Source organism: Mastigoproctus giganteus, chromosome 9 (genome assembly GCF_048544385.1).
Source record: "Mastigoproctus giganteus isolate SK-2022 chromosome 9, ASM4854438v1, whole genome shotgun sequence".
NCBI classification, from domain to species: Eukaryota; Metazoa; Arthropoda; class Arachnida; order Uropygi; family Thelyphonidae; genus Mastigoproctus; species Mastigoproctus giganteus.
In genome coordinates, this window is record NC_143583.1 from 119,246,700 (window position 1) to 119,535,057 (window position 288,358).

General features: G+C 37.5%; 2 protein-coding genes and 1 non-coding gene across 4 annotated transcripts in view; 1 reads left to right on the forward strand and 2 right to left on the reverse strand.

Moving 5' to 3' along the window:
- Positions 1-841: 841 nt before the first annotated feature.
- LOC150080679 (U1 spliceosomal RNA) lies at positions 842-1,006 on the reverse strand. Its single transcript, XR_016547466.1, has one exon. It is a non-coding gene; the product is annotated as a U1 spliceosomal RNA (small nuclear RNA).
- A 7,117-nt stretch (positions 1,007-8,123) lies between these two features.
- LOC150080680 (high mobility group protein B3-like) lies at positions 8,124-202,359 on the reverse strand. Of its 2 annotated transcripts, XM_090380960.1 has the most exons (7): positions 202,279-202,359; positions 150,170-150,576; positions 75,500-75,610; positions 59,161-59,299; positions 35,164-35,273; positions 9,038-9,088; positions 8,689-8,764 (listed from the first exon to the last, which is right to left on the reverse strand). In XM_090380960.1, exons 1-6 carry the CDS (start codon positions 202,280-202,282, stop codon positions 9,086-9,088), a joined length of 774 nt encoding a protein of 257 aa, XP_090237086.1. In that variant the 5' UTR covers positions 202,283-202,359; the 3' UTR covers positions 8,689-8,764; positions 9,038-9,085. The 2 variants fall into 2 exon arrangements, with proteins under 2 accessions (XP_090237085.1, XP_090237086.1); XM_090380959.1 differs by lacking the exon at positions 9,038-9,088 and having other exon boundaries at positions 8,124-8,764.
- A 77,160-nt stretch (positions 202,360-279,519) lies between these two features.
- xmas (RRM_XMAS2 and SAC3_GANP domain-containing protein xmas) overlaps positions 279,520-288,358 on the forward strand; it is a 311,404-nt gene continuing 302,565 nt past the window's right edge. Inside the window, exon 1 of the mRNA XM_090380957.1 lies at positions 279,520-280,154. Coding sequence (XP_090237083.1) covers positions 279,662-280,154 — 493 coding nt within the window. The 5' untranslated portion in view covers positions 279,520-279,661. The remainder of the gene's footprint in view (positions 280,155-288,358) is intronic.

Consider the following 288,358-nt stretch of genomic DNA (forward strand, 5'->3'; position numbering starts at 1 on the left):
TAAAAATATGCCCAGTAGTAATTTTTCCACTGAAAATTTTGTTCAAAACGTTAGTTTGTAACAGGTTTGTAGCGTTAGTTTATATTTAGATAATCTGAGTCAGATTATCTAAAATTTAAAAATTTTGCAGGAAAGGTTACATCAATTTTCAGAAGTACATATCTATGTGAGTGGACCTTTTCAAAAATGAAATATGTAAAATCAAAAATACGATCACATCTAACTGAACCACATTTACATGACTTTTTATGAACTGGAACTAGTACAATTTGTTTAAATTTGAAACAATTTACAATTTGAAACTTAGTCGCACTTTACAACCACCGCATTAATTATAATTGTGTTGTATTATTAGCAGTATTTTTGTGATTAGTACAATAAATAAGTAATAATTAAACTTTGATATAAACAAACTGGTACATTTTTTATTACATATCCATAGATTTATTTTTAAATCTGAAGATATAGGTAGGTATAAAATTTTTTTCCGTGCATAACATTAAAGTTATACAGAGAATGTAGTTTCAAGTAATTAGGAATTTTCTCCGGCCCGCCAAATATTCATATCTGGCCTGCTTCTCTAAAAGTTTGGGGACCCCTGGGTTAGGCATATTGTTCACAATGGCCACCTCAAGAAAATGACTTCTGTATTAATATATAGATAACTGTGTTTTTCACATCTGGCTTTTACTGAGTCTGTAACACACGTGGAGTTGGGGAAGACCCCCGGTGCCAGTGACCCTGAGGGTCTTACACCTCTGTCCACTTTTTTCTTTCTCCCCTTGCATGCCACTTCCCAACAACACCTATTTTTTGATTATTTATATATATAAAGGGGAGGATGAGGGGTGCAAAACGCAAACCCCTACTAACAAAAATTCCACACTCCATATATCCCAGTTTGAGAAAGTGGCAAGAAGTCAGCTAACCCATAGTGCAATGGGGAAAGACCATCCCTGGAGGAGCTGCCTTACTGATCACAGTCTCCTCCGTGCCAGGTAAGTATGCTACTCACTCACCCTAGTGAGCATGACTGTCACTGCTATGTAGCTAATGAAATGGTGTCTGCATATAATATAGGACATTTAATTATTTTTTCTTTCTATTCACCACTAATACAATATTTTTAATATTTAAATTATATTTGCAATCCGATCTTTAAGAGAGAATTATTAATTATTGCAAAATTATCATATTTTATTGAGAATTTCTGGTCTGTTCTGTAAAATAAAACTACTCGAAATTTTTATATTTTCCCATTTTTTTTGCACACCTAGGAATTGAAGGATTTCCTTAGGCATTCCTAATGCAATTCCTTATTTTTGTCAAAGGCTAAATGCCAGACAGCAACAGAGCTTAGAATGGGTGTTCAGTTACCTCTGCAGCTATAAGTCCAAATCCAAACTTGTGGCAATTGTTTGCAACTATGCCCTGTGCATGTAAATTTCTTGCAGTGTCAGCTATTTGTTTGCATTATTCTTAACAGAAGAAGGCAATTTCAAACATTCCAAATTTGTTTTTTTGAGACCACTTTCAAGCCCGATCGGTTAGACCTATCAAGTCACAATGGCCACCTTAAGAAAACGGCTTCTGTACTTGTTGGTTTTTCGATCGCTTTTGTAAGGTTATGCATAAAAGTGTTATTTTTGAAACTAAAAATAAAGAATTAATTTACCTCTTTAACGTGAAACCTGTGCTTGTTTTTTGCTGCACAAATACTCAATTCTGGGATGAACTTCAGATAAGCGCACGCACACTTCAAACTGAAATGAGACGATTTCTTCTGTCCTTGCTCTTGATGCTTGTTAAACAAGAAAATGCTTGCTCAGACATGTAAGAAGTTAAACTGCAGCAAAATGTTCATTGCTTTCCTATGAATGGCAGGTTAATCTTTTTACAAAGAAATCAAGAACTTGTCTAGGGGCAGATAAGTAAATCTCATCTTGAGTGTATAATCAGACTGAGCTCACAAAGTTCTTCCTCTTCTCTAAAAGAAAAGTTCTCAGGCTGAGCAGAAGATTCAGAGAAAGGGTCCCCACCCAGTCCATACACTTGTGTTGAAAGGGAGGGAAAATACTGTTCAATTCTCTTCTCCAGTTATTCCAGGTGGTTTTCAATAAGACTTGATACTTGCTGATATCCTTCTTTACTCTCAAGCCCAAGCAGTAATGGAAACATTTCAAGATTTCCTTTTGTAACATGAAGTCAAAACATTTTCTCCAGGGCTTTGCAGACATGGTCAAGTGGTTCATTGGCAGACATTGAAAATGTCTGCTAGGCTAGTTTCTGCCACGATTCTTCATCTTCAAAGCTCAGCAAAATCTTGCCTACTATTTTCTTGAAAGTCCTGCAATTCACCTTTCACCTCAGACACCATGTTGAGACTCTTCCTCTGCTAAGCCACCAGATTTCTGTGTGTATCAGGAGATTTATGTACTCTGTCCTGGTTTTCCCAGTTTTTTTAAGCATTCTTGAGTGACTGGTCTTTGTTTAATAAAGTTAACCATTTTTGTAGCATGCAGAACTTTTTTTCATTTCATCTCCAGAAGTTTTTGACACCAGCATCTCTCTCTCTCTCTCTGTGAAGAAAGCAGTGTGTTGTGGCAACATCAGGATTTTCTTCTTTTTTTTTTTTTTTTACAAGAGAGAGAGAGATAGGCAAAACCTGTCATGGAGCCAACCATTGATGGGGCACCATATCAGTACTGATGGCAACACAGTTCTTCCAAGACAGAACTTTTGTTTCCAGATACGAAAACAAAACATTAAATATACCTTGACCTTTGCTTGTTTCAGGCAGCTCTTTGCAGCAGAAAAAGTTTTCTTGAATTTTACCATCATTTAGAAGTCTTACAAATGCTACAGCATGATATTTATTAGTGAAATCTGTTGACTCTTCGACCTGGATGAGAGAAACTGTTGTTTTTCAGTTTATTACACAAAAACCTCTTCAGCATCATGTGATGTCATCAATATGTTGACTTATCGTACTGTTTTAGATTGGAACCTTTTCAATTTCTTGTACTGCATCTTATACTATCAGTTTACTCACTATAATTTCACATGCTGGCATTATTAGGTTCTCACCAACTGAATGACTTTTCCTTTTCTGGGCAAAAATTTCTGCCACTAAATAACTTGTTTCCTTATCCTTTTCATTGAATGTGGCTATTTTAACAAAAGAAATTTATGTTTGTTTTAAGATTCCAATAGCTGTTTAAAATAATCAGTATCTTTACTTGTCAAATGTTGATTCGTAGTTGTGTCTTTTCAATTTTGCTGGAGCCATTGCTGCATTTGTAAGTTGTTTACCACAGAAGATGCACAATGGAATAAGACAACTTTGATTACCAGCCAATGTAAAATCCATTGATAATAGCTTTCATTGTAAAGATGGACTTTTTTTGTGTCCCTTATTGCATTAATGCAGTGAAATGACTCAGAAGATTGTAATTCTTCATCACTAACCTTATCAGAATGGTCTGTAGGCCTAGAATCGTCCTCTTCCATCTCACATTATCTTCAAAAATTGCCACATTGGACTGTTAAGACATGTTTGTAAAACACAAACGCTAATAAAATATAAAACAGAGGAGCATAATAAATAACTAAATGAGATCATCGCAAAAAATACGAAAAACTTCACAATACAATTTACTTCTAACCTATACAATCCAATTTTGCAAAGTTTACAACAGCAGTTAGGGAAGGTAATTCAGGAGGGAGAGGCTGATGTTATCAGCCTACCATCCTCCCCTCAGTGCATTACAGCGCTCACCAATAATCAATGGCATCCCCTAGCTCGCATCGCATCAAAAACTGAGAATGGACTCAACCAAATGAACATGGTCCTACTGCGCACTGCCATACAGGGCTGAAAGACCTATAACAAAATTGCTAACAGGGGTGCTCGGTTACTGTCCATCACTGTGAGTGCCAGCATCGTGCAAAGTTCAAAAAACAACGTTTATTTTTTTTCCAATCTCTCTTGTGGAACTCAAGTTGAGAAACTGTGCTCTGGATGGATGTCAAGGCAAGAGAATCAAAGCAGCTTAATTTTTGTTAAACATATCTTTGCCTTTTCTATGAAAAATTAACAGGTGAACAGTTAACATAAAATTATGTAGGAACACTAGCTGTATTTTCAATGGTCTCTTCTCCTGATTTAAGTAAGAAATTCAAAGTACACACAGATGGAGGTAATGCTGGGTTGCAAGCTTGTGGAGATGCTAGGAGCCAAGTACTGAGACTTGCTAAGTATAAAAGAATACAAGTGAGCATGGATGAATTTGAAGGATTTCCTTAGGCATTCCCTAATGCAAATTCCCTATTTTTGTCAAAGGCTAAATGCCAGACAGCAACAGAGCTTAGAATGGGTGTTCAGTTACCTATGCAGCTACATGTCCAAAACCAAACTTGTGACAATTGTTTGCAACTAACTATCCCCTGTGCATGTAAATTTCTTACGGCGTCAGCTGTTTGTTTGCATTATTCTTAACAGAAGAAGGCAATTTCAAACATTCCAAACTTGTTTTCTTGTATTTATATTAAAAAAATACCACCACCTGTATGCATCCTTTACATTTTCACAACCTCTTATCAACCTCACACATTCCTCCTCACTTATCTGTACTTTTTTCAAAGTTAAAGCTGAATTTAAACTTTCCATTTAAATTCAGCTTTAACTTTAGAAAAATAACATTGTAGGAGCATTCTTAACACTTATTAAACATTGAGGAATTTTTTTCGCTTCGCTCTTCACTGTATTCAACCAAATAATTCACGCTTTCGTTTTTATTACTGCAAAATTTTTAGTAAGCAATTTCTTCAGTACCAAAAAATTATTTCAACAATGACCATTCTGTTGTTTTCAAGAGTATGTTTTTATAATGAGCAAAAAATTGAATGTCTATCAATATAACTAATTTAAAGTCAAAAACCTGTGGAAGCCCGGCAACTTGCCGTCTCTTTATTTACAAGTCTATTCGTAACATTGACAGTGGCACAGCCTTAGCTGGTTCACACATACACATGGGAAATGCACAAAGCAAAAACATCAATATGAAACCACCACACGTAAGGTGATAAATCTTGCTTGGCAGATTTTAACCATTACAAACACTAACATTTGTGGTGACAATGACAAGAATATAAATAAGTTATTGTCTGAACTACAAACAGAACACACAAAATGGTAGATGACACTAAGTAATGGAAGAAATTTCTACACAGAAAAAACAAACATGTATTTGTGATTTATATGAATTAGATACATATCTTACTGGTATCAGGAGATCACAGAGTTAATAATCAAATGAAATACGGATTCATCACTCCTATACCAGAAAATAAAATATAATGAGATTAGCCTTTGGTGGCACTAATAAACCTTAAAATGATGAAAATTAACAAATAGTTTTTATGAATTTAAAAAATGTGCGTTGGTCCCATTCAGGAAATCAATAAATAAACATTACATCAGATCAAAATTGTGACAAAGATAAAAGATTAGTACTTTGAACTTGATAAAAAAAATAAAATAATAATAATAATTTTTTTTCTTTTTTTTGTGGCACAAGAAACAAATAGGCTGTGGCACGTCAATTCACTCTGTCACTAAGTTTCCACAAAGCAAACATATGGTCTTAGGTGTAAAGGTCAGTATATATAAGAGGGAAAAAGATTTTAAAATAAGCTAAAATTCTTTTCATACAATTCATGCGAACAAGCAATAAAATAATTCCATTCATATACTATACACTTAAAAAGTACCAAACCTAGTAATTTCAATTCAGTATTTTATATTAAGAAATAAGTTGCAAGAGTGCATAACTTGATATTCCAACTTTAAAAAATATTCTGAGGATCAAAACATTCAAAAACTGAAAACAGAGTATTCAGGTATTTTTTTTGCACAGGCAAATAATTCATGGCATCCATAATAAACTCCCTATCATGGTCAATTAATCTCATGTATATCCAAAGAGTTTTTACCTATGCTTTACAGCCTGTAGGGAAAATGGCAATTTATATTTACTTTTCAGCACCATTGCCTCAGAGATTAATCAGAAGAGAATTATCTTATGGTATACATGTTAATAATACAGACAGCTATTTTAAGTCTAAATTTTTTATAAATGCTACAGAGAGCTTAACAGTGATAATGCACCCTAAGAATAGTGATTTCTTATATTTTTGACAGTTAGTTTTCCAGTATATTCAAGGCATTTTAAAATAAAGTTATCGATAAAAATGCAGTTAACTTAAAATCCCAAAATTTTAATCTGGTACTTCTTTTAAGTCCATTTGCATTCTGTAAAAATTACCTAAACCTGTACTCTACCTATGGTCCCTCGATATAAAATATGTGACATTTATATAAACATTCACTTTTGGTTAAGATACTCTTTGCTTTCCAATTTTTTTTTTTTTAAATTTAAATAGTTTACCCTCAACGATTCTTACCTCCCCCTCTATGCATGTGTATACACATACTCACTTATTCATTCACCCACTCCCACATACACAACTGACAACTGTACACTTTCTAACTTTAAGAGGCTTATTTCAGATGCAGATCTATATACTCTTATGTGAGAACAATGACAAATACTAGAATATCATGGCAGAATAAGGTGCCTGAATATACCATACAGCAAGGATGCCAGGTTGCCTATAAATAATACAAATCCAAGGTAAATAATACAACATACTACACTAAATATATACCAAACATTCCAATAAGCGCAATAATTACTCCCTTCATAAACAGCATAGATGACTAAAAAAAAGAGGCATAATGACACGAAACCTCACCATTTTTTTTTTTACAAAACATAAAAAATTAAATTACAATTTAATTTGTAAACATTTATAAAAAAGCAAACTACTAAAAATATGAGATTTTTACACCATGATTAAAAATACAAAGTAGTCAATATTTAAATGTATTCAATTCTCCCAACCACTGACACTTTAAAGGAATCAATCCTTTATATTCTTTGACAATAAAAGTGGAAGGAGCAATGAACACAATATCACCATCAGTAATAGTAGCAGCCGGCTCTAAATATAGTATGAACCCTTAACTTTGGTTTGTACTTTGGAATGGTAAAAAATTCAAAAAATAACAATACTAACAAAGGAACACAAACTGCAAGATGGCATCCTACGTGCAAGATTATATGGCAGTAATATATAAAACTATGTTCTTGACCACTGACAATAAGGGCTGATGCCAGTTAAAGGATCCCAGATTTCAATCACACTTTGTGCTATGAGAGGTGAACATACAAAAATGCAAAGGTGCAAGATGATAAGTTTAAGGAATTACATACATGTTGATAATACACTGATACATAAGACTACAAATACTCATTTGTTTATTGTCAAAATAACAAAGCTTTGCTGACAATAGAAATTTATGGCATTTGCCCGACAATGAATATGAGAGTCTGGACACCAAACTCGATTGTGACATGAGGTGTGGCACATGTAAAGGCTAGAAGAGCACAGGTGTGCTGAGCCTTTTGTATAGCACATTAGCAATTTTCTATTATTAACCTTTGCCCCCATTTTGAAAATGTTAAAGTATCCAAAAGCAATGTGAAACAGCTGCCAAAATATTTCTTAATATTTCAGTCACAGCTTAATGAAGGTGTAATCTTTTTGTTCCTCCCCAAATGATGAATCTATTCAAGATGACTTTACAATAATAACATTTCAGTTGTTTTTAAGAGGACTATTGCTTATAAGCACATTTCCATAACATTCCATGCCTCAGGAAGATATGTCATGGAGGAGTTTAAAATGTATTTATTGGCAAACAAAACAAATTATAAGCATCTATTAGAACTAGTAGAGTCTACTTCTGAATAATATTCAGACAAAAGGATAACAACTATGTATAATTTTTGACTTCTCTATATAAAAAAAAAAATAATAAAAAAAGGAGTGGTACTGTATGCACCAACAGCAATATCACTCTTCACAAATTACAACAATTCACCAAAGAAAAAGCTTTTTTAATACCAATTATTCATAAATGCTGCAGACTAGGAGAATCTACAGAGAACTGCACAAAAATTAAAAAAAAAAAAAAAAAAAAATCACAGGTACCTCCACACAAATAGGATGCCTAATAAGGCTCCTTCATATGGTCAAGGACCACTAGATTACCCCCACTAAAACAAACAAGGAAGCTGTGGTAGGTAACCTCAAAGATTACCCCTCTATGTTATTCCTTTCAGGTCCAACTATAATGTCCAGGTAAGTGGGCCTGGTTATATGTGGATCCACTAGCAGGCAAATAAGCAGTACCAGAAGCAGCCATGGTTGAATGAGGATGGGCTTGGTTGTAATTAGGAGTGGGAGCTAATACACCTCCTGCATGGGCAAAGTTGGAAAGAGACTGTTGGGCATACCCCATTGCCATAGCATGAGACAGGGACATAGGAGTAGTTAGCGAAGGCAGCGTAGACATACTACTACTAGCAGTAGGAGTAGGGGCTGATGTTGAAGCTGGGGACTGAGCAGCTGCTATTCCTGTGGGACTGGGGCTAAGGGTTTGGGGAGGAGGAGATGATGCAGGTATAGATGAAGGAGTTGGAGTTGATCCTCCAGATGCTGGGGTGGTTTGCTGCGAAAGTTGAGTCAGCTGGGTTGATGAAGACATACCAGGAGGACTGTCAAAGCTTTCAGAACTTTCCGGTGATGGCTCCTCAACTCGTGGCTGCTTAACTTGAGGAATTCCTTCAACACTTTGCTAACAACAAGTAACAAGATTAGTGAGAAACAAAATAATGCGCATAAGTAAAAACAAAATTTGGAAGTGTCATGGTGTATTTTTTTTTCCTGAATGATAATTTTAGAGAATAATAATAATAAAAAATTATATTACTGTTGTTCAAAAAGCTTATCTATTATTATAAATGAGTTTTTTTGAATGAAAAACCACACAATACACTTTTACATAAAGTATATCATGGTGAAATAGAGGAAATGATACAATACATTTGGTTTGAATGTGTCAACTCACCTCTTTCACTTTTCAGATTTAGTATTGAGTGACTTTCACCTTTTATGGCTACTGAAAGAATAAAACGAAATATGTTACTTCAAGTTAGATTAAAGAGGTCAAGACCTTTTAATACCTTTCAGATTGGTCTTTTTGATAACATATTAAAAGGTATGTCACAAAGGAACTAGATGATGGGAATAAATCAGACATTACATTCCCTACTTAGATTTGAGAAAGAAATTTGATGTAGTTCCATATGAATGCCTTGTGCACAAGCTAGAGATGGGTGGCACCGATAGGTATGATGCTAGAGTAGATAAAAGGATGGTTAACTGGTAGACCCAATTAACACTATCAAAAGTTAAATTATAAACTGGAGGATAGCCATACTATGCAATATGAAGTTCACTCAACAGTGAGTAAGTAAGGCTGCTAGAATAACACTCGGGGCACTGTCATGTTAATTAAGAATTTTGCCAGTAGAGAGAAAAAGGTAATTAGTACACATTAGCAGTGAGACTTCATTTTGAATACTGTATGCAGGTCTGGAGGCATATTTTAGAAGACACCAACCTGCCTGAAATGGTACAAAAGGAGGATAAAAAGTAGGACGATTTCAAAAGAACTGGAAGTGATCATGACCACTCCTATAGTGGCAGACCAAGAACTACTACTAATGAAGAAAATGTAAATGGTGTGCTTGGACAACTTTTAATGAGTCCAAAGAGGCCCATAAGGAAGCTATCACAACAAATGTAAAACCATTCACAGTATCGTCCACTTCATTCTAACAAGAAACAAATTCCAAATGTTAAATTCACCTTGTAGAAGAACTTCAAGGTGATGAATGGACTAGAACAATTCTGTGACTGGTTTCTAATCATTCAGAAAGATGAATGTCAGAGTACTGTTTAGTGAGAAGGCCTTGTTTTATCTTAACATATTTATTAAATGTATGCTGATACATATTGCGCCATGGAAATTTTAATCCAATTGGAGGAAAAACTACCCAACTTTATAAGAACCCCTCTCTCTCTTTGTTAATACTGTCATAGGCAAAAAAGTTGACTATTTGCAGGAATGAATGAGTTCATTGCTTGAGCCAGTGGCATGTATTTAATGGTTGATCTAGTTGATAATCATAGTTCAAATGATGATTTTCTTTGTTCCTGATGCAAGGGCATCCCAATCTCAAATTAAAACTTATTGCATCACTAGACGAATTTGAGTTACCGAAGGAACACATGCTTGCCCTAGAGGCATAACTGGGAACTTGTAAGAGACTCAAGCATCTGGGGATGTGTCAGGTGGTACACCAAAAATTCGGGCCCTGGACAGAACATTCAAGTACATAACTGCTCTAGTTTAAGAGGATTTGGTTTCATTGGACAATTCTATTGTGAGGGAAATAGGTAACATTTTTGAAATAGAACATTACTATCATGTAGGACAAAAGGATTATATATATATATATATATATATATATTCTAACACAAGATATTGTTAGTTGACATAAGAAGCAATAAAGAAAAACAGTAGCAACAACTGTTTCTTTAAGGTGAAAAGATCGCATTTCCTTTCTTCAATGTGTATTGCACCTACTAACAGAAAATGAAGGAAATTCATCTATTGGAAGCCACACTGGAAATGGGAAAAAACTGATAACACTATTTGATAAACAATATCTGAACAGCAGTTTCCTAGATTTGATCTTCTAATAAAATTAAAAGAAAATATTTCTAATTATAGCTGCATTATAAACTTCGAAAACTGGTGCACCAAAGAAAAAAATAAATAAAAATCTGCTATAAGTAATGGATTGTTTCTTGAAATGTGTATTCTTCACAAAACTGCAATATTTTCTAACAATACAAAGCTAACAGGCTGCTAAAAAAGTACTGTTAGAAAATATATTTGCTTGGTTTGGTTTTGGTTTTATTGGCGCATTAGCTACTAAGGCTATAATGCGCCAAGACCAGAAATTTGCTTGGTATGCTTTGATGTTATCACAAAGGGAGAAATTCTGTTTTAGTACAGAAGCCGAATAAATTCATCATCCACGGTCATATGTTGTTCTGAGCTGCAATAAAAAGATAAACTCCACTGAAAAATAGTTTTACTCCTCATCTCTTCTTTTGTTTTTCTGTGGTTTTTGGCAGATGTGCAATTTCACACAATCAAGCCTGTGAGTGCTAAATGCAGTGCAGTTTCTTGTATTCTCTCTCTATCTTGGGATCTCCTCTGACCATGTCATCCCGGAGTATAAACAGAAAATTTGTTCTTCGGAATTCTGCCCACTAATGGCACCAATTATCAACTCTTTTACTGTCCTTCCAATTTTCATTGTGTTCAGATAATCCACATTGGGAAAATTCAAAAGTGCTACATCAATTAGGAGCAAAAACCGTTTCCCCCAACATAACGAATTACTTTCTGTTCAATGAAGCACTACTACTACTAATGATTTTACTGGAAGGAAGTATCCACAATAAAACATCTATACAAGGCGAAAACATGCGGTCACCCAAAGGAAAGTAACCGTAGTCATTTGTATTCGAGGACAAGCTATACAGAGATGTTTGAAATGTATAATGCAGTTCACTCGCTAAAATTTCCAGAGGGATTATTGTGGATTTTTTTCTCAAATGTGCACCGAACCAAAATCAGATGTATTAGTACTTCCACATCCTAGGATGAACTGACTAATTAGAACTTCAGCATCTGTGATGAAACGTTGTGCACAGTGATATTGTTGGCTACAGCAATTATGTAAAGCAACAAAGCAAAACATTGTAACAGAGCAATAATGTAAAATACTGTTAGAAAGTAAAAATGCAAAATATTGTTCCCAAAAACAATTACAGTAAAGCAAGTTTTTTTTTTTTTTTTATACGCACCAGACCAAAATCGGACTTATTAGAACTTCGGCATCCTAGGATGAAGCTGACTTAGGGCCATAATACTATTTTTTTTTATTTTTGTGTTTTTGTATGGGTGGCTCCAAGAACACAAGTTCATCTCCACCTCATTGCTCTGTTCAGTTTTTACAGACTCTGTAAAGGTAAGGCAATGTGTGTTGTGTAAAATAAAATAAAAAAAATCATACCACATAGGAACATCCCATGCTGGATGAAGATAGATGAAAGGAAGGCGAGAGAGAGAGAGAGAGAGAGAGAGAGAGAGGGAGTTTTTCATCCTGCACGGGAGAAAGTGACAGGAAAGAAAAACTGTTTGTGAACTTATGAGTGTGTTCTGTATTGTGATGTTGTGTTTTGATTACCTGGAAGCAGTGATCACCTGGATGACTGCCTCCAAGTACTCCCTATCTCTTCCCTATAGTAGGGGAGACAAGGCCTCCCCTACTATCTGCATCACCCCCCCCGGGAACGAGTTTCCCAGGGAGAAAAAAAAAAAACTTGTATCAGAAGAAGAGGGAAGAAGAAAAGAGGACTATTTTGGCTCAGGGAAGCCCCAATCCAGGATGGATTGCTAGAACAACAAGTAATTTCAAGTAATCTGGCAACTTCATTATTCATCCAACATGGAATCCTCCTAACAGAGTATTTTTTAATGGTAGACATGCATTCAAGGCTTCTGTGATTAATTTTTAAAGGTATACCATAATTCAGTCGTAATCACTCTCTCTCCGAGATATCAACCAGTTAATAGAGGCCATGTAGCACTAAGCAGTTGTAATTTCCTTTCCTGAAATTATAACCCATTCCTTTTGCCTTTAACTACTGCTACCCTTCTCTCTTCATCGTCCATTGTAGAACTTTGTGATAACTTCTTGCTACTGGTTCCTATACTGTAAGTCCTATTATGTCATCTGGTTCATGGGTGATGAGGTCTAAAATATTCTTTTCCCTAGTACTTTCCCTGACACGTTGATACAAATAACAATCATCTAGTTCAGCAGTATCCAACCCTTTCCCATATAGGGGCCACATTCAAAGTTAGATTTGTTTCACAGGCCGCACTGAGTGATTCAAGAAAAATTAATGTGTTACATTTTCCGCATTTTGTTACATGTAAAAAGGAAGTTTCTGTTTTCATGTTACCGTTTTTCATTTTCAGGCTATTTATAAAAAAATCCAAATTCCCAACATTTTTATGTTCAACAAATCTATGTCACTGATTTATTTTTTTTAAACACCTTAAATTTGTTTTTAAATACTCATTTTAGAAAATTTACAACCTGAAAAGGATCACTGCTTTTCAATATTAAGGTGAATAAATAAATATAATGATACACTTGAAATTAAAAAAAATTGGAAAATTTTATTAAGTACAATACACAATAAATTATTATTATTATTATATTAGGGTTACCCGTAATTCAATACATCAATGCGTATTTCTGTCTGTAAATTGTGTGTGTTCTCAGGTTGATTTGCCTGTTTTGCTGGGCAAAAAACTCCCTGTTTCTGGGAAAAAAACATAACATTTATTGGACAAAACTTAATATTTAATGAGATGATTGAGACTGGATAACTGTTCAAAATTTGGAATGCCAATTCACAATACGAAATAAAGATGCTCATCTGTTATTGTTTCTTTTTAAATATTTGATTTCATGCACGAAAAAACTTGCTCACAAACATAAGTTGATCCAAACACAGCAGCCGTTTTCGTGGCATTTTCTTTTATTAGTGGCAAATCTTCAAATGGGAGAGGAGAGCCTTGAAGAATTCAAGTAGTTTATTTTTGCAGTCCATGTGGACAGATCTCATAGGATATCTACCTAGTAACAGGTAGGCTCACCTTTCACCTGATACGGGCAGTCACACAGCGAGGCATTGAGTCAACTAGTTCATGAAAGCGTTCCACAGGTAATTTCAATCCATGCTTGCTGCACCATTGTCCATAATTCTGTTGCATTTTGTGTGATCCAAAGCTCAAAAGGACCTTTCCACAGCATCCCAAAGGTGCTCCACATGGTTCATGTCCAGTGAATGAAGAGGCCATTCCACGGTGGTAAAATCTGCAGAATGCTCTTCGAACCATGTTCTAGTCACCACGGCTCTGTGGGGAGGCGAATTGTCCTGCTGGAAGAGTCCATTGCTCTATGTGTGCACGATGACCATGAAGGGATGCGATGGTCTGCAAGGATGGACACCTAACATGGACCGTTCAAAGATGAACCTAGACATACCAGAGGTCCCAAAGTGTGCCAGTTGAACACGCCCCAGACCATTTCCGACTGTCCACTTGCCTGAACAGTTCCTTGTTGACATGACGGGTGCACATCTGGCAGTTTCTGCCAGATACGCACTCTTCCATCCATTTGAAATAACTGGTCTCACTGGACCAGGAGAACCATCTCCAATCATCGAAGGTCCAGCGTTGATGTTCTTTTGCCCAGCTGAGGCGTAGTCATGTGATGTGGTGTTAGCAAAGGGACTCTGGTGGGTTGGCAGATCCCATAACCTATTGCGGCTAATGACTGCCTGATGGTCTTAGTGGAGATGTTTCTGGCACCTCCCTCGTAGAAGTCGGCGGTAATTTGTGCCACTGTCACTCTCCAGTTGGCCGAAACAATGCAAGAGAGACGTCGATGGCTATGTTCTTTCACCACCTTTCTCTGCCCAAAGTGCTGTCTACGATGAGTTGTTATTCCAGATGTGGTGTATTCCCAATTCACTCTTGATATTGTCGAACAGGGATAATACAATTTCTGTACCACCTCTGTGTTAGAGGGATCCACGAGTTGGGCACCCACTATCATCCCTGTTTTAAAGTCAGTTAACAACTCAAGATGTTTATCCATACTGATATTGAATTACCGTCCATGTGAATGCAGTGAACCTAATATCTGTCAAGCGGTGGGATCATCCGCTATCGAGAGGGGTGACAGCATTTCATTGCCCAGGAACCAGGTATCCCATGAATTCTGTCCTTTCAATGTACTTATTTTTGATCCATGTTTGTCTTGAAGATCAATAATTTCAAGTTGCCAGCTGGGATTGTAGTTTTCCGCCATAGAAGTAAATGGATTCTCAAACTCGTCAAAAAAAAAAAAAAAAAAAAAAAAGTAATTGTAATAACGAGAGGCAATGATTCTTTGGAAATATGTTTCTCTTTTTGCTCTGTACAACATTCAAAGTGAACTGAATGGTTGTCCAATTTGGGATTTAAATAATAACTTATTCTGTTTGTTTGTTATTTGGTTTTTAGGAGCATTAGCAACTAAGGCCATATTGCTCCGGGGATATGCAGTAGTCATTACCTGACCTTTCCACATCCGCCATATTTGGTGGGCACAGGCTCAAACCCCGGTCTAATCAAGAACCGTGTGCTACGCACTGCTGCTCCTGCCCACCTGGCTACAGAGGCACCTAACTTATTCTGAAATGATTTGATGTCACCATACAAATCAGAGACCAATTTCCCTTTTCCTTATAGTTTTAAATTAAGGGCATTTAAATGACTAGAAATGTCTGTAAGAATTGCAAGATGAAACAATCACTCAATGTTTGATAGTTGTTTGATTGGTTTTCATTTTTCTGTCATAAAAATATCAATTTCATGACGCAGTTTAAAGATATAGTTACTTAAAGATATGGTTAAAGATTGAGTCCTTGAGGTTATCACAGACATTCTCTCAGATATGCCAGACAAGCTGTACTTGCTACCTGGAGTCTAAAACGCTGATGGAACTGATATTCAGGTGACACCCAAGTCAAGTGGACCCAATTTCGGCGAAGTCCGGACGGTCTGTGACAGCCAAATCCTCTGCTTGCACCTTCACGATGGTGGGACTGTTAGCAATCCTGGGTATAACCTCCATGCACAAGTACATGGTGGGTGACCACACCACATGGAGGACCGCCGCCCCTCTATGATACCAGGCAGTACTAGGTGGTAGATGACTCTCATCAACCGGTGAAATACCACCACTTTGCTTATTGGAGGCTTGAAGTGGTGGAACCCATGTTTAGTCTCTAGAGCTAAGTTCCGGTCAACCCTTCCCTATCTCATCCATCATGCAGTATGATTGATGACTTTCGAGGTTATGATGAACGTCGTGGCGAGATCCAATATTCCTTACATTTCCAGGGTACAGCTCTAAAATGGTGTTCGCAGGCCGGCGATTAGTTAGTACACCGGACCGAACCTATTGGTAACTCTCTAGGAGGCTTCCGGATCAGCTAGTGTATAATCTTGCTACCTCTACTCTGCCAGATAGTGACTGGAGGGAGTCCGAGTAGTGTGTATGCGGGGAGCATTGTCGAGACCATGTTATGTCAAGGATCTGGGTATATTCTTACCACATGTATGCTATATCCAAAAATTTCATTACTTCATACAGCATGTCCCACCCACTTTTTCTTACTATTGAATACACAATGAATTGTCAAACTAATAGAGCAAGCTTATCTGCGAAAAGATCTAAACCTCCCAAGGACTTGACAATTCATTTCACAAATATACATGGTCTCAATTCTAATCTCAACGATGTCCATTTCCACTTGCAGTCTGCCAAACCCCATGTATTTTTTCTGACAGAATCTCAGTTATCAGTTGATTCAACTACTGCTCATCTCAAATTATTCGCTGTATGATTCCTTTCGCCTCAAAGGTGGTACTTGTGCATATGTCCGTTCTGATATTCCCTGTCAGAGACTCGGCAATTTGAAATCTCCTCTCTTTGATCTTCTCTGGTTTAAAATCTCTCTACCTCAGTGTCAAATTCATCTGTTGTCTCTACCCTTCTCCCAACTCCACTAATCACTTGGAGCTCTTTGACTTCCTCTCTCTGCAACTTTACTTTCTCCAGTACAACTTTCCTAACATCGAGGTAATTTTCCTTGGTGATTTTAATGTTCACAACTCCAGCTGGCTTCCGTTTTCTAGTCACACGGACCCAGCAGGTCGAGATGCTGAGGCTTTTGCAATTACTAATGACCTAGCACAGATTGTTCATTTACCTACAAGAATACCGGACAATCCTAATCATACAGCCAATACGCTTGATCTTTTTCTCACAAACAACCCTTCTAAGTACACGGTCGAAGTGAGAGGTCCTTTAGGCACTTCAGATCACAACTTGGTGATTGTCTCTTCTCCAATGGAACCTTTATCTCATGGCTATTCCAAACCTCATGTTGTTTGGCATTACAAGAATCCAAAATGGGATGACCTGCGAGACTTCTTTTCTTCTTTTCCCTGGTCGGATTACTGTTTCAAAACTTCTGATGTCAACGTTTGCTCAGATTGTGTCAGTGAAATTATTCTTGAAGGAATGGAATGCTTTATTCCACACTCCACTTTAAAATCTCGCCCTTTATCTAAACCTTGGTTTTCCAATAAATGTGCTAAGGCTGTCCAAGAGAAGAATGTTGCATATCGTAATTGGCTTGTTTCTAATTCTTCAGTTTCATTTTCTGTCTACACCAAAGCTCGCAACAATTGTAAAGCAGTTATTAATCAGTCCAAACTAGAGTTTGAATAGGCTAAGAGTAGAAAACTTGCTTCTTGCCCTAATGGTAGCCGAGCATTCTGGTCTCTTGCCAAAGCTATTGGCCGCAACTTTTGCCCATCTCTGCTCCCACCTATGTCCAAACCAGATGGTTCTGTTGTCACTTCAGCCAAGGATAAAGCTGACCTGCTAGCATCCCATTTTTCTTCCAGCTCATGTATTAATGATCTTGGTAAAACACCTCCCACCATTCCCAACACGCTCCATTCAATGCCTCCTGTGGTCTTCCGTCAAAAGGATATTAGAAGAATTTTGATGAATCTTGATGCTAAGAAAGCTCCAGGTTCCGATGGTATTTCTCCACTTGTTCTCAAAACCTGTGCTCCTGAACTTACTCCTATTCTTTGCCGCCTTTTTTCACTTTCATATTCCAAAGGTGTTTTTCCTTCTGCTTGGAAATTTGCTCATATCCAGCCAGTTCCTAAAAAGGGTGACAAATCCCTCCCATCCAATTATTGTGCCATTGCAATTACTTCTACTCTTTCTAAAGTAATGGAGAAATCAATTAACCGCCAACTCTTAAACCACCTAGAAACCTTCCGTATGATCAACGATCGCCAGTATGGATTCCGTCAGTGTCGATCCACTGGTGATATTCTGGCTTATGTTACCCATTTATGGACTAATTCAATGGAAAGGTTCGGTGAAACACAAGTAGTTGCTCTTGACACCTCAAAGGCTTTTGATCGTGTTTGGCATAAAGGTCTTCTAAACAAGCTTTCATCTTATGGTTTGCCAACTGTTTTTAGTAATTGGTTATCCAGTTTTCTCACTGATCGCTCACTGAGGGTGATGGTAGATGGCTCTCTGTCTTCTAACTTCTTCACTAATGCCGGTGTCCCCCAAGGTTCAGTTCTTTCCCCCACTCTTTTCCTCTTGTATATCAATGACCTTCTTCCATTGACTGGAAATCCTATCCATAGTTTTGCCGATGATAGCACATTGCATTCCACTTTCCATTTTGAGAAACCTTGTCCTGCTCAATCAGCTTTAACTTCTCGAAAATCTGCTACCAATTCCTTAAATTCCGATCTTCAGGTAATTCTCCAGTGGGGCAAAGGCAACTTAGTTGATTTCAACCCTTCTAAAACTCAGTCTTGTCTTGTATCTCGCAAAAAGGATTCTTCTGCTCATGTTTAGTGACACTCCGATTTCTAGGCAAAATGATATATCTCTTTTGGGGATTACCCTGACTTCTAATCTCTCTTGGCACAAGCACATTCCAAATATTCCTTCCTCTGCATCTAAAAAACTTGGTTTTCTCTTTCACTCTCGGCGTTATTTTTCTTCTAAACAGCTGCTCACTCTGTATAAATCGCAAATCCGCCCTGCCATGGAATATTGTTCCCACATCTGGGATGGTGCCCCCAAAACCTCTCTCAGGCTTCTTGATTCCATTCAGAAGAGGGCAGTTAGGTTAATTAATGATTCATCTCTAACAGAGTTTCTCCACTCGCTTTCGCATAGACGCACTGTTTCTGCTGCATGCCTCTTCTACAGATACTTCCATGGGCACTGTTCTTCTGAATTGGCTTCTATAATTCCCGCTCTCTCTTTCAAAACAGTCCGAACACGTGCCGCCACCAGCCAACATCCATTTACTGTCCAACGTTGACGTTGGACAGTAAATGGATGAAACCCACAGAACCAACTTTTCATCTTCCTCATTTATTCATTCAACTGCCATTTTCTGGAACAACCTTCCTTCATATGTATTTCCTGAAAATTACAATCTACAGAAGTTCAAGTCCAATGTCAACAAATATCTTCTTTCGTCTTCTCAACCTTCAACCCAAGCACGGTACTAAGTACTATAGGTTCTAATACCTCTCGTGTTTAGGGTTCACATAAAAAAAAAAAAAAAATATAATATAACAGTTTGCCACGACTAAGTCATCTCACTGCACAATATAAAATTACATCTTCATATTCAACTTCTGTTTATTATAAGTTTATCAAGTTAAAATCGGCTGTACTCCAATGGAAACAGTGAAAGGAGTGAAGGTGGAGTTGGGTTTCTGGTCCATAAAGATTTAAAAAACAACATTTTGGAATCCAAAAGTACATCACCAAGGGTGTCAAGACTAATACTCAAGATTTCTAAGATGTACAAGCTAAAGGTTATAATGATTTATGCACCAACATCAAGCCATGATGATGATGAAGAGGTTGAAGAAATGTACACCGAAATTGAGTCTTCTAGATGAGCAAAAAACCCACTACACTATTATTATGGGGGACTTCAATGCTAAGGTTGGAAAAAGACAAAACAGCACAGAAAGGGGAACTATAGGAAATTTTGGAATTGGTGAAAGAAATTAATGACTTGTGGAATTTGCAGAATCTCAAGGATTACCAGTAATGAACACTTTTTTAAAGAAAACGGTGAACAGAAAGTGGACATGGAAGAGTCCAAATGGATTAACAACTAATGAAATCGACTTCATCCTCACTAACAGAAGATATACCGTGAATGATGTTACTGTCCTGAATAAGGTAAATGTTGGAAGTGATCACAGAATGGTAAGATATACACTTGATATAGATGTAGGAAAGGAAAAAACTGACTCAAGTAAATAGTACAAAGGTCTTTGAGATAACAGAAGAGGAGAAAAAGCAGTATGTAATGGAACTTAAGAACAAGTTTGGGCTTCTGAAGACTGCTCAGGACCAAGATATCGACAAAGAATATTACAACTTTCTGAAAGTGATAAAGCCCAAGAAACCTATAGGGAAAAAGAAATCCAAAGAAGAAAAAATTAGTCAAGAAACACTTGTTATGATGAACCGAAGACGACAAATGAAGAGCACGATAAACACTGACAAGGACAAAATTGAGTATACTGGGTTATGCAACGCCATTAGAAAGAGACTCAGAGAGGACATAAGAAGATTCAACACAAGAAAAGTAGAACAAACATTAAGGGAAAACAAAGGATTTAAATCAGCAGCCACGAGCAGTAATACAGAAAGACAAATGATACTGAAACTGAAGAATAGCAATGGTGTACTTATAAATAGCAGAGAAGGCATAATTCAAATAGCAGGAGACTACTATAGAGAATTATACAAGGAGCGAGGGAATGATGCCAGCAGTGGGAAAGATGGATCGCAAATTAGCAACACATACAACATACCCGATATTCTTCCTGATGAGGTAGAACATGCACTGAAGAAAATGAAAAATCGGAAAGCTCCGGGGGAAGATGAAGTTACTGTAGAATTGTTAAAATTGGGAGGACAAAACAAAAACCTGCACAAAGTGCATTAGAAAAAGTGTGACACCCAAGCAGTGGAATAATGCAATCATAGTTTTCCTGCATAAGAAAGGATGATGCTTGCATGAAGAATAAATTTTGGATGGATAGCATTCAGGAAATACAGTCACATACTGAAGAGCAATATCCCAGTTTGTCTGAAATGTAAAATAATGAACCAATGTATACTCCCCACCATGACTTATGGAAGTGAAACTTGGGGGCACTCACCAAGAGAATGGAACGAATTATACTGGGAATCAGACTGTTAGATAAGAAGAGAAACACATGGATTAGGCAGCAATGGTACCCAAGAGGAGCTAGAAGAAAACATGGAAGACAAACGCGGAGATGGATAGATGAAATTCATGAGTTTGTGGGTAGTAAATGGATGGCCAGTGCTCAAAAGAGAAGGAACTGGAAAGTTGCTGGAGAGGCCTTCATCCTGCAGTGGATTGAAAATGGCCGATGATGATGATTCAACTTCTGACAGGAACTGCTGAAACATACAATGATTAAGGTCATGTGATCTTTTTACAGTTGAAATAACCACATTCATAACGTGTTGGAGGTTCAATACTTCCCCAAAGAGATCCTTGATGCACAATGCAGTGAATTCCAATTGGAGGTTCAGCTCTGATATCTATCATTTTCTTGGTTATTTTACCCATAAGTCCAATGTTTTTACCAATCATATTTTTTCCACCATCAGTTGTAACTCCTACCAGGATTTTAATATTTAATCCTAACTTTTCATTTGATTGGCAAAAATTTTCAAAAAGATTTATCTGCAGTTGTTCCTTGCATACTCTGTAGATCAGCTAAATCTTCAACTGGTACAAAATCATCATTAATTTCACACATGAAGATAAGGAGTTGGGCTGTGTCATTTCCATCAGTACTCTCATCCAATGACACTAAAATATTTCATTTGTTTTATGTTTTTCAAAAGTTGTTTGAACAAATTTTTTCCAATATCTTCTACTCTTCACATAATTGTGTTGAGACAAACTAATGTCTTGTATTATTGTCCCTGGACAAAAACTCCTTCCACAACATTTAAAACAAATGTTTAACAAATTCACTATCACTGAAGGTTTACTTTCAACAGTGTTCAAATGTGCAACTTGATAACTGGCACTTACGGCAGATAAATTTCTTAAGTGATATGTTTTCGGTGTGTTTTCTTAATTCGTTTTGTAACTTTGAACGCTTCTTTATGATGAACGCTTCTTTGAACGCTCCTTTTAAATTATATTCTTTAAAAACCAACAGGGTATCCTTACACACAAATACACTGCATTTTCACCTTACTCAATGAAGAAATAGTCTTCAGTAAACCTTTGATTAAAAACACGACACTCCAAATTGACTTTCCTCTTTCGGACCATTTTTAAGGATAATTTTTTAATTCAATACCAATTAATAATAATTCAATACAATTAACAAGTTATATCAAAATAGAAAATTTCACAATATAAAAAGATTGATATGTACACAACTGTACTTAGCATACATACGACTGCACTGAACTACATGTACATGTTTGTACAGTCCAGCTCGACGCTTGCATGTACATGCAGTGCCATGACTCTCTAAAATGCTGTTTAGTTCACTTTCTGCACGGGCCATATAAAATTGATTAGCAGGCCAGATACGACCGGTGGGCCGTACGCTGGACACTACCGATCTAGTCGATTTAAAAATTTTGCCCCCCATGTGAAGTTTCCTTCCCATTTGTTGCAATCAATTAGAGGCAAATTAAAATTACCCATAATAAGACAATGATGCTAACTTGCCCATTTCATTTGCATGTAGAGGCTCTCATCATAATCTTCACAATCACTTGGCCTGTAGATTACTCCCACTCTCATTATACTTTTGCTTCCAACTATATCACAATATACAGATTTTATACTAGCATGCAAAATATCTGAACATGTTTTGCATGCTAGTTCGAAACACCAGCAGTTTGAATTCACTCATTTTACTGACGACACTTCTGACATTACTGTATAGATCAGGGGTACGTAACCTTTTTAAATGACGGGCCAAATTTTTTTCAGCTTTCTACAATTTTTAGAATTATTAAAATGGTGTATGATGAAAAAAAAATTGACATAAACAGTTTTATGTCATTTATTGTAATATTTATACACACATGTACATATAATTAATTTTATTAATAAGAAAAACAAAATACAAATTCAAGATAAAATTACAAAAATATAATTATAGTATATACAGCAGACCTCGATTTACCAGGATCGGATTAACTGGGACAATTAAAGACTCCAAATTAAAAAAAAAAAAAAAAAAAAATCAACCAGAAATCATAAAATTCAAGTAATAGCTAGAATAGGCATAAACAGATATATATTGTGCTTATTATCTTGCAACCCCTGCTGCTGAAAAAAAAAAAAAAAAAAAAAAAAAAAAAGATCAAATGTTTAGTTTGTTTTAGTGCGTCACGTCAATTGTTGTGTTCAATCACACTGCAAAAGGACAAAATTTGTTTTGTTATTTATGTCAGGGATGTCGGAATTTTTTTTTACAGTAACTTTTTCTTTTTTTTAGAAATCGTGAAAATGATGGGCAAACACAAGAGTTGTGTTTTCAATTAAACAAACACTTGAAATTATTCAAAAGTTTGAAAACGGTGCATCCGTTAAATCACTAATGAACCATTATAATGTTGGTGACCAAACAATATGTGACATTGTGAAAAAGAAGGGAAGCTATTAGATTTAAAATCAACATTGTAAAAAATAAAGGGAAGCATCGTATTGTATGCGCGGGTAGTGTGTGTTAAGTCTTCATTTTTTATCTATCACTATACTTTTTACGTAGGTTGCTGAACATTTTTCGATACAGTAAGTCCCCGACTGACGTAGCTTCGGACTTAAGTTACGTTATTTATATAACTGCAGATTTCAGTGAAAGGGAAACACGTTGCACCATAATAACGTAAAACCCACAGAATTCCAGCTATCGGTATTATCGCAAATGCAACAGGATCGAGTTTACTACCCGTTTATAATAGATTACGCTAATAGAAAAGCCCAATAAACTGGAAAGTGCAAATTGTTTTATGGCAGTGACCTCCAGAAATGAGCTTTAGTAAAATGTGAGCTTGCATGGGGTGATAATAGTCAGTTTTTGCTTTAATCCTGTGAAGCTTTTTTTCAGAAAATTTAATTTTGACTGTTATCATGGTGCTGACTAAGAGAATAAGTGACAGCAGTACTAGTAAATCAATCAAGAAAAGGAAAGTGATCAAGTTGGATCAGAAAATTCAAATAATAAGGAGGTATGAAAATGGCCAAACATTCACAAGTATCGTGCGGAATTCAGATTTGTCAGTGGCAATGGTGAACATAACAAAGGAGAAAGACAGAATACGAGAAGTGGTGAAGCTATTGGCACCAATGAAGTCAACTATAATAACCAGGGCTATGAAATACATATCGGTTTTTACAGTACAATAACATGCATTTTTTTCTTCCTTTTATATTTTCTTTCTTATGTGCCACTCTGGCTATATCACCGCTGTCCCCAGATAAAGTTTTTAATTGAACTAATTAAAAATATATAACTATTTTTCTTCATTCTTCTGAGGATATCATGTAGTTTTTTTGTAATTTTGGCATTTCAGGGATACAGTAGCAATATTTTATTAGTCGTTCCCTAGTTACATAAAACTCGACTTACGTAAGAAGTCAGGAACGTATCTCTGAGACACTATTTTTTTTTGGATTAACCGGGAATTTTTTTTACCATCTATCCTGGAAAATCGAGAGTCTACTGTAATTATAAAGAATTAAATTGAAAATGATAATTTTAAAGATTTTATAAAACTTTAATAATCTTAGATTTTCAATTTTGCAATGTGTTTCAATAAATACCTTCATAAAACTGGCAACACTGTTGCTTACTTGAGTCGTGATATATGGCAGAAATTCAAATGATTCATTAGAAGTTGCACAATCAAAACGTTGAAACAATTTAATAACAGCAAATATAATAAAAATTACAATAAACATAATTTCATGATATATATTCTTCAACAGGCTGTTTATTTTATATATTTTTAAAACTACCACGGGCCAGATTACACATGTTGGTGAGCTGGAGGTTGCCGACCCCTGGTATAGAAAATTAAGACTTAGTGTTCTTGTATAGTTAACTACTCCAACACATCCCTTGAAATTATTTCAGTATGCATCTTTGGCATTAGCTAATGTAATGAATTTATTAGTCCCTGTGCAGTTACTCAAATATTTAAAAAAATATTTAATTTTTATATCTGATACATTTATACAACATTCAGTTTTGTGAGCTTAATATCATTCATGGTTAACTAATGTCTATTTCTAATCTCCAAGCCTGTTACAGTGTAAGTGGTTCATGGCATTTTTCTCTTAGATATATAAGGGCTTTGATCTCTTTTACTGAGTGTTTGTTTTAAGAACCAAATAAACTATTAACTATTTAGTCGTTTGGAATTTGTGCTGAAATATTAGATTTAACAGTTTATAATTTCATCTCCTTGAGTTCTTTATTTTGGGAAAATATAAAACTCATATGGCACAAAGGACAGATGAATATGGAGGATGCTGAGTGTTTGGAAAGGTATTCAGAAATTGCCACACGACAAGCAGAATCACTGCCATGGAGTAATTTTTAAACTAATTTTAACCATTTTTATCCAGTTTTAACTCACCCAGAGGTCACATCTTCTGACTGCCCCGCTTGAACACGTAATGATTTTGGATTCACGAATCCAAAATCATTACGTAATGGATTCATGAATGAACAAAGGAATGCTGAATTTATGATAATGATTTAGATCAGGGTTTCCCAAACTTTTTCAAGCACGGACCAGTGTTTGCAAATTTTTTTTTTTTTTTTTTTTTTCAGTCCACCTATAGCTATAAATTAATGTATTTTCAATAATTATACTCGTATTTTCAGGAAATAATGACATTGCCATTAGGACGTTTAACATATCAATAATAATGCAATTAGGTATTCATTTTAACATCAGTAAATATAAATAAAATATAGGCAATTCATTTCTTTGTTTACATAAGAATTGACATTTTTAGGAAAGGAAATTTTCTTATAGTTTTATGTAGGTATATTTCAAATAAGTTGTTCGCAGACCAGTAATCTCTTTTCGTGGACTGGTACCAGGCCGCGATCCACACTTTGGGAAACCCTGATTTAGACAAAGAATTTATGATACTGGTATAAATTCATAATGAATTTGACTTTACAGACAAAACAATTCTAGAATAACTCTTTTGAACCCTTAAACAGAATTTTTTGATTCTGGGTAACCCGGGAAATTTCCATTCAGAAGCATTCTGAAAAGATAATACCACGTTTCATCACTTGTCTTGACTTTTTCGAAATCCCGAATCACAATCGAGTTCTTTGGCAAATCCAAATAGTCTGATCTGCAGTGATCACCAACTACTATACTGTTCATGTTTGAAATATTCCAATTTCAAAAGCTATATGTCTTCAATTCTTATTTGACAATCAGCAAGAATATGCTATAATGCAAGAGACAGGTCTGTCATTAATTGAAATACAAAGACTCCCACACTTGTAGTTTTATTTTATCAGTCTTTGTATTTCAATTAATGACGGCAAAAGAGGAGGCGTCGATATGATGCCCCCTTTTGCCGATCTCACCAGGTGAGTTACCTGTCTTTGGACCCTTTCAAGAAGCACTGTCTTTTTTAGGTGTGGTCTCCATACTTGAACACAGTATTCCAAGTGTACCAATAAAATATCCTATCTTGTACCATTAAAATATCCTGTCTTGATAATGCTTTTTCAGCCATCACTTCTACATTCTCAGATGGTGATTTTTTCCTCCATCTGAGTTATTCCAACAACGAGCAATGTTTTATAGATCTTTGTTCAAAAACTGACACCCTAAAAATAATGTAATAAAGTAATCTAAACTACTTATTATCAACAACAGAAAATAACCGTTGCACATGTGCAACCAAAACATCACATACTATAAAAAATTCTATACAATCTAGGTTACAAAATAAATAGTCTCTCTTATTCAGTATGTTCAGATATTTTTAATAAATTTAGTCAGAAATGTGCTTCTATCTTGTATGTGTATCTCCCCCCTCCACCTCCATTAGAACAAGCAAGGCTAGCTAATGGATACCAGATACTCTAATGTGAATCCAAGTGCACAAAGCAATTTATTGAAAAATGACAGTTTGAATAAACATTGACCATTTAAGGTAAGTTCATTAGGTATGTTTCTAAACAATAAAATTATATTAACATTTTAATACTAAACAATTTAAAAGAGGCACTCTACAAAATATTTTTTTTAAAAAACCAATATGAAAATTTCACTTGCATTGCAATGCTACTTATGTATGAGTAAAGTTTCTATTTTGTAAGATACAGGCTCTAGATAACACATTGTAAAGACCGCAGGAATGTTACATTCAGAATGTTATTATTATTAGCAATGGCCACATGGTGCAAGGAAGCCTATGGCTTATGCTGAACCAGACAAAAAAAAAATAATAAAAAAATAAGAAGAAAAAAAATAAAATAAAATAAATAAATAAATAATAACAGAAAAGGAAATAGATAACTTATGCATTTCCCTCTTCTTGCAGGTGACCTCTGAATTTCTTCAAACTGTCAGCCTCTACCACCCATGTAGATAACTTTTTTCCAGTACTTTATGACTCGGTGGATAAAATAAAACTTCCTGCAATTCAGTCTAAACATCTACTCCCGTAACTTGAAATTATGGCCCCCTAGTTTTAGAATCATTTATAACCGTGAAAATTTCATCCTCATTCATTTTACTTATGCCTCTCAGAGCCTTAAACACCTCAATCAAGTCTCCTCTAAAGTGCCTAATTTCCAAACTCTGCCATCCACATATTTGAAGGGTTTCCTCATATCGACACCCCCTTTTGCCGATCTCACCAGGTGAGTTACCTGTCTTTGGACCCTTTCAAGAAGCACTGTATTTTTTAGGTGTGGTCTCCATACTTGAACACAGTATTCCAAGTGTGGTCTAACAATAGCCTCATATAACAGGATTATGATGTCCTTACCTCTACTAGCATTTGTTCGATAAATCATTGATAGGACACCACGGATCTTCCTTGCAGCCTGTCTACAATGCTCAAAGAAATTTGTCTGACTGTATCGTAACACTCAAAATCCCTTTCCTCCACACCCAGCTTTAGTTCATCACCAAGTGTATAAGTTATTTTGGGATTACTGTTCCCCAGGTGAAATACCTTACACTTTGCTAGATTAAAGCATAGTTGCCATTTTTCTGACTACCCCTGAAGTCTGTCTGAGTCACTCTGAAAGAAACTCTGCTTGGCAGTGATCATTAACTACTCTACCAATCTTTACACCATCTGCAAATTTAGACACCACGCCCTATATCCCTTCATCGATGTCATTTATGAAAATCAAAAATAACAGTGGTGCTAATACTGATCTTTGGGGAATCCCACTTAACTTGATGTAAGACAACCCTATCTGAGGAATAGCCACTTATCATTTACAAATCTCTGCCTCTTGCTCCAAACCCGTTCCAGCTTATAAAGTAACCACTCATGTGGGACTGAGTCAAATATGTTGCTAAAAGCCAAATAGACTATGTAGAAATTATTCCCTAAGTCCAGCTCTTCAATGACCCTGTCAAAATAGCTAACCAGATTAGTTAAATGATTTTACCTTTACAAAACCATGCTAAGTATCCTTCAGAATTCCATTCCTATCTAAATGATCCTAAATTCCACCCTTGATCATTATCTCCATGATTTTCTCTACTACTGAAATTAGACTGACTGGCCGGTAATACCCCACTTTCCCCTTAGAACCGCCTTATGTGTTGGAGATACATTGGCACTTTTCTAATCCAACGGAATTACTCCCGAGTCCAGTGATGCTCTCATAATTAGCCTCAATGGTTCAATGCACTCACTTGCTGCCTCCCTCAAGATTATAGGTATATGCCATCAATCCCAGGAACGTTACTGGCCTTTGGGTTTGAAAGTTTTTTCATTAAATAAACATGTGAAATTTCAAAATCATTAAATCAAGTTATTACATCAAGTTAAGTGCCAGAAAATGAAACAAAATTGATTTAGAAATGAAGATGGAAGTGATTAAGAAGTACGAAGCAGGACAAAGTTTGTCATCTGTTGCAAGGGAATTAGGTCTCGCTGCTTCAACATTGTTTGTTCTAGGATTTTATGGCACATTAGCATCTAAGGCTATAATGAGGCACTTCAACAGTGAATACTATTTTAAAGGACAGTGCATGTATAAAAGAACATGTCAAAGGATCAATGCACTTAAGATCAACAGTGATCACAAAACAGTGTTCAGGTGCTAGATCGAAGATGGAACAGCTGTTAATAATATGAATGGAAAATCAGATTCAGAAGTGGGTACCACTGAGTCTAATGACCATTCAACAAAAGCAACAAGTATTTATATTAAGGATAAGTACGGTGAACTCCAACCCAAATTCGTGGTAAGAAACGGGTGGTTTAAAAGGTTCATGCGTCGCGCTGGTTTCCAGGAAGTTAAAAGTATGCAGTGAAGTTGCCAGTGCTGATTCTGCAACTGCAGAGAAATTTCGTGATGTGTTGGAAAAAATTATTGATGAAGGCAGCTATTCAACGCAGCAAATTTTCAATGTTCATGAGACTGCTCTGTATTGGAAAAAAATGCCGGATCGAACATACATTGCCAGAGGAAAATAAATTGTCAGGTTTCAAGGGTAAAAGATAGTGGCACGCTCTTGCTTGGGGCTTATAGCGAGAGATTACAGATTAAACCACTGCTTGTGTACCATTCTGGAAATCCTCATGCATTTAAGGGCATCAATAAAGCCATCCTACCCATGCATTTCTGATTGAACCAGAGAGCAGGGATAACAATATCTCTCTTTAAAGATTGGTTTAAATGCAGCTTCATTTCCAAGGTTGAAAAATATTGTAAAGACGAAATTCCTTTCTATTAGATAATGCTCCTGGACATACTACACATCTACATGATTTCAATTCGAATGTGAGAGTCATATTTCTGCCGCCGAACATGACTTTCACTCATCCAACCTATGGATCAGGATGTTATTTCAAATTTAAAAGCATACTATTTACACACAACAGTTACTCAGGCATTGTCTGCAGTAGACGGCGAGAAAAATTTTACATTAAGGACTTTTGGAAATCTTACAATATTTACACACCATCTTAAACATTAATAAAGCCTGGGCGGAAATTACTCAAGTTGTTTAAATGGTGCATGGAAGAAAATATGCCCATGGCACGTAAAAGGCTTCAAAGGATTTGAAAAAGACGAATCATATGAAGAGGTTGCAGATAAGATTGTAAAGGTTGAAGAGCTACTTCAGTTGGAGGTTGATGCCAAAGATGTGGAGGGGGAGGGTTAGAGGAAGAAGAGAAGGAATTATCTAACGAAGAACTTACTGACTTGCAGGCAGCGATAGTGAAAGAAGAAAATGCTGATGAAACTCAAGATGAACCAAATGAGCAGCCGAGACGCTTCATCGCCAGAGAGATGACAATGGCAAGGTTTGAGAAGATGAATTCTGACAGCAAACAATTCTTAAAAGTTAACAGAGGGGTGAATGATATGCTTGCTTGCTTGCTACAAAGAAATCTACAACGAAAAGAAAAACGCCGCTGTCCAGTCATCCATTAATGTTTTTTCATAAGGTTGAGCGGCTGACCCCTTCTAAACCTCCGCAGTAGCGTACTTACAGCTGAAGATGTCGATTCTGGCAACGATGCTCGAGAGGTAAAACTTACTGACGTTATACCTGTCTTCTCTCTTTTTTTGTAATTTTATAATTTTGAAATATTTTTAAATTGCACGCTTTTGTAATTTTTCCTGTGCACGAGATAAAAAATTAAATAAACACAACAAATAATTCTACTTACATGTTTGTCGAACATTTCTTTTTTGATTCAATCAATTCAGCGAGCACAGTTGCGAGTGCTGCACAAGCATAAGGGAAATTCCAACTTACGTAAGTCGGGGAGTTCCTGTACAATTCAAAATTCTTATTTTAAATTCATACCTACTTAAATTTTTAATCAATGTGAAGTTTGTGTCTTCATATCATCTGCCAAGCTTTCAAAATTGGGGATATACTGTGATAAGGCCAACCGTACAGAATCTTCTGTATGCAAGTCCGTAAGAGTAGAGCGATTCTTTTGTCTTTGTTTGTTTCAAATACGAAAAGGCCGATTCACATAGCTATGTGGAACTAAAACAAGAATTTAAAAGGTCACTGAATTTTTTTTACATTTTGGTAACTTTTCTCGGCAAATATATTTCCAAAAGTCTTTTTCTGACTATCTGGCTTTTAGGAAGATATCGTTTTGCAATTGTAATCATTTCATTTTCAAGTAATATTTTTTTTCTTCATGTGAAAAATCTCAGCGATTTTTTCTGCAATTTGTTTCGTATATAAGTCAACATTAAATGGATAAGAAATATATCGAACAATGTCTTCAGTTGTTTTAAAATCACCGAATCTGATTTCAAAATCATCCACAACTCCCTTAATTTCAGAAACATATTTCTTGCTATTACATTCAAAAACAGGATATTTTTGCAAATGATATTGCATATTTGCAAAATGATCAAATTGTTTTTCTTTGAGATCCTTAGCCATTGCCAAAAATTGATATTTATATTTAATTTTAACATTTTTAATTTTTCCTTGTTATTCCAAATTCTGATCACTTAATTTACTGGTAAAATCTGCCAAAAAAACCTGATCACACAACCACCCTGTATCTTGCAGCTGTTGATAATCTTCTCCCCTTTGATCAACTTTTTTTTTTTTTAAATTTCATTCAGCAAATTCCAAAATCTCTGTAGAAACTTACTTCGACTCACCCACTTCACATCTGTGTGTAATATCAAATCTCGTTCATTTTCAATGAGTTGCATTTTGAAACTCTCCTTTGAAGAGACTGTCCTCTGATGGAGTTCGATTTTGAAAGCCATGTCCATAACACTTTTAGTATTTAATCTTTTGCTGGCTAATACTTGGTGGATGATACACTGGTAACTCAAAAAATCTGGGAATTCATCATATTTTTGGCACAATACGATGAATCTATTAATATGCACTGCTTTACTTTACTGCACTGCTTTACATTACTTTAGCTCCATCTGTTGTTATTGATACAAGCTTAAATAGTGGCAATTTAATTTTTTCAATAAAATTTTTGAATGCGTTAAAAATATCAAGACCTATAGTTCTTTCTTTTAACGAAACCATACCCGGCAGTTCTCTAGTGGCAGAATCGTCAAAAACCATATGAATAAAAACGAGCAATCGAGCTGTATCACCAATGTTTGTGAATTCATCTATTTGTAAATAAAAGGATGCACAATTAGCAATATGAGAAAGTATGCAATTGTTCACTTACATTTTTACTCATTTTTTCCAAGTTGCAATTATCTCGAAATACTGTGGTATTTCGAGATAATTGCAGATCTTGAAAAGCACTTTTAATTTCATTTTTGTTCTTAAAATTTTTGAAAAGAGAATCTGTTATTTATAAAAATGCATCTTTCAACTGACCATCAGAAAATGGTTTGCATTTTTTTGCAAGATGACTCACTTTAAATGATGCTACAGCTACTGCTTTAGATTGCAAATTACAGGAACAAATTTTGTTGTGTGAATAATCTTAAGTTCTTTTAATTTATTTTTTCTAAGGTCACTTATTAGGCAGAAAATCCGATTGGTATTTACCATGGAGTGCGCGTTAAAGTGCCTTTCTAAATTACCTTTTTTTGGGTCTAGATACGGAAGAACAAATCAAACAACATTTTTCTTTTCTCACTACAAAAAAGTATTCTAGTTCCCACTCTTCATGAAAATGATACATTTTACTCTTTAATGTAGTATTCATTTTAAATCAACGGGTATTAAAGTAACATATAAGTACTGTCCAGTTATTAATATTAAGTAAGCTAAATATGAATTCGACATGTACACTATGCTCTCCACAATGTAACAGCATGAATTTTTACTAGACAAGTGTAGCGGCGACAAGAGTAGTCACACGGTTCAATGGATTTGTAATAAGTGTATACAGTGGATTCTGGTTATTTGGGGCAAATCTTAAAAAACAGAACCCAATCGAGAAAATAGCCAGGGTTCACTTCGCTTAATCGGGGCAGGAGACAGTGGCACTGGAGATTACCCTATGATTGTCTCTGACCGTACCACGTGGTTTGGTCAGATTTCTGGAGGTCACAACCATAAAACAATTAGCAGTCACCTGGGCTTTTCTGTTAGTGCAATCTATCATAAACAGATAGTAAACTCGATCTTATTGAATTTGCGATAATACTGACAGCTGGAATTCTGTGGATTATTAGGGTGAAATGTGTTTACACTTCCATGGAATCTTCAATTATAAAAAAATAATTTTCAGAATCTTCTCTTCATTTCCATTTTTAAAGCTTCGTAATTTGTTACTCTGTTCTCACTTGTGTGTATTGTGTTACTTGCAATTTGCATGTGCTGTGTTCTTTGTTATTAATTGCTTATCTTTTTACTGTTTTAAATTTTTTAACCCTCACCCACAAATGTCAACGAACAGAAATGTCAACTAGTTAGTATGTACATATTAATTATTCCAATTATCACGTATATTCTTCAGATTTTCACGTATCATTTAATTTTTTAATTGGTAAGGTTATAAAGGGTAAATTTGTGCTTAATATATCTTTACTTTTATAGCCTGTGGATAATATTCCTCCTATTTTCACTAATTAGAATCACTGTTTAATAGAATTAAAATTCAATTCACAAACATGATCACAATGACCGGTGCTTACCACACATCGTATAGTGAACGGTACTTTACTATGGCGAGTCCACCACAACGTGATTTGATCGTACAGTGAGCCAATTGTAAACCAGGGGTCCATTGTATTTTTAACTTTTTTTACGTGAAACTTCAGATAATTGGGGCAGCTGCTTAATTGGGCCACGATGCACTATTCCAGATGTGTCCCAAATAACCAGAATCGACTCTAATAATATTTAGATTTTGAATAATCTATTGTATATATATACACTTAAAATTCGTCGTGATAGACCGAAATTAAAGCTGCAATTGACTTGACGGCCACCCCCTGTTATATATCATATTGCTATCTATAGTAATGCATTAGCCAGTTATCTTATTAGTGGTAACGTATATAAATCACTTAGTTAAAAATATGAAATTTTTTTCAGCATGCGTATTTCCACTGTAGAAGCTACTAAATGTTTTGGGTTCCACTGCACATTGTTAAAATAAAAAAAAAAAATAATAAAAACCCACAAATAAACCTACTCCTGCTGGCATGAATAGAAAAACACGTTATGATGTTTAATGGCTTTTAGTGGAATCTATATTGTGATAACATTAGAACGATACATTTTATATGGATTTTCCTGTGACATTAAAAAGGTTTGGGAACTTCTAAGCTACTACAGTTTTATGCGTATGTCATCATTGGTACAATTTAGTTATTTAATAAAGTAAGTAAAGTTATTTATGCTTGTAGATTTAAAGTGATAATTCATCAGATCATTGGCTGTAGTGCATTTAAAGGTACATTTAACAATTTAACAGCTGTTAAATGGACCTTTTCTAGTGACAACTGGAATAAGAATTTTGAATGTTTTTTTTTTTTGTAGTAGGTATCACATTCAAGGTTTGCAATAAATTCCTTTTCTTTTTATCTTTTTTTAAAAATACACTATATAAATTTAATAGTCTAGAATGAAGCAAGTTTATCCCATGAAACCTGAGGTAAGCCATTTAAATTTTTTAAAACATGAATTGAGCACAATAATAAATACCACTATAAACACTCTTGATATTGTCCCTCATAATAACTAAGAAGGTTAATTCTATTAGCCTGAAAACGTTTTGGCTGTACGCATGTCAAAGGCATATGTTGGTATTTTACCTGTAACTTTCAATGATTGAAGTTATATTAAACTTATTTTTTTACTTTATAAAATTAGGAGCCTGCCTTTCATATTTCGACACACTTAACACATGCAGTAAAACAAGTTATCTCAGCACTGAATCTGGCTATTAAAGGGAAACATTTGGCATATTATTTTTACATCACCTCAACTCTTCAATTAGATTGTAGACAATACCAAAAGTAGCATTAATTATTTGTCTAAAAATGTAAGGTTTTGTTTTTTGTATAAAGAGGTAGATACTTATATATTAAAGCCATTTGATTGTAATTAAGTTAGAACTTTCACTACATAAAAAAAAAAAAAAATTATGAAAATTGACAAAAAATCTTACCTTCCTTCTGTATTCTTCCATACACTGCTCATAACGTAACTTTTCTTCATTCTGCCTTTCTACATATGGCCTTTTATCCTCCTCTGTCATATTTCTCCATCGTTCTCCACCTTACAAGTAGCAAAGTATTTTTTTACTAACAAAACTACCATTCCATTCCATTAGCCATTCCTCGATTTGCACGGTGAGTTTAGTTTTGCTGATACACAATTTTTCGATTATAAAAAGAAAAAGTTTTCTTTTCAAATAAGATAAAATATTTTTTTGTTGACGCATCCCATTCAGTATGAAAATGATAGTTCTTCACTATTTCCTATGTACATAAAAGGTGTGTAATATATATGTACAATACGTTTATTATACAGGGCCTAAAATAAAGAAAGCTACAAAAAAAATTTTTAATTTAGAAGAAAAACTAAAAACCATTGCAGAGTTAGAAAAACAGTATAAAGATTGTAGTGTTCGTCAAGAAATAAAGATTAAATGAATCTAGCATATGACAAATTAGACAAAATGCCAAGGATATTAAAACTTCAGTTACCCGCTCAATATCACTGGCTGCAAAAAAACACTACAAAAGTGAGAAATCCTATAAGAGAAAACTGAAAAAATTACTCTGGATAGAGGATCATAATCAAAATAGAATACCTCTTAGTTCTTATGTTATTTGCACCAACGCTCTGAAAATTTTTATTCACTTGCAAGAACCTGGTCCATCCACTAATGTAGGAGTCTTTCAAGCTAGTAAAGGGTTGGTTTGAAAATTTTAAAAAGCATTAAAATCTTCACAATCTAATATTAATGGGTGAAGCAGCCAGTGCAATTAGCTGCTTCCTTGTATCTGAAAACTTTAAAGAATATTACTGTGACTGAGGGATATCTAGAAAGTCAAGTGTTTCAAGCTAATGAGACTGTCTTATTTTGGAAGTGTATGGCAAGTCAAACATTCATTTCAGACGAAGTGAGACCCTCTCCAGATTTCAAAGTTTCAAAAGACAGGTTAACATTTTTGTTATGTAGCAATACAGAGGATAAATTTCAGTGCAAACCACTTCTAATTTATACATCACAAACTCCTTGGGCTTTAAAAGAATATTAAAAAGCTCCTTACCAGTTCACCGGAATTGTGAGAATCCACTGGTTACTGTTGCAAGTTTCTCACAGCAAGACAGCATTGAAGAAGCAATGGATGTAGATTAAAAATACAGTTGTATTACCAAGTAATTTTTTGGACTTGTATTTTTTTGTAAATGAAAACAACTGTAAAATTTTAAATGTTTTTTGTGAATAAAGGCTATTTTTTTTTTTTACAATTTAATTATTTTGTGTATAGAAATGGAAACTTCATTATTTCATATAAACTACATTTTGCATTGTACGGATTTGAACTGCAAAGTGTTTTCCCTGTGCAAATCGAGGGATGACCATACTACAAAATCATAAAACCATTTATACAGAATGGTACACAGAATCCAGACACATCTGTATCATTAATTAAAACTGAACTATTAGTTGAACTTCATTTAAAAGCTGGGGGTATTATGAAGTAGTTCCTGGAAAATTAACTAGAATAAGTCATGCCATTGTGTGCTCATGAACCTCTAAGTGTTCAACACCAGAGCAATGAGCAGAAGGCTAAAATAAAGTCGAGCATCCCCCCCCCCCCAAAAAAAACAGATGTAACTGCTACAGGGAGATTTCAGCCTTTTTCTGAACCTCTATACTTCTTCCATTCCAGTAGTTTAAAGAGGAAAGCTGTGTATAGGAATAAAAATGACCTCAGACAGCAACTTTCGTCTCCAGAAAATGTTGAACCTATCCAAATTCCAATACAGCACAGTCCAGGAATGTCAACAAGAAAAGCAGCTTGTGAATGTGAAACAGCTTGGTGATCTGTTCCAATAAATGCTTCAATTGGATTTAAAAATGTTCCCATAAAAGATTATAATGCTGCATAAAACTTTCCAAAAATGTTAAGCAGAAGACTTCTATTTGCCATATGAAGAATTGTGGTTTTACACAATACCTATTTTCATTTGGAGGAGAAAGTGAATATAGTAGAACTGCTTGTAAGCAGTTCTACTATACTTCCTTTTTAAGAGTAGTATAGTAGAACTGCTTGTAAGCAGTTCTACTATACTACTCTTAAAAAGGAAGTCGACAGCAATACCACATTTTTACGCTGTAATCTTGGCATTAATGCGACCATCAAAAAACTTATAGCTTTGCATAAAAAACTACATACCAAAATGCGCAATTCTACATTACCATTCCTATATATGATTGCCAAGTTCCATAAAGATCCTGTTGGCTTTAGATTCATCACTAGTGCCAAAAAAAGCGGTTGTTATCTTCCAGGTAAACAATTTTTTAAACTACTAACTACCATCTTCATTAATATTCCATCCACCTGGATCATTAATAATAACCGCAACATCATTAAAATCTTCAATTCTAATGCCAAAATCTTTAGTATCGAAACCTATGACTTTACTAATTTATTTACTTCCTTACCACATCATTTAATTATCTCTGTACTCAATCAATTATATCTTAAATACAAGCACGTTCTACCCGTGGATGAGATTGTCTGGAATAATTATATCAACTTATGTATTCTTAATAACTATATTTACGATGGCAGTAATACCTATAGGCAATCAATAGGAGTTCCCATGGGCTCACAAATTTCCAGTATAGTTTCTAACTTATTTCTACATTACTATGAAGATCTTTATACTAATAATAATCCAAACCTTAATTTCTTCGCATTTAGATATGTTGATGATATCTTGATTTTAAATTATCATTTCGAAAATATTGCTAAAATTGATATATCCTACTGAACTTAACAAAGTTCAGTTTTGATATATCCTACTGAACTTAACCTTAAACAAAGAAAATAATGGTAACCAACACGCAAACTTTCTCGATTTAAGCATTACTTTAAATAATTCACCTCTTCGTAATACCTTGGAACTATTTGATAAAAGAAGTCAATTTAATTTCAACATTATTTATTTAACAAATTGGAACTCTAATATTTCCATTACAGTTCATAAAAATATCATTCGTACACAAATTTTACGTCTTGCGTATCTTAGCAGCAATCAAACACTTTTTATCAAAGCTTTAAACGGCCTATATACCAAATTATGTTTAAACGATATTCCTATTAATTTTATAAATCGTATTATTAAAAATCTTTCTAACTTCATTAAACATAAATTCGGTTTCACTATATCTCATTTTGATTAGGGTTAACATGATAATTTGTACAGATGTATAGTTGTAAATTTAAATGGTGGTATTCCCACCACTTTGAAAGTGATCACATCATATGACTTCTATTCTGAATGATGCTCATGTCTTTTCACTTTCTAAGTTACCCTTTAAGTTTTATTTATTTAATTTTTTCCATTATTATTTTATTTTAATTATTTTTGCTTAATTATTTTTAATTATTATTCGGACCTTTTCCTCACTTTTAATTATAGAGGGCGTCCATTATTATTTTTCTACTAAGCAACCTCTCCTTGTTTGTATTCTATTTATTAATCATGTTTATTATGCATTTTACTAATTGATGCTACATAATTTTAAAGGTATGTAATTTTATTCTTCTTTATACTAGTTTTTTTTTTTTTTTTTTTTTTACATCTGATATTTCACAGGCTAGCGGTATTAATTTTCCTCTTCTACTAACATCTTCACAGCCAAGGCCCTCTCTAAGAGGTTGGGTATTTACGAACCCAGCTTGCCTAGTATCTTTAAAATCTTTTCCTTCTCTTTACGTCTTTATACTTTCTATTCTGCTTTTTCCGTCCGTTGAACTATTAGTGCAATACGAGGGTGATTCGGACATTCCTTCTTTTCTTATTCTTGCTATTTTTGCCTCTTTTTTTACTACTATTTTTTCCCACCCATACCTTGTATTACTTCCCTTTTCTATACTGCTGCCTGTTACACCTTTTAATTTAACGGTTTACTTAAAATATACACACTGCGTTGGGGCTACCTCACTCATGTTTATGAAGGTTTCAAAAAAATTTTAATTCATTTTTAAAATTTTTTTAAAAAAATTTAATTTTAATTCATTTTTTAATTTTTAATTTTTTAATTCTTTTTTTTTTAATTTATTGCTACCTCCATTGGCATGGGTTTGTATAGAAACACAGTATTTTGGTACATGATCGGGTGTAGTCCCCTGATGAAATACCTGATCTATGTACCAATTTATTTTCATTATTTTCATTTTTATTTATTACTATTTTTTTTTTTTTAATATGCACTAATTACCACTTTTTTCTAGCTTTTGTAAATATGATTTGGCTTATCAATTCAGCCACTTTTTCCACTTAATTTATTAGGATCTTAACATTCTTTTCTTCTCATATCTTCTTCCATTAGGCATGGCACGTTGTTGTTAATAACTTTCCCATCTTACTATGTCCTTTATCATTTATTTCTATGTTTTATTTTATAGTTGTATCCTGTTCTGTAGCCTTGCGTGTCCAGGTACATCTATTTTCTATTTTCTTTTTCTTTTCCTTTTCCTTTCTTTACCTTTTTCACCTGTTTTATATACTATATATATATATATATATATATATGAAATCCATGTGTTACCTTTAGCAGTAGTACAATTAGTTTAACTTATAGCTAACAAACTATAGTAGACTTTCAGAATAAGAGCACCTTTGCAGATTCAAGGTGCCGTTATTTAGATTTTTAGGTTATCTAGAAAGTTTTATTTTTAATACATTTAATGCAGAGATAATGAGGCTAAATAAGAAATAGAGATTAAGAATGCAATTTTATTAACTGCACATAAAACCGTTGACAATCCAATGTTATATTCTGTCTTTAATACACTCCTGTTAAACACTTCGTCTTTCTATTTTCGTTGTTTTATCAAGTTTAGTTTAGTCTGCGTGGGTAGCACAGTGGGTGGAAGAGGCCTGAGTCTGAATCCCATCAATGATGCAAGGAACGTTTATGGGCTTTTTTCACTCTGTGGCTGAGTTAGTCGGTCTCAGACCTAGATAGCAGGGTCCCCCCCCCCCGCAGAAACTGGGGGTTTCATCCAGCAGAACAGGCAAATTGACCAGAGAACACATGCAATTTACAGATCCAATAACATACATGGGAATATGAATTAACTTTCTGGGTGACCCTAATGTAATAGATTGGATTATATCAAGTTTGTCACTAAGCTTTAAAGTTATTCTTTTCTTCTCTGTATGACATTTATTAACTTTAGGAGCCATAGTGAGGTTTTTTAATTTAAATTAAATAAATGTAAAACACAGTATAATCCGTGACATAGCCAGAGTGGTCAGGAGAAAGAGTGCACTAGCATGTGCTCTTTGAGTGGACTGAGGTTCAAAGCCAGCGACTGCTAAATGCAATTAATATTTGTATTGATTATTTATTGTAAACTCCTCTGACCTGGTGGTTGTGCCAGAGTACAAACAAGAACATATCAAGTACAGAATTCACTTTCAAAATGGGGAATTTAAACAAATACAGTAACCATATGACTTGCCGTTTTCTTTTTTCGGCACTACAAGATATCTGATCTATATGTAAACATCTGATCTCAATGTATGTTTTTCTTTTATCTTTTTAATCCATTCAAATATCTGAACAGATTAAGAGTAGGATAAGGAAATTTGTAAAATTCATTTATGAGAGTTTAATTATTATTATTTTAACAACCTAAGTGTATTGATCATCCATATTTAGATGGTCCATTTCAAAGTAGTCCCCATTTGATGAACTGCACTTAACTTATTACAATATTTCTGCAATTCTTCAAAACATGCTGGAAGCCATTTTTTGACATGCATTTGAGAATTGCTTCCTATGTCTTTATAGCAACTTCTTTTGACAACAGAGAATTTCCCTGAGAGCTCAAACTTTTTTTTTTTTTGGGGGGGAAGGGGGGGAGATTGCACAGAGCAAAGCCAGTGTAGGGTGGAGAAGAGCATATTTGATATTAATGTTAGACAACCACTATTGCATGCAGATCTACCCACCTGCATGCAATAGTGGTTGTTTGCAACAAATGTGATCCAGCAAAGTTGCAGTACAGTTCTGCAGTAAGAACCCGCAACATTCGTACAATGTAGCACAACATGGTGGTAAACCATTCCTTGAATGTCAAAAAAAGGACAACCATAACCTTTCCTGCAGAAACCACAACTTTTGTTTACTCGGAGTCAAAATGATGAAGTCATGTTTCATCTGCTGTTATTACCTTGTGGAGAATTTTGCTGTTGCTCAGAAGTAGTCTTGGAACCCAGCAGGCACAAATTCATATATGCAAATAGTCATGAAGAATACTCTGCGTGCTTCCTACCGATATTCTCAACATCTCTGTCGGTTGCCTTATTGCTATATAACAATCTTCTCTAACAATTACAGAAGCAGTGTTTATGGTTTCTATAGCAAGCAAGAAGATAATGCCAGATCCTTTAAATTTATGTTTAAACGGCAGGAGTCAAAGTGACTGGAGTTGTGTTGATTTTTAACCTGTAGAAATTATAAAGGAGGATGCATTCAAGTCAATTCAGTTGCTAATTGTTTCCTTTCAGTAAAAAAAATTCCAAAGCAAAATTTCGAAGATTAAAAGGAGATTATTTTCAACAAGATGGTTTCATTTCCTCTGGCAAAATCTGTTGGTTCTTGAGTCATTAAAAAGAGAACAGTAACAGAAATGGATAGGCCTAGTTGAAAAAGCCAAGTGAAGGGATCCCTGTCCTGTAATTAAAAAAAAAAAAAAAAAAGGCTGAACCATCTTCTAATGGTCTTGCCGGTGGCGAAAGTTATAGTAGGTAAGAATTTACAAGTAACACCTCTGGTTGAGCAGGTATCCCAATGGATCTGCTACATATTAATTCGAAATCCTGTTTGTGATTTTTGTAGGTAGTCAAAGTAGTTGAGGTGCATGATGAAATTCAACAGTCATCCAATACTTAAGTATTTTAGTTGGGGAACCAGTGGAATCTTCTGTCCACTGATCACGATGGCAGGAGGCATCTATAATCCAATTTGCCTTGGAAGGTGATATGCAAACTTATTAAGTTTCATACGGCCCGAAAGAACTAGATTAGCCTGGAACTCAAGGTCTCTTTACCTGAGATGATCAAATTTGTGATTTTGGCAAGTATGGCCTGACTTTCACATCAAAGATCATACTTTACTTCATCCAATTTAGAATGTCCAAAACCACATTCTAAATTAGCAATCTCAGAACAGAGCCCTAGGACTTCATCTGGAAAACTTCCTGGAAAGGAACTGCTATTTTGAAACAGCTTTTATACTACTGTTTTGGAAATAACTTTGTAGAGATGTTTAGAACAATTTGCCTTATGACGATTATAGAGATCTCTCTCACAAAACGGAGCTAAAAGTCCCCTCAATTACGTAGAAGCACAATTACTTATATACACTGGTGTTCAAAGAAAGTGCACCACCCCTTAAAATTCTAATTGATGTCCAAATAACATAAGTACATCGCAATATTTCTTATAGATTGCATCAGATAAGATTAACACGTGTAGGTGATACGTAATATTGCATCAGCTATATAAGCACGCTCTGCAAGGGTTGCAGTCATTTATTGCTTGTCAGGATGGTGAGTTACGTGCAGTTGACGCCACAATGAAAGATGCTATTGTTGCTTCATGTGAGGAAGGATGTTCTTCCCGTCATATTGTTTATAGAGTGTCTTGTAATCAGTCGACAGTGAGTAGATTTCTTTCTAAACTCAAGGATACTGATTCTCTGATAGGAAAAAAGGAACTGGATGCAAACGAGTCTCTACACCAAAACAGGACCGCGTTTTGAAGCACTTATGCCTTAAAAACCATAAAGCTTCTTTGTCTGAGCTGAAAAGAGAATGGGAAGAACATACAGGAGTGGTAGCAAGTGCAGTAACAATCAGAAGATGCCTCTTCAAAAATGGACTTGTAGCCTGTCATCCTAAGAAGAAGCCCCTCCTCACACAAAAAATGAAAAGGCCACATTAATTTGGTGTAAGGAGCATGTCAAATGGACTCCTGAGCAGTGGAAGTCAGTTATTTTCTCGGATGAGAAGAAATTCAACCTGCATGGCTCTGATGGGACACGATTCACCGTAGACGTGGTGAAGAATACCATACAGTCTGGATGGTGTCTACAGTGAAATTCCCTACTAGCCAAATGATATAGGCGTGCATTTTGTATCCCCTGCAGTTTATAAAAGGTACTGTAAATGCCAATGGATACCTGGCTAAATTGGAAGGCAAATTGCTGCCAACCATTAGAGACCATTTCAACCTGCCAAGTAACTGCATTTTTCAGGATGACTCTGCTCCTTGTGATCAGGCGAAAAGGGTAAGTAGGCACTTCTGTAGTTACTTTAGCTTCATTTCTGTATTAGAGGTTCAACAGTAACGTGTTTACATTTGTTATAGGTAAAAAAATGGTTGGAAGAACGGTCCATTACAATTGTTAGCTAGCCAGGAAACAGCCTGGACCTGATTCCTATAGAGAACTGTTGGCATTGTGTGGAATCTGCAGTTGCCATAAAAACTAAAGACCCTTTGCGAACTTCAGGAAGCCATAATTCGTGTTTGGAACCACCCAGGAACTATCAGTTGATTATCTTCAGAAAATGATCTTGTCAATGCCCTGATGGTGTGCTGCTGTCACCAGGGCCAGAGGTGGTTCAACTAAATATTAGTTGAACCACCTGGTGCACCTGGTGGACTTTTCATTTTGTTTTCCATTTAAAATGATAAACTGAAGCAAACTGAGGGCTTCTGATAAGATTTCAGCCATAATTGTCTTGTTTACCAAAACTGTTGTATAAAGGTTGCAAATGCTCATTTTGGAATATTTTGAGAGCCTATCAAATATTACTTAGCTTTGCCTTAACTATTAATAAATATCTTTGTTTACATTTCTATTTGTGATGCTAGTCATTAATGTAACATACCATTGCAAAAAAGGGTTAGAAATGTGAAATTCCTAGGAGATGCACTTTCTTTGAATAGCAGTGTATTCCCACTCCTGTTTACAAGAGCCAATTTGTGGACCTGTTTACCTCAATTCGATTTTCATCACAAAATAAGGATCCATTCTGTCTTCAACATCTACATTTGGGAGCCTACTTCTAGAAAGAATGTTCTTACTAGTATTTCAGACACCTTCTACTAGCTGAACAAGCAACTTCTTTCAAAATAATTTGCAATGTAAGTCTGCCATCTTCATCAAGGTGAAACTACTCCCACTTGACTTTTGATGTCATTCAGTTTTGGTATTATAAAAAGCAGAAAGCATAATTAGATTTTGTTTTTTTGTGCCAACACTCTGCTTTTTCTGAAACCAACAATCCTGCGATTTTCAGTTTTCTTTGTCGTCTTCATTAACTGATAATCCCTTTGTTACCATACCAGGTGCTTAGGTGTATATTTCATCCACAAAGTTCTGTATATCAATGTAAAACTGATAAATGAAATCCACTATCCTCAATACTGTAAAGCATGATCTCTAATGTGAAAGTCAGACCATATCTTATGAAGTCATTTCAAAATATACCATAATAGCTAACATGAAGGTCCACTCTGTTCAGCTTTTGAGATTTGAATGAAATTCTACCCTTGAAATTAACAGTAATTGTCTGATTCTTCCTAGAGTAAAATATTCACAAAATTTTTCAGATCACCAAAAATATTTTTATAATTTAGCTCCCTTTACTTTGAATTTCTATTTTCTTGAGGAAGAGATGTAACATCCAAAATATCTAGAAATCTCATTATTATTATTAGCCATATGGTGCAAGGAAGCCTGAGGCTTATGCTGCACCAGCCAAAAAAAAAAAAAAAAAAAAAAAAAAAATTCCCACATTACCCTGAGAGAGAGAGAGAGAGAGAGAGAGAGAGAGAGAGAGAGAGAGAGAGAGAGAGAGAGAGAGAGAGAGAGAGAGAGAGCGTGTGTCAGAAGTAGAAGGGAATCACCAAGAAAGAAAGCAAGAAGAGAAGAATGATGATATCCAGCTCAGGATCCTGGGTTTGCCAAGCCCATACTCACCAGATGTGAGCCCATGGGGTATTCTGCTAAATACATTCTTGAAAAACAGAATTCCATTCTATTCCTCAGAGCAGTATTCCTTTATATCAGTTTTCATTTATTCCCACATTAACATCAATAACAAAAAACCTTCCGTTATTCAAATTCAGAAAATTCTAACGATTTCAGTTTCATCAGAATGGCTGTTATGAGATGTTAACACCATGTCTAAATACAGTAAACCCTCACAAATCCGGTTTGAAATATGAAAAATTCTGCTCACAGTTGAGTACTTCGAAAGACACACGGGACTTAGGAAGGCAGATGAATAACTTTCACTGCATGCTGATTGACTGCGCAGAGAGTGCGGGAACATACATTACATTGTCTTGCATTTTGTTCAGTATCGTTTTGACTCAGTCGGACAGATGTTATTGCTTATATTGCTTCATTTGCATACTTCTTTATACATATGTACATAAGTTAACATATTTTATAATTATTGGTTCTAAAGAATTAACAAGTGAAATAAAAAGAAAACACTACTTAAACTATCATTAATAACAAATGAAAAGCCTTTTGTGGAAATGGGAAATTGTGGGAGCGAAGTTAAAAAATATGTAATTAATGATATTGAAATTTCGCAAGATTATTTAATGAAAAAACTTTCGAGCCTACAGACCAGTAAGGCTCCTGGAGTTGATGGAATATAACCTATAATCTTAAGAGAGGCGGCAAGCGAGTGCATTGAACCATTGAGGCTAATTATGCGAGCATCTAATGAGCATCTAATGAACAACTAATGAAATCGACTTCATCCTCACTAACAAGAAGATATATTGTGAATGATGTTACCGTCCTGAATAAGGTAAATGTTGGAAGTGATCACAGAATGGTAAGATGTAAACTTGATATAGATGTAGGAAAGGAAAAAACTGACTCGAGTAAATAATACAAAGGTCTTTGAAATAACAGAGGAGGAGAAAAAGCTGTATGTACTGGAACTTAAGAACAAGTTTGAGCTTCTGCAGACTGCTCAGGACCAAGATATCGATGAGGAATATTACAACTTTCTGAAAGTGATAAAGCCCAAGAAACCTATAGGGAAACAGAAATCCAAAGAAGAAAAAATTAGCCAAGAAACACTTGTCATGATGAACCAAAGACGACAAATGAAGAGCAAGAAAAACACTGACAGGGAGAAAATTGAGTATACTGAGTTATGCAAAGCCATTAGAAAGAGACTCAGAGAGGACATAAGAAGATTTAACACAAGAAAAGTAGAACAAGCATTAAGGGAAAACAAAGGATTTAAATCAGCAGCCACGAGCAGTAATACAGAAAGACAAATGATACTGAAACTGAAGAATAGCGATGGTGTACTTATAAACAGCAGAGAAGGCATAATTCAAATAGCAGAAGACTACTATAGAGAATTATACAAGGAGCGAGGGAATGATACCAGCAGTGGGGAAGATGGATTGCAAAGTAGCAACACATACGACATACCCGATATTCTTCCTGATGAGGTAGAACATGCATTGAAGAAAATGAAGAATTGGAAAGCCCCGGGGGAAGATGAAGTTACTGTAGAGTTGTTAAAATTGGGAGGAAGAGACATAACACAAAAACTGGCAAGGCTCTTCACAAAGTGCATTAGAAAAGGTGTGACGCCTAAGCAGTGGAATAATGCAATCATAGTTTTGCTGCATAAGAAAGGAGATAAATCAGAAATTGGAAATTATAGACCAATTAGCTTGTTATCCCATATCTACAAGTTTTTCACAAGGGTCATTACTAACAGATTAGAAAGAATACTTGATGAGAATCAACCGAAAGAGCAAGCTGGCTTTAGGACAGGATTCTCAACTATGGATCACCTTCACGTAATATCACAGCTAATGGAGAAAGCAAATGAATATAAAACACCATTATGCCTGGCATTTGTGGATTATGAAAAGGCATTTTTGACTCCATACAGCATAAGGCAATGTTTTCAGGCACTGGAAAGACAAGGCATAGATACCCCATATATTATGATTTTGAAGAAAATATATAAGAGTGCTACCTCCTTTATTAGACTAGACAAAGACAGTAGGAAATTCAAAATCGAGAAAGGAGTTCGACAAGGAGACACAATATCTCCGAAGCTGTTTACTGCTGCCCTTGAGGAAGCTTTCAGAAGATTAGACTGGTCGCAGAAAGGAGTCAATGTGAACGGAGAGTACCTAAACCATTTACGATTTGCAGATGACATTGTGGTCATAAGCCACGATCCCAAAGAATTAGAGGAAAATCTTGATCAGTTATGCACAGTTAGTAAGGATTTTGGACTAAAGATGAATATGGCTAAAACAAAAGTAATGATAAACAAGTATGCCACAGAAAGGGAAATAATGATTGAAGGATCAGTAATTGAAAAGGTGGAGTCATATACTTATCTGGGACAAGTTATTAGCTGTAATAATGATAAATGGCTGGAAGTCAAGAGAAGAATAAATTTTGGATGGATAGCATTCAGGAAATATAGTCACATACTGAAGAGCAATATCCCAGTTTGTCTGAAACGTAAAATAATGAACCAATGTATACTCCCCACCATGACTTATGGAAGTGAAACTTGGGCACTCACCAAAAGAATGGAAGAGAAGCTGAGAACTACACAGCGAAGAATGGAACGAATTATATTGGGAATCAGACTGTTAGATAAGAAGAGAAACACATGGATTAGGCAGCAAACTCAAGTAAAGGACATTCTTATCAAAACTAAAGAACTGAAATGGTCTTGGGCAGGACACATAGCTAGAAGACATGATGACAGATGGACTAAGAAAATAACAGAATGGTACCCAAGAGGAGCTAGAAGAAAACCTGGAAGACAAAGGCGGAGATGGATAGATGAAATTCATGAGTTTTTGAGTAGTAAATGGATGGCCAGTGCTCAAAACAGAAGGAACTGGAAAGTTGCTGGAGAGGCCTTCATCCTGCAGTGGATTGAAAATGGCTGATGATGATGATGATGCGAGCATCACTAGACTCTGGTGAGATTCCCTTGGATTGGAAAAGTGCAAATGTATCTCCCATACATAAGGGTGGCTCTAAAAGTGAAGTTGGAAATTATCGACCTGTCAGTCTGACTTTAGTAGGGAAAATCATGGAGGCAATGATCAAGGGTGGAATTCAGGATCATTTGGATCGAATTGAAATTCTCAAGGATACTCAGCATGGTTTTGTAAAGGGAAAATCATGTTTAACAAATCTGGTTCGCTATTTCGAAAGGGTCACTCACGAGCTGGATTTAGGGAATAATTTCGACACTGCTTTTGACTCAGTCCCACATGAGTGGTTGCTTTATAAGCTGGAACAGGTTGGAATCACTGGGAAAATCCTTAGATGGATAGAAGGATGGCTTCAGGGCAGGAGGCAGAGGGTTGTGATAAATGGCTATTCCTCAGATTGGGTTGATGTAAGAAGTGGGGTTCCCCAAGGATCAGTATTAGGACCACTGTTGTTTTTAATTTTCATAAACGACATTGATGAAGGGATAGAGGGCGTGATGTCTAAATTTGCAGATGACGTTAAAATTGGTAGAGTAGTTAATGATCACTGTCAAGCTGAGCTTCTTCAGAGAGACCTAGATAGACTTCAAGAATGGTCAGAAAAATGGCAGCTGTGCTTTAATCCAACAAAGTGTAAGGTATTACTCCTGGGAAACAGTAATCCCAAAAAAACGTATTCACTTGGTGGAGTTCAACTAAACCCAGTACTGGAGGAAAGGGACTTGGGTGTTACGATACGGTCAGACATGAAATTCTCTGAGCATTGTAAACAGGTTGCAAGGAAGGCCCATGGTGCCCTATCGATGATCTATCGAACTTTTGCAAGTAGAGATAGGGACGTGATAATCCCATTATATAAGGCTTATGTTAGATCACACTTGGAATACTGTGTTCAAGTATGGAGACTGCACCTAAAGAAAGACATTGAGCTTCTTGAAAGGGTGCAAAGAAGGGTAACTCGCCTGGTGAGATCGGCAAAAGGGCATCCTTATGAAGAAAGACCTCGAATATGTGGGTTGCAGAGTTTGGAAACTAGACACCTTAGAGGAGATTTGATTGAGGTGTTTAAGGCTCTGAGAGGCATCAGTAAAATGAATGAGGACAAAATTTTCAAGATTATAAATGATGCTAGAACTAGGGGACATAAATTCAAGTTATGGGGGGGGGATGTTTAGATTGGACTGCAGGAAGTTTTATTTTAGCCAGCGAGTTATAATTTACTGGAATAAGTTGCCTTCATGGGTGGTAGAGGCCGACAGTTTGGGGAAATTCAAAGGTCATCTGGATAGTACTTTCGGGTAAGGGAAGTGCATAGGATGATAGGTTTAATTTCCTTTTTATTTATACTTTATTTTATTTATTTATTTTTTTTTTGTTTTTATAATTGTTTTGTTCGGATTTTTTTTTTTGGCTGGTGCAGCATAAGCCATAGGCTTTCTTGCACCATGCGGCCGTTACTAATACTAATAAGCTCAAAGTGATAGAACAACTTGAAAATGGTGTTCCTGAGAGAAAAAAAATGCCGAAGAATTTGGTATTGGCCAACAGGCTGTGTCAGATATTAAAAAACAAAAAGAATCTATAAAGACACTTTTAAAATTCAATGTGGGGAGTGATAAAAATCAATTTATCAAATAGACAAACATTAAAAGAGCCAAAAGAAGTTTTGCTGAAAGATGCTGTATTTAAGTGGTATACCCACCAACAATCAAGTGGCATTGGCGTGTGATGCCAGCACTACCTGATAAATGTATAAAAAGACAAAAGACAATACATTTATCCATCTACCAATGGATAAATGTATTCACTTTTCATAGTTTTTAATCAAGGCTGTACAGTGATATATTTTTTAAATTTATTTTCATCAGCACTACCTACCATTAATTTTTCGTTTATTTGCTTTGCAAGTTTTTTTTTGTCTTTTAGGGCTATCTTTTGCTTCACTAATCCGGATGACCCCCTCCCCGCAAATTACTCCAGGATTAGCGAGGGTTTACTGTACTTCAATGTGACTTCTAATTTGAAGAAATGCAGCTGCCAGAATATCAATGTGACTTCTAATTTGAAGAAATGCAGCTGCCAGAATATAAACAAAAATTTATATGAAGTATAAATATATGGACATCTTCAAAGTGACTGTCTGCTTGTGTTCCATGTAGTGAATGTACAAATTCTTTCAGCACCCTAAAATATGGTAGCCATAATCTTGCCAGCTGAAAGTTGTCTAAAATTTTTTGGGTGGGGTAGAACCCTTGTGTTTCCATTGCATTGATTCTTGCTTGGTCTCAGGATCGCAGTGATGAACCTGTTTCCTCACCCATAACAATTCTAGAGAAGAAAGTTTCAGGATCCCTTCCATAAAGCTCAAAATTCTCCTCACAGCACTATACGGTCAGTCCTCATATAACACATGTTTACACTACACGAATTCGATCATACACGATTTATAAATAGGGGAATGATATCTTATACAACACGAACCGAATTCACTTATGCACGATTCGCCTTTGTGTTTACAAGAAATGGCAGTCGAACGCAGAATCACCCCAACCGAACGCAACACGATAGGAACGAAGAGAAGATTCTGAAAATGTATTTATGTTTTTTATATCAGTGAAGGGGAAACACATTTCACCATAATAACGTAAAAACCAACACAATTCCAGCTATCGGTATAATCACAAATGCAATTAGATCGAGTTTCCTAATAGTTTATAACAGATTCCACTAGCAGAAATGCAACTGGAAATTGTTTTTATTGTTTTATGGTAGTAACCCCTAGAAATGTGAGGTGTTAATAGTGTATCTCTGCCTTTACAGTGTTGTTTATTCAGTTGCTACATGCACGCAGCTTTGTTTATGTGTATCAAGCGTGCCTCCTCATTTTGTAAATGTGCTTTATTCCCTAAAAATGAGTGAAATACTTAAAAGTTGTGAAAAGAAAATGTCCTGGTGAAGACACTGCAGATTCAGAGAGAAAAAGAAAAGCAATATCGATAAACAGAGGTGGACTGGATCAAAAATTCTTACCTGGGAAAATTTATAGTTGCCTCATACTATGGTTTATGGCCAAAATCACTCCGGCCCACCGGGGTTTCCCCAGCAAGGCTTACGGCCAGTCCGCCTCTGTCGATAGAGAAAAAATATGAAATTGTTAAACGCTTTGAGCGAAATGAAAGACCATGTGATATTGCACGTGCTATAGGCCTAAATGAGGCAATGCCGAGAATTTACAAAGAATGCAGAGAAAATAAAAACAACCTTCATAGCAGGAACAACTCAAAGTGTAATTAAAATCCATTAGATTAAGACACAAAGAATTGGAAGAGATGGAATGGGTGTAATTTGTTTGGAGAGAAAATCAAACAAAAAACAAGTTTGCTTACGATAGAAGCAAAGGCATTAGCAATATTTTATTACGTAATAGTCATAATAAAATACGTAAGTATTTTATTACGATTATTTATTGTTTGGTTACAAGTGTGTGTTCAATCTTGGGTAGTCGGCACCTAACCCTATTTTTCCCAAAGGGGCCTGTTGTTTATATTGCACGAGGGTTTCTAGGAACACAACTATCGTGCTATATGAGGACTGACTCTACTCTGAATTGCTTCTGCACAGAGGTAAAATCTGGGTACCCATATTGCACTGACCTTAGTCATTCCCAATATGTTCATGGAGGAGGTTATAGCTGTTTGCTCAGATATGTCACATTCTCTAGAGATTTGGGACATCTTTAAACATCTGTCATTCAGCAAAAAGGTTTCCACAGCTTGGCACATTTCTGGAGTGGTCACTGTCACAGGGCTTCATGGACTGAATCATCTTCGACGGACTCTCTACCACACTTGAATTGTTTTGACCAGAATTTCATCTGGTACTCTGAAGGTGCACTGTTGGCGCGTCCTTTCATGAATGGCCTTTGGCCCATTTCCTTCTTTGGTGAGAAACTAGATGACTGAATGATGGTGCAATTTCAGCAAATCCATAATTTGATACAGGTGCCTTCCTTCTTTCTGTTACAGCAGCACAACCTAAAAACAAAGTGGGATCAAAATTAGTATGATTCAAGTTGCGTTATGTAGAACATGATAAATAATTAATTCCCATAATTATGGGAAGCTACTTACCACCATTAAAATTCTCACCAGCTGCCTAGTTTTGCTGTATCTTCAACAGCTTCCTATATAAGAAAGCATGTTTACAGTACAGAAAATAAGTTTTTTTAATGGTGACCCAAAACATGAAAGGTAGTGAAACCTATGTGTACAGAAGTCAAGAGGACAGAAATTGGACTCGAAAATATGTATAAAAAGAAGTGGAGTGAGCTTATAACTATTAGATGGGTTCCATGGAGTCAGCTGTCAAATTTTTTTTTTTGAAAATTTGTGCATAAATACTTTTAAATATTGATCTATTCTTATTCTGACTTTGAAATAATTTAAAAGGAGGAAAAAATATTAAAAAAATAAATAAATAAGAACAAGTAAGAGTCAATTTAATTTTTTGATGTAATATATTTTCTATATCTATTTATTATCACTGCTTGATTTCATCAACTTCTGGATCTAAATTTCAGAGAATTGACCTTTTGTAAGCCAAAATCAAAAAACAACTGGCTCATCAAAAAGTAGGTAATAAGACCTTGCTTACCACTATGCTGCAATTTTTTTATTAAGTTCATAATATGGAGCTAAACAACTGTCCAATTGTCTTTTGAATTTTTCCGTTGAGGGATCATTATCCGTAAAATAACTTCCTAACTTTTGTGCCAAATTTAATCTTTCTGTTAATTTCTTTCTCTTTAACGGACTCAGCACAATCAGAATCTTCAGTAGAACTTTCCTCGCCATTTGTATTTGGTTTGCAGTCTTCTGTTAATTGAACCAATTCCTCCTCATTTAAATCTGTTTCTTCAATTAAATCACGAATTTCATTTTCAACCATATCGGAAAATCCCTCGCCATCACAAATGTGTACCAGGTTTGTCATACGACTTAGTTCAGCATCCACAGGAGATACGAAATTTTGATTAAGGATGACACCAGGCCATATTTTTTTTTCCCAGCAACCTTTCAGTGTAGAGGGTTTTAACTCCTTTACACAAAGAGACATATTTAGAGATCGGTTAATTAACATTGGTTTTGTCATGTAATCACCTGATGCATTACTACAAAACAGTAGAGTAATTCTGTCTTTAGAAACTTTGAATCCAGGAGGTGTTTTTTTTTTTTTTCATTTTTTGATTTTAACCCAAATTCATCCGGATTATATCCACCCTGTTCAATGATTTTTAAAAGTTCTTCTGGGAATTTTCGGGCAGCATCTACATCTGCTGATGCTGATTCTCCTTGGAGCTGAAGATTATGCAAAGAAAATCGCCTTTTTAAATTTTTCGAACCAGCCCTTACTGGCACAAAATTCATGCTGAGAGCTTTCTTCTGAAAAATCTTGTTCAAGTTCTTTTAAATATTGATAAATTGAGAGCTTTTTGTTTAATAAGGTTTCCACTCAAAGGCATTTTCTCGTGAGTGCAATCTTCAATCCAAACCATTAGAGATTTCTCCATTTTTTTCATTAAAATATTGTGTACACGAGCAATGTGCCTTGCACTTATCGTTTTCTGATTTTCTGTTCATTTTGTTTGATTGTACGAATTGTTGATTCATTTAAATTTAAAATCCTTGCAACAACTCCTTGTTTTTCTCCATTTTTCAACCGATCCAAGATTTTAATTTTTTCTTCGAGAGAATTAAATTTTCTTTTCAATGTTGGCTTTCCCCCCTTCTTTTCAGTTTTAGTGGCCATTATACTATAAAAAATAAATTTTTTTTATTTGCCAAGGGGTATTCCCCGATTAAATTCACTATAACTACTTGTGCAACAATTAACTCTTTATAAGGTAAAAAACTGGCACTACACAAAAAAATATATGTATGTACTTCCGTGTTTCCCCTTATATAAATTCGGTTCTGGCAACTACACCTGTTATACGAGCAGACACAAATTTAACGAACAAAGTTTGATTTTTAAGTCGTGTGGTCAAAGTGTGTGAAAAGAAGCCATACAACAATTTGTAGATTGCGTTATATCGAAACCACGACCGTGTCATACAAGGGTAGCCACAATTTATAAACTGCGTTGTATAGGTACCGTGTTATATGAGGGTTACCTGTACTTTAAAATTACCTTGAAAAACATGCACAATACATACTCCTCGCGTAAAATGAATAGATATATATGTACTCATGAAAGAGTTTATCTGACTGCCTTCTTTTGGATAGTTTAGGAGTTTAATAGAGGTTTAAGGTCAAGAGGTTTTTCAATATGGAATATTGTTCTCAGATGTGTGAACAATATTCCATTATAGGGCAAGATTAATGATTTGTACATCTGGAACTATCTAAAAGAAAAGCAATGCAAAGAGAAAATCTTGTTTTTCAATGCAGAGAAAGTGATATTTTGTGATAGCTTATGTCAAGAAAAGTTAGAAGTCAGGGTTGTTTCCAACAGAGATGCGCAATTTTGTCTATAAACCAGAGTGTCACTGTTGCACGAGAACTGGGCTTCAAAATGATCGGAGTAAACTAGGTTTTTTTTCACACATGGAGATTAGCATATTTGAGAAGTTGTAGCTGTTTGCACAGAACAGGATTTGACAAATCGGAATATGAAAGGTAGTGCAGCAGCATCATCAACAGCAAAACTATGGATAGGATTTTCAGTCAATGGAAGGTCATTAATATAGAAGAAAAAATGGTGAAAGAACATCAGGGAACTAAAGTGAAGTGAGCAATTGTACAATGAGATCTATACCATTTACAGTAACAAAACTTGGTTTGTTCATCTGACGATATAAGATACCAAGTAAATTATTTATACAAGTATTTAAGTTGTTTCCCTGTTTAAAAAAACCCCCATATTTTCGATCCTTTAAAAACGCCAAACAGGCTTCACTGTTTGCTGTTTTGTATATCCAGCTTGCTAAATGGAGAGACCAGGATTAGGATATCATACATTTCCCCCATGTGACTGCAACATGGCACTCCTATAGAAGTCAAAGTGTGTTACGTAAATCCAGGAAAGTGCATATTCACAGACTGGGGAAAAAAAAAAAAAAAAAAAACCCCGAAATAATGCATGGAGGGAACTTTACTCCCCACAAGACTGGCTAACTTAATGAATTTGATGAAAGAAGACTTCAGAAATATCCAAAGTCACTGACAGGAATTAAACCCAGATCTCTCCACAGAGGGGCAGATGGTGATGTATTCTGCTGACTAAGCTGCCAGAGTGAAATTCTTTACTTTGTCTGCTACTTCAAGTTAAACACTGTTCAGTTTACTTGTTAACTAGACAAAGTTAACTGATAAATACCAGTGTTGTTTTAGCTTCAGTCATTGGCTTAACAATGATGACATCATATTGAGTGTCATGTGTACTGTTTCTTATACTGAACAGACTACAATACACAAGACACTCAATACATAAATTTTTAATGATTATGATAAGATTACAAGGCTACCATTCATCTTTTAAAATGCATATTTAACTCCAGGGGCTCACATCTGGTGAGTATGGGCTTGGCACACCCAGGGTCCTGAGCTGGATAATCACCATTCTTCTTCCTTGGTGATTCCCTTTTATTTCTCTCTCTCTCTCGGGGTAGTTCAGAAATTTTTTTAGTTTTTTTGGCTGGTGCAGCATAAGCCTCAGGCTTCCTTGCACCATATGGCTAATAATAATAATAATATATGTGTATTAGTCATGAAATTCCTTACATTATTTTTGCTGGAACATTCCACAAAATTATACCATCAAGTATACAAAAAAAATCCACTCACATTATGATCAGTTCCCCAGAAATGCAAGAAGCATCATATCATTCTGTAAACATTTACCAGAAGGACATAAAGTAAGTTCAGCCTTCATGATATTAAATTTGATGTACAGGTGACCCCACTTAATGCTGATAATTCGTTCCCGAAAAACACAGCTACAGGAATACGGTGCTCGCTTAGTGCCATAATCCCATAATGTAACATGTTTTTGTGAGTCGCAGATCTATGCTATAAGATATTTCCTAATCGATAATAAACAGTAATGAAAAGATGCACAAATGTCAGTAAAAATATTTAATATTAAAAATTTGTACATTCTCCATTATATATCAAAATTAAACTTAAAATGTTTCGTAACTTTGGTCGATTTTGGGTTGTACTTTGGCCATCTTCCTAGTACAGGTAGCCCTCAATTTACGTCAGGATTAGGTTCCTGGGGGGACAGGTGCAAACCGAACCCTTTATATAATAGAGTCAATCGGAAATCACAGGGTTAGGTTCCGGGCACCAAAAAAATTTTATAAAATTTTTTAAATTGATGCAAAGTGGTAGCATTGCATCGACTGTTTTATTTTATTAGTATTCTTCATAGTTGTAGTAATAGTCGATGGAGGCATATTCCTAGCTCTACACAAATTAGATGGCTTTCACCAGATTCCATCCTCTGAATATTGCACTAAGATTCAATGAACTACTTTTACCAGACATGGCGCCTCTTTATTCTATTAAATTAAAAACTTTATAACACGACTGGCAAAAACTGCACAAGATTATCACTATTATTATTTAATTTATCAAAAGCACAATTAATAAAAAAATGTTAGTGTAATAAATTTCCAACACGTGTAAATAGCGTAAACAACAACCAACTGAATGCTTCACCACCTCCCGCATCCACGAGTGGCCACTACTTTGAGGGCGGGAATTTTTATCGTCTCTGATACGGTTGTGCTAATTGCTGACTGGCTCAGATTGTCCTAAATCACATGAACAGTGCATGATACATAGCACAGTATGATGCCGATAAATTTTGTCTGACGATTTTAAACTTTCAATTTATAAAAAAAATTGCAAAAAAAAATAAAAATAAAAAAAAAAATATAAATAAAAAGCTGCTGTGGTCAGTGATCGGCGCTATTGCGAATCAGTGCAAAATGAGGGCTATCTGTAAACTAAAAGGGGCGTTACTTTTAAATTCCCAGCAGCGTTACCAACCAACAATAAAGTCAACTGATCTTTTGCCGTTCTGAAGCCTGGCATGTTTTTTTCTTCTTCTTTCGATATGAAACTTCTTTTAGGCATTCGTTTCCAAAAAAGTCCTGTTTTATCTATGTTAAAAACTTGTTGAGAAGTTTATCACCACTCTTCAATAATTTTTAGAAGTTATTTTTGAAAGTTTCGGCCCCTTCTTGATTGGCACTTGCGGCTTCTCCTTGGATTTTTAAATCCATCTTACCAGCCCTTACTAGCTTTAAACGATTCCACTTTTTTTTTTTTTTTTTTTTTTTTTAAGGTGAGCTTTCTTCAGATCATATAGGCTAATCGCTTTTTCTTTAATAATATTTAACTTAACAGAATTGTATGTTGGATATTATCTTCAATAAAATTATTTAGAAGCCTCTCCATTTCAATTATAATAGCTGGCCTAGTTGCTTGCAGTGGAACAGCTGTCTTTTCCGCTGCTATCTTTATTTTTTTCTAATTGTTCTTACCAGTCCTAAATTATTGCACAAATCCACTTGTTGTTGAACGGAATTGATTCGCTTCAAAACGTATAATTTAATTTTCAAATTCAGTATTTTTCTTACCTTAGTAGGCTTCGTACCACGCCCAGATGTTGTTCCTTTTAATTCTTATCCGTCATTATTAATCTTCGAAAATGTAACTGCGTTGCATTAATTATGATACATATTCGAGTAAACTGTCCGATGTCTAACAATGTACCGAGTGACTTTGGATAAATGCATATAACGCAAATATTACAAGCAATATACTTGATAATTTTTTTAAATGTTGATCTCGGAACTATGTAACAAATCACTATAGTGCAATTAAATTAGCATGGGAGAAAATTTTACAAGTCAGCGTGGGAAACTTTGCTATTCATTTTCAAGCTATCGACTATATCAGATGAAATGTTTTCGTTAAACATGCCAAAAATTCAATCTGTATGCTGGTAAAAGAGCTGTTTGTTTGTTTGGTTGGTTTTTAGGAGCATTAGCAACTAAGGCCATATTGCTCCGGGATATGCAGTGGTCATTCCTTGACCTTTCCGCATCCTCCGTATTTGGTGGTGACGGGCTCGAACCCCGGTCTAATCAAGAAGCATGTGCTACGCACTGCTGCTCCTTCCCACCTGGCTACGAAGGCGCCTCAGGTGGTAAAAGAGCGTTATAGTGAGTTATGACAGCGTTAGAGTGAGATATGGGTTATAATATAAGAACAGCATTATAGCAAATCAGTGTAGAGCGAACCGTGTTATAACAAGGGCCTGCTGTATACTGATTTTACAACCATGTGTATTTTGTCTGTTTTCACTAAGGAAGACTATTATGTCCTTAGATTTTACCTATTAGTCACATTTAAGTCTTATATTTGTTATATAGCATATAGTTTGATTTAATTTAGTAGTTTCATGTCACAGAAATTTCATTTCCATTATATACGGTAATTCCTCGTGAAACCCCGATGATATTACAGATGTTGTCTTATATGGATTCATAACTGAATGACTACCTTTTTGACACAGGCATGCAGTTTTACAAAAATCACTTTTGGACTGGAAGCCTTAGAACTCATTTCATACCATTTAGGTATCAAATACTTGAAATCATGGAATAACTGAGAAGGTAACAAAACCGAAAGCCACCACATAAAAAAATTATAAATTATCAACAATCAGAAAAAGAAACAATACTGTCAGGATGATTTTACTTATGTAAATTAGCAGTAGTTTTCGATTAAACATCTGTACTAACACACAGTATTCCTGTAGACAACTTGAAAGTAAACATATATGAAATACTTTAAAAACTTACCTAATTTTGCTAAAGCTGCAACACCACCTTCAGGTTCTTTTCCAGCCATTTCTTTACGAAAATCTGCCATAAATAACATGAATGCTGTCCCAGGGCGTTTTGGTTTGTCTGAATCACGTGCAGGCTTATATATGGCCATCTAAGCAGAGAAGATAAGAAATCTTCATATATTGTATAAAAAACCAAAAAAAAAAAAAAAAAAAAAAAACCAAAAAAAAAAAACAAAAAAAAAAAAAAAACAAAAACCCCCTACAGATGAATAATTTAGCAGCAAATGTATTCAAGTTTATATATGATCCTATAACTTAGTTCTGAACTAAGTGTAACAGTTACAGAAACAATGCTGTTATCCTGCATTCATATTTTACTAGACTAGCATGCCTGAGAATGCATATTTAATAAGATATCCAGCCTTCATTAAAAATCAAAGATCAATAAAATGTGATCAATAAAGTGGACCAATCATTAAAAGGAATGGACAAAAAAGAACAGTTCTTTAAGGTAAAATAAATTTTACTCTGTTTTAAATTCTTTCTATTTTTTTTCCTCCTGAAAATTACTACTTGGGGGGACCTAAGAGACAAGAAATGATATTCAAGATCAAAAAAGCTCTTGATATATTGTTAAAAATCCCAGAATCTGACAAATACTGACAAAGCAAGAGTGAATTTATATAGGATGGAGTAGCCATAGGTACAGGGAACACTTCCTAATACCTAAGTGCTACAGATGTCTGATATTCAGCACACTTCACACATCTGTACCCAAAAAGAAGCCACTTGTGGCCACTGTGCAGTCAGAGGCAAAATGTGCCAACTGTAAATCGTCTGGGATGGCATATAATCACTCTGTGAGAAATCCTAAGTGTCCTGTCCATATTAGGACAGAAAACCAGCTAAAACAGAAAATAGATTATGGATACTCCCCATAACCACAATAATGACCAGACCTTGACATCACATACTTAGATTTCAGTAGGCTTAGATTTAGAAGGCTTTTGATTACTGTTGTACATAAAAGACTGCTGTACAAATTGGAGAAATGTAGCATTAAGGGCAAGTTACTGCTATGGATAAAGGGATGGTTAATTGGAAGACAGAGAATGATTATCAATGGGCACTGCTCTTCGTGGAGTTCCCCTGAGTTCAGTGGTGGGTCCATAGTTGTTTTCAATATTTATCAATGATATTGATGAAGGTATATTATGCTCAATATCTAGGTTTGCAGATGATACAAATGTTGGCAGGGTGGTTAACGACAGTCATCGGGGTGAGCTACTGCAACAACATCTTGGAAAATTGCGTCTATGAGCTGAGAAATAGCAGAAGAGGTTTAACATTGACAAATCAAAGGTACTACACATGGGTAATAGTAACTCCAGCGTAACATCATTTGTGTGCTACTACACTCAGGGTAGTAGAGAATGAAAAAGACCCGGGAGTAATTGTGGTCAGACTTGAAATTCTCTGAGCAGTGCAGACATGCTCCCAGGATATCTCAAGGGGTTTTGTCAATGATATACCAAAACTTTGCTAGCAGGGATAAGAAAGTGATTATCCCTTTGTATAAGGCCTCAACTGTAGGAAGGATGTATATAGGATTACACTCTTAACTATCACAAAGGGCACTGCCATTAGACTTAGAAGTAATTAGAAGAGGCTTCAATTATAGCCTGAAGAAGCAAATCGCAACTTATATCTTAGGGATTGCAATAAACACTGAGGATCCTATCCACACTACCAGTTTGGCAGAATTGATGGGAGCAGACACCCAAAGGCAAAGTCACTAGAAGGTTTCTGCCCCAGGTAACCCTAGTTTTCACAAAACCATCTCCTTGAATGCAAAGTTGTAATAACTGGGTATCGCTCAGGATCCAAAATGTACCTGTGGAGTACATTTTGAGAAGAATTGGGCCTATGTCCTTTATGTCTGCCCCAATTACCATCTCCAAAGATGTAGACTTATGTCCAACATTGGGCTAATAAACCGTGGAAGTGTGCAACTACTCATCTCTGATCAAATGCATTACATTTACATGGCCTTCTCTGAGTTTGCTCAAAAAGTTTTTCGGACCAGGAGAAGCAACGAATGTTACCAACATGGACTGTGACACCTACCATAGTAGACAACCCTAAATGATACTGGCCTATTGGAATGTGTTTCCAACTCAGTTGGAATGTATGTGATATATTTTTGATGTTATTAATAGTATGTTTAGGCATATTATATTTATGTCCCTTTATCTTTTATATATACCTATGTTTGTTATGAATGAGTATAAGTGAATTTAAATGCATCAATGTCTACATGTGTGTATGTTCTGCTGTGGCTGAGCTCTGGGCAGAGGATTGAAAGCATAATAATGTACAGACACTAAGTCTATGTCAACCAATCCTGGTTGGAGCTCTCTGTCACATCTGCATTATTGGACACGACTGAGAGCTTGTGTCTGTGTGCATGTTTGGTGGAAAAAGTCAGTCTAACAGTGGTTGGAGCTCTGTTGTGTCTGCATTGCTAGGCATGATTGAGAGTTTGTGTCCAGGTGCATGTCTGTGCCCCCCCACATGTCTATCCATTCTACATATGGGTAAATTTCCACGTGTTTGAAATGGCTGTAGCCGAGCCCCACTGGTCTTGGCTAGGGGCAAAGGCTTGAATAGTTGTATGCATGACAGCCCATATCTGTGCATATGTGAAAGGGTATATATATATATATATGAGAGGGTACCAAAAAGTTCAACACCCTTACCTAGAAATAATAGCCCTAGAAAGATGAAACGTCACAGGAACTTTAACCCTTTTCTATGTACTCTCCATGTATAGTAATACTTTTCTCCCATCTAAAAGTCTGCACTTTTTGCCTGAAACCACGATTCCACTTCATCGATGACATCCCGAGACAAATCAAAGCAGCATCCATGCCAAGGTTTCTTCTTTTCACGAAACAAGAAGTCTGATGATGCTAGAACAGCAGAACAGGGTGGGTGCTGCAGCAGTTCGAAGCAGCACACAAAACCAACAGTTGCGAGAACATTGCATTTGACACTACTTCTACAAATGTGTCAGCAATCTTGGAACCCATTGCGCAGAGACCTTAGACATGTGCAGATGGTCATGTAAAATGCTGTGGGCAGACCCATAACTAATTCTCACCGTATCTGCAATGAAATGAATTGTCACACATCTGTCACTCAGCACCAGATACTCAATTTCTGCAAACGTCTCACTGTCTGTGGATGTTGATGGCTTTTCTTCTCTTGGCTCGTCAAAGACACTTGTACAACCGCACTGTTTCTACTTTTGTACAGTGTCAGAGTATGGACAATTCTGCCCATACACAGCTTTCATTTCTTCATCAATTTCCTGAGCTTCTTTGCCATGTAAATGCAGGAACTTGATCACTGTTTGATACTCCACTTTGTCAACTATAGCATCCTTCCTCAGATTCCGAGCTCCACCTCTGGTGTACGATCGATCACCTATGGGAATGAAATTTCACATGTTAGTTATTGAATATGTAGATAACTATATTAAAAACAGCATCTTCCTACTGATGCTTTTTATCTAAGTCAGGGTACAAACTTTTTGATACTCCCGTGTGTGTAAGAACTAAGAAGAGGAATGGAAACAAGATTGATCGATAACAAAACAGCTTTCCCATACTTTGCAACAGCAGCATTCAACAGAAAGAAATCACTCTTGCCAAGGTCATAAAGTGAACAGAACCCTGAAAGAAAACTAATGCCAAGACACAGTAATGCAAGAATGGAGAAGGAAACCAGCACAGAAATAAAAACAACACACACTAACAAGGAGGAAATGACTTGTACCCATGTCTAAAGGCAACAAGTGACCCCAAACAAGGAACAGAGACAAGAATTGTGAATAAATACAAAAGCTTACATGGAGGGAGAAAGAAAGCAACAAGTCTGATAAGCAGCCCTGCCCCATGGAAAAAAAAAAAAAAAAAAACCCACAGGACACAGAAAAAGATAACAGGTAAGGAAAGTAAAAAGAAAGACAGTGACAACATAGTGGTACATAATTTATCACTGCAAGAAATCACTATCTTAGCACAAGAGGAAGCCACCAGTCAAGAAAACAGTTTAGACAGAAAGTAAGAACTTAAACTTCAAGGAAAGCTACAGTAGCAGCCAAACAAAAGGAACTTTGACCCCAGAAAAACAAATAGGAAGAAGGAATAATGACAAAGTCAAAAGTGCATGGGAAAAATACCAAGGGGCATTACCCCCCCCTGTCTTACTACAGCAATGATACCTTTCCTAGAGCCTACATCACAAGTGGCAAGTCCACAGTAATGTTTACTGACCAAGACTACCATTCACAAAAACCAGCCAAGAGAAAGAACTGGGAAAAAAAAAACTGAAAGGGTAAGAACAAACTACTTCAACCAAGAAGAGAAAATAGAATGAAACTATCATCACCTAATGACTAAACAGACAATAATGCCTATTATCACCGACAAGGTCCAACTGGATAAGACTGCTGGCCTTGGTTAAAAACTAAAACTGGATGTAACAATTAGAGGTTGCTAACGATGCACAGCATCACTCTACCACTGGGATAGGATGATCCTGACCACTGACTTGGCTCTCTTTCTAGGCAGATGAGATGTTATGTTATTTGGTTTTTAGGAGCATTAGCAACTAAGGCCATATTGCTCCGGGGATATGCGGTGGTTATTTCCTGACATGTCCACATCCTCTGTATTTAGTGGTCACAGGCTCGAACCCCAGTCTAATCAAGAAGCGTGTGCTACGCACTGCCGCTCCTGCTCACCTGGCTACAGAGGCGCCAGCAGATGAGATACATCATACTTTCCCACTATCTACTTACCTCACAATTATTCCATTCCTTTATATGGGGAAGCCTTCACAGATTCCCCATCTGTCTTCTCCCAACCCCATATATCCCACCCCTTATTAATTAATTTTCAGCTTGGGATTCCCTCAGTGACAAATTGGCACTGGGAACATTCCAGTAAGTGTACAGAAGATGGCGCACCTCTTCCTGCAAGGATAGGTGCTGAGGGGAAGAGAAGGATCATCTATGTGATTACTGCCACCTCAGTGGCCAAACCACAATACGACACCACACTAACATCACACATCACTGGCTTTGCCTTAAGGCTGCAGCACAGAAGACACAGCCACTATGGGGGAAAACTGGATTCCACATACAATTTATACATGCATGGGCTCAAGATTGTCCCAGAAAATGGAAGTTAAATGAATAAATGAGGAAGAAGAAAAGTTGTTCTGTGAGTTTGAAGTTTGACAATAAAAGGATGTTACTGGTTGCATCACTTGTAGTAACCAATTCAGAAGAATAATGCCTATGGAAGTATCTATAGCAAAGGCATACAGCAAAAACAGAATGTCTATGAGACAGACTAGAGAAACTCTGTTAGAGATGAGTCATTAATTAACTTAATTGGCCTCTTTTGAATAGAATCTAAAAGCCTGAGAGAGGTTTTGGAAACAATATTCCATGGAAGGAAGGATTTGCATAGAGTGAACAGCTGTCTGGAAGAAATGAGAGAGAAAGAGAAAACCTGTTAGAGATGAGTCATTAATTAACTTAATTGGCCTCTTTTGAATAGAATCTAAAAGCCTGAGAGAGGTTTTGGAAACAATATTCCATGGAAGGAAGGATTTGCACAGAGTGAACAGCTGTCTGGAAGAAATGAGAGAGAAAGAGAAAACCCAGTTTTTTTAGATGCACAGGAAGCAATATTTGTAACATGCTTATGCCAAGAGACAGAGATCAGAAGTTAGGATAATCCTAAATAGAGATATGATCCTGCCTAGAAATCAGTGTTAACAAACATAAGAATAGGAGCAGAAAAAATACTTTTTGTGATATATAAAACATGACTGGGTTTAAGAGGATTGAAATCAACTATGGTTAGTTTTGCCCCACTGGAGATCAGCATTTAAAGAATTGGTAGTGGATATTTGAGAAGTTGAAGCTCTTTGTGTAGAGCAAGGTTCCTCAAACTGGAAGGTGGAATGCAATATGCTATCATCAGCAAAACTATGGATATGTTTTCTGGTCAATAGAAGGTCATTAATATACAAGAGGAAAAGAGTGGGAGAAAGAACTGAACTTGGGCAATGCCAGCATTAGTGGATAAATTAGAAGAGAGAGAGCCATCTACCATCAGCTACAATGAGCAGTCATAGAGAAAACTGGATACCAAATTATAAAACACAGTTGACAAATCATAAGATGAAGTTTATTTAGAAAACCATTACGCCAAACATGATCAAAAGTTTTTGAAATGTCAAGGTAACTGCTTGAGTTTCACCAAACTTTAACATTGTATTTGTTCATAGATGGGTAGCATCAACCAAATTTTTCACCAGTGGATTGACAATGCTGGAATCCATATTGGCAACTGTTGATCAGATGAAAGGTTTCTAGATAGTTAAGGGTTGGCAGTTAATTGATTTCTCCATCACTTTAGAAAGAGAAAGTGTAATGGGACAATAATTGGATGGGAGGGATATATCACCTTTTTCAGGAACTGGCTGGATATGAGCATATTTCCAAGCAGAGGGGGAAACACCTTTGGAATAACAAAGTGAAAAAAAAAAAGGCAACACAGAACAAGCCTAAGTTCAGGAGCACAGGTTTGGAGAACAAGTGGAGAAATACCATCGGGACTTGGAGCTTTCTTAGCATCAGGATTGTTCAAAATCCTTCTGACAGAAGACCACAGGAGGCTGTTGTTGTTATTTGGTTTTTAGGAGCATTAGCAACTAGGGCCATATTGCTCCGAGGATATGTGGTGGTTATTGCCCGACCTTTCCGCATCCTCCGTATTTGGTGGTCACGGGCTCGAACCCCGGTCAAATCAAGAAGCGTGTGCTACGCACTGCCGCTCCTGCCCACCTGGCTATGGAAGCGCCACCACCACCACCACCACCACAGGAGGCACTGAATGGAGTGTACTGGGAATAGTAAAAGTTGATGGTCTTTACCAAGATCATCAATACAGGAGCTGGAAGAAAAGTAGGATGCTAGCAGGTCAGCTTTACATTTGGCTGAAGTGGCAACAGAATCATCTGATTTTGACAGAGGTGGGAATAGAGATGGGCAAAGGTTGCGGCCAATAGCTTTGGCAAGAGATCAGAATGCTCGACTACCATCTGGACAAGAAGCAAGTTTTCTACTCTTGGCCCGTTTGAAATCTAGTTTGGGCTGATAACTACTTTACAATTATTGCAAGTTTTGGTGTAGGCAGAAAATAAACCTGGAGTACTGGGTACAAGGCAATTGCCATATGCAACATTCAACCTTAGAATATTTACTGGAAAATCAGTTCAGATAAAGGACAAGACTTTAAGGCGATGTGTGGAATAAAAGATTTCATCCCTACCAGAATAATTTCACTGACATGATCTGAGCAAATGCTGACTTCAGAAGATTTGACACATTAATCTGACAAAGAAAAAGAATAAATCTCGCAGATCATCCCATTTTTGCATTCTCGCAATGCAAAACAACATGAGGTTTAGAATGGCCAAGAGGGAAAGGCTCCCAATGGAGAAGAGAAGACCATCAACAAATTGTGATCTGAGGTGCCTAGAGGACAACTCACGTGTAGGCTGGATGGATTGGCTGGTATTCTAGTAGATAAATGAACAATCTATGCAAAGTCATTAGTAATTGCAAAAGCCTTAGCACCTGGACCAACTGGAGTTGAGAACATTAAAATCATCAAGGAAAATTACCTCACCGTTAGAAAAGCTGGACTGGAGGAAGTCAAATTTCAAAGAGAGGAGGCCAAGAGTTCCAAGTGATTAGAAGAGTTGGGAAAATGCTACTGACAATACATGAATTTGACAGAATGTGGCAGAGAGATTTTAAGCCAGATAAGATCAAAAAAAGGAGATTACAAATTACTAAGTCTTTGAGGAGCAGACATAAGCACAAGTGCCACCGTTGATGCGAAAGGAATCATACAGCTGACAATTTGGATAACCGAGATGAGCAGTGGTTGAATCAACTGATAACTGGGATCCTGTCAGAAAAAGTACATGGTGTCTGGCTGACTGTAAGTGGAAATGAATGAGGAAGTGTTTGGGAGGTTTAAATCTTTTCACAGATAATTTTGTTCTATTAAGTTTGGCAATTCACAATATATCCAGTAGTAAGAAAAGGAGAGGAAGACATGCTGTACGAAGTAATGAAATTTTGGATATGGTGTACCGATGCCCCTTGACATTACATGGCCTTAATGTCCCCATACGCACTACTTGGATTTTCTCCAATCACTGTCTGGCAGAGTAGGTGCAGCAAGATTAGACACTAGTGATCTGGACATCTCCAAAAGAGAGTTACCAATACGTTCAGTCAGGTGGACTATCTAGCAGCTGGCTGCACACGCCGTTTTGGAGCTGTACCTTTGAAATGTAGGTGGATCTCGTCATGATGTCCATCATAACCTCAAAAGACATCATCATACTGAATGATGGAAGAGATGGGGGGGGGGGGGGATTTGCTGGAGCCTTGTTCTGAGGACTAAACATGGATTCCACCACATCAAGCCCCCAATGGGGGGCTTGATGTGGTGGAATGGGGGTTGTACACAGGGTTACTAATGGTCCCACCAATGTGAAGGTGTAAGCAGAGGATTGCCTTCATGTACACATTGCACTCACCATATTTCTGATATCCTTATTACATCCCCATTTGTTAAACCAGTACTTCAAATTCATCAAATATGTGTACTATACTACTAGCATCAGTGTTCGTTGGTATGTTGTTTAATGGTACAAGGGCTACTACATATTGTGCCTTAGCATTACAAACAAGTATACATGCACCTGTTTTTGCAATTTTAATAGTCCTAACACAGCCCATGTATATACTTGTCACATGAACCCCCTAGAAGATCTTGTAATCTCTGAAACCTTGCCTTCAGGATGTAGGTCCCAATAGAAGCAGTGCAAGAACCAATTTCATCTCCATTTAAGGAGATGAAATTGCTAATCTGTTGTTATTTGTACCCCCCCCCCCAAGGTTGGCAGTTTCTCTACCAACTAACATTTCCCCAATGGCATCAGCAAACATTCTTTCACCATTTTAATTAAGTGTATGCCATGAAAAAAAAACAATTGATCCTGTTAACAAATATAGACCACACTAAGAAGATTTCAACCCAATGAGCCTAGCACAGTCTCTCCAGAGCTAAACTGAACTTTCGAATTTATTCCCAACTCATGACCTTCTCTGAACATGTTAAATGTATCCTGGTCTTCTATACTTATTATCAGTGGTTTTTTTTGGAAAAAAAAAAAATATAGGTGCCAGTACTCAATCTTTCCTATCAGGAAAACTTGAAAATTAAAAGGACATGAAAAGTACAGTACTCTAAAAAATTATTTCCTGGTGTTGTTACTTAGTAGTAATGTTTTTGGAATCAGAACAACAAATTAAGTTTATTAACACAGTTTACTAAGCATAAATTTATTATTCACGTATATAAAAAATAAGTAATAAAAAAAATCATAATAATGTTTTTATTGAATATTCCAAATTTTTATTGAGTTCTCATCCAACACACTATGCCGACTTCTTATTGACATTTGCTGGATCAAAGTGTATCACCGGTGGGCCTACAATTTTAAGAAATATTAGTGAATAAATCGTTTTTGTCATCAACAAAGCTCAGGTTGGGCTGACAATCAGATTCATTTGTGAAAATCCTCATTCACATTCATTCAATGAAATTGGTATCACACTCAGATATTTCATAGAATGCTCTTCACTTTTTCCAAAAGCCGTATTTTCAATTAGGTATCCCCGAAATGGACAAATTGTATCTCTTTCATTTTACTGAAGCCTAATTGACAATTTTCTAAATTCATTCTCACCAAATGCCAACATTTCATGTTTAGGTTTCATTGTCATCATTTTCCTTCTCTTGTCATCGATATTGTCATTAGTTCTTAAATTTGAATTTTTCTTTCTTTCTTTCTTTTTTTAAACTGTCCAAATGTCGGTGTCATTTGGATATCCAGCTACTGTGACCATGTAAACAGAGATGGAAAAAATTCACGAAAAAAATGTGGATAACGCTCTTCGGCGAAAAAACAGATGATTATTTGTCGGGGTAAAAGTAAATCACTCTCTCCTAATTCTTGAACGGGGTGCTTACAGTTGATTCTCAGCAGTGTCTAACCTACGGCCCGCGCGGAAAGTGAATTGAAACAGCATTTTAAATTTTGCTAATTTAAAAAAAAAATTTTTCATTTATTTAAGTGAGCATTTAAAGGCAAAAGTAAGGCATTTTTTGAAAAACAAAAGAAAGTCATATTTTTATAATTTTCATCATCATCAGCCATTTTCAATCCACTGCAGGATAAAGGCCTCTCCAGCAACTTTCCAGTTCCTTCTGTTTTGAGCACTGGCCATCCATTTACTACCCAAAAACTCATGAATTTCATCTATCCATCTTCGCCTTTGTCTTCCAGGTTTTCTTCTACCTCCTCTTGGGTACCATTCTGTTATTTTCTTAGTCCATCTGTCATCATGTCTTCGAGCAATGGGTCCTTCCCAAGACCATTTTAGTTCTTTAGTTTTGATAACAATGTCCTTTACTTGAGTTTGCTGCCTAATCCATGTGTTTCTCTTCTTATCTAACAGTCTGATTCCCAATATAATTCGTTCCATTCTTCGCTGTGTAATTCTCAGCTTCTCTTCCATTCTTTTGGTGAGTGCCCAAGTTTCACTTCCATAAGTCATGGTGGGGAGTATACATTGGTTCATTATTTTACGTTTCAGACAAACTGGGATATTGCTCTTCAGTATGTGACTATATTTCCTGAATGCTATCCATCCAAAATTTATTCTTCTCTTGACTTCCAGCCATTTATCATAATTACAGCTAATAACTTGTCCCAGATAAGTTAAGTATATGACTCCACCTTTTCAATTACTGCTCCTTCAATCATTATTTCCCTTTCTGCGGCATACTTGTTCATCATTACTTTTGTTTCAGCCATATTCATCTTTAGTCCAAAATCCTTACTAACTGATTAAGATTTTCCTCTAATTCTTTGGGATCTTGGCTTATGACTACAATGTCATCTGCAAATTGTAAATGGTTTAGGTACTCTCCATTCACATTGACTTCTTTCTGCAACCAGTCTCTTCTCCAGCTTCCTCAAGGGCAGTAGTAAACAGCTTCGGAGATATTGTCTTCTCGTCGAACTCCTTTCTCAATTTTAAATTTCCTACTGTCTTTGTCTAGTCTAATAAAGGAGGTAGCACTCTCACATATTTTCTTCAAAATCATAATATATGGGGTATCTATGCCTTGTCTTTCCTGTGCCTGAAACATTGCCTTATGCTGTATGGAGTCAAATGCCTTTTCATAATCCACAAATGCCAGGCATAATGGTGTTTTATATTCATTTGCTTTCTCTATTAGCTGTGATATTACGTGAAGGTGATCCATAGTTGAGAATCCTGTCCTAAAGCCAGCTTGCTCTTTCGGTTGATTCTCATCAAGTATTCTTTCTAATCTGTTAGTAATGACCCTTGTGAACAACTTGTAGATGTGGGATAACAAGCTAATTGGTCTATAATTTACAGTTTCTGATTTAACTCCTTTCTTATGCAGCAAAACTATGATTGCATTATTCCACTGCTTAGGCGTCACACCTTTTCTAATGCACTTTGTGAAGAGCCTTGCCAGTTTTTGTGTTATGTCTCTTCCTCCCAATTTTAACAACTCTACAGTAACTTCATCTTCCCCCGGGGCTTTCCAATTCTTCATTTTCTTCAATGCATGTTCTACCTCATCAGGAAGAATATCGGGTATGTCGTATGTGTTGCTACTTTGCAATCCATCTTCCCCACTGCTGGCATCATTCCCTCGCTCCTTGTATAATTCTCTATAGTAGTCTTCTGCTATTTGAATTATGCCCTCTCTGCTGTTTATAAGAACACCATCGCTGTTCTTCAGTTTCAGTATCATTTGTCTTTCTGTATTACTGCTCATGGCTGCTGATTTAAATCCTTTGTTTTCCCTTAATGCTTGTTCTACTTTTCTTGTGTTAAATCTTCTTATGTCCTCTCTGAGTTTCTAATGGCTTTGCATAACTCAGTATACTCAATTTTCTTCCTGCCAGTGTTTTCCTTGCTCTTCATTTGTCGTCTTTGGTTCATCATGACAAGTGTTTCTTGACTAATTTTTTCTTTTTTGGATTTCTTTTACCGTATAGGTTTCTTGGGCTTTATTACTTTCAGAAAGTTGTAATATTCCTCATTGATATTTTTCCTTTCCTACATCAAGTGTACATATTACCATTCTGTGATCACTTTCAACATTTACCTTATTCAGGACGGTAACATCATTCACAATATATCTTCTGTTAGTGAGGATGAAGTCGATTTCATTAGTTATTAATCCATTTGGACTCTTCCATGTCCACTTTCTGTTCACCCTTTTCTTGAAAAAAGTGTTCATTACTGACAGTCCTTAAGATTCTGCAAATTCCACAAGTTTTTCACCTCTTATTTCTTTCACCAATTCCAAAATTTCCTATAGTTCCTCTTTCTGCGCTGTTTTGCCCTTTTCCAACTTAGCATCGAAGTCCCCCATAATAATAGTGTAGTGGGTTTTCTGCTTATCTAAAAGACTCTCAATTCTGGTGTATTTCTTCAACCTCTTTATCATCATGGCTCGATGTTGGTGCTTAAATCATTATAATCTTTAGCTTGTACTTCTTAGAAATCTTGAGTACAGTAATACCCCGACTTACGCTACCCCGACTTACGCGAACTCGGAGTTACGCGGTTCTTGATTTTTTCGTTTGGCAACGCTGCCGCCCACTATCTTCAAGGTCGTTTTTCATATGTTATCGATATACGGTGCGACGGCGGAGAATAAGAGCGAAAGATGAACAAAATTCAACTTTGCTGCTTTTATGTTTTTTATATCAGTGAAGGGGAAACACATTTCACCTTAATAACGTAAAAACCAACAAATTCCAGCTATCGGTATAATCGCAAATGCAATTAGATCGAGTTTACTACCAGTTTATAACAGATTTCACTAGCAGAAACGCAACTGGATTTTTATTGTTTTATGGTAGTAACCCCTAGAAATGTGAGGTGTTAATAGTGTATCTCTGCCTTTATGGTGTTGTTTATTCAGTTGCTACATGCGCGCAGCTTTGTTTATGCGTATCAAGCATGCCTCCTCGTTTTGTAATTGTGCTTTATTCCCTAAAAATGAGTAAAATACTTAATTAAAAGGTGTGAAAAGGAAGCGTCCTGGTGAAGACACTGCAGATTCAGAGAGAAAAAGAAAAGCAATTATCGATAAACAGAGGCGGACTGGATCAAAAATTCTTACCCAGGAAAATTTATAGTGGCCTCATACTATGGTTTATGGCCAAAATCACACTGGCCCACCGGGGTTTCTCCGGTAAGGCTTATGGCCAGTCCGCCTCTGTCGATAGAGAAAAAATATGAAATTGTGAAACGCTTTGAGCGAAATGAAAGACCATGCGATATTGCACGTGCTACAGGCCTAAATGAAGCAACGGCAAAAAGCACATGACAATTGCAAACTTGAGAGGTTGAAAATTGAAAAGGGCTCAATTGTAAAGGGCTTAAAAATTTTAGAAAATATAGACTCCAACGAAGAACGCGTTATAGCTACAAAGCAAGGAATAAAAAAATTATTAGCTTGCTACGAAGAAATTCTGCGTGAAAAAAAGAACGCGCTGTGTCGTCAGACGAATTTGTTAGATTTTATGAAGCCATCGACATCGAAATAACTTTTTAACGTAAGTCATTTGTTTTTTTTAATACATATTTTGTATTAATATGTATAAAGAACTGCAATTTTATTAATATTTTTCTTCTAAAGTAGTGTTTTTGTTAGTCCTTGGTCCCAATTAAGCAAAATTTATATGTATTTATATGCAAAGTTCTACCCCGACTTACGCGAATTCGACTTACGCGATTTTCGTCGGACCCACCTATCGCGTAACTTCGGGGTATTACTGTATTAGTCTTGACGCCCTTGGTGATGTACTTTTGAATTCCAAAATGTTGTTTTTAAAATCTTTATGGACCAGAAACCCAACTCCACCTTCACTCCTTTCACTGTTTCCATTGGTGTAAAGCATTATTATAATTTTAATAAACTCTAAAAAATAAATTAGTGACATAGATTTGTTACACATAAAAGTATTGGGAATATGCATTTTTTTATATATATTCAGGCAATAAAAAATGGCAACATGAAAACATAAACTTTCTTTTATATGTAACAAGATATGGAAAATGTAACACTAATATTTCTCGAATCACTCAGTCCCAAAACCCGAAAGAATTCTAACTTGAATATGTCCCTTGTACGAGAAAAGGTTGGACACCACTGCAGAAGGTGAACCAGGGCCCATTGGGAATACCCCTTTATCTTCTCATTGTTGACCAGTGTGACTTCGTATCTAGGATAGGTGGTCGGATAGGTTTTACCAGTTACCACTAAGTTGTAGAATGGTAATCCCTTTAGCCTTCTCAATTCTTGCTTAACGGCAGCACTAATTTCCTAAATTGCCTGAAGGCCAAACAGTGTGTATGCAGTTAAGCCTCTCCTAAGCCGTTCGTTATATTAAAATTTTCTTCGCTCAACTGAAACTATTTAAATGTAATTTCCAAGTTTTTATAAAGTTTTATATAGAAGATATCTTAACAATCTTGACAGTTAGATGCAAATTTAGTTAAATAAATGTCACACGTCACTGTTAATAAAGGTGCCGCTATGCTGTACCATCTCAAAAAAAGCACTGAATATTATAAAAGGTGATATGTAAGATAATATCACCTTTTGTACCCTTATAAAAGATGCTGGGTCCTCTACAATGTCATCAAATTTATTTAGTCCCTGACGTTTGGAATGGTTTGAAACTTTAGTCTAGTCTATTTGGTAAAATTCAAGACACAAAACATTTTAAAGTTGCCAAATGTTCTGAAATTAGTGACTATCACAAATTAAGTTTCCCAGACTAAGCAATGCTTTGCCTCTCAGTGTGTTTGAAGCAAGCCTAATTACTATGTGATCTACTGTATGTAGGGGCTCTTATTCCCTCTTTACAGTTTTATAAACTAGCTGAGGATGAAAATGGCCCAAGACCCAGTTCTGTTTTTAAGAGCTATCTTGTATTTAATTTGAAAATCCATTGGCTATCATGCACCCTTCAATGTGGAGATTTGCTAAATGTATCCTTTTATATATTTTTGCTTCATGGTTTGAAAGTGAGTTTGTGCCATCAGTGAGATGCCACTTCCTTTCCAAAAAAAACTTGAAGAAAAGGCTCTATCACTGGTGGATCACTGCCCAGCTCAGAATTGCATTGATGCCAAGCAACACAAATGCACTAATTCAGCCCATGTATCAGGGCATTATTCAAGCTGTCAAGGCCTACTATTATCATGGCAAGCTATTTGCTGGTGTTGTGATATCAGAAATTCAAGTTCAAGAATTTCTGAAAACAACAACATTGAAAGACGTTGCATACAATATTGGATTAGCATGGGAGAAAGTAAGCTCAACAGCAACTGAAAACTGCTGGAAAAGACAAGATCACTAATAATAACCTAGAATTAGGAGCATTTTCAGAACAAGAAACAAAAGCTCCAGTTGCACATTACCTGAGCAAGGAAGAAATCACAGCCTCTGTAAACAGTGGGAAGATAATCAACAAACAGAAGGCCTGTGATAAAGGGAGCAACTCAACATAGCAAGAGAAATTAACAAAGTGCTTGAAAACAATGAGCTAATGTTGTGTTTAAAACATCAGAGTGATAATGTGAACATCTTCATTTATTACACCTGACCAGTATTAAGAATTATGTACTGAAGAAATGCTGTATCAGTTCCGCTAAACTAAAATTACATGACTATTCCAGAGCAGATGCATAAAATGCAATTCCATAACGCCATTGTGTATTAATAGATTGTAAAGGGAATGATATCTTTTAATAATTTGTCTTTTAGTCTGTATACTCATAAAACATTACTTAGTAAATAAAGTATTTATTTAGTAAATAAAGCGTATTTATGTTAAAAAAACCGGGAAAAAAATTATAAAATTTTTTCGGCTATAATCTGCTTTGCTTTAACATAAGAATTAAAGCTGTTGCCTGACACAGGATTTATATCAAGTTGCACTGAACTTCATCAATTTTTAAATTCAAAAAGAAAAAAAAAAAAAAAAAAAAATCTGCATTCAATGATCATGCAGAAACCTTTACTTCTGTGTTGAATGTAAACTTTATAACTTGCCTCTTTTTTGTAGCGTTCTCTGTCTTTGGCTGCAACATCAAGAAATGGTCGCTTTGCTTCATCTGTCATAGCATTCCATTTGCCTGCACACTCTTTACCAAAATCTCCAATCTATATTAATTTAAAAAAGAGGAATATTTAACAATTTTTAAAACAACACAATTATAAATTCAAAAACATGAGTGCTGTGTGCATTATATATTAAAAGAGAGCCATCATACTGTACACTTTCCTAGTTCAACAGGATTTCTGTTTGCATTGTCTGTTAAACAACTGATTACGAGTGCTACAAGGTACTGTTGTAGACTTGGCCCCCCCCTTTTGTAAATGTTGATCCAAAGTTTTGTGTATAACAATGACCCTGCTGTCTACAGTTGGATGTCAAGAGCATTTCCACAGCTTCAGCAGAAAGAGAAGATCTGAACTGTTCTCATTCACTAAATGTAAAGTAAATGTGATGTGATCAAATAATGATTTACAAAATTAAACACTATTATATTACATTAAAGGAATTTTTGCAAACTACAACAAGTAGTGTCACCGTTAAATAAATAAAAAGAATATATATATATATATAAAAAAACTACCAAATAAAATTAAAATACAAAACAGATAAATTTTATTTTATTCTGTCTATACTCTAGGATGACTACACAGTCAGGAGTTCACAAGAGAGAGAGAGAATGCAAGAAAAAACAGTACCATATTTAGCAGCCATGGGCCTGAACCTCAGTCACTCAAAGCACGAATACTTATTCACCCTCGCACCTGACCACCCGGCTTTGGAGGCCTTTTCACATTCACCTTTAACTTAATTTTTGATAGTGTGAAGGTGGCAGTTCTCCAGCATTAACTATTGCAGTTTTGCAATAATTCCTTTAATTGTGGTATGATAGTGTTTATTTTTGAAAATCATCATGTTTTATTTTGCCCGGCTCAATACCCTCTCATACCTGGCACTGTTATATTTGAAGAATTGTTAAAATGCAAAGTGTGTGGAATAATCTGTTCAAGCTTCATTGTGTATTTGTCAGTTCCTAAACCAATGACCATTTTACATCAATCCTTTCTTCTTCTTTCACACAATAGTATCTGGCAGATTCTCAGTAAAATTAAGAAAACTGACACTACAGCAAAACATCAGCTGCTCCACCTTCAATGACATTGAGAAGTAGTAAAAACTTCTCTCTTGATCTTGCTAAACTAGCTTGTTCCAATTGGTTCAAAAACTTTCTCCTAGCAATGCCATTAGATCATGACTATTCCCCAAAACACAATTATATAAGTGAAAGTTAAATAATATTTAAGATGCACGGAGACAATGAGTGTTACAATCACATGTAACAAAGTACTGTTTCCCACATGCTCATGCAATGTAGATTAGCACATCCAAGAGCCCAATCTGTTAAACACCCTAATTCACAACAGGTACCTCTCATACCTGGCATTGTTATATTTGAAGAATTGTTAAAATGCAAAGTGTGTGGAGTAATCTGTTCACGCTTCATTGTGTATTTGTCATTTCCTAAACCAATGACCATTTTACATCAATCCTTTCTTCTTCTTTCACACAATAGTATCTGGCAGATTCTCAGTAAAATTAAGAAAACTGACACTACAGCAAAACATCAGCTGCTCCACCTTCAATGACATTGAGAAGTAGTAAAAACTTCTCTCTCTTGATCTTGCTAAACTAGTTTGTTCTCCAATTGGTTCAAAAACTTTCTCCTAGCAATGCCATTAGATCATGACTATTCCCCAAAACACAATTATATAAGTGAAAGTTAAATAATATTTAAGATGCACGGAGACAATGAGTGTTACAATCACATGATGCTATCGAGGCAGTGTTAGGTGGGTCGGAAAACTGCTAGTTTGGGGGGGATACAAAGACTAATAGTTTAACAGTAACTGCAGGCAGAGGTGAAGGTGATTCTTGCACAACTTCTATTAGAATAAGAAGCGACCTGGAGCGAGGGGTGTTGGGGGTTTCAGGGACGGATGGCAGTCATCATGGAATAGTTGGGTATATGGGATGTGTTAGGGTAACAAGGAATAGGCATAGGAGCATGTATGCTTGCATGTATACCAATGCTAGAAGTATAGTAAATAAATTTGATGAATTTGAAGTGTTGGTCAAGACATCAAAGGCGGATACTGTTGGGATAGCAGAGACGTGGTGTCACAAAGATATAAGGAATGCAGAACTGGAATTTGGGGAGTACAATGTGTACAGAAAGGATAGACAGGACAGAAAGGGAGGGGGTGTTATGCTGTTAATTAAGAAAAACATAAAATCAAAGGAAGTGCACCCAGTTAATATAGATGAACAGTGCTCTGTTGATTGAGTTTGGTGTGAGATAAGCACTGCAAAAGGAAAAATAAGAGGAGTGTGTTATAGGCCTAATGACTTGAATGAGTACAATGAACAATTGTACAGAGAAATAGAGTGGGCCAGTAAATCAGAATGTCTTATAATGGGGGATTTTAACTTCCCAGATATTGACTGGAACTTGTGGGTTGGTCACTCACACACTAGTCAGACTTTTGTGGATTTACTGGATGATTGTTTTCTGCAGCAGCATGTTCGAGAGGCAACCAGAGAAAGTAACACTCTTGATCTGGTTATCAGCAGTGATCATTCGTGTATTAAGAATTTGCAGATAAAGGCACCACTAGGTGGCAGTGATCACAGTGTGCTGAAGTGGGATTTACTCAAAGAGGTAACTACCGTCAGGGGTAAAGGAAAGGGTTTTTGCTTCCGTAAAGGGGAGTACAGTGGTCTCAGACAGTTTTTAAGTTCTGTACAGTGGGATCAACTGACGATGTTACAAACAGTAAATTCTAAGTGGGAAGCATTCAAAGAATTAATCGTGGAAGCTACTAGACTTTATATACTAATTAAGAAATATCGTTCAAGGTTTAGGCCTAAATGGTTATCAAATGAACTAATGAGACTTGTGACAGAGAAGAAAAATGCATGGGATGCATATAAATTATCAGGTGACGCAGAAGCCTGTGGCAGATATAAGCTAGTCTGTAATCAGGTCACAAAGGAGGTTCGGCAGGCGAAGGCGGATTACGAGAAATCTTTGGCAAAAGATGCTAAGAAAAACAGCAAGGATTTCTTTACTTATATAAACTCTAAAAGGAAGGGGATGAATATGATTGGTCCACTTGACATCAATGGTTCGACTGTTGATGATCCTGCTCAGATAGCAAACAAACTGAATGAGTATTTTGCATCTACATTCACACGTGAGGAATTATTACAATTTGAAAATGGAAGAAGGTTATCAAATTGTAGCAGTGTGCTTAATGATTTTGTAATAACTGAGAGCAAAGTGGAGGAGAAATTGTTGAAGTTAAACACAAGAAAGGCACCTGGGGTGGATGGGATCTATCCAGTTATTTTAAAGGAGGCGGCAAAGCAACTAAGAAAACCCTTAGCCATAATTATGAGAGCATCCTTGGACTCAGGGGAGGTTCCCACGGACTGGAGATGTGCAAATGTGTCCCCAATTCACAAAGGTGGATCGAAGGGTGACACGAGTAATTACAGACCAGTTAGTTTAACTTCTGTTCCGGGTAAAATAATGGAGTCGCTGGTTAAAGATGCATTGCAGGATCATCTAGACAAGACTGCAGCAATAATTCAAACACAGCATGGGTTTGTTAAGGGAAAGTCTTGTCTGACAAATTTGATTGGTTATTATGATGTGGTCACAAAGGAACTGGATGCAAAAAATAATTTTGATATCACATACTTGGATTTCAGGAAAGCTTTTGACACTGTTGCGCAAGGAAGACTACTGTACAAATTGGAGCAGAATGGTATTAAGGGTAAGTTGCTACAATGGATAAAAGGATGGTTAAGTGGGAGAAGACAGAGGGTGGTAATCAATGGGTGCTGCTCTTCGTGGACTAATGTTATTAGTGGAGTCCCACAGGGTTCGGTGTTGGGTCCACTGTTGTTTTGTGTATTTATCAATGATATTGATGAAGGTATATCAGGCTTAATGTCGAAGTTTGCAGATGACACAAAGGTTGGCAGGGTTGTTAATGACAGTAATGGCAGTGTGCTACTGCAACAGGATCTAGAAAATTTGGGCAGATGGGCTAAGAAGTGGCAACTGAAGTTCAACCTTGACAAATGCAAAGTACTGCATATGGGTAGAAGTAACCCCAGAGAAACGTACCAACTGTGTGGTACTACACTTAAGGTGGTAGAAAATGAAAAAGACCTGGGAGTAATTGTGCAGTCAGATATGAAGTTTTCTGAGCAGTGCAGACAGGCTGCTAGGGTGGGTCATGGGGTTTTGTCAATGATATATAGGAATTTTGCTAGCAGGGAAAAGGAGGTGATTGTCCCTCTGTATAAGGCAATGGTCAGGCCACGCCTTGAGTACTGCGTACAGGTCTGGAGGCCTCATTTTAGGAAGGATGTAGATTTGCTTGAGCGTGTACAGAGAAGAGCAACACGATTGGTGAGGGGAATGAAGGGATTCTCTTACCAAGAGAGGCTTAAGTTCTGCAAATTGCTGTGACTGGAGACTAGGCACCTGCGCGGTGATCTGACTGAGGTCTATAAGGCCTTGAATGGGTTGAGCACGCTGAATTCTGATGGGATCCTTCCACTTGTTCAGATTACCAACCTACGGGGACATAAGTTCAAATTAAGAAAGGACAGATGTAGAATAGATGTGCGGAAATTTGCCTTTAGCCAGCGGGTGGTTAATTGCTGGAACAAACTTCCATCTGTCGTTGTGGAAGTTGATAGGTTAAATAAATTTAAGGAGGAACTGGACAGGCATTTGGAGGGAATGGTGTGATTTTTCTTTTTTTTTTTGGCTGATGCTGCATAAGTTCCTACACTTGCTTTCTTGCATCATGTGCCACTACTACTACTACTACTACTACTACATGTAACAAAGTACTGTTTCCCACATGCTCATGCAATGTAGATTAGCACATCCAAGATCCCAATCTGTTAAACACCCTAATTCACAACAGGTAAGCAAGCTGAAATTCACAGTAAGTAAATTTCAGCTCACTCATGCACTCCAACAACCTGCTTTTAGTAATGAGAAAAAACTAACCAATGCATCGTTGGACTTCTACTGCTGATAACACTAATAATATGTACCATCTGTTTACCAGAATGCAGGGAGAAACTGTGTTAGTGGGAACAAGTTTGGTAAGGTTCCCGAAGTTTGTCATGGTTCTCGTGTTGGCTTTCTTTACCTTACCATTATTCTTTCTCCTCTTAAGACACTACAGTAATCTCCCAACATGGCAGCATCCCAGCAACCTTGATACTGCTTTTTCATAATGTCCTGATGAAAGCAATCCCTTTGCTCTTCACTTACATTTCCTAAGCTGAAGAAAAAAATTGAGATGGGAATAAAGAAAATGAATTTTCAAAGACATTCAGCAGCCCACATAACATTGTAGTCAAGTTGACACAATGGATTCATAATTATCTTCTTTCCTTCTTCTGAAAAGTCTGTGAACAGTTGCTAGATCACTATCCTGTAGGTCTGTATAAAATGTTACCTGTGAGAAGTTTATTTAAAGCCCAATGGAGATTCCTTATGTCAGTTTTGCACCTGTTAAACTGGAATACACTTCCAGCATTATTTTGAACAATAAATTTCTTCTATAACGTAGCTTAATGTTTCATTAATCCAAGCTTTATATGCAAAGGCATAACTTTTTTGGTTCAACTAGCAGCACATTTTATATTACTTCTCCTTGGTAAAAATACCTGGCTCTTTTCCTACTGCTGCACAATGCTTTTCTGTGGAATGATGGAAAAACATTTTTCAGAATACTGTTTTTTTTTCTATTAGCATTAGCATTAGTAGAGGCATTTGATGCAAGAAAGCAAGCTTATGCAGCATCAGCCAAAAAAAAAAAAAAAAAAAAACCACTTCCACTTCACCCCTCTGTTCGTTCAAAATACCTGTCCAGCTGAGCCTTAAACTTATTTAGGCTATCAACCTCCACCACAAAGGATGGAAGTCTGTTCCACCAACCAACCACCTGCTGGCTAAAGCCAAATTTCCGCACGTCTATCCTACATCTGTCTTTCCTCAATTTGAATTTATGCCCTCTCAGGTGATTTTTCTGAGCTAGAGGAAGAATCCCATCAGCATTGAGCATGCTTAAACCATTCAAGGCTTTATACACCTCTATCAGATCACCTCGCTGGTGCCTAGTCTCCAGACACTGTAATTTGCAAAACTTAAGCCTTCCTTCGTAAGAGCATCCCTTTGTTCCATTCTCTAATCTTGTTGCCCTTCTCTGTACTCGTTCCAGCAGCTCTACATCCTTCTTGAAATGAGGCCTCCAGACCTGTATACAGTACTCTAGGTGTGGCCTGACCATCGCCTTATACAATGGAATAATCACCTCCTTATCCCTGCTGGAAAAATTCCTGTATATCATTGACAATACTCCATGAGCTACTCTTGCAGCCCGTCTGCACTGCTCAGAGAACTTCATATCTGCCTGCACAACCACCCCCAAGTCCCTTTCATTCTCTACCACTGTCAGTGTTGTACCACAGAGTTGATACATTGCTCTGGGGTTGCTGTTTCCCATGTGTAGTACTTTACATTTGTCAATGTTAAACTTCATTTGCCACCTCTCAGCCCATCTGCTCAACCTTTCCAGATCCTGTTGCAGCAGCATAGTGTCAGTAGTGTCCTTGACAACCCTGCCAACCTTTGTATCGTCTGCAAACTTGGACATTAAGCCCGATATACCATCATCAATATCATTTATAAATACAGAAAACAATAATGGACCCAACACTGAGCCCTGAGGGACTCCACTAATAACATTAGTCCACGATGAGCAGTGTCCATTGATTACCATGCTCTGTCTTCTCCCCCTCAACCACCCCTTTATTCATAGCAGCAATTTGCCTCCAATGTCACACTGCTCCAATTTGTGTAGCAGTCTTCCATGTGCAACAGTATCAAAAGCCTTTCTAAGATCCAAGTATATAATATCAAAGTTATTCCCTGCATCCAGTTCTTTTGTGACTGCATCATAGTATCCAATCAAGTTGGTCAGGCAAGACTTCCCCTTAACAAAACCATGCTGTGTCTGAGCTATAACTGAAGTCTTGTCTAAATGATCCTGCAGTGCTTCTTTAACCAGTGCCTCCATTAATTTTCCTGGAACAGAAGTTAAGCTCACAGGTGTATAATTACTTGTGTCAGCCTTTGATCCTCCTTTGTGAATTGGGGTCACATTTGCACATTTCCAGTCTATGGGTACCTCCCCTGAGTCCAAGGAAGCTCTCATAATTATGGCTAAGGGTTTGCTTACTTCCTTTGCTGCCTCCTTTAATATAACTGGATAGATCCCATCCACCCCGGGTGCCTTTCTTGTGTTTATCTTCAACAGTTTCTCCTCCACTTTACTCCCAGTTATTTCAAGATTCTGTAGCTTACTGCTAGAGTTGAATACACCTCTGGCATTCCCCTCGCTGAATAACTCCTCATGTGTGAACGTCGATGCAAAATATTCATTTATTTTGTTAGCTACCTGAGCAGGATCATCAACACTTGACCCAACTGATTCATCCCCTTCCTTCTAGAGTTTACATAAGTAAAGAACTCTTTGCTGTTTTTCTTTGCATCCCTTGCCAAGGATTTCTCGTAATCTGCCTTCGCCTGCCTAACCTCCTTTGTAACTTGGTTGCATATCAACTTGTATCTATCATAGGCTTCTGTGTCATGTGTTAATTTGTATGTATCCCATGCATTTTTCTTCTCTGCCATATGCCTCATTAGTTCATCTGACATCCATTTTGGCCTAAACCCTGAACAATATTTCTTAGTTGGTATGTAAAGCCTAGTAGCTTCCAAGATAAGTTCTTTGAATGCTTCCCATTCTATTTGTGGAACAAATAGAAAACAACAGTATTCTGTGAAACTTCCTGATATGCCACTGGGTTATCCAGTTATTAGCATTAGCAAAGGCACATGATGCAAGAAAGCAAGCTTATATAGCATCAGCCAAAAAAAAAAAAAAAAAAAAACCCCCTTATTTCACCCATCAGCTCGCTCCAAATGTTTGTCAAGTTCTGCCTTGAATCTATTTAAGCTATCAACTTCTACAAAGACAGATGGAAGTTTGTTCCAGCAATCAACTACCCGCTGGCTAAAGGCAAACTTCTGTACATCTATCATACAACCGTCTTTCCTCAATTTTAATTTATGCCCCCTCAGGCGATTTTTCGGAACCAGAGGAAGAATCCCATCAGCATTGAGCATGCTTAAACCATTCAAGACTTTATACACCTCAATCAGATCACCTCGCAGGTACCTAGTCTCCAGACAGTGTAATTTGCAAAACCTAAGCCTTTCTTCGTAAGAGCAGCTCTTTGTTCTATTCACTAATCTTGTTGCCATTCTCTGTACTTGTCCCAACAGCTCTACATCCCTCTTAAAATGAGGCCTTCAGACTTGTATGCAGTATTCAAGGTGTGGTCTGACCATTGCTTTATACAAGGGGATAATCACCTCCTTATCCCTGCTAGAAAAATTCCTGTATATCTTTGACAAGACACCTTGCAGACCATCTGCACTGCTTCATATCTGCCTGCACAAATAACCCCAGGGTCGATACGTTACTCTGGGATTACTGCTTCCCATATGTAGTACTTTACATTTGTCAATGTTAAAACTGCATTTGCCACCTCTCACAGTCCACCTGCTCAACTTTTCTAAATCCTGTTGCAGCAGCAGTGTACTGTCATTAACAACCCTACCAACCTTTGTATCGTCTGCAAACTTGAACATTAAGCCTTACATACCATCATCAATATCATTAATGAATACAGAAAACAACAATGGATCCAATGCAGAACCCCTATGGGGACTTCACTAATAACATTAGTCCACGAAGAGCAGTGTCCATTGTTTACCACTCTCTGTCTTCTCCCACTCAACTGTCCCTTTATCCATAGCAGCAGTGTTCCATGTGCAACGGTATCAAAGGCTTTTCTAAGATCCAAATATATGATATCAAAGTTATTCTTTGCATCTAGTTCCTTTGTAACTACATATATATATAAAAAAAAAAAAATCAAATTAGTCAGACAAGACTTCCCCTTAACAAACCCATGCTGTGTCTGAGCTAAAACTGAAATCTTGTCTAGATGATCCTGCAATGCTTCTTTAACCAGTGTCTCCATTAACTTCCCTGGAACAGAAGTTAAACTAACAGGTCTGTAATTACCTGTCTCCCTTTGATCATCCTTTGTGGATTGGGGTCACATTTGCACATCTCCAGTCCTTGGGTACCTCCCCTGAGTCCAGGGAAGCTCTCATAATTATGGCTAAGGGTTTGCTTACTTCCTTTGCTGCCTTTCTTGTGTTTATCTGCAACAATTTCTCCTCCACTTTACTCTCAGTTATTACAAGATTCTCTAGCTTACTGCCAGAGTTGAATACACCTCTGGCATTACCCTCCCTGAAAAACTCCTCATGTGTGAATGTCGATGCAAAATATTCATTTAGTTTGTTAGCTACCTGAGCAGGATCATCAACAGTTGACCCATCGATATCAAGTGGACCAATCTGATTCATCCCCTTCCTTCTAGAGTTTACATAAGTAAAGAACTCTGCTGATTTTCTTTGCATCCTTTGCCAAAGATTTCTTGTAATCTGCCTTCGCCTGCCTAACCTCCTTTGTAACTTGGTTACAGACCAGCTTATATCTATCATAGGCTTCTGTGTCGCATGTTAATTTATATGTATCCCATGCATTTTTCTTCTCTGTCACATGTCTAATTCGTTCATCACATCCATTTAGGCCTAAATCTTGAACAATATTTCTTTGTTGGCATGAAAAGCCTAGTAGCTTCCAAGATTAATTCTTTGAATGCTTCCCTTGAATTTGCTGTTGGTAACATCATCAGTTGGTTCCACCGTATAGAATTTAAATACTGTCTCAGAACATCATAGTCACCTTTACGAAAGCAAAACCCCTTCCCTTTACCCTTGATGGTAGTTACATCTTTGAATAAATCCCACTTCAGCACACTGTGATCACTGCTGCCTAGTGATTCCTTTATCTGCAGATTCTTGATGCATGAAGATTCATTACTGATAATCAGATCAAGGGTATTATATTACTCCCTCTAGTTGCCTCTCGAATATGCTGCTGCTACAGAAAACAATCATCCAATAAATCCACAAAAGCCTTGCTAGTGTGTGAGTGACCAAACCAAAATTCCAGTCAATATCTGGGAAATTAAAATCCCACATTATAAGACACTAATTTACTGGACAATTCTATTTCTCTGCACAATTGCTCATTATACTCATCAGATTCATTAGGCCTATAACACACACCTACTCTCATTTTTACTTTCCCAGTGCTTATGTCACACCAAACAGACTCAACATTGCATTGTCCACCAACATCAATTGGATGCACTTCTTTAGATTTTATGTTTCTTAACTAACAGCATAACCCCTCTCCCTTCCTGTACACATTGTACTCCCCAAATTCCAGTTCCGCACTGCTTATGTCTCTGTGACACCATATCTCTGATATCCCAACAATATCTGCCTTTGATGTCTTGACTAGCACTTCAAGCTCATTGAATTTATTAACCATACTCCTAGCATGTGTACATGCACCTGTTTCTACTCTTAGTTACCCTAACACAGCCCAGGTATTTACTTGTTCCACTATGACTCCCAGCATTCTGGGAAATCCCCATTGCCCTGCTTTCCAGGCTGCTGCTTAATTGCACTTCAATAGAAGTAGTGCAAGAATCACTTTTACTTCTGCCAGTGGCTACTGTTAATCTATTAGTCCATGTATCCCATCAAGCTAGCAGTTTTCTGACCCACCCATCTCTGCCTCGATAGCATCAGCAAATATTCTTGCATGGATCTATCTTAGGATCACCACACACACACATTCGAAGCAAAGTCATGGTACTTTTTTCACACTCAGGATTTTGTTCATACTTTCATATACAAATTCGAAATGTAAGATATTCAGAAGTAATCACAGAGCTAGTAAGCTTTTTATACCAATAAAGAGATTATTTAAGGTTTAGATCTATATGGATATCAGATGAACTGATGAGACTAGTGGCAGAGAAGAAAAATGTGTGGGATGATTATAAATTAATAGGCAATTAAGAATCTTACAGTAAATGCAAACTATTCCATAATCAGGTCACTAAGCAGTGTGGCATTAAAGGAAATTACTGGGAGAAGACAGAGTGGTTATCAATGGACACTGCTCTTCATGAACCAATGTTATTAGTGAAATCCCACAGGGTTCGGTACAGGCTCATTTCATTTTTTTCCCTGTATTTATTAATGATATTGATGGGGTATGTCAGGCTTAATGCCCAAGTTTTCAGATTATGTAAAGGTTGGCAGGGTGGTTAATGATATAAATGAAGGTATGCTGCTGCAACAAGATCTAGAAAAATTAGGCAGTGGGTTGAGAATGGTAACTGAAGTTTAACATCAACAAATGCAAGGTACTGCATGTGGGTAGAAGTAATCCCAGAGTAAATTGGAAAACACTTCATTTAGGTAGCAGAACCCACTTCCATCATTATTCTGAGCAATAACACTTCCTTTGCTTCATTCAGGGTAGTGGAAATTGAAAAGGACCTAGGGTAACTGTGCAGCCTGATATGAAGTTCTCTGAGCAGTACGAACAGGCTGCCAGGATAGCTCATGGTGTTTTGTCAATGATATACAGGAATTTTTCAGCAGGGACAAAGTGATTATCCCATTGTATAAGACAATGGTAAGACACATCTGGAGTACTGCATACAGAGAAGGGCAGCAAGATTGGTGATACAAACGAAGAAGTGATCTTATCAAGAAAGACTTCATTTCAGTTCTGCAAATTACAGTGCCTAGAAACTAGGCATCTGTGAGATTACCTCACAAAAAAACTCATTCCTTCCAGTAATTTGTCCAAACTTTCCTTAAATTTATTCAAACTATCCACCTACAAAACACCAGGTGGAAGTTTATTTCAAATGATTACTCTGAGGCTGAATGTGAATTTTTCCCACACATCTATTCTGCACCATATTTCAATTTAAATCCATGTTTCCCCCCATAGGTATTTCATCTGAGAAAGAGTAAAGATGTCATTAGTATTTAGTTCACTTAACCTTTTAAAGCTTTATACACTTCAGTTATACCCCTAACCTTCCATTGTCCATACCGGCCCTTTCTTTTGTGGTATTCCCCAATGGAAGGTGAATGTGTATGTGGTTTCCATGATAAATCCATTAAATGCAATAATGAATTCATATCCAACAGCATATAGTTCGACCGTCCAGTGAAAACCCAAGAAACACCCTACCACTATAGTCCCCTCTCATAAAACCAAAGCCCACACCCTTTTCTTTAACTATTATCCATTTTATGGCATAATAATATATACAGTATTAGCTTTAGCCAGTGGTTTAGTGATCCCAAGAAATCCCTTTTTTGCAAAAGAGATGATCCTTGAACAATAAAAGCAGAATGTGTTGGTGCATTACTAAACAACAAAAATCAGTTTTTTTTTTGTTTTTTTTTCATGAATCTGATCAGATCACATTTTCATATTATAGAAGAGACTTGTTCAACTCTTTTCTATTAAAAAAAAAATTATGTTAAGACCAATTATAAGAAAATATTTTTGCCAAATAATGAAAATCCAAAAGAAATTATAAATGTCAGCAGTACTGCAATATGAATGGTTTCTCAACCCTCCACATGATCAGAAAATGTTATGTGATGAGGTATACACACATGTGTGTGCTTGTGCATGTATTTATGTATGAATGGTCCATAAGGGAACCTTACGAAATCAATATAAAATAAGTTAATGATCAATATTGGAATGTTTCTTATAATGGAGCAAAGAATAAGAACAATGTTCTGATAACACTGGATTACCACAGGAAAAAATGCATCAATATGACAAAATCCTCCTTTGTTCTAAGCTATCAAAAGATATATGAATGCAATACAGTAAAATGAAACATTAGTAAGTAGAACCTCTATACTAGTCATTAATCCGCTCCTGAGGGATGGACGAATACTGAATCGGGCGAATATAGCATCAATTTTTTCCATAAGAATTAACTAAAATTGGAATAATCCGTTTCCAACCACAAATCTGATACATAAATAAAAATTTAACCAGAACGTTACTTTTACTGAGGAGCGATGATGGCAGAAGCTGAAGAGGAGGAAAGGAATTATGTATTGTTTAAAAGGGGAGTCACCTTCCATTAAAACAACAAGTACTGTAACCCCAATTCTGGTGATCAATGTCTTTTTTGTCCCTTTCCCGACAATTCACTAGCACAGCAAAGGACTTGTCCAATGTTTTCTGTTTCTGTCTGTTTTTTTTTAAATTTTCTGAAAGTAGCCAATCACATTATCATTGAATGAGATTATATTTCGATTAACTACGGTAATATTCGGATGCCATTTCTTAACCATACTCTGTGTTTTGGCCCAATTGGACAGCCTTTCCTTAATGTCAGCAGTTGGGGTGTTGCCTTTACATGACCCTTCCTCCTCTGATGAAATTTCCTCCACTGCTTCAGCTTCATTTTCTTTATGAAGGTCCAACAGTTCTTCTGTGGTAAGCTCCTTTCTATGGCCTTCCACCAATTCCTCTACATCCTCACTATCAACCTCCAATCCCATGGACCTGCCCACAGACAGTTTCATCAACAACAGGCTCTGACCCAAAACCTTCAAAGTCTCTTTCTGACACACTAGTCTCAATTTCCTCCAGGCCAAGTTCATTGTCCTGGAAAACACTTCCTCCCATTATTTGTTATTTTGGGTTTTTTTAGGAGCATTAGCAACTAAGGCCCTATTGCTCCGGGAATATGCAGTGGTCATTCCATAACCTTTCCGCATCCTCTGTATTTGGTGGTCACGGGCTCGAACCCCGGTCTAATCAAGAAGCGTGTGCTACACACTGCTGCTCCTGCCCACGGAGGCGCTCTTCCCCCCACGTCTTATCAATTATCCTCAAATAACGGAGGATATTGAAGTGATTTTTCCAAAATTTGCTCAATGTAAGTTCTGTCTCTGACGTCACTTCAAAACACCTTTGAAACAGGGATTTTGTATAAAACAGGCATTGACCTGCTGATCCATGGGTTGGATTAGAGGAGTTGTGTTTGGTGGTAGATATGTAATGTGAATAAAGCTGTATTCCCCTGCCAAATCGTCTTCCAAGGCAGGAATATTGTGCAAAACCAAGAGGGCCTCTACAGGTAAATTATAACTTTCTAGATAAGCTTTCACGCTTGGGGCAAACACTTCGCAAATCCACTCCAGGAAAAACTGTCTTGTTACCCAAGCCTTACTGTTAGCCTTCCACATCACATTTAGTTTACTTTTTATGATATTGTTCTTCTTAAAAACTCTCGGATTTTCTGAATGATAAATGAGCAATGGTTTAATTTTGCAGTCCCCACTAGCGTTACCACACAGCAAGAGTGTTAATCTTTCATTGGTTTGTGTCCAGGCAATGCTTTTTCCTCCTTTGTGATGTAGGTTCTTCTAGGCATTTTTTTCCAGAATAGCCCGTCTCATCAGAATCACTATGAATGCCCGTTCGCCTTTTAAATTTTTCGAACCAGCTCCTACTTGCCATGAAATCACCACTGGTGCCTGCGTTCTTTTGCTGCAGGTTATCATATAACTGCCTTGCTTTTTCGCCGATGATAGATTCTGAAATGCTATCACCAGCCATTTGCTTTTTAGTAATCCACACCAATAAAAGATTTTCCATGTCTTCATATGTTTGTTTGTGATCTTTTAGCAGCAAGAATTTTTACACATTTTGCAACATCAGCTGCTTTACTTCTGCGTGGGCAATTGCACGAGGCTAGGATGACCACATGGTGGGTGACTTTTCGTGGCGAATATTGGATTTTTGGATGAATATCGGAGCATTTTTTTTGCCGAAAAAATGTGATGAATATTGGATTTGACGAATATAGAGGCTCCACTATAGTTTCATTTCAGGTGTGGTTATACAATACAATTCCATGTAAAAAAACCAAATGTAATATTTTTAATATTAAAATTTGTGTCACTCTAGCAGATATTGATAATAATGTCTGTAGCACTTTTTGTATGGGCATTTTTAAGGGCTCGTTAATAGGTCAAGAATGCAATACAGGAGCGTCTAGTTAGAAATGGTATTCAGAAAGAAAAACAGCATGGCTTTGTAAAGGGAACTATTTTGTTTAAACAATATGGTTTTCTATTTCAAAAGACAAGTTGGATGTAGGTGATAATTTTGACCGTTTTTTTGGACTCCAGAAAGGCATCAGACTCTGTCCTGCAGAAGAGGTTACTGTAGAAGCTGTAACATGATAGGATCATGAAGAAGATCCTTAGATGAACTGTAGGAATGTGGTGGATATATGTGGCAGATAGTTTCAATATGGAATTTTTAAAATTTGTGAATATTAATTTGTTCTTATTTTGAGTTTCACTCCCCTACAGAATGAAACTGTCAAAAATCAAATTTAATTAAACTAGACAATTTGTTGTTAAATGGACATATTTATTTGAAATTACTTTCAAAACATACATACACAGAATATCAGATAAGAAAAGTAGATTTTTCAAAATTCTGACCATGAACCTGAAATTAAATTTCACTGACAAACACATGCACATTTTACATTAAAATATAGCCATACAATTTTTCTATTTGTAGGTTTCTGTTTGGATTGTCTGTAAGCACCGACTGATTATGACTGCTTCAAGTAAAATATGATCAAAGTTATATGCTTGGCAATCCATGACATCTGCACATATGCAAAAGTGGTTACTTCTTAAAATGCCAAACATGACTTAGGAAATTGATATTCAGTAAACCTCTGCTATTCGGGGGGGTTACGTTCCAAAGTATGAAATATATAAGAAAAACTAGTCTAAAATTTTGTCTATGTATGTATTATATGTACCTTCATAATATGACTATGTACATAGACAGCACATAGTGAAATGCAAGCATATGGCATCGAAATGAAAATAAGAAACAATTTCATATTAAATGTAATATTTATTAGAAATGTCAAACCAGCGCGCGCCTTTGCTAGCTAAAAAACTTATCCCACCAGTGCTATCAAGTTTCGTTAAAGTGTTGATAAAGGAGTTTTGCCTTTTCACGAATGATGAGTGAACTCAACGGAATTTTATTTTTAGTTTGGTCTTCTATCCACAGATTTAAAGCCTTTCCCATTTTTTTCTAATTTAACATCACGAGTTACATAGCAAATTTTTGAAGCAATTAGCACGTTTTCACGGACACTACAGCGGAATTTTTCTTCCGATTTCTCGATTGATCGTACCGCTGACTCATTGATTTTATGTTTTGCCAATGAGGAGACATTTTCACCATTAGAAATATTATCTAATAACTCAATTTTATTCGCTAATGTCATCACCTTCTTTGATCTTTTCACATTTCCCTTGTTATTCGTAGCCATATTTTTGTACGGGTTAGAAAGAACTTGTCCAAATAAAGTCACTTTCTTCCGTTAACACACTCGAAAAAGTCTGTTTTACACTGCAAAACGGTAGATTTATCACTTTTGTAAGCATATCAATTTATAAATTGATAAATTGATTCAATTTATAAGCATATAAATTAAAAACAAACGACGAACCCTCCCATGGCAAGCACATAACACATACTGAACAAGGATTAGCGAGAAACATCCACGCTCGCGATTTTGTCACCCCTTCTCCCCCAACCACTGGGCGCTGTTTTGTCCGGGGAAGATAATTTTAGCCATGCCCATGTTTTTTTATGGCGGAAAGTGTTCACGGCGCTTTAATATTCACATTTTTTTAGGTTTCATTTTATATTAAGTCAGCGACCGCGAATAGCGGGGGTTTACTGTATTTCAAGATTCCTAATGTACTTGACAGTTCCTCAACCAAAGAATACTGTACACCAATGCTCTTTTCATAACTGCACCTGATAGGTTTTCAAACTGAAATTTCCAGAACTGAAAACTGTTTTACCAGAATAATAGTGACCTGATGCAGCAACTACGTGAATATTGGAACTTAAAGGTTTACATAAAGGACCTTTGACACCAGTGGGGCTTCGAAAACACTAAAGAAATTTGAAGCAACCAGGGAGTTAGGTGTAATTCCAGGCAGCGAACGGCCATGTATTGGAACAGAGGTAGTGGATGAAGTCGGGGTTGCAATGGACAGAATGCGAAACACTACCAGTCAGTAGTGCCAGAGGTGTGTCAAGAGACTTGAACTTTCCTTGGTCTACTGTATGTAAAGTGCTTTGAATAATTTTATGCTGGTTCAAGAACTAAAGTCTTGTGATCAGCAGCAACAACTAATAGACTTTGCTCTAACAATTTCTGGCTCATATGAAACTTGATGATACATGGGCTCGAATGATCTTGTGGTCTGATGAAGCACATTTCACTCTTCATGGGGCTGTAAATGCACGAAACACCAATACAAAGTCCACGCCTTACAGTATATGGTGTGGATTCATAGCAGACTTTATAATCGGACCATTTTTCTTTGAAGAGTCTACATGGCCCCTTAAGGTGTACGGTAACTAGTACAAGGTACTGTGCTCTTCTAATAGATCCTATTCCCGCTCTGCAAGGTAGGCAATGCTTGGAGACCGTAGTGTTCATGCAAGATGGTGCTCCTGGTTGACAAGTGGAGGAACTGCTCCGTTCAACATTTGGAAATGATCGCATCATTTCTAGAGACTCTCTGCAGTTCTGGCCAGCCACAGATCTCAATTCATGATATCAGGCTATGCGGATACCTGAAAGGCAGAGTTTACCATGGCGGCATACAGATACTTCTTGATTTGAAAGCAAGTAATAAACAGCACGTAGCCAACATCCCCAATGAGATGCTACGTGAAACTGTGTCGCACGCAGTCCTCCATTTTCAGAATGTCATCTCAAGCGAAGGAAAGCGCATAGAACAATACCTGTAGATTTCTAAGTTCTGATATTAAAATCTAATCCTAAGTTAAGTATTCCATCTCATTTTTAGTGCCAACTTCTCCCCGGTGGCAAAATTTTGAACTAATTTTTGTTCTTCTACAAATCGCTTCCCGATACCCTAAATGACAACCACCGATTTTCACAGTGCTATCTCTAACCGTTTTGACACTAGGGTCTCCCGAATAGGGAAACTTATTTTATAACCACCTGGTATATTATAACAGGAAAATAAAAACTGAAGTATTATATAATTTTTTATTAATACAATAAAAGTTTAATAATCTGGCATCCATTGATCTGTGAAGCGCCGGATCATCTATTCTCCCCCTCCTCTTTGAAAGCTTCTGGCAAATTGAAGATTTCACACTTAAAAATTCTTACACTGCTCCATAAAGTAAGCACACCTAAACATTCAAGCACATAATTAGATTCAATAGCACACACAGGATTTATCTTTGTGAAAGACTGAGGACAAGAGATGCTGCTTTGATTTATTTATTCTCTCTATTTTTTTTTTTTTAAGAGAGGGGCTGAAGCCCAGCAGACACTGCCTGCCCCAACATTATATTTATGGCACGAGGGAAAGCTTGTAAGGTCATGCAATTCTCTTGCTATTTGTGAGCAAGATTAGCAACTGATTCATAATCAGCAACACAGAACACAAAGTTTCTTGGTCTCCTGGTTCTTAGCATTATGCAACTGTTTGCAAATAACATTAATGCAAGAACTTTCATCTAATTATATGCAGTTAGAATAACTGATTTCTCTTTGCTTGTGTTTTTGTGGCCAGCAGAATTTAATCTGCCTAGATAATTAACACAACAGTCTTATCACAGACAGCAGGACAACTTTGCCTTCATAAGATGCAGAGGCATTACACTACTTTAAAAAAATGGCAATGCAAAAAGTTAACTCCCTTTATTTAAGAGACCACCTAATATCAGATTAACTTTCTGGTGATGCCATTTGTTTGAAGGCAGTGAACACAAGCACAGCTCAAGGCAAAGGGAAATTTTGTTATTCTGTAAGAAATAAGACCATTGCATTCACTGTGGAGTTGGGCAATTTACATCCTGCTAGACAGGACAAGACAATCTTTTGAACTTTATATAAAGTAAATAAGGCCAAATGGCATTATTTGACTGATTAGTTATTTTATAATTTTGAAGAATAGAATTTTCTCTTATTAGCTTTGTACAGCTATTTTCATTTGCATAAAATAACCCAAATGAGAAGTTGTCATTTGAACAAGTATGAATGTGGTGAGGCACAACAGAGTTAAAGCTCGATTGAGAGCTTTAGACACCTATAGAGATAACAGGACAAATTCCAATATCTCAGCGTTTCTAAAAACCATTCAAATAAAATGTGAGATGCAAATTAGCATTAGTAAAGGCACACGATGCAAGAAAGCAACCTTATACAGCATCAGCAAAAAAAAAAATCTAATTTCACCCATCCACTCGCTCCAAATGTTTGTTTACCTCTGCCTTGAATCTATTTAAGCTATCAACTTCTACAATGACAGATGGAAGTTTGTTCCAGCAATCAACCACACGCTGGCGAAAGGCAAACTTCTGCAAGTCTAACCTATAACTGTCTTTCTCAATTTGAATTTATGCCCTCTCAGGCAATTTCTGAGCAAGAGGAATAATTCCATCAGCATTGAGCATGCTCAAATCATTCAAGGCTTTATACACCTCAATCAGGTCACCTCGCAGGTGCCTAGTCTCCAGACACTGTAATTTGCAAAACTTAAGCCTTTCTTCGAAGAGCAACCCTCTGTTCCATTCACTAATCTTGCTGCCCTTCTCTGCACTCGCTCAAGCAGCTCTACATCCTTCCTAAAATGATGCCTCCAGACCTGTATACAGTACTCAAGGTGTGGCCTGACCATTGCCTTATACAAGGGGATAATCACCTTATCCCCGCTAGAAAAATTTCTGTATATCATTGACAAGACACCATGAGTTACTCTTCCAGACTGTCTGCACTGCTCAGAAAACTTCATATCTGCCTACACAATTACCTCCAGGTCCTTTTCGTTCTCTATCACTGCCAGTGTAGTACCAGAGAGTTGATACATCACTCTGGGGTTGCTGCTTCCCATACGTAGTACTTTACATTTGTCAATGTTAAACTTCATTTGCCACCTCTCAGCCCATCTGCTCAACTTTTCTAGATCCTGTTGCAGCAGCGTACTGTCATTAACAACCCTGCCAACCTTTGTATCGTCTGCAAACTTGCACATTATGCCTGATATACCATCATCAATATTATTAATAAATACAGAAAACAACAATGGACCCAATACTGAACCCTGAGGGACTCCACTAATAACATCAGTCCACGAAGAGCAGTATCCATTGATTACCACTGTCTGTCTTCTCCTACTCAACCATTGCTGCTTTATCCATAGCAGCAATTTTCCTCCAATACCACACTGCTCTAATTTGTACAGCAGCCTTCCATGTGCAACAGTATCAAAAGTCTTTCTAAGATCCAAATATATGATATCAAAGTTATTCACTGTATCCAGTTCCTTTGTGACCATATCATAGTATCCAATCAAACTGGCCAGACAAAACTCCTTAACAAACCCATGCTGTGTCCAAGCTATAACTGAAGTTTTGTCTAGATGATCTTGCAGTGCTTCTTTAACCAGTGCCTCCATTAATTTCCCTAGAACAGAAGTTAAACTAACAGGTCTGTAATTACTTGTGTCACCGTTTGATCCTCTGTGATTTGGGGTCACATTTGCACATCTCCAGTCCAAGGAAGCTCTCATAGTGATGGCTAAGGGTTTACTTAGTTTGCTAGTTAAGTGAATATGGAAGCCGGGCATACTAAAAAACATGTACTGCTTCATCTTGAATGAGATTCAGAAGGACTGGAAATTTGTGTACAAAAATTTTCATATCTGAAGATGATACACTGCCAATTGATTAAATCTTGGTTTTTATAAGAAAAATTTCCAACAAGTACTTGTGCACCATGTGGTCAGTTTAACAATAAAATACTTGCTCACTGAACAAAATAATAGAATCTTCTCTTATTTTAGACTCTCCGTATGTCTTTGGCAGCAGAAATGCCTGACCAAGTTAGAATCATCTTTCCGATTCTGTTCAATCTGGTAATCTACTTACAAAAAAAAAAAAAAAAAAAAAAAATGCACATGCACTAGCCATTTTTGAAAGCTACTAAACACCTTTTTTAAAAAATTACATAAACATTATCCATTTTGTTATCTTTTTGTTTCAATTTAGTAGCACTAGCATTTTAATTTATCTGGTGAAGTGAACAAAACTATTTCTTTCTTGGTCTTGGAAATTGCACAAAATTGGAGCTGACTAGGAGCGAATTCTGCTACTAATGTTTGTTCACTGCATCAATCTAAGAATCATACACACACACACACTATTTAATACAGTTTTATGGAATCCACAGGAGTATAGCTAATATTAGAAGTGTTTTTTTTTGTTATCTATAAACTACAAATTTAGAACAATATGAATTTGAATTTATAACCTAGCATGAAACAAAAAACATTTCAGAGCACATTCTGTAATAGTGCCGCATTACTTGGGAAAAGTTTAGTATTTTTACTATACTTACATATCTCTTAGTTTAGTTAAATTAAATTTAATATAAAAACAAGCCAAAATCATGTCTCAGACTGGAGCTGCAAAGTAAAGAGCATAAAATAGTAGGAATGTTTTGGCTTAGGGAGAACTGCCAAGGGCAGTCTTGCTATCAATGAGGGTTTTATAATGTGCACTACATGCTGCATGTTTTCAGAATTTTCTATAGTGGAACATGATATAGCCTCTCTCTCTTTTGATGCAAAGGCTATGAGGCGATAAAGTACAAAATACAGCATTCTGATAAGCTTCAAATATCAGAGCTTGAATAATGGGTTAGATTCTCTTGAAGGAACTAAAACAAGGGACCAATCAAGCACTTGGCTGTCCACCTCAATGCTAGAACCGAGCCGAAGCATCCTCAACGGCAGAGAGCTCTGCTTCCATAGGAAGTAGCTATTGTTGGTGACTCCTCTGGTATATTCCAGAGAAAAAGAAAATATATCGTGTAAAAAGAATAGGTAGAACAGGGTCAGAATATGCGTTCCAGGGGCTAAAGTTAATGACGTTGCAGAGCAGTATCTTGTTTTAAGAAAACTAAAGATGACTACAGTAAACCCCTGCTATTCGCAGTATCTGTACTCGCGGTCGCTGATTTAACATAAAATGAAACCTAAAAAAATGTGAATTTTAAATCGTCGTGAACATTTTCTGCCATAAAAAACATGGTGTGGCTAAAATAATCTTTCCTAGTCAAAACAGCGCTCAGTGGGTGGGGCAGAGGGGTGACAAAATCGCAGGCGTGGTTGTTTCTTGCTAATCCTTGTTCAGTATGTGCTATGCACTTGTCATGGAAGGTTTCGTCGTTTGCTTTTAATTTATATGCTTATAAATTGAATAAATTTATCAATTTATAAATTGATATGCTTACAAAAGTGAAAATCTACCATTTTGCAGTGTGTTAGCGTAAACAGACTTTTTGGAGTGTGTTAACGGAAGAAAGTGACTTTATTGTGGACAAATTTTTTTCTAACCCCTACAAAAATATGGCTACGTATAACAAGGGAATTGTGAAAAGATCAAAGAAGGCGATGACATTAGCGAGTAAAATTCAGTTATTAGACAAAATTTCTAATGGTGAAAGTGTCTCATCAGTGGCAAAACATTATAAAATCAATAAGTCAACGGAACGATCAACCAAGAAATCGGAAGAAAAAATGCGCCGTAGTGTCCGTGAGAACACGCTAATTGCTTCAAAAATTTGCTCTGTAACTCGTGATGTTACATCAGAAAAAAATGGAAAAAGCTTTAAATCTGTGGATAGAAGACTGAACTCAAAATAAAATTCCCTTAAGTTCACTCATCATTTGTGAAAGGCAAAACACCTTTATCAACACTTTAGCAAAACTGGTAATAGCACTGGCGGGATACGTTTTTCAGCTATAGCAAAGGCGCTGGATTGAAAGATTTGTTTGAAATTTCTAATAAATCTTACATTTAATATTAAATTGTTTCTTATTTTCATTTCGATTACCTTATGCTTGCATTTCACTATATACTGTCTATGTACATAGTCATATTATGAAGGTACATATAATACATACATAGACAAAATTTTAGACTAGTTTTTCTTATATATTTTATACTTTGGAACGGAACACCTTTATTACTATGGGAGCCATAACTCAGTATTCGCGTGTTTGGTATTTGGGGCATTTCTCAGGAACGCAACCCCCGAGAATAGCAGGGGTTTACTGTATTCTACATGTTGCTTCTATACCAATTAAGAATATTATTTTTGAAGATTAATCTCACAGGTTTAGGACAATGTCGAGAAAAAGCCATAAGTTAGGATTAAATTTGAAAAGGTCTGGAATTTTACCCATACACAACACAGGATCAAAGCCTTGGCTCATGTTTGTGCAAGGCCCACAGCATGTGATTTCGTTCAGCATTGTCCATTCTTAGTAAGAGGAGAAACAATTCAAGTGTGCAAGAATATTTACTGATGCTATCGGGACAGTTTTAGGTGGGTAGGAAAACTGGTGGTTGGGAGTAACGCACACAGATACAACAGATACTTTTAACAGCAGATTCAAATTAGCATTAGTTCAGGCATATATGCAAGAAAGCAAGCTTATACAGCATCAGCCAAAAAAAAAAAAAAAAAATGCCCCTACCCATTTGGCCACTCCAAATGCCTTAAATTTATTTAAAGCTATGAACTTCCACAACAACAGATGGAAGTCTGTTCCAACAATCACCTACCCGATGGCTAAAGGCAAACTTCCGCACATCTATTCTGCAACTGTCTTTTCTCAAATTGAATCTATGCCCCCTCAGGTTCGTAATCTGAGCAAGCCAAAGAATCCCATCAGCATTGAGCCTGCTCAAAAACCATTCAAGGCCTTATTACACGTCAATCAGATCATCTCGCAGGTTCCTAGTCTCCAGATGCTGCAACTTACAGAATTTAAGGCTCTCCTAGTAAGAGAATCCCTTTGTTCCTCTAACCAATTTTGTTGCCCTTCTCTGAACTCATTCTAGCAACTATACATCCTTCCTAAAATGAGGCCTCCAGACCTGTATACAGTACTCAAGGTGTGGCCTGACCATTGTCTTATACAAGGGGATAATCACCTTGTCTCTGCAAGCAAAATTCCTATATATCATTGACAATACTCTATGATCAGCTCTGGCAGTCCATCTGCACTGCTCAGAGAACTTCATATCTGACAACACAATTACCCCCAGGTCTTGTTCATTCTCCACTTATCCAAGTGTTGTATCACACAGTTGGTTTGTTTCTCTTGGGTTACTGCAACCCATATGCAGTATGTTGCATTTGTCAATATTAAAATTCAGTTGCCACTTCTCAGCACACCTGCCTAACTTTTCTAGATCCTGTTGCAGTAGCATACTGTCTTTACTCTTATTAACAACCCTGCCAACTTCTGTATCATCTGCAAACTTGAGCATTAAGTCTGATATACCTTCATCGATATCACTGATAAATACACAACACAACAATGGGCCCGGCACTGAACCCTGGGGGACTCAACTAATAACGTTAGTCCATTCATTACCACTCTCTGTCATCTCCCATACAACATCTCTTTATCCATTGTAGTAACTTGCCCTTAATGCCATACGGCTCCAATTTGTACAGCAGTCTTCCATGTGCAACAGTATAAAAAGCTTTCCTGAAATCCAAGTACGCAATATCAAAATTATGTTTTGCATCCAGTTCTTTTGTGACCACATCGTAGTATCTAATCAAATTGGCCAGATAAAACTTCCTCCTAACAAACCCATGCTGTGGCTGAACTATTACTGCGGTCTTGTCTAGGTGATCATGCATCACTTCTTTAACCAGTGACTCCATTATTTTTCTCAGAACAGAAGCTAAACTAACAGGCCTTGAAGCCCCTTTGAGAATTGGGGTACATTTGCACATCTCCATTTCATGGGGAACCTCTCCTGAATTTAAGGATGCACTGATAATTATGGCTAAGGATTTACTTCTCTCGCTGCCTCCTTCAATATAACTGGATAAATTCCATCCACACCAGGTGCCTTCTTTGTTTAACTTCAACAATTTCTCCTCCACTTTGCTCTGTTATAACAAAATCACTTCGTTCCCTACTAGAGTTTAGTAAACTTCTATCCTCCCCTTCCTTACAAAATTCCTCTTGTGTGAATGTAGATGCAAAATACTCATTCAGTTTGTCAGCTCTCTGAGCAGGACCAATCCACAAGTTCCAGTCAATATCTGGAAAGTTAAAATTCCCCATTACAAGACATTCTGATTTACTGGCCCACTGTATTTCTCTGAGCAACTGTTCATTGTACTCAGAGTCATTAGGCTTATAACACACTCCTACTCTCATTTTCCCTTGGGAAAGGGAAAATGAGACTTGATGGACATTGCACTGTCCATCAATGTCAACTGGATGCACTTCCTTAGATTTTATGCGTTTTTTTAACTACCAGCATAACCCCCTCCTCCCTTCCTGTACATGTTGTACTCACCAAATTTCAATTCTGCACTGCTTATATCTGCAGGACAAGTCTCTGATATCTTAACAATATCTGCCTTTGATGTCTTGACCAGCACTTCACAAATTTGTAAAATTTATTTACTATACTACTAGCACTGTAGTACATGCAAGTATACATGTACCTGTTCTTACTCTTAGTTACCCTAACACAGCTGATGTATTTACTTGTTCCATGATGACTCCCAGCAGTTCTTGAAAACCCCCAGCAACCTGCTCTCCAGACTGCTGCTCATTCCAATAGAAGCAGTGCAAAAATAACTTTCGCCTCTGACTGCTGCTATTGTTAATCTTTTAGTCCACTGCATTTAAATGGCAATATTTCAGAATGAATTTATTTTCTGGTAACTACATGACAATTTTTAACTATTCTAATCACATTTCTGAAACAATAACATTCAAATAAGACAAGCAACACACATGGTCTTCTCTATTAATAATAATAAACTTTTTAGTAGCAAAAAAAAAATTGGGAACACTCATGGTTTTATTATCTTCTTCATCTGCTATGCCATGAAAAAAATTTAATTTTTCATCATATTTTCAACATACCTCTTATAAGAAATGTGCTACCTAGGCATTGCACATACATGTTTATGGTATTTTTTCTTTAGTTTTATTTATATTATAACTTATATAAAACGACTAACACTTGATCCCTTTGCCCCATCCATTGGTCTGGTACAATCAGACTCAGTGGTAAGGTTTCTTTATCACTGCCACAAAGAGGCAGGTGTTTCAGTATCTAGCCGACACTATATCATAATAAAACGTGTATTATCATTAAAATCAACAAATTAAAATGTTTTGTTGATTTTTAATAAACAAAAACAACCATATACATTATAAAATCATGTATAAATAAAAACTCCTATATATATATATATATATATATATATATTGGTCAGCATATGACCAATCAACTCAGGGCTCAACATCTGGTGAGTATGGGCTTGGCACACCAAGGGTCCTGAGCTGATCATCATTCTTCTCTTTCTTGGTGATTCCCTTTAACTCCCGGCTCTTTTTCTCTTTCAGGGTAATTCAGAATTTTTTTTTTTTTTTTTTTTGGATGGTGCAGCATAAGCCTCAGGCTTCCTTGCAGCATATGGCTAATAATAATATTTGGTCTATATATATATATATATCAATTGGGCTCATTGGTCAGATGACTTCATCTTTATTAAGCAGAAGTCTTGTCTGACCAATTTCATTGGATACTACGACGTGGTCACAAAGGAGCTGGATGCAAAAATTAATTTTGATATCAGATACTTGGATTTCAGGAAAGCTTTTTGATTCTGCTGCACATGGAAGACTGCTGTACAAATTGGAGCGGTATGGCATTAAGCGCACAAATTGCTACAATGGATAAAGAGATGGTTGAGTGGGAGATGGCAGAGAGTGGTAATAAATGGACACTGCTCTATGTGGAGTCCCCAGGTTTCGGTGCTGGGTCCATTGTTGTTTTGTGTATATCGATGAAGGTACATCGGGCTTAATGACCAAGCTTGCAGATGATACAAAGATTGGCAGGGTTGTTAATGACACTATAGATAGTATGCTACTGCAACAGGATCTAGAAAAGTTAGGCAGATGGGCATGAGAAGTGGCAACTGAAGTTTAACATTGGCAAATGCAAAGTACTGCATATTGGTAGCAGTAACCCAAGAGAAACGTATCAACCATGTTGTACTACACTCAGGAGGAGGAGAATGAAAAAAGACCTGGGGGTAATTGTGAAGTCAGATATGAAGTTATTTGAGCAGTGCAGACAGGCTGACAGAGCAGGTCATGGAGATTTGTCAATGTTATATATAGGAATTTTGCTAGCAGAGACAAGGTGATTATCCCCTTGTATAAGGCAATGGTCAGGTCACACCTTGAGTACTGCATATAGGATGTAGAGTTGCTAGATTGAGTAAAGAGAAGGGCAACAAGATTGGTGAGAGGAACAAAGGGGGTGCTCTTACCAAGAAAGGCTAAAGTTCTGCAAGTTGCAGCATCTGGAGACTAGGCACCTGCAAGGCGACCTCGTGAACGGTTTGAGCAGGCTGAATGCCGATGGGGCATAAATTTGAATTGAGGAAAGACGTAGAACAGACTTGTGGAAGTTTGCCTTTAGCCAGAGGGTGGTTGATTGCTGGAACAGACTTCCATCTGTTTTTGTGGAAGTTGATAACTTAAAAAAAAATTTAAGACTGAACTAGACAAACATTTGGAGTGACCGGATGGGTGAAATGGGGAGGATTTTTTTTTTTTTTTTTTGGCTGATGCTTATAGGCTTGCTTTCTTGCATCTTATGCCTCAACTAATGCTAATATAAATGGAGTGAAATTGATTCTTTCACTGCTTGTATTGGAACATACAGCAGCTTGAAAAGCAAAGTGGGACATTAAAGGGCCTGTTTAGGGGAGGGCCCGTATGGGTACAGAGGAACATGTATACACCAATGCTAAGAGTGTAGTAAATAAATTTGATTAATTTGAAATACTGATTAAGTCATTAGATGTGCACATTATAGGGATATCAGAGAGATGGTGCCACTAAGACAAGGAATACAGAATTTTAATAAAGTGAGCAAATTATGTATAGATAGGCCAGAAGTGGGGAGGGTTCAGCACTCAGAAGCATACATAATCTAAGGCAGCATTTGGTTTACATGGGTGGCCAGTATAATTAGCCATTTTAATGTGACATGAGCATTGGAAAAATAAAAATGAGGAGTATATTACAGGCCAATGACTGAGTGGGCCAGTAAATCTTAATATTGGGGAAATTTAATTCATAGATATTCACTAGAACTTGTATACCAGAAACCTTCTGTGTGATTTGGTCACACAACCTTTCTCGATTTACTGGATGACTGTTTTCTATAGTAGCACATTAGCTTTAACAGAGGTATATGATGCATAAGAAAGCAAAGCTTACAGCATCAGCCAAAAAAATTAAATAAATAAATAAAAATAAAACACCCTTCCCATTCACCGACCCAATCACTCCAACTGTTTGTCTAGTTCAGACCTAGATTTATTTAAGCTATCAACTTCCACAACAACAGATGGAAGTCTGTTCCAGCAATCAACTAACCGCACATCTATTCTACAACTGTCTTTCTTGAATTTGAATCTATGCCCCTCAGGTTCTTAATCTTCTCAAGCGGAAGTATCCTGTCAGCATTGAACCTGCTCAAACCATTCAAGGCCTTACAAACCTCAATCATATCCCCTCGCAAGTGCCTAGTCTCCAGATGCTGCAACTTGCAAAACTTAAACCTTTCTTCATAAGCGCACCCCTTTGTTCCTCTCACCAATCCTGTTGCTTTTCTTTGTACTCATTCTAGCGACACAACATCCTTCTTAAAATAAGGCCTCCAGACCTGTATGCAGTACTCAAGGTTTGGCCTGACTATTGCTTATACAAAGGGATAATTACCTCCTTGTCTCTGCTAGCAAAATTCTTATATATCATTGAGAAAACTCCATGACCTGCTCTGGCACCCCGTCTGCACTGCTCAGAGAACTTCATATCTGACTGCACAATTACCCTCAGGTCTTTTTCATTCTCCACCTGAGCATAGTATCACACAGTTATTGTTGTTATTATTATTATTATTAATAGCCATATGGTGCAAGGAAGCCTGAGGCTTATGCTGCACCAGGGAAAAAAAAAGTTCCCGAGTTACCCCGAGAGAGAGAGAGAGTCAAAAGTAGAAGGGAATCACCAAGAAAGAGTAGAATGATGATATAGAGCTGATACTCACCAGATGTGAGTCCCCCGGGGCTTGGTACATTTCTCTTCGGTTACTGCTACCTATATGCAGCACTTTACGTTTGTCAACATTAAACTTCAGTTAGTATTAGTAATGGCCAAATGGTGCAAGGAAGTCTATGGCTTATGCTGCACCAGCCGAAAAAAAAAAATATATATATATATACATAAAAAATAAAAATAAATAAATAATAATAATTAATAAAAGAAAAGGAAATTAAACCTATCAACCTATGTGCTTCCCTGACCCAAAGGTACTATCCAGATGACCGTTGAATTTCCCCAAACTGTCAGCCTCTACCACCCATGTAGGCAACTTATTCCAGTAATTTACAACTCGCTGGCTAAAATAAAACTTCCTGCAGTCCAATTTAAACATTTCCCCCCATAACTTGAATTTGTCCCCTAGTGCTAGCATCATTTATAATCTTGAAAATTTCGTCCTCATTCATTTTACTGATGCCTCTCAGAGGCTTAAACACCTCAATCAAATCTCCTCTAAGGTGTCTAGTTTCCAAACTCTGCAACCCACATATTCGAAGTCTTTCTTCATAAGGATGCCTTTTTGCCGATCTCACCAGGCGAGTTACCCGTCTTGGCACCCTTTCAAGAAACTCAATACCTTTCTTTAGGTGCAGTCTCCATACTTGAACACAGTATTCCAAGTGTGGTCTAACAAAAGCCTTAAATAATGGGATTATCATGTCCCTATCTCTACTTGCAAAAGTTCAATAGATCATCGATAGGACACCATGGGCCTTCCTTGCAACCTGTTTACAATGCTCAGAGAATTTCATGTCTGACCGTATCGAAACACCCAAGTCCCTTTCCTCCAGTACTGGGTTTAGTTGAACTCTACCAAGTGAATAAGTTATTTTGGGATTACTGTTTCCCAGGTGTAATACCTTACACTTTGTTGGATAAAAGTATAGCTGCCATTTTTCTGACCATTGCTGAAGTCTATCTAGGTCTCTCTGAAGAAACTCAGCTTGACAGTGATTATTAACTACTCTACCAATTTTAACATCATCTGCAAATTTAAACATCACGTCCTCTATCCCTTCATCGATGTCGTTTATGAAAATTAAAAACAACAGTGGTCCTAATACTGATCTTTGGGGAACCCCACTTCTTACATCAACCCAATCTGAGGAATAGCCATTTATCACAACCCTCTGCCTCCTGCCCTGAAGCCATCCTGCTATCCATCTAAGGATTTTCCCAGTGATTCCTACCTGTTCCAACTTATAAAGCAACCGCTCATGTGGGACTGAGTCAAAAGCTTTGCTGAAATCTAAATAAACAATGTCAAAATTATTCCCTAAATCCAGCTCGTGAGTGAACCTTTCAAAATAGCAAACCAGATTTGTTAAACATGATTTTCCCTTTACAAAACCATGCTGAGTATCCTTGAGAATTTCAATTCGATCCAAATGATCCTGAATTCCACCCTTGATCATTGCCCCCCATGATTTTCCCTACCACTGAAGTCAGGCTGACAGGTCGATAATTTCACACGTCACTCTTAGAGCCACCTTTATGTATGGGAGATACATTGGCACTTTTCCAATACAAGGGAATCTCCCCAGAGTCTAGTGATGCTTGCATAATTAGCCTCAATGGTTCAATGCACTCACTTGCTGCCTCCCTTAAGATTATAGGGTATATTCCATGAACTCCAGAAGGCTCCTGAAAAGTTAGGCAGAAAAGTTATAGTAAGGCTCCTAGAAAAGTTAGGCAGATGGGCTGAGAATTGGCAGTTGCCAATTCTCAGCCCATCTGCCTAACTTTTGTAGGTCCTGTTGCAGTAGCATACTGTCTTTACTGTCATTAACAACCCTGCCAACATTTGTATCATCTGCAAACTTGTACATTAAGCCTGATATACCTGCATCGATAAATACACAAAACAACATTGGGACCAGCACTGAACGCTGGGGGACTGCATGAATAACATTAGTCCAAGTAGAGCAGTGTTCATTTATCACCACTCTCTGCCACCCCCCACTCAACCATCCCTTTATCCATTGCAGCGACTTGCCCTTAATGCCATACCTCTCCAATTTGTACAGCAGTTACATGTGCAACAGTATCAAAAGCTTTCCTGAAATCCAAATTGCACATAACGCAGTTTGCTCTATGCTGATTCGCTGTAATGTGGTTGTTATATTATAATCTATATCTCAATCTAACACTGACATAACCCACTATAACACTCTTTTACCAGTGTGCAGATTAAAAGTTTGGTATGTTTAATGAAAATGTTTCATCTGATGTAGTCGATAGCTTGAAAATGAATAGCAAAACAGCATTAAAAAGTTTCCCATGCTCAGTGAAATTTTCTTCCATTCTAATTTAATCGCAGTACGGTGGCTTGTTACGTAGTACCGAGATCAACATTTTAAAAAATTATAAAGTATATTGCTTGTAATATTTGTGTTATATGCATTTATCTAGTCATCACTCAGTGCAGTGTTAGGTAATGGACAGTTTACTCAAACACTGTATAATAATTAATGCAACACGGTTACATTTTCGAAGATGTATAATGGCAGATAAGAATTAAAAGGCAATGTCTGGATGCAGTACGAAGCCTAATAAAGTAAGAAAAAGACCGAATTTGAAAAATTAAATTATAGGTTTCGAAGGGAATCGATTACATTCAAGCAAGTAGATGTGTGCATTCATTTAGGACTGGCAGATTGATCTGTAAAAACAATTATAAAAAATAAAGAATGAATTTTAGCAGTAGGAAAGACAGCTGTTCCACTGCAAGCAAAAATTATTTATGGCTAGGCCAGATATTATAATTGAAATGGAGAGACTTCTAAATAATTTTATTAAAGATAATATCCAACGCACAATTCCATTAAGTTAAATATTACTAAATAAAACGCGATTAGCCTATATGATGATCTGTAGAAAGCTCACCTTAAAAAAAAAACAAAAGAAAAAAAAAAAGTGGAACCATTTAAAGCTAGTAAGTTCGATAGATTTAAAATTCAGGGAGAAATCATAAGTGCAAATTATGGAAGAGAGGTGTTATTTATACTTCTAAACAAGTTTTTAACATAAGTGAAACAGGACTTTTTTGGAAACAAATGCCTAAAAGAAGTTTCGTATCAAAAGAAGAAAAAAACATGCCAGGCTTCAAAGAGGCAAGGGATTGGTTGACTTTATTGTTGAGTGGTAAGGATGCAGGTGATTTTACAGGTCAAAGTACAACCCAAAATTGATCAAAGCTATGAAACCTCGACAGCCCAGGGCCATCGGATTAATAGATTCATGATTTTAATACGTATGTAACGGAGAATATTTTATATGTACAGATTTTTAATATTAAATATTTTGACCGACGTTTGCCATCTTCTCCCTACCATTTATTATTTGTCAGTCGCAGTGGCATAGACTGCAACTCACAAATACAAATACAGTCGGTCCTCGTATAACACGTGTTTGCATTACACAAATTCGATCATACACGATTTATAAATAGGGGAACGTTATCTTATATAACACGAACCGAATTCGCTTATACACGATTCGCCTTTGTGTTTACAAGAAATGGCAGTCGAATGCGGAATCACCCCAACTGAACGCAACACGAAAGGAACGAAGAAGATTCTGAAAATGTATTTATGTGTTTTATATCAGTGAAGGGGAAACACATTTCACCATAATAACGTAAAAACCAGCAATTCCAGCTATCGATATAATCGCAAATGCAATTAGATGGAGTTTACTACCAGTTTATAACAGATTCCACTAGCAGAAACGCAACTGGAAATTATTTTTATTGTTTTATGGTAGTAACCCCCAGAAATGTGCTTTAGTAAAATGTGAGGTGTTAATAGTGTATCTCGGCCTTTACGGTGTTGTTTATTCAGTTGCTACACGCGCGCAGCTTTGTTTCTGTGTATCAAGCGTGCCACCTCGTTTGTAATTGTGCTTTATTCCCTAAAAATTAGTAAAATACTTAAAAGGTGTGAAAAGGAAGCGTCCTGGCTAAGACACTGCAGATTCAGAGAGAAAAAAAAAAAAAAAAAGAAGCAATATCGATAAACAGAGGCGGACTGGGTCAAAAATTCTTACCCGGGAAAATTTGTAGTGGCCTCATACTACGGTTTATGGCCAAAATCACACTGGCCTCCGGCCCACCGTGGTTTCCCCCGTAAGGCTTATGGCCAGTCCGCTTCTGTCGATAGAGAAAAAATATGAAATTGTGAAACGCTTTGAGCGAAATGAAAGACCATGTGATATTGCACGTGCTACAGACCTAAATGAGGCAACGCGGAGAATTACAAAGAATGCAGAGAAAATAAAAACAACTTTCATAGCGGGAACAACTCAAAGTGTAATTAAAATCCATTAGATTAAGACACAAAGAATTGGAAGAGATGGAACGGCTGTCTTTGGATAGAAAATCAAACAAAAAGCAAGTTTGCTTACGATAGAAGCAAAAGCATTAGCAATATTTTATTACGACTTACGTATTATAATTTATACTTACGTATTATAAAATACGTAAGTATTTTATTTTACGTAAGTATAAATTATAAAATAAAATAAGTATTTTATTACGACTATTTTATTTAATATAATAAATTTTTTACGAATAAAATACGTATTTTATCCGTAAAAAATACTTTTTTAGTATTAAAAAATACTAAAAATACTTTATTATAATATAATATTATTTTTATTACGTATTTTAATCGTTATAAAATACGTAAGTATTTTATAACGATTAAAATTACCCGATTATTTATTGTTTGGTAATGTTTTGGTTCCAAATGTGTGTTCAATCTTGGGTGGTCGGCACCTAACCCTACTTTTCCCATAGGGGCTGTTGTTTATATTGCACGATTTTGCATTGCACGAGGGTTTCTAGGAACGCAACTATCGTGCTATACGAGGACAGACTGTATATTAAATTATGGGAATATGGTGCTTGCTTATCGCTCTGTTTTTCCGGGAACGAATTATCAGTGTTAAGCGGGGGTCACCTGTATATGATATCAAAATTATTATTTTCTGTATCCAGTTCCTTTTTGACCACATCGTAGTATCAAATCGAACTGGTCAGACAAGACTTCCCCTTAACAAACCCATGCTGTGTCTGAACTATTACTGCAGTCTTGACTAGGTGATCCTGTATCACCTCTTTAATCAGTCACTCCATTATTTTTCCCAGAACAGAAGTTAAACTCTAAGGATGCTCCCATAATTATGGCCAAGGGCTTGCTTACTTCCCTTGCTGCTTCCTACAAATATAACTGGATAGATTCCATCTGCCCCAGGCGCCTTTTTTACATTTAACTTCAACAATTTCTCCTCCACTTGGCTCTCAGTTATTACAAAATCACTTAGCATCCTGTTAGAGTTTGGTAAACTTCTAACATTTCCATCCTCATGTGTGAATGTAGATGCAAAATATACTCATTCAGTTTATCAGCTACTTGAGCAGGATCGTTATCTATGTTAAGTGGACCAATCCGATTCATCCCCTTCCTTCTAGAATTTACATAAGTAAAGAACTCTTTGCTGTTTTTCTTTATAGCCTTTGCCAAAGATTTCTCGTAATCTGCCATTGTGTGCTTAACGTCCTTTGTGACTTGATTACAGACTATCTTATATCTGCAATAGGCTTCTGTGTCGCATGACAATTTATATACATCCCATGCATTTTTCTTCTCTGCCATAAACCTCATTAATCCATCTGACATCCATTTAGGCCTGAGCCTTGAAAAGTATTTTAGTTGGTAAGAAAAGCCTAGTAGAGAGGCAACAAAAGAAAGCAATACACTTTCTCTGATTAACAGCAACAACACTTCATGAATTTAGAATCTACAGATGAAGGAACCACTAGGCTGTAGTGATTAGAGTATAATTGATATAGTATAAGTGGGATTTTGCTTTAGTAAAGGACACTACAATATCTCAGTTTTAAATTCATTTCAGTGGGGTCAACTGATGTTACCAACTGCAAGCTTTAAATGGGAAATGTTCAGAGAATTAATCATAGAAGCTGCTAGGCTTTTTCTACCAACTAAAAGATTGTTCAAGGTTTAAACCTAATGGATGTCAGATGACCATGCAAGGCTAGTGGAAGAGAAGATGATTATAAGTTATCAGGGAGAACAGAAACCTACAGCTGGTAAAGCTAATCAGCAATCAAGTCACTAATGAGGGTTAGACAAGCTAAGGCAGCTTATGAGAAGTGTTTAGATAATTGTCCGCTCATGTTAAAAATGGAAGGAAAGGGGTGAACTAAACTGGCTCACTAAATACGAATGGCATATCTGATGATTCTGTTCAGATTGTTTTTATTTTTTTATTTAATTCAGATAAAGTAAAAGTTACATTCACCTTTAGACAGCAATCAAATACTAAGAGGGTAAACAAAACCATAACATAACAATACAAAATCTATACTGGGTAATATAAAAGATACAAGGCGAAGAAAGATTATGCTCGACATAATTGCCAATATACAGTCAGCGTCTGTCCGAGCAGAGTGCGAGGATGCTGTAGGCTGACTGGAACAGGAGAAGGAGCACAGATGATCCTCAATTACAGAAGCCATGTAGGATGATGGTGAAATGAAGGTCTAAAATTGCAAGATAGCAATAGCGTAGGTATCTGCAAAAACTTTAGTTCTGTAGGCCTTGTCAATACAAATTTCCTCAGGGTTAATGTTTAAGTCGTTGAGAAGTCAAATCGTGTTTGCTGGGAACATACGACCTTATTCTTTGTTATTCTTGGACAGGATGATGAGGCTATCGATGCTGGGAGTGTCTAGTTTACTGGAAATGAGATTAGAGAGGGTAATTATGTTGTGAGTGGTGATGATTTGCTTCTAAGGGGTCATTCCATGCAGTGAATGTAGTATACCCCATAGAGATAATAAGGGGATATACCCTGAAGTCCTATCGAGGGATCAAAGAAGGCAATGCTCAATCTCCAAGAACTGCCGTAGGTAGGTTGGAGGGGCAGAGGACCAGATATACTTTATCACCTTGCTATTGCAGTAATCCACTAGTTCCTGTTGAGCTGATCACAGGGTTGAGAAGAAGTTGTTTCTAGCTTTCTTGAAGTGCTCCTGAAAAGACAGGTTCGAATCCCAGACCAAGCCTAGGTCCTTGTGAGAGTTGACAAGTTTAATTCGATGTCCATTTATAGAGATTTGCATTGGAATTATTCTTCTCCTTTTTGTAAACGTCATCACAGCAGATTTTTCAGCATTTAGTTCAAGACCGATTTACCTTTTATACTGAAGAAAGGTGCTTATCTCAGATATTTGTTTTGTTGCAGCTCTTTGGCTAGAGGGCACTTGCTCCAGCTGATCCAAAAGAATGAAAAGCTCCAGATCGTCAGCACACAATGTGATGTGTTGGAAATTTGCTAGCAGAGGTTCCAAAGCTGCTGCGAACAGCAATGTTGACAAAACGCCACCTTGTGGAACCCCTCTAAAGACAGTAAAGGATCGTGAGAGACTATTGTGCTCAACAAGAAGATGTCTTTCCTGAAAATTTTTTTTGAATACAAAGAGGAGATTATCGAAGATCTTTAAGAAGTTCTTCAGGATGTTAAGTAAAGATGTGATGGAAATCCAATCATATGCAGATTTAAGAAAGATAAATTATGTCGAGCTGCGTTCGAAAATTCAAAGCTTCCTGTATGTGAAACAATGTTTGAAGGAGATTGGTGGTAGTAGATCTCCCAGGGATAACACTGTGAAGGTGGCAAGGTCTGTGATGAAAACAGTGCTCAATAAGTTGCGAGAGGATTGTCTTTTCAAAAATCTTAGGGAGCAAAGAGCCCACTGAGATCGGATGAAAATCCTTCTCAGTTTTAGGAGTCCAATTCTTTGCAATGGGTTTGATGCAGTAGTGTGTACAAATTTCAAGCACAGCAGATGTAAGCAAAATTTCCTAGAAGATATGAAAAAGAAAACATCCACAATGAAGACACAAGATATTTTAATGATAAACAGGGGAAATCCACCAGACCCGATGATAGCTTTGTTTGGTAGTTGATTGATAACTTTCATCAAATTTTTTTCGTGATATTAAGCGTAGACAGGGGAGTCAAATCATGTAAAGGGATGGAGAGGGGATGATTAGATTCCTCCTTTACGGAACTCTCACGAAAAGTATTGTCTCCGATGAAAAGGCTCTCATCCATCTGAATATTTTTTTCCCCCTGTGGTGTTTTGCAAATAACCGCTTCGAGCAGACTAATTTGTTAGCTATCCAATTTCGGCAAAGTCTGGACAGTCTGTGACAGCCAAATCCTCTGCTTGCACCTTCACAATGGTGGGACTGTTAGTAATCCTGGGTATAACCTTCATGCACAAACACACAGTGGGCGACCACCCGGATGCGAACCAACATAAGCAGGGTTGGAGGTGTGGCGGCCACACCAGATGGAGGAATGTTGCCCCTCTATGTTACCAGGCAGTACTAGGTGGTAGATGACTCCAATCAACCGGTGCAATACCACCACTTTGTTTATTGGAGGCTTGAAGTGGTGGAACCCATGTTAAGTCTCCAGGGCAGAGTTCCGGTCAACCCTTCCACATCTCTTCCATCATGCAGTATGATTGATGACCTTTGAGGTTATGATGAACATCGTGGCAAGATCCAATCTTCCTTACATTTCAAGTGTACAGCTCTAAAACAGTGTTGGCAGGTCGGCCGCTAGTTAGTACACCGGACTGAACCTACTGGTAACTCTCTAGGAGGCTTCCGGATCAGTTAGTGTATAATCTTGCTACATCTACTCGGCCAGATAGTGACTGGAGGGATTCCGAGTAGTGTGTATGCGGGGGGTGGGGTGGGGGCATTGTCGAGCCCATGTTATGTCAAGGTTCTGGGTATATTCTTACCATGTGTACGCCATATCCAAAAATTTAATTACTTCATACAGCATGTCCCACCCACTTTTTCTCACTATTGAATACACCATGAATTGTCAAACTAATAGAGTAAGCTTATCTGCTAAAAGATCTAAACATCCCAAACACTTCCTAATTCATTTCACAAATATACGTGGTCTCATTTCTAATCTCAATGATGTCCATTTCCACTTGCAGTCTGCCAAACCCCATGTACTTTTTCTGACAGAATCTCAGTTATTGGCTGATTCAACTACTGCTCATCTCAGTTGCCCAAATTATTCACTGTATGATTCCTTTCGCCTCAAAGGTAATACACACTTGTGCACACGTACATTCTGATATTCCCTGTCAGAGACTTGGTAATTTGGAATCACTCTTTTCGATCTTCTCTGGCTTAAAATCTCTCTACCTCATAGTGTCAAATTCATCTCTTCGCTCTACAGTTTTCCCAACTCTACTAATCACTTGGCACTTTTTAACTTCCTCCTTTTGCAACTTGACTTTCTCCAGACCAACTTTCCTAACGGTGAGGTAATTTTCCCTGTTGATTTTACTGTTCACAACTCCAGCTGGCTTCCGTTTTCTAGTCAAACCGACCCAGCTGGTCGAGATGCTGAGGCTTTTGCAATTACTAATGACCTTGCACAGATTGTTTATTTACCTACAAGAATACCGGACAATTCTAACCATACAGCCAACATGCTTGATCTTTTTCTCACAAACAACCCAAGTACAAGGTTGAAGTGAGAGGTTCTTTAGGCACCCCAGATCACTACTTGGTGATTGTCTCTTCTCCAATGGAGCCTTTACCTGATGGCTATTCCCAACCTTGTATTGTTTGGCATTACAAGAATGCAAAATGGGATGACCTGCGAGATTTCTTTTCTTCTTTTCCTTAGTTGGATTACTGTTTCAAAACTTCTGATGTCAATGTTTGCTCAGATCTTGTCAGTGAAATTATTCTTGCAGGAATGGAATCCTTTATCCCACACTCCACTTTAAAATCTCGTCCTTTATCTAAACCTTGGTTTCCCAATAAATATGCTAAGGCTGTTTAAGAGAAGAACGTTTCTAAATCAATCTAAACTAGAGTTTGAACAGACTAAGAGTAGAAAACTTGCTTCTTGCTCTAATGGTAGCTGAGCATTTTGGTCTCTTGCCAAAGCTATTGGTCGCAACTTTTGCCGAGCTCTGCTCCCACCTCTGTCCAAACCAGATGGTTCTATTGTCACTTCAGCCAAAGATAAAGCTGACCTGCTAGCATTGCATTGTTCTTCCAACTCGTGTATTAATGATCTTGGTAAAATACCTCCCACCATTCCCAACATGCTCCATTCCATGCCTCCTGTGGTCTTCCGTCAAAAGAATGTCAGAAGGATTTTGACGAATCGATGTTAAGAAAGCTTCAGGTCCTGATAGTATTTCTTCACTTGTTCTCAAAACCTGTGCTCCTGAACTTACTCCTGTTCTTTGCCACCTTTTTTTCACTTTCTTATTCCAAAGGTGGTTTTCCTTCTGCTTGGGGAAATTTGCTCATATCCAGCCAGTTCCTAAAAGGGTGACAAATTACTCTCATCGTCCCACTGCAATTACTTCTACTCTTTCCAAAGTAATGAAGAAATCAATTAACCGCCAACTCTTAAATTACTAGAAACCTTCTGTCTCATCAATGATTGCCAGTATGGATTCCGTCAGTGTCGATCCACTGGTGATATTCTGGCTTATGTTACCCATTTATGGACTAATTCAATGGAAAGGTTCGGTGAAACAAGTAGTTTGCTCTTGACATCTCAAAGGCTTTCGATTGTGCCTAGCATAAAGGTCTTCTAAACAAGCTTCCATCTTATGTTTTGCCAACTGTTTTTTGTAATTGGTTATCAAGTTTTCTCTCCGATCGCTCACTGAGAGTGATGGCAGATAGCTCTCTTTCTTCTAACTTCCCCACTAATACCGGTGTCCACCAAGGTTCAGTTCTTTCCCCCACCCTTTTCCTCTTATATATTAATGACCTTCTTCCATTGACTGTAAATCCTATCCATAGTTTTGCCACTGATAGCACATTGCATTCCACTTTCCATTTTGAGAAACCTTGCCGTGCTCAATCACTTCAACTTCCCGAAAATCTGCTACCAATTCCTTATATGCCGATCTCAAGGTCATTCTCCAGCGAGGCAAAGACAACTTAGTTAATTTCAATCTTTCTAAAACTCAGTTTTGCCTTATCTTGCAAAAAAGATTCTTCTGATCCTATGCTCATCTTTGGTAACACTCCGATTTCTAGGCAAAATGATATATCTCTATCTCCCCTGCCTTCGGCAGAGGAGAAAGAGATTCTTGCACTGCTTCTACTGGAATGAGTAGCAGTCTAGAGAGAAAGTTGCTGTGGATTTCAAGAGCTGCTGGGAGTCATCAGTAAATACATGGGCTATTTTAGGGTAATTTTTTTTTTTTTTTTTAGTTGTTGGCGCATCAGCTTCTGTGGCCATAATGCACCTCCCAAAGTTTTTGCATTTTACTCTGATCCAAGCCTGAGGTGGGATTCGAACCTGCAACCTTTGGGTTGCCAGGCAGGCACTTTACCCACCTGGCTAGCCCAGTCGGCCTTTTAGGGTAACTAAGAGTAAGAACAGGTGCATGCATACTTGCATGTACACCAATGCTAGAAGGATAGTAAATTTGAAGTGCTGATCAAGGCATCAAAGGTATTGTTGGGATATCAGAGACATGAAACCATGTCTCTGATATCAGATATAAGCAATGTACATTGAAATTTGGGGAGTACAATGTATACAAAAAGATAGACAGGGCAGGAAGGGAGGAGCAATTATGCTGTTAGTTAAGAAACAAAATCTAAGAAGTGCATCCTGTTGACATGGATGGACAGTGCAATGTTGAGTCAGTTTGGTGTGACAAACACTGGTAAAGGGAAATTAAGAGTAGGAGCTTGTTATAAGCCTAATGACTTTGATGAGTACAATGAACAATTGTGCAGAGAAATAGAGTAGGCCAGTAAATCAGAATGCCTTTTGTAATGGAGGATTTTAACTTTCCGGATATTGACTGGAACTTGTGGGTCGGTCGCTCATATGTTAGCAAGATTTCGTGGATTTATTGGAGGATTGTTTGCCACAGCAATGTGTTTGAGGGTGTAATACTCTTAATCTGGTAATCAGCAGTGATTATCATGTATTAAGAATTTTCAGATAAAGGAACAATTGGGTGACAGTGACCACAGTTGGTTGGTTGTTTGGGTTTTAATGGTGCATCAGCAACTAGGGCTATAATGCACCAAGTGATCACAGTGTACTGATGTGTAATTTACTTAAAGATATAACTACCATTAAGGGTAAATGGAAGGATTTTTGTTTTTCGAAAAGGTGACTACAGCAGTCTCAGGCAATTTTTGAATTCTATACAGTGGGATCAACTGATGTTAAAAACAGCGAATTCTAAATGGGAGGCCTTCAGGGAATTAATCTTGGAAGCTACTAGGCTTTTCATACTAACTAAGAAATACTGTTCAAGATTTAGGCCTAAATGGATGTCAGATGAACTAACACGGCTAGTGGCAGACTAGAAAAATGCGTGGGATGCATATAAATTAGCAGGAAACACATAAGCCTATGGCAGTAAACTAGTCTGATTATGAGAAATCCTTAAACAACAAACACTTCTTTACTTATGTGAACTCTACAAGGAAGGGGATGAATCAGATTGGTCCACTTGATGTTGGTGGTTCAACTGTTGATTAGCATTAGCATTAGTAGAGGCATATGATGCAAGGAAGCAAGCTTATTCAGCAACAGCAAAAAAAAAAAAAACAAAAAAAAAAAAAAAAAATCACACATCACTTCCACTTCACCCCTCCGTTCGTTCGAAATACCTGTCCAGTTGAGCCTTAAATTTCTTTAGGCTATCAACTTCAACAACAAATGATGGAAGTCGGTTCCACCAACCAACCACCCGCTGGCCAAAGGCAAATTTCCGCACATCTATCTGACATCCATCCTTCCTCAATTTGAATTTATGCCCTCTGAGGTGATTATTCTGAGCAAGAGGAAGAATCCCATTGGCATTGAGCATGCTCAAACCATTCAAAGCCTTATACACCTCTATCAGATCACCTCGCCAGTGCCTAGTCTCCAGACTCTGTAATTTGCAAAACTTAAGCCTTTCTTCGTAAGAGCAACCCTTTGTTCCATTCAGTAATCTTGTTGCCCTTCTCTGTATCTGTTCCAGCAGCTCTACATCCTTCTTGAAACGAGGCTTCCAGACCTGTATACAGTACTCAAGATGTGGCCTAACCATTGCCTTATACAAGGGAATAATCACCTCCTTATCCCTGCTAGAAAAATTCCTGTATATCATTGACAAGACACCATGAGCTACTCTTGCAGCTTGTCTGCACTGCTCAGAGAACTTCATATCTGCCTGCACAATTACTCCCAGGTCCTTTTCATTCTCTACCACTGTCAGTGTAGTACCGCAGAGTTGATACGTTGCTCTGGGGTTACTGTTTCCCATATGTAGTACTTTACATTTGTCAATGTTAAACTTCATTTGCCACCTCTCAGCCCATCAGTTCAACATTTCCAGATCCTGTTGCAGCAGCATAGCGTCAGTAGTGTCCTTGACAACCCTGCCAACCTTTGTATCATCTGCAAACTTGGACATTAAACTTGATGTACCATCATCAATATCATTCATAAACACCGAAAACAACAACGGACCCAACACTGAACCCTGAGGAACTCCACTAATAACATTAGTCCAGGTTGAGCAGTGTCCATTGATTACCACTCTCTGTCTTCTGCCACTCAACCATCCCCTTATCCATAGCAGCAATTTGCCTCCAATGCCACACTGCTCCAATTTGTGCAGCAGTCTTCCATGTGCAACAGTATCAAAAGCCTTTCTAAGATCAAAATATATAATATCAAAGTTATTCCCTGCATCCAGTTCTTTTGTGACTACATCAATAGTATCCAATCAAATTGGTCAGGCAAGACCTGCCCTTAACAAAACCATGCTGCGTCTGAGCTATAACTGAATTCTTGTCTAGATGATCCTGCAGTGCTTCTTTAACCAGTGCCTCCATTAATTTTCCTGGAACAGAAGTTAAACTAACAGGTCTATAATTACTTGTGTCAGCCTTTGATCCTCCTTTGTGAATTGGGGTTACATTTGCACATCTCCAGTCTATTGGTACCTCCCCTGAGTCCAAAGAAGCTCTCATAATTATGGCTAGGGGTTTGCTTACTTCCTTTGCTGCCTCCTTTAATATAACTGGATAGATCCCATCCACCCCAGGTGCCTTTTTTATGTTTATCCTCAACAATCTCTCCTCCACTTTCCTCTCAGTTATTACAATATCATCTAGCTCACTGCCAATGTCTACTTTACCTACGTCATTCTCCTCCCTGAATAACTCCCCATGCGTGAATGTAGATGCAAAATACTCGTTTAGATTGTTAGCGACCTGAGCAGGATCCTCAACTGTTGAACCATCAATATCCAGTGGACCAATCTGATTCATCCCTTTCCTTCTTGAGTTTAAATAGGTAAAGAACTCTTTTCTGTTTTTCTTTGCATCCTTGGCCAAAGATTTTTCGTAGTCTGCCTTTGCCTGCCTAATCTCCTTTGTGACTTGGTTACAGACCAACTTATATCTATCATAGGCTTCCATGTCGCCCATTAATTTGTATGTATTCCATGCATTTTTCTTCTCTGCCACATGTCTCATTAGTTCATCTGACAACCATTTAGGCCTAAATCTTGAACAATATTTCTTAGTTGGTATGTAAAGCCTGATAGCTCTCAAGATTCCTTGAATGCTTCCCATTTTGAGTTTGCTGTTGTTAACATTATCAGTTGGTCCCACTGTATAGAATTTAAATACTGTCTCAGATCATCATAGCGCCTTTACAAAAACAAAAACCCTTCCCTTTACCTCTGATGGTAGTTACCTCCTTGAGTAAATCCCACTGCAACACACTGTGATCACTGCCACCTAGTGGTTCATTTATCTGCAGATTCTTAATGCATGAAGAATCACTACTGATAATCAGATCAAGAGTATTGCTCCCTCTTGTTGCCTCACGAACATGCTGATGTAGAAAACAATCATCCAATAAATCCACAAAAGCCTGGCTAGTGTGTGAGTGACCAACCCACAAATTCCAGTCAATATCTGGGAAATTAAAATTTCCCCCATTATAAGACTCTCTGATTTATTGGCCCACTCCATTTCCCTGTGCAATATCTTATTATACTCATCAGAGTCATTAGGCCTATAGCACACTCCTACTCTCAATTTTGATTTCCCTATGCTTATGTCACACCAAACTGACTTGACACTGCCCTGTCCATCGATGTCGACTGGCTTCACTTCCTTGGATTTTATGTGTTTCTTTACTAATAGCATAACCCCTCCTCCCCTCCTGTCCTGCCTATCCTTTCTATACACATTGTATTCCCCAAATTCCAGTTCCACATTCCTTATATCTGTGTGACACCACGTCTCTGATATCCCAACAATATCTGCCTTTGATGTTTTGAGCAATACCTCAAATTCATCAAATTTATTTACGAAACTCCTAGCATTGGTGTACACGCAAGTATGCATGCACTTCTTTCTATTCTTAGCTACCCTAACACAACCCATGTGTTTACATGTGATGATCCTACTCAGATAGCTGACAAACTGAATGAGTATTTTGCATCTACATTCTCACATGAGGTATTCTGAAAGGAAGGGAAGGATAGAAGTTTACTTCTATCCTTCGTTGGCATTCGAGTTGAGCGGACGCATTTAGAAAGGTTCCTCAGTTAAGTGGTTTACTTTTGGATAGTGCTTTTAAATATTTGATTTATTTAGATATTGTTGGATTATTTTGTTATAGGTTTTCCTGTAACTGTTTGATTTTAATAATATGATAGATATAATTTTTTAAAGTTACTTTCATTGATATTTATTTAATTTTATAATGGTAGTTACGAAATCTGCCTTAAGCACGTCACAGGGTATCGTGACTCACACGGAAATAGCCGATGGCGATTTATGGGTGAGTAATGATTTAATCCGTTGTGGAACCTGTGGAATGTTTTCCAAGGTCGGCCTGGTGACTAATCCTACCTCACCCGGGGATTCTTTTCTTTGTTATCGATGTAAGGAGTGCACCGATCTTAAATTACAATTTGGTGCACTGATGGAACAATTCGAGTCCCTGAAAAAACGAGTGCTTGCCCTCAAAAATAATGCATCTGGGAGCTTGTCAAGGACTCAAAACTCCAGCAATCTACCAAGTGATGCACACCCGATTTGAGCCTCAAAACAGAAAAACCAACAGACTGTCAGATTTTAAAGGGGGTAGAGAGAATATTATTATTCATGTGGGGACAAATGATATTAAACGTACACGATCTGACGATTTGTTGGGAAAATATAGGACCATGCTGAGGAAATGTCGCGAGCTAGGCCATAATGTCTGTGTCTGCAATTCTGCCCAGACACGATAGGAGGGATTATATGTTAAGAGCCTTGTGGATTAACTCAAGACTTGAAGGAATCTGCAAGGCTTTAGGGGGTAAATTTCTGTCAGCATGGCCCACACTTGTAGGTAGAAGGAATTTGTTTTGTAGAGACGGGATACACTTAAACAAAGGTGGTGCAAAAGTTTTTGCCAGTATTATTGAGGATACCTTAAAGGTTCAGGGAAACTGCTAGTTAGAGGGGATGTGGGTAATACTGACATGCGTTTATCTGATAATATTGGTCAAAGTAACTCTTGAACATACCTTAAGAGTTCTTATCTGTTACCCCAACTGGACGTATTATCTAGATGTTCTGGGGCAGAAACGTTGCACGTGAGCGGGTAGCTAATATCAGGGAAGAGAGCCTAAAAAACTTCAAGGGTTGTTAAATATACAAGAACAGTAAATCTTAATTGTTTATACAGTAACGCTAGAAGTGTCGCCAATAAAATGAGCAAATTCGAACTACTGGTTAAAACAAGTAACGCAGACATAATAGGGCTTACAGAGACGTGGTGCCACCAGGAAATTGGGGATGATGAGTTCCAGTACGGCTTGTATAATGTATTTAGGAAGGATAGAGTAGATAGAAGGGGTGGTGGGGTAATGCTTTTTATCAGAAGCAGCCTGAGTGTGACGATAGCTTTCCCAGATTCAGACATTTCACATGCTAGTATAGAGTCTGTATGGCGTGAGATAGTTGGAAACAAAGGTATAATGCGAGTAGGAGTAATCTACAGTCCAGGTGATTGTGAAGATTATGACGAAAAGACTCTACTTGCAAATGGAATGGGCAAGTAAGCATCAATGCCTTGTTATGGGTGATTTCAATTTGCCATTAATTGATTGGAGTAAAAGGGAAGGAAACTCGACATGGGGAACAAAATTTTTAAATCAACTAGATGACTGTTATTTGCATCAACATGTCAGGGAAAATACTAGAGAAAAGAATATCCTAGACCTCATCATCACACACGAATCAGATGACATAACAGGGCTGACAGTAGAGGAACCAGTAGCAGGAAGCGATCACGGAGTTCTACGGTGGATGATGACGAGAGAGGTAGCAGAAGTAAAAGGCAAAGGAATGGGTTTTAATTTCAGAAAAGGAAATTACGATGCCTTAAGGTACTACATGGCCTCTATTAACTGGGTAGATATCGTGCAGAAAATGAATACATTTGAACTGTGGTACACTTTTAAAACATTAATCACAGATGCCTTGAATTCGTATACACCATTAAAAAAATACTCCATGAGAAGGGTTCAAAGTTGGATGAATAGTGAAGTTGCCACATTACTTGAGCAGAAAAAGGTGGCATGGAAAGGTTACAGAGCAATAAAAAGTACTGAAGCCTATAACAGCTACAAGGTGAATGTGTAATAGAGCCACAGAAAAGGTTCGACAGGCAAAGGCAGTTTATGAGAAATCATAAGCAAACAGAGCAAAGAGGGGGGGGGATAAAGAATTCTTCGCATATATAAATGCCAAGAAGAGCAGGACAAACCAGATCGGACCTTTACGTAAGGGTAAGGGGATAGTAATAAATACACCAGCTGCCGTTGCCGATGAACTCAACAGTTATTTTGCATCGATATTTACAAATGAAAAGCCTTTTGTGGCAATGGGAAATTGTGGGAGCGAAGTTAAAAAATATGTAATTAATGATATTGAAATTTCGCAAGATTATTTAATGAAAAAAACTGGAGCCTACAGACCAGCAAGGCTCCTGGAGTTGATGGAATATACTCTATAATCTAAAGGGAGGTGGCAAGCGAGTGCATTGAACCATTGAGGCTAATTATGCAAGCATCACTAGAATCTGGGGAGATTCCCTTGGATTGGAAAAGTGCAAATGTATCTCCCATACATAAGGGTGGCTCTAAAAGTGAAGTTGGAAATTATCGACCTGTCAGTCTGACTTCAGTAGTAGGGAAAATCATGGAGGTAATGACCAAGGGTGGAATTCAGGATCATTTGGATCGAATTGAAATTCTTAAGGATACTCAGCACGGTTTTGTAAAGGGAAAATCATGTTTAACAAATCTGGTTCGCTTTTTCGAAAGGGTCACTCACGAGCTGAATTTAGGGAATAAATTTGACATTGTTTATTTAGATTTCAGCAAAGCTTTTGACTCAGTCCCACATGAGCGGTTGCTTTATAAGATGGAACAGGTTGGAATCACTGGGAAAATCCTTAGATGGATAGAAGGATGGCTTCAGGGCAGGAGGCAGAGGGTTGTGATAAATTGCTATTCCTCAGATTGGGTTGATGTAAGAAGTGTGGTTCTCCAAGGATCAGTATTAGGACCACTGTTGTTTTTAATTTTCATAAACAGCATCGATGAAGGGATAGAGGGCGTGATGTCTAAATTTGCAGATGATGTTAAAATTGGTAGAGTAGTTAATGATCACCGTCTTTGAGTTTGATAGATAGACCTAGATAGACTTCAGGAATGGTCAGAAAAATGGCAGCTATGCTTTAATCCAACAAAGTGTAAGGTATTACACCTGGGAAACAGTAATCCCAAAATAACTTATTCACTTTGTGGAGTTCAACTAAACCCAGTACTGGAGGAAAGGGACTTGGGTGTCACGATACGGTCAGACATGAAATTCTCTGAGCATTGTAAACAGGTTGCAAGGAAGGCTCACGGTGTCCTATCGATGATCTATCGAACTTTTGCAAGTAGAGATAGGAACATGATAATCCCATTATATAAGGCTTATGTTAGACCACACTTGGAATACTGTGTTCAAGTATGGAGACCGCACCTAAAGAAATACATCAAGTTTCTTGAAAGGGTGCAAAGACGGGTAACTCGCCTGGTGAGATCGGCAAAAGGGCGTCGTTATACGAAGAAAGACTTCGAATATGTGGGTTGCAGAGTTTGGAAACCAGACACCTTAGAGGAGATTTGATTGAGGTGTTGAAGGCTCTGAGAGGCATCAGTAAAATGAATGAGGACGAAATTTTCAAGATATAAATGATGCTAGAACTAGGGGACATAAATTCAAGTTACGGGAGGAAATGTTTAGATTGGACTGCAAGAAGTTTTATTTTAGCCAGCGAGTTATAAATTACTGGAAGAAGTTGCCTTCATGGGTGGTAGTGGCCGACAGTTTGGGGAAATTCAAAGGTCATCTGGATAGTACTTTTGGGTAAGGGAAGTGCATAGGATGATAGGTTTAATTTTTTATTTTTATTTTATTTATTTTTTGGCTGGTGCAGCATAAGCCATAGGCTTTCTTGCACCATGCAGCCGTTACTAATACTAATACTTAATTCCAACCTGGAGCTAAATGATTTTGTAATAATGGAGAGCAAAGTGGAGGAGAAATTGTTGAAGTTAAACAAAATAAAGGCACCTGGGGCAGATGGAAACTATCCAGTTATATTGAAGAAGGCAGCAAAGAAAGTAAGCAAATCCTTAGCCATAATTATGATAGCATCCTCAGATTCAAGGGAGGTCCCATGGACTGGAGATGTGTAAATGTATCCCCAATTCACAAAGGGGATTCTCAAATGGTGACACAAATAATTATAGACTGTTAGTTAACTTCTGTTCTGGGAAAATTAATGGAATCACTAGTTAAAGAAGCGTTGCAGACTCGTCTAGAGAAGACAGCAGTAATAATTCAGACACAGAATGGGTTTGTCAAGGGGAAGTCCTGTCTGACCAATTCAATTGGATTCTATGATGTGGTCACAAAGGAACTGGATGCAAAAAATTATCTTGATATTACAGACTTGAATTTCAGGAAACCTTTTGACACTGTTGCACATGGAAGACTGCTGTACATATTGGAGTGGTACGGCAGAAAGGGCAAGTTGCTGCAATGTATAAAGGGATGGTGAGTGGGAGATAGCAGAGAGTGGTAATAAATGGACACTGCTCTACATGGACTCAGAGGAGGTACCCACGGACTGAAAATTAGCAAATGTGCCCTAATCCACAATGGAGGATCAAAGGTAATTACAGACCTGTTAGATTAACTTCTGTTCCAGGGAAATTAATGGAGGCACTGGTTAAAGAAGCACTGCAGGATCATCTAGACAAGACTTCAGTTATAGCTTGACCACAGCATGGATTTGTAAAGGGGAACTTTTGTCTGAACAATTTGACTGGATACTATAATGTAGTCATAAAGGAACTGGATGTAAAAAATAATTTTGATATCATATATTTGGACCTTAGAAAGGCTTTTGATACTGTTGCACATGGAAGACTGCTGCACAAATTGGAGCAGTGTGGCATTGGAGGCAAATTGCTGCTATGGATAAAGGGATGGTTGAGTAGGAGAAGACAGAGTGGTAATCAATGGACACTGCTCTTCGTGGACTAATGTTATTAGTGGAGTCCCATAGGAGTTCAACGTTGGATCCATTGTTGTTTTCTGTATTCATTAATGATATTGATGATGGTATATCAGGCTTAATGTGCAAGTTTGCAGATGATATGAAGGTTGGCAGGGTCATTAGTGATACAAATGATTGTACGCTGCTACAACAGGATCTAGAAAAGTTGAGCAAATGGGCTGAGGGGTGGCAACTGAACATTCACAAATGTAAATATTGTATGGGAAGCAGTAACCCCACAGTAACGCATCAACTGTGTTTTGCAAATTACAGTGTCTGGAGACTAGGCACCTGCGGGTGATCTGATTGAGGTGTATAAAGCCTTGAATGATTTGAGCATGTTCAATGCTGATGGGATTCTTCCTCTTGCTCAGATTAATCTCCTCAGAAGGCATAAATTCAATTTGAGGAAAGACAGTTGTAGAAAAGATGTACGGAAGTCTGCCTTTATCCAGAGGGTGGTTGATGTTGGAACAAACTTCCATCTGTCATTGTAGAAGTTGATAGCTTAAACAGATTCAAGGCAAAACTAGAAAAACATTTGGAGCGAGTGAATGGGTGAAATGAGAAGGGAGTGCCCTTTTTTTTGTTTTGACTGATGCTATATAAGCTTGCTTTTTTGCATCACGTGCCCTTGCTAATGCTAATAGGAATTTTTATAGCAGAGACAAGGTGTTATCCTTTTGTACAAGGCAATGGTCAGGCCCCACCTTAGGAAGGATGTATAGTTGCTAGAATAAGTACAGAGAAAGGCAACAAGATTAGTGAGAGAAACAAAAGGATGCACTTATTTAAGTTCTGCAAATTGCAGCCTCTGGAGATTAGGCATCTGCAAGGTGATCTGACTGAGGTTTATAAGGTCTTGAATGGTTTGAGCAGGCAGGTTAAATGCTGACGGGATATTTCTGCTTGCTCAGATTAAGGAACTGAGGGGGCATATATTCAAACTGAGGAAAGACAGTTGTAGAATAGATGTGCGGAAGTTTGCCTTTAGCCAGTGGGTAGTTGATTGCTGGAACAGACTTCTATCTATTGTTGTGGAAGTTGATAGCTTAAATAAATCTAAGGCTGAACAAAACAAACATTTGGAGTGACTGAATGGGTGAAATAGGAAGGTTTTTTTTTTTTTTTGGCTGATTCTGTATAAGCTTGCTTTCTTGCATCATATTCCTCAACTAATGCTAAAGTTATTAGTGGAGTCCCCCAGGGTTCGGTGTTGGACCCAGTGTTGTTTTGTGTATTTATTAATGACATCAATGAAGGTATATCAGGCTTAATGCCCAAGTTTGCAGATAATACAAAGGTTGGAAGGGTTGTTAATGATAGTAAAGACAGTATGCTATTGCAACAGGATCTAGAAAAGTTAGGTAGATGGTCTGAGAAGTGGCAACTGAAGTTTAATATTGACAAATGCAAAGTACTGCATGTGGGTAGCAGTAACCCAAGAGAAATGTACCAATGCTGTGGTACTACACTCAGGGAGATGGAGAATGAAAAAGACCTAAGGGTAACTGTGCAGTCGGATATGAAGTTCTCTAAGCAGTGCAGACAGACCGCCAGAGCATGTCATGGAGTTTTGTCAATGATATATCACTTCCTGAGTTACGTAATACTCTACTTACAGAAATTCAACTTTACGTAAGTTTTAGCCGGCCAGTTCAAACTTAAAATCGTGGAATCATATTTTGCATCCCGTAGGAATAAATGGAGGTATCATGAAAATATTGTAATGTGAACCCAATAATACTTTTTTCTTCTTCTTTTTTTGGTAATTCGTTCTAAGACCTTGGAAGTTGAATTTTTGCTACATAACTAAGCTATTTATCTCTCTAAAAGGTCATTTTTATGATGGAAATTGCACTACACTTTCATAGTTATCATATGTTCCGTTATAAGAATCAATTTTGAATGCCATTGTGATATTTTTTTAAAAGACATTTCTGGAGGTCACTACTATAAAACAATTTGCACATTCCAGTTTATTTAGCTTTTCTGTTAGTGCAAATATGGGCAGTAAACTCGATCTTATTGCATTTGCTGTAATCCTGATAACCTGATTTGTGTGGGTTTTTATGTTATTATGGTGAAATGTGTTCTCCCTTCATTGAAATCTTCAATCATATAAAAAAACATAAATCTTCAGAATCTTCTCTTCATTCCTATTTCCTTATTACAATGATGAAGGGAAAGCGACCAACGGAAAGTGCAAGAGTTGGCAGTGCTAGGAAACAAAACAAAACAAAATCGATTTTGATATGAAGATGATTAATGAGTAAGAAGCAGGACAAAGTTTGTCATCTATTGCCCGGAATCAGGTCTCACTGCTTCAAAAGTGAATTTTAAGGGACAGTGTGCATATAAAAGAAAATGTTAAAGGATCAATGTATTTCACATCGGGGCCAATCCGCCCCAACAGAGATCATAAAACAACGTTCAGGTGCTATATCGAAGATGAAAAAGCTATTAATAATATGGATGGAAAATCAGATTCAGAAGCAAATGCCCCTGAATCTAATGGCCATTCAAGCAAGAAGTATTTATGAAGATAGCGATAATTATGGCAACCCCATGCCAAGTTTGTGGCAAGCAATGGGTGGTTTAATACGTTCAAACATCGCACTGGTTTCTAAAACATTAAAGTATGGGGTGAAATCACTAGTGCCATTTCTGCAGTTGCAGAGAAACTTTGTGATGTGTTGCAAAAAACTCCCAAATCTCCACAGCCCTCAACTTCTGCAGCTGTATGCTTATCAGTTGGAGATTTAATTCTGGTAATGATGCTAGAAAGTAAAACTTGCTGTCTCCTCTCACTTTTTGTAATTTTTCCTGTGCATGAGATAAAAAAATTTAATAATTCTATTTACATGTTTGTTGAACATTTTCTTTTTTGCTTCTATCAAATTCAGCGCGCATAGTTGCATGCGGAATTTCCCTAAATAAGCATTCAGGGAAATTCCGACTTAAGTAAAATTCAACTTATGTAAAGTTCTGCGGAATGCAACCCTTAAGTAAATGGGGGGACTGGCTGTATAGGAATTTTGCTAGCAGAGACAAGGAGGTGATTACACATTTGTATAAGGCAATGGTCAGGCCCCACATCGAGTACTGCATACAGGTCTGGAGGCCCCATTTTAGAAGGATGCAGAGTTGCTAGAACGAGACAGAGAAGGGCAACAAGATTGGTGAGAGGAACAAAGGGGTTCTCTTACCAGGAGAGGCTTAAGTTCTGCAGATTGCAGCATCTGGAGACTAGGCACCTGTGAGGTGATCTGATTGAGGTGTACAAGACCTTGAATGGTGTAAGCAGGCTCAATGATGATGGGATACTTCCACTTGCCGAGATAAGAACCTGAGGGGACATAGATTCAAATTGAGGAAAGACAGTTGCAGAATAGATGTGCGGAAGTTTGCCTTTAGCCAATGGGTAGTTGGTTGCTGGAAGAGACTCAATCTGTTGTTGTGGAAGTTGATAGCTTAAATAAAAAATTAAGGATGGACTAGTGAAACATTTGGAGTGATCGGATGGGTGAAATGGGAAGGTTTTTATTTTGGCTGATGATCTATCAGCTTGCTTTCTTGCATTATATGCCTCAACTAATGCTAACGCTAATTTCCATACGGCACCACCAAGTCTGTCTTACTTTTTTTCCAGTTATAACCATAACAGCAACTTCTGACTTCCAAACCTTGCCCTCTTCAGAAATATGGAGTCCAAGTTTCATTTATAACAATTGCCCTATTGCCTTGACTTGGCTTCCAAGAGCATTTCCAAAACTTGACCAAAGAAAAAATTTCTTAAGGGCATTTTATAATTTTTTAACCTGGCTGAATACCCTTTCGTACTCAACACTGATATGAGGAATTGTTAAAATGGTAAGCATTTTAGCAATCCATGTGAGAAAATAAAGAAGTTCCTCACTGAACAAAAAAAAAAAAAAACTATTACAAACTCTTTCTTTCTTATAAACTCTCCATGACCTTGGCAGTAGAAATGCCCATGAATAGGTCAGAATCATCCTTCTAGTTTAGTCTAGTGTGGTAATCAACTTCCATAATGGAAGGGAAAGATTCAGCTGCTGCTGATATAAGAAATTTACATGTCACATTCTTCAACATAACTAGGAGTAATGACCCCAATAAATGGATACGGGGTACATTAGATTGAAAAGATGTTTGGAATTTCAAACAGTGGAATAACACTTAAACAAGTAAACTGCTTCAATAAGGCCAGAAGAAAGGAACACAAACAGACCTTCTGAAGAAGTGAGGATAACATACTTAGACTTATCAGCTTGGTTAGGATTTATTTCACCAGAAGTTTTTTCTTGAGATCATTAATTTGCTTTATTCAAAATTTCTGGATCATAAACATGAGGCAGAGCTGCTCATGTCCAAAGTGATTGCTCGTACTTGGTAAAATGCCCAAATGGCTTTTCTCACCACTTCTAATCCCTTAAATAGACTTGTCAGAGGCGGCTACTGTTCTAATTAAACATTTACCCATGCTTCAAAATTTTTTTATTTCAGTATATGCAATAATTGAAATGGTTTAACCCTAGAATACTATGCCTTGTAAAATTTACAATGCACAATTGTCTCTACTGATTTAAACAAACATATCGACATATCATAAAAATAAGCATGCATTCATTCTCATATTTCACCAAAGAGTAGAGAGTAGTATATATACACTGCAGAATAGAGAAATTCTCACATCTCACTGTCACTCAACTGTAGAGGCATGTTATATCTTGTTAACTATTTTTTTCTTTTCAGTTAGTGTACATCATCAATTGAATTTCCATATGTTTGAAATTCTTGTATTATATTTAACTTATTTTACATAAAAAGATTTTGTTTTCAATAATGGCTCGGAAAAAAAAAAAAAACTGAAGTGGTGTTTTTCCTTTCTGATAACATTTACGGGTATTTTGATCTTTTGTTTCCCTAACAAAAAACATGCACATTCCACCCAACAATATTGCAGAGGATGATAATCACCACTTTTGCAAATGTTGCAAGAAGCTAATAGGTGGATGGTCAAGCAAAATGTAACCCTTCGGTTTGATGATGATGTAAATTAGCTACAGATATATACACACTTGCTATCTTTAACCTAGCAGTAGTATTGCGGTGTTTCATAATGTGAATGATAACATGTGGCCAGAAAGGCCACAGGTTTTAACCTTAATACCTGAAAGACTATGGTTTTTTTAAAATTGTGCTAATACTTGACTGGAGTGTACTAATTCCTGGTCTTTTACCAGCAATAGTTGTTAATACAATTGATTTTTTTTTTAAATAATAAAATTTTGCAAATTGGAAAAAAACAAAAGGCCTTGAGCTTCGGGTTGCATATCATACAATTTTCTAGCAATGACCGACAAACTGAGTTAAAATAAATAATTAAAACATACATAAAATACTAAAACAGAGATAAAATATAAAATAAAAGCGTTAAAATACACAGTAGCTTTCAAGACAAAGTGCATCTACATCAGCTTAGTCAGTGAATAGTGTACTCCAGTATATATTGTTGGATACAACAGCAAGTCAGCTGAGCATGATCATGCATGAGTCTGGTGTCAGTAGAACAGAATTACGCACACGTGATGATTGCCAGCACTCATCGCACTGCAAAACAGTACATTCAATAATGGGGTGCAAGTGCACTCTCCTAGTGCAATTCATGGTACTATTACTGCTAGCGGTAATCATGTGAATAGTTGACGATTTCAACATTCCATCAAGGATCAAGATAGTGCTGCTCAAGCCAATAATGCACGGCAACAGCAGAGCATTCAAAATTAGCAGTTTGAAGAGCCACCTCATGTTCAGAAAACCGATCTTTCAATTTTCTGCTGGACTCACTCACATAACACCCCCCCACCCCCACCACAATCTGTTTGTTTGTTATTTGGATTTTAGGAGCATTAGCAACTAAGGCCATATTGCTCCAGGGATATGCGGTGGTCATTCCCTGACCTTTCCGCATCCTCCGTATTTGGTGGTCACGGGCTCGAACCCCGGTCTAATCAAGAAGCGTGTGCTACGCACTGCTGCTCCTGCCCACCTGGCTACGGAGGCGCCGCACCACCACAATCTGGTATATAGAACTATTCCGTAGGAGAGAAGGAACAGGTGTTTTCACCTTAGAAATATCAGACTAATTTCCTCCCCGGAAGTTGCACACATCACATACGATGGAGACACAAAATCGTAACAAGACGTTCCAATATGCCAGGATAATAGGGGATGTAGGTGGTAGAAATAAATTCATTGACGCGAGGAAGGTTAGAATGAGCAACAAATCCGTGAGCCTGAAGCTCACATCTATCTAGAACCTGAGGTGAATAACCGAAATTTGAAAGCTCCACCCTAATTTTGGAAATCTTCAATCACCCATCACCAATTGAACTAGAGTGCATCCAAGTGCAGGAGAATAAAGTGCGAGAAGTGCTATGCAAATGACCAGAGGCACGAGCAGACCATTAATTGGTAAATTGGCCTGCACACATTGGCTTTCTAAAAATGGAAGTAAGAAAATGCGACGCCACGCGTTGAACTAAAACATCCAAAAAAGGAAGAGTATTATCAACCTCTAGCTCATTCGTAAACTGAATGACAGGCGACAGGGAATTGAAATATTACAGCAGTCAAGATTCTGATCCCTGAGGGACAATGGTGAAGATATTGTCAACATAATAACACCAGAGAGTGATAGGAACAGGTAAGTTCAAGAATATCTGACTCAGGTTTTTCCATGGCAATACTGGCCATGATAAGACTAACAGGGGCATCCATAGCTGTGCCCTTTATTTGGCAAAACAGTCATCGAACATGATCACGCCCCCCTCCCATTAAACATAGACAGAGTGGTATAAATATCATCTGTAGAGAGCGAGCTCCTGTCTCCCAATGTGGTATCCCTGCTCAAAAGACATCTTCGCACAGACAATAGTCTGTTGTACAGGAGCAGAAGTGAACAGAGAAACAACATCAAAGGAGACCATAACCTCACTCTCAGAAATAGTAAAATCTTTAATAACATGCAAAAAACTGCATACTACTGGAAACAGTGTAAACAGTTTTCCCAACAAAGGGTGCTAATAACTTGGCAACATATTTAGAAAGTTCATACGTAGGTGTATTATAACAAGAAACAATGGGCCACAAAGGAATATCAGGTTTATGGATCTTTGGAAGCCCATAAAACTGAGGGCGTCTACAACCTGTCACACGAATCCAGCGAACGTTCTTGGTAATCTTGTTAGCCATACACCAAGAATGCACAAGTTTATTAACTTTAGGTTCCAACACTTTCACAGTTTCATAAACCTCCCAATCCTGCAATAGAGCGAGGGCTTTATAAATAAACTCTGACTTGTCCAGGACAACAGTGCACTGTCCCTTACCTGCAGGCAAGACTACAATAGTGTCTTCTTTGCAAAAAAGAAGAAAGAGCTTCCTGTTGACATTGTCTGAGGTTGTCAGTGATAGGTCGGATGTGTTGCAAAATGGAAGCTGTTTTAAAGCGAATTATGTTAGTAGTCTCTTCAGGTAGCCTGTTGAGAGATGCTTCAACACGCCCATAGTCAAATGTGTGATGGGAGATTTACAAGGAAGGACAGCAAACTCCATGTTGAGGGCTAAGAGATCCCTTTGCAATAGATAATTGTTTGCTACTCAAATTCAGAATAAACTGCAAGTTATCTCTCATATGTGTGTGTGTGTCTAGCAGTATATGCAGATATGTTTCAGTCACATGTATAGGTGGGACACGAACCACCATAGAAAATATAGGGGAGACCAAACCTCTTAATTCCTACACGTCTGGATTCATTCATGATGATCACTTTTTCAATTCTTGATGAACACTACCAATTCAGATTTCCAAAGTTTTGAAACCAAACCCAAAACAGGCACCCCTCATACGGTCACAGGAGAACGGTTCACTGAATCTGGGGTGGATGGGATCTATCCAGTTATATTAAAGGCGGCAGCAAAGGAAGTACCCATAAATTGGAGATGTGCAAATGTGACCCCAATTCACAAAGGAGGATCAAAGGCTGACACAGGTAATTATAGACTTGTGAGTTTAACTTCTGTTCCAGGAAAATTAACGGAGGCACTGGTTAAAGAAGCACTGCAGGATCATCTAGACAAGACTTCAGTTCAGACAAGCATGGTTTTGTTAAGGGAAAGTCTTGCCTGACTAATTTGATTGGACACTATGATGCAGTCACAAAAGAACTGGATGCAGGGAATAACTTTAATATTATATATTTGGATCTTAGAAAGGCTTTTGATACTGTTGCACATGGAAGACTGCTGCGCAAATTGGAGCAGTGTGGCACTGGAGGCAAATTGCTGCTGTGGTTAAAGGGATGGTTGAGGGGGAGAAGACAGAGAGTAGTAATCAATGGACACTGCGCATCGTGGACTAATGTTATTAGTAGAGTCCCTCAGGGTTCAGTGTTGGGTCCATTATTGCTTTCTGTGTTTATAAATGATACTGATGATGGTATATCAAGCTTAATGTCCAAGTTTGCAGACGATACAAAGGTTGGTAGGGTTGTTAAGGGCACTACTGATTCTATGCTGCTGCAACAGGATCTGGAAAGGTTGAGCAGATGGGGTGAGAGGTGGCAAATGAAGTTTAACATTGACAAATGTAAAGTACTACATATGGGAAACAGCAACCCCCAGAGCAATGTATCAACTCTGTGGTACTACACTGACAGTGGTAGAGAATGAAAAAGACCTGGGGATAATTGTGCAGGTAAATATGAAGTTCTCTGAGCAGAGCAGATGGACTGCAAAAATTGCTCATGGTGTCTTGTCAATGATATACATGAATTTTTCTAGCAGGGATAAGGAGGTGATTATTCCCTTGTATAAGGCAATGGTCAGGCCACACCTAGAGTACTGTATACAGGTCTGGAGGCCTCATTTCAAGAAGGATGTAGAGCTGCTGGAACAAGTACAGAGAACAAGTACAAGTCAACAGAACAAAGGGTTGCTCTTACGAAGAAAGGGTTAAGTTTTGCAAATTATAGTGTCTGGAGACTAGGCATCTGCGAGGTGATCTGATTGAGGTGTATAAAGCCTTGAACGGTTTGAGCATGTTCAATGATGATGGGATTCTTCCTCTTGCTCAGAATAATCACCTGTGAGGGCATAAATTCAGATTGAGGATAGACAGATGTAGAATAGATGTGCAGAAATTTGCCTTTAGCCAGCAGGTAGTTGGTTGGTGAAACAGACTTCCCTTGTTGTGGAAGTTGATAGCTTAAATAAATTTAAGGCTCAGCTGGACAAGTATATCGAACTAACGGAAGGGTGAAATGGAAGTGGGGTTTTTTTTTTTTTTTTTTTTTCCTTGGCTGATGCTGCATAAGCTTGCTTTCTTGCATCACATGCTAATCTAAAACTTCTGGGAGTAATACGATGAACTTTACACCGATGTGCAAAGTGCGGCACAAATGCTGTGTATTACGGGCTTCAGACACAATTTCTGCAAACTGACAGTAACACCATACGAGCCATATATTAAACGGACATTTGAAAACAGGCCTTGAGCTTTGGGTTGCATATCATACAATTTTCTAGCAACGACCAACAAACTGAGTTAAAATAAATTTATTGAAATAAAAAAATATATATACATAAAATACTAAAACAGATTAAAATATAAAATAAAATGAAATAAAAGCGATAACTTGAAAGCTACTGTGTATTTTAACACTTTTATCTTTTTTTTTTTTTGTAGTTGTTGGAGCATCGGCTTCTGTGGCCAAAATGCACCTCCCAAGGTCTTTGCAGCACTTTGATCCAAGCCCGAAGCGGGATTTGAACCCGCAACCTTTGAGTTGCCAGGAAGGCACTTTACCCACCCGGCTAGCCCGGTCGGCATTTTATCATATTGTATTTTAATATAACACACACACACAGTATTTCACGTATATATTATTTATTTCTTATAACAAATTAATTTTGACTCAGTTTTTCAGTGTTAGAAAATTTGTGCTTTGCATTGGTGTAAAGCACATCATATCATTCCCAGAGGTTTTAGATTCAAGGAACCGTTCTCCTGTAATCGTATGAGGCATGCCTGTTTTGGCTTTGGGTTGAAATCTTTGGGAATCTGGATCAGCAGCATCAAGAATTGAAAAAGGATCATCACGAATAAATCCAGGCTCATGCAGGAATTAAGAGGTTTGGTCTCTCCTATATTTTCTACAGTGGTTCATGTTTTGTGTTCCCAAGACACGTGTCACAAAAGCATATTGTGCATATCAGCACAATAAATTTAATGTTATATTACAAGAAGCATATATGGCTAGGAACACATACGAGAGATAACTCTCGGTTTGTTTTGAATTTGAGTAGCAAACAATTATCTAAGGAGCAAAGTGATCTCTTAGCTCTCAGCATGAAGTTTGTAGTCCTTCCTTGTAAACCTCCCATTACATATTTGTAATGAGATGCTACAGATGTAGCATCTCTTGACAAGCTACTTGAAGAGACTGCTAATGCAATTTGCTTTAAAACAGCTTCTATTTTGCAACATATCTGGCCTATCACTAAGAACCTCACACGATGTCAACAGGAAGCTCTTTCTTCTTTGTGCAAAGACGATACGATTGTAGTCTTGTTTGCAGATAAGGGACGGCGCACTGCTGTCGTGGACAAGTCTGAGTAGAGGAATACCTCGCAAAACGTGGTTAATTCGTGCCAAAAAAAAAAATGCCGCATTATGCGAAACCGCGCTGATCGAGGTATCATTAGTGTGAATTTTAATGTAATACGTTCTGAAAATTTGATTATATGGGTCAAGCTGCAAAAATATACAGGTGTTTGTTTACTATAAATCGATGCACATGAAGTTTTGGCAAAAAAAAAACAAAAAAAGAAATTAAAATGATAAAAATGAAAAATACTAGTAAGTACAACACAAATGATTTTTATTGCAGTATGTACATACCAAAAGAATTGAGTATTTTTATTTTGAAAAATAATTGATCAGCTTAGTTTGCACATTTCTTTTCTTCTTTTTATCTGCATACATCTCTTTATAACATCAAATGTCATTTTGCAACACCTGCCTTACTTGCATACCTCGTTCGATGTTTGGATCTAGAAGAACTCTCAGTACCATTACATTTCTTCTTTCCACTCATATTTGTGTATAAAGGTGTAATGTTTTTTAAAAATATCATCTTTAATAAAAATACACAGTGAACGACCTCACTGCTCGGAATCTAGATTTACTAATGTATGAATGCTAGCAGAGTTAAGTTGCAACGGTCAGCGTGGCCTTGAATCCATAACGCATTGGCCTACATGCTGGCATTATAATGCATACATACATATCAAATGTATTGGTGCGTAACACAGTTAATTTTTTTTTAAATTTGTAAACGTCGAGGTATAAGGTATGTTCGTGTCGGACGGCACCTGGGATTTCTCCCATCTCCGCGTGTGTTTCACTGTATCGAGGACAGTACACTGTCAAGCCAGAGACCTGAAAGTGTCTGTGCAGTGTGATTGATATGTTGTGCCCATTGTTTATCCGGCTTATTGGCCGCCAGGCCCCTAGTGGGGCACGACTTTGCCCATACCCTGCCACGTGGAGGCTAGCCGGGTGTATCCAGTATCACAACAGATTGCTTTGGCAGGTCCTGCCACCTAGTTTCCTGGGATTTCAGTGGCACGTCGAGGTATAGCGAAACCCGTGCTGTTCAAAACCGCACTATGCGAGTTTTTTTTTTTTTTTTTTTTGGTACCTGTTGGCACATCGGCTTCTGTGGCCATAATGCACCTCCCAAGGTTTTTGCAGTACTTTGATCCAAGCCAGAGGCGGGATTCAAACCCGCGACCTTTGGGTTGCCAGGCAGACACTTTACCCACCCAGCTAGCCCGGTCGGCACTATGTGAGGTATTCCTGTATATTCGTAAAGCCCTTGCTCTCTTGCTGGATCAGGAGGTTTATGAAACCGTGCAAGACTCCCCTGTGAAAGTGTTGGAAATCTAAAGTTAAGCTTGTGCATTCTTGGTTTTTAGCTAACAAGATTACCAAGAACGTTCGCTGGAAGCTTCATGCGACAGGTTGTAGACTCCCTCAGTTTTATGGGCTTCTTAAGTTCCACAAATATGATATTCCTTTGCAGCCCATTATTTCTTGTTGTAATACACCTACGTATGAACTTTCTAAATGTTGACAAGTTATTAGCACGCACTGTTGGGAAAACTGCTTACACTGTTTCCAGTAGTATGTATTTTTTGCGTATTATTAAAGATTTTATTTCTGAGAGTGAGGTTATGGTCTCCTTTGGTGTCGTTTCTCTGTTCACTTTCCTGTATAACAGACTATTGTCTATGCGAGACGTCTTTTGAGCAAGGATACAACATTGGGAGACAGAACCTTGCTCTCTACAGGGGGGGGGGTCCATATTCAATAACTCTGTTTCGCCAAATACAGGGCACAGCTATGGATGCCCCTGTTAGTTTTATCGTGCCGAATATCAACATGGAAGTACAGTCGGTCCTCGTATAACACGTGTTTACCTTACACGAATTCGATCATACATGATTTATAAATAGGGGAACGTTATCTCATAACACAAACCGAATTCGCTTATACACGATTCGCCTTTGTGTTTACAAGAAATGGCAGTCGAACGCGGAATCACCCCAACTGAACGCAACACGATAGGAATGAAGAAGATTCTGAAAATGTATTTATGTGTTTTATATCAGTGAAGGGGAAACACATTTCACCATAATAACGTAAAAACCAACACAATTCCAGTTATCGATATAATAGCAAATGCAATTAGATGGAGTTTACTACCAGTTTATAACAGATTTCACTAGCAGAAACGCAACTGGAAATTGTTTTTATTGTTTTATGGTAGTAACCCCCAGAAATGTGCTTTAGTAAAATGTGAGGTGTTAATAGTGTATCTCGGCCTTTACGGTGTTGTTTATTCAGTTGCTACACGCGCACAGCTTTGTTTATGTGTATCAAGCGTGCCTCCTCGTTTTGTAATTGTGCTTTATTCCCTAAAAATGAGTAAAATACTTAAAAGGTGTGAAAAGGAAGCGTTCTGGCTAAGACACTGCAGATTCAGAGAAAAAAAAAAGCAATATCGATAAACAGAGACGGACTGGATCAAAAATTCTTAACCAGGAAAATTTATAGTGGCCTCATACTATGGTTTATGGCCAAAATCACACCGGCCTCCGGCCCACCGTGGTTCCCCCCGTAAGGCTTCTGTCCGCCTCTGTCGATAGAGAAAAAATATGAAATTGTGAAACGCTTTGAGCGAAATGAAAGGCCATGTGATATTGCACGTGCTATAGACCTAAATCAGGCAACGCCGAGAATTACAAAGAATGCAGAGAAAATAAAAACAACTTTCATAGCAGGAACAACTCAGTGTAAGTAAAATCCATTAGATTAAGACACAAGAATTGGAAGAGATGGAACGGCTGTCATCTGTTTGGATAGAAAATCAAACAAAAAGCAAGTTTGCTTACGATAGAAGCAAAAGCATTAGCAATATTTTATTACGACTTACGTATTATAATTTATACTTATGTATTATAAAATACGTAAGTATTTTATTACGACTATTTTATTTAATATAATAAATTTTTTACGAATAAAATACGTATTTTATTCGTAAAAAATACTAAAAATACTTTATTATAATATTTTTATTACGTATTTTAATCGTTATAAAATACTTAACGTATTTTATAACGATTAAAATTACCCGATTATTTATTGTTTGGTAATGTTTTGGTTCACTCCGTAGCCGAGTGGGCAGGAGCGGGAGTGCAGTAGCACACGCTCTTTGAATAGACCGGGGTTCAAGCCCCTGACTGCTGAATACGGTCGATCTGCCAACCCGCACTGGACCAGCGTGGCAGATTATGGTCCATTTCCCTCAGCATGAATTGTTGAGGAGGCTTCCACCCTGCAGTGGGTTGATAATGGCTGCACTTTACTTTACTTGGTTCCAAATGTGTGTTCAATCTTGGGTGGTCGGCACCTAACCCTACTTTTCCCATAGGGCCTGTTGTTTATATTGCACGATTTCGCATTGCACGAGGGTTTCTAGGAACGCAACTATCATGCTATACGAGGACAGACTGTACTTGAGAGTCAGATTTTCTTGAACTTACCCGTTTCTATCAAACTCTCGTGTCGTTATATTGACAATATCTTTGCCACTGTCGAATGGGGATCAGAGTTGACTGCTGCAATATCTCAATTCCCAGTCACTTGTCATTCAGTTTACGATTGAGCTAGAGGTTTATAATACTCTTCCTTTTTTGGACGTTTTAGTCCAACACATGGGTTTGCATTTTGTAGCTTCTGTTATTAGAAAGTCAATGTGCACAGGTCAAATTTACCAGTTATGGGTCTGCACCCGCATGAAGAAATGTACACCGAAACTGAGAGACTTCTAGATGAGTAGAAAACCCACTACACTATTATTATGGGGGACTTCAATGCTAAGGTTGGAAAAAGACAAAACAGCACAAAAGGGGAACTATAGGAAATTTTGGAATTGGTGAAAGAAATGAAAGAGGCAAAAGACGTGGAATTTGCAGAATCTCAAGGATTGTCAGTAATGAACACTTTAAGAAAAGGGTGAACAGGAAATGGACATGGAAGAGTCCAAATGGATTAACAACTAATGAAATTGACTTCATCTGTTTGGATAGAAAATCAAACAAAAAGCAAGTTTGCTTACGATAGAAGCAAAAGCATTAGCAATATTTTATTACGACTTACGTATTATAATTTATACTTATGTATTATAAAATACGTAAGTATTTTATTACGACTATTTTATTTAATATAATAAATTTTTTACGAATAAAATACGTATTTTATTCGTAAAAAATACTAAAAATACTTTATTATAATATTTTTATTACGTATTTTAATCGTTATAAAATACTTAACGTATTTTATAACGATTAAAATTACCCGATTATTTATTGTTTGGTAATGTTTTGGTTCACTCCGTAGCCGAGTGGGCAGGAGCGGGAGTGCAGTAGCACACGCTCTTTGAATAGACCGGGGTTCAAGCCCCTGACTGCTGAATACGGTCGATCTGCCAACCCGCACTGGACCAGCGTGGCAGATTATGGTCCATTTCCCTCAGCATGAATTGTTGAGGAGGCTTCCACCCTGCAGTGGGTTGATAATGGCTGCACTTTACTTTACTTGGTTCCAAATGTGTGTTCAATCTTGGGTGGTCGGCACCTAACCCTACTTTTCCCATAGGGCCTGTTGTTTATATTGCACGATTTCGCATTGCACGAGGGTTTCTAGGAACGCAACTATCATGCTATACGAGGACAGACTGTACTTGAGAGTCAGATTTTCTTGAACTTACCCGTTTCTATCAAACTCTCGTGTCGTTATATTGACAATATCTTTGCCACTGTCGAATGGGGATCAGAGTTGACTGCTGCAATATCTCAATTCCCAGTCACTTGTCATTCAGTTTACGATTGAGCTAGAGGTTTATAATACTCTTCCTTTTTTGGACGTTTTAGTCCAACACATGGGTTTGCATTTTGTAGCTTCTGTTATTAGAAAGTCAATGTGCACAGGTCAAATTTACCAGTTATGGGTCTGCACCCGCATGAAGAAATGTACACCGAAACTGAGAGACTTCTAGATGAGTAGAAAACCCACTACACTATTATTATGGGGGACTTCAATGCTAAGGTTGGAAAAAGACAAAACAGCACAAAAGGGGAACTATAGGAAATTTTGGAATTGGTGAAAGAAATGAAAGAGGCAAAAGACGTGGAATTTGCAGAATCTCAAGGATTGTCAGTAATGAACACTTTAAGAAAAGGGTGAACAGGAAATGGACATGGAAGAGTCCAAATGGATTAACAACTAATGAAATTGACTTCATCCTCACTAACAGAAGATATATTGTGAATGATGTTACCTTATACTTATCTGGGACAAGTTATTAGCTGAAATAATGATAAATGGCTGGAAGTCAAGAGAAGAATAAGTTTTGGATGGATAGCATTCAGGAAATATAGTCACATACTGAAGAGCAATATCCCAGTTTGTCTGAAACATAAAATAATGAACCAATGTATACTCTTCACCATGAAACTTGGGCACTCACCAAAAAAATGGAAGAGAAGCTGAGAACTACACAGCGAAGAATGGAACAAATTATATTGGGAATCAGACTGTTAGATAAGAGAAACACATGGATTAGGCAGCAAACTCAAGTAAAGGACATTCTTATCAAAACTAAAGAACTAAAATGGTCTTGGGCAGGACACATAGCTCAAAGACATGATGACAGATGGACTAAGAAAATAACAGAATGGTACCCAAGAGGAGCTAGAAGAAAACCTAGAAGACAAAGGCGGAGATGGATAGATGAAATTCATGAGTTTGTGGGTAGTAAATGGATGGCCAGTGGTCAAAACAGAAGGAACTGGAAAGTTGCTGGAGAGGCCTTCATCCTGCAGCGGATTGAAAATGGCTGATGACGATGACCCGCATATAGAACTTCTTGCACTTTATTCTCCCGTGCTTGGATGCACTCTAGTTTGATTGGTGATAGACGATTGGAGATTTCCAAAATTAAGACTGACCTCAAATTGAAATTATCTACCTCAGGTTCTAGATAGATGTGAACTTCATGCCCACGAATTTGTTGTGCAATCTAACCCTCCTCACATCAATGAATTTATTTCTAACGCTTACATCCCCTATTATCCGGGGGTATCCAAATGTCTTGTTACAATATTGTGTCCCCATCATATATGATGTGTGCAACATCCGGGGAGGAAATTGCAGTCTATATCTAAGTTGAAAACACCTGTTCCATCTCTCCTACAGAGTGGTTCCGTATACCGTATTACGTGTCCGGATTGTGTGTATGTGTGTGTGTGTGTGTGTGTGTATGTGTGGGGGGGGGGTTATGTAGGTGAGTCCAGCAGAAGATTGAAAGATCGGTTTCCGAACATTAGGTGGCTCTTTGGACCGCCAATCTTGAACACTCCTAGGTCCCTGAGCATTATTGGGTTGAGCAGCACAATCTTCAATATCCCGATGGGATATTTGAAATCACAGACCATTCACGTGATTACTGCCAGCGCTCATACCTTGAGGAACTGCACATAGCTAGCAGTAATAGTATCATGAATTGCACTAGGAGAGTGCACTTGCATCCCATTATAGAATGTACTGTTTTGCAGTGAGATGAGTGCTGACGATCATCACGTGTGCGTAATTCTGTTCCACTGATACCGGACTCGTGATGTGTGATCATGCTCAGCTGACTTTTGCTGTTGAACCAACAATATATACTGGAGTACACTATTCACCGACTAAGCTGATGAAGAGGCACTTCGTCTCGAAAGATACTGTGTATATTAACGGTTTTATCTTATTGTATTTTAATGCTTTCATTTTATCTCTGTTTTAGTATTTTATGTATATATTATATATTTATTTCAATAAACGTATTTTAACTCAGTTTGTCAGTTAGCATTAGCATTAGTAGAGGCATATGATGCAAGAAAGCAAGCTTATTCAGCATCAGCCGAAAAAAAAAAAAAAAAAAAGCACAACCACTACTCCCATTTCACCCCTCCGTTCGTTCGAAATACCTGTCCAGCTGAGCCTTAAATTTGTTTAGGCTATCAACTTCAACGACAAGTGATGGAAGTCTATTCCACAAACCAACTGCCCGCTGGCTAAAGGCAAATTTCCGCACATCTATCCGACATCCGTCCTTCCTCAATTTGAATTTATGCCCTCTCAGGTGATTATTCTGGGCATGAGGAAGAATCCCATCGGCATTGAGCAAGCTCAAGCCATGTCACCAGTTGTCACTAGAAAATTGCATAAAAATTTTACAAATATTTTTTGGCTACGAAAAATACTCCTTAGTTTTAGAGAAAAATGCGAGTCACATAAAACAGTTTGGAAAGGCATTAATTACACAAATCTTTGGCTTTACTCTAACACAACGGATTAAGACAATATTTATGAAAATGCTTGGAAATTAAAATTTTTCAATAAAAAAAGTTTTTCCTTTTATTACTTCTTTCTGGATAATAGTAAATATTTCATCAAATATTCATCCACTTCCACAGCAAAATAAATGAGATAACAAGGGCAGCTCCGTTACCACCAAGTGCTCCACAACAGGGGTATTATCAACACTAACTGCCAGACATTTTTATCACACACTTCTAGGGTGTTCAAAAGATACCTAATATTCTGTCACCTTCCAATACTGTTTGTGAGGGAAAGCTGCTTTATTTATTTTTTTAATAGGAAAGAACACCACAATGGGATATAGGGTAGAATCACTGCTCTGTAGCAATCAAAAATGTTTCAGAGCCACCATACCTCCCTTTTAACCCCACTGCGCAAATTTCACTAAAAATGCTTACTGTGTTTGTTCTTCCACAACTATGTTTTTGCTATTTCACTATCGGAAAACGTCTCTGAACAATGCACCTGAAATGGTTAACACAACTAAGAGGAAAATTATGTTCTGTGGTAAACAATGAGAATAAATAGTCAGCATATATGACAGTATCATATTTAGTATAAAATTCTACACATTTATTTCTATGCAGTGCACACTGTCCATATGCTTATTTGTTTGCCAATGTCAGATTACACTGCATTTCCCACCAACTGAAATTGAAAAATCATATCTACAGATATTATGCAAAGCAAACATGTTAACTTTTGCAAAATTTTATATTACATGAAAAACTTGGCAAATGTCTTCTCAAGTTGTCATATTTGGTAAAAATATTTTCATAAGAAAATAGTAAAACTATGGTGAAAGGGACAAAAGCCAAAAATTCACTCACCACTATAAAAGTGGAAAGAGGTATGTAAAACCTACAGAAAAGAATAATCAGGTACCGCCACTTCTCGTGTAAGATAAGCAAAATTAGGAAGGTACACGTAACAACATCTTTATGTTTTCCCCTAGTCATTAATGAGATAGCAAAATATATTTCTCAGCCAATTCTGTGATTGGCTTAAAAACATTTCTCATTAATGGCTACAGCAAAACATAGAGATGGCACATTAAAATCAAATTGACATTATTAATAAAACTTCCATTTTCACTATCATAACATCAATGTTTTAGGTGTACAATTTGAATACAAGGAGTGGTACGAAAGTAATGCCTCCTATTTCCCCCCCCCCAGAAAATTTAATTCCTGTAACTATGCCTTCTACATCATCCTCAATCATTAATAAACGCATTGTTTTTCCACAAAGTCACCATCATTGCACTTCTGCCATCTCTGAGTCAGATGTTATATTCCAAACCTGTAAAAGTCCTTACTCTTGCTCTGGAGGGCTTTGCAAACACTGTACTTGAACTAGTCATAGTCAGCAAAATGGGTTCCATGGAGTGCATCCTTCAGAGGGGCCAAAGAGGTGATAGTCGGAAGGTGCAAGATTCAGGCTATGAGGGGGGGGGGAGAGTGAGGAAGAACAGCGCATCACTGTTTCGCAATGGCATCCACTGTACGGATTGGCGTGGGGGTCATGTGTCGTCATGGAGAAGAACCTCATTGAGATTTTTGTCCAGTCGAACTCTACGGATGCAGGCTTTCAAATTTTTCAACATTTCCACATATTGAAATGAGTCAATTGTGGTGCCACATTCCAAGAAGGCCACAAGCAAGACCCAATCTTTGTCCCAAAACACTGTTGGCATGACCTTAAGGACAGGAGGCTGTCTTTTGAACTTCTTGTGCAGTGACTTTTGACTGGTCCTCTTCGATCAGCAAGTTGTCACTGACCAGCTGCTTTGGAGCTTGTCAACAATGTCACTTTCTACACTCTTAAAATTGTCTTACCCAACGTATTCACATCTATAGTATTGTAAACATTTTTGAGACATGTATGGATTTCGATAAGCATTTCTTCTTCCTTGGTAAGAAATTCAATCACTACTCTTTGCTTGATACACACATCTGTAATGGCCAAAATTTTGAACTATCTTTGTGCTGCAATCATGAGACCAATCACATCGCCACTCAGCATGGTGAACCTAGAGATCTCTAGTGACCACTCAGTGATATGCAAAATGATCTATTTTTGGAAGCAAAAAATTAGGAGGCATTATTTTTATACTCATCCTCATATTAATATTTCTCATTGGTTTTAGGCATAATTAAGAACAAATAATAGTTCCTCCCCTTTTCCTATCAGCAATATTTCCAATTTTACATTTGGAAATATAGTTAGTCACTGCACAAGAAGTTCAAAAGACAGCCTCCTGTCCTTAAGGTCATGCCAACAGTGTTTTGGGACAAAGATTGGGTCTTGCTTGCAAATTTTCTCTCAGGTATGAGAAGCCAGGGCTTGCTACCAGGAAACCTAAATTGCTGATGGAAGTGATATTCAGGCAAACTTGTAAGTCAAGCAGCCCAAATTTCAGTGAAGTCCTGTCATTATGCAACGATTGAATCCTCTGCTTGAATATAATCCCTGCGCACAAGTCCTGAAATGCTGCACACAGTATATGGGAGGTAACCACCAGAAAACAGAGGAATGCCACCCCTCTGTGTTATCAGGCAGTAACTAGGAGGTAGATGATATTTTAAACTGGTGCAATTCCACCACTTTGCTTAAGGCTTGAAGTGTAATCGTTTAGTGACCAGAGCAAAGCCTGGGCAATCCCCATCTCTTCTGTCATGAAGCATGATTGATGTCTTTTGACGTTATGATGGGTATTATGGCAAGATCCAATCTTCCTTACATTTCAAAGGTACAGCTCAAACTAGGGTTTGCAGATCTGCCTGCTAGCTAGTCCATAGGACTGAATCTACTGGTACTTCTCCAGATTAGCTAGTGTATAATCTTGCTGCATCTACTCATGTTTCTCTTGCCATAGCGACTGAAGGGGTTCCGAGTACTATGTATGCAGGGGCACTGTTGAGGCCAGGTTATGTCAAGGAGCTGGGTATATTCTTTCTGTGTGTATGACAGATCAAAATATTTCATTACTTCTTGTGTGTCCCCCCCCTCCACAATTTTTACTTTACTACTGAGCAGATTGCAAATAGTCAAACTAATAGAAAAATTTATCTGTGAACTAGATCTAAACTTCCCAAAACTTTGTTCATTTCACAAATACATGTGCCTTCAGTTCCAATCTCAATGTCTATTTCAACTTAGTCTGCCAAGCCCACTTACTTTTCCCCAATAGAATCCGAATTATTGGTTGTCTCAATTGTAGGTCATTTCAGTTGTCCTAATTATTCACTCTACAATTCCTTTTGCTTCAAAGATGGTTTTTCATATGTCTACTTTGATATTCGCTGTCAGAGACTTATTATCAATTTAGAATCTCCTATAGCCTAAAATACCTTCACTCCATTCTGCCAAGTTCTTCTATTGCCTCTATCGATTTCCCAACTCCACTAATCACCTGGAACTCTTTGACTTCCTTTCTTTTAAATTTGACACTCTCCAGTCTAACTTTTCTAATGCTGAGGCAATTTTCCCTAGTGATTTTAATGACTAATGAACAATTGCACACATTGTTCTTTTACCTACAAGAACACTAAAAAATCCTAACCACACACCCAACACTCTCGATCTTTTTCTCATGAACAACCCTTCAAAATAAATGGCCAAGGCAAGTGGTCATCTATGCCAGAGGTCCACAAACTACAGCCTGCAGATATTTCAATTAGATCATAAAAATTAATGTTTATATTAGATCACAATAAAATTTATGAAAAACACACCTCACAGATTATCTTAACATTCATCGGTTGATTAATGGTGTGGACGCCTCTGAGTCATCAGCTTAGTCTTGTTAGATATTAATTCTATTCTGAGTCATCTCAGGATGCCTCTGAGTCATCAGCTTAGTCTTCTTAGATATTAATTCTATTATTTCCACTCAGAGCTATTCTTTGAAACATCGTTAAAATAATCTGTTAATCGTGACCCTGTCATTAAATAGCAATAGGCATTACAGACAGTAATTAGGGATTTCATAATCCCTTGCCAGCCTGCAACACTAACCCTGATGTTCAGAGCATGGGATCAAAGGTCATCCTAGGCTTCCACTACACAAGAATCCCGGATCCAGGAAGAAAAAACTTGACACTATCCTATGGAGTTAATCCCTCTGCTATAAATTAACTGCTGGCAAGTATGAATTTAATCTCTTTGTATTACCTTAGATTTCCTGTTTCCTATTGTAACAGCAATTCAAAACTTGGTAGAAGAAAGTTGGCTGTGGTATCAGAGTAAGGTATACATCACAGGTAAGCATGCTGCGATGCTGTACTTAAACACTGCCTCAAAGAAATGATGCCCTAATATTAACTGTTATATTGGTATTGACTACAGTACAACAAAATTGTGAACCCTGACCAGTGTTCATACCATACAAAAAAAAAGTTCAAAAACAGATATGACAATGGGAAGTACTACACGAGATATAGCAGCATTATTTCTCTGAGAGCTGTGATTCAAGTGAAACACTTGAACTGCAGCTCTCAAAAAAACAAACTGAAAATATTAGCATCTCAAAATAATACTTTAATATAAAATTTACAAATTTTTTAGACACATGCAAGTAGCAACAAAATTTGTCTGTTGTTTCTTTTATTCAAGGTAAATATATAGGCTGCAGTGTTTTGCCCTAGGAAAATACCAAAAATTCCAGAAAAAAATCAGTTACCATACATTTAAGATGCCTTTGTAATTAATAAGGACTGTATACGAAAACAAATTTTCAATTCCATTTTACAAAAGGTAATAGAATATTTTCAAAATGAGCAAGTTAAACGTTATTAAAACAAAGCTATTAATCATGATTTGAGATCACAATCTAAACAGAAAATTTTTACTGCATACATAAATTTTTTCAATACAATTTACACATGCACTTTGAAAGCTTGTAGCTCTGAGTTACTAACCAAGGTTAGTAACATTACATACTCATTTATGTATATTACATAAATGAGTATGTAATGGTTATTTTCCCATGAAGAACTTATTTTCTTTTGCTGCCTGACAGCAAACTGCACCTACCTGTTCATCTCTGCAGTCATATCTTTCTATTTACACTTAGTGACATGAGACACTGGTTAACTAACCGAGAACTCAGTATCTATATGGGATAGTATAATAGAAATATTATACTACCCTTGCATGCAATACAAATAATTGTTTTCTTCATAGTTTCAGAAAGCTGTATTCATTCCCACATCTTTGTGTGGGTGAGAGAGAGAGAGAGAGAAAAATCAGTCAGTATTAAAATTAAGATTTGCTGCTTATTCTCAAGTACAGCAGACTAGATTTTCCGGGATAGATGGTAAAATAAAAATCCTGGATAATTGATTTCCCAGTTAATCCAAAAATAGAGCAAGTCCTCTGACACACGTTCCAGGACTTTTTACGTAAGTCGAGTTTTATGTAACTAGGGAATGACTGATAAAATATTGCTCCTATATCCGTGATATACCAAAACTACAATTTGTGCATGCTGTGATCGTCTTTATTGATTGCTTATTATTATTATTATTCTGTTTTAAATTTTACAATCCTAAAAAAAAGAAAAATTAACGTAAGTTCGAAGTTACGTAAGACAGGGACTTACTACAGTACAGTATGTACAAAAATGTTCAGCAACCTATGTAAAAAACACGGCGATAGATAAAAAAACTTACCATGCAACTACTCGCATGTCCAATACGATACTTCCCCTTTATTTTTTTTGATGCCGATTTTAAATCTAACAGCTTCCTTTTATTTTTTGATGTCGCATATGGTTTGGTCACCAACAATGGTTCATTAGAGATTTGAAGAATGCATCATTTTCAAACTTTGAATAATTTCAAATTTTTGTTTAATTGAAAGTGCAACTCGTTTGTGTTTACCTATCATTTTCGCGATTTCAAAAAAAAATTCTCTTTGTGGTGCGACGGAACAGAACAATGCACTAAAACAAACTAAACATTTGTTCTCTCTCTCTCTCTCTCTCTCTTTTTTTTTTTTTTTTAAGCATTGGGTGTTAAGGCAGTGGGGGTTGCAAGATAATACTCTCTCAATGACGACTTTATAACATCCTGCTTGTCGCTTATTTATGACACAGGTAAAAACAGTTTATACCTATTCTAGTTATTACTAGAATTTTATTTCTGGTTGATTTTTTTTTATTTGGAGCCTTGAAGTGTCCCAGTTAAACCGATCCCGGTAAATCGAGAGAGTGCTGTATATACAGTTTTAAGATATATTTTAGTGTATTAAAATGCAAATAAATTCTGTTCAATAGAAATTGTATTGAGTATACTATTATCACTGATATTTTTCAGAAAGACTACCAATAATACGCACCTTTGGAATCTGCCTTCCAGTTTTCTTCATTTCTTCTCTATACCACTGAGTGAAATTAATGTAGGCAGTTGTGGCACGCTTTGGTGCAGGTACACCATCTTTGTTAACCTTTGGTTTCTTTGATTTCGATTTCCCTCCACCCCCTGTATTTCCAGAGGGATTGTGTTGCATATGATGAACTGTGTTGCTATTGGCAACTGATGATTGTGGCATACTTCCTGGAATACCCTGATTTGAAGAACCAACTGACAAATTTAATCCAGTAGGTAGCATAGGCAACTGTGCCATAGCAGGATGTAACGAGGAATTGTTGGCCGCTGATACAACAGCTGCATGTTGTGCCATTGCATGATGATATTCATATTCTGATGATAGTGAAAGATTCCGATGTCCAAGGGGTAAGCCATCTGAGGGAGGAGAGGAAAAAAAGTAGTAAATTATCGGAGCAGAAGATACATACACCATCCAGCCAAAACACCGTCACCACCTCTTTCCACCAGTACTGCTGCCACACGGCAAGGCATGTTGTACCATGTACCAGAGATGTTCTAGTGCAGTGGTCTCAAACTCAAATTGCATGTGGGCCGAATGCACGATCTGAAAGCAGCTGACGGGCCGGAATTTTTTTTTTTTTTTTACAAAATGAGAGTGAATATAAGCACCGTATTTACAACAAATGCATAATTGAAATGTATTTGTGGGACGTGTAAAATTGCTTTGGGGGGGGGGGGGGTGCAGCCCACGGGCCGCCAGTTTGAGACCACTGTTCTAGTGGATTCATATCTGGCAAATTTGATGGCCATGGTAGCAAAAGGAAGTCACGTTTCTGCTTGGCAAATCACTCTCAAACATTACCTGCGATGTGGCATGGACCATTATCCTGTTGGAATACACCAGTGTCATCCGGGGAGACAGTCACCATGAAGAAACATGCCTGATCAGCCACAATGGATGTGAAGTTTTTAGCATTCAGAATGTGGTCTAGGGATAAGAGGATTCCAAGATATACCCAGGAAAACATACCCCATACCAAAACACTGCTACCACGTGCCTGTTTCTGTTGGACCAGGACACCAGAGTGATTTCTTTGTGCAGTTTGTCACCATACCATCTTCTGTCCACAGGGCATAACAAGGATTGTGATTCATAGGAAAAGGCAACCTTTTCCCAGTTGTTAATGGCTAATAACACCATTCAGATGTAAACTTCAGGCACTGTTGCTGTTGGTGATGAGTGATCATAAACATGGGCTATATCTTGACTGGGCACATATCCCAGAGGCCTATATGAAGGATGGTTTGGAAACACCACCAGTTGGTAATATCCTATTTCTTTCCACCTATCAGCTCACACAAGGTGGGACAACCTATGTTCACCATGACCAGTGAATGAGGCATGGGCACATGCTTCTCTATCTATTATACATACACTCTTGGGACACTTTAACTACAGCACTTTGTGAATAGACCACAAGCTTCAAAGTTAATATTGCCACCCTTCAAATGGTACACAGCAATCATTAACCCTTTGAAGTCCATCAGATGATGTTCCTTATGCATATCAATAAAGTACTCTGTATGGACTGAATGCCATGAATCCACAGTATCACTTTACCAGTTCTCACCGTGACACATTTGCTACCAGGTGGAGAGGAATGGTTGATTGCTAAAATGCAAATACTTTGTTTTGACTGGACATTGTATACCTGATAAGTATTTAAACTTAAGATCACTTTAGAATAAAGAATGCTAATTCAGATCCAAACACATACTATGCTTGGATATAACTAGCATTTGGATAGCCCTTGAAAAGGTATTCAACAATGTGTTATGTGGCATAAATGGTTTTATAAATTTATTATAAAACTAAAGCATGGATCTTTAGGCACTAAAAAAAATTCATAATTTATCTTCTTTGTTGAAAGGTAGATAAAGGCATTTATATTTATGATTTCATTGTAAACCAAACATTAATAGATGAAGATATCATTACACACACACTAGAGCGTCGATAATCTTAACTAATTGGGCTGAAGATAGTTCGAATTTTTGAAGTTTAAATTTAGAAACAAAAATGCTGGCTTTAAAATCTGAGATTTTTTTTTTTTTTTTTGTTAAAATCCAGCATCTTTTCACAAAGATCCAGTAATGGTTTCTCCTAAACTTCGTCTCTGTGTGAACCAAAGTTTTTTTTTTTTTTTTTTTTTGGCACCATCCGAATCAAGATTCGATGCAAACTTTAAAACATTTCTGTTGTTTTTAATATCTGTTATGGTTGACTTTCCAACCTTGTAGAATTTTGCCAATGAAGATCCACTTTCTCCCTTTGAAAGTCTGTTCAAAATCTCAATCTTGGATTCAATTACTAAAAATTTCTGCTTCCTTTTAAAAGAAAACTATAGTATGGTAAAATGAAATTCTGTAAAAACTCTGTTCAGAATCATTTTACTCCATATCTCACTTGCATGTATCGTGTTAGTTGCAATTGATACATGCCATGTATTGTTATATTAACTGATGCTTATTTTTTTTACTGTTTTAGATTTTACAAACAAACAAAAAAGGCAGTGAACAAAAATATCAGATTACAAATTGTTTAGTTAGTGCTGTATGTATATTAATTAAGCTATGTGCGTAGCCATAAATTTTTATTTTTATTTTGCTAACCTGTGGATAATATTCTTCCAATTTTCATGTATCATTTAATTTTGTTAACAGGTAAGGGGAGGGGAAAAAAAAAAGTGTAAATTTGTGCTATCCAACTTCATTTTTATAGCCTGTGGATAACATTCCTCCAATTTTCGCTTATTAGAATTTTTAATTTGAAACTTATTAGAAGTTTTGAATTATCGACGTTTGGATTTTCGACACTCTACAGTGCATATATCTGTTGTTCAAAGAAAGTGCATCAACCCCTTAAAATTGTAATGTCGTCCGAATAACATAAGTATATGGCAATATTTCTTACAGATTGCATCAGATAAGATTGACACGTGTAGGTGAAAAGTAATTTACATCAGCTGTTACTTTCAGCTATATAAGTACACTCTGCAACAGTTGCAGTTATTCCTTGCTTGTGTCAGGATGGCAGTTAAGTGAAGTTGATGCCACGAAGAAAGAGTGCTATTGTTGCTTTACGTGAGGATGTGCTTCCCGTTATAATGCTTATAGAGGGTCTTGTCATCAGTTGACAGTGATTTCTTTCCAAACTCAAGAATACTGGTTCTGCTGATAGGAAAAAAAGGAACTGGACACAAATGAGTCTCTATGCCAAAACAGGGCAACATTTTGAAGAGCTTATAAAAAAAGGAACCAGATGCAAATGAGTCTCTATGCCAAAACAGTGCCACATTTTGAAGTGCTTATACCTTAAAAACCGTAAAGCTTCGTCGTCTAAGCTGAAAAGAGAATGGGAAGAACATACAGGAGTGGTAGCAAGTGAAATAACAGCCAGAAGATGCCTCTTCAAAAATGGACTTGTAGCCTGTTGTCCTAAGAAGAAGCCCCTCCTCACACAAAAAATGAAAAAGGCCCGATTAATTTGGTGTAAGGAGCAGTGGAAGTCAGTTATTTTCTCGGATGAGAAGAAATTCAACCTGCATGGCTCAGATGATTCACCATAGACGTGGTGAAGAATACCATCCAGACTGTATGGTGTCTAAAGTGAAATTCCCCACCAGCCAAATGATATGTGGGTGCATTTCATATTGCGGAGTAGGTCACCTGCAGTTACTTTAGCTTCATTTCTGCATTAGAGGTTCGACAGTAATGCATTTACATTTGTTACAGGTGAAAAAAATGGTTGGAAGAACGGTCCATTACAATGTTAGCTGGCCAGGAAACAGCCCAGACCTAAATCCTATAGAGATGTTGGCATCGTGAGGAATCTGCAATTGCAAGAAAGAAACCAAAGACCCTTTGTGAACTTCAGGAAGCCACAATTCGTGTTTGGAACCACCTATGAACTATCACAGTTGATTATCTTCAGAAAATGATCTTGTCAATGCTTCAACGGTGTGCTGCTGTCACCAGGGCCAGAGGTGGTTCAACTAAATATTAGTTTGCACCTGGTGAACTTTTCATTTTGTTTTCCATTTAAAATGATAAACTGAAGCAAATTGAGGGCTTCTGATAACATTTCAGCCATAATTGTCGTGTTTACCAAAACTGTTGTATAAAGGTTGCAAATGCTCATTTCGGAATATTTTGAGAGCCTGTCAAATATTACTTAGCTTTGCCTTAACTATTAATAAATAGCTTTTGTTTATATTTCTATTTGTGATACTAGTCATTAATGTAACATACCATCGCAAAAAAGGGTTAGAAACATGAAATCCCTAGGTAATGCACTTTCTTTGAATACAAGCACACACACACTACTATTAGTATTTTTAATAAAAGCAAATAATTATTTTTATCTATTACACATAATAACAAGAATTTTCTTAAAGTTTCAAAACTGAAATTTAGCTTATAAGAGAAAACATGCTGCTTTAATGGGATTCACACCAATTTTAATGTACAGTAAACCCCCGCTATTCGCGGGGGTTACGTTCCTGAGAAATGTCGCGAATACTGAGTTATGGCTCCCACAGTAATAAAGGGGTTTCGTTCCAAAGTATGAAATATATAAGAAAAATTAGTCTAAAATTTTGTCTATGTATGTATTATATGTACCTTCATAATATGACTATGTACATAGTGAAATGCAAGCATATGGCATCAAAATGAAAATAAGAAAATTTAATATTAAATGTAATATTTATTAGAAATTTCAAACAAATCTTTCAAACCAGCGCCTTTGCTAGCTAAAAAACTTATCCTGCCAGTGCTATCACCAGTTTTGCTAAAGTGTTGATAAAGGAGTTTTGCCTTTTCACGAATGATGAGTGAACTTAACGTAATTTTATTTTGAGTTCCATCTTCTATCCACAGATTTAAAGCCTTTTCCGTTTTTTCTAATTTAACATCAGAGTTACAGAGCAAATTTTTGAAGCAATTAGCGTTTTCACGGACACTACGGCAGATTTTTTCTTCCGATTTCTTGATTGATCGTACTGTTGACTCATTGATTTTATAATGTTTTGCCACTGAGGAGACACTTTCACCATTAGAAATTTTATCTAATAACTCAATTTTATTCGCCAATGTCATCACCATCTTTGATATTTTCACATTTCTCTTGTTATTCGTAGCCATATTTTTGTAGGGGTTAGAAAGAAATTGTCCACAATAAAGTCACTTTCTTCCGTTAACACACTCGAAAAAGTCTGTTTTACCCTGCAAAACGGTAGATTTATAATTTTTGTAAGCATATCAATTTATAAATTGATAAATTTATTCAATTTATAAGCATATAAATTAAAAGCAAACAACGAAACCTTCCACGCTCGCAATTTTGTCATCCCTCTCCCCCCACCCACTGAGCACTGTTTTGACCAGGAAAGATAATTTTAGCCACGCCCATGTTTTTTTATGGCGGGAAATATTCACGGCGCTTTAAAATTCACATTTTTTTAGGTTTCATTTTATATTAAATCAGCGATCGCGAATACAGATACCGCAAATAGCGGGGGTTTACTGTAATGTCTTTCAGTAAAAGGCAATGTTTTTTATTTTCCCAAGAGCTAGCATTAAAGCATTTCTGATGGATAGCATAACCCTTTACATGGTACACAGCCTAATTTCAATCACAATATCAGGTAACTACCTGCAGACATGGGCATCCACAGAAAATTTTCCAGGGGGGGGGGGGGCAAAGCTTGGAGACAAATAATTACATGAATACAAAAACACATACATAATGTATATAGATTTACAATATAAAGGAAACAAGAATTAATATATATATATATATATATATATAACAGTTTTTTTAGTTAATTATAATACCAACTAGATAAATTGGAGAATTTAGCATAAAAGTATTAGGGATGCAAACTATACTCATTTCTGTTTGCCATTTGGCAAATAGCAAACAGAAACTTCAGCTAATTATTGATGGGATATATTGAGTGGAGCTAGCCTTAACATGCCATTCAATGCATCCACATATCAATAATTAGCTATATTATCATTTAAATTTTACTATTTTATATTATTTTATTTTATGTGTTTATATATAGGGTACAACAAAGAAGTCCAACTTAGGTTACCTAAATTTGGCCCTTTGAACTAATGAGTATAGTTTGCACCACTAATACATTTATGCTAAATTCTCTAATTTATCTAGTTGGTATTACAACTAAAAAATTGTTATATACAGACAGATGTAATGTACAACCATAAATTTGATGGCATTAATCTGGTCTGTCACTCTTTCTCCTTTTCTATTTCTTATATTCTTTTACATAACTTCATATATATATAGATAATAATAATTTCAATAATCACGTATCGTATAAGAATTCTCCGTCAATCGCTTGCAAACCTATTGATGACATTTTCAATAGATTTCTTCTTTACCGCTTCCTCTTCTAGTTTCTTCCTGTGCACACTAACCATACATAAACCTTATAGGCGAGTTTCTGAGATAGTGATATAGTGAAAACACTTTAACCATGTTTTCACACATCTCAAGGTGCTGAAACTTCTTTCAATGGTACAGGTCGTAACAGGTAATATCACACCAATAGTTATTGCCGAATTAATAGAAGGGAAATAGTCACAATGTTCCAAAACTTCTGGTAAAGTTTGGGGAATATCAGTCGATGAACCAAAAACAGCAACTCTGTTAAATAGCTGCAATAGATGAAACACGTGTTCTATGGTTATCCCGGCGAGGGCCAAAACCGGCCAACCCGTAATAAAATTTTAAGGCAGACAAAGCGTCCCATGGTCGAGGGTGTAAGGTTACATATCTCAATCACTTTTATGATTATAATTTGTGGAATTTTTTACTCGATCCCAGGGAGGGACAAGTGCCTAGTTTGGTCCCCTCTGCGGACGCCCATGCCTGCAGAGGTTCCACCAATGCCTCATTTCTTTTCTCAAGCGATGTAATGTGATGACACCTGGTATTTCAAAAGTGAGAAACAACGACTGATAGGTAATGGTAAAAAAAGGCTAACATCAGGAATTATAGCATATAATAATGTCAAATTATAAATCTTATGAATAAAGATTAGTCACTACAAATTTAATTCACAAACTGATTTATGAACTTTTTTCACTTACCTTTCAGTGGATATCTGTTATCCAATTTTTTTTTTAAATTTTATTTTCATATTTCATATGGCTTTGCCATTGTTTCCACCCATTAGTTTCATTTATTTTTCTTAATGCTCATTTCTGAAGATTACTTTTTTATCAGTTTTTTTTATTTCTCACCCAGCACTCATCTCCACAGGCTTCAATAGGCTTAAAAATCGTGCTGTTTCACAGCTAATTTTGTCTTTAGACTAAATTCTCTTTCTCCAAATAAATTTGATTAAATGAATTCTTATACTTCCTGCTTTATTTATTCTATTGCTATATCTAATCTTCATTTTTTGATAATTTAGTTCACACTCCAAAATTTTCCGCATTTGTCCCAACTCGTATTACTTTTGTTTTTGGTTAACTAATTTTCATGACAAATTCAATGCAACATTTAACTGATTTATTCAGATTCTTAAAGATTTGCAATTACTATTTGCATGTTATTCATCCACGTATAATATGAGGGCTGTTCAATAAATGAATAATCAATTTTTCCCAAACCCTACTGCTTGCTTTTTCTGGCTGAGCTGCAGCATTTAAACCAAACCAAGCTGCATCATATAGCAACTGTGCACAGTGTGACCTTGACAGTCAGTTATGTTTAGCCTATATAACTATGCATGTGACATGCAAGGAACGGTATGTTTCTCATAAATTTTGTTACCATCTCAAGAAAACATCAGCTGAAGTGTATGAAATGTTAAAAGAGGCTTATGGCAAATCTAAGCTTCCATATACCACAGCTCTACTGTTGCACACAATATACTGCCGTACAAACCAGAGCAATGATGTGGCATTAAGGGCAATTAAACTGCTATGGATAAAGGGATGGTTAAGTGGGAGAAGAAAGCGTTTTTTTTTTAATGAAAACCCCAAATACGAAAGGTATCAAAACCTATAGTAATTAGTACTGTGTATAGGTTGAAGGAGAAGTATGGAGAGAGGGGGATGCCGGAAATTTTGCTCTAGAGACTAAACATGGGTTTCACCACTTCAAGCCTCCAATAAGCAAAGTGGTGGTATTTCACAGGTTGATGAAAGTCATCTACTGCTCTTCGTGGATTAATGTTATTAGTGAAGTCCTCCAGGGTGTAGTAAAAGGTCCACTGTTTTCAGTATTTATTAATGATATTGATAAAGGTATATCAGGAATAATATTTAAGCCTGCAGATGATTCAAAGGTTGGCAGCATGGCTAATGACAGTAATCAATCTAAGCTACTACAAGATTTAGAAAAATTACACCAATGGGCCGAGAAATGGTAGATGAAGTTTAACATTGGTAAATGGTAATGCGTATGGGTAGCAGTAATCCTAGATTAACATACCAACTGGGTGGTACTACACTCAGAATACAGAAAATGAAAGAGATACAGGTGCAACTCTGCAGTCAGATATGAAACTCTTTTAGTAGTGCAGATAAGCTGCTATTTTAATTAGTTCCTGTTTATCATTCACAATATTCTTTGTGAATGATAAACAAGAACTTTGCTAGCAGGGATAAGGAAGTGATTATCCCTTTGTACAAGGAAATACAGGGTTGGAGGCCTCATTTTAGGAAGGAGGAAGATCCACTGGAATGGGTGCAGAGAAGGACAATGAGGTTGGCAAAGAGAACAAAAGGATGCCCTTACCAAGGAAGGCTTCAGTTCTGCAAACCGCAGTACCAGGAGACTAGGCACCTACAAGGAGATCTGATTGAGTGTTTAAGGCCTTGAATAGATTGGGTAAGCTCAATGTTGATGACATTTTTCCTCTTGCTGAGACCACACACAAGGGGCATAAATGTGCAGAGTTTTCCTTCAACCAACAGGTGATTATTGGAACCAACTTCCATCTGTTGTTGTGGAAGTGGGTAGTTAAAATAAATTCAAGGAAGACTGTTGTTGTTACCTGCAAGTTTTATGATGCAATGGCAGCTAAATGTGCCAAACAATGGTGGGATTCAAGGAAGAACTAGACAAATTCTTGGATGGGTTGGACATGGACAGGTGAGTGGGTATTTTTTTTTTTCTTTTTGGTGATGCTTTTTAATCTTGCTTTCCTGTATTATTTGTCACTATTAATATACATGAGGGAGAAGAAGTCCAATAGGTAGCTTATTTATTAATATATATTATATATATATATATATATATATTTTTTTTTTTTTTTTGCTGGACAAAACAGTCCCGCAAAGGCCTTGAATTTCCTTGAACTACATGGCTAAAAATAATAACATTTTTATTAGTTTTAAATTTTTAAATTCACCATACCACAGTTAGTAACTTGTATTTCTTTATTAGTGGTTCATGAATATTATTAGAAGTGGTGATAAGATGCAGAGACTTTCATGTGCCAATAATTTAAAACCATTTTCTAATGCTTCTTCAGTCTTTCCCAAGACTTTATGAATTTCAAGTACTCTACTCTCATATTGATAGGGCTTCATCCTATCCAATTTTGGTTGGCTTAGTTTCATATTGGTAATCCATTTGCATTTTTTCAATACCCACATAGCTGCCTCCCTACTAATAGATTACATTATGGGAAGGTGAGGAGTAGTTCTCTTCCTGTTTATATAGCTTCACTCTCCATTAATTCCCAGAAATGTTCCGCGGTCACGGAACATTTCTGGGCCACCAACCACGATCTTGACCCCAAACGCGACTTTGAAATAGTAGACCACTCACGGCACTCTCGCCACCGCCTATGGCTAGAGTCACTCAACATAGTAAGCAATCCAAAGGCATTAAATCGCCAGAAAGGCATTCGTCTGCATCCCATCCTGGAGACAACCGTTTTATTGCTGGATGATCAGTGGTGTAGAAAGCAGCACACGTCCGGGCAACAACAATGGCACATGATTAACGTGCCTCACTCAGCTTGTATTGTATTTAAATTTGTATTTAATTTGTCAGTTGACAAAGGGACACGCGTCCCGAAAGCTACTGATTTTTGTTAATATATTTGTATAACTGGTTTCTAACTAACTTAAGTGTATATTAAACTATGGACCCCAGTACTCCAGGCCCATTCGTTACTACTCATCTGTATCTATTAGGAACAGCAGGACAATTTCATCTGGCCAAACTACAGAAATAGTATCTTAAAAAAATATTGAGAGATGAGCCATTTGTCTTTTTAAGTACTGCACTTCACACATATATTGAAGTAAATATAGTTTTGAGGGTTTGGTAGCATCCATGGTTCCAATTATTGCACTGGCAATATATCTTCTAAAACCATCGGTTGTCTCACCAAGGGAAATATAAATATTTCTGCTGGCATTATACCTAGTTATTAGTACACGATGAATGTAAGTGTACATTCACATAATTTTTTCTTTATGTGTACCATGTTCCTTTGTATAATCTGCCCTCCCCCTCCCAAAAGAAATATATAACATTCTCCAAGTTGTGTTCCAATTTACAAAAAAAAAAAAAAAAAAAAAAAATCTGTTAGCCATGAAAGTAACATAATAATATGCAAGTATGTATTTTTTTCGCTACTATTTTTCATTTAGAATTTTGTAAATGCTGGTAAACAAAGTGCTTCTTACCAGAATTCACTTAACTTTTGCATACTACAAAGCAACACTGCTATAGTCACTAGCAAACTGTAAAACTATATTATCCAGTCTAGTTTAAAACATTAACTGCCACATTTTTTTTTTTTTTTTTTTTTACTAGTGCCTAAACAATGTACTTAACCACCACTCATTTGATGAAATTGGAAAAATATTTTCCTTTTTTTGTGAGAAATGTACATTTCACAAGGCCCAAACATAAGTCACTTCTGTCCACCTGACATGTAAGTCTCATATTCACACGATGTTAATAAATAGTAATTATGTTAGATTATGAAGAAAAATAATGCAAGTGGTGTGAAATAATAATTTAAATCCTCTCCACAGGGCACCTACCTGAAACATCCATGTGATACAATGGCCAGCAAGAGCTGCAAGCCAAGTCCAGAGAGTAAACTGACAAATGCCAAGTGAAATATTCTTTGAAATACTCTAAAAAATAACATTGAAAAACTTTTTCAATGTTAGAGTTTACAAGAAGACAACAATAAGAGTATTTAGTTGGGAGAATAAGGATTTCAGAAATTTCTCTTTGTTATGGTATTAGTATTATCCAATGGTGTAAGGAAGTCCAAAGCTTTTGCTGCATCATCCAAAAATAATGGGGAAGAGGACGGTCGATTCATTAATGTATTTGTCTGCTCATAAGATGCACTTTTCCTTCCTTACAAGTATCTTAAAATATCACCCTGCATCCTAGAAGCCAAAAGTGGCAATACAGCACATGCACAAAACCAAAAAATCTACAAGCGACAAAATGTAGTTAACAGATAGTTTACATCATAGTCAGTACACTTTTCAGTAATTATTAGGCTGTTGTTGGAGTAATAAGTGAATTCCATGTGAATAATATGAGGGAGCAATGGAATAAATGGATGATTGAGGGGAACCATGATAAGACACCAGCGGGAAGGATGAAACGTCCATCAACAGCACAAATGTGCTGAAGCCATGGCATGATGTTAAGACTGAAAGTGTGGTAAAGTCCTTTAAAAAATGTGGTATAAGTAATGCAATGGATGGCACTGAAGTTCATTTATTGTATGAGAGTGACAGTGATACTAGTGAAGAGGATGATGTTGGGGATAATGATAATCAAGTCAGTAATGAATCTGAAGTTGAATAATACTAAAATAAGAGTAATAAATCCTATAGCTTTCTTTATTGGCTTTTGAGTTTTATTTTTTATTGGATTTTAAGTTTCCATTGTATTAACAATAAATTTTTTCAAAAGCTTTTTTCCCCCTTTCTTAAATTTAAAATTAAGAAAAAAAATTCGAAAATTAGGGTGCATCTTCCAAGCAGCAGCGTCTTATAAGCTGACAAATATGGTAATATAATAAAGGAAAATGAACTATATACGTGTCTCCCTTTTCACACAGGCACCTATCCAGCTGACCTGTATTTTTCTAAGTAGTTAAAATCCCTCAACTATACATGGTGGAAACAGAACTATGGTTGGTTAAGAAATCCAGCTTAACCACAATTTGGTTAAGCTGGATTGTTGCCCCCCCCCCCCATAATTTGAATCTATGGCTGCTATTTCTGGAATCATTTATTACAGTGATAATTTTGCCCTCATTCATTTTACCTTCTCTCAGAGCCTCCTACAACTCAATTGTCTCCTAAGACAGTCTTATTGTTGATCTTACAAGGCACAACACCAGTTTTGGACTCTTTCAAGAAACTTGAAATCTATTTTGTTTAGGTGCAGTCTCAACTTGATAACGGTATTCCAAGTGCAATCTAACAATTGCATTATGCAGTGGAATAATAGCCTCCTATCTACTAGCAATGTCCAATAACTCATTGATATAACACCATAGGCTTTCTCTTTGTTGACTGCTTTACACTACTTGGAGAAACTCATGTCCAATTGTACTGCAAATCTCGAATCCCTTTCTTCCTCTGATTTTTACCTTAACCCCAACCAAGTGCCAAGTGAGAGTGGTTTTTAAGGCATTGCTATTCTTGGAATAATGTTATTCCAAGTTAATAAATATATTCTATATTTATTAACGAAAGGTTGGTTGGTTATTAGTTTTATGGCACATCATCATCTAAGGCTATTGTGTGCCAAGTCTAAATGTATAAAATATACAATAAAATAACATATGGCATAAACAGTTATAGTGTATCAAATCTTGAAGAAATCTAAATAAAACTATATAGATTAATTAGTTGTAAAAACTTGAGTACATCTGACACATTGTCGTCGTCCAATAAAATCTGCCCGAGTGTATAAGGCTCAGATATTAATGAAAGGAATGAAGGTATGTCAGGCTTAATATCTAGATTTGCAGATGATACAAAGGTTGGCAGGGGTGGTTAATGTCAGTAATTTTTTTTTTTTTTTTTTATGAAACCCCCAAACACGAAAGGTATCAAAACCTATAGTACTTAGTACCATGCATGGGTTGAAGGAGAAGTATGGGGGATGCCGGAAACTTTGCTCTAGAGACTAAACATGGGTTTCACCACTTCAAGCCCCCAATAAGCAAAGTGGTGGTATTTCACCAGTCGATGAAAGTCATCTACCTACAAGAACAAGGTCTAAAAAAATTAGGCAGATGAGCTGAGAAATGCCTGTTGAAGTTTAATGTTGACAAATGTAAAGTACTGCATATGTGTGGCATGCCAATTTAATAAATTTCTTTAATTCATTATCAACTTAACAGTCAAGAGGTAAGTTCTGCAATTTTAGGATCCCATTCTTATTGTCTTTTAATTAAGGAACTCTAGGCAAACCATAACATTAACATAGCCAAACAGATTAGTTAAACACAATTTTCCCCCTTACAAAACTAGACTGTTCTTCCTTCAGAATTCCATTTCAATCTAAATAATCCATTAGAGGATTACAGTGCTACTCAAAGTATGGTCTGTGATGAATTGGAAATTGGTCATGGACCTTACTGGTCCCCCACGATTTGCCCGTTACCTGTCTGCAAGATTTGTATTTTACAAAAGTACTACTGCAATGTACTCTTGTTCACTGCTTCCAAGATTTTCCCTACCACTGGAGTCAGACTAACCAGTCGGTAGTTACCCATTTTACCCTTAGAACTGCCTTTATGGATTGGCAATATGTTGGCACTATTCCATTTAGGGCTTACAATACCATTACAATTTTTTCTGGTATTGAAACAAAAAATACCGAATTTTCAGTACTAATTTTAAAAAAATAATTGTTTATAATTTAATCGCATAAAGGTTATAAAATCACCTTTATGTGATTATGACCTCGTTATCTCTATTAGCAAATGTTCCATAAATCATCGAGAGGACACTATGCAACATTGCAACCTGTCTACATTTTTCAGACAACTTCATGCCTGACCATATTGTAACTCCTAAGTCCTGTACTTCCACTATAGTTCAACTCCACCAAGTGTATAAGTTATTTTGGGGTTACTGTTCCCCAGGTGTAAGACCTTGCATTCTGCTGAATTAAAGCATAGCTGCCACTTTTCAGACGATCTCGGAAGTCTACCTAGGTCACTCTGAAGAAGCTCTGCCTGGCAACAATCATTAACTACTCTACCAATCTTCACATCATCTGCAAATTTAGACCTCACACCCTCTATCCTTCATAGATGTCATTTAACATAATCAAAAACAAAAGTGGTCCCAATACTGATTCTTGGGGAACCCCGCTGCTTACATTAACCCAATCTGAGGAATAAGCATTTATCACAACATTCTGCCTCCTGCCCTGAAGCCATTCAGCTATCCATCTAAGGATTTTCCCTACGATTCTAGCCTGCTCCAACTTATAAAGTTGGCGCATTATAGCCTTAGTTGCTAATGCGCCAATAAAACCCAACAACCAACCAACTTATAAAGTAACCACTCAAGTGGCACTCAGTCAAATGCTTTGCTAAAATCAAAATAAACAATGTCAAAATTATTCCAAAGTTCAGTTCTTGAGTGACCCTGCCAAAATAGCTAACCAGATTAATTAAACACGATTTTCCCTTTACAAAACCATGCTGTGTATCCTAAAGAATTCCATTTCCATCTAAATGATCCTGAATTCCATCCTTGATCATTGCCTCCATGATTTTCCCTACTACTGAAGTTAGACTGGCCGGGTCAGTAATTTCCTGTTACACTCCTAAAACTGCCTTTATGTTCCAATTTACACCAATCCAACGGAATCTCTCCTGTCCAGTGATGCTCTCATAACTAGCCTTAATGGTTCAATGACTCATTTGCCGCAACCTTTAAGATTATAGGGTATATGCCATCAACCACAGGAGCCTTACTCGCCTGTAGGTGCAAAAGTTCTCATTAAATAATCATTTGAAATTTCAACATCATTTTAATCACATTTTTTTCAACTTCACTACCCCTCTTTTCACAAATATACGTAGTCTCAATTCTGATCTCAACGATGTCCATTTCCACTTGCAGTCTGACAAACCCCATGTACTTTTTCTGACAGAATCTCAGTTATCGGTTGATTCGAAGACTGCTCATCTCAGTTGCCCAAATTATTTGCTGTATGATTCTTTTCGCCTCAAAGGTGATACTTGTGCAAATGTCCATTCTGATATTCCCTGACAGAGACTTGATAATTTGGAATCTCCTCTTTTTGATCTTCTCTGGCTTAAAATCTCTCTACCTCATTGTGTTAAATTCATCTGTTGTCTCTACCTTTCTCCCAATTCCACTAATCACTTGGAGCTTGACTTCCTCTCTTTGCAACTTGACTTTCGCCAGTCCAACTTTCCTAACAGTGAAGTAATTTTCCTTGGTGATTTTAATGTTCAGAACTCCAGTTGGCTTACGTTTTCTAGTCACACCGACCCAGCTGGTCGAGATGCTGATGCTTTTGCGATTACTAATGACCTCACACAGATTGTTCATTTATCTACAAGAACACCAAACAATCCTAACCATACAGCCAACATGCTTGATCCTTTTCTCACAAAGAACCCTTCATTCCAGCTCATTTTCCAGATGAGTTAGAATGCCATTATCAAGGCACGGCACAGATATCATGCATTCTTTCAAGTGTACAAGCTGCTATTTTGAAGATAGTGTCTGTGTATCAAAAAAGTGTATCAAAATTTCATCATGACATTTCCATTTAAAAAGAAGTGTATCCAGTTGATGTAGATGAACAGTGCACTGTTGAGTCCACAGTCGAAGTGAGAGGTTGTTTAGGCATCTCAGATCACAAATTGGTGATTGTCTCTTCTCCAATGGAGCCTTTATCTCATGGCTATTCCCAACCTTGTATTGTTTGGCATTACAAGAATGCAAAATGGGGTGAACTGCGAGATTTCTTTTCTTCTTTTCCTTGGTTGGTTGGATTACTGTTTCAAAACTTCTGATGTCAACGTTTGCTCAGATCGTGTCAGTAAAATTATTCTTGCAGGAATGGAATCCTTTAGCCCAAACTCCACTTTAAAATCTCGTCCTTTATCTAAACCTTGGTTTTCCAATAAATGTGCTAAGGCTGTTCAAGAGAAGAACGTTACATACCGTAATTGGCTTGTTTCTAATTCTTCAGTTTCATTTTCTGCCTACACCAAAGCTCGCAACAATTGTAAAGCAGTTATTAATCAGTCCAAACTAGAGTTTCAACAGGCTAAGAGTAGAAAACTTGCTTTTTGCCTTAATGGTAGCCGAGCATTCTTGCCAAAGTTATTGGCTGCAACTTTTGCCAATCTCTGTTCCCACCTTTGTCCAAGGATAAAGCTGACTTGCTAGCATCCCATTTTTCTTCTAACTCATGTATTAATGATCTTGGAAAAAAAACACCTCCAACCATTCCCAACATGCTCCATTAAATGCCTCCTGTGGTCTTCTGTCAAAAGGATGTCAGAAGGATTTTGACAAATCTTGATGTTAAGAAAGCTCCAGGTCCCGATGGTATTTCTCCACTTGTTCTCAAAACCTCTGCTCCTGAACTTACTCCTGTTCTTTGCCACCTTTTTTTACTTTCTTATTCCAAAGGTGTTTTTCCTTCTGCTTGGAAATTTGCTCATATCCAGCCAGTTCCTAAAAAGGGTGACAAATCCCTCCCATCCAATTATCGTCCCATTGCCATTACTTCTACTCTTTCTAAAGCAATGGAGAAATCAATTAATCGCCAAATCTTAAACTACCTAGAAAACTTCTGTCTGATCAACCATCATCAGTATGGATTCCGTCAGTGTCGATCTACTGACTTATGTTACTCATTTATGGACAAATTCAATGGAAAAGTTCGGTGAAATACAGGCAGTTCCTCTTGACATCTTAAAGGCTTTCAATCGTGTGTGGCATAAAGGTCTTCTAGACAAGCCTCCATCTTATGGTTTGCAACTGGTTATCCAGTTTTCTCTCTGATCGCTCACTAAGGGCGATGGTAGATGGCTCTCTGGCTTCTAAGTTTTCCACTAATGCTGGTATCCCCCAAGATTCAGTTCTTTCCCCCACTCTTTTCCTGTTGTATATTAATGACCTTCGTCCACTAACTTGAAATCCTATCCATAGTTTTGCTGATAATAGCACATTGCATTCCACTTTCCATTTTAGGAAACCTTGTTCCTGCTCAATCAGCTTCAACTTCTCGAAAATCTGCTACCAATTCCTTAAATGCTGATCTCCAGGTATTTCTCTAGTGGGGCAAAGACAACTTAGTTGATTTCAACCCTTCTAAAACTCAGTCTTGTCTTATATCTCGCAAAAAGAATTCTTCTGCTCCTATGCTTATCTTTGATGACACTCCAATTTCTAGGCGAGATGATATATCTCTTTTGGGGATTACCCTGACTTCTAATCTCTCTTGGCACAAGCACATTACAAATATTGTGCTTCCTCTGCATCTAAAAAACTTGGTTTTCTTCTTTCTCTAACAGTCTCTCTCCACTCGCTGTCTCATACATGTACTGTTTCTGCTGCATGCCTCTTCTACAGACACTTCCATGGGCACGTTTCTTCTGAATATGCTTCTATTCTTGCTCTCTCTTTCAAAACCGTCCAAACACGTGCCACCACCAGCCAACATCCATTTACTGTCCAACTTCAAATTCACAGAACCAACTTTTTCATCTTCCTCGTTTATTCATTCAACTGCTTTTTTTTTTTTTTGGGACAACCTTCCTTCGTACGTATTGCCTGAAAATTACAGGCTACAGAAGTTCAAGTCTAATGTCAACAAATATCTTCTTTCATCTTCTCAACCTCCCAACCCAAGCACGGTACTAAGTACTATAGGTTCCAATACCTCTCGTGTTTGGGGTTTACATAAAAAAAATCTCAACAAAGGTTTTTTTTTTTAAATGTAAATATCGATGCAAAGTAACTGTCGAGTTTATCTGCAACTTCAGCTGTGGTATGTAATACTGTCCCACATCCATTACATAAGGGTCCAATCTGATTTATCCTTTTCTTTGCATTTATATATGTGAAGAATTCCTTAATTGCACTCTTTGCTCTCTCCCAGACTCAGTAAAGATGTATTATACTGAAAATTATACTTCAAAACATCTTTCTCCTTCAGAAAATGATGAACACAATTCAACCATGGAACAGAACATCAGTGTTCCGGAAATTCTTTCCAAAATACAAATGTAAGAAATTGCCTGACTCCAATGAGATTTTAAAAGATGAACTTGAGTCGGAAATTAATGAAATATTTTTGCTAAAAAAAGTTCAAAGCCTAGAAAATATGGACTGAAATCTTCTATGATTATCTCAGTACCAGAATAGAATCCGAAAGGTTGTTTTCTGCTGCTAATCACATACTGTATGTACCACAATTAGATCCATTTTAAACAATCATACTATTGATTGCTTATGTTTTTTAAGAGCTCACTTTATTCGAACAGGTAGTGTGGAGTTATTAAACTTAACTAAACTTTGCAGTAACAATATCCATTTTTTTGTTTTTAGAATAACTGTATTTTAATGATTTTTTTCAGAATATTTATTATTGCAATAAAAGTTTATTTAAAACATGAATAATTCAAGTAATTACATACTTGTTTTTTTCCTTACTTTATTGCACCTAATTCCAATACAAGTGAATTTCTCTTGAGTTTGGTGATGCCCTGGTGATTAAACTCAATAGTTTATTCACTCTCTTCTGCTTCCCTGAAAGTTACTGGGCATAGTAAAATCCTGTTACAACAAACTGTTTTAACGAAATTTTCACCATAACAAAAATATTTCCAGCTCCAGGTCAATTTACGGTATTATCAATTCCTTGTCAATCTTTTTGAACAAAATATTTTTGGCAAAAAATTCAGTAAAAAGAATTATTTTCAAGCTCTGTGAACAAAGAAAACACTCTTTGATGTGCCCTTGGAAATCCAGTTAGGCACTACTTCCAAAGACAGACAAGCCTTCATTTTGCGTGTGTGGGGATTAACAGTATGGGGAAATATATTCACAAATACTTTTCGTAGAATATTACAAATAGGAATAGTAGTGCTTAATTGAACATTACACCCATAGATCAGCCCTTATGTAAGTCATGTAGAATTATACATTTTTTTTTTATTATTATTATTCATACAACATGGGAAAATTCGCAATGTTTTATTTCAATAACAATTCTAGCATTATATAGATACATAATTCCAGAATTTACATCCAGCTGTTTCCATAGAATCCATTATCTTCCCTGTGATAGAAGTTAAACTCACTGGCCTACCCAACTCCTCTTCAGCATTATCTTTTTGGATTGGGGAGATGAACACTTTCCCATCCAAAGGGATGTGCCTGGAATCTAATGATGCTCTCATTAACATTTACAACAGTAATACACTCATATACAGCCTTTTTAATTTTAAATGAATATATATTCTCCTTCCTTTGGAGCCTTGCCTTCCTTTAACTCAGTAGTTTTTTCTAACAAATGATTTTCTGACATCACTATATCACTTATTTTACAGCAGTCTTACTCCTGAACAATCCTCAAATTTGAGTTTGATTTTATTTATAAATATCATCGGGAACTATTTGTTAAACCGACTTACCATTTCTACTATAATTAAAAAGTTTTTTTTTTCTATGTACTTATAATAAAAATCTTCTCTCTTTCTTTTAATTCAATTATAATAATAAAAAATAGCTTTCTACGGACCTTCCGCTATAATCAATCAAGGAACCTATTTGATTTACTGTTCCATTCTTGTTTTTATTCCCACAAAAACTCCCTATCACACCTTGTGCTTAGAACTCTTTGCTAGTGCTTTTTCCTTAATCAGTTTTTGCTTGTCTTCCCTCATCAGTAGTTCTGCTACATAGTCACTTACAAATCAGAATCACGTACTTGTAATTGTACCATGCCCGTATTGTTTTCGCTCAATCAAACTCTTAACCTCACTTGCCAGCCATTTTAACATCTTACATTTCACAGAACTTGGCCATTGGTACATGGTGAACTTCCTTAAGTAGGCCATGTACTTTATCCTTAATAAATGGCTGGAAGTCAAGAGAAGAATAAATTTTGGATGGATAGCATTCAGGAAATATAGTCACATACTGAGGAGCAATATCCCAGTTTGTCTGAAATGTAAAATAATGAACCAATGTATACTTCCCACCATGACTTATGGAAGTGAAACTTGGGCACTCACCACAAAAATGGAAGAGAAGCTGAGAACGACATAGCAAAGAATGGAATGAATTATATTGGGAATCAGACTAATAGATAAGAAGCGAAACACATGAATTAGGCAGCAAACTTAAGTGAAGAACATTCTTATCAAAATTAAAGAACTAAAATGGTCTTGAGCAGGACACACAGCTCGAAGACATGACAGATGGACTAAGAAAATAACAGAATGGTATCCAAGAGGAGCTAGAAGAAAACCTGGAAAACAATGGCGGAGATGGATAGATGAAATTCATGAGTTTGTAAGTAGTAAATGGATGGCCATTGCACAAAACAGAAAGAACTGGAAAGTTGCCGAAGAGGCCTTCATCCTGCAGTGGATTGAAAATGGCTGATGATGACGATGATGATTTATCCTTAAAACTATAGACAAATATTTCTGGCTTCAAAGATAAATCCACTGAACATTTCCCATAGCATACAGGTAGGTCCCGTTTTACAATGGTCCATCTTACGACTGTCTCAAATTATGACCTGATAAAATTGAAAATAACAAAAAAATCACAACTCAGTAATACATTGCAGCAACACCTGCAAGTCCAAACACACACTAGGTGTTTCTTTTGTTTTTTGTGGTGCATTGTGGGTGGAATGATAGCTACGCCAAGAGTTGTTTACATTCAGTGTGCCATGTTCGTTTCGTTGTGAATTTTCTCTCAATTGTTAATGGGTTACACAGTGTTATTTCTCATTAATAATAATTTTTGTGTAACCATGAGCTCTAAGCATAGGACAGTTTGTGTTTTGGGGGGGAGGGGGTGCAAAAAGAGTGTTAAACACTAACAATTAAGGAGAAAATGGATGTGATGATCGTCGCATTGAGTCTGGTAAGCATTGGTCGGATGTGTGTAAGGCATCGAGTTTAGCACCACCTACTCTATCAACAATTATGAACAATGTTGATAAAATAAAGCGCACACACAAAGGGATAACAAGTTTGTCATCCTCCAGAACAACTTATTCATGCAGTGAGACAATGGAAAAAAAATGGAGTAATTGTTAGTGTTGTGGGTTGATGGTATAAACCAAAATAGCATTCCTGTTACACAGGTGGTAATTCTGGACAAGGCAAAGTCGTTATTTGATGAAATATGTGAGGAGTCTGGTAGCACTGAAACATTTACGGTCAGCAAAGGGTGGTTTCATCAGTTTAAAAACTGTTGTAAAATTCACAATGTGAAAGTGTCTGGTGAGGCTGCTAGTGCTGACGTTGCAGTGGTGGAAGAGTATCCTTCCGAATTTAAACGCTTAATAGACGAAGGCAACTACCAGCCTGATTTAGTTTTTAATGTGGACGAAACGGGTAGTGGAGTCATCATTTGAGTAAATACGTACTCAAGTCACGACTCCACAGGACCAAAGTAAAATTTTATTTTATATATAAGTATAAATAAAACACATGCGTACTTGGAAAAATTTTGGGAAATTTCGAACCTATCTCATTCAATTACGTTATAATTCGGTCTTGTTTTATGACTTTTCATTTAACGACCCTGTTTTGCTGGAACCTAACCATGTCGTAAAACGGGTCCTACCTGTATTTGTATCCGACAGCATTCAGCAGTCTCTCCAGTTAATGGAGCCCAAAAAAAATATATCATTCCAATTAAAGTGTTTGGCCAAAATTTTCTTTACATACAACCCATTTTATGGTATTGTAGTCACTACCTATACCCCCCCCCATGGCCAAGTTTTTGATACAGGTAGGCTCTTAGCATAGTTTGTTCTAATTTTTTTTATTAATGCACAGAATAAATACTGCCATACAAAAAATAGTGATATCATCATTAATTATAAAAATAAACAATTCAATAATATATAATTATTAGATTAAATGGATTTTGCAAATATAAAAGATTCCAGTTTTAACAAATTTTATAATTTTTTTTTTTTTTTTTTCAGACTGAACATTCAGAAACTAATGCTTATAACACCACCCATATATTCTTTTACCGACAATGTGACTATTTACTGGGGAAGGTCAAGAGGTATATTTTGCCTGAAAAATAATTTTTTTCAATTCTGTTGTGATTTTTCTGAGTTTACCTGCACATATGGTTCCTAATAGATAAATGAAATTTGCATTCAGTAATAAAAATATGTGGAGTTCATGAGGAGTCCGTGGTAGGCTGGGAACCCAAAAGCAGCCACATTCAGATGCATTCCAGAATGTACAATGTGGTTAAAAAAATTTAGTGCATGACACTTCCAAAACCACCGTGCAGCAGTACAATTCAAAAAATTATTACCCTGTAGCATAATTTTTTGCCTACACATTCCACTTTGTAAGAGGCAGGTCGAAAAGTTGCCCACAACAAGACAATCACACTTACTAGTGATTTTATGCTTAAAGACAGTGAATGTTCTTATAAAGAGGGAATTGAGTTCTAATGAGTGACTAGTGGAATTAATTCCCATACACTGTGGAACTTTCATTGTTATAGAAATTCTAGAACTTGGGGTCATAAATTCAAATTATAGGGGAAGAGGTTTAGACTAGATTGTAGGAAGTTTTCTTTTAGCCAGCAAGGCATTGATTGCTGGAACAGGCTACTTTCACAGGTAGTTGAGGCTGACAGTTTGAGTAAATTCAAAGGTCAACGGGATAGTTATAAATTATTTGCTTCCCTCCTCTTAAGTGAAGAGGGGAAACAATTTGTATTTTCTTATCTACTCATCCCCCCTCCCCAGCCAGTGCAGCAAAAGCCTACAACTTATATTGCACTATATGGCTATTACATCCTATTCTTGTGGAGAACTGAAGTTTATCTAAATTTAAAGATGGACTGGGACAGTGGTGCGTGACCCCTAGAGGGGTCGCCGGATAAATGAAAGGGGTTGCGGAAATTTTTAAATAAATTTATTTTTTTTGTGCATATAGAAGCTATTGTTGTTACTAAACCCATTGTTAAAATTACTTTTTCAATACTGTACATGTAGAAATCTTACTACTGGAACTAAGTCAGATACAAATGAACCCTACTGCTTCTGCAATTCACCTTAATTTGGTCACTGACCATGGACACAAAAAGCGGCTGACTGATGCAACTTCTGAGTATATATTAATACTTCTCAGTACAACTCAGCAACGAGTAGTACTATTGAATTAATCCTTTTAGCTCTTAATTCGTGCTTGCTATGCTACAGCACAAATTCTCAAATTGCCTAAAGGCCAGAGGTGTGAATATGCGGTAGCAGTAAATAGCAAGTGAGTTGCACGTGCGTAATTCGGTGCACTTCGTAATTCAGTGCTTTCATACAACTTGGATGTGTTTTTCATTCTTCCGCTACTTTTTCTATTGCACTTTTCATTATTATTATCGTTGTTTTTAAGAAGAAAAAAATACATATTTTACCATGGACAATTGGGTAATCAGAACAAAAAGGCCAAGGAGTGACGACAATAATATTGCTACAGGTACTTCAGAAGCTAAGTTTCGGAAGTACCTGTAGCAATATTATTTCTTAGATAATAAGGTAAGAAATATTATATAGTGTGAAAATTTGGACACTAATGTTATTTCAATTGAAGTGCAACCACCAATTTCTGGTAGAGAGCCATCATATTTCAAATCAAAAGGAACGAAAAAGAACAGAAAATATCAAGAGGAATTTATGAAGTACGGCTTCACCTAGAGTTGTTGATGATGAGCAACGTCCTTTGTGTGTAATATGCTACGAAAAACTGGCTAACGAAAGCATGAAACCTGTTAAATTAAAAAGACACTTGCATACGAAACATCTAGAGCTAATAAAAAAAAACAACTGAATCCTTTTTCAAAAGCCATGCCGACGCCATACAAGGTCAGAAATCTTTCATTTTAAGAGCATCGTTAGAAGTTTTAAAAGCTTTAAGAGCATCGTTAGAAGTTTCGTATTTAACAGGAAAAAATTTGAAATCATATACTATTGCTGAATCCCTTGTTCTTCCTGCTGCAATAAAAATGATTTCAATTATGCATGGAGAAAAGTACATCAACAATTTAAAAACCATTCCTCTGTCCAGAGACAGTCTCGTGGCGTATTGCAGTTATCGTGGACAACAAAATTCAATTTATTAAATCGATCGAGAGAAAGTCCAATTTTTGCAATGCAGTTAGATGAATCCACAGATATTTCAAACCTTGCTCGACTAATTGTATATGTCAGATACTGCTACGGGGGGAGATATTTTGTAGGATTTTCTATTTTGCAAAGCTTTGGAACAGAATGATGGGCGAGAATAGTTTTGATGTTATAAATATTTTCTTTCAAACAAATAATCTGACGTGGAAGAACTGTGTTCCAATTTGTACTGATGGTGTGGCTGCATTAGCAGGAGAAAATAAAGGTTTCAAGGGCAAAGTAAAGGAAGTTGCTCCAAATACAGTTTTTAATCATTGCATTATACACAGGGAAGCATTAGTAGCGAATTAAATGCAAACTGATTTGTATGAAGTTTTGAAAGATGCAGTGTGATCAACTTTATTAAAAGCAGACTTTTCACTATACTTTGTAATGAAATGGGATCCGCTTATGAAACGCTTCTTTTATATACGAAAGTGAGGTGGTTGTCCAGTGGAAAAGTGTGCGATGTCTTTTTTGACCTCAAACGTGAAGTTTTATTGTTTTTATTAGATACAAATCAGAACCTTGCCCAATTGTTTACAAATCAAAAATGGCTTGGAAAACTTAGTTACCTTGTTGATATATTTAAAAAACTTAATGATTTAAATTTAAGTCTTCAAGGACAAGGAACAAATATATTAATACTCAGTGATAATATAGAAGCTTAATCTTTGGAAAACTGAATTTGAGTGTAATAACATTGAAATGTTCCCATGTTTTTCTGATTTTGTTAACAGCAGTAATATTGACATTTTACAATTCAGAGATATCATTGCCACCCACTTGACAATGCTAATTAAGAATTTTTCCAAACGATTTCATGTTTCTCCAGAAAAAAAGTTGTATCGGATTTGTGACCCCTTTGCTTTTGATATTTCTTCATGCCTCGAAATTACCACTGAGCAAAAGGAAGATCTTATCAAAACACTACGTGCTTGTTTCAACATTACAACTTGTGAAAAATTTTGGCTTTCTCTAGAATTATCAAAAATGGTGATACAAACATTGCTACCTTTCGGGTCTATATATTTATGTGAGGTTGGTTTCTCAAAATTAACAGATGTAAAAACAAAACAGCGTTCCAGACTTGATCCAGAAGAGGACATGAGATTAGCAATTTCAAATATTGAGCCAAATATTGGTTATTCAGGCTCATCCTTCTCTTTAATTGTTTTGTTATTGTTAATTTTTTATTGTTTTGTTTTGAAATTGTTAATTTTTTATTGGTTTGTAATTTTAATTGGAGAATAAGAATCTGATTTGTTGTTTTTACTGTATTCAATTAAACAATTATTTTAACGTGTAAATTAAAAAGAAAGAAATGTTTTATTCCTTTCTCGGTACTCGAATAAAATTGTCTACTCTATAATTTATAAAATGCTATTTTTTTCTCTAAAAATCTGGTCATCCCACCTCTGTATTTACATGGGAGGTTGCGTCAATTTTATATTTAATAATGGGGGGTCACGAGCGAAATAAGTTTGCACGCCATTGGACTGGGAGACAGAATTGGGTAAATGAAGGGCAAGTGGCACTGACTATTCCTTGCACCTTTTCCCCAGTACTAATACATTAAGGGAGAGGTTTCCAAACTTTTGTGCTTTGTGTCCCCTTAAAACATTTCACATAACTCCCATCTTCCAGAACAAGGAAAAATAAACCATGACAAAACTTTAGCTATGAGTGTACATGCTTTTATAAATTAATACTTCTAATCTCAAAGATTGAAATTAAATGTTTCATACCTGGATTAACGGGATGTTTGTACATACTGCATTAAAAAACTGCTTCATAAAAACAACATGTGCACCCCCCCCAAAGTAACCGTGTGCAACCCACACTTTGGGAAACCCTATATAAGGAATACGTGCATATCAGTTCTATAACGTGCATTTTCACAATAAGAATTTGCTCCAATGCGACTGTTATATTAGGGAACAATGCTAGTATAAAGCGACTTTGGCACTGGCTCACGTGTGATTTCGTCTGCGAGTAACACTAGGTGAATGCAAAACTTGGCACCAAGCTGAATGTGGCAACCCGTTTTAGTATTACACGGTGCTTTTTTTTGGGACGGTATGCAATGGTACGGCACACTGGCATTTTTATTAACAGTGATGTGCGACATTTGGATGCAGTGCACTTTGAAATTTGTAATATTCCATAAATTTTTTTCACACATTTACCTACCATTCAAATAAATTTAAAATTATTTACCTAAATTTGCATTTTTCAATGCCTATTGTTAAGATATTTTCTATATAAAACTGTATAACTATTTTTATAATTCTAAATTACTCAGTCGGACCTCTGTTTAACGAAGTCCTTTTATAGCGAATTATTTCGAATTCCCCCTGGAAGTTACATTTAAAATTCTTTCCGTTGAGTGAAGAAAATTTTCATATAGTGAACGGATTAGAAGTGAATTAACTCAGTACGCACTGTTTGCATTTCTGGCCTTCAGGCAATTAATGCTGCTGTGCGAATTAAGCGAGGTAAAGGGATTACCATTCTATAACTTAGTGGTACCTGTTACACATACGGAGAAGTCACACTGGTCAACAGTGAGCAGATCAAGGGGTTTTCCTAATGGGCTCTGGTCCACCCTCTACTGCAATGGTGTCCCCACTTTTCTAGTACAGGGGCCATATTAAAAAAAAAAAAAAAAAAAAATTCAAAGTTACATTTCTTTAGTGTGTTACATTTTCCATATCTTGTTGTTTGTAAAAGTAAAATTGAAAATATTCGAAAATTTTATTAAGTAGTACAATGCACAATTACATTTATTGAACAAAACATTTAATTAGAATTTTTTTGATAATTAACAAAATTTAAAATGCTCTTTTAGTTCACTTTCCAGGTGGGCCATAGGTTGCACACCGCTGTGAATCAACTGTAAGCGCCGTGTTCGAGAGTTAGGAGAGTGATTTTCTTTTACCACGACTTTTTCCAGTAAATTTTCCGTATCTCTGTTTACATGGTCACAGTACCTGAATATACAAATGACACTGATGTTTTGGACAGTTACAAAAAAAAAAAAAAAAAAAAGAATAAGAACTAGTGACAATGCCGATGACGAAAGAAGAAAAATTAGGACAATGAAGGTATTAATCCTTCTAAACATGAATTGTTGGCATTTGGGGAAAATAAAGTTAGAAAATTACAATTAAATGAAAGAGATACAATTCGTGGATTTCGGGAATACTTAATTGAAAAGATGGATGCTCTGAGTACGATACCAATTTTATTGAGTGAATGTGAACCAGGATTTTCACAAATGAATCTGATCGCCAGCCCAACCAGAGCTTCGTTGATGACAAAAGCAGTTTCTTCACTACTGTTTCTTAAAATTGTAGGCCCACCGCTGACCCGCTTAGATCCAGCAAAATATGTTGATTGTGACCGCTTCGGAAGTGTCATTCAACAAGAGACACACAAAGAGGAAAAAAAGAAGTCTGCATAGGATGTCAGATGAAAACTTAATAAAAATTTGGAATCTTCTACAAAAACTTTATTATGAAATTATTTTTAATTGTTATTTATTTTTACTTTCTGTTCGAACAGAATTTTCATGAGGCATGATAGCGTGAGCAGAGGAGCACATTTCTGGAGGTCACTACCATAAAACAATAAATTTGCAGTTTATCGGACTTCTCCGTTAGTGCAATATAATTATAAACGGGTAGTAAACTCGATCTCTGTATTTGCAATAATACCGATACTGAAACTGTGTGGGTTTTTATATTATTATGGTGAAATGTGTTTCCCCTTCCATGAAATTTCCAATCATATAAAAAACAAATAAATTTTCGGTATCTTCTCTTCATTCCTAATTTTTAAGCTTCTTAAACTTGTCTCACTTGTGCTTCCCGTGTTCATCATTATTGATTGCTTATCTTTTTTACTGTTTTAAATTCTACAATTAAAAAAAAAAAAAAAAAAAAAAAAGTCAGTGAACAGAAATATCAATCAAGCAAACTTCATATCTTGCCAAGGTAAAGTGCAACATTTACTGTAATATTTATTTATTAGAAATTTAAGATGTTTAAACCATGCGTTCGCAATTTTATTGGGTTTTAACTTTTTTTTTAGTGTTTACCATAATGTGGAGATTTTTAGGAACACGTGCTGCGTTATAGCAGAACTGACTGTAGTTCTAAAGTGAGTGGTTTGTCAGTGCTGACTAAGTGCACATTTCTTTTCTTTTTTACTAAATGGGCAGTCACTCACTAGTAGTCATTTGCTTAGTTTTTCTTTTCAGCACTGACTACTCTAGTCGCCATAAACAAGTTCATGTGGTTACTACATAATTGCATCCGGGTCCAATTAGAGTTGTGCATGCTGAAAAACCTAGACTGATAGCAAGAATCTGCCTAAGATTGGCTATAGCATTAAATATCCAGACATGGCTGATATAGTTCAATACAATTATAACATTCTTAATGAACAATTTCCTGATCACTAGACTGGAATGAGAGGCTCATTCCATGTTCACCCAAACTAATTTTTGTTCCCTCTTAAATTGGGGAATGTGAAACACAAGCATGTTTCACCAATCACAGCAAGTGTAGATATTTAAGAATATTGTTGAGTTCATCATGTGATAAGTTAGAAATGTACGGCAAGAAATTAAACACTCATGCTGACTGCAAAACCCCAAGGAAGCACATTCTGAACTTGACTAGCCTGATTAAAACATTTGTCTTAATAGATAGAATTTGCTTTTCATTATATCTTGGTGTCATCACAAATTTCCAAAACCAGGAAGATCATCCCTTGTGAGAATGTGAACATTGTCAGATGGGCATGACCAATGAATGCTCTATCAAATACAATCTCTTCTTGCCTAATCAATTTAAAACTTGATTTCCACAATTATGGTTTGTTTAATCTGTAGGAACTTATTTTTGTCTTGTCAGATGACACTGTCCTCATGTTGTCGGGCCTTTACTCTGGCTGATTCAGTGCTGATTGGGCCCATTTGTTTGGTCTGCACATCCATTTCCAGGAATTCAACAAAATGTGACCAGTCGGTTAGCTTTTCGAAAATGGATCGGTCAAGGTCTTATTTGGCTTACAAAAAGTTGAACATTAGATTCATTTTTAGTGCAGTTACAGAATCCAAGAAGTCAGTGTACATTAGTCTGTTTGCTAATGGTTTCTAAAACTCCATTCACTGTATACAGCTTTGCAGTAAATACAATTGAGTCAATGATATAAATTTAGGACTAATAACTGTTTCATACATGGATTGCCATATAGTTATAGAATATTCTGATTGAGGGATGTAGTTATCACAAGGATGAAGTATAGTAGATTAAGGAGGATCAAGCACTTCATCTCCTGAACTATGTTAAGGTGGAAAGCAGATGTAATGTTTTTCTGGATTGCCCTGATTTTTGGCATAATGTCCCAGTTTTGTCAAAAGTTATTTTATTTATTTGGGGAGGGGCTGATTCTGTGTTAATGTGGAATTATTTTTTATATAGCACCACCTTAATGAAGAATTAAAATGAAGTGCTGCCGAGTTTTTCTCAATACTGTTCGTTGATAAAAAATGATCAAATAGTCCAATACTCAGAAGGTGGCAGAGTGTAAGTTAGGCATTAGTACCTTGGGACTGTAATAAAGATGTATCAGGAGTTCTCAACCTTTTTTACCTAATGTCATAATGTCCCAGTTTTGCCAAAAGGTATTTATTTTTTTTTTTTTGGGGGGAGGGGGGGTACCCGGACCAATTCTGTGTTAATGTGGAATAATTTTTTTATAGAGCAGTATCCTAATGAAGAATTAAAATGAAGTGCTGCTGAATTTTTCTCAATACCATTCTTTGATAAATGTGATCAAATGGTGCAATACTCAGAAGGTGGCAGAGTGTAAGTGAGGCATTAATACATTGGGACTGCAATAAAGATGCATTCTTTGTAGTGGTGAAACCACCATAATGCCAAGTACACCACCACATGGGAGAAGAGAGGGGAAAGTCTAAATCTCAGGGGTTCCCAACCTTTTTTCACCTTCTAAACCCACGAAAAAGCACACCTTTCCCTTGTCGATCATCCAAAATATACACACATTTAAATTTTATATGTAGTATAAGAAAAATCTGCTAATGTCAGTTATTTATTAAAAAATATAAAATAATTATGCTATAGAGGTAAGTAACAATCATTTTGTTATTACTTACCAATTACTTTAGTAACAAAAAAAAAAAAAAAAAAAAAACATCAGTAAAAATTATTATTTGGTTTATTTCTACCATTTTAGTTTCATAAAAATCATGCCATTACACACTTTTTAACCATCAAAATTAATTGTTACCAAGACAGTTGTGGCTGATGGTTTGCAATAAGCCATGTGGGTATATGGGCTAAAATTACTTAATCTGATCCTTAGGTTCACAACACTGATTTATAGTCTTTCTTGTTTTATCCAGTAAATTATTAATATGGCTGAATCCAGCTTCCACTAAATAAGAACTGTTGAAAGTAAAGCGGTTCTGTCATAGTTTGTAATTTAGGATATTTATTTCACATTATCTTCATTATTCCAAGGAGACATCCTTTAGTCTGGAATGCAGATTTGGTCGCCAAATCTGTAATTTCAATTAACTCTTCTTGCAAAATAAATTCAACGTGAGATACATCACACTCAAATGGTTGAAAAATCTATTCTGGTACAATTAGAGCATGAACTTAAAATTTAACTTTCTTTCCCCATAACACATTATATATATAACTGAAAGGCATGACAAGTTAACAAAGTAGCAAAAATCTCTGATTTAAATTGGATATAAATAGGTCCACTTTGGATCGAAATCCAAATAAGCCCAGGGGCTCACATCTGGCGAGTATGGACTTGGCACACCCAGGGTGCTGAGCTGGATGTCATCGTTCTTCTCCTTCTTGATGATTCCCTTCTGCTTCTGACTCTCTCTCAGGGTAATCCAAGATTTTTTTTTTTTCTGCTGGTGCAGCATAAGCTCCAGGCTTCCTTGCACCAAATGGCTAATAATAATAATAGTCCAAATCTGAATTATTGTCATATCTCTGCCTTCTACCCTTGTTTTGATATCATTAAACTTTGAATATATATCAGACAAATAAAACACATGCTTTTTTGATTCAATTAATTTTGTTGCTGATGGTTTCTTTACTTCAAGAAGAAATCTGTTAAAGAATCAAAAGTAATTTTCTTTTAACAGCCAACATAGCTCTGTAAGTAAAAGTGGCTCTTGTAGATGTTATCATTTGCCACTAACCAAACAGACAATTGTTCAAGGATCTGGCCTTTATCTCATTTACAGAAACTCCCCGACTTACGTAAAGGTTGTGTTCCATGGAACGCTACGTAAGTCGGAATCTCCCCCATGCTTGTGCAGGACTCGCAACTATGCTCGCTGAATTGATTGAATCAAAAAATAAATGTTCAAAGAACATGTAAATAGAATTATTTATTGCATTTATTCATTTTTTTATCTCATGTGCAGGAAAAATTACAAAGTGTACAATTTAAAAAAATTTCAAAATTATAAAATTACAAAAAAAAAAAAAAAAAAAAACCAAAAGGAGACAGGCATAAATAATGTCAGTAAGTTTTACCCCGGGGCATTGCTGGCAGAATCGACATCTTCAGCTGATAAGTACGTTGCTGTGCAGGTTGAGGGCTGTGGAGATTTAGAAGGGGTCGGCCACTCAACTTTACGAGAGAACATTAATGGATGACTGGACGGTGGCTTTTTTCTTTTCATCATAGATTTCTTTGTAGCAAGCAAGTAGACACCCCTCTGTTAACTTATAAGAATTGTTCACTGTCAGGATCCATCTTCTCAAACCTTGCCATTGCCGATGCAATTTCACGAAATGCCACTGCCATCTCTCTGGTGATGAAGCGTCTCGGCTCTTCATTTGGTTCATCTTGAGTTTCGTCAACATTTTCTTCTTTCACTATTGCTGCCTGAAAGTCAATAAGTTCTTCGTTAGATAATTCCTTCTTTTCTTCCTCTATTAACTCTTCCGTGTCTTTGGCATCAACCTCCAACTAAAGTAGCTCTGCAACCTTTACAATCTTATCTGTAACCTCTTCATATGATTCGTCTTTTTCAAATCCTTCGAAGCCTTTGTGTCGTGGGCATATTTTCTTCCACGTGCCATATAAACAACTTTTAGTAATTTCCACCCAGGCTTTATTAACGTTTAAGATGGCATGGTAAATATTTTAAGATTTCCAAAAGTCACTCAACAAAATTTTTTACATCGTCTACTGCAGAAAATGTCTGAGCAAATGTTGTGCGTAAATAGTATGCTTTTACATTTGGAATAACACCCGGATCCATAGGCTGGATGAGTGAAGTCGTGTTTGGTGGTAGATATATGACTCTCTCGTTCTAACTGAAATCATCTAGATGCGTAGGGAGTCCAGGAGCATTATCTAATAAAAGCAAAATCTTGAATCTATAATCTCCTGCTGCATTAGCCCCAAGCAAGAGTGTGGCCCTATCTATTTTCCTCTTTGACAATGGATGTTCGATTTTTTTCCAATACAGAGCAGTTTCGTCAACGTTAAAAATTTACTATGTTCAATAGCCACGTTCATAAATAATTTCCCCCATCATATCACAAAATTTCACTGCAGCTGCAGAATCGGCACTGGCAACTTCAGTGCATACTTTAACATTGTGGAAACCAGCACGATGCTTGAACCTATTAAACCACCCATTGCTTGCCACGAACCTGGTTTGGGGTTTGCCGTACTTACCCTTAATATCTTTATAAATACTTGTTGCTTTTGCTTGAATGGCCGTTAGACTCAGGAGCACTCGCTTCTGAATCTGATTTTCCATCCATATTATTAACAGCTGTTCCATCTTTGATATAACACCTGAACACTGTTTTGTGATCAATGTTGACCTTAAGTGCATTGATCCTTTGACTTGTTTTATACGTGCAGTCCTTTAAAATAGTATTCGATGTTGAAGCAGTGAGACCTAATTCTGTGCAACTTTGTCCTGCTGCGTACTTCTTAATCATTTTCATCGTCATTTCTAAATCAATTTTGTTTTGTTTCCTGGCACTTCCACTACTTACTTTTCATAGGTCGCTTTCCCTTCATCATTGTAACACGTAAATAGGAATGAAGAGAAGTTATTGAAAATTTGTTTTTTATATGATTGAAGATTTCAGTGAAGGGGGGACTCATTTCACCATAATACCTTAAGATCGACTATAATGCAATAAGATCGAGTTTTCTACCCATTTATAATAGATTGAGCTAACAGAAAAGCCCAATAAACCGAACAGTGCAAATTGTTTTATGGTTGTGACCTCATGTTCTGCAAACCAGTCTCGAACAATCCAGGCAGTGTGGCATGGCACATTATTCTGCTGAATGACGGCACCACCAGAGGGAAAGACCGTTGCCATGAAAGGGTGTACTTGGTCAGCAATGATATTTAGGTAGGTGGTAGACGTCAGAGTGCCCGGCACATGGATGACTGGAGCCAAGGTATCCCAGTTGAACATTGCCGTCACTGGCTTGTTTTCAGTCCATGGTGCATACAGGCACCATCCCTTCCCCAGGTTAACGACGCACATGTACCAGTCCACATGGTGCAACAAGAAATGTGATTCATCAAACCAGACTACCTTCTTCCAATCACTCAAGGTCCAGTTTTGATGCTCACGTGCCCATTGTAGGCACTGTTGTTAGTGAACCATGGTTAGCATGGGCACTTGGAGCTGTCTGTGACTACGCAGCCCCATATTCAGTAGGTTTCAATGTACTGTTTTGTGACATTACTCCCGTCACCAGCATTCCAATTACCAGATAGTTGCGCCACTGTTGCCACGTACCATCCAGGAGATCCTTCACTCAACTCGAGCATCGATGAGCCGTGGTCGTCCAACACCTTGCCGGCACTTCGCAGGTTTTTCCTCCTCGGACCACTTCCAGTAGGTACCAAACACAGCTGACCGTGAGCATCATACTAGCCGTGCCATTTCGGATATGCTCTGACCCTGTCGTATGGCCATTACAATTTGGCCTTTGTCAAACTCGCTTAAGTCTGCTGCCTTTCCCATCTGAAGAACAAGAGTAACACTGATTAACGGAGCTCAGTATTAGGTGTTTTTTATACCATGCCCCAATCCGCGTGGTAGTTCGCCTGCAGTTGCTTTGATTTGCATAACGATTTGCTGGTCATAATGTTTTGGCTCATCGGTGTATTTCTTAATGATATTGATGAAGGTATATTAGGCTTAAAATCTGATGATGATACAAAAGTTTGCAGGGTGGTTGATAACAGTAATTAAGCTAAGTTGCTACAACAAGACCTACAAAAATTAGGCAGATGGGCTGAGAAATGGCAGCCGATGTTTAACATTGACAAATGTAAGGTACTGCATACAGATAGAAGTAATCCCAAGTTAATGTACCAACTGAGTGTGGTACTACACTCAGAGTAGTTGAAAATGAAAAAGACCTGAGAATAACCGCACAGTCGGATATTAATTTCTCTGAGCATATGTCGTCTGCCTGCCAGAACAGCTCATGGAGCTTTATCTATGATATCCAGGAACTTTACTAGGAACAATAAGGAAGTGATCAGTGTTCTCCCCAGGACCCATCGAATGGGTGCACCGCCCGGTGAAATTAACTGACCACCCGGGTAAAATTTAAGTGGTTCTCATGGTATTGTATAGTACTGCTCACTGATCTCGATCAATATTAATTTGAACATACTATGAGATTGAGATCTGCTGTACACCAATGGAAACAGTGAAAGGAATGAAGGTGGAGTTGGCTTTCTGGTACATAAAGATATAAAAAACAACATTTTGGAATTCAAAAGTACACCACCAAGGGTGTCAAGACTACTACACAGGATTTTTAAGAGGTATGAGCTAAAGGTTATAATGATTTATGCACCAATATCAAGCCACGATGATGAAGAGGTTGAAGAAATGTACACTGAAACTGAGTCTTCTAGATGAACAGAAAACTCACTACACCATCATTAAAGGAACTTGCAGATAATACTCGATACTGAAAAATATATAGAGCGTTATAACTGTGTTGGGATACAAGTTTAGGGTTATAATTTTGTACTGAAATTGAAATTTTATTGAAATTAAATCAAAATCATGACTCAGACTAGAGCAGGAAAGCAAAAGGCTCAAGCTAATGGGAGTGCTGTGGCTCAGGGGAGAACTGAGGGGGGGGCAGTTGCCCCCTGAATCACAGCCTTTTAAAATGCACTACTTGCATGATGTTTGTGGAGCAATTGGGTACAGGACATATTGTCACGGGGGGGCGTCTTTGTGTGTGCACGATGTAAGGAAATCAGGGGACAACTCAGCATTGTTATGAGCCTATATGAGAGCTTGAAGGATCTAATTTGAGGGGCCCATCAAGCTCTCAGCTGCCCACATCAATGCCAGAGCTTGCAATTGGTCATCACGCAACACAGCGGCAACCCCCAAGGCAGAATGCGCTGGTCCCACAGGAACTAGTAGTTGTTGGTGACTATTGTCAGGGAAACAGGGAATATGCTTTGTAAAAAGGATAGGTGGAACAGGACCAGGGTATATCTGCCAGGGGCAAAGGTTGATGATGTTGTAGAGCAGATATCATCTTTTAAGGGGAAAAAAGGTGATCTGGCCTCGATCAATTCGTCCCACAAGCACATCACGCAAAACCGAAACGCACGTTAATAGAATATAATAATCAATACAAAAAAATATAATTGGTCCTTGACCTTCTAGAATGTCCATAAAGAATTTTAAAAATACATTTGGAATTAAATGTTTATTGCATAAAAGAGCGGTTCTGTTGAAAAAAAAAAAAAAAAAAACCAACAATGGGCTCTCGCGAGCCCACCACTGGTGTCGAGACAATTTGGTGTGACATAAGCATTGGAAGATCAAAATTGAGAGTAGGAGTGTGCTATAGGCCTAATGACGCTGATGAGTATAATAAGAAACTGTACATGGAAATAGAGTGGGCCACTAAATCAGAGTCTTATAATGGGGGATTTTAATTTCCAAGATATTGACTGGAATTTGTGGGTTGGTCACTCAAACACTAGCAAGGCTTTTGTGAATTTATTGGATAATTGTTTTCTACATCGGCATGTTCGGGAGGCAACTAGAGGGAGTAATACTCTTGCTCTGATTATTAGTAGTGAATCTTCTTGCATTAAGAATCTGCAGATAAAGGAACCACTAGGTGGCAGTGATCAGTGTGCTGAAGTGGAATTTACTCAAAGAGGTACCATCAGGGGTAAAGGGAAGGACTTTTGTTTTTGTAAAGGTGACTACGATGGGCTGAGACAGTATTTAAATTCTATACAGTGGGACCAACTAATGATGTTACCAACAGCAAATTCAAAATGGAAAGCATTCAAAGAACTTATCTTGGAAGCTACTAGGCTTTACATACCAACTAAGAAATATTGTTCAAGGTTTAGGACTAAATGGATGTCAGATGAACTAATGAGACATATGGCAGAGAATAAAAATGCATGGGATACATATAAATTAATAGGTGACATGGAAGCCTATGACAGATATAAGCAGGTAAAACCAAGTCACAAAGGAGATTAGGCGGGCAAAGGCAGATTATGAGAAATCTTTGGAAAAGGATGCAAAGAAAAACAGCAGAGAGTTCTTTACTTATGTAAACTCTAGAAGGAAAGGGATGAATCAGATTGGTCCACTGGATATTGATGGTTCAACAGTTGAGGATCCTGCTCAAGTGGCTAACAAACTAAACGAGTATTTTGCATCTATATTCACACATGAGGAGTTATTCAGGAAGGGGAATGCCAGAGGTGAAGTAAACTCTGGCAGTAAGCCAGATGATTTTGTAATAACTGAGAGGAAAATGTAGGAGATATTGTTGAGGATAAACATAAAAAAGGCACCTGGGGTGGATGGGATCTATCCAGTTATATTAAAGGAGGCAGAAAGGAAGTAAGCAAACCCTTAGCCATAATTATGAGAGCGTCTTTGGACTCAGGGGAGGTACCCATAGACTGGAGATGTGCAAATGTGACCCCAATTCATAAAGAAGGATCAAAGGCTGACACAAGTAACTATAGACCTGTGAGTTTAACTTTTGTTCCAGGAAAATTAATGGAGGCACTGGTTAAAGAAGCACTGCAGGATCATCTAGACAAGACTTCAGTTATATCTCGGACACAGCATGGTTTTGTTAAGGGAAAGTCTTGCCTGACCAATTTGATTGGATACTATGATGCAGTCACAAGAGAACTGGATGCAAGGAATAACTTTGTGATTATATACTTGGATCTTAGAAAGGCTTTTGATACTGTTGCACATGGAAGACTGCTGCACAAATTGGAGCAGTGTGGCACTGGAGGCAAATTGCTGCTATGGATAAAGGGGTGGTTGAGAGGGAGAAGACAGAGTGGTAATCAATGGACACTGCTCGTCGTGGACTAATGTTATTAGTGGAGTCCCTCAGGGTTCAGTATTGGGTCCATTATTGTTTTCTGTACTTATTAATAATATTGATGACGGTATATCAAGCTTTATGTCCAGGTTTGCAGACGATACAAAGGTTGGCAGGGTTGTTAAGGACACTACTGACGCTATGCTGCTGCAACACGATCTGGAAAGGTTGAGCAGATGAGCTGAGAGGTGGCAAATGAAGTTTAACATTGACAAATGTAATGTACTACATATGGGAAATAGCAACCCCAGAGCAACATATCAACTCTGTGGTACTACACTGACAGTGGTAGAGAATGAAAAGGACCTGGGGGTAATTGTGCAGGCAGATATGAAGTTCTCTGAGCAGTGCAGACGAGCTGCATGAGTAGCTCATGGTGTCTTGTCAATGATATACAGGAATTTTTCTAGCAGGGATAAAGAGGTGATTATTCCCTTGTATAAGGCAATGGTCAGGCCACACCTTGACTACTGTATACAGGTCTGGAGGCCTTATTTCAAGAAGGATGTAGAGCTGATGGAACAAGTACAGAGAAGGGCAACAAGATTACACCACTTTGCTTATTGGAGGCTTGAAGTGGCTTGGAGGCTTTGCTCTAGAGACTAAACCCATGTTTAGTCTCTAGAGCAAAGTTTCGTGCACCCCCCCCTTGAGTACTGTATACAGGTCTGGAGGCCTCATTTCAAGAAGGATGTAGAGCTGATGGAACAAGTACAGAGAAGGGCAACAAGATTACACCACTTTGCTTATTGGAGGCTTGAAGTGGCTTGGAGGCTTTGCTCTAGAGACTAAACCCACGTTTAGTCTCTAGAGCAAAGTTTCGTGCACCCCCCCCCTTCAACCCATGCACGGTACTAAGTACTGTAGGTTTTGATGCCTTTCGTGTTTCGGGTTTTCATAAAAAAAAAAAAAAAAAAAAAACCAAGATTAGTGAATGAAACAAAGTGCTGCTCTTACGAAGAAAGGCTTAAGTTTTGCAAATTACAGTGTCTGGAGACTAGGCACCGGCGAGGTGATCTGATACAGGTGTATAAAGCCTTGAATGGTTTGAGGATACTGAATGCCGACGGGATTCTTCCTCAGAATAATCACCTGAGAGGGCATAAATTCAGTTCGAGGAAAGACAGATGTGCGGAAATTTGCCTTTAGCCAGTGGGTAAAGCCCGTGACCACCAAATATGGAGGATGTGGAAAGATCAGGGAATGACCACCGCATGTCCCCAGAGCAATATGGCCTTAGTTGCTAATGCTCCTAAAAACCAAATAACAAACAAACAAAAACTGGCTGCCTTTCAACTTCAAAAACCAATGATTTAGTCTTTCATGTTTGTGATGTGTCAGGAGTGGGTAACATTTGACTACTGGGAAGGTGCCACTAATATTTCTTATGGAATATGTCAGTAATTTTTAACACAAGATCTAGGATGCAATGCATTTCAGCTAAGTTTGTTTTGTATCCTCACTGAAGATCACAGAGAGTGGGAAGTTCTTGCATGTCAGAATCTTCATCAATGTAATGCTGCTTATCACTAATTCACACATTGCTTCTTCTGTCATTAATATAGACTAATTGTGTGTGTGACAATGATCCAGAAACAAAGACTGCACTTTTGTTTTTGAGTTATTGCCACACATTCATGATTAATTACTAGTAATGTTGGAAGATGCAAAGTGTGGATCAGCAGCAGCATTCTCAAGTTCTGAATCTTCCTCATTGTGAAGATACCAATCCACAATTTGTCCCTTCCCTTATTACTAGTGACTAATTGTGAGTGTGGGGCAATGTCCAGAAACAAAGACTGGGCATTGCCACACACAAAAACCAAGATGGTTTCTTAAGCCTTGGAGATCTAATGCTCCTAAAAATCAAACAACAACTACTAATGCTAATTATGGGGGACCTCAATGCTAAGGTTGGAAAGAGACAAAAACAGCAGCACAGAAAGGGGAACCATAGGAAATTTTGGAATTGGTGAAAGAAATGGAAGACTTGTGGAATTTGCAAAATCTTGAGGAATGTCCGTAATGAACATTTCTTTAAAAAAAATGGGTGAAAAGAAAATGGACATGGAAGAGACCAAATGGATTAACAACTAATGAAATAGATTTCATCCTCATTAACAGATGATATATTGTGAATGATGTTAAAGTCCTGAACAAGGTAAATGTTGGAAGTGATCACAGAATGGTAAGATGCACACTTAACATAGATGTAAGAAAAGAAAGGAAAAAACTGACTCAAGTAAATAATACAAAGGTCTTTGAGATAACAGAAGAGGAGAAAAAGCAGTACGTACTGGAACTTTAATAAGTTTGAGCTTCTGCAGACTACTCAGGAACAAGATATCTACGAGCAATATTACAACCTTCTGAAAGTGTTAAAGCCCAAGAAACCTATAGGGAAAAAGAAATCCAAAGAAGAAAAAATTAGTCAAGAAACACTTGTCATGATGAACCAAAGACGACAAATGAAGAGCAAGAAAAACACTAACAGGGAGAAAATTGAGTATACTGAGTTATGCAAAGCCATTAGAAAGAGACTCAGAGAGGACATAAGAAGATTTAACACAAGAAAAGTAGAACAAGAATTAAGGGACCACAACAAAGGATTTAAATCAGCAGCCATGAGCAGTAATACAGGACAAATGATACTGAAACTGAAGAATAGTGATGGTGTACTTATAAACAGCACAGATGGCATAATTCAAATAGGAGAAGACTACTATAGAGAATTATACAAGGAGCGAGGGAATGATGCCAGCAGTGGGGAAGATGGATTGCAAAGTAGCAACACATATGACATAACCAATATTCTTCCTGATGAGGTAGAACATGCATTGAATAAAATGAAGAATCGGAAAGCCCCGGGGGAAGATGAAGTTACTGTAGAGTTGTTAAAATTGGGAGGAAGAGACATAACACAAAAATTGGCAAGGCTCTTCACAAAGTGCATTAGAAAAGGCATGACGTCTAAGCAGTGGAATAATGCAATCATAGTTTTGCTGCATAAGAAAGGAGATAAATCAGAAATTGGAAATTATAGACCAATTAGCTTGTTATCCCACATCTAAAATTTGTTCACAAGGGTCATTACTAACAGATTAGAAAGAATACAGTAAACCCCCGCTATTCACGGTTTTGTGATTGCTGATTTAATATAAAATGAAACCTAAAAAAATGTGAATTTTAAATTGCCGTGAACATTTTCCACCATAAAAAAACATGGGCGTTGCTAAAATTATCTTTCCTGGTCAAAACAGCGTTCAGTGGGTGGGGGAGAGGGGTGACAAAATCGCGAGCGTGGACGTTTCTCGCTAATCTTTGTTCAGTCGACCTAATTTTAAATTGCCTAATTTTAAATTGTGAATTTTAAATTGCCGTGAACATTTTCCACCATAAAAAAACATGGGCGTTGCTAAAATTATCTTTCCTGGTCAAAACAGCGTTCAGTGGGTGGGGGAGAGGGGTGACAAAATCGCGAGCGTGGACGTTTCTCGCTAATCTTTGTTCAGTCAAACGACCAAACCTTCCATGACAAGCGCATGTTATGCGCTTGTCATGGAAGGTTTGGTCGTTTGCTTTTAATTTACATGCTTAGAAATTGAATAAATTTATCAATTTATAAATTGAGATGCTTAAAAAAGTGATAAATCTACCGTTTTGCATTGTAAAACAGACTTTTTCGAGTGTGTTAACGGAAGAAAGTGCCTTTATTGTGGACAAGTTCTTTTTTACCCGTACAAAAATATGGCTACGAATAACAAGGAAATTGTGAAAATATTATAGAAGGTGATGACATTAGCGAATAAAATTGAGTTATTAGACAAAATTTCTAATGGTGAAAGTGTCTCCTTAGTGGCAAAACATTATAAAATCAATGAGTCAACGGTACGATCAATCAAAAAATCGAAAAAAAAAAAAAAAAATTCACAGTAATGTCCGTGAAAACGCGCTAATTGCTTCAAAAATTTGCTCTAACTCGTGATGTTAAATTAGAAAAAATAGAGAAAGCTTTAAATCTGTGGATAGAAGACCGAATTCAAAATAAAATGACGTAAGTTCACTCATCATTCGTGAAAAGGCAACTCCTTTATCAACACTTTAGCGAAACTGGTGATAGCACTGGCGGGATAAGTTTTTTTTTTTGATAGCAAAGGCGCCGGTTTGAAAGGTTTGTTTGAAATTTCTAATAAATATATTCCATTTCACTATGTACTCTCTAGGTACATATAATACATACATAGACAAAATTTTAGACTAGTTTTTCTTATATATTTCATACTTTGGAACGGAACCCTTTTATTACTATGGGAGCCATAACTCAGTATTCACGACATTTCTCAGGAACGTAACCCCCGCGAATAGCGGGGGTGTACTGTACTTAATGAGAATCAACCGAAAGAGCAAGCTGGCTTTAGGACAGGATTCTCAACTATGGATCACCTTCACGTAATATCACAGCTAATGGAGAAAGCAAATGAATATAAAACACCATTATGCCTGGCATTTGTGGATTATGAAAAGGCATTTGACTCCATACAGCATAAGGCAATGTTTCGGGCACTGGAAAGACAAGGCATAGATACCCCATATATTATGATTTTGAAGAAAATATATAAGAGTGCTACCTCCTTTATTAGACTAGACAAAGACAGTAGCAAATTTAAAATCGAGAAAGGAGTTCGACAAGGAGACACTATCTCCGAAGCTGTTTACTGATGCCCTTGAGGAAGCTTTTAGAAGATTAGACTGGTCACAGAAAGGAGTCAATGTGAATGGAGAATACCTAAACCATTTACGATTTGCAGATGACATTGTGTTCATAAGCCACGATCCCAAAGAATTAGAGGAAAATCTTAATCAGTTACGCAGTTAGTAAGGATTTTGGACTAAAGATGAATATGGCTAAAACAAAAGTAATGATGAATAAGTATGCCACAGAAAGGGACAATGATTGAAGGAGCAGTAATTGAAAAGATGGAGTCATATACTTATCTGGGACAAGTCATTAGCTATAATAATGATAAATAGCTGGAAGTCAATGCTTTTCCATTGTTAATTAATTACCTTCTTCCATTGATTTAAAATTCTATTCATAATTTTGCTGATGAGAGGGCATTGGATTCCATACAGTTTAAGAAACCTTGTCTGCCCAAACAGCTTCAACTTCTTAAATATTTACCACCAATTCCTTAAATGCTGACCTCCAGGTAAATCTCCAATGGGCAAAAATAATTCAGTTAGTTTCAATTCTTCTAAAACTCAGTATATATAAAAAAAAAAAAAGGTTTTTCTTTCTCTCTTGGGGGTTACTTTTCTTCTAAACAGCGTGTACAAATCTTAAAACCACACTACCATGGAATACTATTCCCACATCTGGAGTGATACCCCAATAACTTCCCTCAAGCCTCTAGACTCCATTCAAGAGGAGAATTAGGATCTCGTATAGTCTCTTCCTTCTATGCTTCAGAGGAGTTTTGATTTTTCTGCATCCCCTTTCTATAGATATTTCCATTACATGGGCACTTTTCTTCTGTATTGGGTTATAATTCCCACAAGCTGTAACCAGTGAACATCTCTTTACTCTCCAACTTCAAACTCATAGTAACCAACTTTTCTTGTTCCGCGCTGATCGCTTCAACTTCTGTTTTCTGAAACAACTTCCCTTCACATGCATTTCCTGAAAATTACAATCTACAAAAATTCAAGCCTAATTCAAGCCAATGAGTATCTTTTTCATCTTCTCAACCTTCAACCCCAGCGAGGTAATTTTCCTTGGTGATTTTAATGTTCACAAGTCCAGATGGCTTCCATTTTCTAGTCACACTGACCCATGTGGTCGAGATGCTGAGGCATTTGCAATTACTAATGACCTTGCACAGATTGTTCATTTACCTACAAGAATACCAGACAATCCTAATCATACAGCCAATACGCTTGATCTTTTTCTCACAAACAACCCTTCTAAGTACACAGTCGAAGTGAGAGGTCCTTTAGGCACTTCAGATCAGAACTCGGTGATTGTCTCTTCTCCAATGGAACCTTTACCTCATGGCTATTTCCAACCTCGTTTTGTTTGGCATTACAAGAATGCAAAATGGGATGACCTGCGAGACTTCTTTTCTTATTTTCCTTGGCCGGATTACTGTTTCAAAATTTCTGATGTCAACGTTTGCTCAGATCGTGTCAGTGAAATTATTCTTGCAGGAATGGAATCCTTTATCCCACACTCCACTTTAAAATCTCGTCCTTTATCTAAACCTTGGTTTTTCAATAAATGTGCTAAGGCTGTTCAAGAGAAGAATGTTGCATACCGTAATTGGCTTGTTTCTAATTCTTCAGTTTCATTTTCTGCCTACACCAAAGCTTGCAACAATTGTAAAGCAGTTATTAATCAGTCCAAACTAGAGTTTGAACAGGCTAAGAGTAGAAAACTTGCTTTTTGCCCTAATGGTAGCCGAGCATTCTGGTCTCTTGCCAAAACTATTGGCCGCAACTTTTGCCCATCTCTGCCCAAACCAGACGGTTCTGTTGTGACTTCAGCCAAGGATAAAGCTGACCTGCTAGCATCCCATTTTTCTTCCAGCTCATGTATTAACGACCTTGGAAAAACACCTCCCACCATTCCCAACACGCTTCATTCAATGCCTCCTGTGGTCTTCCGTCAAAAGGATGTCAGAGGATTTTGACGAATCTTGATGCTAAGAAAGCTCCAGGTCTCGATGGTATTTCTCCACTTGTTCTAAAAACCTGTGCTCCTGAACTTACTCCTATTCTTTGCCGCCTTTTTTCACTTTCTTATTCCAAAGGTGTTTTTCCTTCTGCTAGGAAAGTTGCTCATATCCAGCCAGTTCCTAAAAAGGGTGACAAATCCCTCCCATCCAATTATTGTCCCAATTGCAATTACTTCTACTCTTTCTAAAGTAATGGAGAAATCAATTAACCGCCAACTCTTAAACTACCTAGAAACCTTCTGTCTGATCAACGATCACCAGTATGGATTCTCTCAGTGTCGATCCACTGGTGATATTCTGGCTTATGTTACCCATTTATGGACTAATTCAATAGAAAGGTTCAGTGAAACACAAGTAGTTGCTCTTGATATCTCAAAGGCTTTTGATCGTGTTTGGCAAAAAATGTCTTCTAAACAAGCTACCATCTTATGGTTTGCCAACTGTTTTTAGTAATTGGTTATCCAGTTTCCTCTCTGATCGCTCACTGAGGGTGATAGTAGACGGCACTCTGTCTTCTAACTTCTCCACTAATGCCGGTGTCCCCCAAGGTTCAGTTCTTTCCCCCACTCTTTTTCTCTTGTATATCAATGACCTTCTTCCATTGACTGGAAATCCTATCCATAGTTTTGCCGATGATAGCACATTGCATTCAACTTTCCATTTTGAGAAACCTTGTCCTGCTCAATCAGCTTCAACTTCTCAAAAATCTGCTACCAATTCCCTAAATGCCGATCTTCAGGTAACTCTCCAGTGGGGCAAAGACAACTTAGTTGATTTCAACCCTTCTAAAACTCAGTCTTGTCTTATATCTCGCAAAAAGGATTCTTCTGCTCCTATGCTTATCTTTAGTGACACTCCGATTTCAAGGCAAAATGATATATCTCTTTTGGGGATTACCCTGACTTGTAATCTCTCTTGGCACAAGCACATTACAAATACTGCTTCCTCTGCATAAAAACTTTTCATCTTCCTCATTTACTCATTCAACTGCCGTTTTCTGGAACAACCTTCCTTCATACGTATTTCCTGAAAATCACAATCTACAGAAGTTCAAGTCCAATGTCAACAAATATCTTCTTTCGTCTTCTCAACCTCCAACTGAAGCACGGTACTAAGTACTATAGGTTCTAATACCTCTCGTGTTTGGGGTTCATATATATAAAAAAAAAAAAAAAATTAAACAAGTACCAAAATTAGATCCAGTTTAAACACTAACACTATCGAGTTTCTTAAGAGCTCACTTTATTCAGACTGGTAGTATGGATGCTTATATTTTTGTTTTTAGAACAATGGTATGTTTAATAATTTTTGATACAATATTTATTATTGTAAGAAAAGTTTGATTTAAAATTTGAATTCAAGTAATTACTTGAATTGCACAATTCAAGTTTGTGCAATTTGAATTGACAATTGCACCTAATTGTCATCAAAATGGATTGCCAAAAATGTTTTTTTTTGGAATACCAGTATTGTGAGCCCTAACAATGTGCGAAGGAATTTGGCCACATGAAGTTGAGGTTAGACATGGTGAAGACAATAAGTGTTTATGCACATATATGCAAACATGCCTAAAAAGAATTTAATGTTGGACTTTCATTGGTCTGATTTTAATGAAATTTGGGATGGCAAATTGTTCTAAAAGGTCCAAATCCATCCACCAAGAGTTGAATTATTATATGAGAGCAGTCAGATAAAGAAATATCAATCAACAAGTCTCTCTAAATGAATTTTTCATGAAAATTTATCCACTAAGAATGGAGTTATCATATGTGGACACATGGAGAAAAATAATTTCCAGATTTCTAATCGTCCAAATATAAAATTTAATGAAAATCCACCTATTAACAGTTGAGTTATTAGATGCATATGGACAGACACTATGAAGAAAACACACAGCTATGCACATATACCCAAAAAAATATTTTTTGAAATTCATGAAAAAAAAAAAAAAATATATATATATACAGGGTGTCTCAAAAATACACGGCATAACTTCAGGAATGAGTTCCTCATATGTAGACAATAAAAATACTTTATATCAACCTAGTTCTGGAAGTGCTTGGTTCCCAAGTTATTAACCGGAATGTCTTATCTCCCACGGTGATTTCCTCCATCACGAGGTACTGACAGAATATGGTGGTTTTCCATTCTGACCACGTGCTCAAATCAGGAGCAAGCGGATATGCACTTTATGTACGGTTTGGCGGACAGCAATGCTCTGGAGGCTCATTGTTTGTACACGTAAGGTTCCCAGAATGAAGATGTCCAGACAGGAAAACATTTGAAGGTATCCATCGCCGCCTTTGTGAATATGGGACCTTTACACCTTGTGCTGCCGACAGAGGATGACCAAGTTCTACAACTCCTGAAGTAGATGAGATTTTGGATGTTGTGCATGCCACTTCTGGGATCAGCACACGCAACTGGCTGTTCAATGTTTGCTATTTTAGAGTGTTGCGAGAACACCAACTGTATCCTTACCATCTGCAATGGGTACAGGCCTTGTCACCAGCAGATTACGCTGCGCAAGTAATGTTCTGCCAGTGGTTCTTACAGCAGTGTGGTACAACTCCTCACTTTCCTGCCTTAGTGATATTCACAGATGAAGCACAGTTCACACAAGACAGAATCCAAAACTTTCACAATCAGCATGCATGGGCTGCTGAGGAAAACCCACATGCAATTCTTCCATCACATCACCAACAGCGGTTTAGCCCCAACATCTGGGCGGGTGTTTTTGTTGATAAGTTATCTGGGCCCCATGTACTTCCAAACAAACTCACAGGGCAGGCATACAGAAACTTTTTGGAAAACAACATGCTTGATTTTTTGGACGACAACGCCACTGATCATTCGTCAACAAGCACACTTCATGCACATGGCACTCTCGCACATTTCAGCACCTATCCTGCAATTATTTGAATCGAAGGTTTCCTGGTCAGTGGACCATCTGCCTGGCCTCCACGCTCACTGATTCAAACCCACTAGATTTCTTCTTGCGGCACCATTTAAAGTCATTGTGGTGTACTCGACTCTGGTAGCTGATGTGGAAACTCTCCGCAATCGAATTGTGGCAAGTTGTGAGACAATACGAAACATACCAGAAATTTGGCATCGTCTTAATGTGTCCATGAGACGTCGATATCAGGCCTGTATTCAGGCAGAAGGTGGATATTTTAAACAATTACTATAAGGTGATGTGAACAGTTAAGTGTCATAGACAGACCTTCAAAACTCGGAAACCAAGCATTTCCGGAACTATGTTGATATAAAATATTTTTATTGTCTACATATGAGGAACTCATTCCTGAAGTTATGCTGTGTATTTTTGAGACACCCTGTATATATATATAAAAAATAATAATAAAATGTCATAAATCCAGGCATCCGTACTGTCAGACCCACCTCATGTTTTAATCAAGAGTAAACAATTAACAATAACATACAACTATGTATAATCAAGAAGGTAAACTGAGTAATAGCCACATCTTGAAATGACAACAATGTACAATAAATATTTTTCAGGGGTCTGTCAAACCAGGCACCCTGCTTTTGGTTTAAAGGAACAGATAGTCCACTCAAGCTCTAAATGGGCTTGTACCTCAAAAATCACTTCTCACTATTTCAAAGATGGTCCAATGCATAGATGGACAGGGAAAATTCACCCCAAATCTTTTAAAAGTATATGTAAAAACATATTGGCTAGTGAGAGAAACAGGTTAATTTCAGAACACAGCTAACGAAAGTATCATGTTGGAGAAAAATGCTGCATTAATTTTTTTTTGTTGAGAAAAATTTAATGCAGTGACAAATTCATAACACTGTTCTTTAAAGCAGCACTTTTCAAACTGTTTTTGGACGCAAAACTATTCTGAAGGTCTGAGTCTTCCAGCAAATTAGTTTTCAAATCAGTCTTTTGCAAAATTATATCTTAAACCTCTTTCAGAGAAAATGCACCTCATACAATACAATTCAAATAATATATATGTTAATATATGAATTGTTTTTTGAAATCTTTCAATACATCTTGCTAATATAATTTATTTTTATTTCCAACTAACAGCAGACATTTTAATACAATCAAAGAAGGAGATCACTCCATTAATTGTTATCTGATTTAAGTTTAAAAACATTGAAGTTCTCTGCAGTGAAGGTCTAGAAATTGCTGAACTCAAATTAAATGATAAATAAATACAGAGAAATCAGTGCATTAAAAAATAAATAAATAATCACTTTTTTTATAAATTTTTAAAGATTTTTAAAACTCAGCGATTTTCATCAATAATTTTACTGGCAGTTAAATTAAATAAGAATAAATCAATATTTTTTAAAAGCATTGTAGTTTTTATTTTTACAATTTTTTAAAAATTACTAAAAAATTCATTTCACAGAGGGGCTTAGGGGAAATCTCACTACTGTGAATCCATACATTTGGTAAATTTGCTAAAGAAAATTCTAAAAACAGTAATAAATTACTTTGTTTACTTTTAAAGTTCTCTAATACTTTTCACCTTTTCACAGAACACACTGAACATCATCCAGACAGCTCAGGATCTTGGATATTAGTGAGTTTCAAAATGATGCAAGGAAGCAAACTTATATATAGCATCAGAAAAAAATTAAATAAAAACTTTCACATCCCTTCTAATAATTTCTGCAATACTTTAAATTTACTTTAATTTATCCACTTCCACGACATCAGATGGCATTCTGTTCTAACAACCAATTATTCTCTAATTAAACCTAATTTGCATTAGAATATTGTTATCACAAAAACCCTCAATTTGAATTTCCTTCCTGCTACCTGCCTCCTTTCTCATTAAATAACAAACACAAAAAAAGGTTAAAGGACCCACTCTGAACACCTACACTTTAAAGCACAGGTAAAAATAGAAAGTTCTAGTTTACAGACAAAAAAATACATATATATTATTGATAAGTAATAATTACATGTTGCAGATGGGTATGAGGTACTTTACATGTGCAACATTAATGGCGGTGTGGGACTGGGATCCATGCTGTCTGACACTTGCTTAACCAGAATTTGGCAAGAAGGGGGCATTAATGTGTCATAAGACAAGAACACATCTATGAGCACACAAAACTTTCACGCTCTCACATGACATAATAAGAATGACTGGGATTACACAGTTATGTCCTCTACTGATATTTGGAAGGTTGCCTCCTGTAGTATAAATGAGGCCTGTACTGAAATGTTCAGAGCTGAAAAGGCATTACAAGCTATAAAAGTTATCAATTCGATTTTTCTTTTGTCACTAATGCTTTTAATTCATAGGAGTTTAGGATTTTAATACATTTTCAGCCACTTCATTTTATATTTCATCTAGTTATTTACATTTTATTCTGTGAATTAAAACTTATCTTGCTTGATCAATGCTTTAAAAAACACTAACATTATTGCTTCACCAATTTGAAGAAAAACTTCTAAAGGTTTTTTTTTCAATGGCTCAAGAGCTGCACAGCATTAGCGGATAGAGTATCCATTCCCTCTGGATAGAGAACACTTTGTCCTAATCATAAGAATTTACAATGAAATAAAGTGATCACTGCAGAGAGAGAATGATTAGTCTCAGTGGTTCTATGAAAATTTCATATGTGGAATTTTCAATGCAGCTGCACTACTATAGCAAAAACCACCAGTATTAGAAAAGGCTGAAAATTCTTGTATCACTGAAACAATGATGCAAAATGCAAGATGGTTAGCTATCATTCTGAATGTGATCAGGTTCAGAGTTTTGACACTTGAAATCTGAATCCAGCTAGCTAGTAACTTCTAAAGAGCAACTGAATATAAACAAACAAATCAGTTAATTTATTGAATGCTCATTTTGGTGGGTTTGATTGTCACAAACAAAACCCAAAATTTTGGGTTTTGTTTGATTGTTACAAGAATCAATGCTTAGTAGTTCATGTCAGTAAGGAAGAAACAAAAATTGTAGTGTTAATCAGAGCTACAAGGGATGCTATTCAGTGGCCATCTTTAGAAACTTTCTACTGAAGTAACAAAATGTCAGTGCATTTTCCATTTTGGCTAGCAATTTACAGAGGTAATGGGATATCTCCATTCACAATATAGGCATTTTCAAACTAAGGGTTGTAGGTACTTTCATAATACTATAATTATCAATTCCCAGTTACAATATATATATAACGGCAGTCTTATGGATGGGTGGAGGGAGAAGAGGTGTGATGTAAGTAGAGCCTTTCGCTTATATTATACTTGATTCTCAGAATTGTAATTAACTAGTGTTAATATTATTCTGCAGCTGACAAGATTAATTCAAATAATTTTCCAAACTTCCTTAAACACAACTTGAACTTATGAAAACTGTGCTCCCCTTTTTGGTTCATAACAATCGTAATATCCAATTATGCACAACTACTAAATGCCAAAAATATTTACTCAGATGTTCTTGGGTAAACAAAACTATTTTGTTTCTCTTTTATATATATAACATACCATTCAGTTATTACAATATCGTTATGATATTGTAATAACTGAATAAAATCTTACAATTGGAGATACATCGTAACAAGCTCCTCATATTCTCAAGTATAAAAGAATACGCAGAAATGTCACTTTTGGGTAGCCAGATGATGCGCTGAAGAAAACAACAAAAAAAAAAAAAAAAAACACTTGCCATTCTGACACTAATTCTGAAAAAGTTTCTATTGAGGTTTTCGAAGTGGCGCATAATTCAACAAATTTATTTGTTAATTAATACGTCAACAAAAAAAGTAAAAGCCTAACATGTAGTGTATATGAAAGATGCTTTTCTTTGTTTCAAATAATAGTACCAAATTAATAAGGAGAATTGAATTAACTTTAAAAAATAAAAATTGGTTTACTCGTTCAGAAAATGTTAACATATTGTAATGATAACCAGCAATCTAAGCCTAATATTTTCGCGTTCTTTCTTCCTGCGTGCTGATTGGCTCGCACTAGCGGGCCATTGTGTCAGAACAGCCCTTACTGGCCCCTGCATAAGATGCATTTCCGCTAAGCCTAGTTTTTCGCTTTTGTTTGGGGTCACGAATTGCCTTTCGGCATCCATCACAGAAAAGGGGGATTGTGTGGAATACACCCCTTCAGAACCACCATGAATTTGAGATCTGAATACCCAGTTTCGTACTTAGAAAAACTGGCTACTGTTATGGACCCAATGGCGCTAAATTAGATTGATTACTGTCACTAATGTTAGGACGCAAATGTGCACAGCAGGCTGCTCATTTATACAGAATGGCGGGAAAGTGCATTAGCTTTGAAATCTAAACGCAAATCAAATATTTCAAATTTAATAGCATAGCTACAATAGAATAAAATGACCACAACTGTCAAAAAATATAAAACCGAGCCTTTGTAACCTTATCGATACAGGTTTTACTTACCCATAACTCTTTAAAGATTAATAACTTTAACAATAAAATATCCGAAAAACTCGATCAAAGCGACGCCGCACTACATATACCCTGTTGTACTAACTCTCGAAGCAATCACAATATGTCAGATTATGTGTTATGATAGCGCCACCTACAAGGAACTGTCATGGCGGATGTGTACTCGCAGAGTAGGTGAACTATATTGTTTTCAATGAAAGTAGTATAGTTTTGTTGGACTTGATTTGTAATTATATTGTGCCCTAATGTGTAAACTGGATTTCATATTTACGAAGTTTACTTGTGAAGTTCTTTAATGTAAGCGTATATTTTTAATATTTCATGTTCGATAGATGCCATCAGCAGTTAAATTGATGAACACGTGTGTTGACATCTCGTCATAAACACTATCGAACTCTGAGTTCCTTTTTAGATAACGTACAAGTATTCATTTATAAGTTGCTGTAATCGAGGAGCACAAAGCTGTTTACAAATATGAAAAACCGTATGCCATTTGTTTCAAAGACGCCAGCATTTTTTCGGAAATCCAGCAACGTATTTGTTTTTTTTTGGGACAACATCAAGGTACTACATTACTTTGATGACAGGACTAGGATCCCGCAGTTAGATTTAGCATTGTTGCAGCCGAAGAATGCGTTTGATCACTGCATATTGATTGTAGGTGGCACAAGTTCATGTCGCGTAGAAGTATCAGTACAAAAGTGTATCAAAAACCGTATGCCATTAATTTTGGGTTTCGAAGAAGGTAACTAAGTTTTGGAAAGTCCGGCAACTGAATTTTTTTTTTTTTTGGACAACATAGCAAGTTGCTACTTTGATGACAGGAGTAGGCTCATGCAATCAAATTTAGTTGTTGCAGCTAAAAGAATACGTTTTATCAGTGTTTATTGATGTATGCACAGTCCATGGCATTTGCCTAAGGTGGCACTTTCATAGCACAATATTATTATTATTATTATTATTATTATTATTAGCCATATGGTGCAAGGAAGCCTGAGGCTTATACTGCACCAGGCAAAAAAAAAAAAAAAAATCCCTATTACCCTGACAGAGAGAGAGAAAGTAGAAAGGAATCACCAAGAAAGAGTAGAATGATGATATCCAGCTCAGGACCCTGGGTGTGCCAAGCCCATACTCACCAGATGTGAGCCTTAAAGAAATCCTTACTAAGGATTTCTTTAAAGGCCACTTGCCCTTCAAGGTTTATATCTTAGCAGTTATGATATTTACATGGCATGGGCCTAAAATAAATAAATTTTCTGTTTATACTTCGGGATGACCACACCGGTCAGAGGAGTTCTCAAGGTAGAGAGAATACAAGAAACAGCACCGTATTCAGCAGTCACTGGCTTCAACCCGGGCCACTCAAGGCACATTATTATTATTATTAGCTATATGGTGCAAGGAAGCCTGAGGCTTATGCTGCACCAGCCAAAACAAAAATTCTGAATTACCGTGAGAGAGAGAGAACAAAAGTTAGAAGTAGAATTGAATCACCAAGAAAGAGAAGAATGATGATACCCAGCTCAGCACCCTGGGTGTGCCAAGCCCATACTCACCAAATGTGAGCCCCTGGCCCCAATGTACTTATGCACCCCTGTGCTTGACCACTCGGCTATGGCGGCCATATCTAGATATGGGGCAACACCGAGTTTAAGACAGGTAAACTTATAGAGAATAATGTTACATGTAATTTAAGTTTAACGAAATAGGGAGAGAAATAAAAGACTAAGTGAAGTGTTGGGTAATACACTTATGAAAAAAATGGTTAAATGAGATCTTAAGAAGTATAGAAAAATTACATTCAGCAACTGCCATTTTAAAATTTATTGATGTGAAAAACTTAATAACACAAAAATTACAAATGTGGAATTCTCCAGCGACAAGAGAGCTCTCAATAATTAGTGTGAGCTGGACAGAGGTGAACACCACATAGGTCTAATAAACATTAAGATAAAACAATGTGTGTATTGGCTAAAATCTTGTTGGTAATGTTCTAAAATATGTACTTCTAAATGGCATTTAAGGAAAAGGGTGGCCATTGATGTGTCTATAATCACTAGCAAGTTTAGAGTTATGATTTACAGGGTGGCTACAAAGTCCTTTTCCAGTAATATCATATCATATTTATATGTTGCCTTAGATTATCTGCAAATTGTTTCTCTCTTCTTATGTTCTGTTGGACATTGTCATCCATTGAGGGTTGGACACCATAAGACCAGTCATTAATGTTTTTTTTTTTTTTTTTCAGACCTTGAGCAGTTATTAGCCAGAGTTGAGAAATCATTTATTTTAGAATTCCCCAGAGTGCTGTGTTACATATGCTGTCAAGTTAGGGCTTTGAGGTGGGCATGCTATACAGTATATGGTCATTAGCATTAGTAGAGACACATGATGTAAGAAAGCAAGCTTATACATCAGCCAAAAAAAAAAAAAAACGTTCCCATTTCACTGATTCATTCATTCCAAATGTTTGTCTAGTTCTGCCTTTAATTTATTTATGCTATCAACTTCCACAACAACAGATAGAAGTCTGTTTCGTTTCAGCAATCAACTACCTGCTGGCTAAAGGCAAATTTTCGCACATCTATTCTACAACTGTCTGTCCTTAGTTTGAATCTATGTCCCCTCAGGTTCGTAATCTGAGCAAGAGGAAGAATCCCATCAGCATTGAGCCTCCTCAATCTATTCAAGGCCGTATACACCTCAATCAGATCTCCTCGCAAGTGCCTAATCTACAGAAGTTGCAATTTGCAGAACTTAAGCCTTTCTTCATAAGAGCACCCCTTTGTTCCCTTTTGCCAGTCTTGTTGCCCTTCTCTGTACTCACTCTAGCAACTTTACATCCTCCTTAAAATGAAGCTTCCAGAACTGTATGCAGTACTCAAGGTGTGGCCTGACCATTGCCTTATACAAGGGAATAATCACGTCCTTATCCCTGCTCACAATATCATTGACAGACCCCATGACCTACTCTGGCAGCCTGTCTGCACTGCTCAGAAAACTTCATATCTGACTACACAATTACCCCCAGGTCTCTTTTGTTCTCCACTACCCTGAGTGTAACAAAATGTACCACATAGTTGGTACATTTCTCTGGGATTACTGCTACCCATATGCAGTACTTTGCATTTGTCAATGTTAAAACTTCAATTGCCACTTCTCAGCCCATCCACCCAACTTCTCCAGATCCTGTTGCAGCAGCAGCAGCATACTGTCATTACTGTTATTAACAACCCTGCCAATCATCTGCAAACTTGGACATTAATCCTGATATACCTTCATCAATATCATTGATGATTACACAAAACAACAATGGGCCCGGCACCGAACCCTGGGGAACTCCACTAATAACATTTATCCTTGAAGAGCAGTGTCTATTGATTACCACTCTCTATCGTCTCCCACTCAACCATCCCTTTATCCATTGCAGCAACTAACCCTTAATGCCATACCTCTCCAATTTGTACAGCAGTCTTCCATGTGCAAAAGTATCAAAAGATCTCCTGAAATCTAAGTATATGATATCAAAATTATTTTTGACATTCATTTCCTTTGTGACCACATCATAGTATCAAATCAAATTGGTCAGACAGGACTTGCCTTTAACAAACCCATGCTGTGTATTAACCATTACTGTAGTCTTGTCTAGATGATCCTGCAATGCTTCTTTAACCAGTGACTCCATTATTTTCCCTGGTATAGAAGTGAAACTAACAGGTCTCTAATTACTCATCTCACCCTTTGATCCTCCTTTGTGAATTGGAGATACATTTGCACATCTCCCATGCAAGTATACATGCACCTGTTCTTACTCTTAGTTACTCTAACATAGCCCATGTATTTACTGGGCGCCTCCGTAGCCAGGTGGGAAGGAGCAGCAGTCAGTAGCACACGCTTCTTGATTAGACCGAGGTTCGAGCCTGTCACCACCAAATACGGAGGATGTGGAAAGGTCAGGGAATGACCACCGCATATCCCGGAGCAATATGGCCTTAGTTGCTAATGCTCCTAAAAAAAAACCAAATAACCAAAAATAACCATGTATTTACTTGTTTCATGACCCCCTAGCAGTTCCTGAAATCCTCATCAACTGGCTTTCCGGGCTGCTGCTCATTCCAATAGAAGCAGTGCAAGAATCATTTCCACCTCTGTCTGTGGCTACTGTTAATCTATTAGTTTGTGAATCCCCCAAGCTAGCAGTTTTCTGACACACCTAGCATTGCCTTGATAGCATCAGCTAATATTTTTGTACCCATTCTATTTAAGTGTATCCCATCTCTGTAGAAGCAATGTCTCCTGTTAACAAGCACCGACCACACTGAGAAAAACTCTATCCCATGAGCCCTGCACAATCTCTCCAGGGCCGAATTGATATGTGTTTCTTAACTAATAGCATAATCCATCCTTTCTTCCTATTCTGTCTATCCTTCCTGTACACATTGTACTCCCCAAATTCCAGTTCTGCATTTCTTATATAACTGTGTGACACCACGTCTCTGATATTTCAACAATATCTGCCTTTGATGTTTTGACCAACACCTCAAATTTATTTACAAACTTCTAGCATTGGTGTACACGCAAGTATACATGCACCTGTTCCTATTCTTAGCTACCCTAACACAGCACATGTATTTACTTATTCCGCAATGACTCCCAGCAGTCTGAAATCTTCTGCACCTTGTTTTCCAGGCTGTTGCTCATTCCAATAGAAGCAGTGCAAGAATCACTTTCACCTCTGCCAATGGCTACTGTTAATCTATTAGTCCATGTACAAGCTAGCAGTTTTCAATAGTCTTGGCGCATTATAGCCTTAGTTGCTAATGTGCCAAAAAAATCCAAACAAACAAGCAGTTTTCAGACTCATTTAACACTGCCTCGATAGGATTAGCAAATATTCTTGCGCCCTTTCTATTTAAGTGTATCCCATTCCTGTAGAAATATTCTCTCCTGTTAACAAGCACAGACCAGGCTGAGAAAAAGTCTACCCCTTGAGTCCTGCACAATCTCTCCAGGGCCGAATTGATCGACAAGGCTCTCATCGTATACTCCCTCCTATCGTGTCTGGGCAGGATTGCAAACACTTTTATATTTAACCCTAACTCGCAACTTTTTTTCACCATTGACCTATAATTGTTTAATAAATCAGCAGATCTCCTACACTTAATATCATTAGTGCCAACATGTACAACGATATCACCTTTTGTGCCCTTAAAAATATATATGCTCTACAACATCGTCAACGTTTGCCCCTGGCACACACAAAAAAAAAGTAAAATGCAGCCATTATAAACCCACTGCAGATTGGAAGCCTCCTCAACAATTCATGCTGAGGGAAATGCATCTGCCAACCCATGCTGGCCCAGTGTGGGTTGACAGATGGACCGTATTTAGCAGTCACAGGTTCAAACCTCTGTTCTAGTCAAGGAGCATGTGCTACTGCACTCCCGCTCATGACCACTCTGCTACAGAGACTGACATACCCTGGTCCTATTCCACCTGTCATATGATGCAAGAAAAGAAGCTTATATAGCATCGATGGTTCAACTGTTCATGGCCTTGCTCAGGTAGCTAACAAAATAAATCAATATTTTGCATCTACATTCACACATGAGAAGTTATTCAGGAAGGGGAATGCCATAGATGAAGTAAACACTGGCAGTGAGCTAGATGATCTTGTAATAATTGAGAATAAAGTGGAGGAGAAATTGTTTAAGTTAAATACAAGAAAGGCACCTGGGGGTGGATGGGATCTATCCAGTTATATTAAAGGAGGCAGCAAAGGAAGTAAGCAATCCATTAGCCATAATTATGAGAGCTTCCTTGGACTCAGGGGAGGTACCCACAGACTGGAGATGTGCAAATGTAACCCCAATTCACAAAGGAGTATCAAAGGCTGACACAAGTAATTATAGACCTTTGAGTTTAACTTCTGTTCCAGGAAATGTAATGAAAGCACTGGTTAAAGAAGCACTGCAGGATCATCTTGACAAGAATTCAGTTATAGCTCAGACACAGCATGGTTTTGTTAAGGGAAAGTCTAGCCTGACCAATTTGATTGGATACTATGATGTAGTCACAAAAGAATTGGATGCAGGGAATAACTTTGATATTATATATTTGGATCTCAGAAAGGCTTTTGATACTGTTGCACATGGAAGACTGCTGCACAAATTGGAGCAGTGTGGCATTGGTGGCAAATTGTTATAGATAAAGGGATGGTTGAGTGGCAGAAGACAGAGAGTGGTAATTAATGGACACTGCTCATCGTGGACTAATGTTATTAGTGGAGTCCCTCAGGGTTCAGTGTTGGGCCCATTGTTGTTTTCTGTATTTATAAATGATATTGATGATGGTATATCAAGCTTAATGTCCAAGTTTGCAGACGATACAAAGGTTGGCAGGGTTGTTAAGGACGCTACTGACGCTGTGCTACTGCAACAGGATCTGGAAAGGTTGAGAAGTGGCAAATGAAGTTTGACATTGACAAATGTAAAGTACTACATATGGGAAACAGCAACCCCAGAGCAACGTATCAACTCTGTGGTACTACACTGACAGTGGTAGAGAATAAAAAGGACCTGGGGATAATTGTGCAGGCAGATATGAAGTTCTCTGAGCAGTGCAGACGGGCAGCAAGAGTAGCTCATGGTGTCTTATCAATGATATACAGGAATTTTTCTAGCAGGGATAGGGAGGTGATTATTCCCTTGTATAAGGCAATGGTCAGACTGTACCTAGAATACGGTATACAGGTCTGGAGGCCTCATTTCAAGAAGGATGTAGAGCTGCTGGAACGAGTACAGAGAAGGGCAGCAAGATTAGTGAATGGAACAAAGGGGTGCTCTTACGAAGAAAGGCTTAAGTTTTGCAAATTACAGTGTCTGGAGACTAGGCACCGGCAAGGTGATGTGATAGAGGTGTATAAAGCCTTGAATGGTTTGAGCATGCTCAATGCTGATGGGATTCTTCCTCTCGTTCAGAATAATCACCTGAGAGGGCATAAATTCAAATTGAGCAAGAATAGATGTGCGGAAATTTGCCTTTAGCCAGTGAATAGTTGGTTGGTGGAACAGACTTCTGTCCCTTGTTGTGGAAGTTGATAGCCTAAATAAATTTAAGGCTCAGCTGGACAGGTATTTCGAACGAACGGAGGGGTGAAGTGGAAGGGTTTTTTTTTTTTTTTTTTTTTTCTTTGGCTGATTCTGCATAAGCTTGCTTTCTTGCATCATATGCCTATGCTAATGCTAACCTCTGTTCTACTCCAGCACCTGACCACTCTGCTACAGAGGGTAACATACCCTGGTCCTATTCCACCTGTCATATGATGTAAGAAAAGAAGCTTATATAGCATCACAAAAAAAATAATAATGACTGGGATTACACAGTTATGTCCTCTTCTGATATTTGGAAGGTTGCCTCTTGTAGTATAAATGAGGTCTGTATTGAAATGTTCAGAGCTGAAAAGACAAAAACAAAAAAAACTTTCTGTTTCACCCATCCAGTTTGCTTCAAAATGTTGTCTAGTTCTTCTTTGAATTTATTTAGGCTATCAACTTCACAACGGCAGATGGAAGTTTGTTCCAGCAATCAACTACCCTCTGGTTAAAGTCAAATTTCTGTTCATCTATTCTACAACTGTTGACATTGTCCACTAGTTGAGAAATCATTTGTTTTATAATTCCCTGGTGTGCTGTGTTGCACATTATCGAGTTAGGGCTTTGAGGTGGTCATGCCATATATATTCATTGTCCACTTCAGTCTCAAAGATATTCTCAAACTGAATCTAAATTGAATGGCAGTGGCTTCTGCCATTCAGTTTAGACGTATAAAATATAATATGCTACCAAATTTAAAATAAATAATTTTGTAAAAAAATTTGCTGAACTTCCACTGAACTGTCTGGTTAATCGAAATGCTATGTTCTTTAAACCATAATCATATTGGGGCTTCTTGATAGCATAACATATATATTTTGGTTTATGATAATTTATTTATATATATATTCTTTCTTTCTATCTTTTATTAATTTTTCTACTTTCTATCTTTTTATTAATTTTAATTATTTTAAATGAATTATTTAGTTGTGATTGCAAATTTGCTTATGTAATTCTTATATCATTACACATTAACCAAGATTACTATCTAAATATAAAACCTCTTGTGCTATCCACTTTAAAATTTAGTCAATACAAAGATTTATTTGCAGAGAGTGTATGCTTTTGTGCAACTGTTTTTCACCATCCTTGTTAAATGCACCCCTATTCCGTTGTTATTTGTGTATATACTAGTTCCCCCCCCCCCTTTATTAAGCAATTTGCAGTCAGTGATTGCCACCCCCCCTTTACTTTGAATTTTCTGTCTGACTACTCTGGGATAGTACCTGATATAGCTTTATCAGCATCAGTCATATTTGTTGTGTTTGTTTGATAAAGTGTAATTGTGTAATGTACCAAATTTCCTTCTCCGTTATGTATGCTGTTGTTGTTGTTTGGTAGTTATTGGCGCATCGGCTTCTGTGGCCATAATGCACCTTCCAAGGTTTTTGCAGTACTTTGATCCAAGCCCGAGGCGGGATTCGAACCCGCGACCTTTGGGTTGCCAGGCAGGCACTTTACCCACCCGGCTAGCCCGGCCGGCTCCGTTATGTATACCAATAATTGTATTCAAAATGCCATGTATTGTTTCTTATTACATTTCAGTGAATTACTTATTTTAACTAATGACTCCGTTATTTTCTCTGGCACATAAGTGAAGCTAATAAGTCTCTAATCATCCTTTGTTCTTTCTTTGTGAATTGGAAATACATTTACACATCTCATCCACAGGGACTTTCCTTGAATCCAAGGACGCTCTCATTTATAGCTAAAGGTCTGCTTACCGCCTTTGCTATCTCCCTTATGGATAGATTCCATCAATCCCAGGTGCCTTTCTTATGTTTAACTTAAGCAATTTTTCATTTCAGTTATTACAAAATCATTTTGCTCCCTGGTAGAGTTTGATAAACTTCTGACATCCTTAAAGAATTCCTCATGTGTGAATGTAGATGCATAACTTATTCAGCTTGCCATCAACCTAAGTAGGGTCATCATCTGTATCAAGTGGATCCAAGGATTTCATCCCCTTCATTAGCATTTTAGCATTAGCTTTAGTAGAGGCATATGATGCAAGAAAGCAAGCTTATGCAGCATCAGCCAAAAAAAAACCACTCCCATTTCAACCATCTGTTCATTCAAAGTACCTGTCCAGCTGAGCCTTAAATTTATTTAGGCTATCAACTTCCACAACAAGGGATGGAAGTCTGTTCCACCAACCAACTACCCGCTGGCTAAAGACAAATTTCCACACATTTATTCTACATCTGTCTTTCCTCAATTTGAATTAATGTCCTCTCAGGTGATTATTCTGAGCGAGAGGCAGAATCCCATCAGCATTGAGCATGCTCAAACCATTGAGGTTTTATACATCTCTATCAGATCAACTCGCCGGTGCCTAGTCTCCAGACACTGTAATTTGCAAAACTTAAGCCTTTTTTCGTAAGAGCAACCCTTTGTTCCATTCACTAATCTTGTTGCCCTTCTCTGTACTCGTTCCAGCAGCTCTACATCCTTCTTGAAATGAGGCTTCCAGACCTGTATACAGTACTCAAGGTGTGGCCTGACCATTGCCTTATATAAGGGAATAATCACCTCCTTATCCCTGCTAGAAAAATTCCTGTATATCATTGATAAGATACCATGAGCTACTCTTGCACTCCGTCTGCACTGCTCAGAGAATTTCATATCTGGCTGCACAATTACCCCCAGATCCTTTTCATTCTCTACCACTGTCAGCGTAGTACCACAGAGTTGATACGTTGCTCTGGGGTTGCTGTTTCCCATATTTATACTTTACATTTGTCAATATTAAACTTTATTTGCCACTTCTCAGCCCATCTGCTCAACCTTTCCAGATTGTGATGCAGGATCATACTGTCAGTAGTGTCCTTAACTCTGCCAATCTTTGTATTGTCTGCAAACTTGGACATTAAGCTTGATATACCATCATCAATATCATTTATAAATACAGAAAACAACAATGGACCCAACACTGAATCCTGAGGGACTCCACTAATAACGTTAGTACATGATGAGCAGTGTCCATTGATTACCACTCTCTGTCTTCTCCCCCTCAACCATCCCTTTATCTATAGCAGCAATTTGCCTCCAATGCCACACTGCTCCAATCTGCTCCAATTTGTGCAGCAGGCTTCCATGTGCAACAGTATTAAAAGCCTTTCTAAGATCCAAATATATAATATCAAAGTTATTCCCTGCATCCAGTTCTTTTGTGACTGCATCATAGTATCCAATCAAATTGGTCAGGCAAGACTTTCCCTTAACAAAACCATGCTGTGTCTGAGCTATAACTGAAGTCTTGTCTAGATGATCCTGCAATGCTTCTTTAACCAGTGCCTCCATTAATTTTTCTGGTACAGAAGTTAAACTCACAGGTCTATAATTACTTGTGTCAGCCTTTGATCCTCCTTTGTGAATTGGGGTCACATTTGCAAATCTACAGTTTACGGGTACCTCCCCTGAGTCCAAAGAAGCTCTCATAATTATGGCTAAGGGTTTGCTTACTTCCTTTGCTGCTTCCTTTAATATAACTGGATAGATCCCATCCACCCCGGGTGCCTGTTTTTATGTTTATCTTCAACAATTTCTCCTCCACTTTCCTCTCAGTTATTACAAAATCATCTTGTTCACTGCCAGAGTTTACTTCACCTCTGGCATTCCTCTTCCTGTATAACTCCTCATGTGTGAATGTAGATGCAAAATACTTGTTTAGTTTGTTAACCACCTGAGCAGGATCAACAGTTGAACCATCAATATCCAGTGGACCAATCTGATTCATCCCTTTCCTTCTAGAGTTTACATAGGTAAAGAACTCTGTGGAGGAGGGAAGTGCTGTTTTTCTTTGCATAATTTGTCAAGGATTTCTCATAATCTGCCTTTGCCCTTTTTTTCCTGATTTTAAGGTGAAAAATGAGTAACTTTTTCTGGCACATGTGATCCTCAAAAAATTTGCAAGCCTACTTAACTGTAATCGATTGCACAAATAATTGTTACTTTTCTAGGCAGATTTTAAGTGTCCTGTGCAGGTGCAATTTTAAAAATTGCAGGAAATAATTCAAAATCATTTTTGATGCCACTTTTTCTAAATGTGTCTTGTGGTATCTGGTATTTGGTTTCTTGTGGTATCTGGTTTCTCAAGATTTCTAAATGTCTTGTGGCATGCCATATTATCCTGCTGAAAGACGGCACCGCCAGAGGCGAAGACTGTTCCATGAAAGGGTGTACCTGGTCAGCAACGATGTTTATGTAGGTAGAAGATGTCAGAGTGCCTGTCACATGGATGACTGGACGGTATCCCAGCAGAACATCGCCCAAAGCATGACACTGCCGCCACTGGCTTGTTTTTGTTCCACGGTTTTCATCCAGACGCCATCACTTCCCCAGGTAAACGACGCAGACGTACCTGCCCATCCACATAGTCAACAAGAAATGTGATTCATCGGACCAGACTACCTTCTTCCAATCACTCAAGGTCCAGTTTCGATGCTTGCGTGCCCGTTGTAGGCACTGTCGCATGGGCACTCGGTGCGGCCTGTGGCTACACAGCCCCATTTTCAGCAGGATTCGATGTACTGTGTTGTGACCCATTACTCCCATTATCAGCATTCTAATTACCGGCAAGTTGGACCACAGTCACACTTCTGTTGCCACGTACCATCCTGGAGAGCCTTCGCTCATCTCAAGCATTGATGAGCCATAGTCGTCCAACACCTCGCCGGTAGTGCATGGGTTTTGCCTCCTTGGACCACTTTTGGTAGATACTAACCATGGCTGACTGTGAGAACCACACCAGCTGTGCTGTTTCGGATATGCTCTGACCCAGTCGTCTGGCCATTACAATTTGGCTTTTGTCAAACTCGCTTAAGTCCGCTACTTTTCCCATATGAAGAATAAGAGTAACACTGATTAACGGAGCTGGTTAATCAGTGTTACTGATTAACCAGCTCCGTTAATCAGTGTTATACTGTTAATCAGTAAAACTGATTAACAGTATAACACTGATTAACAGTATCAGGTGTTTTGTATACTGTGTCCTGACCCACGCATGTGCTGTAGTTCACCTGCAGTTGTTTCGATTTGTATTACGACTCGCTTGTCATAATGTTTTGACTCGTCGGTGTATTACAGAATCTTTGATAGCCATTTTCCACTGTCTTAATAGATACCCCAATTATCATCTTTGTAGATACCTCCCTATATCTTTGTATGCAGGAGACGTGTGGTAACCCAAAAAGTTTTCACAAACCCATTTGAGAACCTGCCATGCTTTTAGTTCTAATACACTTAGGCATTTTTTTATGCTTTCATCCTATTGAAGATTGAGGTTCCACAAAGAGTCCCTCTTTCACTTTTGCAACTTACATGCTACTGTTGAAAGATCATGTGTGTGTTGTGTCATACTGAGCTTTGCATTAAAGAATCATTGACATAATGATCATAATTTATTAATGTACACATGTCTAAAGAGATAACTGTTGTAAAGGTTAAAGGGAACGATTTTAATTTCACACAATTTAAGTGATTCCAAGTTCTTTTATACTCAGTCCACACAGCTGAAATTCTCAATTCCTTTCAGCAAAAGTGTTTTCTTTAATTTCTCCTTTGAAAATTGCAAAAAAATCTCTGATAGTCATTGTGCAAAGAGGAAATCAGGATGAAGGTAAGCCTATTCTTGATTAAATCCATGTGCTAAAAAATAAGAATTTAAAACTACTTGCATCTCGTCTACAATTATCAAAGTATTTATGTTTATATTACAATTATCAAAGTCTTTATGTTTTTTGTCTCATCTTGATTGTTACATGCCCTGGTTGCTATCCAATTGTTGAAACATGTGGGTTTTTGATTTACATTTCACTCGGACAGTAAATAAGGATTTTCGATTTATATTTTGCTCACCCAAATAAAGGTGATGATAAAAAATCCATGTAAAGTGCATGTCTAAAAGTGCTGCAGAGGTGGGATATTTAAAAAAAAAAAATATATATATATATGTGTGTGTGTGTTTTTTAATTAAACATATATTTTTTGAATAGAAAACTGGATTTTTCATAGCTGTGTTCATAATAGATTGAAAATAAAGGTGGCATGGAAAAAAAGTGAGCAATTTTGAATTATTTTTTGCTGATTTTAAGGTTAACAATGAGTAACTTTTTCTGGATGCACATGTGTTCCTCAGAAAACTTGCAAGCCAAGTTAACTGTAATCGATTGCGCAAATAATTGTTACTCTTCTAGGCAGAGTTTTTAAGTGCCCTGTGCAGGTGTGATTTTAAAAATTGCAGGAAATAATTCAAAATTGTTTAATTTTTGATGCCACGTTTAGTTTTAATCTGTTATGACGACTGTGAAAAATCTATTTTTTATATTAAAAATGTATATTTAATTTTTTTATTTAAAATAAAATGCTTTCTGCCATGTTTCGAACCAGTTAGCAAGTGAAATGTAAATTGAAAAACTGGCCGGTGTCAACAATTTGACACCAGCCAGTCAACGTGGAAGCCCCAGAGAGTGTAGCATTTGTATGCACTTCAGCCATTGGATACCAGTGAGATGCTTCAATGTCATGAAGCCAGAGAGTTTAACTGTTAGAGATGCTGCTACCCCCCCCCCCCCCCAGATTTTCTTTTGTGAAAATACCAAACACAAAAGGTATTAGTATCTATAGTACTTAGTACCCTGCACGAGTTGAAGGTTGAGATGACAGAAGATACTTGTTGACAGTAGATTTGAATATCTGTATATTGTTATTATCAGGAAATACATGTGAAGGAAGGTTGTTCCATGAAATAGTAGTTGAAGGAATAAATGAGGAAGAGAAAAGCTTGATTCTATTAGTGTACAGTTGGATAGTGAATAGATGTTGACCGGTTGGGACGTTTGTATGTGGACTGAGTGGAAGAGAGTGGGGGAATTACAGATAGCAATTCAGAAGAACAAAGCCCAGAGAAGTAACTGAATGTGTATGAGACAGAGAGTGGAGAGACTTTGTAAGAGATGAGTCATTATTTAACATCACTGCTTTCTTTTGACTGGAGTCTAGAAGCTATAGAAAAGTTTTGAAGGCACCAATCCAGATATAAGAACAATGTTCTGCAGTAGGGCAGATTTCAGATTTATATAGAGTGAGTAGTTGTTTAGAAGAAAAGTAATGTTGAAAGTCAAACAGAAAATCCAGTTTTTTGGATGCACAGAAAGCAGTATTTGTGATGTGCTTATGCCATGAGGGATTAGAAGTTAGGTTAATATCTAGTAGAGATATGTGATCCTGCCTAGAAATCTGTCATTCATCAAAGCTGGGGAAAGAAGTAGACTTCTTTTTTTGTGAGAAATTACCAAGGACCGAGTTTTAGAGGGATTAAATTTAACCAAGTTTTCGTTGCTCCACTGAAGAATTACCTGGAGATCAGCGTTTATAGAATTGTTGGCAGATATTTGAGTAGTTGAAGCTATTTGTTCAGGACAAGGTTTCTAAAACTGTAAAGTGCATGTTGTGTGGATAGGATTCCAGTCAATAGAAGAAGATCATAAATATAGAAGAGGAGAAGAGTGGGAGAAAGAATTAAACATGGGAAACACCAGCATTAGTGGAGAAGTAAGAAGACAGCACTATCCACTATCACAAACAATTAGTATACAGAGAGGAAACTGGATACCTAAAAACAGTTGGCAATCCATAAGATGGGAGCTCAGTTAGAAGACCTTTAGTAATAGTAAAGAAGGCATGTGATGCAAGAAAGCAAGTGTATGAGCTTATGTAGCATCAGCCAAAGAAAAAAAAAAAAAAAAATTCACACATCCATTCCCTCTAAAAGTTTGTCCAATTCCTCCTTGAATTTATTGAAGCTATTAATTTCCACAATGACAGATGGAAATTTGTTCCGGCAGTTAACCACCCACTAGCTAAAGGGAAATTTCTGCACATTTATTCTACAACTTTCTTTCCTCAATTTCAATTTATGCCCCTTCAGCTTCGTAATCTGAGTAATTGCAAGAACCCCATCACAATTCAGCATACTTAACCCATTCAAGGCCTTATACACCTCAATCAGATCACCTCGCAGGTGCCTTGTCTCCGGCTGCTGTAATTTTCAGAACTTAAGCTTTTCTTGGTAAGAGGACTCCTTCGTTCCCCTCACCAGTCTTGTTGCCCTTCACTGTACATGCTCAATCAACTCTATATCCTTCCTAAAATGAGGCCGAAGCAATATGGCCTTAGTTGCTAATGCTCCTAAAAACCAAATAACAACAACAACTAAAATGAGGCCTCCAGACCTATATGCAGTACTCAAGGTATGGCCTGACCATTGCCTTATACAAAGAGATAATCACCTCCTTTTCTCTGCTAACAAAATTCCTGTATATCATTGACAAAACTCCATGACCTGCTCTGGTAGCCCATCTGCACTGCTCAGAGAACTTTATATCTGACTGCACAATTACCTCCAGGTCTTTTTCATTCTCCACCTCCCTGAGTGTAGTGCCACACGGTACGTTTCTTTTGGGTTACTGCTACCCATATGCAGTACTCTGCATTTGGCAATGTTAAACTGCAGATATCACTTCTTAGCCCATCTTCCTAACTTTTCTATATCCTGTTGCAGTAGCACACTGCCATTACTTCATTAACAACCCTACCAACCTTTGTATCAGCTGCAAACTTCGACATTAAGCCTGATATACCTTCGTCAATAACCCCAGAGGCTCACATCTGGTGAGTATGGGCTTGGCGCACCTAGGTTCCTGAGCTGGATATCATCATTCTTCTCTTTCTTGGTGATTCCCTTCTACTTTTGGCTCTCTCTCTCTCTCTCTCTCTCTCTCTCTCTCTCTCTCTCTCTCTCTCTCTCCCCCTCTCTCCCCCCCTCTCCCCCCCTCTCTCTCACACACACACACACACACATACCCCATGTAGCTAATAATAATATCATTAATAAATATACAAAATAACAGTGGGCCCACACCGAACCCTGGGGGACTCCACTAATAACATTAATCCCCGAAGAGCCCAAGTATTTGATGACAAAATAATTTTTTCCATCCAGTTCCTTTGTAACCACATCATAGTATTCAATCAAATTTGTCAGACAAGGTTTTCCCTTAACAAACCCATGCTGTGTCTGAATTATTACTTCACTCTTGTCTAGATGATCCTGCAATGCTTCTTTAACCAGTGATTCCATTATTTTCTCCTGGATTGGAAGTTAAACTAACTGGTGTCTAATTACTCATGTCACACTTAGATCCACTTTATGAATTATAGATACATTTGCACATCTCCAATCTGTGGGGACTTTCCTTCAGTCCAAGGATGCTCTCATAATTATGACTAAGGGTTTGTGTACTTCCTTTGCTGTCTCCTTTAATATAATTGGATAGATTCCATCCACCCCAGGTGCCTTTCTTATGTTTAACTTCAACAATTTCTCCTCCACTTTGCTCTCAGTTATTACAAAATCATTAAGTAACCTGTTACAGATTGATAAACTTTCATGGTCTTCCTCCCTTAATAATTCCTCGTGTGAATGGAGATGGAAATTACTCATTCAGATTATCAGCTATCTGAGCAGGATCATCAACATTTAAACCATTGATATCAAGTGGACTAATCTGATTCATCTACTTCCTTTTAGAGTTTATATAAGTAAAGAAGTCCTTGCTATTTTTTTTAGCATCCTTTGCTGAAGATTTCTTATCTGCCTTCGCTTATCTAATATCCTTTGTAACTTGATTACAGGCTAGCTCAGTGGTTTTCAACCGGGGTACCGTGGCACGCTAGGGTGCCGTGTAATTTCTGTTTAAGTTACTTAAAATTATTATTATTATTTTTATTTTTTTGAAATTTATACATTTATTTCATTATAAAAAGGTGTACGGCATCCATTGTAGCATATGGTTTTAATTTTGTGGTGATCTATAAACACAAGGGTGCCATGAACCAAGAAAGTTTGGGAACCTCTGGGATAGCTTATATGTACCATAGGTATCTGTCTTGCCTGAAAATTAAATGCATCCCATTATTTTTTTTCTCTACCATGAGTCTCATTAATTCATCTGATCTCCATTTAGGCATAAACCCTGAACAATATTTCTGAATAGGAATGAAAAGCCTAGAAGCTTCCACGATTAGTTCCTTGAATGCTTCCCACTTAGAATTTGCTGTTGGTAATCGTCAGTTGATCCCACTGTACAGAATTTAAAAACTGTCTGCGACCACTGTAGTTACCTTTACAGAAGCAGAAACCTTTACCAAATACGGAGGATGCGGAAAGGTCAGAGAATGACCACCACATATCCCCGGAGCAATATGGCCTTAGTTGCTAATGCTCCTAAAAACCAAACAACAACAACGACAGCAGAAACCTTTCCCTTTACCCCTGATGGTAATTATATCTTTAAGTAAATTTCACATCAGTACACTGTGATCATTGCCACCTAGTGGTTCCTTTACCTGCAAATTCTTAATGCACGAATAATCATAGCTGATAACCAAATAATGAGTATTATTACACTCTCTGGTTGCCTCTTGAACATGCTGCTGCAGAAAACAATCATCCAGTAAATCTACAAAAGTCTTGCTAGTGTGCAAGTGACCAACCCACAAGTTCTTATATCTGTGTGACACCATGTCTCTGATATTCCAACAATATCTGCCTTTGATGTCCTGATCAGCACTTCAAATTCATCAAAATGATTTACTATACTTCTAGCATTGGTGTACATGCGAGTATAGATGCACCTATTCTTATTCTTAGTTACCCTAACATTACTCATGTATTTATTTGTTTCATGATGACTCCCACCACTAAACCCCCGAGCACCCCACTCTCCAGGCCACTGCTCATTCTAATAGAAATAGTGCAAGAATCACTTTCGCCTCTGCCTCTTGCTACTATTAACCTTTTAGTCTGGAAATCCCACCAAGCTCGCAGGTTTCCACCCCGCCTTAACACTGCCTCGATAGCATCAGCAAATGCTCTTACACTCCTTTTATTTAAGTGTATCCCATCCCTGTAGAAGCATTTTCTCCTGTTAACAAGCACAGACCATACTGAGAAAAATTCTACCCCATGAGCCTTCCACAATCCCTCCAGGGCCGAATGTATTGACGAGGCTTTCATCATTTGATTTATACAATTTTATTGTCAAAACAAAATTATTGAAATCTATTTGAATTATACTTTTTTGGCTTCTGTTTTTTCTCAGGTGGTAATTACAAATGGTGGTAATTTTTGTATGCCCTGGGTACAGGGCACAGGGCATACAAAAATTACCTAATGGAAAAGACAGGGGCTAATGCAAAAGATAGTCCTGTATTTTTGAGATGTACTTGTCTTTTGGGGTTGCTTTCTGTTTATAAGTAGTGGGATATAGAGGCAACTTGTGGGAACAGAATGTTTATTCTACTTCGAGCAATAAAACCATTGAATTTATTAAATAAAGGTTGGACAACATCTAAATGAAATCAGGTGACAAGTTTTTTATTTTATTATTTATTTTATTTGCTATCATTTTTTGAGTAGAAAAGTGGATTTTTCACAGCTGCATTCATAACAGATGATGCTAAACAAGATTGGTTTTCTTACATCAGCTTTCCTTGAAATTATTAATACACAGACACCATAAAACCCATAGTAGTGACTGTCTCCTTAAAATTACCACCTCTGTAGTTGACCAAACTTTGATGGAATGGTTTGAAAAGATACCATAAACATGCTAGTTATCCTCTCTAAGCTGACCATCAACTCTCTAAAATTCTCTCTTTGTGACTACTATTTTCACAACCAAGATGATGAAAAGGTTGCTTTTGCGGTATAATTTCAGGGATTTTTCTCTGTATGAAGGGTGGTGGAGAAACTGTTAACTACTGTTACTACTGATTGTCTTATTGTTACCAAATACTGGCCAGCCACATTGTTCACTGGCAGGGCATATGTAATTTGTGCTGTAAGTAATGGGAGGTCTTGTAAATTGCAACATGAACAGAATGTCATCAAAATATAACTGACTATCGAAAAGGATTAATAACTAGACTGTATTTCTTGTTATTCACATCTTATCTTTCAAGGTATTAATTTCAGAAATTCACTGGACTATAGGGAAGGAAACATTCATACTGTAATTTCAGTTACATAAACAAAAAGAATGTCATGCTACGGTTTACAAGTGAGGGACAAGACTTCCTGTTGTTTATGCTGCATTTTACAAGTGCCCTTCTCTAGCTCACTTGTGTCAGTCTTATCCCCCATGTTAACAACAATAAAAGTAATAAACAAAAAAAAATACAGTTTCATGCTGCAATTTACAAGTGGGGGACAGGACCCCACTTGCTTACATTAATTATGCTGCAATTTTACATGTGCGCTTCACTGACTCACTTATGTCAGTTTTTGCTAAGCCACCTGGTTAGCAAACTAGAAAGTGAACACGTTTAGAGTTACAAACAAAAATCAAAGTGATAAATGACACAAAGAGGAATGTCTCAGAGAAGACTGGTTGAATATACTACTACTGCTGCAAGACTCAGATCCCGGTCACTTTGAAAAATAAGGCAATAAAGATTTCTGGTTTGAAAATGCCAACAGTAATTTCGGTTAATCTTCAGAGGAGTGGAAATCTCGTAAAGCCTTCAAGAGGTCAATGATTTGACTCATTCATGGTTTGATGGTGTTTGTGTAAGAAATTTGCCAATACATGGACCAATATGAAAGAGAAAGCAAAGAGTTTTGTTAAAGTACTAAGCACTGATACTTTTACAGCTAGTAATGGGTGGCTTGAAAAGTTTTTTAATCGAAACAATATTGTGTTCAAATCTGTTTGCTGTGAAAGTGCATCAAATAATTCAGTCATGGTTGAGGATTGGATTTTAAGATTAACAGATTTGACTCAGAGAGAGAGAGAGAGAGAGAGAGCTATGAAACAAACTACATTTTCAATGCAGATTAAACAACCTTTTTATCTCGCTTTGCCCACAAAATTATTGCTTTTAAGAAAAGCAAACAGACTCACAATTTTGTTGTGTACAAATGCACTACGCAAACAAGAAAGACCACTAATTACAAACAATATGCCGAGGCCTCACCGCTTCAAAAAAATAAACACATCTAGATGTTGAATAGCATGCAAATAAAAATGCTCAGATGATTAGTAAAATTTTTACTCAATGGCTAAAAAAATTTATGAGATTAAGAAAAGGAAAAAATTAAAAAGGAAAAAGTGTTACTTTTCTTAGATAATGCACCATGCCATCCAAAAAATGCTGTATTGTCAAATGTTCAGTTGGCATTTATATCTAATACTTCAGGTGGTCTACAAATTTTGGACCAAGGTGCCATTCAAACATTTAAGCTACATTATGGGAAACAGATTTTGACTTTATTGGCGAAAATGGACTCCATAGAAAATTTAGAACTGATAAAGCAAATTGATCTTTGTGATGTTATTGATTATATCAAAGAGGTTTGGCAAGCAGTTAGCATTAGTTGAGGCATATTATGCAAGAAAGCAAACTTATACGCATCAGCCAAGAAAAAAAAAAAATTCCCATTTCACCCATCCAGTCACTCCAAATCTTTGCCTAGTTCAGCCTTAAATTTATTTAAGCTATCAACTTCCACAACAACAACAGATGGAAGTCTGTTTCAGCAATCAACTATTCACTGGCTAAAGGCAAACTTCCGCACATCTGTTCTACAACTGTCTTTTCCTAATTTGAATCTGTGCCCCCCTCAGGTTCTTAATCTGAGCAAGCGAAAGTATCCCATCAGCATTGAGTCTGCTGAAACCATTCAGGGCCTTGTACACCTCAGTCAGATCAACTCGCAGGTGCCTAGTCTCCAGATGCTGCAACTTGCAGAACTTAAGCCTCTCTTGGTAAGAGCACCCCTTTGTTCCCTTTTGCCAGTCTTGTTGCCCTTCTCTGTACTCATTCTAACAACTCTACATCCTTCCTAAAATGAAGCCTCCAGACCTGTACGCAGTACTCAAGGTGTGGCCTGACCATTGCCTTATACAAGGGATAATCACCTCCTTGTCTCTGCTAGCAAAATTCCTATATACCATTGACAAAACTCCATGACCTGCTCTGAACTGCTCAGAGAACTTTATATCTGACTGCACAATTACCCCCAGGTCTTTTTCATTCTCCATATCTCTGAGTGTAGTACCATATAGTTAGTACATTTCTCTTCGTTTACTGCTACCCATATGCATTACTTTGCATATGTCAATGTTAAATTTCAGATGTAATTTCTTGGTCCATCTGCCTAACTCTTCTGGATTCTGGTGCAGTAGCATTCTGAGTTTACTGTCATTAAAAACCGTGCCAACTTTTGTATCATCTGCAAACTTGGACATTAAGTCTGATATGCCTTCATTGATATCATTGATAAATACACAAAACAACAATGGGCCTAGCACCAAACCCTGGGGGGATTACACTAATAAGATTAGTCCATGTAGAGCAGTGTCCATTTATTACTGTTCCCTGCCATCTCCCACTCGACCATTCCTTTATCCATTGCAGCAACTTGCCCTTAATGCCATACCGCTCCAATTTGTACAGCAATCTTCCATGAGCAACAGTATCAAAAGCTTTCCTGAAATCGAAGTATTAGCATTAGCAAAGGCACATGATGCAAGAAAACAAGCTTATATAGCATTAGCCAAAAAAAAAACAAAAAAAAAACCATCCTTATTCCACCCATTCACTCACTCCAATTGTGTCCCAAGTTCTGCCTTGAATCTATTTAAGCTATCAACTTCTACAACGACAGATGGAAGTTTCTTCCAGCAATCAACCATCCACTGGCTAAAGGCATACTTCCGCACATCTATCCTACAATTGTCTTTTCCCAATTTGAATCTATGTCCCCTCAGGTTCTTAATCTGAGCAAGCGGAAGAATCTCATCAGCATTGAGCATTCTCAAACCATTCAAGGCTTTACACTCCCCATTCAGATCACCTTGCAGGTGCCTAGTCTCCAGACACTGTAATTTTCAAAACTTAAGCCTTTCTTCGTAAGAGCAACCCTTTGTTCCATTCACTAATCTTGTAGCCCTTCTCTGTACTCTTTCCAACAGCTCTACATCCTTCTTAAAATGAGGCCTCCAGACCTGTATACAGCACTCAAGGTGTGGCCTGACCATTGCCTTATACAAGGGGATAATCACCTCCTTGTCCCTGCTAGAAAAATTTCTGTATATCATTGACAGGACACCATGAGCTACTCTTGCAGACCATCTGCACTGCTCAGAGAACTTCATATCTGCCTGCACAACCACCCCCAGGTCCCTTTCATTCTCTACCACTGTCAGTGTAGTACCACAGAGTTGATACGTTACTCTGGGATTCCTGCTTCCCATGTGTAGTACTTTACCTTTGTTAATGTTAAACTTCATTTGCCACCTCTCAGCCCATCTGCTCAACTTTTCTAGATCCTGTTGCAGCAGCGTACTGTCATTAACAACCCTGCCAACCTTCGTATTGTCTGAAAACTTGGACATTAAGCCTGATATACCATGATCAATATCATTTATAAATACAGAAAACAACAATGGACCCAACACTGAACCCTGAGAGACTCCACTAATAACATTAGTCCACGAAGAGCACTGTCCATTGATTAACACTCTCTGTCTTCTCCCCCTCAACCATCCCTTTATCCATAGCAGAAATTTGCCTCGAATGCCACACTGCTCCAATTTCTGCAGCAGTCTTCCATGTGCAACAGTATCAAATGCTTTTTTAAGATCCAAATATATGATATCAAAGTTATTCTTTGCATTCAGTTCCATTGTGACTACATCATAGTATCCAATCAAGTTAGTCAGACAAGACTTTCCCTTAACAAACCCATGCTGTGTCCAAGCTATAACTGAAGTCTTGTCTAGATGATCCTGCAATGCTTCTTTAACCAGTGCCTCCATTAATTTCCCTGGAGCAGAAGTTAAACTAACAGATCTGTAATTATCTAGGGCTCCCTTTGACCCTCCTTTGTGGATTGGAGTCACATTTGCACATCTCCAGTCCATGGGTACCTCCCCTGAGTTCTGGGAAGCTCTCATAATTATGGCTAAGGGTTTGTTTACATCCTTTGCCGCCTCCTTTAATATAACTGGATAGATTCCATCCACAGCAGGTGCCTTTCTTGTGTTTATCTTCAACAATTTCTCCTCCACTCTACTCTCAGTTATTACAAGATTATCTAGCTTACTGCCAGAGTTGAATAGACCTCTGGCATTCCCCTCCCTGAATAACACCCCATGTGTGAATGTCAATGGAAAATATTCATTTCGTTTGTTAGCTACCTGAGCAGGATCATCAACAGTTGAACCATCGATCTCAAGTGGACCAATCTGATTCATCCCCTTCCTTCTAGAGTTTACGTAAGTAAAGAACTCTGCTGTTTTTCTTTGCATTCTTTGCCAAAGATTTCTCGTACTCTGCCTTCCCCTGCCTAATCTTTGTAACTTGGTTACAGACCACCTTATATCTATCATAGGCTTCAGTGTCACATGGTAATTTATTTGTATCCCATGCATGTTTCTTCTCTGTCACGTGTCCAATTAGTTCATCTGACATCCATTTAGGCCTAAATCTTAAACAATATTTCTTTGTTGGTATGAAAAGCCTAGTAGCTTCCAAGACTAATTCTTTGAATGCTTCCCATTTTGAATTTGCTGTTGGTAACATCATCATTAATGTTACTATATGAGAGCTTGAAGGACAGAGTGGATGCCCTCGAAGGAACTTAATTGATGACAGGCCCATCAAGCTCTCAGCTGCCCACATCAACGCCAGAGCTTGCACTTGGTCATCGTGCAACACAGCGGCAATCCCCAAGGCAGAATGTGCTGGTCCCAAAGGAACTAGTAGTTGTTGGTGACTCTATTGTCAGGGAAACGGGGAACATGCTTTGTAAAAAGGATAGGTGGAACAGGACCAGGGTATGTCTGCCAGGGGCAAAGGTTGATGACGTTGTAGAGCAGATATCATCTTTTAAGGGCACAAAAGGTGATATAGTTGTACACGTTGGCACTAATGATATCAAGAGTAGGAGACCGGCATAATTGCTTAACAAGTACAGGTCACTGTTGAAAAAAAGCCGTGACATAGGGTTGAATTTGAAAGTGTCTGCAATTCTGCCCAGACATGATAGGAGGGAGTATATGATGAGAGCCTTGTCGATCAATTCGGCCCTGGAAAGATTGTGCAAGGCTCAAGGGGTAGAATTGTTTTCAGCCTGGACTGTACTTGTTAACAGGAGAGATTGCTTCTACAGGGATGGGATACACTTAAATAGAAAGGGTGCAAGAATATTTGCTGATGCTATCGAGGCAGTGTTAGGTGGGTCGGAAAACTGCTAGCTTGGGGGGAGACAAAGACGAATAGATTAACAGTAGCCACTGGCAGAGGTGAAAGAGATTCTTGCAGTGCTTCTATTGGAATGAGCAGAAGCCTGCAAAACAAGATGCAGGATATTTCAGAGACTGCTGGGTGTCATAGCAGTACAAGTAAACACATGGGTTGTGTTAGGGTAGCTAAGAATAGAAATAGGTGATGTATTGTTGCGTGTACACCAATGCTAGGAATTCAGTAAATAGATTTGATGAATTTGAGGTATTGCTCAAAACATCAAAGGCCAATATTGTTGGGATATCAAAGACATGGTGTCACACAGATATAAGGAATGCAGAACTGGAATTTGGGGAGTACAACGTCTACAGAAAGGATAGACTGGATAGGAAGGGAGGAGGGGTTATGCTATTAGTTAAGAAATACATAAAATCCAAGGAAGTGAAGCCAGTGGACATCGCTGGACAGGGCAGTGTCGAGTCAGTTTGGTGTGACATAAGCATTGGGAGATCCAAATTGAGAGTAGGAGTGTGCTATAGGCCTAATGACTCTGATGAGTATAATAAGAAACTGTACAGGGAAATAGTGGGCCATTAAATCAGAGAGTCTTTTAATGGGAGATTTTAATTTCCCAGATATTGACTGGAATTTGGGGGGCTGGTCACTCACATACTAGCAAGGCTTTTGTGGATTTATTGGATGATTGTTTTCTACATCAGCACGTTCGGGAGGCAGCTAGAGAGAGGAATACTCTTGATTTGATTATCAGCAGTGATTCTTTATGCATTAAGAATCTGCAGATAAATGAACCACTAGGTGGCAGTGATCACAGAAGTGGGATTTACTCAAAGAGGTAACTACCATTAGGGGTAAAGGGAAGGGTTATTGCTTTCGTAAAGGCGACTACGATGGACTGAGACAGTATTTAAATTCTATACAGTGGGACCAACTGATGATGTTACCAACAGCAAATGCAAAATGGGAAGCATTCAAAGAACTTATCTTGGAAGCTACTAGGCTTTACATACCAACTAAGAAATATTGTTCAAGGTTTAGGCCTAAATGGATGTCAGATGAACTAATGAGGCATATGGCAGAGAAGAAACATGCATGGGATACATACAAATTAACACATGACACAGAAGCCTATGATAGATACAAGTTGATCTGTAACCAAGTTACCAAGGAGGTTAGGCAGGCGAAGGCAGATTACGAGAAATCTTTGGCAAGGGATGCAAAGAAAAATAGTAAAGAGTTCTTTACTTATGTGAACTCTAGAAGGAAGGGGATGAATCAGATTGGTCCACTTGATATCGATGGGTCAACTGTTGATGATCCTGCTCAGGTAGCTAACAAACTAAATGAATATTTTGCATTGACATTCACACATGAGGAGTTATTTAGCGAGGGGAAAGCCAGAGGTGTATTCAACTCTAGCAGTAAACTAGAGAATCTTGTAATAACTGAGAGTAAAGTGGAGGAGAAATTGTTGAAGATAAACACAAAAAAGGCACCCGGGGTGGATGGGATCTATCCAGTTATATTAAAAGAGGCAGCAGAGGAAGTAAGCAAACCCTTAGCCATAATTATGAGAGCTTCCTTGGACTCAGGGGAGGTACCCACAGACTGGAGATGTGCAAATGTGATGCCAATTCACAAAGGAGGATCAAAGGCTGACACAAGTAATTATAGACCAGTGAGTTTAACTTCTGTTCCAGGAAAATTAATGGAGGCACTAGTTAAAGAAGCACTGCAGGATCATTTAGACAAGACTTCAGTTATAACTCGGACACAGCATGGTTTTGTTAAGGGGAAGTCTTGCCTGACCAATTTGATTGGATACTATGATGCAGTCACAAAGGAACTGGATAGAGGGAATAACTTTGATAATATATACTTGGATCTTAGAAAGGCTTTTGATACTGTTGCACGTGGAAGACTGCTGCACAAATTGGAGCAGTGTGACATTGGAGGCAAATTGCTGCTGTGAATAAAGTGGTGGCTGAGGGGGAGAAGACAGAGAGTGGTAATCAATGGACACTGCTCATCGTGGACTAATGTTATTAGTGGAGTCCCTCAGGGCTCAGTTTTGGGTCCATTATTGTTTTCTGTATTTATAAATGATAATGATGATGGTATATCAAGCTTAATGTTGAAGTTTGCAGACAATACAAAGGTAGGCAGGGTTGTCAAGGACACTCCTGACACTATGCGGCTGCAACAGGATCTGGAAAGGTTGAGCAGATGGGCTGAGAGGTGGCAAATGAAGTTTAACATTGACAAATGTAAAGTACTACACATGGGAAACAGCAACCCCAGAGCAACGTATCAACTCTGTGGTACTACACTAACAGTGGTAGAGAATGAAAGGGACCTGGGGGTGGTTGTGCAGGCAGATATGAAGTTCTCTGAGCAGTGCAGAAGGGCTGCAAGAGTAGCTCATGGTGTATTGTCAATGATATATAGGAATTTTTCTAGCAGGGATAAGGAGGTGATTATTCCCTTGTATAAGGCAATGGTCAGGCCACACCTAGAGTACTGTATACAGGTCTGGAGGCCTCATTTCAAGAAGGATGTAGAGCTGCTGGAACGAGTACAGAGAAGGGCAACAAGATTAGTGAATGGAACAAAGGGGTGCTCTTACGAAGAAAGGCTTCAGTTTTGCAAACTACAGTGTCTGGAGACTAGGCACCAGCGAGGTGATCTGATAGAGGTGTATAAAGCCTTTAATGGTTTGAGTATGCTCAATGCTGATGGGATTCTTCCTCTTGCTGAGAATAATCACCTGAGAGGGCATAAATTCAAATTGAGGAAAGACAGATGTAGGATAGACGTGCGGAAATTTGCCTTTAGCCAGCGGGTGTTTGGTTGGTGGAACAGACTTCCATCCCTTGTCGTGGAAGTTGATAGCCTAAATAAGTTTAATGCTCATCTGGACAGGTATTTTGAACGAACAGAGGGGTGAAATGGAAGTGGTTTTTTTTTTTTTTTTTTTTTTTTGGCTGATGCTGCATAAGCTTGCTTTCTTGCATCAAATGCCTCTACTAATGCTAATGCTAATCATTGGTCCCAACGTATAGAATTTAAATACTGGCTCAGACCACCGTAGTCACCTTTACGAAAGCATAAACCCTTCCCTTTACCATTGATGGTAGTTACTTCTTTGAGTAAATCTCACTTCAGCACACTGTGTTCACTGCTGCCTGTGGTTCTTTATTTGCAGATTCTTGATGCATGAAGAATCACTACTGATAATCAGATCAAGAGTATTACTCCGTCTAGCTGCCTCCCGTACATGCTGCTGTAGAAAACAATCATCCAATAAATCCACAAAAGCCTTGCTAGTATGCGAGTGACTAACCCACAAATTCCAGTCAGTATTCAGGAAATTAAGATCCCCCACTATAAGACACTCTAATTTACTGGCCCACTCAATTTCTCTGCACGATTGCTGATTATACTCATCAGATTCATTAGACCTAAAACACATACCTACTCTCATTTTCCTTTCCCAGTGCTTATGTCACACCAAACAGACTCAACATTGCATTGTCCACCAACATCAGTTGGATCCACCTCTTCCAGACCCTATGCATCCCCCAACCAACAGCACAACTCCTCATGTCCTGTCTGTCCTTTCTGTATACATTGTACTCCCCGAATTGCAGTTCTGCACTGCCCATGTCTGTATTACACCATGTCTCTGACACGCCAATAAGATTCACCCCCCCCCCCCCCCCCGATGCCCCGACCAGCACCTCAGGTCCATTGAATCTATTAACCACACTCCCAGCTCTGGTGCGCATGCAAGCATACATGCACCTGTTTCTACTCTTAGTTACCCTAACACAGCCCATGTATTTACTTGTTCCACTATGACTGCCAACAGTCCCTGAAATTCTCATTGCCTTGTCTTCCGGCCTGCTGCTCAATTGCATTTCAATAGAAGTAGTGCAAGAATCACTTTTACCTCTGCCAGCAGCTACTGTTAATCTATTAGTCTGTGTATCCCTCCAAGCTAGCAGTTTTCCAACCCATCTGACTCCGCCTCGGTTGCATCAGCAAATCTTGCATCCTTTCTATTTAAGTGTATCCCATCCCTGTAGAAGGAGTCTCTCCTGTTAACAAGCACAGACTCGGCTGAGAAACATTCTGCCACCTTGCATCTTGCACAGTCTCTCTGGGGGCAAATTGATCAACAAGGCTCTCATCATGTACTCCCTCCTATCGTGTCTGGGCAGAATTGCAGACACTATCAAATTCAACCCTAACTCACGGCTTTTTTTCAGCAGTTTTATACTTGTTAAGTAATTCTGCTGGTCTCCTACTCATAATATTATTAGTGCTAACGTGTACAACAATATCACCCTTTGTGCCCTTAAAGGATGATATCTGCCCTACATCATCATCAACCTTTGCCCCTGCCAGATATTCGAGCCCATCTATCCTTTTTGCACAATATGTTCCCTGTTTCCTGACAATAGAATCACCTAAACAACCAGTTCCCTTGGGGCCAGTGCATTCTGCCTTGGGGGTTGCTGCTGTGTTGCGTGATATTCACATGAAAGCTCTGGCATTGATGTGGGCAGCTTAGAGCTTGATGGTCCCCTCAGTTTAAATCCTTTGAGGGCATGCACCCTATCCTTCAATCTCTCGTATAAGCCCATAACCATACCGAGTTGGTGCCTGATTTCCGGCGCCTCCGTAGCCAGGTAGGAAGGAGCAGCAGTGCGTAGCACACACGCTTCTTGATTAGACCGGGGTTCGAGCCCATCACCACCAAATACGGAGGATGAGGAAAGGTCAGGGAATGACCACCTCATTTCCCGGAGCAATAAGGCCTTAGTTGCTAATGCTCCTAAAAACCAAACAACAAGCCTGATTTCCTCGCACTCCTTACATCGTACAGACACACACACAAAGACATTCCCCTTGGCAATATCATGTCCCGTTCCTGAGTGCACCACAAACATCAAACAAGCAGTGCATTTCAATAGACTGTGATTCAGAGGACAACTGACCCTCCCCCCCTCAGTTCTCTCCTGAGCCTCCAGCACTTCCACTAGTTTGAGCATTTTGCTTTGTTGCTCTGGTCTGAGTCATGATTTCTATTCAAGTTGAATAAAATTCCAATACAAAATATAATCCTAATCCTATATCCCAATGCAGTTATAACTCTATATATATGTATTTCAGTATCGTATATTATCTCAGAGTTACGTTATATCACTTTCTTATCCCCTGTCAACTTATATGTATTAATTTATGATGTTACATTTGTAATAACTAGGTCGCTATATTTATTTAGCTAAAAAAGTACAATTCAATTGACAATGAAATTTAATAAGATTAATAAAGTTTACTGATTAATTGATACTATTATACTCGCTATCTAATTTTCTGTTAAACCTTATGCTGTCTAGTTTTTCACTAAACCTTACGCTAGCACACGTATCATATAACAATGGCAGCAAGTTACGAATGGTTAGTCTACGGACATGAGGTATTATTTACTTTCCAAATTGCGCTATCTAAATTCAAAATAAACCACGGAGCTTAACTAGGTCTATAAGCTACTTATAGAAAATAATTTAATCTAACAATTAAGTCAAAAGCGGCTACGTATAATTAAAAACTTTTCATTCACGGGAGCTGCAAAACCTTCCACATGTGGATTTGATATGCTTACCAATACTGAGTAATAACCTACAAAATCTCTATCTAAATTTCAAAATAAACTAAATTGAAATTTAGTTCCTAGTATTGTTACTAGGAACATAAAGCAACTCTAAAAAATAAATTAATATGCCAATTTAAGTCAATAAAAAAGTAAAAATTCTCTATTTGCTGGAGCCGTAAAAACTTTGCCTGTTCACGTGTACTCTTGCACCCACTCCCTGTATATGATATCAGAATTATTTTTTGCATTCAGTTCCTTTGTGACCACATTGTGGTATCCGATCAGATTTGTCAGACCTTACTAGATTATTGTTTTCTAGAGCAGCATGATACTGTAAAGAATCTCAAATATTAAAAGTAAGAAATGTGTAATTAAGTTACCACAATTTTTGTTCTGCTGTTTTTAATCCCTGAAGAAGTGGTTACAGGAAGTACCACAAAACGAAGTCTGGGAATAATCTGTAACTCTTTTCAGTAATTAAAGACAGACTTCCCCTTAACAAACCTATGCTGTCTGATCTATTACTGTAGTCCTGGCTAGGTGATCTTGCATCACTTCTTTAACCATTGATTCCATTATTTTCCCTGGAACCGAAGTTAAACTTACAGGTATATAATTTTTTGTGTCACCCTTTGAAACCCCCCCCCCCTTTTGAATTGTGGATACATTTGCACATCTTCAGTCCATGGGGACCTCTCCTGAATCGAAGGATGCTCTCATAATTATGGCTAAGGGTTTGCTTACTTCCCTCGCTGCCTCCTTCAATATAACTGGATAGCTTCCATCTGCCCAAGGTGCCTTTTTTATGTTTAACTTCAACAATTTTTCCTCCACTTTGCTCTCTGTTATTACAAAATCATTTAGCTCCCTGTTAGAGTTTAGTAAACTTCTATCCTCCTCCCTTTCCTTACAGAATTCCTCGTGTGAAAGTAGATGCAAAGTGCTCATTCAGGTTTTGAACTATCTGAGCAGGATCATCAACAGTCAAAGCACAGCATCATGTGGACAATCTGATTCATCCCCTTCCTTCTAGAGTTTACATAAGTAAAGAAGTCTGTTGTTTTTCTTTGTATCTTTTGCCAAGGATTTCTCGTAATCAGCCTTCACTTGCCTAACCTCCTTTGTTACTTGATTATAGACCATCTTATATCTGCCATAGGCCTCTGTGTCACCTGATAATTTAAATGCATCCCATGCATTTTTCTTCTCTGCCATGAGCCTCATTAGTTCATCTGACATCCATTTAGGTCTAAATCTTGAACAGTATTTCTTTATGCCAACCATGATCAAAAGCTTTAGAAACGTTAAGAGCAATTGCTTAAGTTTCACCAAACTTTTCAAATTTGTTCAAAGATGACTAATAAGCCAGTATAACACCAGTAGATTGGCACCGATGGCATCTATATTGGCGATAATTTATCCTAAAGATTTCAAAATAGTTTGAGTTGCCATTTGATAGATTTTTTCCCATAACTTTGGAAAGAGTAGCGGTAAGTGCAGTAGGGTGATAATTGAATGGAACAACTATTTCACCCTTTTTGGAAAGAGTAGCGGTAAGTGCAGTAGGGTGATAATTGAATGAAACAACTATGTCACCCCTTTTGGAATTGGCTGGATATGAATAAATTTTCAAGCCCGAGGAAAGACATCAGTGGAATTAGAAAGTGTAATAAGGCAACACAAAACTGGAGCACAGGTTTTGAAAACAAGTGGAGAAATACCATCAGAACCAGGAGCTTTCTTGGCATCTAGATTGTTCTGAATATTTGTAACTTTCTTCTATCAGAAGATAGGAAGCAATTTGTGGAATATGTCTGGGTATGGTATAAGAAGGTGGTATTACCAGGCTCATCAATACAGAAATTAGAAGAAAAGTAGGATGCTAGAAGTTGGCTTTATTTTTGGCAAGAAACCAGAATGCTGACTCGATTATCATTTGGACAAGAGGCAAGTTTTCTCCTCTTATCCTGCTCAAAATTAGATTTGGATTGGTTAATAACTGTTTTACAATTGTTGAAAGCTTTGGTGTAGGCTGGAAATGAAGATGAAGATTTTGATTTAAGCCAGTTGTGATATGCGACATTCTTATATTGAACACCTTAGTATCTTGATTGGAAAACCAATGTTTAGATAAAGGACAACATTTTAAGGTGGAATAAAGGATTTCATCCCATCAAGAATAATTTCACTGATATGAATATTGGGATCAGAAGATTTAAAACAGTAATCCAACCAAAGAAAAGAAGAATAAAGGCCTCTAAAATTGTCCTATTTTGCAGTCTTGTAATGCCAAACAACACAAGCCTGAGAATGGCTATGAGAGAGCAGCTCCTCTGGATTAGAGACCATCACCAAGTTGTGTCTGAGCTTCCTAGAGGAACATCAACACTGAGTGTACTTTGAAGGGCTGTTTGTATTAAAAAGATCGAGTTGGGTGCGTAGTAAGGATTGTCAGGTATTCTGATCGCTAAATGAACAAGCTGGGTGAGATCATTAGTAATTGCAAAAGCTGGAATTTTGACCAGCTGGGTGTGTGTGTAACAAGAAAATGGAAGCCAATTGGAATTATGAATATTAAAATCACCAAGGAAAATTACATTGCAGAAAGCAAGTTTCAAAGAGTTCCAAGTGATTAGTAGACCTGTGTGAATGATAGAGGTAGTAGATGAATTTGACAGAATGGGAATAGACAGATTTTAATCTAGAAAAGATCAAAATGAGTAGATTCAAAATTAGAAAGTTTCTGATGAGGAATATCAGAGTTGGCATATACACAAGTGCCATCTTTGATGTGAAAAGAATCAAAGCAAATGATTAGGACAAGTGATATGTGTATTAGTCAAGGCAACCAATATCTAGATTCTGTCTGAAAATATATGGGACTTGGCAGACTGTTGATCAAAGTTGACATCATTAAGATTGTTTCTAAGACCATATATATTTGTAAAATGAATGATTATAAGTTTTGGGAGGTTTAGATATTTTTGCACATAAGTTTGTTCTACAATCAAAGCTCTTTATAGCAACCCCCTTTCTAACTTCCCGCACATTATAATGTCCAATGTTGTTGGCCCCAGCCAATTTCTCATTAACCTTAATCATATTTTATGAACAATCGATATAACGCACTTCCGATATAATGACCGTTTTCTCATTCTCCTGGAGGGTCTTTATGTATTAGTTTGACTAGTTATGATTCTGCTCGTTCAGTAAATAAATTAAAAGTAAGGTTGAGGACATGTAGTAATGAAATTTTTGGATATCACATATTTGGCAAGAATATATCCACTTCCTTGACATAATATGGCCTCAACAATGTCCCCTGTCCCACACTTGTACTAACTCAGACTCCCTTCCGGATGTCTCGTAGAGATTTAACAATAGGTTTAGTCTGGTGAATTCTCCAGCAGCTGGCCTGCAAAAATGATTTCTGTACCTTCAAAATGTAGCTAATACTAAATCACGGGTTCCCAACCTTTTTTACCTGCCTATCCCTTTAAAAAACACACTTTCCCCTCAGTGACCCTTCCTCCTCCCATCCAAAAAAATGCACACATTTTAATTCCAATGGATGGATTATAAAAAAAACTGTTAATGGTTAATTATTTATGAAAAAAATATAAAATAGTTATAATACATAGGTAAATAATAATCAGTTCATGATTATTTTCCAGTTACCTTAGTTTACTAAAAAAAAAAATGCCGTAAAAATTATTATTGGTTTATTAATGTCATTTTAGTCTTGTAAAAATGACATCTTTACGTATATCCATTTTAATCGTTTGCATTAATTATTAATGAGACAGTTGTGATTCATGGTTTTCAATAAACTATGCAGTATCCTGGCTAAATTACTTAATTTCAACTTATGCCGCACGTTCCGATATGTTCAACCTGTTTCTTGTTTTTCTCAGTAAATTATTATAGCTGAATCAAGCTTCCACTAAATAAGAACTCGGGGAGGTTAACAAAAGCAGTTGGCTGTAGTTTGTAATTTAAGATACAGGAATACCTCGCATAGTGCAGTTAATTCGTGGCAAAAAAATACCGCGCTGCTCGAGGTATTATTAGTATGTATTTTAATGTAATGCATTCAGACAATTTGATTATATGGGTTGAGTTTTTTTTTTTTTTTTTTTATGTGAACCCCAAACACGAGAGGTATTAGAACCTATAGTACTTAGTACCGTGCTTGGTTTGGAGGTTGAGAAGACGAAAGAAGATATTTGTTGACATTGGACTTGAACTTCTGTAGATTGTGATTTTCAATACGTATTTCCTGATTTTCAGGAAATACGTATGAAGGAAGGTTGTTCCAGAAAACGGCAGTTGAATGAATTAATGAGGAAGATGAAAAGTTGGTTCTGTGTGTTTGAAGTTCGACAGTAAATGGATGTTGGCTGGTGGTGGCGGCACGTGTTTGGACTGTTTTGAAAGAGAGAGCGGGAATTATAGAAGCCAATTCAGATGAACAGTGCCCATGGAAGTATCTGTAGAAGAGGCATGCAGCAGAAACAGTACATCTATGAGAAAGCGAGTGGAGAGACTCTGTTAGAGATGAATCATTAATTAACCTAACTGCCCTCTTCTGAATGGAATCAAGAAGCCTGAGAGAGTTTTTGGGGGCACCACCCCAGATGTGGGAACAATATTCCATTACAGGGCGGATTTGCGATTTATACAGAGTGAGCAGCTGTTTGGAAGAAAAGTAACGCTGAGAGCGAAAGAGAAAACCAAGTTTTTTAGATGCAGAGGAAGCAATATTTGTAATGTGCTTGTGCCAAGAGAGATTAGAAGTCAGGGTAATCCCCAAAAGAGATATATCATTTTGCCTAGAAATCGGAGTGTCCCTAAAGATAAGCATAGGAGCAGAAGAATTCTTTTTGCGAGATATAAGACAAGACTGAGTTTTAGAAGGGTTGAAATCAACTAAGTTGTCTTTGCCCCACTGGAGAATTACCTGAAGATCGGCATTTAAGGAATTGGTAGCAGATTTTCGAGAAGTTGAAGCTGATTGAGCAGGACAAGGTTTCTCAAAATGGAAAGTTGAATGCAATGTGCTATCATCGGCAAAACTATGGATAGGATTTCCAGTCAATGGAAGAAGGTCATTGATATACAAGAGGAAAAGAGTGGGAGAAAGAACTGAACCTTGGGGGACACCGGCATTATTGGAGAAGTTAGAAGACAGAGAGCCATCTACCATCACCCTCAGTGAGTGATCAGAGAGAAAACTGGATAACCAATTACTAAAAACAGTTGGCAAACCATAAGATGGAAGCTTGTTTAGAAGACCTTTATGCCAAACACGATCAAAAGCCTTTGAGATGTCAAGAGCAACTACTTGTGTTTCACCGAACCTTTCCATTGAATTAGTCCATAAATGGGTAACATAAGCCAGAATATCTCCAGTGGATCGACACTGACGGAATCCATATTGGTGATCGTTGATCAGACGGAAGGTTTCTAGGTAGTTTAAGAGTTGGTGGTTAATTGATTTCTCCATTACTTTAGAAAGAGTAGAAGTAATAGCAATGGGACGATAATTGGATGGGAGGGATTTGTCACCCTTTTTAGGAACTGGCTGGATATGAGCAAATTTCCAAGCAGAAGGAAAAACACCTTTGGAATAAGAAAGTGAAAAAAGGCGGCAAAGAATAGGAGTAAGTTCAGGAGCACAGGTTTTGAGAACAAGTGGAGAAATACCATCAGGACCTGGAGCTTTCTTAGCATCAAGATTCATCAAAATCCTTCTGATATCCTTTTGACGGAAGACCACAGGAGGCATTGAATGGAGCGTGTTAGGAATGGTGGGAGGTGTTTTACCAAGATCATTAATACATGAGCTCGAAGAAAAATGGGATGCTAGCAGGTCAGCTTTATCCTTGGCTGAAGTGTGACAACAGAACCATCTGGTTTGGACCGAGGTGGGAGCAGAGATTGGCAAAAGTTGCGGCCAATAGCTTTGGCAAGAGACCAGAATGCTCGGCTACTTTTAAGGCAGGAAGCAAGTTTTCTACTCTTAGCCTGTTCAAACTCTAGTTTGGACTGATTAATAACTGCTTTACAATTGTTGCGAGCTTTGGTGTAGGCAGAAAATGAAACTGAAGAAACAAGCCAATTACGATATGCAACATTCTTCTCTCTAACAGCCTTAGCACATTTATTGGAAAACCAAGGTTTAGATAAAGGACGAGATTTTAAAGTGGAATGTGGGATAAAGGATTCCATTCCTGCAAGAATAATTTCACTGACACGATCTGAGCAAATGTTGACATCAGAAGTTTTGAAAAGTAATCCGACCAAGGAAAATAAGAAAAGAAGTCTCGCAGGTCATCCCATTTTGCATTCTTGTAATGCCAAACAACATGAGGTTGGGAATAGCCATGAGATAAAGATTCCATTGTAGAAGAGACAATCACCAAGTTGTGATCTGAAGTGCCTAAAGGACCTCTCACTTCGACCGTGTACTTAGAAGGGTTGTTTGTGAGAAAAAGATCAAGCATATTGGCTGTATGATTAGGATTGTCTGGTATTCTTGTAGGTAAATGAACAATCTGTGCTAGGTCATTAGTAATTGCAAAAGCCTCAGCATCTCGACCTGCTGGGTCGGTGTGACTAGAAAACGGAAGCCAGCTGGAGTTGTGAACATTAAAATCACCAAGGAAAATTACCTCACTGTTAGGAAAGTTGGACTGTAGAAAGTCAAGTTGCAAAGAGAGGAAGTCAAAGAGCTCCAAGTAATTTGGGCATCTGAGATGAGCAGTAGTTGAATCACCGATAACTGAGATATCGTCAGAAAAAGTACATGGGGTTTGGCAGACTGCAAGTGGAAATGGACATCGTTGAGATTAGAATTGAGACCACCTATATTTGTGAAATGAATTTGGAAGTGCTTGGGATGTTTAGACCTTTTCGCAGATAAGCCTGCTCTATTAGTTTGACAATTCATGGTGTATTCAATAGTAAGAAAAAGTGGGTGGGACATGCTGTATGAAGTAATGAAATTTTTGGATATGGCGTACATGTGGTAAGAATATACCCAGATCCTTGACATAACATGGCTTCGACAATGCTCCCCGCATACACACTACTTGGGCTCCCTCCAGTCACTATCTGGCAGAGTAGAGGTAGCAAGATTATACACTAGCTGATCCGGAAGCCTCCTAGAGAGTTACCAAAAAAACCTGTCCGGCCTGCAAACACCGTTTTAGAGCTGTACCCTCGAAATGTAAGGAATATTGGATCTCGCCATGACGTTCATCATAATCTCAAAAGTCATCAATCATACTGCATGATGGAAGAGAAAGGGAAGGGTTGACCGGAACTTAGCTCTAGAGACTAAACATGGGTTGCACCACTTCAAGCCTCCAATAAGCAAAGTGGTGGAATTTCACCGGTTGATGAGAGTCATCTACCACCTAGTACTGCCTGGCAATATAGAGGGGTGGCGTTCCTCCATGTGGTGTGGGCGCCACACCTGGACCCCTGCTTACGTTGGTTCACACCTGGGTGGTCACCCGCCATGTACTTGTGCATGGAAGTTATACCCAGGATTACTAAAAGTCCCACCATCGTGAAGTGCAAGCAGAGGATTTGGCTGTCACAGACCGTCCAGACTTCACCGAAATTGGGTCCGCTTGACTTGAGTGTCACCCGAATATCAGTTCCATCAGCGTTTTAGACTCCCAGGTAGCAAGTACAGCTTGTCTGGCATATCTGAGAGAATGTCTGTGACAACCTCAAGGACCAAGGACCTAGCTTGGAAACTAGGCACCTTGAATAGACTTGATTGAGATGTTTAAGGCTCTGAGAGGCGTAAGCAAAATGAATAAGGACAAAATTTTCAGGTTATAAATGATTCTAGAAAAAGGGGCCATAATTTCAAGTTATGGGAGGGAGCTGTTTATACTTGATTGCAGGAAGTTTTATTTTAGCCAGCTAGTTATAAATTACTGGAATAAGTTACCTACATTAATGGTAGAGGCTAACAGTTTGGGGAAATTCAAAAGCCAGCTGGATAATTTACCTACCAGAGGAGGGAAACACATAGGTTGTCAGTTTTTTTTTTTCTCTTATTATTTTATTTATTTTTTATTTTATTTATTTTTTGTTATTTTATTTTATTTTTTATTTCATTTTATTATTATTTTTTTTGGCTGATGCAGCATAAGCCTCTGGCTTTCTTATCCAGTATGGCTAATAATAATAATAATAAAGGGGCATGACGGCCCAGTGGTTACTACACTGGACTACCAGCCTGATGGACCCAGGTTCGAGTACCGCCTTGGCGGAAGCGAACGCAGCTGTATCACGCTGGGAGACCAGTATAATTAATAGTAATAAATTAGAATAATAATAATAATAAATAAATTAATAGTAATAAAAATTAATAAAATAAATAAACATCGTGAAAGTTGCTTCAAGGGACCCATCCACCCCAAGGCCGGAGTGGCAGCTAAGGCAGATTGTGGCGCCATTTGCCGTCACTCGGAAGAACTACCACTGGCCATAAGCCGAAGCTAAACAGGTCCACCTCCATAGATGGATGATGTCACAGAGAAATATTAATCATACTGCATCGAGTGTGGCACAGGATAAAGTCACTTGCGTTCAGGCCTTAGGCAGAGGTGTTGGTTCGAAAAATCAGAGAGGGGTCTCCCGAGGAAGACAGTCGAGCGAGCAGTGCTGTACCGTGTATGGCTACCACAAGAGAAGGGCAAGACCATCCAGCCCCACCAACTAGAAGTGTTTCACCCAGGAAGGTTGAAGACGGCAACACATGAATTGGAGCATCGAAATGAATACATACATCTTTCAAGGCCGACCGGGCTAGCCGAGTGGGTAAAGTACCTGCCCGGCAACCCAAAGGTCACGGGTTCTATTCCCGCCTCGGGCTTGGGTCAAAGTACTGCAAAAACCTTGGGAGGTGCAATATGGCCACAGAAGCCGATGCGCCAACAACTACCAAATCAAAAAAAAAAAAAAACATCTTTCAAGCTTACTACGAAATAATGAATCTGGAGACCGATATGACAACTTACAGGGTGAGACTACATACCAACTGACTGGAACGATTCCCGGATATTCAGGTCAACGAATAGCGGAGCAGAGAAGGACCATCGTCACGAAGAACCTGATAGCTCCTATAATCTTGGAAAAAATCAAGCAGAACATGAGCGATCAACTACAAAGGATAAAGAATATGGAACCAGAGGAGGAAGAACATACCACCACCGAACCAGGGGAGGAAGAACAAGAAGAAATACAACCCACAGCAGCTGAAGTGGAAACAGACGAGGTCGTGATATCTAGAATAGAGGATGAGTGGAAGAAGGGCCTAATAGAATTCGAAGGAATGGACCCCACAAAGACTCACATGATACCGAAGCAGTGGCCAAATAGAATCTTGTAGAGAGTCACATAATACCACATTACCTCAACAGCAATGGTGCAACACTGGAGGCCATCCACACAGCGGTGTATTGTAGCAGCCACGAGGATTAATGGAAGAGAAGCTAGAGACCGAGAACAGAAGGAACCACCAGCCTGGGAAAGAAGACTTCAGCAGAAGATACAAGAATTAAGAGTTAAGATAGGCCAATTGACCCAGTACCAACAGGGCAATAGGAGTAAGAAATTAATTGGAAAAGTGAAGAGCATCCTCAAGAGAGAGAGATAGCGTCCACTGCAAACATGAGACAAAATATCAGATAATAGGAGAGTACTTGGACGCATTGAAGCAGAACCACATTGCACCCACAAGAGACTATGCCGATACAAAGAGAGCTCCCAGAGGAAAATAAACAACCGAATCTTTGATGAGACCAAAGAGGCTTCTACAGGAATCTCGGAGAGGACGGGAAAGAAGGGAATAGACCACCCAAGAACTAGAATGCAAGAAAGCCAAGGACGTACAAGAAATGAGAGGGTGGGAGATTCGGAAGAAGAAGTAAAACAGACGATCAAGGATTCTCACAACTGGCGAACTCCAGGAATAGATAACGTCCACAACTACTGGTACAAGAAGCTCACTTGCACACACAAGCACCTGGCAGAGCATTTCACTCGAATGATAAGGCACCCAGAGACAATCCCGAAATTTCTCACTCAAATAATCACATTATCTGAAGCCTAAAGATGAAGATATAAGAAATCGGGTGAAATATAGGCCAATCACCTGCCTCCCAACAATGTACAAGATCCTGACCAGCTGCATAACCATGAAGATATCAGACCACTTGGAGAGCCAGAACGTAATGGCCGAACAGCAGAAAGAATGCAAGGAGCAATTAAACATAGATGCCATGGTTATGGAGCAAGTCTACAAGAAGCGTCGCAACATGTACACAGCCTACATCGATTACTGCAAGGCCTTGGACTTCGTCCCTCATAGCTGGCTAATAGAGTCGCCGATCATCTACAAAGTCAATCCAGTAGTGAAACTTCCTAGGAGAAACGATGGTGAAATGGAGTACCACCATTAAAGTTAAAAACATCACAAAACCAGACCAATCCTCATCAGGAGAGGAATCTTTCAGGGAGATGCCCTGAGCCCATTGTGGTTCTGTCTAGCACTTAACCAGCTATCTACCATGCTCAACAGTAGCAAGTATGGATATAACCTTGAAGAAAGAAGGAAGAACCTGTACACCCTCACCCACCTGATGTACATGCTCACATCAAGCCGTATGTGCGAACCGAGAAGCACCTTCAGCAACTACTCCAGATCAACAAAGAATTCAGCAATGATATCAAGATGGAATTTGGTCTGGACAAATGCAAGACCCACAGATTGCGCCAGGGAAAATTAGTCAGCCAAAACTACCAGCTGCAGAGTGGAAAAGAGATCGAAGCCATGGCAGAGGGAGAGGCCTACAAATACTTGGGGATGATGCAAGCTCAGCCATTATAGCACAAGGAAATTATGGCCTGCCTGACTGAAAAATATCATCAGCGACTTAGAAGCGGGCTGAAAGCTTACTGAATGGAGGGGAACACAGTTAAAGCCATAAACACCTATGCAGTCCCAGTGTTAACATATTCCTTCGAGGTCATAGATTGGACTAACACCGACCTGGAGGATATCATGAGAAAGACAAGGACAATGATGACGAAGAGCCGCCAACACCACCCGAAATCTGCTGTGGAGAGACTGATAACTGCCCGGAAGGAGGAGGAAAGGGCCTGATAGATCTCATTAAGCAAAAGAAGACAGCGATAATTAACGAGAAACATTACTTCCAGAAGCACACAGCAGCACTCCACCAGGCCATAAGGAAGATAGACAAGCAGTACACCCCACTCATCCTAAGCGAGCAGTCCCCCCCCCCAAACCAGGAGGTACAAATGAAGCTAGAAAGATGGGCAGAGAAGACACTACAATGATTTCCATCAAGATCACATAGATAAAATTGCTTCCAATGCATGGCTCACGAGCAGGCGCTCTTCCCTGAGACTAAAGGATTCATTCTCGCCATCCAAGACCAAGTAATCAACACCAGGAACTATAGAAAATACATCGCCAAGGAACCCGGAGTGTTGGATGACACATGTCGACGATGCCACCTGGCCTCAGAAACGATCCAACACATCACTGTGGAATGCAAGGTGATCACTTAGACTGAGTACACTCATAGATACGACCAGGTAGCTAGAATAATACATCAGAAGCTAGCAAGGAAATACCAGTTGGTCAAAGAAAGTGTACCGTACTACAAATATGAACCCTGATAGTACTAGAGACCCCAACCCACAAGCTGTACTGGGACCGCGCCATAATAATGGATAGGACAATCCTGCACAACAGACCAGACATAACCCTTGTGGACAAGAAGGAAAATGCTACCTATCTGATCGACATAGCGGTACCCAACACTGGAAACTTGCAGAAAACCCATGGGGGAAAATCAGAAAGTACACGAACCTAAAACAGGAGATCAAAAAGGTGTGGCATATGCAACAAGTAACCATCCCGTTCATCGTGTCAACCACAGGTATGGTGTGAAAGACCCTACATAACAGCCTAGCAGCAATAGGTCTCCCAGCAAACCCTTACAAGGAACTCCAGAAAGTAGCAATCCTGAACACCTGTAGGATAGTCAGAGAATTCCTCGACAAACAGTAACACCAGACATAACAACAAACACCCTGTGTACTTGGTAGCAATACCCATCACGAAGTGAACCATCCCCCCCCCCCCAGTCAGGGAGAAATAATATAAGAGCAACAACAATAATAATAATAATGTCTATAATTGTTCAGCAAACAAAATTTTCTGTTATTGCCTTTTTTCTTGGACTTGTAATAATGTACATAAGGCATAAACTGCAGCCATTATCAACCACTGCAGGATGGAAGCCTCCGCAACAATTCATGCTGAGGGAAATGGTCCATAATTTGCTATACTGGTCCAGTGCGTGTTGGCAGATCGACCATATTTAGCAGTCAGGGGTTTGAACACTGGTCTACTCAAAGAGCGTGTATTACTGCACTCCTGCTCCTGACCACTCGGCTGCAGAGATGCTCAAAGTTCCAAATGTTCTCTCATTCAATTGCACTGCAAATTGAGTTGTCTGCAATTCAGAAACCACAGTTTTTTGGTTATCTTCGGCCATTTCATCAGTATGACATTGAACTGTATTGTTACTGAGTGGAATAGTTTTTAATACTTAATTCAGAGGGGCTGTTTTCATTATAGAGCTTACAAATTTCTTGTACTGATGGCAATATCGATCTCCAACAGTGTATGGATATGCTGCTTTTGCAATTAAAAGTGATATATTATAAGAGGCTTCCAATCCTGTTTCAGCATTTATAGAAACCGAAGGTTTCAAAAATGGTTTTAAATCCATTTTAGAATGTGTCATAAACTTAAGATATTTGAAATATTCAAAGTACTTGCCATTTGTACCAGAATGCATTTTTTCCAGTTTGCATCATTCTGAAAAGTTTTTTCACATAGGAGACGTAGCGACATTCATTCGTTGCCAGATGAAGAAATAAATCCCTATGTTAAATAGTCTTGTGAATATAGATGTCATTTCTTTTTTGGGAGTGACATGGTATAAGGATATTCCAAAAAACTACATGTTATCAAAACTGTAATGTTTTATTATTTGTTATTAATTATTACATATTGTTGAAATATGTAATATGCCTATACGCAAACTGTTCAGAAGGTAACACTGTAAGTTTATATGTCCATTGACTACTGGCAGTTATTAATTGTTGTTACTAGCAGCTCCGTGCACATGTATCAAGATAATACTTTCTTTTTTTCTGAATATTTCAGTGGACAGAAAATGGTTTCCCTTAGGCACACTTTTCAGTTTAGGGAAGAGAAAAAAAAGTTACATAGGGCTAGGTATGACGAGTAGGATGCATCTTCACACACAGTGGGATCTGGTTATTTTTGGCCGTTAACTGGCGAATAGAGAGCACATAGTGTGCTGGAGCATTGTCTTGATATAGCATCCTTCCACATTTCAGGTTTCTTCCTTCGAATTTTTTAATGCAGCCTTGTCAGAACTTCAATGTAGTTCCAAATCAGATTGTCCAAGAGGCATTATTTTCATTTTTGATTGACATCCTTTTTTTTTTTTTATTTGGTCTCGGGGATTTTTTTTGTCTTCCATTACATTGACTGTCTTTTAGTTTCTGGGTCGTACTGGAACAGTCAATTTTCATTGCATGTAATTACACTACTCAGAAAGTCTAGATCTTCAGTTTTTTTCAAAACATCTTCACAAACTGAGTTTTCGCCTTTAATCTTCATTCGAAATTTTTAGCATCATCTTGGCACACACTTTTCTCATGACTGAATTTTCAGTTATAATTTCTCTAACTTTTTTTATCTGTATTGAGATATGATGCAGCCATTCTAATTCTTAAATTAATGATGATCTCTTCTATGCAATGTCCTCACCACATTTTCATCAGTTTTCATGGATAGCAGACAGCCTGGTTGTTATTCCACATTCTCCCTTCTAAAAATATTTTATCCCATTTTCTAATCATGTGGGCTCTTGACACACACACACACACACACACAGAGAGAGAGAGTCAGAGAGAGTCAGAGAGAGTCGTTATTGCAACATTTGATTGTAACTGGTTACAAGGTTAAGTATTGCAAACTTTCCCTTCACGGCCAAAAGGCCAGGGGTTTACAGATAAGAGGTGCTACAAAAACATTAAAACCATTAAATACCATAAGACATTCAAGAACAAAAACAAGATAACATTAAATGATATAGGGATAAAACGAAATGACAAATACATATACAATTTACAGTAGTGACTGTTGTCCTCACAGTTCATGGGAGAGAGAACAAGTGCACTGTTGGGGCAGTTTCACTTCCGTCTAGACGGTTGTGATGGGTTGCAATGCTTTGTCAAGAGATGGTGTTGCTACGTCTGCTGTAGTCCCCATTCCCTGTATTAGTTAAGGGGTTTGGCGATTGTCAGATGTAGATGGCAATTCGCAGTCCATGGAGGGTGTTGGGCCGAGTATCCCACATCTATATCGTCGGTTGACAGCAAATTTCTTAAGGTCAGCGTCGATGTCCTGGTTTCGTCCGAGCATCTGGTATGGTAGGAAATGATCTGATAGGTGGAGGTGTGAATAAAGAGGACAAATAGTTGGAGTGGCTCTGAGCTGGGCAGGTGAAATCCTCCAGCCACAGAGATCCCAGAATGAAGATGTGATCAAACTGGTCAAAATCTTTACTGTGATTATCAGCCTTTTTTTGTCAATAGCAAATGAGTATGTTGGAATGTGACTTGGCAGATAACTAGGGAAAGGTTCAATTGCTGTGCCCTTATTTCACAGGTGTTGCTTGGTGTGTAGTGGCTGTGCATGCAGTCTTGTTATTTAATAAGCACACCTTGTACTAAGTGCAGTGTTTCAGGACTTGCACATAGTTGGGGTATACCTAGGATTACTAACAGTCCCACCATTGTGAAGGTGCAAGCAGAGGATTTGGTTATGCAGAACAATTTGGCCGACTGGGTAAGCCAGGCGGGTAAAGGCCTGGCAACCCAAAGGTCGCGGATTCGAATCCTGCCTCGGGCTTGGATCACAGTAAAAAATGCAAAAACTTTAGGAGTGCATTATGGCCACAGAAGCCGATATGCCAACAACTAACAAAAAAAGAAAAAAAGAACAATTGGACTTCACCAAAATTCAGTCCACTTCAGTCACAAGTAGCACAGGAATATAGCTATATCTGCATATTTAGACTCTAAGGATAAAAGTCTTAGCCTGTCATACCTGAAAGAATGTCTGAGACAAGCATACCATATATAATTATAATTTTATAATATTATGAAGTGTAATGTATAAATCCTGATATGTACTACTAATAAAGTTGAGGTAGTCAATCTCTAAACTGTTTAACTGGGGGGGACCTGTACTACTCATGTATCCATAGATCTGGGTAAGTCGGGGACTTATGGATGCAGGGAATAACTTTGATATTATATACTTGGATCTTCGAAAGGCTTTTGATACTGTTGCACATGGAAGACTGCTGCACAAATTGGAGCAGTGTAGTGTATTTACATAGGAGCATTCTTTTAGGTTAATTCTGATTAAAAAAAAAAAAAAAAGATTGGTGTCTTTCAGGTAACAGAATATCATCAGGGTAGTGGAAATTGAAACACGATAACATCTAGGAGTAATTGTGCAGTCAGATATGAAGTTCTCTGAGCACTGGAAAGAGGCCTGCCAAGACAGCTCATGGGGTTTTGTTAATGATATACAGGAATTTTACCAGGAAGGATAAGGAGGTGATTAATCCCATTGTACAAGGCAGTGGTTAAGTTGCACCTTAACTACTGAATGTAGATCTTCTGGAATGGGCAGAGAAGGGCAACAAGATTGGTGAGGGGGAAACAAAACAGTGGTCTTACTAAGAACACTTCAGTTATGCAAATTGTAGCATCTGGAGACTAGATACCTACAAGGTGATCTTAATGAGGTATTTAAAGCTTTGAATGGATTGAGCAAGTTTAGTGCTGGTGGCATCCTTCCTCTTCCTCAGACTACACAATCACCCATTGGCTGCATTTGCCTTCAGTCAAAAGCTGATTGATTGTTGGAATAAACTTCAATCTATTATTATGAAAATGGGTAGTTTGAATAAATTCAAGTTCAAAACAAATGTTAGAAGGAATGGACAGGAGATATGGGATTGGTTTTTTTTTTTTTTTTTTTTTTGGCTAATGCTTTATAAGTTTGCTTTCTTGCATCAATTGCCATTACTAATACTAAGCAGAAAAAGTTCTTACCAAGATGGGACGAACTTTTATGGGTATTTCTTTTCATCTATGGCCAAATCGTCATCTTGGAAGAGAAGGATGTTTGCATTTCTTTAGTGCATATTCCAAACAAATACACCATATTCAATTTGGCCTTTGATTTAGACTAGAAATTATCCCTGTTTTGAGCTGCTCCACCGCATGGAAGTTTTGTATTTTGAGTGTTGTCAGTATGTGAAATCAGTTGTGATTAGTGTTCAGTGATACACACATTTTGGTGTTTAGGTTGGTTGTTTGGTACTTAGAAAACTAAGGCCATGAGAACGCAGTATCTGGTTTCTGTAAATTTTTTGTAATTCCATAACTGATTAGTCTGTTTTCTGGGATGGAAAAAACCTGAGTTCAGATCAAAGTGGATGTCAGATAAATGGATGAGGCTGTTGGCAGAGTAGAAAAATTATTGGGATGATCATAAAATTATCAGGTGATACAGGAGAGGCTATAAACTATTTTGTAGCCAAGTCTAAGGGGATCGGCCAAGGCCAGATTACGAGAAGGCTTGGTTAAGAATGCAAAAAAAAAAAAAGAAAGAAAGAAAGAATTTTGTGCTAAAGTTAGAAAGGGATGAACTACTTTGGTTCTCTGGATATGAATGGCAATAGCTTTTGTTGATTGTGTGCAAACTGCTGACAAAATGTATAAATATAGTATTTCGCATCTCCATTCATACATGAAAAGTTTTTAGGTGTGAGGATATCAAAAGTTAAAGGATTTTATGATAACCAAAAGGAAGCTGGAAGAGAAAGTGTTGAAGCTAAAATTAATAAGTTTATTAAATGAAGCAGAAAAAGTACCTGTAACCTGAATTATGAAAGCATCCTTGGATTCAGAGGATGTTCCTACAGGCTGCAGATTGCAGATGTCTTTCCTATTTACAAAAGGATGAGGTGATTAAGCTGCACCTTGACTACTTGATGTAGATCTTCTGGAATGGGCAGAGAAGGGCAAAAAGATTGGTTAGGGGGAAACAAAACAGTGGTCTTAATCAGGCCTTTAAGCTTCACTTGAGTGTAAGAGGTAAAATAATGAAGTTAGTGGTCAAAGAAGTATTGCAAGATCATCTTGATAGGAATACAGTGATTAAAGCACAGATTTGTTATAGGAAGATTAGCTACTATGAGGTTCAAACATGCTTAGTCACAATGAACTGGATGCAAAAAATAATTTTGATTTTACTTAGATTTCAGTAAAGCTTTTAGTACTAAAAGTAAAGTAAAGTGCAGCCATTATCAACCCACTGCAGGATGGAAGCCTCCTCAACAATTCATGCTGAGGAAAAATGGACCATAATCTGCCATGCTGGTCCATTGTGGGTTGGCAGATCGACCATATTCAGCAGTCAGGAGCTTGAACCCCGGTCTACTCAAAGAGCACGTGCTACTGCACTCCCGCTCCTGACCACTTGGCTACGGAGTACTATTTTACACAAACAACTCCTATACACATTGGATAAAGGGATTATTCACTGGCAGCATACAGTGTGATTATTAATGGCCACTACTTTTCATGGATAATTAAATGAAGAGTCCCTTAGGGTTGTCTTATCTGAAGATGTGCTGTTAGAAGAATAATTGAATGACATAATGACATCACATATAAGGATACATTAATGTTGAAAAATTATACTTCACACCAACCAGAAATTGTAAGTTTTACTGCAAACTAAAATACATGAATTAGATAAAACTGGTAAAAACAGTTGTATTTACAATAAATATGAAATGATGGTATGACTAAAATGGAAGTTAAAATAATAATAAAATATAATAGTAATAAAGGCGCTAAAAACTGTAGCTTTCGAAGACAACATACTCCTTTCTCAACAGTGTGCTTCTGCTGTACGACAACATCCTTAAATAGCAGGCTCATGGCACTAGTCACATGGTTCCACAGGAATATGTTTCGAATTTCCCACCTGCGCACTGGAATCGGAAATGGCTCAGAGCGTGCCAATAAAAACTGATCATCATGTTCAAGAACGACGGCTTCAAGGAGGGGATGCATATGAACACACCAATCCCTGTTGATGGTGCTACCGCTAGCCGCCCCAATGCTCAAGCTCTCAAGCCATTTACTGTCCCAGAACCTATGAGCCTGGTCAGTGATGACCGCAGCTTCAGGGGAGATCTGGTGCTGCTTCTCCCAAAAATGTTCCGCTACAGCACACTTCGCATAATTTGTTGTTCTTATAGCACTCATGTGCTCACCCAGTCGTTTTTTGAGTTGTCGCCCCGTCTCACCAACATAACAAAGCCCATAATCAGGGCACTTAATTTCATATACCACCCCACTGCTAACTTCTTTTGATATGGGGTCTTTAACTTGTGATATCACTGTGTGCAACCTCCGTCCTGGAAGCTGCACACAGAGTATCTGGCACCCATGGACTGTACGTGCGATGCATTCAGTAAGGCCCAGATAGTAAGGAATGTATGCAGTGATCACAGGGGCAGGCGACTCACTACGCGTGGACTCTACCCCTGTAATGAATTTATCCAAAATCCTCTGGGGATAGTCACATTTCTTGAGGTTTACTGTGACTCTAATAATTTCTCTCTTTATCCTCGGGGGTACTGCAGTGGGACCCAACCCTATCTATTAGGGCCTTAACTACACTGTTCTTGTGTTGGTTGGTTTGTGCCGAGCTATAATGGGTATATTGTCTCCGGCACATGGGTTTCCTGAAAACATTAGTCTTAAGCCTACAACCTTCTCTGATCACCAACACATCAAGAAACAGAAAGGATCCTTCTTCCTCCACCTCTAGAGTAAATTTAATGAAAGGGGAGAAGCCTTAGAACTTCTACAGGACGCCACAACGTATAAAGTTATTCGGAGAAATCCGTTAGCTTGGAGCGGCAGGTGAATAGTATTATTCAGCGCTGGCATAAGTTAGTTAGGATAAATAGGGAGGTTTTTTGGTCCCTACGTGCCGCAGGTTGCCGTTTACCCAGGTTTTATGGACTTCCAAAGATACACAAACTGGGTATCCCCCTTAGACCAATTGTATCATTCATAGGTAGTCCTACCTATGCTTTATCAGGATATCTTGCCAGACTAATTGCACCTATAGTGGGATGTTCTAGTTTCGTCATTAAAGATAGTAAGGACTTTGTAGGTTTTATAAAAGAACAGACTATAAGTGAAAATGAGATTATGATTTCTTTTGATGTTATTTCCCTGTTCACATGTATTCCTATTAGGTTTGGAGTTCAATTTATTAGAAGGACTTTGGAAAAGGATGCGGCTTTAAATACCAGGTCTTTGTTAAGTATTAATGATATTTGTGAAGGTGTAGAGTTATGCCTGTCCAGTACCACCTTGGTCTTTCAAGACGTTATGTATAGGCAGGTTCATGGCACGGCCATGGGTTCCCCCATTAGCGCTATTGTGGCTAATTTAGCCATGGAAGAATTGGAAGTTAGGATCTTTGACGGTTTGGAATTTTCCATACGTAAATGGAAAAGATATGTGGATGATACTTTTACCATCATACAGAAAGGGAAAGAAGATCAAATACTTTATGGGCTTAACAGCTTCTCCCCTTTCATTCAATTTACGTCGGAGGTGGAGGTAGAGGGATCCCTCCCGTTTCTTGATGTGTTGGTGATCAGAGAAGGTTGTAGGCTTAAGACTAATGTTTTCAGGAAACCCATGTGCCGGGGGCAATATACCCATTATAGCTCGGCACAAACCAACCAACACAAAAACAGTGTAGTTAAGGCCCTATAGATAGGGTTGGGTCCCACTGCAGTACCCCCGAGGATAAAGAGAGAGAAATTATTAGAGTCACAGCAGACCTCAAGAAATGTGGCTATCCCCAGAGGATTTTGGATAAATTTATTATAGGGGTAGAGTCCACGCGTAGTGAGTCGCCTGCCCCTGTGATCACTGCATACAATACATTTCTTACTATCCGGGCCTTACTGAACGCATCGCACGTACAGTCCATGGGTGCCAGATACGTTGTGTGCAGCTTCCGGGACAGAGGTTGCACACAGTGATATGACAAGTTAAAGACTCCATATCAAAAGAAGTTGGCAGTCAGCAGTATATGAAATTAAGTGCCTGGATTGTTGGGTTTGTTATGTTGGTGAGACGGGGCGATGACTCAAAGACTGTCTGGGTGAGCACATGAGTGCTATAAGAACAGCAAATTATGCGAAGTCTGCTGTGGTGGAGCATTTTTGGGAGAAGCAGCACCAGATCTCCCCTGAAGCTGCAGTCATCATTGACCGGGCTCATGGATTCTGGGACAATAAATGGCTTGTGAACCTGCGCATCGGGGCAGCTAGCGGTAACACCATCAACAGGGATAAGGGGTGTCTGTTTGCATCCGTTCCTTGAAACCGACGTTCTCGAACAAGATGATCGGTTTTTATTGCCATGCTCCTGAGCCATTTACGGTTCCAGTGTGCAGGTGGGAAATTCCAACCATATTCCTGTGGAACCATGTGACTAGTGCCGTGAGCCTGCTATTTAAGGATGTTGTCGTACAGCAGAAGCACACTGTTGAGAAAGGAGTCTGTTGTCTCCAAAAGCTACAGTTTTTAGCCCTTTTATTACTATTATATTTTATTATTATTATTAGCCATATGGTGCAAGGAAGCCTAAGGCTTTTGCTGCACCAGCCAAAAAAAAAAAAAAATTTCTGAGTTACCTCTGAGAGAGAGAGAGAGAGAGAGACAGAAATAGAAGGAAATCACCAATGACCCAGGACAGGTCATGGGGTTTTGTCAATGATATATAGGAATTTTGCTAGCAGGGAAAAGGAGGTGATTATCCCTCTGTGTAAGGCAATGGTCAGGCCACGCCTTGAGTACTGCATACAGGTCTGGAGGCCTCATTTTAGGAAGGATGTAGATTTACTTGAGCGTGTACAGAGAAGGGCAACAAGATTGGTGAGGGGAATGAAGGGATCCTCTTACCAAGAGAGGCAGGCTTAAGTTCTGCAAATTGCAGTGGCTGGAGACTAGGCACCTGCGTGGTGATCTGATTGAGGTATATAAGGCCTTAAATGGGTTGAGCACGCTGAATTCTGATGGGATTCTTCCACTTGTTCAGATTACGAACTTAAGGGGGCATAAATTCAAATTAAGAAAAGACAGATGTAGAATAGATGTGTGGAAATTTGTCTTTAGCCAGCGGGTGGTTAATTGTTGCAACAAACTTCCATCTGTCGTTGTGGAAGTTGATAGGTTGAATAAATTTAAGGAGGAACTGGACAGGCATTTGGAGGGAATGGTGTGATTTTTTTTTTTTTTTTTTTTTTGTTGGCTGATGCTGCATAAGCTCATACATTTGCTTTCTTGCATCAAATGCCACTACTACTACTACGAGACAATGTATATCCCGAACTAGATTGTGGAAGGTTTAAAGTAAAACTATAGTGAAACACATAGCACTGTATTAGAAATTTGCTAGCTTAGTATAGTATAGTATTATCAATTAATCAGTAAAATTTATTAATCTTATTAAAATTCATTGTCAATTAAATTGTATTTTTTTAACTAAATACATATATTGACCTAGATTTTACAAACGTAACATTATAAATTAATACATATAACTTGATAGGAGATACGAAAGTCATATAACGTAACTCGGAAATAATACTCTATACCGAAATATGTATATAATGTTATAACTGCATTGGGATATAAGTTTAGGGTTATATTTTTGTATTGAAATTGAAATTTTATTTGAAATTGAATCAGAATTATGACTCAGACCAGAGCAGCAAAGCAAAAGGCTCAAACAATTTGGAGTGCTGTGGCTCAGGGAAGAACTGAGGGGGGGGGCGGTTGCCCTCTGAATCGCAGCCTGTTGAAATGTACTATTGTGTGATGTTTGTGGATCAATCAGGAACGGGACATGACATTGGCAAGGGGAATGTCTTTGTGGTTGCGATGTAAGGAAATCAGGTGCCAACTCGGTGTTGTTATGGGCCTATATGACAGTTTGAAGGACAGGATGGATGCCCTCGAAGGATTTAAATTGAGGGCCCATCAAGCTCTCAGCTGCCTACATCAACGACACTGGCGCCTCCGTAGCCAGGTGGGAAGGAGCAGCAGTGTGTAGCACACGCTTCTTGATTAGACCGGGGTTCGAGCCCGTCACCACCAAATACGGAGGATGCGGAAAGGTTAAGGAATGACCACCGCATATCCTGGAGCAATAGGGCCTTAGTTGCTAATGCTCCTAAAAACTAAAACAACAACAACATCAACGACACAACTTGCAATTGAACATCATGCAACACAGCGGCAACCCCCAAGGCAGAATACGCTGGTCCAAAGAAACTAGTTGTTGTTGGTGACTCTATTGTCAGAGAAACGGGGAACATATTGTGCAAAAAGGATAGGTGGAACAGGACCAGGGCTTGCCTGCCATGGGTAAAGTTGATGACGTAGAACAGATATCATCTTTTAAGGGCTCAAAAGGTGATGATGTACACATTGGCACTAATGATATTAAGAGTAGGAGACTGGTGGAATTACTTAACAAGTACAGGTCAATGTTGAAAAAAAGCCGTGAGTTAGGGTTGAATTTGAAAGTGTCTGCAATACTGTACAGACACGATAGGAGGGAGTATATGATGAGAGCCTTGTCGATCAATTCGGCTCTGGAGAGATTGTGGACGGCTCAAGGGGTAGAATTTTTCTCAGCCTGGTCTGTGCTTGTTAACAGGAGAGGCTACAGGAATGGGATACACTTAAATAGATAGGGTGCAAGAATATTTGCTGATGCTATCGAAGCAGTGTTAGTTGAGTCGGAAAACTGCTAGCTTGGGAGGATACATGGACTAATAGATTAACAGAGGTGAAAGTGATTCTCGCACTGCTTCTATTGGAATGAGCAGCAGCCTGGAAAATAAGGTACAGGAGATTTCATAGACTGCTGGGAGTCATTGCGGAACAAGTAAATACATGTGCTGTGTTAAGGTAGCTAAGAATAGGAACAGGTGCATGTATACTTGCATGTACACCAATGCTAGGAGTTTGGTAATTATTGTTGAGATATCAGATATTGTTGAGATATCAGAGACGTGGTGTCACACAGTTATAAGGAATGCAGAACTGGAATTTGGGGAGTACAATGTGTACAGGAAGGATAGACAGGATAGGAAGGAAGGAGGGATTATGCTATTAGTTAATATTTAAAATAAATAAATGCACAAGGCATAATACTTTAAGAGTTTGGTATCTATATAATATCGGTGTTTAGAATCACCATAGATAACTCTTAATAAACTACAAAGTAGTTGTTGTAGGCATCATTTGCTCTTTCTCATATTGTGCTCTGCCTTCACGACGAGTTGCCATGATATTGCACTACTTCGAATAAGTAACTCTTCACTAAAAGAGAAGGGTAGGCAGATCATCAGAAGGGTGGGCAGGTACCCTGGTATTGCAGGTACCCTGCAATACCAGGGTACCTGCCCACCCACTGATGATCGGCCAATAGCCGTGAAACAGTGCTGTCTGGGTGGTGGTACTCAACTGAGAATAAGTAACAATAGTCTTCTCTTTTAGTGAAGAGTTACTTATTCGAAGTAGTGCAATATCATGGCAACTCGTCGTGAAGGCAGAGCACAATATGAGAAAGAGCAAATGATGCCTACAACAACTACTTTGTAGTTTATTAAGAGTTATCTATGGTGATTCTAAACACCGATATTATATAGATACCAAACTCTTAAAGTATTATGCCTTGTGCATTTATTTATTTTAAATATTGACATCTACACCTCTTGGCATCTCTCATATTGTGTGATTAACTTCACAACTGGGTCGTCATGTCTGCAATACCAGGGTACCTGCCCACCCACTGATGATCGGCCAATAGCCGTGAAACAGTGCTGTCTGGGTGGTGGTACCCAACTGAGAATAAGTAACAATAGTCTTCTCTTTTAGTGAAGAGTTACTTATTCGAAGTAGTGCAATATCATGGCAACTCGTCGTGAAGGCAGAGCACAATATGAGAAAGAGCAAATGATGCCTACAACAACTACTTTGTAGTTTATTAAGAGTTATCTATGGTGATTCTAAACACCGATATTATATAGCTATTAGTTAAGAAACACATAAAATCCAAGGAAGTACAGCCAGTCAACTGTACTTCCTTGGATTTTATAGATATTGCAGTGCAGAGTCAGCTTGGTGTGACATAAGCACTGGGAAAGCAAAATTGACAGTAGGAGTGTGTTATAGGCCTAATGAGTATAATAACCAACTGTACACAGAAATAGTGGGCCAGTAAATCAGTGTGTCTTATAATGGGGGATTTAATTTCCCAGCTTTTGACTGGAATTTGTGAGTTGGTCACTCACACACTAGCAAGGGTTTTATGGATTTATTGGATGATTGTTTTCTACAGCAGCATGTTTGGGAGACAACTAGAGGGAGTAATACTCTTAATTTGATTATCTGTAGTGAGTCTTCATGCATTAAGAATCTGCAGATAAAGGAACCACTAAGTGGAAGTGATCACAGAGTGCTGAAGTCGGATTTATTCAAAGAGGTAACTACCAGCAGGGGTAAAAAGGAAGGGTTTTTGCTTTAGTAAAGGTGAATATGGTGGTCTGAGACAGTATTTAAATGCTGTATGGTGGGACCAACTGATGGTGTTACCAACAGCAAATTCAAAATGGGAAGCATTCAAAAAATTAATCTTGGAAGCTACTAGGCTTTTCATACCAACTGAGAAATATTATTCAAGATTTAGGCCTAAATGTATGTCAGATGAACTAATGAGACGTGTGGCAGAGAAGAAAAATGAATGGGATACATATAAATTAATGGGTGACATGGAAGCCTATGTCACCCATTAATGGGTGACATGGAAGCCTATGATAGATATAAGCTGGTCTGTAACCAAGTCACAAAGGAGATTAGGCAGACAAAGGCAGATTATAAGAAATCCTTGGCAAAGGATGCAAAGAAAAACAGAAAAGAGTTCTTTACCATGTAAACTCTAGAAGGAAAGGGATGAATCAGATTGGTCCACTGGATATTGATGTTTCAACAGTTGAGGATCCTGCTCAGGTGGCCAACAAACTAAACGTTGTTTTTTGCATCTACATTCACACATGAGGAATTATTCAGGAAGGGAATGCCAGAGGTGAAGTAAACTTTGGCAGCGAACTAGATGATTTTGTATTAACTGAGAGGAAAGTGGAAGAGAAATTGTTGAGGATAAACATAAAAAAGGCACCCGGGGTGGATGGGATCTATCCAGTTACATTAAAGGAGGCAGCAAAGGAAGTATGTGAACACTTAGCCATAATTATGAGAGCTTCTTTGGACTCAGGGGAGATGTGCAATAGACTGGAGATATGCAAATGTGACCCCAATTCACAAAGGAGGATCAAAGGCTGACACAAGTAATTATAGACCTGTGAGTTTAACTTCTGTTCCAGGAAAATTAATGGAGGCACTGGTTAAAGAAGCACTACAGGATCATCTAGACAAGACTTCATTTATAGCTCGGACACAGCATGGTTTTGTTAAGGGAAAGTCTTGCCTGACCAATTTGATTGGATACTATGATGCAGTCACAAAAGAACTGGATGCATGGAATAAATTTGAAATTTTATATATGGATCTTAGAAAAGCTTTTGATACTGTTGCTCACTGGAGACAAGTTTCTGCTATGGATAAAGGGTTGGTTGAGGGGGAGAAGACGGAGAGTGGTAATCAATGGACACTGCTCATCATGGACTAATATTATTAATGAAGTCCCTCAGGGTTCAGTGTTGGGTCCATTGTTGTTTTTTGTATTTATAAATGTTATTGATGATGGTATATGAAGCGTAATGTCCAAGTTTGCAGATGATACAAAGGTTGGCAGGGTTGTTAAGGATACTACTGATGCTATGCTGTTGCAACAGGATCTGGAAAGGTTGAGCAGATGGGCTGAGAGGTGGCAAATGAAGTTTAACCTTGACAAATGTAAAGTACTACATATGGGAAACAGTAACCCCAGAGCAACATATCAACTCTGTGGTACTACACTGACAGTGGTAGAGAATGAAAAGGGCCTGGGGTAATTGTGCAGGCAGATATGAAGATCTCTGAGCAGTGCAGACGTGCTGCAAGAGTAGCTCATGGTGTCTTGTCAATGATATACAGGAATTTTTCTAGCAGGGATAAGGAGGTGATTATTCGCTTGTATAAGGCAATGGTCAGGCCACACCTTCAGTACTGTATACAGGTGTGGAGGCCTCATTTCAAGAAGGATGTAGAGCTGCTGGAACGAGTACAGAGAAGGGCAACAAGATTAGTGAATGGAACAAAGGGTTGCACTTACGAAGAAAGGCTTCAGTTTTGCAATCTGGCCACTAGGCACCGGTGAGGTGATCTGATAGAGGTGTATGGTTTGAGCATGCCCAATACCGATGGGATTCTTCCTCTTGCTTAGAATAATCACCTGGGAGGGCATACATTCAAATTGAGGAAATACAGATGTAGGATAGATGTGTGGAAATTTGCCTTTAGCCAGCAGGTAGTTGGTTGGTGGAAGATTTCCATTCCTTGTTGTGGAAGTTGATAGCTTAAATAAATTTAAGGCTCAGCTGGACAGGTATTTCAAATGAACGGAGGAGTGAAATGGGAGTGTTTTTTTTTTTTTTTTTTTTTTTGTTTAATGCTACATAAGCTTGCTTTCTTGCATCATATGCCTGTAGTAATGCCAAAAGCAATGGTTAGGCCACACCTTGAGTACTGCATACAGGTCTGGAAGCCTCATTATAAGAAGGATGTCGAGTTGCTAGAGTGAGTACAGAGAAGGGCAACAAGACTGGTGAAGGGAACAAAGGGGTTCTCTTATGATGGAAAGCTAACGTTCTGCAGATTGCAGCTTCTGGAGACTAGGCACCTCCAGGGCAATCTGTTTGAGATGTATAAGGCCTTGAATGGATTGAGCAGACTTCATGCTGATGGGATTCTTCCTCTTGCTCAGATTGAAAACCTGACCGGGCATAGATTCAAACTGAGGAAAGACAGTTGTAGAATTGATGTGTGGAAGTTTGCCTGTAGCCAGTGGGTAGTTCATTGGTGGAACAAATTTCCATCTGTTGTTGTGGAATTTGATAGCTTAAATAAATTCAAGGCAGAGCTAGACAAACATAAGGAATGAATGGATCAGTGAAAAGGGAATGGTTTTTTTTTTTTTTTTGTTTTGACGGATACTGTGGCATTTCTTGCATCAATGGCCACTACTAATGCCATTAACATTAGTAGTGGCCATTGTTCAGTGGACACTGCTCATGTTAATGGCCAGTGTCATGATCATGCCATCAATGGACACTGCTCTTAGTCTACTAAGAGCAGTGTCCATTGATAACTGTTCTCTGTTGTCTTTCATTTAGCCATTCTTTTATCCCTATAAGTAACTTGCCCTTAATGTCACATTGCTTCACTTTGTCTTTTATGTGCAACAGTATAAAAAGCATTCCTGAAATCCAAGTATATGATTTCATAAGAGGCTTACAAAGTATAATTTATAGCACTACATACGTGTTTTAATAACTTAACTTTATCACGTAGTCCGAAACATACGTCATTATTATTAATAGAGGTTTTAGTATCAGTGATTTGGCGTAGATGTAATATCGCAAATAGGTCGATAGATAGTTAAATTTATTAATATAGGCCACTGTAGCCAAGTTGTCAAGTTCTAGGGTGCATAAGTACACGTTCCTAGAGTGACCGGGGTTCAAGCCCTTGACTGCTGAATATGGTGCTGTTTGCTGTAGTCTCTCTATCTCTTTTGTTTACTCCTCTGACCTTGTGATCGTCATGCAGTATAAACATAAAATTTATTTATCTATTTATTTATTTTTATTATATATTAAACTACCTAGAATTTTCAAATGTAACATTAAAGTGTAATACTTATAACTTAAACTTGGTAGAAGATCTGATATGATCTGAAATACATATACTGTAAGCTCGATATTGAAATATATATATATTTACTAGTGTCAACTTCATAGCATAACTGGTGCATAGTGTTATTACTACATTAGGATAAAAGTTAGTGTCGTTTTTTTAATTATACTGAAATTGAATCAAAATCATGCTTCAGACCAGAGCAGCAAGGCAAATGGCTCATGGTAGTGGGAGTTTCATGGCTTGGGTGAGAACTGAGGAGGGTGTTTGTCCTCTGACTCACAGCCTTAAGAAATGTTCTGCTTGTTTGGTGTTTGCAGAGCTATCAGGAAGGGGACATTACCAAGGGGATGTCTTTGTGTGTGTGTGTTTGATGTAAAGAGTGTGCGGATGTTAAGTGCCAACTCAGCATTGTTCTGGGCTTGTATGATAGCTTGAAGAATAGGATAGATGCCCTCGAAGAATTTAAATTGAGGGACTCATCAGCTGACCACATCAACGCCAGAGTATGCACTTGATTGTCAGGCAATGCAGCGGCAATCTCCAAAGCTGAATGCACTGGTCTCCTAGGAGGTAATTGTTGTTGGTGACTCTGTTATCAGGGAATCAGGAAATATATTGTTCAAAAAAGATATATGGACTAGGACCATGTCTGCCAGGGGCAAAAGTTGATGATATTGTAGAGCAGATATCATCTTTTAAGGGCACAAAAGGTGATAATTGTTGTACATTTTGGCATTAATGACATTAACAGTAGGAGATCTGCAGACGTACTTAATGTTGAAAAAAAGTTGCAAGTTAGGGTTAAATTTGAGTGTCTGCAATTCTGCCCAGACATGAAAGGAGGGAGTACATGAAGAGAGCCTTGTCGATTAATTCGGCCCTGGAGAGATGGTGCAAGGCTCATGGGGTAGAATTTTCTTCAGCATGGTCTGTGCCAGTGGTTTTCAACCTTCCTTTTTTTTAATAACGGCACCCCTAAGTAATTTATTTTATTTTGCTGCACCCCTACTCAATTTTCTGCCTGTTAGATCCGATTCTCTCTGTATATATCCGTATATATACAGGGTGATTCACTACCAGTGCGACAAACTTGCAGGAGGTGTAGGGGACACAAAGACGAATCAGAATCACATAGCATTGCAGGGTCAGAAATGCCTTCGTCATGCGGGAGGTCGCGTGAACAAAGAAGCAAAGAAAAAGAACAGAAACAGCAACTCGTTAGTGTAACAGAAATCATTTTAATGACAAGTTTTACATTAGCAAAAAGCCATGCTACAGAAGGTGTTCAAAAGTTCGACCAGAAGCAGTCACACAGGCTTCACAGCGCCGCCGCATGGAATCCCTAACGTTCTGGAAGATTCCTGGCGTATCTCGAATCTCCCCAGCAGCTACAGAGATGCGAGCAACGAGGTCTTCAACTGAATCAACGGGGATCTCGTACACCAATGTCTTCATTTGACCCCAGCAGAAGAAGTCCAGGCATGATGGGTCCGGCGATCTAGCAGGCCAATGAATCGGACCACCACGACCTATCCAATGCTGTCCAAATGTAACGTTTAGGTGTTGGCGGACGTCATTGGTGTAATGTGGGGGAGCCCCATCATGCTGGAACCACATTGAGTGGCGCAACGACTGAGGAACATGTGCTTCTTCAATAAGTTTGGGCTGAACTTGCTGTAGAAAGATCAAGTGTTCCCTACCGTCCAGACGAGGGGGGCAGAAGGTATGGTCCAGTGAGGTGGTCTCCAACAATGCCTGCCCATTGACAGAGAAACGGCGTTGAGTTGCATGTGTTCGCGTACCATGGGGGGAGGGTTCTCCAAAGCCCACAAATGGGCGTTATGTTGATTGAAGGTTCCCTCTCTTGTGAAACTTGCCTCGTCCATGAACAATACGGCCGCAGCAAATGCGCTGTCTGCCGCACTCTGTTGAAGAAACCAAGTAGGGAAAATCCTCCGGAGTGGATAATCCGCAGGCTCCAATGATTTGACGCGTTGCAGATGGTATGAACTCATTTGGTTTGTTGACAGTATCCTCCATACAGTGTATTGGGAAATACCCAATCGTTGGCCTATCGCTCGAGTACTCATACTCGGATTGCCTTCTGCAAGACATAGAACATTCTCCTCGTGTGGCATCCTCATCGTTCGCTCACGATTCATGGTACCTCTCGTGAAACAACCAGTCTCACATAACCTTCTGTGCACACGTGCGAAAATCATATAATGCCGAGCACGTCTGTGTTTGAAACGTTCCTGGTACAAGCGCAGAGCGGCACGTCCCTTACAGTCCGCAGCTCCATACGCGAGGTGCATGTCAGCCAGTTCACCGTTTGAATACTTGTCAATCCTACTGCCTCGGGAACTGGTTCGCAAATGCTGACTTCCAGTGGGATCACTGTTCACGCGACCTCCCGTTCAACGTCCTCTACCGCACGACGAAGGCATTTCAGACTCTGCAATGCTATGTGATTCCGATTCGTCTTTGTGCCCCCCCCCCACACCTCCTGCAAGTTTGTCGCACTGGTAGTGAATCACCCTGTATAATACTAAAAATATATGTTATATGATATTTATTACAATAACATAATTATAAAAATTGCATTTCATAATACAGATTATATATATACAGTATATAATTTTATTCTTTATATAGAGGTACTAAGTAAACATCAATTATAGATCACCACAAAATTAAAAAGGTGCTGTACATCTTTTTATAATGAAATAAATATATAAATTAAAAAAATAATAAGTTTAAGTAACTTAAACCCAAATTATGTGGCACCCCTGGAATGTTGTTGAGACACCCCGATTGAAAACCACTGGTCTATGCTTATTAATAGGAGAGACTGCTTTTATAGGAATGGGATATACTTAAATAGAAAGGGTGCAAGAATATTTGCTGATACTATCGAGGCAGTGTTAGGTGGGTTTGAAAACTGCTAGCTTGGGGAGATTCACAGACTGATAGATTAACAGTAGCCACTGGCAGAGGTGAAACTGATTATTGCATTGCTTCTATTGGAATGAGCAGCAGCCTCAAAAGCAGGATATGCTGGGGATTTCAAGAACTGCTGGGGGTTATCATGAAACAAGTAAATACATTGGCTGTATTAGGGTAACTAAGAGTAAAAACAGGTGCATGTATACTTGCATTTACACCAGTGCTAGGAGTATAGTTAATAAATGTGATGAGCTTGAAGTGCTGATCAAGACATCAAAAGTGGATATTCTTGGGATATCAGAAACATGGTGTCACACAGATATAAGGAATGCAGAATTTTAATTTGGAGATTACAATGTGTAGTCTCCAAACAGGAAGGATAGACAGGATTGGAATGGAGGAGAGATTATGCTATTAGTTAAGAAACACTTAAAATATAAGGCAGTGCATCCAATGGATGCAATGTTGAATCAGTTTTGGTGTGACATAGCCGGTGCAAGGACGCCTGAGGCTTATACTGCACCGTCCAAAAAAAAATAAAATAATAAATAAATTTCCCTATCTCCCTGAGAGAGAGAGAGAGAGAGAGAGAGAGAGAGAGAGAGAGAGAGAGAGAGAGAGAGAGAGAGAGAGAGAGAGAGAGAGAGAGAGAGAGAGAGAGAGAGAGAGAGAGTAGAAAGGAATCAAGAAAGAGAAGAATGATGATGATATCCAGCTCAGGACCCTGGGTGTGACAAGCCCATACTCACCAGATGTGAGCCCCTAGGGGTATAGGCCTAATGACTGTGATGAGTACATGAACAATTGCACAGAGAAAGAGTGGGCCAGTAAAACAGAATGTCTTTTAACTGTGGATTTTAATTTTCTATATATTGACTGAACTTGTGGTCACTCACATATTAGCAGGACTTTTGGGGATTTGTTGGATGATTGCTTTTTACAGTAGCATATTCAAGGGACAACCGGAGGAAGTAATACTCTTGATCTGATTGTCAGCAGTGATTATTCGTGTGTTAAGAATCTGCAGATAAAGGAACTACTAGGTGGCAGTGATCACACTGTACTGATGTGGGATTTACTTAAACATGTAACTACCATAAGTGGTAAAGGAAAGGGTTTTTGTAAAGGTGACTACAGTGTCTCAGACAGTTTTTAAATTCTATACAGTGGGACCAACTGATGGCATTACCAACAATAAATTCTAAATGGGGAGCATCCAAGGAATTACCCTTGGAAGTTACTAAGCTTTTCATACCAGCTAAGAAATATTATTCAAGGTTAAGCCTAAATGGATGTCAGATGAACTTATGAGACTCATGGCAGAGAAGTAAAATGCTTGGGATACAAATAAATTCTCAGACAACACAGAAGTCTACGGTAGATATAAGGTAGTCTGTAATCAAGTCACAAGGGCGGTTAGCCAAGCGAAGGCAGATTACGAGAAATCTTTGGCAAAGGATGCAAAGACTTCTTTACTTATGTAAATTCTAGAAGGAAGGAGACAAATCAGATTGGTCCACTTGATATTGATGGTTGAAGTGTTGAAGATTCTGCTCAGGTAGCTGACAAACTGAAATATTTTGCATCTACCATCACACATGAGGAAGTCTGTAGGGAAGTGGAAGTAGCCCTTAGGCATAATTATGAGGGAATCCTTGGATTCGGGAAGGTCCCCATGGACTGGAGATGTGCAAAAGTATCCTCAGTTGATAAAAGGGATCACAGGGTGACACAAGTAATTAGAGACCTGTAAAAGTTTAACTTCTCTTCTGGGGAAAATAATGGAGTCACTGGTTACAGGAGCATTGCAGGATCATCTAGACAAGACTGCAGTTATAGTTCAGATACAGCATGGGTTTGTTAAGGGGAAAATCTTGTCTTACCAATATGATTGGATACTACTATGTGGTCACAAAGGAACTGGATGCAAAAAATAACTTTGATATCATATACTTGGATTTCAGAAAGCTCTTGATACTGATGTATAAATTGGAGCAGTTTGGCATTAATGGTGAGTTGCTGCTATGGATAAAGGGAAGTGCTGGTCAGTATGAGAAGATTGAGCGTGGTAATCATTGGACACTCTTTGTGGACTGATGTTGTTAGTGGAGTCCCCCAGAGTTTGGAGTTTTGCCTATTGTTCTTTTCTATTTATTGGTGAGGGTATATTAGGCTTAATGTTCAAGTTTACAGATGATACCAACAATATGCTACTGCAACAGTATCTAGAAAAGTTGCACAGATGGGCTGAGAAGTGGCAATGGAAGTTCAACATTGACAAATGGAAAGTACAGTCAGTCCTCGTATAGCACGATAGTTGTGTTCCTATAAACCCTCGTGCAATGCAAAATCATGCAATATAAACAACAGGCCCTATGGGAAAAATAGGGTTAGGTGCCGACCACCCAAGACTGAACACACATTTGTAACCTGTTTTGGTTACCAAAACATTACCAAACACAATAAATAATTGTAATAAAATATGTAGGTATTTTATTATGACTATTACATAATAAAATATTGCTAATGCTTTTGCTTCTATCGTAAGCAAACTTGTTTTTTGTTTGATTTTTCTATCGAAACAGATGACAGCCATTCTATCTCTTCCAGTTCTTTGTGTCTTAATCTAATGGATTTTAATTACACTTTGAGTTGTTCCTGCTATGAAAGTTGTTTTTATTTTCTCTGCATTCTTTGCAATTCTCAGCGTTGCCTCATTTAGGCTTGTAGCACGTGCAATATCACATGGTCTTTCATTTCGCTCAAAGCGTTTCACAATTTCATATTTTTTCTCTCTCGACAGAGGCGGACTGGCCATAAGCCTTACCGGGGAAACCCCGGTGGCCGGTGTGATTTTGGCCATAAACCATAGTATGAGACCCTTTTAAATTTTCCCGGTTAAGAATTTTTGATCCAGTCCGCCTCTTTTTATCAATATTGCTTTTCTTTTTCTCTCTGAATCTGCAGGGTCTTCACCAGGATGCTTCCTTTTCATACCTTTTAATTAAGTATTTTACTCATTTTTAGGGAATAAAGCACAATTACAAAACGAGGAGGTACGCTTGATACACATAAACAAAGCTGCGTGCGTGCGTGTAGCAACTGAATAAACAACACCATAAAGGCAGAGATACACTATTAACACCTCACATTTTACTAAAGCACATTTCTAGGGGTTGCTACCATAAAACAGTAAAAACAATTTCCAGTTGCGTTTCTGCTAGTGGAATCTGTTATAAACTGGTAGTAAACTCGATCTAATTGGATTTGCGATTATACCGATAGCTGGAATTGTGTTGGTTTTAACGTTATTATGGCGAAATGTGTTTCCCCTTCACTGATATAAAAAACAAATACATTTTCAGAATCTTCTCTTCATTCCTATCGTGTTGCGTTCGACTGCCATGTCTTCTAAACACAAAGGCGAATCATGCATAAGCGAATTCGGTTCGTGTTATATAAGATATCGTTCCCCTATTTATAAATTGTGTATGATTGAACACGTGTTATACGAGGACTGACTGTACTACATATGTGTAGCAGTCACCCCAGAGTAACGTACCAACTGTACGTTAAAACACTACCTTATACAAAGGGATAATCACTTCTTTATTCTTGCTAGCAAAAGTCTTGTATATTATTGACAAGACCCCATGAGCTACTCTGGGAAAATGTCTGCACTACTCAGAAAACTTCTTATCTGACTGCACAATTACTCCCAGATCGTTTTCAGAATTTGTGGGTTGGTCACTCACACAATAGCAAGATTTGTGGATTTCTTGGATGACTGTTTTCTATGGCAGCATGTCAGAGAGACAACAAAAGGAAGCAATAATCTTGTTTGGTTATCAACAGTGATTCTCCATGCATTAAGAATCTTCAGGTAAGAGACCTACTGGGTGGTAGAGATCACAGTGTACTAATGGGGAATTTAATTAAAGACATAACTATTGTCAAGGGTAAAGGGAAAGGGTTTTGCTTTCATAAGGATGACTGCAATGGTCTAGTCAACATCTCGAAAGTTAATGATATCAAAAGAAAAGAAATTCCATTAGCGAAATGTAATGATTTTAGGACTATAAGTTTGATACCACATTCTGTGAAGATACTAAGAACATTAAGTGGGAGAAGGCAGAAAACATTTGAAAAATGACAATGTTTTTAGGTCAGGAGTGGGAGGAATCAAGGAATGCAATATGAATAAAAAGGCATGTTTTTATAGATTTCGAGAGAGCTTTAGGTTGTGTAGATGGATTGAATTTATTGGAAAGATATGAGTGGATTGGAAGAACAGAAGAGTGATTAGTAGATTATATTGAGTACAAAGTTAGGGTAGGATAAGACAACATTGAAAGTGTAGAGATAGGGAGAGTTGTGAGAGGTGAGGTGTGATCTTGCCCTGACTTTATTTAATATGTATGTAGTAAAAATGATTAAAGAGGCATTTGATAAAGGAAATATGGATGAGAGAGAGAGAGAATTGTGGGGGGGGGGTGAAGATGCGAGGAACGGTTATTGAGAGTGTTAGATTTACAGGTGATATGGCATGGTGGCAGAATCTGATGAAGGATTACAGAAATCAATTAAATAGACTAACAACAGACTAAAAATTCTATCTTATACAATAACAATCATTGGCATCTACGCACCAGTAAATCAATTAAATAGACTAACAACAGACTAAAAATTCTATCTTATACAATAACAATCATTGGCATCTACGCACCAGTAGAAGGTAACATTGATGAAACCACAGAATTTTATGACGAATTACAACAGATCATAGACTAAACTAACAAAAACGAGTATCTCATACTAGTAGGAGATTTTAATGCAAGGGTTGGTGCTCAATCAGTACACAAAAGTATAGGATCAGAAGGTGAACCTGTGGTTAACAATAATGGAAGATGCCTGATAGACTTCTGCATTTTTAATAAACTTAAAATCACAATTTTTTCAGACACAAGAATATCCATAAATTCACATGGGAAGCGAGAAACACAAAGTCTATAATAGATTATATTATCATTAATGAAAATTTAAATGACAAAATTAGAGACACTAGAGTATTCAGAGGTAGTGAAATTGACAGTGATCACTACCTAGTAGAAAGCACTTTCAAAATAAAAAGAAATCTTAATAAAAAGAAGAAAATACCAACAAAAACTACTAAGAAATTAAAAATACATTTGTTGGAAGATGAAAGCACTAAATTCCTGTATGAAAGCCGATTGAAAGGTAAACTCAAATCAGATGAAAATGATAATATTGAGGAAATCTGGTCAAACATGAAAAAATCAATTATGCTGAAGAAAGTCTTAGATATAAACCTATAAAAAATAAAAACTGGCTAAGAACTTGGTGAAGAATTGAAACAAACTATCAATGAGAAAAAAAAAGACCTACAAACTAAAGACCTATATCTACACAAAAAATATAAAAAAGCTTAGAGCAGAAGTCAACTGCTGGAAAGCTATACTCTAATATACTAAAGAATAAACTTAATAAATACAGTGAACAATTCTTAGAAGAAGAACAATATGGGTTCAGAAAAGGGAGAAGCACAATAGATGCCATTTTCTCATTACAACAAATTTTGGAGAAAAGAAGAGAATTCAATCAACCAACATTTCTTCTGTTTATTGATTATGAAAAAGCATATGACAGTGTAAATTGGGAAAAACTTTGGTAGATTCTACGTGAAGAAAATATCCCAACCCAACTACGGAAAGCAATGCAAACCCTATATAAAAACTTAAAAGTCTGTATAAAATATTCTAATGGGCAACTATCAGACCCAATTAACACCAATAAAGGAGTCAAACAAGGATGTGGGCTATCACCAAATTTATTTAATATCTACATCAATAAAATTATTAAAGAATGGAAACAAACAATTAACAACGGAATACAGTTGAACAACAGGAATAAAATCCAAACTATATTATATACTGATGATCAAGTTATAATTGCAAAATCCGAAGATGAACTACAGATAGCAGCAAATGAACTGAATAAAATAGATAAAAAGTACAAGATGAAAATCTCCACCTCAAAAACAAAATCAGTGGGATTATGTGGAAAAAACACACAGAGTCAAAATTGTTATTGATGATAAAATAATAGAACAAATATCTGACTTCACCTATTTGGGAAATTTAATATCAATTGAAGGGAAAGACATTCATACTAAACTACAAAAATATAATAAAATGAATGGAACGATTAAACGCCACTTCGGAAAACAAATGACAACTGAAACAAAATTACGACTGCACTACATCACTTCAAAACCAGCTCTCTTCTACATCTATGAGACTTGGGTCATAAATAAGAAAGATGCACACAAACTAGACACAACACAAATGAGATTTTTAAGACTATTATTAAGCTTTACAAGACTAGACCACCAAAGAAATTTAGATATTCACGAGAAATTAAAAGTAGATAACATAGTAAATGACATGAAATGGTATCAGGAAAAATGTATCAGCCATATAGAAAGAATAAACCCAGACCGGATCCCAAAATTAGCCTTTAACTATAAACCTACAGGCAAGAGAGATGTTGGTTGACCAAGACAACGATGGCGAGATCAAGACCACCTCCAAGAGTTACAATGGAACAGGTCTTAAAAGACCTAAGCTGGACCAAGTTTATGATGATGAATTAAATAGACTAAAGGAAAGTTGTGATAGGTGTGCAATGAGAATAAATATTGAAAAGACAAAGAGTGGGAAGAGAAAGGTGAGTTAAATATTGAAATAAGAGGAAAGAGAATAGAATAGGTGAATGAGCATAGGTATTTAGGAAGCCTAATGGTGAAAGAAACAAAGAGCATTAGAAAAATAAGAATAGAGTAGGTTAAAAAAAGCTTTTGAGAAGTGAAGAAGAATGTTATGCAGGAGAATAGATTGGTATGCAGTGTATGTATGGGTTATGGACTCTCTGGAGGAGAGACATTTACATTGAGAATGTAATATTAGTAAATAAGAGAAGTTTACCTCAGTATAGTACGTAGAACACTTCCGTATGATACCCTCCAGAAATTAAAACGGAAAAAACAAAAAAATCGACAACTTACCGGTACATTAAAGTAAAATATAAATAATTAAATAATCAATTTAACACAATTCAAAATCAATTTAAAACAATTAAAATTCAAATTTACGCAATTAAAAGAATCTAACGAAAATATTCAAAATGATTTACTAATATTATTATCAACGTGTGGAACATATTGAGTATTACAGCTCTGATTCATACTATCTAATTGAGAATGTAAGATATTAGAAGATTGGAAAATTTGAGATGTGGATGTGAATGAAAAAGATATGGGTCGATAAAGTGAGAAATGAGGAGGTTTTGAGAAGGGTAGGTGAAAAGAGATGTTTGACTGAAATAATCAGAAGGCAGAAGAGAAATTGGTTGAAGCACATGATACCAGGTGAGGGATTGATGAAGGATGGGGTGGAGGGAAAAGTTGAGGGAAGACGCCCAGAGGAAGATTGAGGGAAAACTGTGATTGATGAATTGAGAAGGGATGGTGGATATGGAGAGATGAAGAGGAGGGCTGATGATAGGGAGATATAGAGAAGTGATTGTTCAGTTGTGTGCTTTGACCTTTCCTTGGCAGGACCTTGTTGGTGATGATGATGCTTAAGCTAGCAGTATAGCTCAACATGTAGAACAAAGTAAGTTCCTGGCTTATGATGGTTTGAGTGGGTAGATACAGGAGTACTTTTTTTTTTTTTTTTATATAATTTAAAGATTTAGATACATTGACTTCTGTGGTCATTAGTACCAGATATACATAGTTTATATAATACTTTATAATATACTATTATAATATAATTATAGTATATACTATTGTAATAGTTTTTTGCATATTATATTTTATAAGTGCTACTTTTTTTTAGCATTATCAATCAAAATGAATGTAATGTCAAAAAATGTTTTGTATTTAAGCATTATTGGACTTGTACAGTTTTCAATTTATGCAGGCACCCGTGGAATGAAGTTGCATGTAAGTTGGAGACTTGCTGTACTATTTTAATTGGTTTTATGTATCCACAAGTGGAAATGCAAAAACAAATAGCAAATATAAAAAATTTGAACAGTTGATTTGATAAAATTAATAATGGACTGCTGAAATGTGAGGACTTCTAAATTATTAGAAGCAAATTGTAATGCATGTGTTGAGATACAGACACAAAAGCATAACTGAAACATAAAAATACTAAGCAAATAAATGAAACCACAGAAATGAAGGTACCTACTTAATATCACACAGAAATCATTAAGAGATAAAATTAGGAGTTCTCTGATAAGAGACAAATGCAAAATTGGACTCGGACTCATAAAAATTGGATAAAAATAGAAGATTGAAGTGGAATGAACATATCAACTGAATGCAAAACATGAAAGATTAGTATTTAGAGAGAGAGAGAGAGAGAGGACTAGTCATCAAAAGGTAAGAGAAGCTTAGGACAACCTAAATTAAGTTGGAAAGATACAATCAAGCTGGAAAACTGAATGATTTTTTTTTTTTTTTATGGAAACCCCAAACACGAAAGGTATCAAAACCTATAGTACTTAGTACCGTGCATGGGGGTTGAAAGTAAAGTATGGGGGGGATGCTGGAAACTTTACTTTAGAGACTAAACATCGGTTTCACCACTTCAAGGCTACAGGTTTAATGCTAGAAGGAAGAAGAAATATAATAATAAAGATTACTTAATACCAGGGCTCAAAATTGAAAATTTTAAACCAGAATTCTTGTTAGGATAATTGAACAGAAAAACATGTTTACATGACATTACTGATGCGTATGCTGAATCAGAATGGCATTCTGGCCATTTTTAATTGCATTATTATCAATAATTTGTCCATTTTCACTTGTGGGCCTTGCCCTTATATTAATGAAAATATATTCAGAATTCAGATTTAGCTGCCTTTAGTTGATTGGTGAGGTTAACAAAATAGTGTAAATCTAGTCTTCCACATTTGTTTATAAAGCTGATTTATTTTTTAAACAATATTTTTATGGTTTGACATACAGGAATACTAAACTTGATTTGATGTAACACACTATAGTTTAAACATTTACTATTATTTTATAAAAAAATTTAAAGCTTTGTATTTGCTTTCTAGTTTAAAACTTTTTTGATGAGTGCTATGCTTGCACTGTTTGACATTCTTACGTGGCACAGTGCAAATGACACTGTCTTTTTGGAAAATGGTACTGGCTATGCTTGAATGATGAATAGCTGTGAATGAGTATTATTGTTCATCAGCATTTAAGTCTGATCATTCCATCATCATCAGTATTTCAATTTTAAAAGTATTTTATTAACAGCACTTTCTATTAATTCAAGGTGGATATATACACCCAGGGGCCTGAGCTGGATATCATCATTCTTCTCTTTCAGGGTAACTCTGGAATTTTTTTTAGCTGGTGCAGCATAAGCCTCAGGCTTTCTTGCACCATATGGCTAATAATAATAATAAGCCCCTAAATAATATTTAGGGGCACGATGGCCCAGTAGTTACGACACTGGACTACCAGCCTAATGGACCCAGGTTTGAGTACTGCCTTGGTGGAAGCGAACGCGGCTCCATCACACTAGGAGGCCGGTATAATAATAGAAATAAATTAGAATAAAAATAATAGATAAATTAATAAAATAAATAAACATTATTAAACAGCAGTACTATTGACCCGAACCCACAAGCTGTACTGGGACTGAGCCATAATAAAGGATAAGACAATCCCGCACAACAGACAGGACATAATAACCATTGTGGACAAGATTGAAAAGGCTACCTACCTGATTGACATAGCGGTGCCGAACACTAGCAATGTCCAGAAAACCCATGAGGAAAAAGTTAGGAAATACACAAACCTGAGACATGAGATCTAGAAGATGTGGCAAATGCAAGAAGTATCAACCATCCCAATCATCGTGTCAACAACCGTTATGGTACCAAATACTTTACATAGCAGCCTAGCAGCAATAGGTCTCCCAGAGAACACCTACAAGGAACTCCAGAAAGTCGCAATCCTGAACACCTGCAGGATAGTCAGAGATTTACTCGACTGACAGTAATACCAGACATTACAACCACCCTGTGTACTTGGTAGCAGTACCCGTCACGGAGTGGAATCCCCCAATCAGGGAGAAATAATATAAGAGCAACAATAATAATAATAATAAGGAAAAAAGTAGGAAGTACATGAGGTCAAGGAGATTTGGCATATGCAAGAAGTATCGACCATCCTGATCATCGTGTCAACCACCGGTATGGTGCCAAAGACTCTACATAGCAGCAATAGGTCTCCCAGAGAACACCTACAAGGAACTCCAGAAAGTCACAATCCTGAACACCTGTAGGATAGTCAGAGATTTCCTCGACCAACAGTAACACCAGACATTACAACCACCCTGGGTACATGGTAGTAGTACCCGTCACACAGTGGAATCCCCCAATCAGGGAGAAATAACATAAGAGCAAACATAATAATAATAAGAAGCAAGCGAGGAAAACCAGTTGACCAAAGAAAGTGTACCATACTACAAGTACAAACCCCAGGCAGTACTAGAGACCTGAACCCACAAGTTGTACTGGGACCTCACCATAATAACGGATAAGACCATCCCACACGACAGATCCGACATAACCCTTGTGGACACGATGAAAGAGGCTACTTACCTGATTGACATAGCGGTGCCCAACACTAGCAATGTCCAGAAAACCCACGAGGAAAAAATTAGGAAATACACGAACCTGAGACACGAGGTCAAGGAGATTTGGCATATGCAAGAAGTATCGACCATTCCGATCAATATGTTAACCACCAGTATGGGCAAAAGACTCTACATAGTAGCCTAGCAGCTATAGGTCTCCCAGAGAACACCTACAAGGAACCTCCAGAAAGTTGCAATCCTGAACACCTGTAGGATAGTCAGAGATTTCCTAAACCAACAGTAACACCAGACATTACAACCACCCTGTGTACGTGGTAGCAGTACCCATCGCGGAGTGGAATCCCCCAATCAGGAAGAAATAATATAAGAGCAACAATAATAATAATAAGCCCCTAAATAATATTTAGGGGCACGATGGCCTAGTGGTTACAACAGTGGACTACCAGCATGATGGACCCGGGTTCAAGTACTGCCTTGGCAGAAGCGAAAGCGGCTCAATCACACTGGGAGGCCTGTATAATAATAGTAATAAATTAGAATAATAATAATAATAGATAAATTAATAGTAATAAAAATTAATAAAATAAATAAACATCATGAAAGTTGCTCCAAGGGACTTACCTACCCCAAGGTTGGAGTGGCGGCTAAGGCAGATTGTGGTGCCATCTGGCATCACTCACAAGAACTACCACTGGACATAAGCCGAAGCTATACAGGTCCACCTCCATAGATGGATGATGTCACAGAGAAATATTAATCATACTGCATTGAGTGTGGTGCAGGATAAAGTTACTCGCATTCAGGCCTTAGGCAGAGGGGTCGCTTCAAAAAATCAGAGACTGTCTCCTGAGGAAGACAGTGGAGCGAGTGGCGCTGTTCCCCATATGGCTACCACAAGAGAAGGGCAAGACCATCCAGCCCCACCAACTGGAAGTCTTTCCTCTGCTAGTGACCACCCACAAAGGCAGAAAACGGCAACGCATGAAGTGGAGCATCGAAAGGAATACATACACATACATCTTGCAAGCCTACTACGAAATAACGAATCTGGAGACTGATATGACAACTTACAGGGTGAGACTACATACCAAGTGGCTGGAATGATTCCCGAATATTGAGGTCAGCGAATAGTGAACCAGAGAAGGACCATCGTCACAAATAACCTGATAGCTCCTACAGTCTTGGAAAAAATCAACCAGAACGTGAGCGATCAACTACAAAGGATAAAGAATATGGAACTAGAGGAGGAAGAACATACCACCACCGAACCAAAGGAGGAAGAGTAAGAAGAAATATAACCCACAGCAGCTGAAGTGGAAACAGATGAGGTCATGATATCTAGAATAGAGGACGAGTGGAAAAAGGCCCTAATAGAATTCGAAGGAATGGACCCCACAAAGACTCACGTGATACTGAAGCAGAGGCTGAATAGAACTTTGTGGCGAGTCAGACCACCTGAATCGGCACATAATACCGCATTACCTCGAAAGCGGTGGTGCAACACTGAGGGCCATCCACACAGCCATGTATAGTGCTGCGGTAGCAACCACGAGGATTAATGGAAGAGAAGCGAGAGAGAGAGAGAGAGAGAACAGCATCAGAATAACCAAAAAGAGAAGGAACCACCAGCTTGAGAAAGAAGACTTCAGCAGAAGATAGAAGAATTAAGAGTCAAGATAGGCCAATTGACCCAGTACCAACAGGACAATAGGAGTAAGGAATTAATTGGAAAAGTGAAGGGCATCCTCAAGAGAGAGACAGCGTTTACAGCAAACATGAGACAGAAAATCCGAGAATAGGAGGGTACTTAGACACATTGAAGCAGAACCTTCTTGCACTCAGCAAGAGACTACGCCAATACAAAGAGAGTTCCCAGAGAAAAATAAACAACCGACTCTTCGAGGAGGACCAAAGAGGCTTCTAAAGGAATCTCAAAGAAGATGGGAAAGAAGGAAATGGACTACTCGAGAAGAAGACAATTAATTGAGGAGTTCTGGGGGAACATATGGAGCAGGGAAGTAAGGCATAACAGCCGAACCACCTGGATAGAACTAGAATGCAAGAAAACCAAGGATGTACAAGAAATGAAAGGGTGGGAGATTCGGGAAGAAGGAGTAAAACAGATGATGAAGAACTCTAACAACTGGCAAACTCCAGGAATAGATAATGTCCAAAACTACTGGTACATGAAGCTCAATTGCATGCACAAGCACCTGGCAGAGCAGTTCACCCGAATGATAAGGCACCCATTCATACCAATAATAAGACACCCAGAGACAATGCCAAAGTTTCTCACTCAAGGAATCGCATATCTGATGCCTAAAGATGAAGATACAAGAAAACCAGCGAAATATAGGCCAATCACCTGCCTCCCAACAATGTGCAAGTTTGTGATCAGCTGCATAACCAGGAAGATATCAGACCACTTGGAGAGCCAGAACATAATGGCCAAACAGCAGAAAGGATGCGAGGAGTAATTAACCATAGATGCCGCGGTTATGGAGCAAGCCTACATCGATTACTGCAAGGCCTTCGACTCCTTGAAATCCTGAATCCGTGCCTCGTAGCTGGGTAATAGAGACGCTGAACATCTATAAAGTCAATCTGATAGTAAACTTCCTAGGAGAAACAATGGTGAAATGGAGTACCACCATTAAGGTCACAAACATCACAACCAGGCCAATCCCCCATCAGGAGAGGAATCTTTCAGGGAGATGCTCCGAGCCCATTGTGATTCTGTCTAGCACTTAACCCACTATCTACCGTGCTCAGCAGTAGCAAGTACGGATGTAACCTCAAAGAAGGAAGGAAGAACCTGTACACCTGATGTACATGGATGACATCAAGCTCTATGCGGGAACCGAGAAGCACCTTCAGCAACTACTCCAGATCACTGAAGAATTCAGCAATGATATTAGGATAGAATTTGGTCTAGACAAATGCAAGACCTATGGATTGCGTCAGGGAAAATTAGTCAACCGAAACTACCAGCTGCAGAGTGGTAAAGAGATCGAAGTCATGGCAGAGGGACAGGCCTGCAAATACTTGGGGATGATGCAGGCTCAGCAGTTACAGCACAAGGAAATTAAGGCCTGCCTGACTGAAAAATACCATCAGAGACTCAGAAGCATGCTGAAAGCAAAGCTGAATGGAGGGAACACAGTTAAAGCCATAAACACCTATGCAGTCCCAGTGCTAACATACTCCTTCCAGATTGGACTAACACTGAGCTGGAGGATATCATGAGAAAGACAAGGGCAGTGATGACCAAGAGCAGCCAACACCACCTGAAATCTGCCGTGGAGAGACTGACAATTGCCCAGGAAGAAGGAGGAAGGTGCCTGATAGACCTCATTGAGCAACAGAAGACAGCAATAGTTAACCTGAAGGATTACTTTCAGAAACACACAGCAGCACTCCACCAGGCCATAAGGAATATAGACAAGGGATATAATCCACTCGTCCTAAGCGAGGAGTCTCCCCCAACCAGGAGGTACAAACGAAAATAGAAAGATGGGCAGAGAAGACACTCCATGACAGACACTACAATGATCTCCATCAAGATCCATAGATAAAATTGCTTCCAATGCATGGCTCATGAGTGGGACGCTCTCCCCCGAGACTGAAGGATTCACGCTCGTCATCCAAGACCAAGTAATCAACACCAGGAACTATAAAAAATACATCGCCAAGGAGCCCGGAGTGTTGGATGACACATGTCGACGATGGATGCCATCTGGCCTGAGAAATGATCCAACACATCACTGTGGGATGCAAGGTGATCACCCAGACTAAGTACACTCTTAGACACGACCAGATATCCAGGATAATACATCAGAAGCTAGCAGGTAAATACCAATTGTTTGAAGAAAGTGTACCGTACTACAAGTACAAACCCCAGGCAGTACTAGAGATCCCAACCCACAAGCTGTCCTGGGACTGCGCCATAATAACGAATAGGACAGTCCCACACAACAGACCGGACATAACCTTTGTGGACAAGAAGGAAAGGCTACCTATCTGATCGACATAGTGGTACCCAACACTGGCAACCTGCAGAAAATCCATGGTAAAAAAAATCAGGAAGTACATGAACCTAAGACAGGAGATCAAAGAGATGTGGCATATGCAACATGTAACGACCATCCTGTTCATCGTGTCAACCACAGGTATGGTGCCAAAGACCCTACATAACAGCCTAGCAGCAATAGGTTTACCAGCGAACACCTACAAGAAACTCCAGAAAGTCACAATCCTGAACACCTGTAGGATAGTCAGAGAGTTCTTCGACCAACAGTAACACCAGACATAACAACAACCACCTTGTGTACTTGTTAGCATTACACGTTACAAGATGGAACCCCCAATCAGGGGAGAAATAATATAAGACCAATAATAATAATATGAAGTAACTAGACAAAGTTATGAAGCCATTCTCTGAAGGCAACTTGGTGATTTTTTTTTTTTTTTTAATTTGAAATATGGAATCACCAAACTATTATTATTATTAGCTATATAGTGCAAGGAAGCCTGAGGCTTATGCTGCACTAGCCAAAAAAAAAAAAAAAAAAAAATTTCCCGAGTTACCCTGAGAGAGAGAGAGAGAGAAAGAAAGAGAGTTGCAGTCTTATTCTTAGTTCAGTCTGCAAAGACCTCTGAACAGGGAATTTAAATTGACTACAGCAGCAACCTTAACAAAAATTGTGCTGAGATACAGGTCTGATATCTTCGGGTTTTCAGACTGTAGGATTAATCATATTTACACTTTCTGCTTTAAAGCTAATCTTAGTCATCAGTCAAGTTTACCAGAATGGATTTTTTTTATTGTTGTTTCATTTGTACTTGAGCACATCTAGTAGGAGTAACCTATTTCTTCATTATGTATAATGTTATATATACAGTTTTTGTCCTTCAGGTTTGTTTATCTGGTTGCAGATGTAGTTGGTTTCTACAACTTTAGCCAAGTAAACAAACCTGAGAGAAGCTGACTTAGCCCTGATTGAAATGAATCCAGAAAAATTCTCCCTTTTATTGGCATTGAATTTGAACTGGTTTTTTTTTTATAATGGGTAGCAAGTAACAAACTTATTGCTCCTACTTTGTTTAATTGCCTTTGTTTAAAACATGTATGAAAATTTTTAAAATTATATTGATTAAAATGTGCTGTCTAATTGTTCTGCATTTTTTAATTTTTATTTCAGATTCATTTCTTTCGTGACATTCATGCCTTAGTGGTTGATGTAGAAGACACTTCATTCTCATATAATTATAACAACAATTCATAAAGTCTTCATCATATTTAAAAAAAACAAAAAAACTTATTAGTAATAAAGTTATGTTTTTGATATCATGGCATCTTTACCTTCCAAGGTAGAGTTAGCTGAAGAATTTTCTTCAGAGTCATGCAGTGAGTCATTACCAAATGTCTTACAGAAAAGTGCAAAGGAGTCCTATATATTGTTATCGGCTTCTCCTTCTTCTGGACTTATTAAAGAAACCACACATCCATCTTTTACAAATATTGGTACTACTTTTACTGGTACCACAACCACTGGGGATTTCTGGTCTAATACTCTTCCTCCAGTTCCTGGCCTTGCAAAGGCAGACACATTTTCATTTTTGAAGGAATTTCAGAAAGTTAAAGAGAACACAGCAAAACAAGAGGCAAGTGATAAACAGTCTTCTGAATTAACCAGGAATAAACTGAAACGATCCCAGACATGTTTGTCTGTTAGACACCATCGTAATTTTCTTCGAAAGACTGATGACAATTTTTTTAGGAAATTGCGAAGTCATGCATATTCGAGTAACAGAGTCTCCAGTAGTAATGAAGAAAAAAAAGGTAATTGCAATTTTTTTAAATATTTTATTTTAATCAGTTTTTCTAAAAAACTTCAAAAAAATTTCTTTCATAAACTTCTCTATATCAGAAATTTTTAATAACAAAACAAGAATAAAATAACAAGGGTGAAAAGCATTCTTTATTATTATTATTTTTTTTTTTTCCCTCTCTTACTGTTGACCATGTTAAACACTACCTTTTATAGGGTTGATAGGCTGTACCAGGCTGTAGCTTTTATGCTAGTTGGCTCTGTGGAATGAGTTTCTTCATGAAATTTTCAAAACTTTGTTGATAAATTATATTAAATAATAATTTATTCTTGTTTTGACTTGGTTGCCTAATATTAGAGTGAAATTATTTCAAAAATCAAATCAGAAGTTTAAAAAAAAAATTGAAAAAAATTGTAGAAAAGTCATTGTTACATTGTTTTGTTAATAAATGTACAAGATAATACCATCTTGTACAATTATTTTTATATCACATGATTCAATTTCGTCAATTTCTCTGGATTTGAATTTGAGAGAATTGTAATTTGTGATCTCTTCTTCTTTTGATTTTAAAATGTATTTTCATACTGCCAGCTATTATAAACTGTCTGTATAATTACTTAGAAATACAGATAAGAGATGACAACATTTATTAGAAGATATTTGTAATGTATTTTGAAATGTTATTTGAAACAACCTTTAAAAATATATTATGTATTCCTCACGGCCCACATGAAAATTATATACCTATGTATATGCATACATATTCTGAAAAATGTTAATAAAAATATAGTAAATGAAGAAATATCTTTTTTTATTAAGGATTTAAAAGGTCAACAAAAATATTTTATAAGTCAGTATTTTACAAGGTCAACAAAAATATTTTATATTTTAAATATTTTAAGAGAGAGAGAGAGAGAGAGAGAGAGAGAGAGAGAGATTCATTAGTTCAGTTATTTTTGATGTTATTTTAAATCTCTGTGGATGTAATTAGAATTTACTTTGCAAATTTTAACAGGCAGAGATTAATGTGACAACATAATACCTTTAGTTGTACATCTCAGAAACGTTATCTTTGCATCATTTTAAAATGATTTTAGCCATTTTAGAGAATTGTTTTTTTTTTTTTTTTTATAAAACACCAGTTTTAAGGTCATTTCATTTGGTTTTCAGTTGTTTTTAAATTAGATAGATAGAATTCCATTTATTTTTTCACAAATTTCATAATATTACATAGGTTAAATAAAAATGTGGAAATAAAAAATATAGGTTAGTTAACCTATATTTTTATTTTTAGGGTGTTTTGGGTGTAAAATCTTTAAAGTGCTGTTTTGGACTAAAAATTTAGACACAATAAATAATTATATTAATTCCATAGAGCTATCAGCTATTGGTCAAGAAGCTAGTGAAACTGTCTTAAGGCAATTAGGAGAAATAATTTTTTTGGAAAACAAGACTTGTTTCTAAAGATAATTTTTGATGATATTACCCATTATAGTGTCAGAATTGAGAATAACTTTTTAAAGTTTTCCATTTTCAATTCTTTCTTTTTATTTATTCCAAAAACCTAGTTGGGAATTCTGCACTCTGTACTCTTGCAGTGACTTTAAAAATGTGCAAAATGGGTTGAAAAGGGTAAATTTTTCATTTAGCCCAGAGCTTCTGAAGCACTTTTAACAAAAGATGAACAAATTTATCCCACTAATCCAGGTACAAACTGTTTTTTGTTTATATTTATTATATTATTTCTTTGAGATTAAATGTATTAATATATATATTAATTTATAAAAGTATGTATATTCACTGCTAAATTTTAGGTCAGATCTATTTATTTGCACTTGTTTTGGAACTTGGATTTGGGGACATGAAATTTATGAAAAATTTTAATCTGCTCAGGGTATAAAATTTTGGAAACCTCTGGTACAGCCTATCAACCAAATACCGAAGCTTTCGGAGACTGCTGTCTCCGAAAGCTTCGGTATTTCAGCAAAATTTTAATGATTTTAGTATTGTTTTTAATTGTTATATCGTAATTTATTTTATTTTATTGCAATAGTTTAGTCTCCCAATATTGTATCATAGTATTTTATTTTTGTATTTTATTCTATTTTATAGTAAAATTTTTAATCGCTTGGCTGGTGTTTGAATGTAATTATTGCAGTATGGAATTTCCCAGCCCCATAGGCCTGTTTGAAGATACAAGTAGTCAGTGTTGAGTGGTACTGACAAATAATGAAAGGAAGAGACAAAAAAGCCTAAAAGCAACCTAACACAGAGACAATGAAGGCTAATTTTAGGAATGATATATCTCTTAAACATATAACTTTAATTCCTACCCATTTTTTGGTCCTTAACACTACCCTAAAATAACTTGTGGTATTATGGAAAAATGAAAGGAAGATTTTTATTTGTCATATATTTATTGAATAAAGGAACTCATTAGCAAAGGTACATGATGCAAGAAAGCAAGCTTATATAGCATCAGCCAAAAAAAAAAAAAAAAAAAAAAAACCCTCATTTCACCCATCCAAATGTTTGTCAAGTTTTGCCTTGAATCTATTTAAGCTATCAACTTTCTACAATGGCAGATGGAAGTTTGTTCCAGCAATCAACCACCCACTCCTCAATTTGAATTTGTGCCCTCTCAGGCGATTATTCTGAGCAAGAGGAAGAATCCCATCCGCATTGAGCATGCTCAAACCATTCAAGACTTTATACACCTCAATCAGATCACCTCGCAGGTGCCTAGTCTCCAGACACTGTAATTTTCAAAACTTAAATCATAGTTTGTGAATAGAACCTTTGTTCTATTCACTAATCTTGTTGCCCTTCTCTGTACTCATTCCAACAGCTCTACATCCTTCTTAAAATGAGGCCTCCAGACCTGAATACAGTACTCAAGGTGTGCCCTGACCATGGCCTTATACAAGGGGATAATCACCTCCTTATCCCTGCTAGAAAATTCCTGTATATCATTGACAAGACACCATCAGCTACTCTTGCAGCCCGTCTGCACTGCTCAGAAAACTTCATATCTGCCTGCACAATTACTCCCAGGTCCTTTTCATTCTCTACCACTGTCACTGTGGTACCACAGAGTTGATACGTTACTCTGGGATTACTGCTTCCCATATGTAGTACTTTACATTTGTCAATGTTAAACTTCATTTGCCACATCTCAGCCCATCTGCTCAGCTTTTCTAGATCCTGTTGCAGCAGTGTACTGTCATTAGTGTCATTAACAACCCTGCCAACCTTCATATCGTCTGTAAACTTGGACATTAACCCTGATATGCCATAATCAATATCATTTATAAATACAGAGAACAACAATGGACTCAACACTGAACCCTGAGGGATTCACTAATAACATTAGTCCATGAAGAGCAATGTCCATTGATTACCACTCTCTCTCTCTTCTCCCACTCAACCATCCCTTTATCAATAGCAGCAATTTGCCTCCAGTGCCACACTGCTCCAATATGTGCAGCAGTCTTCCATGTGCAACAGTATCAAATGCTTTTCTAAGATCCAGATATATGATATCAAAGTTATTCTTTGCATTCAGTTCCTTTGTGACTACATCATAGTATCCAATCAAATTAGTCAGACAAGACTTCCCCTTAACAAACCCATGCTGTGTCCGATCTATAACTGAAGTCTTGTCTAGATGATCCTGCAATGCTTCTTTAACCAGTGCCTCCATTAATTTCCCTGGAGCAGAAGTTAAACTAACAGATCTGTAATTATCTAGGGCTCCCTTTGATCCTCCTTTGTGGATTAGGGTCACATTTGCACATCTCCAGTCAATGGGTACCTCTCCTGAGTCCAGGGAAGCTCTCAAAAGTATGGTTAAGGGTTTGCTTACTTCCTTTGCCGCCTCCTTTAATATAACTGGATAGATTCCATCCACCCTGGGTGCCTTTCTTGTGTTTATCTTCAACAACTTCTCCTCCACTTTACTCTCAGTTATTACAAGATTATCTTGCTTACTGCCAGAGTTGAATACACTTCTGGCATTCCCCTCCCTGAATGTCGATCGAAAATATTCATTTAGTTTGTTAGCTACTTGAGCAGGATCATCAACAGTTGAACCATCGATATCAAGTGGACCAATCTGATTCATCCCCTTCCTTCTAGAGTTTACATAAGTAAAGAACTCTTTGCTGTTTTTCTTTGCATCCTTTGCCAAATATTTCTCGTAATCTGCCTTCGCCTGCCTAACCTCCTTTGTAACTTGGTTACAGACCAGCTTATATCTATCGTAGGCTTCTGTAACACATGTTAATTTATATGTATCCCATGCAGTTTTTACAGCTCCACCAAATAGAGAAAGTTTTTATGGCTCCCGCAAATAGAGAAGTTTTTGCTTTTTTATTGACTTAAATTGGCAGATTAATTTATTTTTTAGAGTTGCTTTATATTCCTAGTAACAATACTTTAGTTTAAATTGAATTTAGATAGAGATTTTGTAGGTATTACTTAGTATTCGTAAGGGTATCAAATCGATGTGTGGACATGTTTTGCAGCTCCCGCGAACGAAAAGTTTTTAATTATACTTAGCCGCTTTATTTACTTAATTGTTAGATTAAATTATTTTCTATAAGTAGCTTATAGACCTAGGCAAGCTCCGTGGTTTATTTTGAATTTAGATAGCGCGATTTGGAAAGTAAATAATACCTTGTGTCCGTAGATTAACCATTCGTAACTTGCCGCCATTGTTATATGATACAATGTGTGCTAGCGTAAGGTTTAGCGGAAAACTAGATAACGTAAGGTTTAACGGAAAACTAGATAACGTAAGGTTTAACGGAAAACTAGATAGCAAGTATGATAGTATCAATTAATCAATAAAATTTATTAATCTTATTAAATTTCATTGTCAATTGATTTGTACTTTTTTAACTAAATAAATATAGCGACCTAGTTATTACAAACGTAACCTCAAAAATTAATACATATAAGTTGACAGGGGATAAGAAAGTCATATAACGTAACTCAGAGATAATATTCGATACTGAAATACACTATATATATGTGTTATAACTTCGTTGTGATATAGGTTTAGCATTATATTTTGTATTGGAATTTTATTAAACTTGAATAGAAATCATGACTCAGACCAGAGCAGCAAAGCAAAATTCTCAAACTAGTGGAAGTGCTGTGGCTCAGGGGAGAACTGAGGGGGGCAGTTGCCCTCTGAATCACAGTCTATTGAAATGCACTGCTTGTTTGATGTTTGTGGGGCAATCAGGAATGGGACATTATATTACCAAGAGGAATGTCTTTGTGTGTGTGTGTGTGTGTGTGTGTGATGTAAGGAGTGCGATGAAATCAGGAGGTAACTCGGCATTGTTATGGGCTTATATGAGAGCTTGAAGGATAGGGTGGATGCCCTCGAAGGATTTAAATTGAGGGGACCATCAAGCTCTCAGCTGCCCACATCAATGCCAGAGCTTGCACTTGAACATCACGCAACACAGCGGCAACCACCAAGGCAGAATGCTCTGGTCCCAAAGGAACTAGTTGTTGTAGGTGGCTCTATTGTCAGGGAAACGGGGAACATATTGTGCAAAAAGGATTGATGGAACAGGACCAGGGTATGTCTGCCAGGGGCAAAGGTTGATGATGTTGTAGGGCAGATATCATCCTTTAAAGGCACAATGGGTGATACTGTTGTACACGTTGGCACTAATGATATTAAGAGTAGGAGACCGGCATAATTACTTAACAAGTACAAGACAATGCTGAAAAAAAGCTGTGAGTTAGGGTTGAATTTCAAAGTGTCTGCAATTCTGCCCAGACACGATAGGAGGGAATATATGATGAGAGCCTTATCGATCAATTCGGCCCTGGAGAGATTGTGCAAGGCTCAAGGGGTAGAATTTTAAGGGTACAGAAAGGGTGCAAGAATATTTGCTAATGCTATCGAGGCAGAGTTAGGTGGTTCAGAAAACTGCTAGCATGGGAGGATACATGGACTAATAGATAAACAATGGCTGCTGGCAGAGGTAAAAGTAATTCTTGCACTACTTCTATTGAAATGCAATTGAGCAGCAGCCTGGAAGGCAAGGCGATGGGAATTTCGATGGGACTGCTGGGAGTCATAGTGGAACAAGTAAATACATGGGCTGTGTTTAGGGTAACTAAGAGTAGAAACAGGTGCATGTATACTTGCATGTACACCAGTGCTAGGACTATAGTGAATAAATTCGATGAGCTTGAAGTGCTAGTCAAGACATCAAAGGCAGATATTGTTGGGATATCAGAGACATGGTGTCACACAGACATAAGTAGTGCAGAACTGGAATTTGGGGAGTACAATATACACAGAAAGGATAGACAGGATAGGAAGGGAGGAGGGGTTATGCTGTTAGTTAAGAAACACATAAAATCTAAGGAAGTGCATTCAATTGATGTGGGTGGACAATGCAATGTTGAGTCTGTTTGGTGTGACATAAGCACTGGGAAAGGAAAAATGAGAGTAAGTGTGTGTTAATGAATCTGATGAGTATAATGAGCAATTGTGCAGAGAAATAGTGTGCCAGTAAATCAGAGGGGGATTTTAATTTCCCGGATATTGACTGGAATTTGTGGTTGATTACTCACACACTAGCATGCTTTTGTGGATTTATTGGATGACTGTTTTCTACAGAAGCATGTTCAGGAGGCAACTAGAGGGAGTAATACTCTTGATCTGAATATCAGTAGTGATTCTTCATGCATCAAGAAACCGCAGATAAAGGAACCACTAGGTAGCAGTGATCACAGTATGCTGAAGTGGGATTTACTCAAAGAGGTAAATACCATCAGGGGTAAAGTGAAGGGTTTTTGCTCTCGTAAAGCTGACTATGGCGGTCTGAGACAGTATTTAAATCCTATACAGTGGAACCAAATGATGATGTTACCAACAGCAAATTCATTTTATAATGTGGAAAAAAATTTGTTATATTTTTGACACAACTTTACTTGGTGCTCTTAAAGGGAAAATGGTTTTGCATTTCTGGCCAGTACTTATACCTTTATATGACCCCTTTATGATAGGACTGAACTGTTATCCTCCCTTTCTGTATTCTGTTCTACTTGAATTGCTCCATGTTTCTCATAATTTACCTGTTGTTATGACCATATTGACGTAGATAGACAAAATGGTCTATCTACGTCAATATGGTCTGATCAGACACACTGATAAGATCTTGAGGGCAACCATCTGTTTGGAGTTGGTTCATTATCCTTGACCTTAGAATTATTAACAAGTATAATTGAATTTATTCCAACAGTATTGAGATTATATGCATGTTGTGGTATATACATATACAACAGACTCTCGATTTGCCAGGATCAGATTAACCGGGACACTTAGACTCCAAATTAAAAAAAAAAAAAAAAATCAACAAGAAATCATAAAATTTAAGTAATGGCCAGAATAGGTATAAACAGATGTTTTGCAAATTGTAAATAAGCGACAAGAAGCGGCATTATAAGTCATCATTGGGAGATTAGTGAGTCTTCACATCCGCCGCTCAAAAAAAAGAGAGACCAAATGCTTAGTTTGTTTTAGTGCATCGCGTCGATTTCCATTGCACTGCAAAAGGACAAATTTTGTTTTGTTATTTATGTCAGGGATGTCGGATTTTTTTTTATAGTAACTATTTTTTTTTGTTATTATTTATTTATTTTTTTTTTTTTGTTTATAAATCACGAAAATGATGGGCAAATGCAAGAGTTGTGCTTTCAATAAAACAAAAACTTGAAATTATTCATATTATTATGAAATTATTCATATGCGACATTTTAAAAAATAAAGGGAAGCTGTTAGATTTCAAATTGACATTTGTAAAAAATAAAGGGAAGCTATTAGATTTAAAATTGACATTTGTAAAAAATAAAGGGAAGCATGATATTGGACATGCGGATAGTGCATGGTAAGTTTTTTATCTATCACCATACTTTTTACGTAGGTTGCTGAACATTTTTCGATACAGTAAGCCCCCGACTGACGTAGCTTCGGACTTACATTACATTATTTATATATTTTTTTATATGACTGAAGATTTCAGTGAAGGGGACATGTATTTCACCATAATAATGTAAAAACTCACAGAATTCCAGCTATCGGTATTATGGCAAATGCCATAGGATTGAGTTTACTACCCGTTTATAATAGATTGCACTAACAGAAAAGCCCAATAACCCAGAAAGTGCAAATTGTTTTTA

Coding starts and splice junctions, on each gene's coding strand:
- LOC150080680 (XM_090380959.1), bottom strand. Junction 59,300..75,499: donor GAGAACGCTACAAAAAAGAG/GCAAGTTATAAA, acceptor TTCTCTGCTTAG/ATGGCCATATATAAGCCTGC. Junction 35,274..59,160: donor TGCAGCTTTAGCAAAATTAG/GTAAGTTTTTAA, acceptor GCTACTTGTAAG/GTGGAGAACGATGGAGAAAT.